This window comes from Platichthys flesus, chromosome 20 (assembly GCF_949316205.1).
Source record: "Platichthys flesus chromosome 20, fPlaFle2.1, whole genome shotgun sequence".
NCBI lineage: Eukaryota > Metazoa > Chordata > Actinopteri > Pleuronectiformes > Pleuronectidae > Platichthys > Platichthys flesus.
The window spans coordinates 11,535,060-11,793,608 of NC_084964.1; the positions used below are offsets into that span (position 1 = coordinate 11,535,060).

The 258,549-nt window shown below is 42.7% G+C and overlaps 22 protein-coding genes and 1 long non-coding RNA gene across 54 annotated transcripts; 13 read left to right on the forward strand and 10 right to left on the reverse strand.

The window, feature by feature from the left end:
* The first annotated feature begins 2,430 nt into the window (after positions 1-2,430).
* On the forward strand, positions 2,431-13,422 carry lrrc4bb (leucine rich repeat containing 4Bb). The gene is made up of 3 exons (XM_062378933.1): positions 2,431-2,862; positions 6,827-7,432; positions 7,549-13,422. The coding sequence occupies exons 2-3, from the start codon at positions 7,190-7,192 to the stop codon at positions 9,526-9,528; spliced, it is 2,223 nt and encodes a 740-aa protein (XP_062234917.1). The 5' UTR covers positions 2,431-2,862; positions 6,827-7,189; the 3' UTR covers positions 9,529-13,422.
* Positions 13,423-21,340: 7,918 nt separating this feature from the next.
* On the forward strand, positions 21,341-30,134 carry LOC133931453 (testicular acid phosphatase homolog). 2 transcript variants are annotated; one of them, XM_062378338.1, is made up of 12 exons: positions 21,341-21,796; positions 22,003-22,128; positions 23,683-23,778; positions 25,309-25,395; positions 26,635-26,790; positions 26,995-27,093; positions 28,053-28,148; positions 28,599-28,731; positions 28,962-29,044; positions 29,160-29,266; positions 29,516-29,697; positions 29,865-30,134. In XM_062378338.1, exons 2-12 carry the CDS (start codon positions 22,039-22,041, stop codon positions 29,957-29,959), a joined length of 1,224 nt encoding a protein of 407 aa, XP_062234322.1. In that variant the 5' UTR covers positions 21,341-21,796; positions 22,003-22,038; the 3' UTR covers positions 29,960-30,134. The 2 variants fall into 2 exon arrangements, with proteins under 2 accessions (XP_062234322.1, XP_062234323.1); XM_062378339.1 differs by lacking the exons at positions 21,341-21,796; positions 22,003-22,128 and adding an exon at positions 23,152-23,562.
* Positions 30,135-30,141: 7 nt separating this feature from the next.
* On the reverse strand, positions 30,142-53,212 carry mybpc2b (myosin binding protein Cb). Of its 3 annotated transcripts, XM_062378335.1 has the most exons (31): positions 53,088-53,212; positions 51,640-51,819; positions 47,494-47,511; positions 46,186-46,209; positions 46,028-46,048; positions 40,057-40,125; positions 39,816-39,964; positions 39,622-39,739; positions 39,455-39,506; positions 39,189-39,248; positions 38,935-39,101; positions 38,628-38,760; positions 37,539-37,663; positions 37,325-37,430; positions 36,245-36,411; positions 35,737-35,902; positions 35,498-35,604; positions 35,365-35,394; positions 35,090-35,232; positions 33,881-34,040; positions 33,675-33,779; positions 33,365-33,553; positions 33,122-33,256; positions 32,731-32,898; positions 32,487-32,575; positions 31,725-31,920; positions 31,479-31,618; positions 31,144-31,303; positions 30,839-30,975; positions 30,531-30,717; positions 30,142-30,301 (listed from the first exon to the last, which is right to left on the reverse strand). In XM_062378335.1, the coding sequence occupies exons 2-31, from the start codon at positions 51,659-51,661 to the stop codon at positions 30,276-30,278; spliced, it is 3,369 nt and encodes a 1,122-aa protein (XP_062234319.1). In that variant the 5' UTR covers positions 51,662-51,819; positions 53,088-53,212; the 3' UTR covers positions 30,142-30,275. The 3 variants fall into 3 exon arrangements, with proteins under 3 accessions (XP_062234319.1, XP_062234320.1, XP_062234321.1); XM_062378336.1 differs by lacking the exon at positions 46,186-46,209 and having other exon boundaries at positions 53,088-53,211; XM_062378337.1 differs by lacking the exons at positions 46,028-46,048; positions 46,186-46,209 and having other exon boundaries at positions 53,088-53,211.
* Positions 53,213-58,627: 5,415 nt separating this feature from the next.
* LOC133931644 (stonustoxin subunit beta-like) lies at positions 58,628-60,376 on the reverse strand. The gene is made up of 4 exons (XM_062378574.1): positions 60,194-60,376; positions 59,728-59,790; positions 59,499-59,641; positions 58,628-59,416 (listed from the first exon to the last, which is right to left on the reverse strand). Exons 1-4 carry the CDS (start codon positions 60,294-60,296, stop codon positions 58,988-58,990), a joined length of 738 nt encoding a protein of 245 aa, XP_062234558.1. The 5' UTR covers positions 60,297-60,376; the 3' UTR covers positions 58,628-58,987.
* Positions 60,377-62,750: 2,374 nt separating this feature from the next.
* Positions 62,751-66,358, forward strand: LOC133931580 (stonustoxin subunit beta-like). Its single transcript, XM_062378486.1, has 5 exons — positions 62,751-62,972; positions 64,730-64,762; positions 64,855-64,917; positions 65,004-65,146; positions 65,449-66,358. Exons 1-5 carry the CDS (start codon positions 62,924-62,926, stop codon positions 65,875-65,877), a joined length of 717 nt encoding a protein of 238 aa, XP_062234470.1. The 5' UTR covers positions 62,751-62,923; the 3' UTR covers positions 65,878-66,358.
* Positions 66,359-66,933: 575 nt separating this feature from the next.
* LOC133931897 (stonustoxin subunit beta-like) lies at positions 66,934-68,681 on the forward strand. The gene is made up of 5 exons (XM_062378859.1): positions 66,934-67,042; positions 67,440-67,481; positions 67,570-67,632; positions 67,725-67,864; positions 67,960-68,681. The coding sequence occupies exons 1-5, from the start codon at positions 66,988-66,990 to the stop codon at positions 68,368-68,370; spliced, it is 711 nt and encodes a 236-aa protein (XP_062234843.1). The 5' UTR covers positions 66,934-66,987; the 3' UTR covers positions 68,371-68,681.
* An 8,183-nt stretch (positions 68,682-76,864) lies between these two features.
* On the forward strand, positions 76,865-90,994 carry si:ch211-234p6.5 (pleckstrin homology domain-containing family A member 4). 4 transcript variants are annotated; one of them, XM_062413641.1, is made up of 24 exons: positions 76,865-77,135; positions 79,547-79,616; positions 79,711-79,809; positions 79,892-79,964; positions 80,085-80,185; positions 80,972-81,090; positions 81,201-81,413; positions 81,524-81,824; positions 82,754-82,813; positions 83,038-83,187; positions 83,825-83,884; positions 83,994-84,074; positions 84,169-84,321; positions 84,455-84,553; positions 84,764-84,872; positions 85,633-85,706; positions 86,419-86,523; positions 86,602-86,692; positions 86,966-87,015; positions 87,463-87,591; positions 87,691-88,089; positions 88,747-88,868; positions 89,203-89,312; positions 89,399-90,994. In XM_062413641.1, the coding sequence occupies exons 1-24, from the start codon at positions 77,095-77,097 to the stop codon at positions 90,526-90,528; spliced, it is 3,939 nt and encodes a 1,312-aa protein (XP_062269625.1). In that variant the 5' UTR covers positions 76,865-77,094; the 3' UTR covers positions 90,529-90,994. The 4 variants fall into 4 exon arrangements, with proteins under 4 accessions (XP_062269625.1, XP_062269628.1, XP_062269627.1 ...); XM_062413644.1 differs by having other exon boundaries at positions 89,208-89,312; positions 89,399-89,534; XM_062413642.1 differs by lacking the exon at positions 76,865-77,135 and adding an exon at positions 79,010-79,191.
* Positions 90,995-92,245: 1,251 nt separating this feature from the next.
* LOC133931874 (liprin-alpha-3-like) lies at positions 92,246-113,442 on the forward strand. The gene is made up of 31 exons (XM_062378824.1): positions 92,246-92,482; positions 97,794-98,607; positions 101,034-101,135; positions 101,516-101,680; positions 102,175-102,249; positions 102,365-102,424; positions 102,602-102,730; positions 104,136-104,228; positions 104,561-104,613; positions 105,059-105,152; positions 105,434-105,568; positions 105,678-105,761; positions 105,876-106,007; positions 106,087-106,149; positions 106,252-106,328; positions 106,705-106,891; positions 107,003-107,196; positions 107,296-107,536; positions 107,638-107,777; positions 107,869-108,017; positions 108,127-108,223; positions 108,481-108,562; positions 108,662-108,862; positions 108,974-109,036; positions 109,533-109,559; positions 110,432-110,607; positions 110,695-110,792; positions 110,892-111,067; positions 111,241-111,309; positions 111,679-111,841; positions 113,079-113,442. Exons 2-31 carry the CDS (start codon positions 98,272-98,274, stop codon positions 113,129-113,131), a joined length of 3,714 nt encoding a protein of 1,237 aa, XP_062234808.1. The 5' UTR covers positions 92,246-92,482; positions 97,794-98,271; the 3' UTR covers positions 113,132-113,442.
* Positions 113,443-119,308: 5,866 nt separating this feature from the next.
* fgf21 (fibroblast growth factor 21) lies at positions 119,309-120,455 on the forward strand. The gene is made up of 4 exons (XM_062378747.1): positions 119,309-119,456; positions 119,728-119,805; positions 119,950-120,053; positions 120,134-120,455. The coding sequence occupies exons 1-4, from the start codon at positions 119,309-119,311 to the stop codon at positions 120,422-120,424; spliced, it is 621 nt and encodes a 206-aa protein (XP_062234731.1). The 3' UTR covers positions 120,425-120,455.
* A 1,504-nt stretch (positions 120,456-121,959) lies between these two features.
* Positions 121,960-127,044, reverse strand: LOC133976180 (potassium voltage-gated channel subfamily A member 7-like). Of its 3 annotated transcripts, none has more exons than XM_062414319.1 (3): positions 126,736-127,044; positions 125,685-126,414; positions 121,960-123,747 (listed from the first exon to the last, which is right to left on the reverse strand). In XM_062414319.1, coding segments are annotated over exons 1-3 (1,629 nt in total). In that variant the 5' UTR covers positions 126,738-127,044; the 3' UTR covers positions 121,960-122,850. The 3 variants fall into 3 exon arrangements, with proteins under 3 accessions (XP_062270303.1, XP_062270305.1, XP_062270304.1); XM_062414321.1 differs by having other exon boundaries at positions 126,686-127,043; XM_062414320.1 differs by having other exon boundaries at positions 125,685-126,456; positions 126,686-127,043.
* Positions 127,045-129,428: 2,384 nt separating this feature from the next.
* On the reverse strand, positions 129,429-167,216 carry LOC133976178 (potassium voltage-gated channel subfamily C member 1-like). Of its 4 annotated transcripts, XM_062414315.1 has the most exons (5): positions 166,596-167,216; positions 148,686-149,667; positions 147,633-147,827; positions 146,462-146,590; positions 129,429-134,611 (listed from the first exon to the last, which is right to left on the reverse strand). In XM_062414315.1, exons 1-4 carry the CDS (start codon positions 167,214-167,216, stop codon positions 146,469-146,471), a joined length of 1,920 nt encoding a protein of 639 aa, XP_062270299.1. In that variant the 3' UTR covers positions 129,429-134,611; positions 146,462-146,468. The 4 variants fall into 4 exon arrangements, with proteins under 4 accessions (XP_062270299.1, XP_062270300.1, XP_062270301.1 ...); XM_062414316.1 differs by lacking the exon at positions 146,462-146,590; XM_062414317.1 differs by lacking the exon at positions 146,462-146,590 and having other exon boundaries at positions 129,429-139,921.
* Positions 167,217-181,888: 14,672 nt separating this feature from the next.
* On the reverse strand, positions 181,889-186,906 carry rexo4 (REX4 homolog, 3'-5' exonuclease). The gene is made up of 9 exons (XM_062378597.1): positions 186,829-186,906; positions 186,399-186,711; positions 185,968-186,296; positions 185,743-185,889; positions 184,854-185,047; positions 184,661-184,749; positions 184,493-184,567; positions 183,116-183,190; positions 181,889-182,967 (listed from the first exon to the last, which is right to left on the reverse strand). Exons 2-9 carry the CDS (start codon positions 186,606-186,608, stop codon positions 182,809-182,811), a joined length of 1,278 nt encoding a protein of 425 aa, XP_062234581.1. The 5' UTR covers positions 186,609-186,711; positions 186,829-186,906; the 3' UTR covers positions 181,889-182,808.
* Positions 186,907-187,093: 187 nt separating this feature from the next.
* Positions 187,094-188,855, forward strand: pigp (phosphatidylinositol glycan anchor biosynthesis, class P). The gene is made up of 5 exons (XM_062414002.1): positions 187,094-187,207; positions 187,496-187,580; positions 187,716-187,788; positions 187,873-187,991; positions 188,488-188,855. The coding sequence occupies exons 2-5, from the start codon at positions 187,496-187,498 to the stop codon at positions 188,601-188,603; spliced, it is 393 nt and encodes a 130-aa protein (XP_062269986.1). The 5' UTR covers positions 187,094-187,207; the 3' UTR covers positions 188,604-188,855.
* Positions 188,856-189,049: 194 nt separating this feature from the next.
* Positions 189,050-191,637, forward strand: si:dkey-197c15.6 (putative nuclease HARBI1). Its single transcript, XM_062413999.1, has 2 exons — positions 189,050-189,911; positions 190,937-191,637. The coding sequence occupies exons 1-2, from the start codon at positions 189,224-189,226 to the stop codon at positions 191,365-191,367; spliced, it is 1,119 nt and encodes a 372-aa protein (XP_062269983.1). The 5' UTR covers positions 189,050-189,223; the 3' UTR covers positions 191,368-191,637.
* Positions 191,568-201,265, reverse strand: LOC133975955 (receptor-type tyrosine-protein phosphatase H-like). Of its 4 annotated transcripts, XM_062413995.1 has the most exons (21): positions 200,864-201,265; positions 200,009-200,138; positions 199,215-199,472; positions 198,718-198,975; positions 198,324-198,581; positions 197,824-198,081; positions 197,430-197,687; positions 196,972-197,229; positions 196,127-196,384; positions 195,820-196,041; positions 195,222-195,485; positions 194,911-195,004; positions 194,775-194,822; positions 194,282-194,363; positions 194,081-194,171; positions 193,878-193,954; positions 193,439-193,573; positions 193,086-193,208; positions 192,743-192,903; positions 192,164-192,299; positions 191,568-191,978 (listed from the first exon to the last, which is right to left on the reverse strand). In XM_062413995.1, the coding sequence occupies exons 1-21, from the start codon at positions 200,930-200,932 to the stop codon at positions 191,850-191,852; spliced, it is 3,567 nt and encodes a 1,188-aa protein (XP_062269979.1). In that variant the 5' UTR covers positions 200,933-201,265; the 3' UTR covers positions 191,568-191,849. The 4 variants fall into 4 exon arrangements, with proteins under 4 accessions (XP_062269979.1, XP_062269980.1, XP_062269981.1 ...); XM_062413996.1 differs by lacking the exon at positions 196,972-197,229 and having other exon boundaries at positions 200,864-201,205; XM_062413997.1 differs by lacking the exon at positions 200,864-201,265 and having other exon boundaries at positions 199,215-199,366; positions 200,009-200,131.
* Positions 201,266-202,889: 1,624 nt separating this feature from the next.
* Positions 202,890-204,788, forward strand: zgc:56095 (Ferritin, lower subunit-like). 2 transcript variants are annotated; one of them, XM_062414000.1, is made up of 5 exons: positions 202,890-203,033; positions 203,466-203,569; positions 203,679-203,825; positions 203,915-204,040; positions 204,273-204,788. In XM_062414000.1, the coding sequence occupies exons 2-5, from the start codon at positions 203,468-203,470 to the stop codon at positions 204,420-204,422; spliced, it is 525 nt and encodes a 174-aa protein (XP_062269984.1). In that variant the 5' UTR covers positions 202,890-203,033; positions 203,466-203,467; the 3' UTR covers positions 204,423-204,788. The 2 variants fall into 2 exon arrangements, with proteins under 2 accessions (XP_062269984.1, XP_062269985.1); XM_062414001.1 differs by lacking the exon at positions 202,890-203,033 and adding an exon at positions 203,094-203,357.
* A 1,185-nt stretch (positions 204,789-205,973) lies between these two features.
* On the forward strand, positions 205,974-210,284 carry syt5b (synaptotagmin Vb). The gene is made up of 9 exons (XM_062414374.1): positions 205,974-206,147; positions 207,244-207,477; positions 208,013-208,188; positions 208,278-208,376; positions 208,471-208,638; positions 208,949-209,116; positions 209,269-209,386; positions 209,522-209,655; positions 209,764-210,284. Exons 2-9 carry the CDS (start codon positions 207,249-207,251, stop codon positions 209,971-209,973), a joined length of 1,302 nt encoding a protein of 433 aa, XP_062270358.1. The 5' UTR covers positions 205,974-206,147; positions 207,244-207,248; the 3' UTR covers positions 209,974-210,284.
* Positions 210,285-211,381: 1,097 nt separating this feature from the next.
* On the forward strand, positions 211,382-216,061 carry LOC133976195 (dynein axonemal assembly factor 3-like). Of its 2 annotated transcripts, XM_062414335.1 has the most exons (12): positions 211,382-211,450; positions 211,744-211,826; positions 212,918-213,024; positions 213,122-213,215; positions 213,293-213,447; positions 213,620-213,811; positions 213,926-214,048; positions 214,214-214,336; positions 214,432-214,576; positions 214,847-214,961; positions 215,104-215,178; positions 215,377-216,061. In XM_062414335.1, exons 2-12 carry the CDS (start codon positions 211,745-211,747, stop codon positions 215,516-215,518), a joined length of 1,353 nt encoding a protein of 450 aa, XP_062270319.1. In that variant the 5' UTR covers positions 211,382-211,450; position 211,744; the 3' UTR covers positions 215,519-216,061. The 2 variants fall into 2 exon arrangements, with proteins under 2 accessions (XP_062270319.1, XP_062270320.1); XM_062414336.1 differs by lacking the exon at positions 211,382-211,450 and having other exon boundaries at positions 211,732-211,826.
* On the reverse strand, positions 215,709-217,899 carry LOC133976197 (troponin T, slow skeletal muscle-like). Its single transcript, XM_062414337.1, has 8 exons — positions 217,707-217,899; positions 217,493-217,609; positions 217,294-217,371; positions 217,066-217,179; positions 216,588-216,697; positions 216,286-216,376; positions 216,164-216,204; positions 215,709-215,849 (listed from the first exon to the last, which is right to left on the reverse strand). The coding sequence occupies exons 1-8, from the start codon at positions 217,779-217,781 to the stop codon at positions 215,804-215,806; spliced, it is 672 nt and encodes a 223-aa protein (XP_062270321.1). The 5' UTR covers positions 217,782-217,899; the 3' UTR covers positions 215,709-215,803.
* A 4,239-nt stretch (positions 217,900-222,138) lies between these two features.
* Positions 222,139-223,973, forward strand: LOC133931800 (macrophage mannose receptor 1-like). Its single transcript, XM_062378748.1, has 5 exons — positions 222,139-222,175; positions 222,279-222,563; positions 222,830-223,162; positions 223,636-223,736; positions 223,863-223,973. Exons 1-5 carry the CDS (start codon positions 222,139-222,141, stop codon positions 223,971-223,973), a joined length of 867 nt encoding a protein of 288 aa, XP_062234732.1.
* Positions 223,974-224,432: 459 nt separating this feature from the next.
* Positions 224,433-238,632, reverse strand: LOC133976113 (carnitine O-palmitoyltransferase 1, liver isoform-like). Of its 2 annotated transcripts, none has more exons than XM_062414214.1 (19): positions 238,472-238,632; positions 235,106-235,251; positions 234,253-234,392; positions 233,692-233,863; positions 233,292-233,393; positions 232,909-233,046; positions 232,633-232,710; positions 232,356-232,463; positions 231,188-231,272; positions 229,098-229,293; positions 228,818-229,006; positions 228,621-228,726; positions 228,416-228,532; positions 227,305-227,469; positions 227,065-227,193; positions 226,742-226,897; positions 226,518-226,631; positions 226,280-226,372; positions 224,433-226,008 (listed from the first exon to the last, which is right to left on the reverse strand). In XM_062414214.1, exons 2-19 carry the CDS (start codon positions 235,244-235,246, stop codon positions 225,883-225,885), a joined length of 2,355 nt encoding a protein of 784 aa, XP_062270198.1. In that variant the 5' UTR covers positions 235,247-235,251; positions 238,472-238,632; the 3' UTR covers positions 224,433-225,882. The 2 variants fall into 2 exon arrangements, with proteins under 2 accessions (XP_062270198.1, XP_062270197.1); XM_062414213.1 differs by lacking the exon at positions 231,188-231,272 and adding an exon at positions 231,810-231,897.
* A 964-nt stretch (positions 238,633-239,596) lies between these two features.
* On the reverse strand, positions 239,597-252,953 carry brsk1a (BR serine/threonine kinase 1a). Of its 15 annotated transcripts, none has more exons than XM_062378554.1 (19): positions 251,379-252,949; positions 251,180-251,274; positions 250,545-250,630; positions 250,053-250,193; positions 249,572-249,688; positions 249,152-249,185; positions 248,657-248,725; positions 248,366-248,512; positions 247,799-247,830; positions 247,473-247,637; positions 246,745-246,935; positions 245,816-245,966; positions 245,640-245,700; positions 243,954-244,578; positions 243,659-243,722; positions 243,399-243,522; positions 242,875-243,085; positions 242,620-242,709; positions 239,597-242,131 (listed from the first exon to the last, which is right to left on the reverse strand). In XM_062378554.1, the coding sequence occupies exons 1-19, from the start codon at positions 251,461-251,463 to the stop codon at positions 241,932-241,934; spliced, it is 2,688 nt and encodes an 895-aa protein (XP_062234538.1). In that variant the 5' UTR covers positions 251,464-252,949; the 3' UTR covers positions 239,597-241,931. The 15 variants fall into 15 exon arrangements, with proteins under 15 accessions (XP_062234538.1, XP_062234551.1, XP_062234541.1 ...); XM_062378567.1 differs by having other exon boundaries at positions 243,659-243,707; positions 246,838-246,935; positions 251,379-252,948; XM_062378557.1 differs by having other exon boundaries at positions 246,838-246,935; positions 251,379-252,948.
* A 2,363-nt stretch (positions 252,954-255,316) lies between these two features.
* LOC133931647 (uncharacterized) lies at positions 255,317-257,064 on the reverse strand. Its single transcript, XR_009911916.1, has 3 exons — positions 256,905-257,064; positions 255,971-256,083; positions 255,317-255,556 (listed from the first exon to the last, which is right to left on the reverse strand). It is a non-coding gene; the product is annotated as an uncharacterized LOC133931647 (long non-coding RNA).
* Between the last annotated feature and the right edge of the window lie 1,485 nt (positions 257,065-258,549).

The following is a 258,549-nucleotide window of genomic DNA, read 5'->3' on the forward strand; positions in this document are numbered from 1 at the left end:
CACACACACAGGGATGTCACCATGAATAACTTGAAACTCTCTCTTATATCTCTCTTATTCTTTTGCACAGATGGCACCCGAGCACCATTCCAACTTTTTCAGTCTCATTCCTAAAAATAACCACCAGAAATGTCACTTTGTTCACGATCCCAATTGGCCACTCGGGGCCATTAAAGAGATCACTAATTCTCCTCGACCACGTCTAATATCAGCCCTGCTGCTACAAAAAGAATCACATTGTCAATCTTCCGCTGTGAGCCGTGCACGATTCCTCCGTGCCAGAGCGCTGAGGCCCGTAGCTACACCGTGGAAGTGATGGATGTGTATCAGCACCCCCTCCAAAGCTTCTTCTGAGCGTGAGCTGCACCTCTCCCCTGCTATCAGCATGCCACATATGTCTTGGCACTAGCATGTTGCTGCCAAATCCTCCTTGCCCTCCCTCTCTCCTGCCCTGTGGCTCCTAACACAGCATTAAGAGTTTATGGGGGCTTGGGTTGTATGGGAAATGGCATGCACTCGTCCTCTGGATAGTTGGATTAGCTCGCTCCGCTGTATTTCTACTCCAAGAGCCTTCCTGTACTGATGACACAAGCAATACAGCGATGAGTGTTTGTTCATTTACTGTGCACAACTGCATGTCCCTCTCCCTCCCTGCACTCCATCGCTCCCACACACACATGCTCAAGGGTGCTGGCGTGCACACAGACACACGCACACACACACACACACACACACACACACAGGCGTACCATACGGGCATAAGGGGAATATCAGATTCAATGTGCAATGACACAGTGAGGACATAGAGTGGAGAGAGGGGGAAGGAGGATGAGCAGAGGCGGAAGGGTGGGTTTTGGCATGGGTGGCGTGGAATCTCTTTGAAATGGCGCGGGGGTTGAAAGGCAAAAAAAAAAAGGAGACGCACGGTGAGAGGAGATGAGAGTGGCGAAAAGGCAGGGAAAGGCAGCGAGGGTCGAGCGAAGAGGCTGGATGTGGGCTAAGATTTCAGCATGAGTGAGAGGGAATGAGGAGAAGAGGGAGAAGGAGGGAAAGGAGGAATATCCTCTGCACCACTGTGTGACTGGAAATTTAATAGAGGGGGAGAGATAGAGAGAGAAAGAGAGGGAAGGAGAGAGGGGTAGAGGGTTGGGAGAGAGAGAGAGCGAGGGAGAGAGAGGCTGAGGAGGGGGAGGGGAGAGGAAGAGAGAGGCAAAAGGCACAGAGACCTCATTGCTGTGCGGCTTTCAGCAAAAGCTAGTGGTCGTGAACAATGCTCACTACGGCATTCACGGGGAGAGGGAGGGGAGGAGTGAGGGAGAGGGTGAGGAAGGAGGGAGAGGGAGAGGGAGGTGGGAGAGTATACATCTTGGGGGTCTTTCTGGAGCAGAGCTGGCCTGCTCTGTCCTTTGACCTTTACCGTGGGCTAAGACGGACTCAGATTTATTTTTACGCACAAACTAGAGGACACAGAGTCACACTGCCTCTCTCCTCCTGCACGTATCCATCAGGGGCGATGATGATGATGATGGTTTAGAGGAGCCGAGGCGCTTGACACGTGTGGACAAACACACGACGCGGATCAATATGCGCAGGCCACGCGTGCAGAGAGGAAGATCGGCATCTCTTCGCTGATTAAATCTGTTTTTATGGGCTAATAACTTGCCGACTTTCTTTTGCAGTCCCCTAATTGAATCCACTCAGTATGACTCCACATATGCACATTAGCAGAGGACTCGAATGGTTTGGGTTTTTACGATGTGCACACCTCACAGGGGTCGCAGGGCGTGGATGCTGACAGCAGGTCACATGCGGCGGCTGGTACAACTTTAACTTCTGCTCCCAGATCCGCCCCGGGGACGAGATAAATAAACACTCATGTGCAGGAACACAGGAGTCACCAGTTTGCTCGATTACCAGTGAGCAGTCATTATGGAGCATGGGCCTCATACTCTTTAAAGCTCAATGGGCCAGGAGATGTTTCCCACTGCAGATGTTTGGTGGCTTTTGTGGTTAAACAGGTGCCCCCATAACACTGTGATGAACGCCGAACACACTGCAGAGCTTAATATCTCACTTTAGCATGGGCAACACACTGACTCAGATTTAATGATCGTGGAGTGCTGCTGAGTCATATTAATTTCGTTACATGTCTGGAGCATATGCACACATGAAATAGAGAAAAACAGAAAGAATATATATTTATGTGTAGATCTGGTGACAGCCTGCATGGTTTGAGATGTGTTGTGTGTATCCAGGAGTCCTTGGTCCTCCATCTATTCTTCTATTGCCGCCTTAGTGGGATTCTGGCTGAAACATACGGAAAGTGCGTAAAAGGAGTCGCTTATGCTGGACGCAAAAGGCTCTGCCCAGCGGGCGCCGTCGCGTTGTGCTGCCTGCGTTCCTCCCCAGTGATGATGATAAGGCGCACGGATGCACTCGTCCAGGACCTCGCTCCTACATGTAATAATACCAACATCCTCTCCTCCAGCGACCCTTAATCTCATCTCTGTGTTGATTTCTTTTTTTCCGCCGGAGTGTGTGTGTGCACATGTGTGTGTGTGTCCGTGTGCGAGTGAGTGTGTGTGTGGATTCTGTTCATCTTTAACCTGCCATCACTGTAGCCCCCCGCGTTGCGTTGGCGCTGCGGATCTAGTCCACGAGAACAAGAGGCAGCTCACAGTCGCGGAGACAAGCGAATCAATTTAGGGGGGACGAGGAGAAAAGGAGAGACAGACAGCGAGGCTGGAGGAAGGAGAAGGAGAGAGAGGGAGAGAAAAAAAAGCAGGACGATCGCGGAGGAGAAGGAGGACGAGAGGAGAGGAGAGGAGAGAAGCCATCGAGCATCGCGCCGCGAACATTGAGGTACGTGTGGAAATTGGATGTACAGGTAGAAAAAGGGGGGTGAAATGGCCGGCGTATTTATTGCATGTGTTACCCGACATGCATGGATGTTGGAATCGGTCGTTGCAATGACGGAGATCGGATCGTGAAATGTTGCACGGATGATCATCAGTAAATCATTAATACCGGTATGAGGAAAACGCACACATGTAGTGTTGTCAGTGCGGTGGTCATTGCCAACATATTGTTAAAAAATAAAAACACCAAAAAAAACATGGCTCCTTATGTAAGTGTTTTCCTACACGTCCACACATTTTTTTTCATATCTCGGCCATATGGAGGATTGTCGGGGTGCAGTCGTGTTGTCATTACCCCCGAAGCCGGAGAATGGATGCAAGCCATTTTGTAATGCAGCATGTGCAGAATTAGGCCTATTCAGAATTTCAATTGCGTCCCCGAGAAGGTGCGCCGTAGTGCGCGCAGCTGCATAGATGAATAAGGCCATTCTGTTGAATTGTAGGAGATATTATGCTGGGGGGGGGGGGGCTGGTGGTGGTGGTGGGGGGGTGGGAGGTTATATGATGGGAAGAGGTCGCGGTTAAATGACAAGATGCACGTTATGTCCTCTTTTATCTTTCTTTCTTTTTTTATGTGTTGCCCCCCCCCCCCCCCCATCCATATGTTGGAGGATTGAGAGAATATACTTGTCATCATTTGCAATTGGGCTGGGGGGGGGGGTATTTGGCATCAGCCTGACCATTTCATCTGTTTTTTGTTTGAATAAAAGCGATGCCGGTCGATGGGAACTGGTGAGACGCGTCCCAGCATCGTTCCCTGATTCCCACGTCCTGAATCAATCTGGTGTTGTCATAGTTACAGTGGATGATGTCGGCCCTGCACCTGAGTCGCTTTGTGTTCGTCTCCAGGCCGTCGGTAAATACACCAGGTCTAATTGGGCCTTTGCGTAGGCATGTACAGGCGACATCTCACGGCCATCATAGACGTTTTGATGAAAACAACAGGACTCTGCCCCTTCATAAACCTTAATGGCTCTGTTGAGGGGGGGGGGGGGGGGGAGCGAGGCATTGATACAATCAGGCGCTTACGATGATGTGATTGGTTTGTAGCAATTGGTCAGCAGCTTGCAGCTAATTTGTCTTTTCACGACCGAGCGCTCTCCCAGGCCTGATCGAATAATCAATATCTACATGGTTGCAATCTGCTCTTGACATGGGAAAAACGGCCAGGATCAAGAAAGAGAAAAAATACCTCAGAGCGCAATTGGTCGGAAAACATACGCCACTCGGCCGTGTCGTAAGCCCCAAGGAGAGGGGATGAGGAGGGAGGCCGCCGGGCGATGGAGTTGGCCCTCAGATGAGTCAAGGTGTGATTTTCTCAAAGTAAAGGCCGTCTCCTGCGTAAATATGTGCTGTTGCTCTCTCGTGTGCTGGAGAGCTTGACGCCAGGTCGAGGCAACAGGCGTCCCTGCTTCTGAATTCAATGTCTTCTCATGCAATTTTAACCTGTGCAGTTCACGTAGACGGTCAAACCGTCTCGCCTCAGCGACGCTGTCTCTGTGAGAAAACGCTCAGCTCCTTCAATGTCCAGAAAAAGGCTGAACATGAAATGCTTTTGAGCATTTTGGCCTTACATTTTAGACCAACGTCAGAATGTGTACAACTGCAAATCTCTCACTTCACCATAACACCCCCCCTCCCCCCGCACACTTTTGTAGATTTCAAAAATGGGGGCAGAGGCAGGAGGAATTCTTGCATTCACATTTAACCACGATTATTTTAAAAGAGACAAAGCACCACCCTGACAGTATTTTCATTACCAGTGTATTGAAATAAAACCTTTCTGACCGGAGAGCAGTGGTGTGATCGGATCTTTGGCCGCGCTGAATATTCATGGTGTTGTGTTTTGATGACTGCATGAATCATTTTCTGACGAGCTAATCATTCAAACCACCAGGCCGCCATTCTGGATCGGATGCAGTTCTGACGTCTGCGGCAGACATTGAGACAGTTTCTCTGTCTTTTTTTTCTCTTTTTCTTCCAATCCCGTCAAATAATGGACAACAACAATTACCTGCTGGATGGGGGATGAGCGAGCAAGAGAGAGACTCCATGAGGAAGGACAGCAGTGTAAAGAACAGCATCAGGAGGAGTGTTGCAAAGGGGCTGCATACTGTAACATGGAGGTTTAGAGATTTGTATTCAGAAATCTGTACTTAGTCTCGAAGCGGAGATGGATGATGTTTTGTCAGTTCTGTGTGGCATTTGCACCCAATGTGTGTGTGTGTGTGTGTGTGTGTGTGTGTGTGTGTGTGTTTGTGTGTCGGAGTGAGAGAGTGTCTGTGGCATGTGCAGAGCATCTGAAAACGTCTATTTTTAGCACATACTCCCTTATGACCTTTCTTAATAGCTGCTTTAAGAGTTCTCGGAGCTATGTTTTTAATAAAGACGGATGCTGACCTAATCCTCAGACCTCGTAGATATTAAGATTCATGGCAGGTTTGTTCGCTCTGTTGCGATATCGAAGGCCAAGGTTCGACTGTGTGCTTCGTCAGGTTCCCCTGCGCTTATGTAAATATACATTTTCTTATATGTAGCTGGATTTGCAAGATTCAGTTTTTCTTTTTTCTGCAAGCGTCTCTGGAGCAAGTGGCCGTTTATTGCATAGGCCGTCTGCTAATGAGGAAACACACCTTAAACGTTGTGTCAAATGTACATTAACTTAGACCTAAAAGGTGCTACTGACCGGTTTTGCACGGCAAACGTTCATCAGGCTCAGCTAAGCACAGTGATGTGGAGCAGGGCACTGGACAGTAAGAACACAAGATGGTGAGTGAGCAGGTTGCCACAGCAACAGTGTTTCTGGGTGGAGATGCTAAGAGCTGCTATGGAAGCTTGGAAAGAAAAAAAAAACGAAAAACTGTTGATCAGAGAGTTAAATATTTGAGAAAGTGAATTTTTTTGTAAAATAAAATCAATAATGGCAACACAGCGGTCACATAATCTGAAAGGTAACAAAGATGCTCTTGTTCGAGGTCCACAGAAGGCACAGGGTTGTGACTGGCCGAGTCTTAGTGTCGAGCCTGAGGAAACAACGAACTCTCCTCGGTCGAATCATTATAAGGGAACGAGTAACCAAGCATTTCTAAATTTAGTGAGTCTGCTGATGCGCGCAGCCATTTCTGTTTTCGAGAAGTGTGTAGCCCTCTCTCAACAGGAGTCACACACGATACACATGCATGTATTCAAAGAGCCATGGCAGTATTTTTGCAGCATGCTCACAATCTGGTTGTTGTCGCTGCCTTTGTGTCGCCAGTTTCAAATCGGGGTTGTTGTTTGATTGTGTGTCACTTGTTGTACACAGAATGGGCATTGCAGTAAAATCTCAGGAGTCAATAATCATTCCCTCATATCTTAATTGCTAAATTACTCCATGCAGGCATCATTTGTTATCTCAATTGTAATGCTGTGCTGCTGCCTCATGATGGATTGCATGAAACTCTGCATTAACCTTAGGTCTAGATAAGTCCCACCGGCAGCAGTAATGGCATCCAGCTACTTAAAATTCCTTTAAATGCAATATTCTACTTCTATCAGTGTGTATCTGACTTCACAAAGGCCAGTATCATAAAGTGGACGATGAGATGAGACCGTCATCCTAATCGCTAGACTGCCGCACTCGTGACCCAGCTCGAGCTTTTTCAAATTTTGTGGCCATTTCAGACACGCCATGACCCAGATGTTGAGTTCAAACTATAAAGAAAATGGCAGCTGACTCACTAGTTGGGCTACAGGTCACAAATCTAGATTCACCTCTTTGGAATCGAAAAGCCAGACTCTGCTCTTATCTTGCATTCTGGTGACAGGACAGTTTCATATTTTTGAGACATAAATTCTGTGTGATGAGGCTAATATCTTGCACTTGCTTGACCTATCTCCTACTTCTGCTTTTCTCTCTTTCCCTACAGTGAGACGCACTAGCCTCCGCAGAGACAACACATTCAGGAGCAGCCCGACCCCCACCTCCAGAATTCGATTCATCTGCAAAAGATTGTCATGGGAATCGAAAAAAACAAATCAGGGTTCCCTGAAATGACATCTTGAAAGTTGTTTGTCAAAGATTTGTCAAAGAAGCATGAGCAGAGTAAAATAAGAATCTGTGAATAATAGATATTCTTTGATTTAACATCCCACCTTGTTCTGTGACAGTTTAAAGGAGGAAATAACAGAACAAGAGGATAGAATATGGACAATAAGATAAGCACTTAAAATCCCTCGTTTAGAGGTGACTGAACATTATTGCAGTAGGGGTGGGTCATGACTCAGTTGCCATGCGTGTTGTCACGGTGACCAGCCCCTGTGCCCCTTCCCCCCTCCTCTGGTTGGTCCAGCTTTTGTTGTGGTTCCACAACCATGGACCTCAACTTGCAGAGGCGGCGCCCCCCTGCCCCTCCCCGTGCACCTGCTCCAATCAGGCGAGCCGTGTCATCTGTACGAGGAAGAGTTTAGATCAAGTCCCGGAGAGTATTTCAGAGAACACAAGATACCTCAATCTACAAGAAAACACCATTCAGGTAAATATGGCCTCATCTACGATATACCAACACGTTCACACTTTAGTAAATTGAAGTTTACAGCAGTAATTCGAATGTTGCTACAACTTGCCTTCATGTTTTTGTTTCCACACCAGGTGATCAAGTCTGACACTTTTAAGCACCTGCGGCATTTGGAAATCCTCCAGCTCTCCAAGAACCACATCCGACAGATCGAGGTGGGAGCTTTCAATGGCCTCCCCAACCTCAACACGCTGGAGCTTTTTGACAACCGGCTCACAGTTGTACCGTCACAAGCCTTTGAGTACCTCAGCAAGCTAAGGGAATTATGGCTACGAAACAACCCCATCGAGACGCTGCCGGCATTTGCCTTTCATCGTGTTCCCTCTTTGCGCCGTCTCGATCTCGGGGAACTAAGGAAGCTGGATTTCATTTCAGAGGCTGCCTTTGAAGGTTTAGTAAATTTGCGCTTCTTGAATCTTGGCATGTGCGGCTTGAAGGACATCCCCAACCTAACCCCACTATTACGACTAGAGGAATTGGAGCTGTCTGGGAACCAGCTGGGTATAGTTCGGCCTGGATCCTTCCAAGGCCTAGCATCCCTTCGTAAGCTGTGGCTAATGCACTCCAGAGTGTCAGTGATCGAACGCAATGCTTTTGATGACCTCAAAAATCTGGAGGAGCTCAACCTCTCCCACAATTCCCTGCATTCCCTGCCCCATGACCTCTTCACCCCTTTGCACCAGCTGGAAAGGGTACATCTCAACCACAACCCTTGGGTGTGCAACTGCGATGTTCTTTGGCTCAGCTGGTGGCTGAAAGAAACAGTTCCCAGCAACACCACATGCTGTGCTCGCTGCCATGCGCCTCCAGGTCTAAAGGGCAAATACATTGGGGAACTAGACCAGAGCCACTTCACCTGCTATGCCCCAGTGATCGTTGAGCCACCCACTGACCTCAATGTCACAGAGGGCATGGCTGCCGAGCTGAAATGTCGTACTGGAACATCGATGACCTCTGTGAACTGGTTCACTCCGAATGGCACCCTGATGACCCATGGATCGTACCGAGTTAGGATCTCAGTGCTTCATGACGGAACACTGAACTTCACCAACGTGACCGTGCAAGACACCGGGCAGTACACATGCATGGTAACCAACTCCGCTGGAAACACCACTGCAACCGCTGTGCTCAATGTGTCTGTGTCAGATCCCAGGGACAGCTACAGTTATTTCACCACTGTCACTGTGGAAACAGTAGAGACAGTAAGAGGAGAGGAGGAAAATTCGGCGAGACAGTATATTAATGAGACCTTCATAGAATTCTCAAATCCTACAGTTCAAAGAGGGAGACCTGGCGTCACTATAACTCCCTCCCCTTCCTCTATTTCCTCACTGTCCCCACGAGCTAACAGAGGTATGGAAAACTCACCGACAATGTCGATAATGGATGTAACTAACATTCCAGGCCTGGATGATGTAATGAAAACAACTAAAATCATCATTGGTTGCTTCGTGGCCATCACTTTTATGGCAGCCGTAATGTTAGTGGTCTTCTATAAACTCCGGAAGCAACACCAGCTACATAAGCACCACGGCCCCGCTAGAGCCATCGAAATTGTCAACGTGGAAGATGAGATTGGAGCTGGGGCAGGAAGTGGAATCTCAGGTGGCTCAACGATGAATTCCGGCATGGGTGGAGAAGGAACCCTGAGGAGACATCATCCAGAAATAGTCAACCTTCCCAACATTGGCCGTTCAGATACTCTCAACCATTATTACAAGACCCATCATTTCAACAACAACGTGATGGGTCTTAGTATTGGCGGTGAAGGGATCGGACCAGGAGGGATCATGAGTAGCAAGAACATGCAGGGCCACGATATCCCCATCTCCTGTACCTCAGTCCCAATCTCTTCATCTAATATGCTCTCCTCATCAGGCAATGGCACCAATCCCAATTCTATGTCCCCACCTCTGCCGATGTCTCTCCCCATGCCTACTATGGGCTTACATGGATCAATCAAGGGTTTCATGGGCCAAAACCAGAATCCTCAAATGGAGCCTCTTCTCTTCAAAGGCAACTCGAAGGAAAATGTCCAAGAGACTCAGATCTAAAAAAAAAAACAAGAGCAAGGAGTATAGAGAGAGAGTGAGCAAGAGTCGAAGACAGTGAGGGGATGGATGTCGGGTTTATGCACGGAATGATTAGACACTAAGAGTGCATCGACGTTACACCAGGAAAGAGGATAAACTGACACGGCAATACACAAACACATAGACTTATTCGTGACAGTGTACATGCCAAGGATTTCCACAATGGGCCTCTTGTGTTTGTAGTAACGATCATGGCCATGGAGATGAAGGAATGGACATTCTACAATGTAAATCTGTGCCAAAGCAAATGTTTTTTGCAGTTTCTACAAGCTGTGTTCTCGTAGGGAAAAACTAGCCTTTCTGAGTAATCAGTCCCGTATTCGTTGTTGGCCAGCAGAGATGAAAGACATGCACAGCACTTACCACACTGGAGACCGGAGATATTACAGACAAGAAAAAAGTTTGAAGAGACATTTTTCTTCCACACAAAACGCAAGCCACACTCTCTCTCAAGTGACTCAATAGACTCCCTCAAGGTGAAAATTATGTAGGCATAAATAGATGGACAAAAAGGTACAGTGCAGTACAAACTACTGTGAAAAATCCACAAATTATATAAATATATTTTCATTTAAATATGTATCATTGCAGACTCCGATGCAGAGATATTTTGGGGTGGATGTATAAGCTGGTATAGTTTGTTTCTTTGTGAATATTCAGGGGTGGCGATAGTGACGGTTGGTTATGATACATGTTTTAAGTTTGGCTACTTCTCAGAAACATAAGGGCTCAATTGCAACACTCATTGTGAATCTTTGAATTGGCTTTGTGACATAAAGTCCATTTAGGTTGTAGAACAGTAAATGCAGATCTCTGTTGACAAACTTTTGTCTGTTGCTTCAGTAATAATCATTACAAACTTTTGTGTTCTAAGAGTGTATTATGTATTTTGTAAAAGCCAGCTATTTGGTATTTGAATTTGACGATTCTGATACTTAAACGCCAGCATCAAATAATGGTAAAATTATGTTCAACAAAACATGGAAAGGTAACTCGATGCAAAGATCTGTATGGGTAAAATAAAATGTGTTGACAATGTGTTATTTAAATCAGATCAGTAGCCAGATATTTGCTTTTAGACAGGAATTTGATATGACCTCCTTGCTCATGGTTACCATAATCATGCCATAAAATGCTGTCATAGGGATGATCAGACATCTATCTAGAGCAGCATTGAAGAAGAAGGGATTAAAACATCCATCTTTGGATGATTGGAATGAATGGAAATGTACAGTATATTAATAATAATAATGTCTGGTTGTATGACAATTGTAAGATCCACATTTTTACAGTGTAACTTTCATATGTTAAATGCCATTTACGCTTCTTGCGTTTAAACTATGTATTTCTTTATTTTTGTTAGTTTGATATACTGTGTACAGTTGTCTAGCCATGTATCATTACGTGTGAAATAAATCAATCATATATTGGGTTGTGGCGGGTCAATGTGGCGACCACATGAGTAAAGAGTGAGACGTTATGCAGCCCTCTGTACTAAACCTGGATTGAATGTATGGTTTGTGGTTTAGCCATTAGTCAGCCTGGTTAATGATAGGTGCCACCTGCTCTACTAACATGTCCAGACAGGCTTTTAGTCACTCTCCTGTAGTTGCTCTACAGACGCTACTGGTTTTGCTAAATTAGTGTTTTTTGAACGAACTAGATGATGTTATTCCTACTGAAGGTGCTTTTGTCTGAAGTTAGCCCTCGATGTGCTTCTCCATGGCGATTCTTTAACACATGCTTTTGAAATGTGAGGTAAAAAACAAAGAAATCCATTGAATAAATCACCTTTCTCTGGGATGACAGACTGTATTTATCAAGCAGAAGCCCGAAATGTTTGTTGCAATTGAGCACAAACTGGACAACACCAGTTATTTTTAGATACATGTACCTGAGACAGTATCAGCAAAATCCCATCGACACTCGTTTTGACTGTAATGCAGCTGTGTACGTGATTCTGCAGTGTTTTTGTTCCTTTGGTTCTTCTTTAATTTGCACCCCCCCTCCCTCAGAGGTGTATTGTCTCTCTCTCTCTCTCTCTCTCTCTCTCTCTCTCTATATATATATATATATATATATATATATGAGCTGTTTTGCGTGATTGATTTTTGCTTATCAAGTTTACACTTATGGGGAGAAAAGAAAACACAGAAGAATGATAATAATGATGTTAATGGTGTGAGTGATGATATCAGAGAAATCCCACACAGATTGTGTTGTCGCAGAGGTTAATCCATGAAAGGAACATCTTCTGTATCAACGCACGACACAATGATCCAGATTAATGATAATCTACTTAGACATCTTTTGAAATACGCCTGTTACAATGTAAATTGATAACTCAGGTTGTCCGGACCTCAGCTGAGTAAAATGTTAATTGCGCTGCGACCCAACCAGCAGATCTGGTGGGCAGGGTCCCACTGTAGCCCCGCTGAGACACAAATAGAATATAAATGAAGGCTAAAGACACAACATATGGCCGCTCCCTTGATGTGCTACATTTGGAGGCTCTGTCGTCAGATTTCAAAGAGCATATTCGATACCTCCTTGTGAGCGGCGTGCGAGGGGTCCTGCATCTCAGCCGCGGCACAAAAATCTCCTTTAACGCTGCTGATGCTGCTGCTGCTGCTGCAATGTATAATCGAGATGGTGACTCACCTAATCAGCACAGAAATGTTCCTTTCATACCTCTGGACATACATAACATGCACCGTGCACAGTTCTCATCATTATTATTATTGTTGTTAACATTCGGGGGAAATGCGGGGGTGCTCGGTTGCATCTTAGTATCGGGGCTCAGTATGAGGCTCAATCATATAAAACGTGTGACACCTTTTTAATGAAGATCGCAAGCTTGAGACTGGAATCAGAAAATCTGCGGACAAGGCAAATGTCTCTGACTGTTTGTAATGGAGGTGAATCGATGCAGCCTGGCCACCGATGGAGTTCTGCCATACACGTGTATCCTCTGCACCAACCTTCGCTTACAATGGACGCTTCAGCCCAGATGACATTTCTTGGTTTTGTTGGGAAGCAAAACCCCCTTAATGAAATGGATTAAAATGCAAGGCGTGAAAATGGACTGACCTTTTGGTCCTTTAAAGGTAAGCTGTTCTGTTTGATAAAAAAAAAAATATATATATATATATAAAGAAAACCTGGGTTGTTTTGAAAGATTTTTAAAAAGAAAAGAAATGTTAAGAGCTAGACAATGTAGATTATATAAAAAGGGGGGAAAATGTAATTTTGTGTTGTTATTCTTTTATTTTATTATATTTTAAAGTTGTTGGTTGTATCTCGGTTTGTGATATTATCAATTTGGGGTCTTTATGTATTGCCATTAAATATCATTTTTTTCCACGTATCCATCCACATACACATTGTGGCAGCATGTGTATTTCTTCAATTATAGCAAAAATCAACATGTGCTACTCTCGTACTTCAATGACTGTCATACAATGACTGAGAGGTCTATTATTTCACTGTTTGCTTCTTCTGTGATTCAATTGTCCACCCGCTGTAAGGAGTTACTCCGCTATTAGAAACAGACACCTCCTCCATTCTTTGTTGTGATTCCATCCTACGGAGCGGTGCAACTAACTAAATGACAAATGAGTTAACAAGTTCACGATGATGAAGTTATTGCGTGAAATTTTATAAAAGAAAATGAAAAAAAAAGTCTGATCAATAACTGTGTTGACACTGTATTTTGTTGCTTCATTCTCCTTTACACACTTGAGCCAGAAAGGAGGGTACCTGGTGTGCATCTGCAAAAATGTGCAAAATCATGTTGAAATAGCTGCTAGCTCAACTGGATTTTAAAAAGGTGGCAGCAGCTAATAAACTGTCAAACACTTGAACAAGTTGCAAGGTGTTGGAAACATATTTGTACAAGTTTGATTAAAAAAGGTTCCATTGACTTAACTTAAACAACACAAAGTTGTGTAAGTGAATTATAACTCAACATGGGCCTGTCATTTTCCCAGGAATGAATTCAAATGTTACTAATCTACTAGTCTTTGCTGGTTAAAATCATAACAACACATGAGTCAACTAATTGATTGAGAGGGTACAATCGTGAAGTACAATCGTGTTAATCTAACAAATCAACACTAGTACATCTTGTAATCGCTTCAGCACGGCAGCCACCATAATAAGCTATATGCTCTGTCATGTCGCATTAGGGTAATTGTGCATTAAACTGTACTGCCATTTTTTTTTTATTCCTAGTGTATGTTGTGAATAAACAAATGTGACAGATATGGAAAAGAGAATGGAAACCAACAAACCAGCTCCTTTAAATGCAGAACTTCATGGATTTTGATTATGTCGCTGAAATTTCTGGGAGGAAGTTGACGAACCAAACGTGCCGCACGCTTGAACTTCCTCAAAACAACACTGCTGATCATTTTGAAAAGAGTTAGAAACTGGAGCTTGATTCCTGCTCCACTGTTGTATTCTGATCTTCTGTTCATCTGCATGTTACAGCTTGGATATTTTTATTCTTAATCCGAAACCCCAGGGTGAGGTGAAGCTGCATGGGCACTCAAAGATGTCCAGCCCTCATTACGAAACAACTACCCCAAGGTATTCATGCATCTGCCATGAACAATGACCATGAATTTGAACAAGATGTTGAGATAAATGCTTGGGCCCCACAGCAGGGAGACAGTGTTAGGGGGCATTATGTAAAGAAAGGTTCTTTAATGTAAATGTACTTGGCTTGTGTCTCCAGAGACCGTGGTCCCCATGAGATTCCCTGAGCATGATGTTTAAAGGCTTGTTTGTGCCCTGAAATCAATAGAAAATGCAGCGACAGTGTAATATTGGCCTCATCGTGGTGTTTTCTGAAAACTGTCACCCAAAGCAAAGAAAAAAAACATAAATAATCAAACCTCACGCTCTGTAACACCTCGAGGTGACTCATTTTTGGGCAGGTATTAATATCAGCTTTTTTCGGTGTCGTTTCTCCGGTTTTGTTTTAATGGGGAGCAAAACATCTGGGCTTGAATTTGTCCTTTTTGTAAATGCTCGCGTGAAGTGCACATGTAGAGTGGGCATGCAGCAGAGGGGAAAACATTAATGTGCGCTGAAGATGAAAGAGAAATGCATCAACGTTTAGAGCCGCCTGTGATGTCGGCTTCAATGTAATGGGACGAAGTCTGGTAATTTTCAATTAGAGAAGAGGTGGAGTTTCAAAATTTCTGCTTTCCGCGCCTTGCAGCAAGAATCCATAATCCACAGGAGGTATATATATATATCAACATAAATTCCCGACTGTAATTCCAAACTACGCGCTGGGCTCAAAAGAAATGAAGGATAAGCCCGCTGTTTGGATAATGCACATCAGCGTCTCCCGTAGCAAGGTTGTGGAGCAGTCGTGTTATCAAAATCCACTGTTCTCCCTGCCGCCCCCCCATGCTATCTTTTCCCTTCAAATTCATAACCTCCCAGCTGTGTGTTTCTCCAGGGATTTCCCCATCTCAACCCCCCCACCCCTCGGCCCCTCTCACCCCACCCCGGCTCACAGACAGACTGCGGGAGTCTGTTGGGAACCTGACACAACATATACTCCACTGTGAAGCAGAGGTGTCAGAGTCTGTGGGCTGCATCTCCGCCAAACGAGGAGCCGTGGAAATGCCAAATCCCCTTTTATTTCTCCACACTTAACAGGATGCAACAAAAAAATAAATAAACAGGAAAAAACACACGTGTTAAACGCGAGAGTGGTAGGCGCGGACCAGCTGTGTGGGATGCATCCATAGGAAAGAAGAAAAAAAACACTATGTATAGATCCCGTGGCCTATTTAGAACGCTGTTTATGTGACTACAAGTTAGCAGGCTTAGCTCCGAGTGAGGATGCAAAGTATTATGGGAAGGGCGAGGAGGGGATGACATGACCCACTTGGAGTTCATTTGTGTAAGGTACTTTAAGGGAAACCAAAAGCCCTTTGATTTAACGTCTGCTCTTTGTTTAAAGATTTAGATTTTTTTTTTTCGGTCGCAAGATATACTGCAGCCACTCTCAAAGGGCTTCCACGCACTTCACTGAATACTCTTTGCTTTCCGCCTCAGCCTATATTTAGATTCAGCTCGCTTCTCCCAGTGTTATTGAGAGCCACATCCCATTGAGTTGGGAATATTGTTTCCCTTACTTCGTCCCGAAATAGGGATTAATAATCCAGAGCAAGGGAAGAGGATACACGCAAACATGCGAGGCCATACCGGCAGACGTGTGTGTCTGGTGTACTTTGCAAGACAAACACTCAGAGGGGCCTTGTAGCTCCAGACAGTTCCTTGCCTCCACTGGGAATAAAACACTCAACCTGACCAGCGAGGTATGTCACCCGGAAAATGAGCCATGTTTGTTTCTCCTTCCACTAAATGCCGGTGAAGTCAGAGTGGAGGAGTTGCTTCCCTGTGTGTGTTTGTGTGTGTGTGTGTGTGTGGCGGGGCTCAGATTGACGATGCATGTCTCCAAAAAAGCAGCTTTTCTGGATTTGTGTATTCTTTTAGTGTGTTCGTGTTTGGGCTATATGTTGATGAGGCCCGTGCATAATGAGCTGCTTTATAATGCTCTAGAAATAGCAAAGAAAACAGAGAGGAGCTCTCCCATGAATGTCTCACCAGCGATGCCTGTGACAGTGGAGGCCTGTGGTGGAGGCTGAGCTTTGAAGTAATTACTTTCCTGTGAATATCTCTTTTCCTGCATACATTAGAAGCACAGACACTTCCCATGTAATCACCGACAAGGACGGTATGTTGCAAATTGTTCCCAAGTGCTCACACGCCCACACGCCAACATACTTCCGAGGCACCGTGCAGATGTTGTTGGAGGATTATTGCACTTACTTGGGTATTGATTTACAATAACGGCAGATTGGGGGGAAATCTTTTTTTTACGTCGCTCGGTTAGTGTTGTGGCTTTTTAATGGTGTTTGGGAATTATGTAGCAGCTTTTAGTTCCGTGGTATTCACCTACTCACTAGAGGTGGTCGTTTTGGAGGATATATTGGCAGCTGGATGAGAAGAGAGGAGACACTTTATACAATGACAAAATCTGCTGACCCGGCTCCTCTAAAGCTGCTTCCAGACGAGCAACTGAAGTTCAGACATCTTCTTCCTGAAAAGCCTGCAGAGGGGCTGTATGTGAGAATTTTTGCAACAAAGTCGTTTGCTGCAGTCATTCCCCACAACTTTTCCTGACAAAAACATGTGACTTCTGCAGAGGAATGTTTACGTCATGTCCTCCCTCCTTCATGCTCGACTTTAACACCTCAATATTCCAGCCCCTTTCCTATTTCCACGCCTGTTTTCCCCTTGTTGTTCTTTCTGTTTGTAAGATTACAAACAGACACTCCTGTTTTCAGTGTTTATCCTAAGCTAAGCTAAGCTAATTAGCTGTTGTAGCATCATATTAACCACACACATAAGAGGGCGCTGTCGACACGCTTATCTAAACTGTTCCATCAGATGCTATATAACAGAATGTGATGAATGCTGTAATTTCCATGTCCTCAGTTTTCTACGTTACATTTTCTCACTCTTGAACAAGATGGTGGCTCAGAGATACTTTCAGAGTGAAGTCAATACAGAGAGCTAAAAAGATGAATGAAGCCCAGGTTTTTTTTATCACCTTTGCGGTTTCACGATTCAACTTTTACATCGCTATCATTTTTCAAGTTATCGAACAAAACTTATTTATTAGTTTTCTCTCCCCGTGAGAAGATGAGGCTTAATCGGAACTTAAACAGACACTTACCAAGACAAAAGGAAAAACATGGAGATCCCTCTCTTCTTTCAATATCTCCGCTTTCCCGTCCTACTCTCTTGCTTATTCTCCTTTTGTCCTAAAGAAGGACATTTTCGTCCCATGGGGGATAATAATATTGACGTGTAGAGATGAGCTATTGATTGAGAGGAGAGGACAGCGAGACAGTTGACATGCAGCAGATTACGACTACCCGAGCAGCATAAGCATGCATACATGTCTGTGGCGTGTAAGTAGGGATGCACCACTTACACTTTCAAGTCTCGGCCGATGTGCAACGCGTCAGTTTTGTTAGAGGATGTCAAACACGGGGAAAGTGGAGGAGTGGGCGCACGTCTTCTCCTGCAGGCCTCTCGAGCTTTGGCGCTCGCTACACATCTTTTTATGTGTCGGGAAATTGATGCAACACAGCTTTGTTCTAATGCCGTACGATATATATGAAGAGATAATGAGATTGGGTTCCGTCCTGATTGAAGGGGATGATGACATCGATATGAAATAGCTTCTGCTGGGCTTCTCGGTGGACTTAGATGCATCGTTCTTGTCTCGCTGGACATTTGACCTGCAATGGTTTGCACAGATTAAATAAGTTGTTCAGCCACAACACGGCCTCCTATACAGACACACACCAGGTAGGAGTCTGGTTATGTCTCCTTTTATTTTGAAAAGATGCTCGAAGACACTCCTGGACGCAGCTTCTGCAGAGCAGGTCAATGTCACAGAGAACGAGCTGAGCGAGACACTTCTCGCGTGTCATCTCGTGGACGAGCTCAATGAACACACACAGCAAATAGATTCCCACTGGCAATTATGCAAATGTGGATGTGACATGCGAGTCTGAGCCGAGCGTGATGCGACGAGAGGGGAATTCACCGACACTTGGCTGCTCCACCGCTGCTGCTGCTGCTGCTGCTTCTGCCGTTAGCATTAGCATTGTTCACACATCCTCTCATCTTAGGCCGCTTCCACACCCCTCCCCCCTTCTCCCTCCCTCTCTCTCTTTACCCCCTCCACCGCCATGTCTCCATCCTCCTCCTCCTCCTCCTCCTCCCCGCCCGCCTGCGTCCTCTCTTTCCTGTTCTCGCTGCGGTGTTGCTATAGCAACGGAGAAATGTGGGAATACCTCCGTCCTTCAGAACGCAGGAGAGAGAGAGAGAGAGAGAGAGAGAGAGAGAAAGAGAGAGAGATGGAGGCAGAGAGGAAGAGGGGAAGGATGGGAGACAGACATGGAGTCAAGGGGGAGACAGACGTAGAGACGAGGCGAGAGGAAGAGTAGAGGAGAAGAGAGGAGAGATGAGGCGAGGAGGAAGTGTGGAAAAGACTGTTAATTAAAAGACGGAGAGCAAGTGGCTGTGACTCACTGCCTGAATGGACACCATTGCCTGTCACTTAGCCCCTGACTCCGAGCAGTTGTCCCCCTCCTCGGCCCCTCCTAAAAGCCGCCTTCCCATTGATATTCAGGCTCGGCGATGGAGAAGACGCCGCCGCCGTTATCCGACGGGAGGGCGGGGTGCCAGTGTGGGTGGGGTGGGTTAGACTGGGATGGCATGGTGTCACACCGCCACCGCGTAGCTCCACGCTGGGCCCTACGCACGCCATTTGTTTGACAATCCATGTGTCCTGGATGTCTCCATTTGTAGTGAGGCTGCAGTTTCCATGACAACGCCCAGACTAAAATAGCACCCCGCTTTCTTCCGTCTCTCTCTCTCTCTCTTTCTCTCCCTCTCTTTTTCTTTCTCCCTCTCTCCTCTGCTCACAATACACTCGTAAAAACTGTTCATTCCTGATCCTGGGCCTTGTTCTATCAGGCAGAGATGTCCCATACAGGTCGTCTCCATTCATCATATGGATTGGAGGACATGTAACCACCCCCCCCCCCTCCCCCTCTCTTCCCCCACCCATCATCACCTTCACACAAACACACGCACACACGCACCTACACAAGCATCACTTCTCCACCTACCTCTTATCTTCCGTTCTCAGTCTCTCGGTCGCCCTGCAACAGATTCTGTCAACATGCATCAACCTCTGCGTTGCCATGACAACAGTCTTGAAAATCACTGCAATTATTTCAACAAAGACAAAAACACTGCAGCCACTTGGGGGAGAGGGGGGGGGGAATAGGACGGAGTGCGTGTGTGTGCGCGCATGTACGTGTGCGCGTGTTTCATGTTTTTTAGGTGAGTGTGAGAGAGGGAGACATGCAGGGCTGTGAGTGTCTGCATGCATGTTTAGTGACCCTTCACTGAACTGTTGCATATCAACTGTAGCAGCAAATGTGCATATGTTGGTGTGAGTGTGTGTGCATATATTAAGAGTACAGCCTGTGTGTGTGTGTGGGTTTGTGTGTGTGTGTGTGTGTGTGTTTGTGTGTGCAGGCCTCATATGATGAAACTCCTGTCATCCACTCAGGCCTCTGAGTATGTATATGTTGTTCTGTGGTGCAGCACAGGTGGACTCACTGATGCATTTGTGCAGGTGAATCAAAGCCAACCTGTACCAGCTACAGTGCCACGTGTATACAGCATGTGTGTGTGTGTGTGTGTGTGTGTGTTTGTGTGTGTGTCAGACTGTGACAGGATTGGATTACAGTACACCACTGTGAAAGGCTGAGTCAAGCAGATGGACACAGAGATTTGCACAAGTACAGTTAATGATTTCCAATTTGAGCTACTTTATACTTTTACTTTATTAATACAAACATTATGAAGTCACTACTTCCACCTTGGCCTCATGTTACAGTAAGGTGTTGCCCATGAATGCATATCTAATAATCAATAATGACCAGTGCATTTTAATGTTACCAAAGCAAGCAGTTTGATATAATAAATATTTATCAATACTTAAGGCCCTGAGAGCTCAATGCAATGCAAATCATAAAAACGTGTGCGAATAGACACAACACATGCAAATGGAGAAAGCGTTTGATAGCAAATAATCAACATATATAAAATCACATAAGATCAACAACAGACAAAACACCGGGATGTGAAAGAGTTAAAAGTTACTCAGTTACTTAAGTGTATTTCACCAGGTTACTTGAATTGGAGAGTCAAAGTCATGGTGGCTTAAGTGTCCCGAGCGTATTCATCACTTTTAAATTCCCCCTTGAATCACCTCTGTTGTGTGGTGGAGTATTTGCAGCATGTGCGCATGTGTCATCGTATTGACCAAGCTGTGCTTTCTCACATTGTAGTGTGTTGAGCTCTGTGGGCCACCGTACTCAGTACTATCCTGAGTGGTGCTGCAAGGACATTGGTTTCCACGCAGGATATAAATGTAACAGAATAATCCAAATTTAACAGACACTAAGTTAGGAGTTTAATTGAGCTATTTTAAAAAGGCTGAACAATACAGAAACGTAAAGATTGTGTATTTGTTGGATCCATTTTCAGAGACACGGAGTAAAAGCAACAGTTACATGATGAATATGGAATAAACTGCTGTGTCCATGTTTATCATAACATAAGAATCTGTTCCCTAGTATATGTTATTTTCAGGAATAAGCTATGTCAGACTTTGGCTGTAGATTCAAAACATGGAAATGTTGTAAGACAAATATATAGTTTCACCCGAATTATCTTCTACATAATTTTGGGATTACCTCTATCTGTAATGGAGTGTTTTAACATTCTGTTGACGTCAAGTGGATATTTCCACCACCAGCTGTCAAATGTGGGCGCTGTTTACTGCAGCTCAATTGTTCATCTAATGTTTAGATTAAACATGTTGCACAGACAAGCCGCCTCTGTGAATACAGTGCTGTGTGTTACTTTGTGCAATAGATCCTATCTTCAACTTATCAAACATGATGTCAACGCTGTATGCCTCTAAATCTTCACACTCGCTAATCCCATTGTGTCCCATAAAGCTGCTTTGATACTAACAGATACTTACACGTGTGCCGAGTCAGGAGAAACACTCCAGGCACTGTAATTTCGGGGTTAAACCCACGACAGATGACATAGCAAATTATAATGAGTGTTTGTTGCCTGTGGCCAGTGTGTAAGTGTGTGTGAGTGGGTGTTTACGCACGCAGAGGAAAGCCAGGTGGTCGCGTCTTATCTTAACCAATTTCTTTGTCGTTTTGTTCCTCTATAGCTGAAAAAAAGTCCTGCAGGATCCGTATCCCTGGCTCCAAAGTGGATTAATCCAACATGCATCCTTGAGTTGAAAAGCTGACTCAAATATGAATGCCAGGATGAGCTGTCATGTCACTGCACAGCGAGGAATTGGCAGAGACAGTGATTTGGAGTCCAGTCGACTATGAAGTAGATTGGGACCAGAAATCCCCGGGGAGAGAGAGTGAGACGAGGTCAGACAGGAGGGCTATAAAAGCTCTGCCTCCTTTACTGGAACATGCACTTAATGTCAATCCGGGTATGACTGGAGGTTTGGGATGCACAGCAGTGAACCCTTTGGCTAAAACTGCTAAATGTGAACAAGTATGCTGAGGTGAGTGCACGCGTTCATTTATTCAGTCTGTTCAATATTTTGGTCACAAGGCTTTTTTTTTGTTGTGCACGCATTAAAATGGAAATCAAGATTATGTCGATTATGGGCACATTTGGAATTAGGATCAAACATACCTGTTCTAAATGGTTTTTTTTGATTGTTTTATACATAGATTTTTTTTTTTAACATGGTTTCCTTCATATCAGCAGAGGAACGCTTGAGGTCGAGATTGAGTCAAAACAATGTGGAAGTCCCAGAAAAGTTCCGGCTGTTTATTCTTCCTCTGCTGCATCTGCCTGGCCGAGTGTCGGGTGCTGAAGTTTGTCGTCGCTGTAAGTTTTTTTTATCCCCTTTAATAACGCTAATACTTTTGTGTTATACTTTCACATGAAATTGTCCAACGCACGTTTACAAGATGCATTTTTCGAATAATATATAAACTCCTTTAGATTACACGAGTGGGATGCTACTGTACATGGCGGCTGATTCCACTGTACTCTGCTGCTGCTCGGTGAGCGGTATTACCCTCACACATTTATGTGACAAAGGATTACTTTGAGTCTAAACTCCGACAGTGTCGAGCGTATCTCACTCAGACACCACAGCTTAGTTCATAAACCTCTTTGCATCTTTTTTTTCTCTGACACTGGAGTTCAGTGGTTGAATGGGAGGGAAAAAAAGTGATTGAAGGATTTAAGTGAAAATCACAAATGTGGAAGAAGTTGTTTTTCATCCTTTTAGGCTCCTTATCTGTTACCTCACATGTTGTACTTGTGCGTTTTACACTTGCTACTCACTTGTATTAACAAAAAGGATGACAACAGTTAACAAATCAAAGAACAACATGACTATTAACATTTACACTAGTGATGACTCCCAATATTTTATCACCCTATTGAAAAGATTCCAGGAGGATGTCCCTGATGTCCATGCACCCCCTAGTTTTGGAACCACTTGGGAACCTTATGATCAAATTGTATTCATGTTAAATTTAACAAGTTGTTAGTCCTCAAATTGTGTTTGTTCTTATGGTGACTTGAAGTTAACTATCGATTATGAGACATGTATTTAAAATATGTTTCAGCTTGACTTTCTATATAACATTTTCAAGTAAGTTATAATAAGTAACTGTGTTATAATTTGTACTTTTGATTCTATGCAGAACAGATCAAAATAAATATATTAAAAAAATGACAAATAAGACACAGTGAATAAAAGCACTGTTTTATTTTAAAATCTAAAAAAATAACGAAATTCCCTTAAATTAGAAAATACAAAATAAGTATGCAAGACCCTCTTTTATTACTAAAATTCAGATTATTAAATAACTTTTTAATTAAATGAACAAATTGATTTATTCATTTGAAAGTTTGCTGTTAAAGTACATGTGCATATGGCCATTTTATTTTGTATTAGCTGTGAAGTTTGGGCTGATTTCAGTGTAAAATCTTAGTTCCACTCCCAACGATTGTTTTTGGCATCAAAACAACAAGGATCTCAAACAGTGAACCGTGACCTTGTTGACTTCACTTTGTGCTCTCCTCTTTCCTTGAGCGTCCCAAGTCGCTGTGGCGCAAAAGCACGAAGTGAATCAGATGTGTCCGTAATCCGGTTTAATCAACCTGTGTGTAATGTCACTGCCCAGAAAGTGAGTCCTCAGTTTAATCACACTACCGGAGCCGCTCTCAGCGTTTGTGTCTCGGTGACATCACCGCTGTGACTCCGCGCCGTCCTAACTCACAGACCGAGCTGCCCTGAGATCTCAGGTTTCTATTTCTGACTTCTGTCCCAGGGTGTGTTTCCTCCTTTAAGTACACAGTGTAATGGCTGACACAGCAGCGGGACATGTGTATCCAAAGTGACATCATGTGTTATGAATTTTTCAGGTGTTGCGCCACGGCGACCGATCACCCATTGAGTCATATCCCAGGGATCCGCATGGGGCAGACGTGTGGGCTCAGGGCTTCGGACAGCTGACTGAGGTACTGGGTGTTATTCTCTGTGTGTGTGTGTGTGTGTGTGTGTCACTAGTAATGCTTTGGGCACAGGCCTCAAACCTGTCGGGTAACCTCCAGATGTAGGTGTAGGTATGATGTCCCAGCATTTTTATTGTTTCTGAAGAAGGCCTAAAGCAGGGTGACACATGTCGAAGAAGTTTTCAGTATATAGTCAACACAAATAATAATCTACCAACAAATTCAGCAAACGAGTGCAGTGTTAGATTTGGTGTGCGATTTGGACAGGCAGCAACATTCATAGAATCACTTCCTGTTTATCAATTAAATTTGTTTTCTTCATTTCATTGCTGCGATCATAGATATATATATAAAGGCTAGATGTCTCGGCTAACCCCGTCGAACATCCGCACATGGCGGCCATCTTGCCACATTTAGCTTGCTCACCCATAACATTGTGTTACAGTGGTACCTACTTTTTAAATAACCATAACTTGCTCAATTTTCAACCGATTTTTAAACTGTTTGGTTTGTTATAAATTTCAGAGATGTAGTTATGACACGGCATACTTATGAATAATTATGTTTTTTTCAAAAAAATAGAATAATGCTCTTTATAGGTACAAGATTTCCCTTTTTAAAAATATACATCAAGAATTATTTTATTTTAAAAAGTACACGTTCCACTACCAACACAATGTTATAAGTGGGCGAGCCGTCTGTCGCAAGATGGCTGCCATGTGCGGACGTTCGACTCTGTTGGCTGACAACGCGGATGAGACATCTAGCCTTTATATATATCTATCTATGGCTGAGATGCTTTATATGTTGCTGCATTACAGAGCTTTTATTTTGAAGAGTTGAGAACTTGGGTCTGAGGATTGTGTCGATTCTTAACAGAAACGGCAACATGCAATATATGACAAAAAACCACAAGACCAATATCATATTTAAGAAAATGTAGATAAACCAGGTAGGATTAACACAAAGTTCACTCTGCATCAAAGTCTATTTGTAAAAAGCTCTACACAAAATGTCTAGCACACAAACAATAAGAAAGTAACACTATAATGTAGAACTGGAGTCACTAATGACGAGGAATATTCTGGAAGTAGCTACGGAGCATTAACACAAGAAAAACATCATCTAAAATGTGTCTTACAGAAAAAGGGAACTCGCAGTGTAATTATGACAAAGGCAAACGTCCAAAGGCTTTTAGTGTTGAGCTGCTGGGTGGTGTCAGGAATCACAGTAAATTTCACTTACCGCGTTGCATTCTAAAATCAGTTTCTAATGAGTCCTGAGACGGAAGAAGAGTTTTAATTAAACTCCTTCCTACTGTGACACTGCTCTGCTCTCAGGCAATCAGGCAGTTCGCTGTGAATAAGTGTATTATTCTGGTTTCTCCGATGCCCCAACAGAAGGGGCTGAAATAAGTTGTTTTGTGCAAATAACGTCGAGGCTGACTTTTAATCTGCCACATCCTCAGCGAAAAAAATGTCAGATTTTAGCCCCCTTATTATTCTTTACTCACAACAAGGGCACTTTTCCTTTCAGCTGGGCATGAAACAACAGTTTGAGCTGGGCAGGTTTCTGAGGAGGCGCTACGGAGACTTCCTCAGCGAGGACTACGACAACAGAGAGGTGAGTGCGGTTTCTGTATTTGTGTATGCGTACTGTGGGATTGTTTAATTTGTTCCTACTCTGCTTAGCTGAACTCCCCTGTGAGCCATGTGGGCAATCAGTGTCACCTAATCCTGTCGCCGTGCAGCCCCCCCCCCCCATGCCCCCAACATGTGAAATCAGGTTCATGTGTGGCCCGGCGATAATCTGTGACGCCTGCAGCCACGCTAGGTTAATGAGCATGACTCATATTGGTGGTATCGCCGGCGTGGCCCTGGTAATGGGCTGTAACATGTTGCGGGATGTGTGTGTGTGTGTGTGTGTGTGTGTGTGTGTGTGTGTGGGGGGGGGGGGGTTAATCTTGTTCCATGTGCAGTGCAGTTGGCAGCATGCATGTTGCTTCAGTGTGCCCCTGGGCTGCATGTTCAGCACACTGTCATTACCAAGATATGATTTCCGCTTTCCTTTTCCCTGCCTGGTTGTTTTTTTTTTACACTCAATGTGTTCCTTTTCTCCCTCCCCCATCCCCCCTGCGCTTTGCACCCATGCATTCATTTCTCCTCTCTCTCTCTCTCTCTCTCTCTCTCTCTCTCTCTCTCTCTCTCTCTCTCTCTCTCTCTCTCTTTTAAATAACACACAATTACCACAAAAATAACAACTCTTCTCAGGACCTGTCATTGGCGATTTGTCGTCCAAATCTCAGTCAACATTTCCCCGCGCTGCCATGTCTGTTTTAATTTGACAAAAGCAAAAGGGGGGGGGGGGGGGGGGGGGGGAGACAGAGAATAAGCCTCCTATGCATCGCAGGGACATCCAACCTTATCAGCGTGATTTACTGTGCGCAAAAACCTGACATGGGGTGACAGAGAGATATAGACGAGCGAAGCCTGATGTCAGAAGAGATCACAGCGAGGACGGATGTTGCTCCCCCTCCTTCTCTCATCCATTTGGATCCTTTCTGACTCCCCTGCTTTCCATGCTCAGGGAATACCTCAGTTAACTTGGGATAAATGCAGCTCACTCATGATACACTTCGGCCTTGCTCTGTGCATTTATTAAACCCAAATAGCAAAACAATTATGTGCATTTCTACTGTGCAAATGCAAATTCATTCCTTTTGAGTTTCCGAAATACATTTTCCTTAGTCTATAAAAAGCAAACATGTCCTATTTGGAACAACGCAGTGGAGCGAGGTATCTAGAATCGGCACAAGCTGTTTTTTTTTATTTTAACTCAATCTTTCTTCCTTGTTTCTGACAGTTTTATGTCCGGAGCACCGACTACGACCGGACTCTGATGAGCGCCCAGGCCTGCCTCGCTGGAATGTTCCCCCCATCCAGACGCCCGCCTCCCATCGTGCCCCAGTTGCTCTGGCGGCCCATTCCAGTGCACACCATCCCCAGGGCTCAGGACAAGGTGCCGCTGCAGGGCCACATAAATATGTCCTTCCAAAAACCTGCACGGGGTCATTTGAGTCTGTCCTACTCCATGCTCACCCCAGCCATGTGACCCCCTGCTGTGTTAAAGTGTGAAATGAACATATAATTGTGCCTCAGAAGAATTGCACTGACTGCAGTTAAAATGCACTGATGTTGTGCTGTGGCTTTCGAATCCCTCAAGCTGCTGAAGACTCCAGGCAAAGACTGTCCAAGGTTCAGAGCGCTGATGACGGACACCTTCGAGAGCGAGCATTACCAGAGGTTCCTGAGGACTCACCAGGTGAGACAAAGCACAGGAAGGGACGCCTACCCTCTAATCACACAGCTCTGCGGCTCGTCCCCAGCATCTGCTCGGTGACGCGAACGCTCCACTCGCAGCACAGTGTGTGATAGAAGTCACTTTTCCATGAGTCATGTGGCTGTTAACCGCCGAAAGCTACTTTGTAACTTGTTGTCTTATATCGTCAGCGTTATATAATCAAAGTTGCTGCGAATAATACTTTTTCACCTCGGCCATGTCTCCCCCCCCCCCCCCCCCCCCCTGCATATTCATACCTCGATTTGTCAAATAACAAAACACTGTGAAATGCGCATTTCTGTAAATAACGGTGAAATATAAACTTCACACACAGTAGCTGGTGCCAATGTTATCGGCACCTCCGGCGGACGTGTTAGTTATATGCCGTAGACATCGCGTCCTCTCAGGGATTTTTCTCAGGCACGGTGACTCCAGTGCCTACGAAAAAAGCTGCACGGTGCAATTTCTCTCACATTCTCAGAGACACTAATTAACGGTCGGATTGAATTAGATTAAGAATTCCGATGAAAAAGGGTTTTAATTAAACCGGGTCCCACGTGTGCTGCCCAATAGCGGGGGTGTTGGAGATCAGGACAGCAGGGCTCTCCTGGATTGAATTTTCACACCCTCTGCTGGAGGCACAGCACCTGCAGGTCACGTGCAACAACTGAACTGGGGCCATTTTTCATTGCGTCGTCCATCCAGAGGTTAAACCCGCCACGACACCAGTAAACTAAATGAATCCATCCGGTTAAGTGGCTTTTGTGCAACTTTGCATCCTCAACACAGAACGAGAGACATTTTATTTGCGGACCTCCAAAAACAACCACAAAAAATGTTTAATACCTCTCGTAAAAATGATAATTAGTGTCGTATTTCCTGGAGCTTTTTCAGTCGGCGTGAAGACTTTAATGTATTCTCTCTCCTGCTTCCCCCTGCAGCACTTTGTGGAGGGACTCTCCAACCACACCGGTTACCCTGTGTCCAAACTGGTCGGCAAAAAGATATGGAGGGTCTACGACACGCTCAACTGTCAGGTGTGTGTTGCTATTCTCACATGAACACGATGAAGCCTGTTACGCTTCCTGTGTTCTGCAGTTTACAAATGCCTCAATTATTGACACAAGCAGCGGCCGCGGAGCAGAGAGAGAGAGAGAGAGAGGGGAAAAGGAAAAAAAAGAGCTTCCTTCAGCAAATCTGCAGAGGGACGGGGCGGCAGTAGGCGGTGTGGAGACATCACTTTTATACACCTAGTGAGACATGAACAGGACAACATATTGAAAGGATAATTAAAGCATTAGGAGATGGGAGGATTCTAGGCCAGGTTGGATACACTCCTTCAACCAGGCAAAAATGGGCATCTGTTATCTTCAGGACCGACGCTAAAAATAGCCGCGATAATAGAAACCACGAAACGCTGCCTTTATATCTTTTTTTATTTTGTATGTGTTGTGCGGGTGTGTGTGTGTGTGTGTGTCTGTTTGCAGAGGGTCCATAACTTGACTCTCCCACGTTGGGCCACCCAAGACGTCCTGGACACCCTGAGGAGAATCGCGTCCTTCGAGGTCACGTACAGCATCCTCAGCCACAAGAGGAAAGAGAAGGCCAGGCTCTCGGGAGGTGGGGCTTCTCATCGGCGGCGACGAATGTGACAAAAATCTTATTAGAGCAGGGAAATAATCTGTATTGTTGTGACTGCCGGCGGAGCGGGGGTCGTGTGTCCCAGAAGCATATTAGCCCATTTGCGCTGATGAAGAGGACGATTACAGATGCTCAATAAGGTCAAAGAGGATTGTGTTAGCGTGTGAAAATACTCCATTCACACTGCTGACACTGTGTTAATGCACCAGGGGTTCTGCTGAATGCCATCCTGAGGAATTTCTCCCGTGCCGTGGAGCAAGGCAGCAGCCTGAAGTTCATTATGTACTCAGCTGTGAGTTGAGTGTTTGGACAGAGCACACACACACACACACACACATTTATAATCTATTGCACAAACTGTGTCTCCTCAGCTGCTCACTGCCGTGACGTCTTGTTTCTCATTCCAGCATGACTCCACACTCATCACCCTCCAGGCAGCGCTGGACGTGTACGACGGCCTTCTCCCGCCTTACGCTGCCTGTCAGCTCTTCGAGTTCTACCAGGAGTATGATGGGTAATGACTCTCCTTTATGACACCGCTCTTCTCTATGCATATTCAAGTGCGCTATCAAACACCACATTTTGAGTAACCGTATTCCGCCGCCGAGCCACAGTAAAAACCGTTCGAGTGCATTCGCTGTTTTTTCTATTCGATTAAAATCTGGCCAAAGCTCCAGGAAACATAATGGACATCAAGACATTTACATAATGCTCGCCATAATTGCACGTCTTCTCATTCTATTCATCCTAATAACCCCCCCAGGTCCTATTCTCTGGAGCTGTATTACCACAACGACTCCAGGCGGGAGCCCTACCCCAACGCCGTGCCGGGATGCAACGGGCTGAACCCCTGCCCTCTGTCCCTGTTCAGTGAGCTGGTGCGGGACGTGGTGGCGGAGGACTGGGAGGCCGAATGTGGGTTTCGGACAAAATGGTCCAGCACAGGTGAAGTTCACACCTCTTAGCCTTGGCACTGTTAATTGCTTCAACTGCAACACCTCTATATCGTTCTTTATCCGTGATCTACTGTGGGGACACGACAGGGGTTTTGAATAATCCCCCAAATGTGCCATATCCACCGGTACTCAACCAGGGTCGTTTATCTCTCACAGGTGTGTTAACAGCTCTTGCAGTGGCCGTGGGTCTCCTGGCAGTGGCGCTGTTGTGCAGCATAGGAGTGGCAGTCCACAGGAGGCGGAGGCACTAATCCAGGGAGGTGTAATGCAACGTGCCAAAAATACAGAGAGGTGCTCGGGAGCTGCGGAAACAGCTCTAATAATAATAATGTGCCATGCATTTTCATAATTCACATGCTGGCTGTGTGTGTTCATGAGCTCTCTTTTCATGTTCGTGGATTGTTAATGAAAATAATTTAACAGAGAAGTGAAATGTTTTGAAAATAAACGATAATTTATAGCAGGCATCACTACATTTTATTTGAATTATTATCACAGTGTGAACTCTACATAGTGACATTCACCGTTCATTCACTGTTTCACATTCACTGCTGTCGGGGGGGGTTCTCACTTCTTCTCCGGTTCTACGAAAGCTGTGGAAATAACAGGACACAGGATGAATGAAATGAGACCTTCATGTAATTGTGGTCAGAATCAAGGTGACTTATCCTGTTCATACTCATTAAATTCATATTCATTCTATAATAGGATTCAAAACTAAATATCGTTCTGCACAGAGAGACTCATTTAGCAGACTCCTCCCGTTTCTGCCCGTTTCCCGCCCCTTGCAGCCCTCTCTCCTCCCCTCGGTTCTTTTCTTACGTTTCACGTCCAGTTTGCACTCCACCTCGTCCTTGCCCAGGTCATTGACAGCCATGCAGGAGTATTTGCCGCCGTCAAAGGCGCTTGGCCTGCGAATGTTCAGGGTCAGCACTCCCTGGTGGTTCTGCATCAAGTACTTCGGATCCCCGCCGATGATCATTTTGTTCTTCATCCAGACAATCTTAGGCTGGGATACGGAGAAGTCAAAATATAAACTTCTTAGATATATGATAGAGCAGATGTTTTTGCCTTGTGTCAGGAAAACAAAAAAACAGGCGTCCTGCTGGGAATCTGAACTCTGTGTTTACCTTAGGGTAGCCTCTGACGGCGCAGCTGATGGCGACGCTGTACCCGGCCACCACAGCTCTGTCAACTAAGGGCTGCGTAAACTTGGGCACGCAGGCCATGTCCATCTCCTTGTAGGGGTTTCGTTTGATTTCCAGGCCTATGGAGAGGAGTGAGAGGCAAACGCAGTCAACCCCAATAAATCAGAGTAGAGAGGAGGCTCATTTCACTTAACCTTTATAGTGCTATAGCGGGAAAAAAGGCACCCACTACCGATGCATAGATGTATCTACACACACATACACACGCATGCACACACTGCCCGCACCTTGCTTGGCGATGATTGCCGTGTTCTTGCTGAATTTCGCCTCGTCGCTCTTGCCGCAGAGGTTTTCACTGTAGACGCGGAACATGTATTCATTGCCCATGATCAGGTCTGAGGCAGTGCAGTTTGTCCGTCTGTTGTGTTCATACACGGTGAACCAGTCCTGGAGCAAGAGGAGAAAAGTCAAATTGTTATATAAAAAAAAAAACGTAAATACCACAAATTGAGCTTGGGAAATGAGCCGAGTGTTGGTATCAAACACGGGCAGGTGTTCGATTGGATCCTTTAGCAGGAAACTGTAGGGCTGATCGAGGTTTGACACCTCCTCCCTCTCTCACCTTGGTCTTCATGTCCGCCTTCTGGATGGTATATCCGGAGATCTCACAGTTGCCATTGTCCTTCGGGGGCTCCCACTCCAGCGCCGCGTTGAAGCCCCAGACGTCCGTCACCCTCACGTTCAGTGGAGGCCCAGGCTTGTCTGTTTGAATCAAAGGTCAGTGACTTGGTAAAAGATATGAATTTGACACAGTCCAAGATGAAGGCTACTCGCGGTGATCATCAACGCGGGATCCTGGCGACATTACCAACAATCCTGATGGCGATGGAAGCCCTGTCCTCCAGGTTCTCAATCTGTAGAACCAGCTCATACGTTCCGGTGTGCTCTCTCTCTGCCGAGCGGATGAACAGGATGGTGTCCACGTTCGAGTTACGCACGCTGACCATCTTGTCCTCCACGGGTTGACCATCTTTGTACCAGGTCGCGACGGGACGTGGTTTACCCTACGAGACGGGGGGGGGGGGGGGGGGGCGATCCTTCGTCATGTGACTTTTACTAAAATGGCTGACAGCACACATAAACAACTGCATCGAACATTTGTTTTGGTTTCTTCTGAATTATGGTTATTTACGCCTCCGCCAAGGAGGATATGCTTTTATCACTGACTGTTAGTTAGCAGGAAAAGACAACTGAAAGACATTTTACTCTTTTCCCAGGAAAAACTCATAAATCTGGATTTTTTATAATCTGGCACATTAAGGGTGATGATATCTGTGAGTGTGTGAAATTTGGTGCAGCTTGGTTAAATTTAATGGGAGTATTGGGCCTTGGTGTAGGTTTACACTCTACTGAAGGCCATTCTATTTTTACTATATATTTTGGTATGATCTCCAGGGTGTACCCTGCCTTTTGCCTAATATTACCTGGTATTGGATCGAGCTAACCTGCGACCCTCAAAGCACAGCAGTACAGATAATTAATGATTGGATGGTTGGATGGATGGATGGATGGATGGATGGATGGATGGATGGATGGATATTTCAGAATGCTTTAACGCATCCTATCTCACCTGGAAGGGGATGGTCAGGTTGATCTTTTCTCCTACTTTTCTGATGTACTTTTGTCTTAGTTCACGAGGAAGGCGGATCTTTGGATGTTCTAAAGCAGGAACAGTCGTTAAAACAGGGGACAATGTCATTATACAGTACATAAAGATGATATATAAAACACAAGCCCGTAACAAATGCTGCAAAAGTCAATCAAAAAGTTATAAAATATAATAAAACGAGGTGAAATCAACTCGACTGACTCACCGACGATCTCGCGGATGGTGACAGCCTGCTGCAGTGTGGCAGGGGGACTGCGTCCAGCAATGTTTACAGCCACCACCCTGAAGTTGATCTTCTCTCCCACGGGGAGGCCACGCACCACGTATCCCTGTCTCTCACAAAGTTCCTTGTTGGCCACCACCCACTCAGTGTCTGATACCAAACAGAAAAACATGCAGCAAATCACAGTGAGTGGGATTTGAATAGTAATACTTTTTTCTTGGTTATCATATATAATCTGCCCTTTTAGACGTACAATATATGCTATGGTTATTAAATGGAGGTCTTTAAATCATAATTTGATTGGAGGATGTTTCGAAATAGTCCGTGAAGGTTCAAACTATTATATTCTAATGATGATGTGTGGTCCTATCACCTCCTTCCTTGCAGTATTCAATAACGTAACCATCCAGGCCTCCAGCACCGATCTTCTCCGGGGCGAGCCACTTCAGGGTGCATGAGTTGTTCGTGGTATCGTACACCGTCAGGCGCGTCGGCTCACTGGTCGCGGCTGAGTGAGACAGAGAGAGAGAGTGAAAGAGATTCCCTGACAGGCCGGGCGAAGGATGGGACAAGGAGCAGCTGAGAAAGAGGGCGTAAAGACGGCGGGGAAACGTACCAATGGGCATGAAGGGTTTGGAGCTGATGCTCGGTGGAGACAAGCCAATGCTGTTGACGGCGAACACCCTCATCTCGTACTGGACGCCTTCAATCATCCTCTTGGCTTCGTATGTAGTCGATTCGTAAACGTCAAAGTTGAGCTTTGTCCATCTGGAGGAGCCCTTCTTCTTCCTCTCCATGAGATAACCTGATGGTGGAAAAACACAAGCAGAATAACAATTAATATATGTGCCTTTTTGGGAAATGTAATATAGGTTCCAAAGAGTTAAGTGTAAAAAGCTGGGGGTGGGGGGGAATCCATCGTTGACCTTTGACTGGGGCACCGCCATCAAATACAGGGGGGTCCCAGACGATGGTGCCGCAGTCCTCTCCCACTGATGTACATTTGACATTCTCAGGGGCGTCGGGCACATCTGAAATAAGATCAGAATATGTTTTAATGTGCATCAGAAAAGATAAAGACACAACAGAGCAAATCACCTGCTAATAATTCACTATAAGAACATTCACTTACCCACGATCTTCACAAACAGCATAGCTTTGTCCTCTCCGGCGGGGTTAGTGACACAGATGGTGTAGTTGCCCTCATCCTCCCTCTCCGCTCCCTCAATGACGAAGCAGCTCAGGTCTTTCCTGGCCTCCACCCTCACGCGGCCTTCTGCTTCTGTGATTGCCTAACAAATGGCAGATTATGGCACAGTAACAAGACCCGTTACTTTTGACAAGTTGCGGCATTATACACAAAATGTTTCAAAAATCTCCAAGTTAAAGGGTTAAATGGTAAATGGACTGTATTCATATAGCACTTTTCAAGTCTTATCCACCTCTAAACACGCTGGACAGTAAAAGTCGCTTTCACCTTTTCACGAAAGCTCTGTACCTGTTCGTACAGTGCTTCTTATCATCCTATCACACACTGTTCACATGCTGCTGGCGCAGCTGTCAGGGAGCAATTTGGAGCTCGGTATCTTGCCCATGAACACTTTGGAATGCAGACTTGAGGAGCCAGGGATCAAACCACTGACCTTCTGGTTAGTGGCCGACCCTCTCTACCCCCTGAGCAACAGCTGTCCAAGTTCAAACTATATAGGCACTTGGGGCCCACTTGGGTTGACCTCTTCATGACGAGGGCAGCACTTCGACATCTTAAGAGACATACTTGTGTAATATTAGGGTCAAACTGTTTCTAGTTTTCCAAAAAGGGCACTTTGCTTCTTGAAACAAAGAAATATGGGGAGGCCATTATTTCTCTTGCACCCTGGTTCCCTTTACTGCTTGTCGGCCAATATTCCCTAATGATTTGAGCAAATATCACTGGACAGGTAAACGGATCGACGCCCAGTTAACGAGACAAAGAGGAAGAGTCACATTATATCTTGAACTTGCTGACCCTATGGACATTCCCATGACACCAAAGTTGGAAACCTCTTGATGAGATTTGGTTGAAGACTATAGTTTGCACTTGCAAGCATATTATGTAACTGTGATCATAGTTGGGGTTCATTTTGGTACGATGTATGGCCCCCCAGGTCCCCCTTTATCCCTTAAGGTCCCTAGACACGCTCCTTTCATAAACAAAATGGTAAAGATGCTGTTTTTCTTGACATTATGTATTTCTATTTAATACAACTAGCTGATGTGTAAACCTTTTACCTTTATGTAGCCTTGCTTTGTTAAACATAAACCTACACATCCTGTATCGTAACCCTCTTCACATCCTTACCTTATCTCCTTTGGACCAAACAACAGTGGGTGCTGGTTCTCCCGTGATCTCCACATCCAGTCGCAGCTTGTTGCCCGCCACCACAATGATAGTGTTCTGGGAGACCATGTTTCCAGTTGTGTCCAGGTGGATCTTTGGAGGATCTGGTTAACGTAAAACATATATTTAAAATGAGGGCTTTGTGAAAGTGGGTTTCTTATGATGGCCAATCGACTGCATACAAGATTACAAAGTTTTTAATTATTTGTAAATCGAGGTAATTTAAGTTGACTTACCTTGTCTAGGCACATAGTCAATCTTAATTTCTGTTTTAAGAGGAAAAAAAGAAGAGTTGAGAATGTTATCCAGGCTGCTGATGATTAATGCATCCACAGTGAGAGCCTTTGGTTATCGCTCCGTCTTTCTCACCCAAGAAGTTGAGTTTGGCAGAAAGTGACAGAGCGTATCCATCAGGAACAAACGTGTAGTCTCCGGCATCCTCCGGCTTCACTTCATCAATAATCAGCTTGTGGAACCTGAAACAAGCAACAGAGGTGACATGATGTCGGGGAAACATGTGTCCCGTGAAATAAGTAGGCTGTTTTTCAGTTTTAGCAAGTAAACGGATATTCTTTATAAACTGTGTCTCTTCGCCTTCATCTCAGTACCTTCCGATGTGAGTCATTTTGATGCGGTCGCTTGGCAAAACCTCCACGCCATCTTTAAACCACTTTCCTGTGACCTTTTCGTCGGACACTTCACACTTGAAAATGGCCTGGTCCGTCGCCCTCACTGTCAGATCAGCGATGTCCTGCAGCACCTCCAGCTCTTTCTCTGAATGACACAGAGGAAACCCGGGGGGAAGAGTTCAGGCACGACGCATGCAAATATGGGGGAAGGAGGCATAGGGTCTTTATGACATACATGACATACTGTCCATGATATACATATCATGGCGGCCATTGCCACAAGTTGTTTGTTTGATTGTAAAAAGACCCGTTAAGCCGCACAGTTACATTCATCTGCATCCTCAGCACTAAACATACATTTTAATGACCAGACTAAATAAATAGTAAATCTAGTTAAAAGAATCAGTCTGTGCTTGATTAGCATTATCTTTTTTTTAAAACTACTTAAATGAAATAAGAAAATATATCACTATCACATTTTTAGCACCTTCCACTTCCAGCTCTCCTTTGGTGTGACCCCCGTTTGTCCAGGCATGGTACATTCCGATGTCGTCCAGCATTGCCTCCTGGATGATGAGAGTGTGCTTCCTTCCGTCCTTCTTAAAGCGAAACTTGGAATCTGTGTCTTTGTGAAGCTCTACGTCCTCGAAAAACCTGGAGATGAATGGAGAATGAGTTTTTCTCAGTGTGAAAGATGTGTCTAAATATTTAACACAGAATCACGGCAGCAGCCGTACATCTGATGCGATTCTACCAGCACCATTAGTATTTCCGCCATTCACTGTGTGGAAATATGAATGGGCTTTGAATTCATCAATGGGTGATATAAAAATAAAATTGTGAAAAGGGAAGGATAATGTGTTACTATCGATGAAAAACATTTTCAAACCTTTTAAATATGTGATATATGTATATATATATATAATATAATATATAAAGAGTTTTACTGAGTGGTGCTTAAAGTTTGGCACCCCCACAATTAAAACTAGACCATAAACAAAAAAACCTCAGTGAAACAAAGGCAAAGAAAAAAAGAAATTTAGCTCTGAATTCTGTTGCTCAAAGCAGACTTCCCACACTATTCAGCATTCAAAGCCGGTCTTCAGATTCAATCTAAGTTGTTCCAGATCTCCTTCAGAGATAATAAATTTAGATTTGATCTGAAATGAAGCAGAAGTCTGTCTGGTGCAGCGATGTGTAGCATAAAAGTAACAATCAGTTATGGCTCTTGTTACAAAAGTGGTTGGTTTTGGAGAGCATATAATTATACAAAAAGATGATGTCTCATTTCAATACAAGGAGGTGGGCGATTAAATATTCGGAGACTCCAAAATGTGACTCCCGCAGCACATCAGATAACAGGGCTCCGAGCGCATATTACATTTTTATCTGATTTGATGAAGACAAGAAGCTCAGTGGCTTCAGACAATATACGACTGTGACACTGAACTAAATATGAAGTGGTTCCATTGTACTCTGCCAGGGATTAAAGACATGTCCCGAAGCCGAGTGCAAACTGGTTGGTAGTTTTGATCGTGCAACGGCCAATACCGTGACGTTTACTGACCACATGACGTGGGCACCCTCCTCCGACACCTCGATCTCAAACTCCACTCTCTCTCCCACGACCACATGATAGTCATCCATCAGCTTGGTGATGGTTACAGGGGGCTCTGCACGGAGCAGAAAAAAACATAGTAGCTTGAACATTTAGCAGAAACTCAAGGTGAATGACCCGAATTCAGTCAGTTATGGATCCGAAAAAATAAGAGATGAAGCACCTTTGACAAACACCTCAGTGAAACACTTGTCTTCTCCCACCACACATTCATAAGCAGCATCATCGGCCAGGGTCGTCCTGTTGAGAGTGAGGGTTCTGACGTTGCCATTGGCCTCCATGACGTACCTGGACAAGAAAGATTGAAAGTGAAACAGAAATGTCTGTGGATCAAACAAGGGTCAATAAGTTCATCTCAAGTTTTTACATTTAATTTAACATTTGATTATTTTGGTAATGCTCTTTAGGTTTAGGCATTTTTGTTATTTTCTTTCAATACTGGTGCTAAGGGTTAGATACTTAAGATCGGATCAGGTGCCTAAACATCACAAAAGTTGTGGCAAAGTTCTGGAGTTCGAATCTTATGGCGTGAATAAAAAAAAAGCCACACTTTTGATCGCTTCCCTTAAGGCATTTTGTTGACTTGTCGAGTTTGAGGTAGCCACTGGCTAACTGTAGGCTAACGTTACACGCTGGCAAAGCTGAGTTAAATGTAATGTTAACTTGACATGTGTGGTGGTGTTACCTGCAAGAAGAGCAACTTTCCCAGTTCGGAGCTATGGCACCGAAATAAACAACAAAATATGCGTTGGCATTTTGTTCAGTAGGAACTGGCCAAGTACGAACCAGTGTCCGATTGGCAACGGGTTTCACAAAGACAACCATTTTCTATATACATTTCACTTTTTTCTGATCCAGACATTTTCTCCCCACATTAAGACCTTTCACTAGAATCTTAGAGGTCTTTGTCCTATGGGTAGGTCTGCACAATTCTACATGTCTACACTGTCTTGGCAGGGTGACTAGCTCAACCCACTGGGAGGCTTCTTGTGACCGACTAAAAATAAAACGTGCTGATGGCAGCATCGGTTCAGGGTATGACCTTGTGGCACAGATAATTATAACTTGATATTTTAAAAGCACTGCCCATCAGGTCCTTCTAAGCTATTATGATTAATATGATACAGCTAGCATCCAATTAGGCAAATATCTTGCATGATGCTTAGGATGGGGAAAAAAGAAACTAATACAGGTCTGTGTGAACCAACAATTATCAGCTTGCGGGTGTGTTGGTGGTTTTATGCATGTGTACTTGGCTGAGGGTTTGATCTCCTGGCCATTCTTCAACCATTTGACCTGGACGTTGGGATCGACAACCTCGCACTTCAGGACGATCTTCTTGCCCTTTTCCACCGAGTAGCAAGAATCCATCCTTGACAGGAAAGCTGGGGAAGGGGAAAATGTTAGAATTAAGAACTCTTCAGTTCAGCTCTTCTTATTTTCTCTGTTCAGTTTTAGGGGGCCCTTCCTTTTCCTTGCCATCCTAATTCTCCAAATCCCTGATCTTCAAATGCTCCACTACTTCTTCCACCGCTTTTACATTTTGCCTGACATCTTACCCTCGCTGTGCTTGGGCTCGACCACCTTCATCTTTTTCAGACGTTTCAGCATGCCCCTGAGGTCAGTGATGCCATACTCAAAGGCAATTTTCTCGTACTCGCTTGGATGGGCGCTCTTGAGCAATTCCCACACATCTATCGGTGGTTCCTTTTCTGGCCTCTTATTTCTGGTAGACAAGGAAAAGAATGTTGTTTGAAGGAATGAACCATACTGTGCATTTGATAATTGGGCTGAATAACATGTAGCTTCTCACTTCTTGGTGGCTTTAAGCAGAGCACTGAAGTCCAGACTTCCGTCATCCTCTCCAGCATCCCTGTGCATATGGAAAGTGAAGTGTAACAGAGATCGGTTATATATCTGACACTTCATTAAAGTGACCACCGTCATGTACCGAATGTCCTGATAGATACCTTCACACCCACAGACACACTCACATTCACTGGGAAAGATCATAATTAGTCTACGTATGCGCGAATACACCACTGAGACGGGCTGAAACACAAATCCCCGTGTACTCACGCTCTCTTGAAGGCAGACAAAATATCCCCCTGCTGCTCCTCCTGCTGTGCAGCTGTAATGAGAGAAGTTGCAGGGGCGAAAAATGAGGCCAGGATGATCGGATCTAAACATCAGCAGATATGGAACTTGTGTCAGCCTCTGCAGGCCAGAGTCTGTTTTTCACTCACCCTCAACGGTGACTTCAAAGATGGAGCTGTCGCACTTGTCTTTGGCCGTCACTTCGCACCTGTAGCCTCCGGCATCCCCAGCGACCACTTTGACGATCTTCATCTCATACGTGTAGATCTTGGGGACGCAACATTACTTGATTACCTCTCGGATATTTGTGACAGAGATTTATCAAAAACACACAAACACACACCTTGGTGTTTCTGTCATAAGTTTCTTTAAACTGCATGTGTTTCCCGGCCTTGCTGCCGAGGTCCATCCACTTGCCCTTCAGCCACTTCATGGTTGGTTTTCTCGTCAGGGTGGTCGAGTCCACCCGAGCGATGAGAGTGACATCCCCTCCTGCCGTTCAGAAACAACGTTGAACTCCTATAACAATATGTGATCGGCTAATGTTGCCTGTTTTTGTACATCCATCCATTTGAGTCTCAAACCTGCAATGGCAACGACCTCATGTGGAGGTTTCTCAACGAAGAGCCCGGTGAGCTCAGTTGACCCATGCTCTGAAACGAGGGAGGTCAAAAATTAGTTCATTCTCATTTTAGAATAAACTCTGATGGAGTATGAGCCCTTGTTGACACGGGAAACAACACCGTGCAACATCTGACTTGGGGATGTTTTTCATGAACAACCACAAATCCCCTCTGCACACGCATATGAAACATTACAAGCACAACATGATAAGCAAGCGGCATTTGGCTAAAAGGAAAACAGAAACACAGTGACACAAAAACCATGTTTACTGACTTGCTGAGCTCTAGCTGTAAGAATTAATTATGTTTAATCAAATCACGAATGAGCTCAAAGCTATATCGGACCTATAACCAGTTGTGTAACTTCAATGTTTGCTTCCAATCCTAATGAAAGCATTTATCTTGCTTAATATGAATCTTATTATTTCTGCTGGTTTAGATTTGTTAAAAGTGTCGTCTGTCTCTTCTCAGCTAATGACATTAAAATGTGTTAAGTTTGACTCCATGAGTATTTTTAAACCTCCTCTGACATCATTCTGAGTAATTTATGGAATCTTCACTACTCATAAGTGATTCTTAAAGTGCTTCTGCTTCTTGGTTTGTCAAAGGTTGAAACATGGCAATAAAAGTAGCGCACCAATGTTTCCATATTCATCAAAGTGCTGTCATGGCTTTGAGCAACAGGACACTTACTCTGCTCTACTTTATGAATGTTTTGATTGGTTGGAACTGCGGTTTTCTCTTATTCATTGTTAAAGCAGAGATGGGGTTTGTCTTCCCCGGTCAGAACAGATAAAAGTCAAAGGGGCTAACTATTTAGATCTATATTTTTCATCAGAGTTACTCATATGAAGGAAGACAAAAATACTTTGAAGGGTTTTTTCATTATTTAGAATGTTTAGAGGCAAAAATAACACTGAATCACAATTTCAACTGAGCAGTAAAACACTGAGCTCAAAACACATATGAGATCAAAATTGCAGTGTGGATGAGTTTTTACAGTCAGTGTTCCATTGATAAATCATCTTTGCAGATGACCTCTGACTGTACTAAAAGTATAAAGGATAAAACGTTTCATCTGTCTTACAGCAGGACTTTCTCCCTAAACAGAGATTTAAAGTCAAATCCATCAGAAACGCAGGATTTGTATTAGTATCTAGATAAAGTCAGACTATACAGTGCAAACTCCTGCTTCAGTTTATTACATTGACCCTATATAAAGATGGATGACATGACTGCTTCCCAAAAGTTAAGCCAAACCTTCTCCATCGTCGCCCGGTGGTCATGAATCTCGCCTCCTCCATGTTAGAAAGGAACATGGGCCAAAATAAATAGAAATCAATAAAAAAATTCAAAGGTGCTCTCTGTCATTTTATGTTCTCATCACACTTGTGTTTGTTCAAGTGTTACTTTTTTGTTTAAATTTGGTTGTATTAGTTGTTTGATGCTTGGGTGAAATGGCTTGATTGACAGCTGACAACTGGCTAACAACTGGTAAAGCTCATGTATTGGCAGGACCTCACTGGTGCAACCCCATCCCCTGATCGCTACTGCACAGGCTCCAAATGGGCAATATCCTGGCTTTATTTCTGCAAAGCGAGAGGAAGGGGAGACACGTTGTCCATCTTTATATACAGTCTATGGTTTAACCCTAACAAATCAAATCAATGTATTAATCAACTATATACCAGCCACCCCAAAAACACTCATTGAGTATGATGTATGAACAACACATAAGATGCATACATCTGTATTGACTAACATCTTATTTGCATGCAGTGACATTCATAGTCCTATGCTGTGCCTTCAGCTCGTCCTCACCCTCCTCTGCAGGGTTTGCCCGACATTGAACATTAAACTGAATAAACATCTTGTAATACTATGAACACAAGTCGGTGCAAATTCCTTAGGTCAGACAAGACAAGTAATCATCAATGACAGAGAAACTATTCTACAGACGCTTGACATTGATACATCACACAGTGAACTGCAACTGAAACTGAATTTAGCACATGAAGGTAACATCACAACTGTTATTATCAAAACAGGAAGTAATCACTTATGTTGATTACTGCACTTTTAATCACCAAACCGGGGATACATTATTATTTGAAATTACCATGATTACTCCTTATGGACTGATCTTGTGAGGCTGCTTCTCACAAAAGGAGGCAATTACTTTACCTCATAGGGACTGGTTTTCACCCCAGGCCCCCTAAACAAACCACTGAAGTGTGACTTACAAAGACATTTGTTAATTATTGTTGGTTTGGAGCATTGACGCGTCGTGAATATTATATTTCGTATCAAAGTTTGCCGCATTTGACTCTTATGACAGCCCGAGACTAATTCAAATGCAGGCATTGGGCACATCCTGCTTTCCATGGCAGCAAATTCCTCCAAACATTCACATGCGGTGCTGGTGCAAGTGCCCAAACGATCTGCAGTTGGCGAAATGATGATAATCCCCCCCACACACTATACCCCATGGGCATGGCTTTAAACAGCCTTGGTATGATAAACACTTCCCACACAGAAATTCCATCCCTATAGACACACTGACATCAAACTCAGTGTGGTGAAATTACAACTCTAGAGTTAGGTCTGGGAGTCGAACAAATGGTAGATATGAAATATCAAACCAAAACCAATGGCTGCTGTGTATACATGTCAAACATGTCCTCCTAATTAGTTTGCATGTGATTCTTTTAAACACAAATTGTGTCTCATGAGCACCTTCTGCACACCAGCTCTTATTCACCAACTCCCCCCCGGAGACAAAGGCAGGATCAAGTAAGAGGTCTTTTTCATTTTGGGCATGTGCAGGTGTCAGGTACATATTAAGGTTTGCAAAAATAGTTTTGTTTTGTACTCTCTCTTCTTGATGCCTCAAAACTCTTCCCTCCAAGGTAAATGGCAGCTTAGTCTTTTTATGTTCCATTGACTAAAATTGGATATGGATGCTCAGACATCTAAACTGGGCTGAGGTCTGATCAAAGAAAGCCCATATCCTCAGGTTTCCATCTGAACTTCCCCCAGCTGCTGTCTTTGGATTAAGTTTAGCTTGGTAGCCAATCAGCTCACTACACTATGTAACACTAGCATTATGCTAAACATAGCTTTTTTGTGGACAGCATAGGGTTAATGCTCTAGAGAACCAGTGCTCCCACTGTGCTAGATACATGGCTGATAGTAACAACCTCAGTGTTTCTCTTGTGCAGCATTTTGCACTTGCTGATCCCTTTTCATCTTTGTTCCATGCTTCAGTTTCCCCCCTAGTCGTGCTGTGACGCCGCGATTGTCTTTGCTTCTCTTCTGTATGAATCACGGCTCACGCTGAGCTCCTTCTGGAACATCTGCAGCAGCGTATACCTCCCCTTCCTCTGGGCAACCGGTGCCACAGCAGGAGGAGCCTGTGGAGTCCTGCATTCAGTGACAGGAATTCAAGACAGGAAGGGAAGGATGATGAGCCTTGAACTCATAAATGCAGCAATACGGTACGACCTGCAGAACAGGACCCATCCCGGTGTAATTTATGGATGTGACCTCGGGAAGCAAACAAATTTTGACATTTAATGTCCTCACGCTGCTTTTTGACCCCTCTCTTGGCTCAGCAGGCCACAATTCAGGGAATCAGCCCAGCAGCAGCCAAGGCAACGTCAGAGGAGCCTGAATATCCTCCTCTCATCTGCATACCCCCAGGTCCATCATCCATGTCTCACCTCACTGGCCAAAAAGCCCTAAAAGGATGCTGGGCACATTGGCCTACCAGCCTTCTCAACATGTGATAATGTGAACTGCACAGAAGATTAAGGACTGCTCTGTTCGCACAAAGCCCTTTGGTTAAGCTCACCCAGGTGTCCTTCCTCATCCCAGGAGTGGGATGAATGGAGGATGTCAGTGTTGCCCCTCAGGCACACTGCGTATAGCATATTCCCATATAGTATATTTGAAGGACACCACAAGAAAATGTCTGCATTCAGCTCTCTAAAGCTTTGGCACCTCCATAACCCTTATCCTTCCAATCTACTCCCACCATGTCCAAATACAGCAGATTGTTCTGGGAGCTGTGCCCATGAAAGACGATGGCAGACAGGGGACAGCTTTGAAACCTGAAGGACAGCTCTTTGATTTCACTTGTAAAACTTGACTTGTGGAGCGTCCCCAACATTTTCAGGGCGTTGATTTATAAGTCCTATTGATGGCTGTGATATGTACCCAAGGTGTAATTAATAGGCGATCCACATGCCTTTAGACGTCCGATTAAGATGAGATGCGACACTCGTTGGACGTAGTGTGATGGTCTGACTAGAATTTCAAAGATAACTTGAGCTGTCCTTGCGGCCTCCTTGTGCAGCCTACTGGTAAATGAAGAAGTGGACCATAAAAGCGTCATCACATCAGATGACAGCGGTATGTTTCAACAGCTGCCATTGTTACACATGAACCACAGCTGTGTTGCCACTCTCATTGTTCTAACCGCCAGCGGGACAGAAGCAAAGGAGAGATGATATCATGGGTCGCAGATGGAAAGGGCAGCTATTCCTCACGCGGAGAAGCAAAGTCTGACAAAAATTGCTGAAGGAGCACAAACAGAATAATTTGTAAGCAGGTCATCTGCCAGCATAGACTCATGCCAGTAATAGAGAAGAGGACAGGTGAGCGACACAAGCACAGCATCACGAATCACTAAATCAGGAACAATCCAGTCAGGTCTCCTGTCTTCTCTCTGATACAGCTCAGTGAGTCGTAGGCCTGAGGTGTGGCTTATTCTCATTGTAACTGCTACCAAGTAACAAGAAGCTCCGAGCTCTGAGGGGGATTTTTATGGGATCAGTAACGTACGACTTTGGAGCAAACCCTGGCAAGACCATTTGCTTTTTGCAGCAGACAAAAGGTTTCCTTTGTGACGTTGTGATCAAGCCCCCAAATATTGTCCGTTGCCCCAAGAGGAGAATTCATCATCAGATAAAAGACGTTAGGCTCCGAGATTGTCATAAAAGTATCTAACACCGCTTACATTTAACTCTGGTGTTTGGTAAAGATCCTTTAAATGTCAAAATCAGTCCATATTGGTTTGATGAAAATAATTTCAAATAATATCCCTAGCCCTTGACACTTCATATATTATGTGACATCTTAACATGCACATAATACCAAAACTTATACACCGCATAATGTTATAGACACTCAAAGTCATACTTTTGGAGGGGGCAAAAGTAAATCGTCAATAGACACGCTAGGTTTAAATGTCGCTCTTTTCTTACCATCCCCATCAGCTTCTGAATCTGCTGCAGACAAGGAATTAAACAAAACTGAAAAACACAGCTGAGAGGCGAAACGCTCTCTGTTCCACGAAGTGACACACATTTGCAACAGAGACCAATGAACAAACATAAAACAGGTACTGTCACGCATGCATGCATTTAGAAATAGAAACCCAAATCAACGGAAGATATAACAATTTATTTAAGTTTACAGGAAAAGCACACGGACACCCAGACATACGCGCATATTGTTTTGTATACTCTACTATACTGTGGGAACTAAATCTAAACTCACGCATATCATATACTTGTACAGTATATGTGTGTATCAGTCATATTATGGAGAAAAAAACACTACAATTCATATTTCTACTACCCAGCTCAAGGCAAAATTAGTATTCTCCGTATCCACTAACATTCATCCATTCACCTTGAATATAAATTCATGTATTTTGGGCTTTGTGAAAATACATTAGACATATTATGCAGGTCACCTGAGACCAACCTGAAAGATCCCTGAAAGTAAACCGTCAGGAGTCATGCAGGTATTGTCATTACCACACAGCGTCGTACATGTATGCACCCCTGCAGTGTGCATACATTACTCAGATTACACAGACAGATTCATTAAACCAGCGCATTCCGGGTTCAGGATTATGCCTTACCTCCATCTGCAGGGGGTAGCTCTGAGGAAGATGAATTAAAAATTAGCTCGTGTCCCAATATGAACTGTAATTTTTCTCTATATTCAGTCATAAAGCAGAAGCTGAGAGGAAAAGTCAGAAGAAGGTGAGTGTTATTCTGACACGTGAGAGGTGCCTACCATCTTCATCTGGCTGCGGTGCGGCTGTGCGAATAAAAATCATGGTTAAATGATCCAGAGGAGAACGAGGACATTGATGGGATTGCATTTGGGAACATGGCAAAAGACAAGAACAGCAACGCCCGCATAGACAACCAAATCAATTAAACAGAGACCACTGGATATTTCCGCACACTTCACATGCCTGTAGGTGACCAAAGGCCACAGAGTGAAACAAGAGTTAACAGGAAGGAAATTGCACCCAGTTGCAGTCAGTAAACATGAAGTTCAATCTAGACAGGTGGTTTGTCTTCGTACACATGGATCTTCTCTCTGCAGTCCATGACTGAGCATGCGAGGAAATTCAAAGTCAAGTTTTTTTTTCAACCCAAAAAATAGGCATCAAGACCATTAATTATCATTAGATTGGTCGTAAAAAACACGTCAACAAAACAGGAAGAACAGATTCAAAGGATGCTGTGATCTAAAGTACGGACATTAGATCACACACAAGGACACGAGGACTTCCTGAGGACATCTTCTGCTATAACGCATGCTGTCGCCTAGCTAGGAAATGCAAACACATTGATTTAAAGTGGCATAATAATTGCATTATGCCCTTCAGCAGCTTCATGCTGTCTCATAAAATGACACAGACTCAGAGGCCTGTCCTCTTGACTCGCTAATTGCTCGACGTATTATCTATAGCAAGACCACGTGTTGTGTATTATTCAGATAATTACCCTGCCTCATAAGTGCAAATGCTTTTGTTTATTTTCAACACTCAAATCAACACAAAACGATCACTCAAAGCCACAGCATAAAAAAAAGCAAAGCATTGACCCTCACCCTCTTCAGCTGGTGCCTCTGGGGCTAAAATTAGTGGATTTGTGTTAGCAAATGAAAAGTAACACCGTGGTCGCCCATTCGGAGAACCACTAATAAAGCGACCGCAACAGCTGATGAAATAGATTGTGTCTGTGTGTAACGCATAAAATCCAGAGCAGCGTTCAAATTTGACTTAGGAAAACCGAAGCATGTTTCCCACTGTGCTGAGTTATGACCCGAGACAGTTGAGTAAACAACGTCAGTGACAAACAATGTGCTGCGGGGCAGACTTTCTGTCAAGTACAAATAGAGCAGCAAGCTGATTTATATAGATCAGACCAAAAGTTCCTGAATGGAGACGGTGTTAGCTTGGCCAACAGGCACTTGACAGGGTATATGAGTTAAAAAGTGAAAATGGGAGAACTATTATCAAGTCCCTGCGTGATAATGTATGGCAACACACAAGGTCAGAGGTCAAGTGTTGTGGAGCAGCCGACCTACCTTCCCCCTCCGGTTTAGCTGAGGAACAGAAAGAGAACAAGTCAATTAGAAACAGGCATCACAAACTGCATTTATATCCAAATAGTCATTTTGCAAAGTATATTAACATATATGGTTCATTTTTTACGATGTATTTCAGAATGTCCTATAGAACACATGAGTTTCTAACATATTTAGTCTTTTAACTAAACTGTTTTGTTTGATTCGCTCGTGTGAATCATAACTGCTTCATATAAAATGCTTCATATGAAGTGATTAGAGTATGTCTGTTTTCCTGGTGAAGCTCTTGTCCCTGTAACCTCTCTGGAAAAATCTTTGAAATCGATATATCTCACCCTCAAAGTGTGACTCCACTGTCTCAGGAAAGAGAGTCGTCTGCGACTTGAGGTTTATTTTCAAACCCACTTATTAAATTCATAAACGCTCGACACCGTTGTCAGACATGTTTCTGTGGCCAAATATGAGCTTCGTGAGGCAAACGGACACTCCGGTTTTGTTTTGGGCGTGCAGGGGCTGCTGGGTGTGATTGTTGAGGCCTAAATCTGGTTAAAGGAAATTCTCAAACGGAAATAGTGGCGTATAATGTACCCCAAGTGTCCCAGGGGGGGTCACATCAGTCATTGGTAAAGGCCATGGACGGTGTCTTGTGACCTCCCTGAAGTCATGCCACGTTCTCTTAAGTTGAACGCAGTTTCCTTGAATAGCCAGCCTCACCAACTTGACCTTGTTTGCGTTACTGTTTGCTCAGGGCTTGTCGTAAATGTTTTCCTAATGTAAGATGTCACTGAATCGCACTGTGCTCACCTGGCCTTGAGAAAAACATTGAATCGTGGTATTAAATGTGCTTTTATATGTGATGCACTGATTTCTCTCCTTTTCGGGGGTACAAAACGAGAAGCTGGAACGCTGCTCACTACGTAAAGTCTCTGGTATATAAATACTCTCTATCCGCCCAGTTAGAAGAGTTAACACCTGCACAGAGCGCAAATCTCCATCAGCGTCTGCTAAGTCAATCCACTCGGGGTGCGGATCTTCATTATCTTCAACAAGTTTGTGCTGAAGCTGGATTATGAGGTTCTGAACAGCTGCTCGTCAAAGTTCAAATCCCCCTCCCCCCCTCCCCAAGACTGTGTGTGGTGTTGTATATTGGCAGAGCTGCCGTGGACCTGTAAATCCCTTCAATTTTTAAGGCATGCTTGTTGGGTGTGATTGTATAATTAAAAAACATTTGTGTCTCAGTTACCTCTCCGTTATCCCCCGGAGGAGTCACGGATATGTTTTGGGGTTTGTACTTTCACTAATCATTTTCAAAGGTCAGTTTAGGTACTGCAGGTCTCCCTCCTCCAGATCCACCACTGACAGCTTGATTTACTGAGAGTGTGATGACCCAGAGGTAAAGGAAGGTATGTGGCGGCCTGACCTGATCAAACCTCTGAGGATCTCCGGCCGTCCTCAGACAGCGTCCAACACATTTTATGAGGAGATCTCAGCAACTGATAATTTACTGCTCGAGCTTTTGGATCCGCTAAAAGCAAATGTGCATATAAGAGTCATTTAATTATTTATATTTAGTTCCAGGTATTTGCTGTGTGCAATTATAGATCATTGTGGAGTTTGGCCTACACAGGGCACTGGTGACTGTGCCAGAGGGATTGGAAAATCAAATGTTTTGGGAAATTATTCCGGGACAGCGACAAAACCAAGAGGTAAAAACTTCAATGCCTAATATAACGTATGAATATGTTCAGAAATTAGTAAAAGACAAATTGAAATAGTATAAATCGAAAACAGTTTGATACATTAATCAATTAGCATCCAAAATGTATGTATCTGATGGCTATATTTCATTAACAAGCGAAGCTAATGTACTATAGCTTACATATCAGGCAATTTCACAATAAAACATATATTTGGGGGTAAGTTATTAATCTTAACAGTTATGTATAAATGTCACAGCCTAGCCTCATGTTATCTGCAACGTGTCAGATAAAGCATCCAATTTCACAAAACGAATCTCTTTGTTTTGTGCAATGTCCTTGTTGATCTATTTTTACACTCAATACTATTTGTTATCGATTTTCATCAATAAGAATTCCATGGAAATGGATTTGGTGTCCTGCAGGAGATGGAGCTGTGTTGGGGACTGGAGAGACTCCCCCCAGCAGTTTTTGTTTCCACTCGCCCTCACTGTGTCTGATCGGGTCAAGACGATGAAAAGAATTACGAGCATGAATCATGCGACCCCTCCCGACCACTGAGAAGAAAACTGTCATGTGCTTGATTGACTACATTGGAGCTAAGAAGGCATTCGGGCAGGGAGCGTCAAGCCTGCTGACCACAGGGGAACATTGTGCCCGAAAGTGACAGAATATATCTTGATTTATTTCAAGTGGGCCCATGAGAGGCTTGTAGGAAAACCTGATACACGCAGGTGTGTGAAACTCTATGAACTTGTGAGGAATCAAAAGAAAGAGGAAAAGGTCAGGGGTTATTCTGGATTATTTTTAGCCAGTAGCTGAGGGCGGCTTCTGGCTGCCAAGTGAAGCAGTAGAGAAAATGTGTCACCTCAACTTATGTAAGAAATAAACATTATTACGGGAAAATTAGTGTCGCAATTTAAACCGAGGGTGAAAAGGCTGGGTCGCGTTTCGAAATATGATTCACAGGATTTTCGAGCTACACATTTGGAGCGGGCTGTTATCCGAGCCTCATACTCGAGGCTCTGCAGTCAAGTCTGGTATGACGGAGCGGTGGGAGGTGAGACACATACAGTAAGCAAAGTGGAATCATATCCATATTACATGGATAAACTCTGTGGCTGTATATGGTGAATAAAACAAGTGCCTGGTTATGTTTCTCGGATAAAAATAAAAGCAACTTGGATTAGATCTTTAAAGAGAATTGCCCCGGGTGAGAGACGCAGAGGAAAAAAAAGAACAAAAATGCAAAGTGCGAAAAGGAGCGAATGCGAAAACAACCCGAGCAAAGTCAATTACATCCACAATCACAACACGGTCGGCGTAGAAATTAGTCAAAGGGGTTTGAAGGGGCTTAGCTCGCCTCACATCGTTTTGGCCTGTGAAACTTCTTACAGACTAATCCGCTACGACAGAGTCTTATCTCAGGTTTCTGTCAGTTCAGTGATTTAGAGACGCGCTCGGCCGACGCGGCAGACAGATGGTGCCACGGGGGTGAAGGACAAACCAGTCATGAGAAAGTGGCATTCGCCTGAAAGTGCGAAGTGGGGGCTTTTAATGCGAGGAAAAAGGTCGGGTTTGTTTTTAAGAATGGAAAAATAAACTTTAAACTGCTTTGCTGCAAAGAATACAAAATGTCCATGTGTTGTTTACCAGCCACGGTGTTTACATTTAACGCTGCTATTAATAATCCCTGGAAGTTTTCCAGTTTGGTCAGTTAAGTGGCAGTGACACCGGCCTGATGATGTCACCGAAGTTGCTCATATGATCATGTATGGCCTTTTCAAATATTCTCCTTGAACGAATCAGGAGACAGCATTTGTTATATTTTAAATAACTTGGTTTCTTTCACTGGTAGTTGAACCCTGGGTATTTTAGTTTGATATCATTCTACATTTAAGCATTTATTTGCTTTTAGAAAATAACATTAATACGAAAAAAGTAAAAAACTTTGTGAGAGACTTTAGTTAAAATGTGCATTTACAGTTACAGGGATTGAGGAGAAAACAGTAATCCCTGACTGTCATTCACACAGGATTAAACTTCTGTGTCTGAGGCTCCTGAATCTCATCACTGCTTCTGCAGAATGTCACACTGAGCATTTCGGCAAACCACATTTTTATCTAACACTGGCTTGATTCTTATACCTGCTATAGTACTTTTATATTGTCCATAACAATATGAATACAAATTTCATCAAATCACTAATTTTGTCACACCCCAAAATGATCTTAAATACCAAAAATGAAATAAAAAGTAGAACATCGCATTTTACTGCAAAGAATGATTTACTTTCTAAGCAAACCTTGGACTTCACTAAAACCTTGAACCAAACTTTAAATTCAAGCATCAACATTGAGGCTGAAAGAAGACTAATTAGTCGCCTAATTGCAATGAGATGAGACTTTCCCCCCCAAAAAAAACAAAGAAAAAGAAAGTGTGTCCATACCTGCAGGGACTGGCTCAGGCATGGTTATTCCTGTGTCTTGTCTTTGCCGCTGAAAGGCTGAGGGCTCGTGCTGCTTATTCCTTTTATTTCTCCCCTCTCGCTCTGTTATTCAAAGCTCTCCTGGCACTCGAGTCACCCACACCCTCCAGTGAGCGAGGAGCGCAGAGGAGGCTGACGACACTTGAAGAGTTCAAGAAGAGAGGAAGTCAGGACTGGGAGCGTGATAAGGTGAAGAAATAAGTGGGTGAGTTGGTGCTGAAAGGGCCACGGCCACTTTCATACCTTCACTTTTATAACTGAAGATTAATGAACTGTCTAAACCCGTTGAGCTCCTGTTTGTTTGGACGGAAGCACAAAATACACTGAGGACCAACAACCGACCCAATTTTAGACACTTTACATAGCGACCAGTGGTGTCACACTAATCTCCCAGTTATCACCCCTTCACTGCCTCATTAGGAGCGGGATCAACAAGTATTTGCACATAATTTTTGTGGTCTGTTTTAGTATGGATCACTTGGTGCAAGACTAGATGTGCCAGTTTGGCTGGGAAAACCAATGTGAACACATACGTCTCAACCAGTTTGGTGTTTCACTTGTTGCTTTCCAATCCCATCAGACATTCAACACGATTTACAAAATGATATTTGCATCCATTCCTTTATTTAGAAATAAGGAAAACTGGTGGCCCAACAAAAATATAGTTATATCACGTCAAGCCCTAAATTCCTTTCTGGTAGTAAGTGAGGAGACAGATACCACTTGCATTATATATCTATCTATATATATATATATATATATAATATAACTTAAGGTTTGAGTAAGGAAGTAGCGTCTACTTGAAAAAGCAGGGAAATGCTAGCCTAGTGAAAAACCCATGCACTAAATCCACAGGAATTAAACTGATAATTCACCCAAACATGAACCTCATTATCATCTCACCATATGCCGATGGAGGGGGTGTGTGAAGTGTTTGAGTCCACAAAACACCTATGGAGTTCTCCTGCGTGGATCACAAGGGACATTTAATCTAAAAACAAGGTGTGGATGTCACTGTTTCGAGTCGAATTTGAAAGCCGGGACACTTGGGTGACATCACACGAGCACCCACGCCTCCATCGGCAGAATGGTGATAATAAGATAATTTTCATTCAAAGGGCTTTACAGTAAAAGTCGCATTCACCCATTCACATACACATATATATATATATACGCTTTTTCTATGCAGCTGATTTTCCATCACACACTGTCAACACGGCCGTCAAAGACTATTTGTTTTGTTAAAAACCAAAGCAAAAGTTATAATTCAACCGATAAAAGTAACATTTTTGAGTCTCAGCCGGTTACCTACCTAGCAACCTGCTTCAAGTCTTTATAATAGATTAGACTCACTGTGTACTTCATATCAATCATAGAAGCATGAAAGTGAAAAAGTACTAAGCACTTACCACCACTGTTGCTTGGTTTCCCAAACGGAGCCCTGATACTATTAAGGTCCTGTTTGCCGTTTAAAAGCCAGAGTTGCTGTACATGGTCAGCTGGCCTCAGTAGCAGAGCACATTTATAACATTACCCCCGTGCAGCAGGGTCTGCCTCCCAGTTCCCGGCATCCCACTGGAAAGTTTAGAGGATGTCTTCATTACCTGTCGTCGTCTCCTCCTTCATTTATCAGAAATGTGCTTACGCCAGCAGTCGGAGCTCCTGTGGATACATTCCCCCCCGCTGCGAGGTCAAGGTGTCAATCTGTGAAAGGGCTCAGGAATGTCAGGCGACAGGTTCCAGCGTTTCTGAAGCTGAAGGGGTTGAAATGGCTCGAGGAAAAAAGAATGGTGATCGAAGATTGAGAGGGCAGGAGAGATCAGAATATAACTTCCTGTGAAAGCCCCATAGACACAGAGGTATGCAGTGGTGAAATACCACCGAGTGGATTTACTCTCAAGTTCTGTCCTGAAGCACAAATAAAGAGATATTTGTAATTTACTTCAGTATCTCCTTGTTTCACTTTAAATTACTCTATCCCAAGTATCATTCTTGTGATATTTTAAATATACATTGCTGATATTCTACAGATATATTGTAGATAACTCTGTCATGTTAATACTTTAGTCATGTTGTATATATTGCTGATATCTTAGATGTATTGTAGATAATACTTAAGCCATGTAGGATAGATCGAGAAGGGAGAGTTGTTTAAGTCAATAATCATATATAAGTCAATGAGGCTGGTAGAGAATAGGAACATTTTAAAGAAAGTTAACAGCACGGTTTTGTTGAGTGTGTGTGTGTGTGTTTGTGTGTGTGCGTGTGTGTGTGTGTGTGTGTTTGCACGCAAAAAGCATGTCATGTGCCTGAAAGAGGCAGAAGGGGAAAGGGCGTTGTGTATATTAAGTTTCACAAAGAATATCCTGACAGGTTTGGCTCCTGAAAAGAATATCTGACATGGTGATGAGACAAACACTTGGACAACTGGAGAATACGTCTGGCAAAGTGAGTTTCCTGTGAATCTGAGGTGCTCTCTCATTGATTAATGCAGAGGAAGTACGTGGAAGGGATTCCAGCTGATGCGTTATTATCAGAAGAAATGATAAACTATAATTTCACACTTATATAATTTAACAGATGCACTAAACTCATTGGCAGGTGGAAGAGGTAGAGTTTGAAAGCAGCTTACTGAATTGACTTCTCATTTCACTAGGTTGATGTAAACACTTTATGGGACATATACTCCACATTTTAAGAGACACACTTTGGTTTTCAGAATCCCTCTCTTTTCTTCTTCTCTCTCCCTTGGGTTACATTTATTCGTCTGCCCCTTAAAACAGACCTTTTCATCAAGATAACATATGGATCTGATATTTTTCTCCAGATGATTTGACCGCGTTATCGGTGGCTTTGTGTCCCCGGTGCAGTGAATTTCCAAAGTTTAAGGCCTGTTTCCAACCCCCGCTGCGCGCCCCCCCCCCCCCCCCCCCCCCCCCCCTTCCCATCTGATTAAGGAATTGAATTATAGGGCCACTTTGAATGCAGCCTTTTCAATGATAGCAAACTTCACAAACAATCACGGAGATGATTTGCAGGGCAGTTACATTTCCCGCAAGGAAAATGAAATCCCTGACGGTCTGCTTAAACCGTGGCCTCGTTTCACCAGGTTTTATTGTGTTAGCTGCTCGTTGCCGCTGTTGAGTGACCCCAGGGCGCCTGCTGCCCCGAGCTACACCCCAATGACTGACGACCTGCTAGAGACGAGTGCTGATAGACGAACATCTTTTTGGACGTACAAGGGGAAGTGATACCCTCTGGCTGCTTCTCTTTGGCGGATGACACTTCAGTGCAGAGGGGCCAGGGACGTTATTTTTTCCATCTGCAATCAGGCGGCCAAATTTAAACTTGAAATTTAAAAGCAGCCCAGTTTCTGTGAACTGAAACGACTCTGTGATGTCCACTAATGATTGAGCAATTACTGCACTGTCTGGTGGGAAATACAGGTATATCATGTTGTGCATTAAAGTGTGTTTGTATTGAGTTTCTTTTATTTTAATCTGTGCTCTAACTCATCTTATAGCGTTATTTGTTCAGGGCCTTTTTGCTTCACTTACATTGTGGATAGAATTTCTGACCTATACCGTTGTTGATTTCTAAAATACAATTGTTGATATATAATGAATACGAAAATGACTAAAAATGTCAGCTCCACAATATTTACATAATGTGTTTCTTGAATAGGTTTTTATAATTCATAACAAAACCAGACCAGTCAGTCATGTGGAGATCATTTTCAACTACTTAAATGGAAGACAACACTTCCCTCTTGTGGATACAGTAAATAATGTTGTTGTTTTTTTCCACTTGACTTTCCCCTGTTTTTTTCGAACACAGCAAGATTTTGATGTGGAGAATAAATTGTGAATCAGCATCACTCAGAGAAATCGATTAATAACAAACAAATGCATATAATGAATAAAATTGTCATATTTGTTGCACATGAAATTAAAGTCAATGTAGAAAAACATCTTGCTGTAACCCAGTGCATAAATCCGAAATTATAGATAAGACAAGGGCTCCATCTGGTGGACATATCTTGAGGTTCCATTAAATTAACTGATGCAGAACTTTACTCTGCATAAATTGAAATACTCGATGAGTTTTTTAAGCAATACAATTTACAACTAATGAGTGAGATAATATACATGTTGTAAAAATGAAGTGAAATGCTTTATTCCTTTCATATTGTAAACTTTACAGACTAATCTTTATATACAGACTGATCTTTAAATACAGACTGATCATATTATGCATAGTGATCTTTATGTACAAATATAATATTCTATATGACCCACAGAGACAAGGGACCGGGAGAACCGGGGACAGTACAGGGGAGTAGAAGGAAGGTGAAGTAAAGTTAAGTAAGTAAGAGTCACACAAGTTAAGTAACTTCAAAATAAAACAGGAAATGACATTTCAAAAAAATTCAACAAATCGTTATGAGTCCAACTCAAAAATCATATTCAAACCTATAAATAACAAGCTCATACAAAGAGTTTCACCAAGTTAAGATCAGAATAAAGGAAGCAATCAAGCAATTGCCGGGAGGAAAGAAATAATCTGCTGAAAAATGTAAGGTTTTTACACAAAATATTAATTACCATAATTTAGTTTGACTCACATGTATCTGACCAAATAGTTTTAAAATGCTTTGGGAATTATGTGTTAAATGACTGCGAAAATATCACACTGTTCTTTTTAATTTTAATGAAAAAAAGCAGAGACTTCTGATTTAAATGTAATACCGATTTTTTTATTTAAATTGGATATGCTGGAGATCAGAACATCGACTAGCTGGGATGTATAACAATGTCCTATCATAGAAGGTTCTAATAAAACTGTTTACTGATGCAGAACTGGTGATTTTATTCCAGTGACTGGAAACCACAGACGCAACAACACAGTTATGTCAATCAAAGGTAGAGTAAGTCATGGTAGGCTACATAATACAACCTCCATAAGTTACTCATTTTCATTTAAATATGGCACATGGTTAATTGTTAATTGTGAAGTACAATTTTGAAGTACTTGTTTCGATCCCATGCTACTATCAGCTTCAAAAAGAAAGATGACATTTTAAATAAATCTAATTCAAATAAAGTAAAGAGGAGAGGACCCGCTCCCTATGTAATTCAAATATAATGGGACCACTCCAGGGTAATGAAAACCACAATTTTTGTACAATTTAGCGGAAAAGCACCAGTGGAAACATCACTAGGATTATTTTATATTAGAGTTCTGCTAATATATCCCTTTCACCTAAATCTTACACAGTGAAACTTTAAAGCAGGACTTTGGCTTCTGAAGGAGTATATTTATATTGCTAACACTGGTTCTTTAACTTAGTTCAGTGATCTAGCTACTTGTACCACCACTAGAGGTCAGAGTGCACCAAGCGTCACTTGAGAACTTTTCCAGAGAGAGAGTTGAACAGTGAGCTCAGACGTTGGGGACAACACAATACTGTCCTTGACTACACAATTTAACTATCATTCAGCTGGAGGTACGACTCAGAGAGAGGCCGTTCCACTGATTTAACTGATGAAGACATGTCAGCAACATTAGAATTCAAAATATCTCCTAGGTGACAAAGAAAATGATCAAATATTTGCATTAAAATTACAGTGACATGCATTTTGGGTGATGAGTCCCGGCTTTCATTGGTTGCTGAGGGAGAGCACCACTGCATTTCAGAAGGGTCCACATCTCAACCAGCAACCAGCAGCAAACTGTGGGTGATGGGACTATAGAACCAGGAAATAAGCATTGGGTGGGAGTTAGATTTTAAGCATTTCTATAATAAAAAAATGTTTTAGAATGATGGTTCTACATGCTTCTCTGGCTTTGCCGTTTCATGTACCATATCGATGAGCCATAAGAAATGCCTGAATTCAACTTTTTATAACACTGTACTATGTAGAGGAATAACGGTGGACAGTTATGACAAATAATCTAAATCATTTGTGTGAGAAGTTAGTAGTTAATCATGTCTCTGCCTCTGAAACTCTCTGCATTAGTTTCTTGTCCCTTATCTCTCCCATACTGTTCATATGTGTGTGTGCCCCCCCCCCCCCCCCGACTAATCGTCACAGACTTATGTCATGCACTGATGTTGTTGTTGTAAATTAAATGAACATGAGTGAAGTCCTGCATCTTCTTCTGTTATATTTGACCAGGTCCTCTCCTCCATGCTGCACGCTCCCTCATTGGCTCTATTTGTGTGCTCACAGTCCATCTTGTTTATTGCCCCGAGGATTTGCTTTCATGTCACCAACCTAATCCTGCGGTTCCCCCTCCTCTCTGCACAGTGTTAACATTGGAAGTTGGAGAATGAAAGATCCAGAGCAGCTGCAGGTGAGGTCCACTTTGAATGCTCCTCATGACATTGATGGATTAATGTTCCTGCGGTGTAAACTTTGTATTTATAAATCATGACCCCTGAGCTGAGGATAACACAAAGCGCCGCAGGAAAATGTGTCTCCTTTGAACCCTCTTAGATATGTCTAGCATGAACAGAAGCCCTTTAGCTTCTGATCCAAAGACAGCTTATTCTTTCTTTGAGAGCTGCCCTCTGAAATCAGTTACTTTCTATATCGCGGTCATTCTACTCTTTGTGATTGATGCTGATATATTTGGGATGTTCCTCCACATTGTGGAAATCCTGAGGAGTTTACAGATGTGGAGTTACCAACGAAGTGAGCCTGCTTTAATTTTCTATGCTTATTCATTAAATGAAGTAAGCATTAATATTGGTTTTAATGTGGTTCCATGGACCTGAAATATATTAATGTATAAATTGTGCAAAATAAAATTTATTTTATATAGTAGCCAATCTCAGTTTCCATGTGTATTCTCTATGAACGTAAACAGCTAAATTATAATTTAAATAGTCTTTATTACTCATGAAAACTTCAAAAAAGTTTTTTCATTTAGATGAAGCCACACAAGGTAACGCATTTTATTTAAAGTGCAGATTATACAGATGATATACATATTGCTAAAATACAAATTTCACAATGCTACTATATATATATATATATATAGACATAAACAGTGTATGACACCAATAATCAATATTTAACATTCAGTTTCCACAAAATCAACATTCATATGAATTGTTAAACAAATAGCAGCTTCTTGAGAAATATATTATTATCCATGCAAAGATTTTCTATGCATAGTCAATGAATCTTTTTAAATTTCACTCGCCACAAAGTGTCTGACTTATGGATATGTTTATGTGTTATCAATGGAGTTTATATGGAAATGTGAGAAATGGAAATAAATAACTGCACTCTTCATTACTTTACTCCTCCTTCGGTACAAACGTACATGATGATTTTTGTCCGACCCACAAACCCGGCACCATCCTCCCCTTGAAGGAGCCTTTGATCTCCTGCAGCAGTCGGATCTTCCTCCTGCCTTCTGCCTCCTCTCCCTCCTTCACCTCCTCCACTGCGTAAAACTTGATGACACCAGCCGGATGGTCGAGGTACACCCCGATGGTGGTGCACTGGGGAATGTCACATATATCTGAGTTGTTGCCATTGGACCACATCTGGTAGTGGGATCCCGCCCATCCGAGTCCCCAGGAGTTCTCGTTCTCCCCCAGCCCGCAGGGTCCGTCGCTTCCCCTCCTCCCGGCCCCTTCGTAGGTCACTCCGACCACCACCCATCCTGAATACTTGACTTCCCAGTAAGCTCTGAGGCCTAGGATGCCTTCTTTGCAAAGAACCTTGAATAGAAAGAGAATTAAAAGCCAGCTGAACATTTCAGAAGAGTCGCAAAAATCGGTGAGTGTTGCTTAAAAGCCGTACCTGGGGGGCGTGCTCGTATCTCTCCGGTCTGTCCAGGACGGGACAAGTGACATCATCGGTCATGCGTGACACCTTGGATCCCCCCTCCGTGACCCACAGCATCTTATTGGCCGTCTTGTCATCCAGGGAACATTTCACCCAGTCTGTGGGATGCCGGAAAATGTGCTTTCAGTACGAATAGTAGCAAATATCAGAGAAAAGAAAATGGAAGAAAAACAAATTTTCCTACATTTTAGGAGATCAGCTCTGCAGGTGGGCTCTGGGATGTTGGGCTCGTAGACTGGGATGTTATCTGAATGATGACAAACATAATGTAATGGAGAGAAGCTGGCTGTGAATACAATGACTGTAGAGTGGTTAAACTTTCAGTGAGTTGCTCGCTCTTTGAAACACTGAGAGAAGTTGACTTTAAAACAATCACATCCTTAGATTTTGTCCCTGGAAATATGAATGAATTATGATTGTCTGTCCAGTTCAATGGCGTCAACATAAGAAAGGTTATACGAACAGTACATACACAATATGCCAACAGAGAACTGTCAATACTTGAATCGGAGAGCTGTGAAATTGAACACGTTAGCAAACAAATCTTAAAGACTCAGATCAACTTTACTAAATAGCTTCTGATAATCCATATTTCCCTTACAGCTGGTTGATGAAGCTTAGTTTTCTAAACGATTATGCACTTCCCTCACCAGGGCTGACGGCTGCAGGCGTGATCCTCGTACTGGGAGCGCTGGTCGGCATCTTTGTCGCTTCTTTCTCTGTTGCGGTTTCCTGAATGTTCCAATCCATCATCAGCACACTCCAGCAACGACGCAAATTACTTCTTTATATACCCCCAGCAAAGGGGGCATTAAAGGTTTTGGGGCCCCAGAGGCTCCCATTTGAGACATTTTTGGTAAGGTATGTGGACATAATGAGCTCACTAATGGGCGTGCCACCGGAGGCTGCTAAAACCAGGATCCGAGTGTCAGCGCCAAGGCCTGACCCACTGACCCGTATTTATCAGGGCGGTTCTCAACGTGCCATCGTCAATTATCAAATATTATTATCCTGTCATCTCTTTGTACTGATACACACACACTGTCTTAACTAGGGCCTGTTGCAGGAACGTGGATGAGGAGGACAGAACGTTGATGCATTTTGAAACCTGTAGAAATGGCGATGGAGACGAGATAAACCCTGTCTGGAATTCATCAGCGTGCAAGAACAGAAACTGGCAGGTACTCACTCGTTGTGGTAGCTTTTGAATTTGTCATGCCTGTGACACTAAAGAGAGAGGTTTAAACACTAACACCACCATGTGTTCCCTTTAAATGTCAGTCTGTTACGGTTAACAGAGGCGTTGGACTAGTGGCAGAAACTTGGACTAATGGCAGAGAAGGTCTCTGGTTCGTCTCTGGTTCGACTCCACGGAGAAACAACAAAAAGACGAACCTGGATTGATCTGTCCAAAACTCCAAGAGGATTCTCCTTAACCTGTCTAGTGCCCCTGAGCAAGGCACCTTACTCCCCCAACATCTGCTCTCCGTGCGCCGTACATGGTTGCTCACTGCTCTGTGTGTCCTGCACCAGATGGGTTAAAAGCAGAGGTTAAAATTCCCTACAATTGCATGAGTGTGCCTGTGCAAGTCTGTGCATGTGTTTGGGATGAATAAATGAATCTTAATCTTAAACTTAATGTGACTGTGAGTATATCCTTTGCTTCTAATGGTTAATTTAGTCATATATAAACTACCCGTGAGTGGTTACTTATTCCCTGAGTTGAAGTAGTTTCAAAATGTCCAGTTATCAGTCAAATATATCCCACATAGCTCAGGCAGCACATTTTAGTTTTGTTTTCCCATTAGACATATCTGGGATATATACAATATATAGTTTACTGTGTTTTGGCAGAGATCCCTTGTCTGTCAGCATTCTACTTTCTCTGGTTCATTGTGGCCCATGAGAGCAGATTCAGAGGAGCTCACATAGGAACACATTTCAAACCCTCTACCCGCGGCCCCCTCTGTTCGCCTCAGACCCCATGGGGCTTTCTCGGACACTAAGGACCCCGGCAGTTCCTGGTATGTGCTGTTGAGTATGTCAGCTGCACTACAATCAGCGCCTCGGTCAGTCATCGGCTGGGGCAGCTGGGGACGCTAGAAGGGCGAGACAGCCTTGACTGGAGGTTTGTCAGGGTGATGAAAAGGCTGCAGCTGAGAGCGTATCACAAGGAAGGGTTTACCACCGGGGGGGACACGCATTTTTCTTTTAACCCAGGCCATCTGCACCAAGGCATTTGAGATGGTGGAGGTGATAATGAGGATCAAGAGCGCCGTAAAGCCAGAGTTTAACCTCCCAGGCAAGGGATGTAGTCGTCAGTGTGGTTTGGTTAAGCTGGGCTGTATTGGTTAAATACGTGTTTTCACTTTTGTCCTCCAGTATTTGATGTGATACATTTTTTTGAATAGTAGATGCATCAACAACTATAGTATCACTCTATCAGTGCCCTTGCTTTTCCATCAATAAACTCACATTCATTGAATTTTTGTTTATATATGAATATTTACAACTCTATAGATCCACAGCATTTATTATTTTGACATTATTTCAAAACTGCAAATTAATGTCAAATTTATTTGAAAGTTTATTTGTTTTGGTTAAAAGTATAAATATACTTTTCTACGTACTAAATATTCGGGGTTAGGGACAGCTTGAATTAATTCAAATCAATGCATGTCAATACATTGCTCAAATATTGTTATAGATTTAAGAAATTGTAGGAAAAGGAGAAATAATACTAATAATAATAGTTATAATTGACTTTATACATGTTTTATAAAATGTTTCATATAACATCAACAATTTCACTTATATAAAGACTACGTCACTTGTCACACTTTCAAAGTGTGAATAACATGGTTATACTTATATCTCACATTTGCACCTGTTGGATACCACACTGCCAGCCATCTCACAGCAGGAAGCCTGCTGATGAGGTTTTAGATGTTTGCAGTTGCATAATCTATGCATGTGTGACACAAACGCATCAACGCTGACGACGTGCAATGTGACGAGATCAGGACTGATGTAGATGGAGCTGGAGGGCGGGTTCTACCGGTTGATGGGGGATGTCCCAGAGACATCCAAGCATCCATCGAACCTTTTTAAGGAAAAATTATACAGACACAGCTCCAGTTACAAAACTCACTGCTCCCCCCTTTTCTCATTGGCACGTTTTTGTCTCACACTCTTGTCCACGCCAACCAGCTCTGATTAGATCCCCTCTGTCCTGTATTAAAGGTATATAAGTGTGGCATTAGGCTGTCAAACACCGAAGCCAACAGAGACTCATCATTCCCCCGGTGACCAGGGACATCAGGCTGAGACTGGCTCTCCAGCAGCTTAAACGGTTGGACCAGCTTGAAGCCGGAATCAAGATGCCGACCACCACAAGACTTATTTCGAACACTCGGAAGTCGGACAAAGGTGAACTTTGATTTTATTGCATTTCACACAATTTAGAGTCAATATTTTTGACTTTTCCCCTGCAAAATTTTGAATTACTTGGTGTTACTATTATTATTAATTTTAATTTATTTGCAGGAAGCATTGGTTTGTGCATATAATACAGAAAGCATTATTTAAAAAATGCTTTTGTTGATTCAATAACCAAACTTAAGCTCTCTTTGTGGCAAATCCTGACAACAAGTCTGTGACAAGATTTCATTTGTCATTTTGAGCAGCATGTAATGGTTTCCTCTGCAAGGGTCCACAAGATCAGCCTTACAAACAATATCACACAATGTGTTATATGTGTTTATCGTCCAGTTGTACAGTCTTGGAAATTGAAACTTGAAAATCCTCTATTGCACAAATTTAATTTAAGTCTTTTTACTATTCTGCAATTGATATTACTGGAATTGCTGTTAATAAAAACTGATTTTTCACTTCAATTATTTGCTTTTTCAAAACAATTTGAATCAATAGAAAATGTTCTTGTCAGTATTGAAAGTCAATTTTTATACCATGCTTTTCATTGCCAGATTGCTCAGTCAATACCAACTTGGCTAACAAGCCCCGTACAGCCCGCCACGGTGGTTTGCCAACAATGTTTTGTATGTTGTGAGGTTGTAATGACACCAGACAAAGCTGTTGCATATTTTTTTTTCTCCTCCCTTTGTGCTAAATCCAGGCAGGTGGCTTAACATTGCCGCGGGGTCTCATTCGGCCTCCAGTCAAGGGAGAGATAAATACCAGCTCATTTGGACATGACACGCATTCTACATGGCGTAAAAATAACCGTTAAGATCGAGACCTGCAGACAAAATGTCTATTTGAAAGTATTTTGCGATAATGCATCCTCACCTGGGATTCAGCATCCGCATGATAATGCAAAATGTTCTTTTGTAACTTTCGATTTTCCTAAAATTCAAGTATTTTGCAGCTTTTTTTCTTCCTTACAACATCGAGCTCATTAGCATCCAGAGGTGATTATCAATGTGCGAATGAAGCGGCCTGTTTATGTTGGCGGTGATGTTGCTTGTCGGTAAAAATAAAACACTTTATTTATACTTAATTTTATGCGAGAGGGGAGGGGCGGGGGGGATTATGTGACTCCTCATCATGATCTTCATCTTAAACAAAAATCTGGAGGCCACTTTGAGTCCACCTGATACCAGCGTATTAGTTACTAGACTTTGGCATTAGGGCTAAGCCTGTTACGCAACAATAATTTATTACTTCAAGGAAAGTCGTGACACAATGCTGCCGACTGTAATCAATCGTTATCTGAAATCAAAATGCTTGGCAGGGCTCAGTATTTTCCAGCAATATTTCCATAAGCTCTTAGTCCTTCCTTTATTAACTCGAAAAGTTTCACGTCTTACATTGTCTTCGCATCCCTGCGCTATCTCCTGTCATCGGGTGAAAAGCTCAGAGTCTCACGCTGTGCTCTGCCCCCCCGCCCCCCCACACTCACCATGTAAGGTGTCTTGTGAGGTGTCTTGTGAGGTGTCTTGGTAATTCCAACCGCCTGGCATGAATCAACCACAGGGTTCAGGAAGCATGCAGTTGCTGATATGTTGATCCGACAGCCGCAGATAGTTTTCTAAGAATAACACCGTTTTACAGAGACACCTGACATATACTGTAGCATATGGCATTTATCACAGCCCACTGTTTTCATCTCCATACTGGTTGCCCTGGTGAAAACACATGTTTTTTGATTTTGTTTTTCCTTGCAGCAAAGAATGTCAGAGGTGGAAACTCGCCCTCAGGTAACACAGTTATCTTCAGATCACCACATGTTTGCTCACAGTAGATGAATTTGAGAATTTCCACTGATCTCGCTCTGCCCCTCTCTCCCCAGAAAAGATTCCAGACTACGAGCCCAATATCCCAGAGCCCAAATGCAGAGCTGATCTCATCAAGCGTGAGATTTCAACTCTACTTCCTGTTTCACAGTTTGGTCCAAATTGAACTTTTCATTAAATGTTTTCCTTTTTTTTATTCTCACAGACTGGTTCAAGCTTTCCCTGGATGACAAGACAGCCAATAAGACGCTATGGATCACAGAGGGCGGCACCAAAGTGGCCCGCATGACTGACGATCTTACCTGTCCCGTCTTGGATAGACCAGAGCGATATGAGTATTCTCCACAGGTATAGTGAAAACTTTTAGTTGTATTCATTTGGCCTAAAAAATAATAGTAATTAAAACGTTCATGAAAGGTATCAAATGATATCTGACGAGTGCCAGACCCTTGTCTTTACCAGGCTTTAACTGGTTTGATTGGATAGTAAAATACACTTGTGGACCTGAGGGATGTTGGGTGTGTATTTTTAAACCTTGAGTCATTCGCTTTTGGCACGGAGCAGAGACACCAGTGGCAACCCTCATGACTCACAGGTTACGCGAGGATAACTCCTAACTGTTGCTGTTGCTCTCATTCATGCTCATCAAGGTCCTTTGCAAGGAAGGAATCCTGGGTTTCAGAGGCTACTGGGAGGTGGGGTTCTCCGGGTGGGTCGTCGTCGGCACCGCGTTCGAACGAGCGGGAAGAAGGAACACCGATGGGTCCTGCGGCCTGGGAGAGAACGAGGGGTCATGGGGCCTCGGCTGGTCCGGCTCCAGCTACCACTTCTGGCACAAAGGCCAGAACGTGGAGATCAAGGGGATCCCTCAGTGCTCTGTCATCGGAGTGTACCTCGACCAGCCCGCTGGTATCTTGAATTTCTATGCTGTGGAGGAGGTGAAAGAGGGAGAGGAGGGCGCAGGGGGTAAGGAGGTGAGGCCTCTGCATCAAGTCAGGAGCACGTTCGAGGAGAAGATGATCCCTGGTTTCTGGATGGGGACACAATCAAAGTGTTCAATCATACAGAAGGAGGATTAAAGAACTGAATCCACATTGTAGGATACAATATTGTGATAATCAGCTCAGAAAGGTGTAAGAACATCCCTTTCTATTGGAGTCAAACTATTGATGAGGCCCCTTTAATTATAAAATGACACCAATGAGATCGTCACCAATACTTGTCTTCCATGTGTGAAGATGTAAACATCATAGGCTTACATGAATTTTATGCATATGACCATTATCACCATTGAAAATATAGTAGTAAGTAATAGATGTAGTTTTCACATATAGTATCAGATAGACATGCTATCCATAGTTTAGTGCATTTAAGTAAAAGGGAACAAAATGCAAATATTTATACAGATGTGTTTATACTACATTATATATATTTTTACCACTTTGTTGTTGTTGTTTGCAGAGAATGTATAGAGTTCCCTAGTTTTGAATAAATGTATGTAGGATGTGATATATGCAAAAGTTTGAACAAAAATAATAAAACACTGACTAAGATGCAATTTGTCCTGGATTGTTCTGCAAATATCAACAGAGTGACAGCGTATAGTGCTGCATGTGTACTCAAGTAATTTCCTCCAGTTGATTCGACTTGACAAATACACCCAGAACACTTATACACTCCTCCTCTATATCAATCACTTTTATTCTTGTACCAGCAAAACAAACGTCATATGATTATATATCAAATACTGAAATCCTATATATTAATAAATAATGATGACCTTCCTGCATTACTTGGTGAATCACCTTTCACCTACACAAAGTCTTGGTTGGTGAAGGAATTAGTGTCCCGCTGACATCACTTACTGATTCCTGAATTTTACAGTGGAACATACTAAATGGCCACCGCACCTTATTTTGGAAGGACCTCCTAAGGCTGCAGAGGAATCAGGTGTCTGTTTGTAGCCTCACTCGTGTCCTTATGACAAAGTCAAGCGTGCGCACCCCCTCTGACCCCCCCCCCCCCCCCCCACCAAGGCGCCTCTTACTATGCCCGACCCCACCCTCCCCTTTCTTTGCTTCACCTTCCCTGAGGGTATAAAAGTGAAGTGGAAGACGACGACTTCACACTTTCACTTTGGATACATTTTATCTTGAAGTGTTGCTTTGGAAGCGAATAACAACCCAAAGATGCCGGTCAGACCCAATACTGCCGTTGTCAACCGCACTGAGACCATGAATCCAGGTACGGTAAACTTGTTTCTGTATAATGCAAAAATATTACATTTATTATGAAAACTGTTATACTTGCATATAATATATTGGCGTCTTTTTTAAAGAGTACATTTTTATCTGCAAAGGCAGTTTTTGCCACCCGTGACAGGTACTTATTGATACCTGGGACTGAAACACTTTATAAGCTTTTTGTGTATACAAAACAAAACAGAATTCCAATTGTATATATATATATCGACATTATTGTACACATATAATTTGTATATATATATATAATGACTTCTTAAATGCTATTGTTTCTTGTGAATTTGTTTCATGTGAGGGTTGTCACGTGTCACGTGTCTGTGTGAAACAGGAAACAGCCAAAAATCTCCTTAAAGTTTAACCTTTGGCCTCTACATTTTTAGGAAAGAAGATGAAATCTAAGAAGAAGGAAAAGACAAGTACAGGTAATGGATTGGATGCATGTGTGAGTTTTTGAGAGTATGTGTGTTTGTGTGTGTGTTGTGTACTCAAGCCTGTTTCCTATCCTTGCAGAGAAGGTCGTGGTTTATGTGCCGGGGATCCCAGAGCCAACAAACAGAGCTGAGCTCATGAAATGTACGAGCAGCTTTCAGATTTCGTTTCTTCACTATTTTCCATGTTATATTGATAGTTAATTCAATGTACTTTTGCTTCATTCTTTCCCATAGATTGGATTAATTTGACTTTGGATGACAAGACCGCCAACAAGATGTTGTGGATTTCCGATAGCGGCCTGATGGTGCGTCGCAGAACTGAGGAGATTTGTCCTGTCCTGGATCGACCAGAGAGATACGAGTACTCTCCCCAGGTACGTCAGAGAATAACACAAACGCAGATGTCTGCTGTCTGAAAAACAAAGATGTCGATTGTATTCTCCTTTTTTAAATATGATCTTCTACGAAGGTGCTGTGCAAAGAGGGCTTGTTAAACGTGAGGGGTTACTGGGAGGTGGAGTACTCCGGGTGGGTGGTTATCGGAGCCACCCATGAAGGAGCTGGAAGGAGAGCGAATGCTGGGCCGAGCGGGCTGGGAGAGAACGAGGAGTCCTGGGGCCTGTGTTGGTTGGGAACATGTTACCAGATCTGGTTCAACAGCGTATGCAAAGACATAAAGAATGTCCCGTTTAGCCCCACGATCGGCGTTTACATCGACCAGCCTGCGGGGATAATCAACTTTTACACCATAACTGGAGAGGGGGCGGAGAGGGAGGCGATGCTGTTGTACAAAGTGAAGACGACCATCGACAAGAAGATTCTGCCGGGTTTCTGGATGGGAGTTCAGTCCACGTGCACGATGCTGAGGAAAACAGATTGAACTAAAAATGAATGCATATGTGTCAATGATGTGGTGGCCAGGCGAGCGCCACTTGAGACACATCTTATTTAATCTCTTTAAATAATATGTAACAGGATTTAATAGTATTTAACCTCCAAATCCAAAAAGCATCAATTCTGTTCTGGTTTGGTGGGGTGTATATTTATTGTATATTGACTGGTCATGATTGACTGAAAACATATTTTTCTATTTTTATTTACTTGTTGTGCTTTTATTGTGTAAATTATGTCCCGTTATAAATATCAGCATCGTGAATATTAGTGTACTGATAATGTTATTTTTGGTAAGTTGAGTGGCATGTGACTTTATGAAAACTGAAATAAAACATGTATTCAAACCCAATAATTCTCTCCTGATGTTTTTATAATTTAAGTTGACTTAATTTTCCACCACACTGTTATGATATTGCCAAACTTTATCAACATATTATAAGATCGAACCCCAGAGAACATAACACACATTTCTCACAGATGACCATTTCAAATGCGACGCCTCTCGTTTCTCCGTCCGTGATCATTCCCCATTGGCGCTGCTAAGATAAGGTTGCCCACAGAGTATAACTCTGCAGCAGTGATCCCCCCTGGATTTAGCTGGGCAAAGAAGAAGGAATAAGAAACGTTCCCCTATGTGCGCCAGGGGCTCACTTTGAAATTTGAGGAGCTGCGTCCCCAAGATCACTTTCCCTACTTTGACAGGTGGCCATTAAACTCCTGCGGCCTTCACACCTAACGCTTGAGCTTAACAGGAACTAAAAGTGGGGCACACGGACAAACACAAAACATTCACACCAGTGGATGCCCAGTGTCTCACGCAACCTCATTCAACAAGCTCCAAGAAGAGCCCTGCTGACGATCCACTGAACACCAGTCAAACCAGTACGGTGATTTCTCTGACGTGGACTCCTGCACAAACCCCAGGTCACTGACGTTATGTGAACCAACAATTCTCATATTGGGTTTAAAAAAGTGGCCACAATTAATATGTTTAGCCACCAAACATCGTCTGTCTGTACGTGACCTGCATATCTCGTGATCCGTTCAGCTTATTGGCTTCTCGCTTCACATGTCTACTGTTAATTGCCAGAGGAAGGGCACATGATACCATCAATATTAATCATCACGCCTTCAGTCTGGGGACCAAGTTGAACTTGTCTTCTTCTACGTCCTCGCATGAACTTACAGCATCGGTTGGTCACCGCGAACTGCGACTAATAATATATGACCCAGTAGATCAACGTTTGTTTTTTGTTACAGCGCTCTATGTTGAGATGAATTACAGAGCGTCTATTTTGAAAAGTGACATCAGTTACGTACATCGTTCAAACTTAACGTGAATAGAAATAAAGCAAGTTAGGTTCAGTTTTATGAAAAAAATTAACTTTAAAATTTTTACTGAAGATAAACCAGGTAGGATGAACACGCACTGTACAGCATATCGTGGAACTGTTTGAGTAGGACTCACTGATGACAAGGGATAACTCTAAAGTAGATCCATTAACACAGGACAAGAGAACTGCCCAATCCAAACAGGCAGGTTTAGAGCGGACACTGCACTGGTGATAACTTTTTACGTGACCATGTGAATGAGGTCGCTCGTTGTGATGAACTTTAAGAGGACTCTGCTGACCTCCCCTCAGTAGCGTGGTATTTCACTGCGAGTAGCAGTTCAACGTTCAGGTGTTAACTGTTGCCGGTAAACGCTCAGTGCTCTCATAATCAAGATACTCTGGAGAGGACGCAGCTGCTTTCAGTGTAAATCATGAACCCCACTCCACAATGCTGAGGTTGGAAATATAAATAACACTTCACTGTAGTTGCATTCTGGACATTTCTGACTCACTCTGAAAAATGTAGGGTAATGAGAAAGCAAGAAAATACAGATTATAGGCAATAACAAAATTACCCTTTTCATAATAAGTATTTGTGTTGTCCAAATGATTTGATTTTCTAACCCCCCTACTCATCCAAGTTCCAAAGCAAGCATACAGCATGCCCAATAACCCTTCTAATACAATGGCTATAAATGCCCCTATTTTGCGATGTCAGATGGTAGTGATTATGATGATGATGATGATGAGGGCCAGTTGGAAGTCAGACACCTAAGCTCAGGGCTGTTTATTTCCTGTTCTAACAAAATCTGGTCAACAGGACTTTTACTATAGGTTTGCATCACAGAAAGTATACAATTTCCAAATTGGTCATATTTAGCTAGGCATGCATAAAGCAAGGTGATGAAGGCTGTTTTTAGAGACTAATACAAGTGTTCGAGATTACCAAGAAAACATAGAAATACAGAAAGATTACAGAAAGTAGTACAATGTTGATCTTATGTGTACAATATAAGTAGCAGATACCAAAATTGCAAGAAATGTCCCAGATAGGAAACAAATTTCGTCAGTGTTTTGCCAATAACTTGTGACGTATTCACTCTGAATTGGTTCTTGGAGATAAACTGTCACTAAGGAGTTAATTCATTTCAGTTCGAGCAGCTCTACGGAGGCGACAGTGCTCTTTCTCAAAATCTCCTTCTGAACAATGTCTTAACTTCTAAGCTATTAACACACTTGCCACATAACTTTCCTTCATAAAAATGTCACTGTAACAATGTGTTTTAGTAAAACAAACATTTGTGCGACAAATTTAGCCAAAAAACGACTTGAAAAACAACCAAAAAACTACCAGCTCATCCAATTTAGCTTCATGTTTCAGCTGTAACAATGTTTGAGATTAGCCTTTAAGCAAACTAGACACACTGGCTTATCTTTGTCCATTTCTCTGGGAAAACATGACAGTCTGCATCTACTCTTTCTTTCTTCACAGTCACCATGATACTTCCCTGCGATGACACATAACTTTTATGTCTTTCCCTGACTATGTGTCACGGTTTGAGGGAGGAGATGGACCCAGGATGCAGAGATTTTAACAAAAAGGTATTTAATATAATAAAAGGCTTTAAACAAGACAAAAACAAAACACAAACACAAGCAGGTAAGTTCTGGCGAAAAAGCGCACGGAGAACAAGGAAGCAGGAGAAGCTGGTCGAGACAGCTGAAACAAACAAACCGTATCTGCCACGTGTGGAAACCACTAGAACAACAACGAGTACGAACCGACACCAGACAAAGGGAAACAGAGGCTTAAATACACAGCAGGACGGCCGGGGCAATTACACCAGGTGAAACACATGAGGATTGGAGAGCACAATCAAAGACAGGAAGTGAGACACCGAGAAGCTGAAACAAGACAGTGAGAGCAAGGCTACAAAATAAAACAGGAAATAGAAAACACACAGACTGAAATTAACAAACTAAAATGACAGGACACCACACTATGACCTGATCAGGGAAAGACCATGACCTGACAGGGTGAAGCTTATTGGTCCACAATTTATGTTGCATTTGTTTTATTGCAGAAAAAAAAAAAATACTTTTAATCTCCGCCCCTGCTGGACATTTCCCCAAAACTATTAAACATGTCCAAAAGATTGCACCTGTCATAAACCTAAAAACATTACATGAACAAACATTTCTCCAACGAACCATAAAACAACAAACAGGGATAAAGCTACTCAACCATGTGTATATATAACTGCAGAGGTACATCTGTGTTTAGCCACAGCTAAACATGATTTATAATGTGCTTCCCCCGATGAGCATAAGTGAGAATTTACAGTCAGTAAGCTCAACAGTTCAAACCTTTTTGACAGGAAGAAATATCCATCGTGGACCACGGCAAACTAAACTGGAGACCACAATCCAAGAATAATCTCACCCGGAGTGACAGCGCCCTAAACGTCTGGATGTGTGAGCTTATGCGAGGCATGTGAATGAGTGGTAACTCTAAGCCTGTCATGAGCAAAGTGGCATAAGCTATATAGAGTAAGTGACACATATAGAGTTACATTTAGACTTAGGGGACCCTGGCCCACATTTCACCGCTTGGCAAAGAAACCAGGCTGTAAACAACAGAAGAAAACAATCTAACTTCAAGCTCTTTCACAGCGAATGCAGCCAAACTAAGCAGGAACTTGTTTTATCACCGAGCCGAGGCTGTGAAATAACTTAAGTATAAGATTTCAATATGAGAGTATTTTTTTTCCCTCTGTCGCCCAAATATCCATGTCCTCTCATCAGATGGTGATTAATGAGCTTCGTGCTAACACTCGCGCCGCAGCTCGATGATTTGCGTTTAGCAACTGGTTCTAAATTACCTCTACTCAGTGAGCGCATATCATAATATTCCCATCTGGTCCGGTGTTGCACTATCGATGAAATGCAGGCGTCATTTATTCGGACACTATTGGTCCCGCAGGATTTACTGTCATGTAGCTACTTGTCCACGTTCAAACTGTCTCCAGGCTAACACGGCCTGGTGGGAGCATCAGTTACACGTTGCCCTCCCTCTCTCTCTCTGTCACTGCCTGTGTGTTTATGTATACAACACACAAACACACACATCCACGTATATCTATATACGTTGGTAGATATGTATATATCAGACACATGTCACTCTCATTCATCTTTAAGGTCTCTACAAATGTAGGGCATGTGCAGCTTCTACATACATGACACAGTGAACTGGAGCAGGTTTTATGATTTACTGCTGGAGTGTTTAAAATGAGTGACGGACACAAACATAAATATTGAGAGACACCATATCCTTTCTGTGGGTGACGTCTGAATTTTGACCAGCTTATTCTCAGCAAACTATCAAATCTAAAAAGCCAAATAGACTTAAACATCATTTAGAGATTATTTTTGTTTTATTATTATTCACATTTATTTGTAGATACATTATAGACATTGGGGTTAGGGATATTTATTTACAGTCTGTCTGTTGATATGATTTGTATGTTTTTTATCCACTTTTATAACTTATTCTATGTATTTCTATTAAATTTATTTTTGGTCGTAAGAGAGAAATTAGAATTGTATGGTTTACATTCTTTATTTAGGTTTAGCTCCAAAAAAATTATATACACTATATACATATCAAGTTTTTAAGTCAGAAAACATTTGATGAATGCTGTATTGATTATTTCTTTAATCTCAATTTCTGTTAAGTACTTTGTACATTTGTTAGAAGAGGTGCTATGATGAAGTGTTTTATATATTATTGTATAGTTTTTCAATATTTTCTTATACCTCAACAAATCACCGGTAGTGAAGACATTGAGTGTTGTGTAGTCATAGTACTTTTTACTTGGATCACAGATTGTGCTTTTAATCCATACACTACATTGAAAAACACAATTATATGTAAAATATTCTACTCGATCATCATTTCTGTATCTGTATGTACACATTAGCAGGAATTGAAAAACACTTGGGCTACATAAGTTCTATCAGTTTGTTATTTTGTGTTCTACTGAATAAAAAAAATATATTTATTATATCATTGTCTCCTTTTCATTTAATATTTTTATTTTAACTGATGGCAAATGTTGGCTTATATGAAACAAATTATTAAACAGTTCCCTCTGCTGGAATCTTTATGTCTGTACAACACATAGGCCAAAGCGTGGTTGATTTAGATTTTACCAACCCTGCATGTAATATGCTCCACCTTGTTTATTTTACACTTGGCACACGGGAAATAAAAACAATGAAACAAGTTTTATTACAGGCGGTATAGAAATCACAAATTCTCTTAATATTTTAAGGAAATAAAAAAATGAATATAATATATATCATTGAATCCCACTTTTAACAATATGTTCATGTTTATATCTAAATGAAGGCTCTGAATAACTGTATCACTCTTAATTCATAAAACCAGATTGCTGTTGTCAAATGAAGATTAGAATTGATGATGCCTTAAAAAAGATTGCGTGAGCTATACATTTTCTTCATAGTACATAGCATAATTTTGTCATTTTGGTCGTGATATCAACGTCACCTTCGATGTAATTAGTTCAAGATTCAGTGTGTAAGATTTAGGTGAAAGGGATGTATTGGCAGAAATTGGCAGTTTTCTGACTGAGACTAGACTGGACAAACTAAACACCTTCTGAGTTTTTAAAACAACTGAAGGCTGCCACAGGTTCTCTGTCATGTCTGAAAGGGGAGGGTGTGGTATAGGGTGCAACATACAACTTCTCCACTAGAGGTCACTATATTATAACACAATGAACCTTTAATGCAACAGACTGAAATATAAATCTTACACTAAAAATGCTCAAAAAATGCAACTGCCTTCAAATCAACTGAGTTACTAATTCAGATATTCAGTAAAAAAGTTAAAAAGGAGACACAAATATATTAAAATATTTTGTTTTTCTTCAGTAGAACACATAAAAACCACCTGATACAACTTATGTAGCCCAAGTGTGTTTCTAACCCTAACCCTATGTGTACTTGAAGATTTTACATTACAACTTATATTTGACTCACCAAATTAATACATTATATGATTACAGAATTTTATAATTAGTTCATGCTGAGCACTCTGGCTCTATATATTACTATAGGGTCTGTCTTATGATATGCCCTGGCATCAGCTAAGTATCCGTGGGAACCACATTTCCCATGAGCCTTGAAAACACCATCACTGATTTAGTGGCCCACAGGTTGTTTGGAGCGTAACAGGAGATGATAAGTAACCCTACAGCTGTCAGTCAACAGGGCCGAGAGTGAAGTATGCTAAATGGGAGGGGTCGTAAATAGCTGCAGGCAGACCTGATGCGTCCCCTGTGAGAAGTGGGCATCCTGGGCAGCTGAGGTGACGACCTTCCTGGTTGAGACCGAATGACGTGGACTTGTGAGATACTAATTATAAGACGGCATGATTACTATTCCGGTGCTGAGTGATGGCGTCAGCGTTTTGTGCCATACCTGCAGGGCTCTGTGTTTCAGGAGTACAGGGACGTGTCAGGAGAGTCATACAGTTGAACAGTGCTCAATCAGCCATGCCGGCCTTTAGGCTGCTTTCCCAAAGGAATAAATTTAGACTTGACTTTTGTCTAATCTTCCCAAGCACTTAACATACCTCTGGTATCTTCTCATTGTACAACAATAACACCGGCTCCCCTTGACACATACTGCTGAGCTTCAGCTTTCCATTTTTCTTCTGAGTGTTTACCTTTCTGTAAAGATTCATCACATCATTACCGCCACCATGAATTCACTCCCTGGCTGTTTGGTTTGTTTGTTCATTGGTTTCTTCTCGTTTGTTGGTCAGCAGGTGTACGCAAAGAACTACTGACTGGAGTTTCGCAATAAAATTATATTGTATGTTGGTTTGGGTCCTATCAAAGGGGTGGAAGAGACATACATTTTCATCCATTTCCTAGACGCCAGTTCGTGGATGTTGATGGAGAAAACAATCAGGCGTAGTTAGGGACAAAAATCCATGAACGCACACGTTCTGGTGCAGATTGATTGGATCTTAGGGGGCTGCTGGTGGAGGTATTGGAGCCTTTCTCCCTAAAAACTCTGTATGTCCTCTCACCTCAAAGTGCACACCTGCTCTTTTCTCACGGATTAGTTGAGCACCATTTTTCTCAAGTCAAGTCAAGTGCATAAGTGCAAACCTCAGTTTCTATTTTGAGATTACTTGAAGAAGAACTCCACAAGATGCTGACTCAGAGCGGCAGAACCTAAATAAGAGCATATCACCAGCTTTTGCCTGTAGGCAGAGACCCTTACAGTCTACACTTTGGAATTGTGAAACAACAGTATTATGTCTTATATTTTATTGTTATATTAGAAGCTGATCAAAATGCCCTCATGGAGCAAAGTATAAAAATTTAGAAAAGTACAGAGAGGGAAATAAATCCTTCAAGTATAAAATAGTGAAATAAGAATAGATAGCATTGAAGGTCTGATTGTGATATTAATTGATTGTAGAAAGATTATTAAATAAGTCAATATAAATACATTCATTTCTAATGGAATGCAGAATCATATATGAAATATAAAATGAAAGGCAAGATGTGATGGGAAACGCTAACAACAAAAAATTATAACAAAAATGGCAACCCAACATAGTAAGACAATAAATAACAATACAAGGAATTGTAGCTATTAATTAATTATTAAACAGTTAGTGGTATTACATAGTTATAGAAAAATTATATAAAAATACTGACAAATATTTATTTTGAGCACCTAGATTTCATTATTTTCCTTATATGCATTTCAAACTCTTCTTATCAGGCGTACAGCCTTTGCACTCAGCTGCTCATACTCTGAATGTTTGGGCCTTTACCAAGAGATGAATCAAGCGATGCATCCAAATGTTTAATCGTCATGAAGCTCGATCAAATTCAATTAATGTAAAGGATGGAACGGGAGAGTGAGAAAACAGCTGTCATCTTTTCTTTTTATAAAAATTCCTAAGTCACAAACACAAAATCAGCGAAAGACAGAGGCTGTCGAGGGCCCGGTGAGAGGGAGGGACGCTGAGGAGAAGAAGGAGAAGAGGAAGATGGGAGGGAGGGGGGGAGAGACAGAGGGTGCACTGTCAGGGCACAGAGAGGCAGGCTGAGCGTTCACGGCCCGGGCGTAGGTAGATCACCGGACAAATCCAGATCGAGAGGAACTGTGAGGAAACAGAGAGGGAGATTTCACACAGAGGAGAGAAGCGTGTGTTTGCAGCGGAGCATTGTGGGACTGTTTGGGGGCAACAGGAGCCGGCGGTGGACAGGTGGAGGACGGCCGCCGAGCCTGAGGGGAGGCTGTGAAAAGGGGAAAGGTGCCAAGTGATGGAGCTTGAGGCAACAAGCAGGAGGACCCAACTAGTCAGGTAAAGCAGTGTGGCATCTTTATTATCATTACAATCTTTATTTGAAGTTGTTTCAGAAATAAATTTGAGTCTACTTCAGGATAATTGGATTTAATAACCTGTAGCTCCATTCATTTAAGTGTTTGCATGCTTTGAAGAAAAATGCTATTGTTGTCATTGTTTGTTTCTTATCCCGGCTGATGTGATGCACAAGAGGAAACATAACGGGCCTGTTGTGGGACTGGGATGTCCCAGTTGTATTTACCCTGCAGCAATGTCTCTTACAGCCAAACTCTACTCCACACAGTATGAAATATGCAGCACACACGTCTTCATCAGACAGACTTCGTCAGGCTGTGAAATGAGACAGTCGCTTACATCACGACATATTAAAGGCGACTGCATTGTCCTGACATTAAAAGGCACGAGAGCGTAGGAGACATGCTAATGTTTTTGTTTGAGTGTGAGGGAGGACATTTCGCCGGTGGACGCGTTCAACATGCTCTGTGTCCAACTTCACATGATGCTGCAGGGACCTGGGCAGCTACAAAGCCAGCTCTGTGTGCCACACAAACCCACTGTTTGTCCTGCCCTCCGTCCCTCTTTAGCATTTCAAGTGACCCCCCCAACTGATTAAGAAGGAGATTTTCCAAATATTTCACAACACCCACGTAACCCCCAGCGGCTACGAGGTTGCATCTCGCACAAAGGCTTGATTGTTTTCACTTATTTACTCTGAGTCTGCCTCGGATGGGGTTGTGGTTGATTCGGAGATGGGTTGTGGACGCTCTGCAGCGTTTGGGGTCTCCCACGAGGGCTTGCGGAGGCCCCATGTGAGACGATTCCCATGAGTCTCTTATCTCCAAGCTCATCAGGGCTGCTGTCTCATCGGGGTCAACAAGGACAAGTACAGTTTACAGGAGGAAGCAACAATGAATATTTTTTTTAGTGGTCAAGTTCAATGATTATGCTGGGAAACACACATACACACATATCTATCTATCTATCTATCTATCTATCTATCTATCTATCTATCTATCTATCTATCTATCTATCTATCTATCTATCTATCTATCTATCTATCTATCTATCTATCTATCTATCGCTCTATCTATCTATCCATCCATCTATCTATATATCTATCAATCTATCTATCTATCTATCTATCTATCTATCTATCTATCTATCTATCTATCTATCTATCTATCTATCTATCTATCTATCTATCTATCTATCTATCTATATCTATCTATCTATCTATCTATCTATCTATCTATCTATCGCTCTATCTATCTATCCATCCATCTATTTATCTATCTATCTATCTATCTATCTATCTATCTATCTATCTATCTATCTATCTATCTATCTACCTATCTATCTATCTATCTATCTATCTATCTATCTATCTATCTATCTATCTATCTATCTATCTATCTATCTATCTATCATCCATCCATCATCCTATCTAAACTGATGTATATAATATTATTATAACTATGCAGAACTAAGTTTATTATATCAAGCTTGAATCCTTTGGTCATAGGTGCGGGTGAAGGAGACGTGTCACCATATCAACTTAGAAACAGAACCAAATATATATATATCATACATACTTATACATGCAGTCTTTGTGAGAGTGTACGACTGTACAGACCCCAGACACCTCAACACTTTACTTCTCCAGCACCGCACAGTCCAAGCTACAGTCCTGCAGCTCGGGACACATTCCAAATCTCGTCTGACATACCAGCCAGTCCCTGCTGCCTGATTGGTTTTCACACCGTCCCTGGGCCCCTCCCTGCTACCACGGCGACGCAGCTGTCACCTGTCAGTTTTTTCGTGGTGGGGATGCGCACCGGCCTGTTGTGGCTCAGAATAGAACGGTGCTAGTTTTGCCGTGGAAGTGGGAGAGAGCGCAACCGCGAAGAGTCCGAGAAGAATGACCAGTTGACAAGGGGAAAAATCTCAGCTATACGGGAATGTAGGAAATGTGTGGTCGCAGGATTGTGGGTGCTGCTCATGGGAGTGACTGGATGTTTCTACACACAGAGAGGATCTGGTTCAGTTTGCATTGGTAAGGCCTCATGTATTAACCTCACCAACCAGTCTCAGTGAGTTCATTGAAATGCATGGGCGTCTTGTTGTTTAGTGCATCAGCATATGTTGTAGAATTTCCACTGCCTTGAAGAAGATATTTGTAGTATTTGGATTTTTCAATTAACAGGTACGGTAAAATCCAGGTTCCCAGTTTAATTTGAGTACAACTTTGCAAAAACTTAGATTAGTATATATCTAAATGTGACATTTTTTAAGTGACATTTATTTAGAACTTTTTTTAAGTCTTTCCTTCTTGCACCATCTTCTACCTCATCTCTTCGCCATTTCTACCAGTTTTTCATCTGTACATAAATTCCCTTCTTTCCCTGCAGAATGGAGGACCAGGACAGAGTGAGCCAGAGTTCCAGCGTCGCCACCATCTCCTATTTTCCAGTCAGACAGGTTTGTTCTCTCAGGTTTGCATGGCAATCGTTTTGTTACGTGAACGCGTGGGAAGATTTCCTGTAACAGGAATGTCATTATTTATTGTGTTCAGGAAAGCGATGGAAAGGTGCAAGCCTTTGGGAAAAGATGCCAGGCCGCCAAGAGAGACCCAAACTGTCCTGTAGTTATTCGAGGATGGCTCAACAAAAAAGTAATTTTCCGATTTAACATTTTACACCTCCATCACTCAGTGTGCGACTGAGTTAAGCCCCTATCTAATCTTCCCTCCGCAGGATAGCTCTGGTTTGAAGCTCTGGAAGAGACGATGGTTTGTCCTCTCCAACTACTGTCTGTTCTACTATAAAGGTAAGAAGGAGCGCAGCTTGTTTCTCAGCACTTTGTCCGGGAGACACTCTTTTGTTTGCGCTCTGGATGTTCTCACCAGGCGTCTCTGCTTTTGTTCACTTCTCTCCCGTCCTCCGTCAGACAGCAGAGAAGAATTGGTGCTCGGCAGCATCCCACTCCCCAGCTACAAAATCCTGTTCTGCACGCCGCGAGAATGCAAGAACAGAAAGTTCACCTTCAAGGTAACTTCATTCAAGTGCTACACAATTGAGCATGCAATGTGTGCCAGTTTAAGATTATAATATAATATAATATAATTTCTTAGTTTTAAAGGTGGACTGAGTGATTCTGGACTATTGATAATTGAAAACAAATACACCCTACCCGTCACTGCTCCTTCAGAAGCATCACCCCACATATTCATGGTGATTCAAGGTGAAGCAATGATCCCAAAATCTGAATTAGCCACAACAGACATCAGCATTATATGTTGACAAAAAATACCTTCTGAATCTACACAAACCAACGAGTGTCAGCTTCTTCAAGGGCAGACGGCCAGACACTGACGCACCGTTATAGTGTTTGTGACTGTGTAGCCTGCTCTGAGGATATTACTTCCTGGTTTGGGGTCGACTTTGTCCAGAGGCAACTCCTGATGGTTCCTCAACTATCGAAACAGCTCACCGAAGCCCTTCCGTTATTTTGTCATCTTCCTAGGGGCAGCCAGCGCACCGTGAGGAGATATTAGGAGAATAAGTGACCCTGTGAAACTTCTGGATTGAGAAAATTAACTATTTAACAGGAACATTTCAACTATATCCCTCTTTACAAAGAAATACTGAAACCTAGTATTATAAAATTAAATACAATTTTATATGAATTGGAATTGGGTTCAGTTTTGTGTTTGCTCAGTTTAATCAACTCAGATTCTTCTGGCAAACTATAGAGCATTTGAAATCCACTGCCACGGATCCTGTATGAGGGGAATAGCTACACTGAATCGTTGTGATTGATCTCTGTCAAATTAGGTGGTGCACCAGGGAATGCGTTCTTATTTCTTCAGCGCCGACACTCAGGAGGACATGTTGGGTTGGGTCCGAGCCCTCAGCCAGTCAGCGTCGATGGATGGAGACAGCTACATGAACAGGTACCACAATAACACACCATGTGTTGTGCGGCGACTGTCACATGTTGCAATGATATCACTGATTGTGCCTTTATTTTTGTTTTCATTCGCTGCCTTCTCCCTCCCCTCAGGCGCTGCTCAAGTTATCAGGATTTCACACAGATAGGTGGCAGCAGTGAATCGGTGGACTTCCCCAAATCCCCCTCAGATGGAGAGGGTCCCTCCCAAAAGCACAGGCACGTCAGCAGGACTGTGAGCGAACCGAGTCAGCTCAGCGGCGGGAGAATGGGGACGTCGCACTCACAGCAGAGGGGGAGGCGGCGTGTGCGTCACAGAAACAGCAGGTCTCAGAGTGTGAATGGCACATATTTAAATCCCAGTGGTCTGTTTGAAGTGGGGAAAAAAACATAAATGACAAAATTAATCTAAATTTAGCGTTTTGTTTCTCTCACAGCCCGTCGAACACATCACCCAGTCCCCCTGAATTCAGCAGGAGAAGAGCCTGTGCTGCACATCAAGAGGAGGATTCTTTCCTGGGGCTAAACACACCACCCACGGAGACGATGGGAACAGGCTCCCTGACCTCCAGAGGTCAGCTGGGGTCACGACCCCACACGCCGGTGGGAAGGGTCGACATTCGACCATACGATGAGCTGGTCATGCCGCCACAGACCCTGTACTACGCACCTTCCTCTCCTAATCTGGAGTTCAAGTCCACTCCTACTACTCCAGTGACAGAGAGGTGGCAGAGCAAGGTCAGGAAATTACAATACAGTGGTTTCACTGAATGGTGCAAAAACTAAAGAATCAGTCAATAATACAATGTGTAGGTGAAAAAAAAGAACTGTTCAAACTCAGATTTAATGGCATTTTAACGCGCACTAAAAACTTCAGTCAAAAAGTATTGCTTGTTTGAATAAATAAAAAATGGAAAAACGGAAAATACATAACTCTAAATGTAGGTTAATACTACATATTAATGTTAGTAAACTTAAGTATAGTACACCTATGCAAGGTTTTTATATTTATGTCCAAAAACATGATAACATATACATAATGATATGTACTTTACTTTCCTTTCACTTGAGGGTGAAATCTAGTGGTGTCAGCTAAATTCCAAGTAGTCTGCTTTGAAGTGGTTCTCAACAAAAAGCACAAAGAGCACAAAAACACATGATTCTCTGTTTACTCATTAGCCTGTGAGGCCAGTTTGATGATTTATCACGTTGCTGTAGGATCTGTGGTTTTGGGGGCTTTGGAAACCTTGCGGCTATTGATTTTATCCACTTTCTTTCATCAGTGAAGTCTCACAACTTTATAAAGATGCAACACTAAATTGCTGGAGCGCCCCCTTCGATATATAACATGTACCAATTCTTCTTTAAAATGTCTAAACCTATATAATTTGTTGACAATGTTCAAACCCAGAGAAATCCCCAATTTGTTTTGAAGGTAGCAGGATTTTTCAGACCTTTTTGTTCCCATATCCGTTTTGCCCTTGGCTTTTTCCGACTATAAACAAGCAACGTAGCCAGTTAGCTTTTTGTATCGGTCACTCGTAATGTATCACGATTTGACCTCGTCCATGAACTTAGTGGCACAAATCAGGTATTGCTTATTTAAACTATTTATTTTTCACCCAAAAACTCATGTTGCTCACATCTCTCTTTTTCACTGTTAACAGCCCACACCTACCTATGGTTCAGTTCATCACATGCCGGGTGGAAGGAGGCCGTTAGGAAAGGTGACTATAACAGGGCACTACTTATTCGTTCACAAGGAACAATAAATTCACATTAAACCATCCAAGTGTTCAGCACATCACAGACACTGATGAGATCCACAACTTCCCACTCTCCTAAAACTTTCCCGATGTACCATTGACATGAGTCGGATTTTACCCATGAGCCTTTTGGGTCACTGCTTCTCTCTCTTGACGTGAAGTCTACCTGTTTTTTTTTCTCTCAGAGCTACTCCACGGGGGCTAACGCAGACTTACTGCCCCCTTTGCCCCCGTCGTCCAGGGCCGCACACGCCCCCCACCCACCACACCAGCACCACCACCATCACCACCACCACCGCAACCATTTGTCTGTCTGTGTGCTGCCGCCGGCTACGGTACAGGCCGCTCAGTTGTGTTCTTGTGTTGTGTTATGTGTTGAGCAGCTACTGACCCGTCAGCGGAGTTGTGTTGTGTTCGCTTTTTGTGTGATGTCGCCTTTGAACACTGTGTTTGTTTCGTAACTGTGCAGGTTTTTAACACGAGGGCTCTAACAGTAATATCTGTCTTGTTTTGTATTGTCATTAATATTTGCAGTGTCAATTTTTATTTGTGCCTAAATCATATTGTGTTTGTTATTGTCACTGTTATCATTGTTATTGTGCTTTTACATTAAATCTATATAGCTGTGTTTTATGTGAATTACACATATGATTATACTACATGCAATTACTATTGCATGAAGCTGCTGTTTGCTAAATGACAAATGCGTCTTATGTAAGTTCATGTTGAATAACTTTGGCTCAGATTCACGCCCAAACACATAATACATGACTGTGGTGTCTTTGTTTGTGTCGGTCACTGCGCTGAAGCTTTCACTGTGCCCTAATCAAACTTTAACCTACACACAGTACATTAAACATCCATTAACTTTGACGAGCACAATGGATTTAATTTACAGAGATTAAACAAATAGTACTTGAAAACATTTTTTAAAGTACTACAGATTTACTGTGTTGATGATTTGATTTTCAGGCCCAGAAGCCTGACCCGAGGGAAGCTGCACCAATCAGACCTCTGGAAAGTGATGCAGATGTGAGCTTTCACCCACTTTCTTTTAACAATTGTCAAGAGTGTGCTGCACTCATTTATCATCTTATGGACATTTCCCTCCATCAGCTAGATTTGTGTTTTCTCTCTCTAGGCTCTGTTGACAAGGTTGTGCGGGTGTGATAAGCTGCTTCAATCGCTGTCTATAGAACTGTCCCAGCTACAAATGGATAAGGTCAGTAACATATAGCCGACAGATATTAATACACTGCGTTGCCTTGTATTAGCCTTGTATTATGCCTCTCAAATTTAAAATACTTCTTGTACAGGACAGTGTCCACTGTGCATTGGAGGTGTCCAGGCTGCAGCTGGATGAGTGGCAGAGTCAGGGGCCAAGTGCCCAGGAGGAGGCGCTCATCCAGAAGGCTTTGCTCCAGGAAGACCTGGTTACCATCCGGGCCAGAATGTGTGACGCATCATTGGTGGGTAAATTGTTACATGAGTAGAACAGTTGCAAATGCAAATCTTTTTTTGATTTTATCAAATAAATCCGAGACCTTATTTTACATTGGTAATGAACTATTTGTTGTTTGTAAATGTCTCTGTTTTTTTCAGGAAATCGAGAGGGTGTGGAGTCAATATGAGCGAATGGAAAGCGAACTGTCTGTGCTACGCTCGCACCTTCAGCACATCTGTACCTTTGGAATGCCACAGGTATTTTCTAAACTACAAAATCTTATGCTTTTTGCACAAAAGGTCAAATAATATGCATGTTTTAAGTCTTAAAAACTTTTCTTCGAGGTCCAGCTAAGGCTATCTCCATCTGTGTGTGTTTGCGTTTACCGTGATTGATCCTTCACCCAAAATCAAAAGTGTCCATCGATATTTCAAGAATAAAATACATTTTTGTTTCATTCTTATCAGGAGCAGTCTCAGGCTCAGAGAGAGCTGTGGATGATGGAGGACATCCTCGCCGGACTGAAGGTCAACAGGGATCATTTCCGCTTCATGTTGGGGCTCCAGAGGCACCACGGTAAGGATCAGTCTCTCCGACCCTAATGTTTCATCAAAGTGGTTATGATCATAGGTTATGAAAAGTTTGAATCAATGTATTGTGGTAGTTGTGGTTTTGTATTTTAATACCTAAACCAGTGGAAAACTTAACACGTGTTTTACTATTCTATCTATTTCTGTTTTGGTTGAGTTTTGTCTCTTTAATTGGTTGACCATACAAAACAAAAGCAGAACTTTGCTATAGAAAGAACCTCAACAACCCAAATGCTGCATTGATCTATACATTTCATGCATCATATCCTTTGTTTTGATTTGAGAACTATATATCAGACTACAGTATTGAATAGTTACAGCTCACTTCTACGATTATCTATGAAAATTGCATATACATGGATGAATGGATGGATTGCACAAGGATGCCTAGATGGGTGAAAAAATGCAGTAAAGTGAACTGAAGAAAACTAAAGAACAATATATGCAACAACAAAAAAATATACAGCCATCCTATCAGCCTAATGCACAAAGCCTCATTAGTGAAGAGCCACTTAGCTAAGCAAACTTCAAACTAAGATTTAGGTCTGAGAAGTAACTGAATTGATGCTATATTTCATTCTGTGCAGTATCTTGGTTTTGTCTTCTTTTTTTTTATGCAATTGCTCCTTGCTGCCATTTGGTGCCACCAATGTGCAAAGCTGCCCGGTTCTTCTTGATCGAGCACATGAAAATTGACAATGGACGAACAGTGTCAACGCTGTGACCTTTTCTGTCTCGCCCCTCAGTGTTCCAGCCAGCTGCCCCACATCCTGGATCCCCTGGCTCACCCACAAAGAGGCAGCAGAGTGGACTGCCAATGGTACGACTCAGGTCCATTGTTGCTCTCTCAGTGACCCCAGACGTGTGTTTCATTGTGTGTTTTCTTGCAGTATGTCAACAGGACTTTAGACAAACTGTATGAGGATTATTCATAATATTAGACGATGATATGCCCTGTCCCAGTTCGCCCCTTAGCCCTACTACTTGGCCCTACCCGATCACACTCCCAGCGCAGGGAACTTCAGATCTAAGGGTTGAGCTGGGGTAGAGGAAAAAGTCTGTAGAAATGTATCCTACTGTTTAAGCAGAAAAGCTTTTTTGACTAGAATTAAAGTCGGCTTAACATCAAACACTAGTTCTGCATCACTCCAATCCAGACTTAGCACAGGGGGATCCTACAGATACAAGTGGTCAACCAATCACGAGTCAGTCTCAGCTGTCAGTCACGATGTTTCCCTGTAGCCTCAAATAAAATATTTTTACAAACAATAGTCTCATATAAAATATCATAAATGGTATATGTGAGAACATATTATTTAAGTGTACTGACGTTTTAATTTGGACTATGTCTTATCCACTGACATGAAGGAGGCAGGATCTGTGAAGTACACTGCAGCCGACCACCAGGTGGCGATAGTGACGCATTGGCTTCACTTCCATCTTTATGTACAGTAACATACGTGGAGTATCAGTTTGGTAATTCAATTTTCCATCCTGGCTTCATGTTTTCCTTGTGATTATGATCCCAACAGGATGAGGAACAGGAGCCACCTGCCCGTCCAGCATTACCCCAGGAGCTACAGGAGAGCCAACAGAGCAGGGACCAGGGCCATGACTACACAGAGTCACTATATGAGGTAGGAAATATTCACATTAAATCTATGTCAGATAAAGGTTTGAGCGTCTTTTCATGTTCCTCTCTGCTTATGTTTCAGGGAATCTACAGCCACACTGTTGAGCCTGCCCATAGAAGAGGGAACCGCCGGCCTGACCTCCTTATTGTGAAAGCACAGAGAGACAAATCTGGTCGGCACAGATATACTCAATATACAAATACAGATTACATGAAAGGATGGGCAATACCTTCATATTTTCAGACTCATCTAATATTCAACAGCTTTAATAGGTGTTTTATGCGAAAGGCTAAATCATGAGTCCCCAGCGGCTTTGTCTTCATTTTGCCCCTCTCTCTCGCTCTCTCTCTCTCTCTCTCTTCCTGTCACCATCTCCTCCCACCCATCCTCTCTCCTTGCTAATATCCTTGTCCTCCTGTTTCCCACATTTTCATTTCATCTTTAGAATCCCAGTCTGGTTCAAAGTGGAACCCAGCAGACAGCCAATCAAGCAAGGTTTGACTCTTTTCAAATTTTGGACGTGTGTGCGGTGTGAACCAAATATAGATGCAGTCAAAGCAGATTTTTCCTCATTGCAATCACAGCCAAATTCCAATTCTTTGATTAGCTCATCTTGCTTGCAATTAGGGCATGTTGCAGTGCCTGTTATGAGCGAGGGGGGGCGGTAGAGTCTCGTGTCTTCTCACTTCTGCCACCCAACCCCCCTTTTCTCACATGCACACACACATATACAAACAGATGCAAGCAGCCACACATATGCTCATGCACACATACATCTCTGCAAAAACACATGCAAACGTGTAGCCCTGATAATAATCGACATGTTTATAGACACGTTTTTGATATGTAAATCGTAGATTCTGCTTTACCACTACACACGTACGTAAAGGTGCTGAGGTGCAGAGTTCATAGATGACTCATAACAGGCTATGTCGTTTCTAGAAGGCGAAGATGAGTGAAGAGGAGCAGATAGAGAGGATGAAGAGAAATCAGCAGAGGATGACTAATAGGAAGAAACCTCCCATGTCCCCTATGGGCACCCAGAGTCAAGGTTCAGACCCACGAGAGGAGGTTTGCCATATCATTAATCAGTATAACTAAATTATATAATACATACTGATCTACTTTTAGCGATTGTGTTAATTATACTCTATCTTGGTATTTCTTAAGGCTCCCTTTCCTTTGAGGGTGACACGAGTTGTAACAGCCGTACTGCCGTCCTCTCTTGTGGCCCGGCGGGTTTCAGTCGAGGATCCCCCCGCTGAGCTCGACAATCCACTGCCCGAGCAGATCCCACCAGAGCTGCAGCAGAGGCCGGCTGAGCACAGACAAAAATTGTTGAATAAGCCACCTCGGCGTCTGCTGCCAGAGAGCCCAGATCAAAACCGGTACTCGGTGGAAATGCACCGGGATCAGCCTGTTACAAAGACAAGCAGACAGCAGCATCCGGGAGCGCTGAGGTCTAACAAGACAGAGTCCCGGCCAGAAGCCAGCAGAGCAGAGTGTTCAAGGAATCCAGCTCGAGACCATGCAGGGTTAGGAAATGAGAGTGTTGGCCTGGAAGTTATGGTAAGGAAAAAATAAAGTACGCACTAATCTTGTCCAATTCTTGCTAGGGTTAGGGCTAGGGCTAGGGTTAGGGTTAGGGTTAGGGTTAGGGTTAGGGTTAGGGTTAGGGTTAGGGTTAAGGCTAGGGACATTACCTTGAATTTAGTTACAATATATGTTGGGTAATTTTCTGTTGTTGCTTACTATAATTTGTCTGACAGTAAGCAGCATTGTGCAAAAACTTCTCGGTGGATTACCAAGAAATGTGTGGTGTGCGTCAGGGAAGAATCCAATAACCTTTTGTTGCCAATTTGGATCAGGGGGCAGTTCCAGAATTTGTCTTCCCTTTCTGTAACTTTGCGAGATGGGATTGTCCACAAACCAATTGTTTTCCTTGATTCTTTGTAGCACAGACTTGTCTACACTTCATCTTCATAGAAATTCCCATATAAAGATAATAAAAGCTTTTTGAATCAAGTAAATAAACCAATGTTAAGTCTATCTCCACAACCCCCTAACAGAACTTTAAATCAAATTCTGAAGGCTTCCGTAATAGTGTTAATTCCTTAACCTAATTTTCTATTCATCATGACTGTATTTAAATGATTAATTACATAGATTTTTCCCATACGTTCATTGTGGTGGAATGTGCATTCTAATGTGAAACTGCTTGAACAGGAGGAAGAACGACCCTCTGCCCTCTTGACCCCTGACATGGACTCTGACCTCTGTCTGACCCCTGAGCAGAGAGAGGCCAAACTCCGACGTGTGGAACGGATACGGGAGAGAGTCGTACGGAGGTGGGACCTTTTGTGACATTTCTTATTTAAATGTTACGTAGGCCACTTTCCCCTTCACTTGAACTGTGTGTACATAATGTATGCTTCAGGTGCATCTCACTATAGTTGTTCAATCAATCTATCAATGCACATATGTCATTATTTGAATTATCTATCTATCTATCTATCTATCTATCTATCTATCTATCTATCTATCTATCTGTCTGTCTATCTATCTATCTATCTATCTATCTATCTATCTATCTATCTATCTATCTATCTATCTATCTATCTAACTATCTATCTATCGCTCTATCTATCTATACATCCATCTATCTATCTATCTATCTATCAGCGCAGTCAGAGAGAGTGCTACAACACACAGCCAACTACCAATCAGGGTCAAGGGGCAGGAAGTCCACCAGGTGCCTCCTGACACGGATAGGAAACAAAGAATAAAATCAGGTACGTCCCTATTTCCCAACAATCAATCAATAAGTTGAGTATCCTAAATGAGCTCAAGAAATGTTCTGCTCTACTTCTGTTTTCAGATCATGAAATCCAACCATCCTACGATGGCTATGGAAACTGTGTGGACGACACGAGAAGTCCTGCAGAGCTTCAGCTTTCTAGTGGAACATCTCAGGATGAAGACGAAAGAGATGTGAAAAAATGTAAGAGTCAAATCAAGATTGGGGACAAAACACAACGCAAACATCAAAGTGGAAGAACAGGGTTTGCCAAAACTAAAATCAAACGTCCAGCCTCGCCGTATCATATCACGTCTATGACCGTATACCAAAAAGATCGAGGCCTGGGATTTATGAGCTGCAAGGTCGACGAGGAGGAAAAGCTCGAAGAAACTGCCGACGAGGATAATGAAAGCAACTTTTCATCTTCTGATCTGAGAGCCAAGTGGTTTCTGTCCACCAGCCAGTGGCAGGGGTTCACACCTCTGCACAACCATGGCATAGACTCGCTGTGCACTGAGGAAGCAACAGACATCGAGCAACAAGCAGCGAGCACTGACTACATCACTGATTCCACTGAGATGTCGCCTGCAGTTTCTGAGAGCTTAGAGAAAATGAAAGAGAACCATTCGCTCTTCTATAAGATTGCATGCGACATCAGTATCTCAGACACTGACATAACAAAGAATGACGGGAACACCAACGCCCTGATTTCATGTCAGCCAGAGGAGGAAGAAGAACTGTTGATCACTGAATCTGAGGAACTGACCAGTGATGCTGAGAGATTTCATAACCAAGGCAGCATCCTCTTAACTGATCAACTCCAGGATCCGACAGTGGAAACCAACGACGAAGCAACGCTTGACACCTCGGAAAAGGTCCAAGAAAAAAAGCATGAAGACAGTTCAGGAGAAGACACAGAGTTGAAAGTGAAAGTCAATACCCATGAAGCTTCTGCTCCGGATTCTGATTCTCACAGGCTCCTGGACGAATGTGCAAAGGAAAGACATGACAGCTGGACCAAAGAGTCGTGCGATAGGAAGGTGGACCAAGAGGGATCTGAGGAGTTGAGGAAACCAAGAAGTTTAAGCGAGGAGAGCAAAGAGACGGTTCGAGAACTAGGCGACAACTCCATGTATAAGGGCAGAGGCCTCATTCGGAGCGCCTCTTTTGGGAAGGCGAGGGTAACGGTATTAAGGACAAGTTTGTAGGAGCGAGAATGGCGACGGCTTAGGGAGCTTAAACGAGCAAATTTGGGAAGGACAAGAACACAGCTAAGTGTTTTATGGTTGAGGGAAATATCCGAGGGGGGAAGGACTGGACCTTACTTTGAGTTGAAAGTGGTAAAATGGGAACATATAATATCCGAAATGGACATGACCTTTGGTAAACTTGAACATTTCAGTTAATCTTAACATGTGAGTGATTGGAAACAGATATAGGAAAAACAGACTTTTTTTTTAAAATGTATACGAGCGTAGCGACGTTCTTGCAGTTGGTAAACACCAAATATCGCACGGTTGCAGTCAAAGACGTTGCCCGGAACTTGAGTCTAATACTTTCATTCCTCTTTGAATATGGTGGCTTCTTATGGACGGCAACATAACCCTGTTAACGACACCCACTAAATGTGTTTTGTATCTCAAATAAATTATTAATAAAGATTCTGTGTGCTACACCGAGGCGTCGACTCTTCTTTTTTATGTGCAAGAGACGTACTTATGTTTTGCTCCTATTTCATACACCTAGTTTTTTCCTCAGTGAACCCCCCCCCCCAAAAAAAAAAAAACACATGCACGCATACACACACATGCACGGTGCTGGGGCGCTGCTCTCCGAGGAGACCTGATGCAGAATCGCGCGGAGCCACTGAAAATGCCTTTGTCACTTTAAATCCTTGCCGTGTCTCAGTCGATGACATCATTGTCTGAGAACACATTACATCACCCCTTTCCAGGCTCCCTCTCGCTCTCTCTCTTAAAGACAGCACCACCTTATGTTTACTGAGCTGCACACACACACACACACACACACACACACACACACACACACACACACACATGCCCTCATACACATGGACCTGTTCATCTGTTTACAAATGTGCTATCAACAGCAACATGCATATTAATGATGAGATTCTGTTATATGTGTGTGCTGCTGGATTCATATTGTGTGGATGGTGATTACATTAAGGACAGCATGCAGAGATATATGTCATTTCCTTACGTTGATTAAAAGATCATTGTTATAATTTTCCTTTTAACCACATCTCCTGCCATTGTAATCACGTGATGTCTTGGCTGCACCTTAAGGATTTCTTGCACAGACTTAGAATGACAGCATGTGTCTTTTTCTCAGTTGTCATACACCAGACATACTGGATGTATGCAGCAGAAAGAAGGTGGCGATCTTTATGCGTGATTAGCTGTGATTGGTGGAGACTGCAGCCTTCAAATTGATGCCTATGAAAGTATGATAATGACATATTTGATATCAGAATCGCAACATCTGGAGGGATGATGTGATGTTTGGCCTGCAGACCATCATCCCACACATCTGCATGCTTCTTTTGCAAGAATGCACTGCAGCTTTAATGTAATACATGGCTTATTATTCACTGTAATGTATGCACATGACATTTACCATATATTTTGATAAGGGAATTTGGACTGGGGCAATGTGGGATCCTTGCAGGTAAAATGTCTTGCAGTTGCTTTACACTTGTCTCTTGTTATACATACACACTGTATAATTAATCAGGTGTTTGATTGGCCTGCGAGTGAGGGGGTGCGCGCGCGCGAGTGCATGTGTGCGTGCTTGCGAGGCGCGCGCATAAATCACAGGGATGCGGAGAATGCCGAGAGAGTGTTTCTTTAAGACCCATTACCTTCCAATCCGACAGAGGGGGAGTCGGTGGTAAGGTGGCGTATCGTCTCTCCCCTCCTCCCTCCTCATCCTCCCTCCATCCTCTTCCTCCTCTTCGCCGTTTACATGTGCAAAAAAAAGAAGAAGAAGAATAGAGGAAGAAAAGAAATAACACGAGCTGTGGGTTTCGCCGACGCTTTCGGACGAGGGCGCACGGACGCCGACGCGCAACCACGATGGACCTAAGGAATATTTAACACCGTGGACATGAACACTACATGGCTCCCCGCGATCACCGTGGTAAGGATGCAACTTCACACCGCCCCATCGCGAGCACCCAGGGAGAGATGGAGGAATAGCTCGCATCTTTGCAGGGTCGCATATAGGGAGGAATATGCATGCGCTGATGTAAATACATACATGCAGGCGTGCGTGTGATAACGAGGATCGGGGGGGGGGGGGGGTGTTGGTGTGTGTGTGTGTGTGTTTGTGTGTGTGTGTGTGTGTGTGTGTGTTCGTCGATGTATGTGTGGAGAAGGAAAGGGAGGGAGGATAATAGAAGCGAACAGATTCATATTGGAAAGACTATATGCAGCCGTCGTCCGGCATTGACAGGTGTGTTGGCAGCGCACGGCACGATTTATCTAGGGCGCGCTAGTGCTCGCTCCCGGTTTTTGCAAAAGGTGGAGGAGGTGAGGTGCCACTTCAGAGAGAGAGAGCGATAGCGAGAGAGCCTGAGATACTACAGTATATTGGCCTCCCTATGTGTTGCTTGTAATTAATCATGGCTGTAACTAAGCCCCTTTACCGCTGGGAGCTGTGTAGCCCAAACCTCCCAGTTCCTTTGCTTCTGCAACGCACGGTTCTGCACGAAGCACATTATTCTGTCATGTCTGGAGGAAGAAGAATTGAAACAGGAAGGGCCCATCACTGAAAATGTGCGATGTGCATTTTTTTTCTCTCTTCTCCATCCTGACGTGATGCTTTCCACAGTCTCAGTCAGTGTAGTACATGGGGGGGGGGGGTCTCTATACAGCACAGGCTTCACCTCTCTCCCTCCTGTTTGCTTTGAGATCACACCAATGCATAAAGCTTTTTTTATAAATGTATTTACCATAAGTCCTGTGCGCGCCTGTGCGTCTTGGCACGCGTGGAACGAAATGAAATGGAGGTGTAGCCATGTATCCACAGACTAGGGTCGACCTGTCATCTGGAGAGGGAGAGAGCCTCGTCATTTTTCCCGTCAGCCCCGGTATGCAGTGTGTGTGTGTGAGCGTGTGGAGATGTCAGCGCAAATAAAAGCGCGTTATAGAGGCTATATGGTCCGAGTGATCCCGGTGGTGCGTTCACTGCCTCCCTATACACCCAGCTGCCGACAATCACTTATCGATTCCAATGATGCGTTTCCATGCCCAGAGGGGGGTGGGTGGGTGAGGGGATGGGGAGGGGGGGGGGGGGGGGTATAGCCTAGCGTTTTCATGGCATTATAGGAGGAGGAAGAAGGGGGGGGGGGATGGGTGGATGAGGGGGGATGCGTTCATTATTAGCCGCTATTCATACAAGCTTTATTTGTCAATGCCAAGAATGCTCATCCAGCGGTTCACGGTGCCCGCAGAGTCCCTCTCGACGAGACCTTGATCTAAAGCTTAAGTGGATGTAAGAATTTTTTGGGGAAAAAAATCAGATGCATGCAGAGGCAGAGAGCCCCTCAGCTTTTCTTTAGTCCTTCCTCATCGTCAGGAAAGAAGGCTGGGGAAGCCTGCAGACCCCTCACATCTCTCCTCACCCCCCTGTGTCTGCTGGACTAACACACACACACACACACACACACTCACACAAACATGATATTTTTGTGTCATGTGAATATTGAGTAACAACCAGCTAAGTGCAGATCCATTTTAATCTGACGACACCAGGCAGGATTCAGTGATGATGATGATGCTGATGATGATGATGGGGGGGGGGGGGGGGGGTGCAACTGTGATATGAAAAACAGCCACATGTGCACATGCATAGACACTGTGTATGTATGCACTAATGGTGACACTGGGCCATGAGCTCACCCATTACACCCATGAATCTAATGCAGCTACTTCTACCATATAGCTCTGCAAGCAGGTTATCACAAGCTCCAGCTCTCCGTCGACCTCGATGATCTCACTGGCAAAAAAACAAATAGGTCCAAATGATGCTCGAAAAGCCAAAGACAAATTCCCATGCGAGCACGATTTCTAAGGTTCTGGTGTGGTACATCCACAGTCCTCTAGCATTCTGCCACCCGGCTACTTCCCCTCACAATCAACACCGAAGTCCAGTGACCTCACAGCTGATGCTTCAGTCCAAACTGTAGCCTGCACAGTTACAGATTGCACTGAATCAGGACTCCAGCAATGAGTCCTTTGTTTTCCTTTGCCCCAGTGCAGGCTCATCATAACGCCACAGTATATAGTCTGCAGTATTTACATCATACACCATGTTCTGTTGTCCCTGTGTGCTAATGAAGAGCCGCAGCCGATGGCGACGTGTAATTCCGAAACTATCCTGAGCTGAGTGGTAGAAAGTTTTGCTTACAGGCCAACCTGTGGTTAAGTATTCCAACGTGTCCTGGAACAGCTCCCATTACGTTCCTCGGGATATTTTGGGGGAAATTTGGGTCACAAAGTAAAAATCAGAAGCTGTTGTAGTCTAGATCTACAAGAACCGCAAGAACAGTCTGAGTAAACATTAGAGATACTCGGCACAGTTTGATCCAGTGAGTTTTATGAAGAGACACATAGTGACACCTTCAAGTCAACTTCTTAGAGCAGTGGACACGAGGGCAAATGTTTCCCTCTACGATTACATTTAGAAAAACTATAGTTTACGACAAGTGGTTCACTTTACACAGAAGCAAGAGATATTCCGATACAAACTACTTTCTTCCTACATGGTCTTTGCATATCAGCTGTTACAGAGAACAGATCCGATACCATTGCATTTAAAAAAATAACAACTTACATTAAGTATTTTAGCAGCTGTATTATACTAACCCTTCATGGAAGTAAGTTAAAAGACCGTAAATTGATATGGACGATCCAACACAACACACACAACACTATTGTGTTGTGTGTCAAAACTCTGAAAAGTATAGTGTAATTTTGCATCGTTGTCTCCTTACAAATCCCCTATTGCAACCAATGATACAATGCCAAAAAGCATAATTAATCAAAATTAGCATCATCAACATCATTGCCTGGGCACTAAGCAGACCTTTAGCTTGGCCTTATTCAGGACTGACACTCACAGATCTTTTGCATTTATGAAGCAGGTTATAACCTAATCTTAAATTAAACCAGGGCTTTATAAGTCTACCCCTTTCTTAATGTCCGTGCAGCTCCTGTCGGCTGCATACGCATTAATCACCGTGTTAGAGAAGTTCAAAACAGTCCTTAAATCTGAGGTCCCTTAAAACAGTGGAACTATATTTTGAGGAAATGTCATGGACGCTGGCTCAGTCCTGCATCAGTGATTATCCCTCGGTGGAGCGGGAAAGGAAGTAAGTTGTTTTTTAGTGGGACACAGTGGGGATGCCAAGTGCTCTGGCCGGCTCACCAGCATGAGGAGCTAATGCAGAGCTGCATCAGGTCTCCAATTACCAGCTCGCAGTCCCCATCTTCGGTCACGGACGTCCACATAATAACAACAGGACCACTGGCAGAGACCTGTTTTCACTGCTGCTTATCCATGCTTGTGCTAATAAATACATCTGATCACAAAATGGATGATTTTGTTCGGACGAAGAAATTCTTTATTTTGCAGCCCAGTCTCACCGACGTAAATAAGCCTGCATCGGGTACTAAATCAGTCCAAACCACTTAAAAGTATAAAGGCCAGTGCAAGCCCTTGAGTATTGTCGACTAGACAGTGAAGAATATAGGAGGGAAGAGGAGCGGGACACCAGGCGCTATTATAATGTTGATTGCCTGAATCCATACCATTTGGCTCAGTGTTTGCAGGGAGAGGGAGAGAGAGAGAGAGAGAGGCCTTATTCAGGGGGAAAATAAACACAGGAAATGGAAGATGAGTGGATCACACAGTTTCTTACTGAGGATTGTTTTTATCATTAAGATGAGCATTTCAACAACATGGTGAAAGGGAACAACACATTGATCTCTTTGAGAGCATTGATTGTGTAAAGCAATGGCTCAATATTTGGGAATTATTAGCTTAGCTCCCTTTATCTTAGCTTAGTTTAGCTAAAAAAAATCCATACCTGCACTTTCAAGATATTTTAGACTATAAACGACAGCTTGAGGTGAGTTGTGTTTTCTTTGAACAAAACCATGCACACTGTTTCACCCACAGACTGAATTTAAAGATGGACTATGTGTGTCCACTTCCTCCCACTATCCAGAAATGAAGCAGTAGGGAATACCTCGAACAATAGTGAGTCAGTCTCAGCTGTCCATCATGCAGTTAACCCTATGTTTTATAGCATCAATTAACTAAATAGATCAAACTTAGCAGAAAAACACTTGGACATAAATAAGTGTGATTGAGATATGGAGCGATTCTTGCGAGCTTGTGCAAACTCGATATGCGCTGCTCCAATCAGGTGTGACATACATCATGTGACATACATCACTCTCCACAATCATCTATAATGCACACCCACCCAATTTGGCGGCCTATTTAAGCAGAGACAATTTCCCATCACTCCCTTTGCTCACTTCTGCGTCAGTATTGCTGCCAGTTGCTTCAGCCCCTCCACCACCACAGCATCCACCTGTAGGCTCACACGGGGGGGGGCTATAAATATTTCCTCATCACTCGCATCATATCTAAGTAATCATATCTGGCTTACTGATAAAGTCAGAGTCTAGACACCAACAAAAATATATGTTCTACTGCTGTTATAAGCATTTGAACGTGAGATATCTGGCTAACTACCTTAAATGACAGAATCCACCACTGTGGAAAATTGATTCTATGTGCACTTTGACTATTTAATTTGGTCAATGTCCTAGCCCCTATCATGGAGGAGTTTGGGATTCTTACCTATCTTGCAGCCATCCACCAGGGGGCAATCAAGGCGATGTGGCTTCACGTTTGGGGAGCAGTCATGCCATCCATCTTTATATACAGTCTATGGATTTACCCTGCTTCCAGTCTTTATGTTCAGTTTAGCTAACTAATGGTTAACAACATGACAGGTTTCTACTTTAACACACAAGCAGCGTTCTGATCATTTAGCTCGACAGTAATATTGTCATTCCTGTCTCTGAAAGATGTCAGATGCATGGGTTATTGTGTCGTATATAAAGATATCTCCAATTTCATTCACTGTAAGTTAAGATCAGAAGGGCTCAGTGAACGTATTAAGCAGATATCCAGATCCTATTTGATTTTTATTGGGGTTGTCATTACATTATTACATTCACTAAGTCAACATATTCTTTATTTTGTAAAAATGCTAATTGCAATCCATCAGTTGGTATTACTGTCACGTTTCCATAGAGCTACATTAGCCTGTGCTGTCTCATACATCTCTTGCTTGCAGCGTCCTTCCTCATTTAATGCACAGTGAAGTTTATTGAGGGGGATCTAATGCAATGCCTGCTTTGTTTTTCAGCTCTTACCCGTGGTGCATTGAGGAGCTCTGCCTCGTGGACACAATTTCGGAGCATCAGGCCTCCTTTATTCCTTTCCTTACCCCCCATCAACCCCCTTCCCTCCCTCACCCTCCGCCGATCCTAGCCACCCACCGAATGGCTTCCCCATAGATACCTCTTGCATAACGCAAGAACACGCAAGCCTTCTGATCGTCTGCCGTGCAGGTTGGGACGTTGTGAGGGAAGACAAGTGAGCAAACACGTTCAAAGCCGAGGTGCTGGACAAATACACAAAGGCAATACACACCGGAAGACGTGTAGACATGACCAAAGGAACGACATTTTTGGAGGATTGAAGATTTATATTTTCTACATCACAGTTTTAGTACAAGCTCAAAAAAACAAGAAAATCAAAGGCACGGAAAGACACAATTTGCACGCACAATCCCCTCATTTAGATTTTCTTCATTGATAACTTGATACACACGCCACGGTCTCATGATGATGTGCGAGGTGATGCCCACCATTTCTGAGGATGGGCGAAGTGGAAACGGCGGGGGCCCCTCCTCGCCTGCTGGGGCAGGGGTTGGGGGCGCTGGAGGTGCGTCGGCGGGCGGAGGCTTCAGCGGGAGGGAGCCCAGAAGCGGAGGAGACGAAGGGGGCAGCACGGGGAACCTGGAGTCCCTGATGGTCAACATGCTGACGGAGAGGGAGAGGCTGCTGGAGAACCTGAGGGAGACACAGGACTGCCTGGGCACGGCTCAGCTCCGCCTCCGCGAGCTCGGCCACGAGAAGGAGTCCCTCCAGAGGCAGCTGTCCATTGCTCTACCACAGGTACAACTGTGTTCATACATGTGTGTATTTACAACTTGTGCGTGTGCGTGTGGAGTTTGGAGGCGAAAACCCTGTGATTTGGCGATGCAAGCGTCTCCTTGGGAGGCAACGTTGTGTATCCTCTGTGCTTAGGGAGTCTTGTGATGTGTGAGCGTGTGTCATTGTGCAGTGAGCTCATGAGACAGTAAGCCTTTGCTGTGACACTTGCAGAGAGAGAGGGGATGTTAAATACTTCCCCCTCTGCATCTTCAAAAGTTCTCTCGCTAATGCAGTGGGTTTATGCTCCTGTCGTCCTCTGGCTGTTCAGTACAAGTTGCATATGCAATTTTCTCCTTATTGTGTAATCAGGCTTCATTGTGTTTGTTGACCATGTTGTTAGCGGATGATGAATGATACTGGAAGATGATATTTGTTCGTGGCTTCAGCTTAACTTAAAAGAACACTAGGTTTTTCTATGGATTCTCTTTAGTTTGCAGTTTGAAGTGGCTTATTAATAATGACTGGAATTGGACGATTTTATCCTAAGGCTATAATACAAGCAGCTCTCTCCAGCACTGAACACGTGTTTTGTGTTTACTCTGTCTGTAGAGCTTGCTGTCACACCTCATTCAACTTTTCAGCACTGTATGAGAAGGTCTGCTTATATTTTCTCCAGCTTGCGTGTAGTGTATCAACTGTGTGTGCACGTGTCTCAAGTGAATTCAGGCTCCTTGTGCACACTTTGTCGTTTAGAAGCCGACACTGAATCGTCTGGTTCTAAAATCAGGTCTTTGTATTTCAAGTTTCTCTGAAAGGAGAGTCAGACGGGTATTTTTACTGCATTTTTAGATCTAATTTTAATGTTTAACTGTGGGAGAGGACTGAAAAAATTATGTCATCATTTGAACAGTCACAAATGCTGCTCTACTGAAGAACATTAGATATTTTCATGTATGCTAAAGTAAGAGTAGCGGTCAGGGAGTGGATACAATGTCGTACAAATATATAAAAGCCCATGGATGACATTTCTTTTTAGATATTATCAATATTATAGTGCTGTGGCCTTTCTAAGCCTGCCTGTTGGAATGGTCTGTTTGCTCGGCCTGTGGTGGTGCTGGTCGCAGTCTTCTCTCTGAAAGGGTAAAAAGTGACCTGCAGTAATTGAGCCGCGGCAAGACCGGCTGCAGGAACCCCGATGCCGCACGCAACTTCACTCAGTCTACACAACTCTGAACTGGAGAATCAATTGTTGTTACCGTTGTCGTGAATGCGCTATTGTCGCCATCAAGGTCACGAATGCTAAATAGTCCCTGGCAATTTTGCTCATTGATTCATTATTTCTTCATTTGTTCAAGAAAAAATGCAACATATTTTCCAGCTCTGGCTTCTCTATATGATTATCTAGCAATTGGATTGTTGGTTCCAGAACAAAACATCACACACAAGAAGGCAAAATCATTTTCTAGCTTGTATTTCCTATTTGAATAACTCAGTCTGTACTGTAAATGGATTTAACTGAATGGAGGCTGTAGAGATAGAGCGAGGTGAAATAGAAAATAAATGACAAGGGGACAAGGGAAGCCAACTGAGAATCTGACCCTCATCCAAACCAGAAACAATCCCATAGGGCCAGGAGCCAATGGACCCACTGTGTCACCATCTGCATCTCCATCTCTCTCTCTCTCTCTCTCTCTCTCTCTCTCTCTCTCTCTCTCTCCCTGTCTCTGGCTCGCTCTCTGCTCCCTCCCCCATGCAAACACACAGAACCGCTTCACGTGTCTATTTTTGACTGTTTACATATCATAAGGCGATCCTGAACTGTAAAACATCTGCACGTCATTGTCACTCTCGTAAACAGCGAGTGCCACGCTGAGACCCGAAGGAACCAATGGCCGTGGAATTCAATTGGTTTCTGTTCCTTTTTTTAACCAAATCATGACACGTTCTCCTGTTTGAACAAACCTATGCCCTGCACTGTTGTGGATGGCATATTGATGCAGATTTTGGGAGATGAGGGGGTCTCTCCCAGTGCACTCCAGTACAGAGCCATTGTGTAACAGTGTGACGTAACCCATCCATGAATGCGAGTTCACAGAGGGGGATGAGCGAGAGAGAGATGGAAACTGTGTCAGTGATTTGCTTGATTATTATGTCGGTTTACATCATGACGTCCCTCCAGGTCTCAGGTGTTTCTCAAAGTCTGTTCCTAGCGTCTGTGTGTATTTCTAGCTTCTCGTGACCATTTATGTTTATGTTTTATTACTTTCCAGAGTCGCTATATATGGCGATGTCGAGTCCGAGTTATTATTTGTTGCTTTAAACTCTCATCGCAGCTGGAGTGGCTGCGCGGAGAGCATTTAAACTAGTAAACCCATACATTTAAACAGTTTGTTTTCCCCGCCCCTGAACGCAGCTTGTGTGTGTCTGTGTGCGTGTGTGTTCCACAGGAGTTTGCTGTGTTGACTAAAGAGCTGAACGTTTGCCGGGAGCACCTTCTGGAGAGGGAGGAGGAGATCTCGGAGCTCAAGGCGGAGAGAAACAACACACGTGTAAGATGTTTAGCGGCCATTTTGCTTATTAGCGCTGTAACAGCCTCTGTGTTATCTTCCTCACCCATTGTGCTCGTGTGGGTGGGACACTGTCTCATTTGCTATTTTTTTGGCCCATCCCCTTTTTTCCTCTTCCACATTCTCTTAACTCGTTTTCCTTATCTGCTTTTGTTATCTCACCCACTCCCTCCTCGTCCCTTTCTGCTACCCTGCACTCTCCTCATCGCCCTATTTCACCCCTTAAAACCCTTCACACCTCTGGATATTCCCTTTATCTTCCCCCCCGTACCCTGCTCTCTGTTTCCTTTGTGTCCCCGTCCTTCAAACTCCCTTTCTTACCTCTACCTGTTCAATCACCTCCCCATCTCCATCTCTTGTAGCTGCTGCTGGAGCACCTGGAGTGTCTGGTGTCTCGCCACGAGCGCAGTCTGAGGATGACGGTGGTGAAGAGGCAAGCCCAGTCGCCCGCGGGAGTCTCCAGCGAGGTGGAGGTCCTCAAGGCCCTCAAGTCTCTGTTTGAGCACCACAAGGCCCTAGATGAGAAGGTGGGTCAAAGCGTAGATCAGGCTCACGGACGTGCACTTGACCAATCGTGAGACGGCCTCAGTCCCAGTTGTGTGATACAATTCTGCAGTTCTTGTCCACGAAGCATTTTAGCAGCTAATTGTTTTTGTTGCTTTCAAGGACAAAGCACTCGACAGATAGTCTGGCTAAGTTTTTAAATAATTAACAATGGAAGTAGAAGTTTTAAACATGTCTCAGACTTTTTGCTCTCACTGAAGAATCTTTTTTTTTACTGAAGTTTGCCCTTTAGAGCATTCATAGTTTGAAGGAGGAAAATAAATCCCATCAGCTTAAAGAAAACACAATGCGACTCTGTCCCCTCAGACTTTTTCTTGCTCCTTCTAAGAACCCCATTGAGAGGGTCAGAAGAAGGAGATACTGTAGGCAAATCCATTTGAGTGATACTGAAGCAGCTTGAATGGTGGTTCGCGATGGCATTTCTACCTGCTTCACCTCTTGTCGCCTCACCCCACAGGTGCGAGAGAGGCTCCGCGTGGCCCTTGAGAGGGTTTCCTTGTTAGAGGATCAACTCGCAACGTCTTCTCAAGAGGTAAAATCCAGCGCAGATGATCGCATGTGTCTCCAGGATTCTTAAGTTTGGTATGAAGAACGCCGGGAAGCGGAGAAATAATGTCTGTTTTCCTGTCTTGTCTCCCTCTTTCCAGGTAATCTCTTTAAAAGACCAAATTAAAAGACGTCAACAAGGGGCGGACGGCGGGAAAGATGTAAGGGAGGGCTCTGTGCGTGTTGGTTCCAGCTGTTTTTGTCAGTAGAAATTAGCTGTTTGGGTTTCATGTTGTGTCAGTGTGACTTCATTTCAGCTCATTTACATGTAGCTGCAAGCGTAACTGACTCTAACTGATGGTTTTTCCTCATTGTTTCTGTTTCGCCATCGACTCCAGCGACTTCCCAACGGCCCCTCCTCTGGCCTGGAGGAAAGCGACCTGGAGAGACAGAGAGAGGGAGAGATAGAGCGACAGAGGTCGGAACTCTCCCAGCTGAGGGAGAGGCTGGCCCTCATGTGCCGGCAGGTGAGCGCATGCCTTTTTTTTTTTTATAGTGAAGATTGGAATATGAGTTTGTATCTTCAGAGTGACAATGTTTTTTTAAAGTCTTTTAGGCGAAAAGAAGTATAGTGCACTTTCTTGAATTAGTTGAGATGTGAAATCTGCAAAGGAAAATGTACAATAAAGGGAAAAGGAGCTGTGTTAGTGGCAGTATGCATGTGAGGCTGGTAAACATATATGCATCTCCTGGCATGAAAAGGTCTCAGTGCTGATATAGCTCTCAATATCTTATGCTAATTTATTAAGGCCTATTATAAAAAACTAAGAGGCTCCAGCTTACAAGTCAGCATGCAGTCAATGCTCAAGTCCGAGTTAAGTCATAAATATCAGTCTTAACTACAAATATGATAATTATAATTCATTATAATTTATTAAGATTCCTAACTCAAAGGCTTAGCTAATCTCTTACATGAGAACTGTGAGGCAGTGGTTTGTTCCGACTTGATTGACAGCAGCTCACGTGGAATATCCGACACCGACTCTAACCTATGCAGAAAAATGCGTGTGCATGATTCACGTGGGACGTCTGCTCCATCATAAGCTGACTGTTACATTTTATTTAGGTTGAATTAAATCCTTAGAGAGGATGCTGTTATGGTGAGAGAAGCTGCAGCACGACACAGCCCTGGCAAGAGCAAGTGTCAGATTATGTCAGCCTCACTGCACACCTGTAGGAATATTATTGACTGTTACTGGTCAGCCGGTAAACAAGCTCCATTCCAGATCTCTGAGTAAACGAATGGTCCATTTTTTACGTGAATACTATATAAAATAAGGATTAGTTGTAAAGTTAGGGTTGAGATTATTGCTAATTAGTAAGGTTGAAGGGGTGGTTACTACCCTTTAGATGAAGTCCTCCTAAGTACAGAAAAACAAGCATTTTTGTGAATTTGTGTTTTGCTTTCTAATTTCGTTAATGTAACAAATACTGGCTGCTGTAATAAATTCCTTCAGTAGACTGCATTAAGCAGTGCCAATCTATTTCCACCAGTAGATTCCAAGAAGGAGGCGATTGATAGTCTATTGGTCTCCCTCCACCCTCTTGTGGCCAGTTTGACTATTGCAGCTGCTTTAAAAAAAGCCATGGTTATAATGTGTTGCAGCGAGACACTCACACATTGAATTTGATCCTTAGCATATTCTATATGTGTCTGTGCAATTTAATCTCATCTGGTCAGGGTGTTAAAATACTGAGAAGAAAATAGATTCCTAAAAAGATGCACAATCTAAGCATCAGCATGTTGTTTCGGTCAGTCGTGTTTTCAATAGATTTACATCGACCAGACAGACATTTGTAATCTATCATGGGTGTTGTGGCCTGTTGGGCTCAATCTGTGTCTTCTTGTGTCCCTTCGTGGTGCCGCGTCAGGTTGGGGAAATAGAGGAACAGCTTGCGGCCGCCAGGAGGGAGGTGACGAAGTCGGAGGAGGCCAATCTGAAGCTCCAAAGGGAAGTGAAAGAGGTCCGTGTGTGCCAATCTGTCTCTTCCTGCACGGCCAAAAGATCCTGTGCTCCCCTCGACTCCCGGGGCTGCGAGTGTATATTTGAACACAATAGGCATATGTTGCAGAAATGATAATATGCATTATTTTTTAATGAGAGGTCAGTCAGGGAAATTAAAGAGTTTTGAGGTGGATTTTTTTGTATTTATTGCAGTTGTTGGAAGTCTAGTATTAATTCAGATACATACACAGCTAGATGTTTCCTCTCTGGCCATTATGTATATCACAAGCTGTTATATCATGTATTTTGCTGTATCTTGTCTTATTAATGATATACCTCTGTCTCCTTCAGGCTCTTTGCCAAAGGGAGGACATGGAGGAAAGGATCACAACATTAGAACGCAGGTAAATTTCACCGTGTTGAAGGAGTCTGTTCATTATAATGAGCACAAGAAACTTTTTGTTTCACACACTGGCCGTAATGAACACATCGAATGCACCATATGTTTCACTTGTTGGCTGAGAATGTAGCTCAGGGGTGTTCTGACACCTCCTTGTGCAGACTCAGGTTGTTTTACATAATGAGATTTGCATTATGGTGTCATTAAGAAAAAAAATGGTGAGTTCCTGCTGAACAAAAGAGAGGCAAATTAAATGGATGCAAAAAGTTTCTGTGCCCCAATTGTCTCAAATTACTGCCCTTGCTGATTTTTCTATTTCTATATCAGGTATTTGCTCCTCCTGTACCACACAACCTTAAATCAACCTGTCATCTCGTACACATTTGTTATTTCGGTCAAGAACTGCGGCACAGATCTCACATTCACTGGCCTCTTTGTGCTGCGTGCAGGTACCTCAGTGCCCAGAGGGAGGCGACTTCTCTCCATGATATCAAAGACAAGCTGGAGAATGAACTGGCCAGCAAGGAGTCCCTGCACAGACAGGTGAGTCCCAAGTGATTCATACTCAGCTCTGTTGCTGTACTGATACTGTAATATTTAGAAAAATACATTTCAGATCGTAGCTCCTCACACTGGAAAGAAAAATATGAGAGTTGTATTATTGTCTCAAGCTTCTTAAATGTAGCTCCTGAGAAATAGCCTTCTTCTTTCAGCCTGATATCTTAATCTCTAAATTCTCAAATAACAAGATTATAAAATTAAGATCTCCAAAAAAAGACAATTGTGAGCAGCTTGATTTTGTGTGTTTCTATCTGTGTGTCCAGAGTGAGGAGAAGAACAGACAGCTACAGGAGCGGCTGGATGAGGCCAAGCAGAAGCTCCAGCAGACCCTGCAGAGGGCAGAGACGTTGCCTGAGATCGAGGCCCAGCTCGCCCAAAGAGTAGCCGCTCTCAACAAGGTACTTTGATTCAGAGTAACAGGCGTCCTCTAAGCTTCAATTTGCATCCGTAATTCTTAGACTACACCTTTGTAGCATTTTTAAATATTCTTATTTCCCTTTCACCTAGGCAGAGGAGCGCCACGGAAACTTCGAGGAACGGCTACGGCAAATGGAAGCTCAACTCGAAGAGAAGAATCAAGAACTACAGAGGGTAACGTCATTTATCTCGCTCCACTTTACTCCATCTTCTTTATTCATGAAATTAAAACTCTCTTGAGACTTTGAGACCTTTAAGCACCTGTCTCTTGGCCTTGCTTCATTTCAGGCGAGGCAGAGGGAGAAGATGAACGACGAACACAACAAACGTCTCTCGGACACGGTGGACAAGCTTCTGTCCGAGTCCAACGAGAGACTGCAACTCCACCTCAAAGAGAGGATGGCAGCACTAGAGGAGAAGGTAAGGAGCAGAGGAACCACTCGTCTAGTATATTGAGCACCAAAGTGGAGAATAACCCTATATTCCTCTGCTCTGCTAGAACGCTCTTTCAGAGGAGCTGTCCAATATGAAGAAAATCCAGGATGATCTTATCGCTAATAAGGTATTCATTCCCCTTTTTAAATTGATTTATTCTCACAGGGGTTACAACACCTCCAGTTTTGTTGCAGTTTTCCTTCACAGCCTTTTCTCTTCTGTATTTCAGGAGACGCTGCTCGCGGAGCTGGAGCGAATCCAAGTGGAGCTGGATCAGCTGAGAGGCCGGCCTGGCTCTTATTCCAGGTTAGCCCCAGTGAACCTTTAAGGGGGTTTATTTTTAAACGCTACAGTACGTCCTACAGTTTGTGAATGAGCAAATAAAAACAAAATCTTCGCAGAAATACAATACTTTATGCACACTGCGCAGCCGGAGCCCATTTATGTATAGCTGCAATGTACTTAAATTAAAATCTATTTTGGAAACTCATTGTTTATACTGCACCTAGAGGGTATTTTTCTGGCTGGTAAAAATGCAAATAATGTGTACACATCTTATTCATATGGATGCAGCTGATTTATTATGCTTTGTTTGTTGTCTTTTGTTCTCCCTGGAATTTGGGACATTGTCTTTTTCACGTGTGGGGATGTGACAGTTGAATTGTGGATCTTCTTACTGTAGGGCGGGCAGCGTGAGCTCACTTCCCTCCACCCTATTTCGAAGATCTCTCCCCGGGAGCGCCTCGGAGCTGCGGTACCCCCAGGGCGGAGGCTCGCTCCCGGCCGGCTACAGCAACTCCAACAGTGGGGTGGTGGTCAGGCGGTCGCACCGAGGACGCTGGGGGCAGTCTAGAGACGACAATAACAAGGTGCTGAGCTCAACCTGAGATAATGTTGATGACTGTGATGATAATGTTGAACCTTCTACTGGGATGACTTCATGTCCTGCATCTTTCCAAAAATGTTCCCTGTCTTTCCAGTACGGGGACTGGGACAGCGGGAGTATGCTGGGTCCTGGGTATGACGGCGGTGTGGACGGAGGCTGCTCCGATGACGAGGACGACAGGGAGACTCTGTTTGGGTCGGAGCTTCTCTCTCCCAGCGGACAGACGGATGTGCAGACCTTGGCCATCATGCTGCAGGAACAACTGGAGGCCATTAACAAGGAGATCAAGTTCGTTTTTCGTTGTCTGTCTCAATCACAGAACATACAGAAATGTGTGGTAGTGCAGAATCACCCTTAGTGGTTTTTCTTTCTCCTCTTCTCTCTCAGGCTGATTCAGGAGGAGAAGGAGAGCACGGAGCTGAGGGCCGAGGAGATCGAGAACCGGGTCAGCAGCGTGACCCTCGACGGCCCTCTTCCGCCCTCCTCACTGGGAGGACGGGACAGCATTGGGCGGGGCTACATGACACCCTCCATCACCTCCTCCACGTTGGCGTCTCCCTCACCGCCCAGTTCTGGACATTCCACCCCCCGCCTGCCGCACTCCCCCCACAGGGAGACGGACAGACAGGTACTCTGTCGAAAGTTGAGATACAAGCTGCAGATTCTCTTTATATGAGGTCAATCATAGGAGCGCTGTGTAAATCTACTGAACTTTATTCCACCCTGCAGAATAGCAAAGAAGGTGATGAATGCAGAGCACTTGCCCTGATTGACTCCAACACTCCCTCTGTTCCTCGTGCCCTACGATTGGACCGAATGACACACACTCACCCGGGGGCAGGCCTCGACGACCACCGTGAATACCGCAGGTATAACCAATATTAATAATAAATTAGCTTAGCATCTTTGTGCGGTTCATTCGTTCATTCGTTTTTCTTCTCCCTCTCTGTCCGCATATAGTCTCTCTGCCGATGGCGCCATCACAGCTAGCCAGGATTCCCTCCACAAAGCCAGCAAAAAGAAAAGCATTAAGTCGTCCATCGGCCGCCTCTTTGGCAAAAAGGAAAAGGGAAGGATCGGGGCACCTGGGCGAGAGTCGTCCTCACAGGGTTAGATTACCGATTTGACACATTCAAAGAAGCCAGTTTTGTCGTCTAATGCACAAGTTGTCATCATGGCAAAGCAAAATATCCAATTGGACTTCTGAATTTCTTTCAGCCTCTACTCCCTCTGATGACCTGGGCTCTGCGGACCCTCTAGGCCTGGCCAAACTTGGGACTGGAACAGTGGAAAAAGACCGCCGTAGCAAAAAGAAGTGAGCCCAAACACTTCTTGTGTTAAATAGAGATCTGTGAACCCCAACAATAGGCTCTCTCTATTTTCACAGCAGTACATTAACCAGGCCTGAGGTGGAGATATTTTTTAATCGTGCCCTCGTGGTGCTGTAAGGCACACATGTCATGGTTACACAAGCTCAGTGGGATTTGATCTATTTATAAAAGGACACAGTGGTAAGAAGAGATATGAAGAAATTAATCTCTGTCAAACCTGTGTCTCCACTCGTCTTGCCAGGCACGACCTGTTGGAGGAGGCCTGTCGTCAGGGTCTGCCTTTCGCCTCGTGGGACGGCCCCACTGTTGTCACATGGCTCGAGGTACGTCACGGCAAAATTGTCCCTCAATCAATTCAGCTCAGATCGATGAGTCCAGTCGGGTGAGGGCGACATTCTTACGTCTTCCCTCTGTTTACCCAGCTGTGGGTGGGGATGCCCGCGTGGTACGTGGCAGCGTGCCGCGCCAACGTGAAGAGCGGCGCCATCATGGCCAACCTCTCGGACACGGAGATCCAGAGGGAGATTGGCATCAGCAACCCGCTGCACAGGCTGAAGCTCCGCCTGGCCATCCAGGAGATGGTCTCCCTCACCAGTCCGTCCGCCCCTGCAAGCACCCGCTCGGTAAGCCTCAGTGAAAAAGCACTGAAAGGTTGAAGTCAATCTGAACACCAGCCATGCAAAGTACATGTACACAGGATTTGAGAGAGATGTGTGTGTGTCCTGTCTTTACAGTCGACCAGTAATATATGGATGACACATGCTGAGATGGAGTCTCTCGCGGCTGCCACCAAACCAGTAAGACTGAGTTTTTTATCACTTATTTAATTATTTTATGTTATCATGACTTTTGCATTTATTCTGTAGATTCCGTACTATGAAATTCCATTATTTTCTGTGTTGACATGTAGTTGGTTTATGTTTTGGCCTCTTAACACTTGAATGTGACCAGAGTTCACAAACTGATGAGCTCTTCTCTCTTTCTTTGTCTCTGATTAGGCCTGTTTGGCTTCACCTTTCCCTCACTATTCCCTCGAAATCTGTTTTGTACGTAGTGTTTTTTTCTCCGACTAATTCTAACTCACTAACAAAAAACTTTTCCTCCCTTTGCCTTCCCTCTCTCTGTCCTGACACTGATTCACCGTAAAAAACGCACACACACACAAACACACACACACACACACACACACACACACACACATACACACAAACACACTGCCCCTCCTGATGTTTCCCTCTCTTTGCAACTCCCTGTTCCTTTTCTCTTTCATTCCATCTCTTCCCGAAACACAAGGAGCAGAAAGAGTTCAGCTGGGACCAGGTGAGTGAAATATAAAAACCACAGAAGCCTGCAATGCAATGTGATGAAATGCATTCTTCCCTGGGTCTTTCTTTATTTCTGGTGCTGTCAATAACTATCAAAACATAATAAACAGAATGAAGTAAAGCACACAAATGCGCCTATAAGGTATATAAGCTGTTAATAAGTTTTATGGCTTCAAATCCACAAACATGATACACTGAGCTGCTCTAACCATTTACTCCAAACAAACTGACATGAGGTTGTATATTCTCCCTGACCCTAACGAAAACTGACCGTAAACTGTTATTTATTATTTGGTGGAGAACTGTGGGAACACTTAAACTCATCAGATGGGTGTAATGAAAACAAAAATTGCTCTGGAATCACAAGAGGAGAGTTAAAATGAAAACTTGAGAGTAATCGTGTTGTGATTATTTCAACACTGAGTTATAGGCCAGGTCTTTTTGAAGCATCATACTCATATGCATGGGCAACTTCCCCAGACGTTACAACGGCTTATTAAAAAATAAAACGAGTTACTAACAGCTAATAAACCATTTGTACTATAAATAGTTATCTTTGGAATTTCAGCCTAAACTCCGAGTTACTAACAGCTAATAAACCATTTGTACTATAAATAGTTATCTTTGGAATTTCAGCCTAAACTCCCATGTGTCCTTTCACCTGTAACGTCACAGCAGGGTTGTGACATTACAGTTTTATGTTTTTCATAACCCCTGTCGACCCAACTGTGGCATACAAATGAAATAAAGAGCGACACTCTTAATGCTGTGTTGTTACACAGACTATTTTCCATTATATTCCACAGTGTGAATTACCCTCTATCTGGTTCATTTCACTTATTCTCCATCCTCCCCTCCATCCTCCAGATCCTGGCCTACGGAGACATGAACCACGAGTGGGTGGGGAACGAGTGGCTGCCAAGCCTGGGTCTCCCCCAGTACCGCTCCTACTTCATGGAGTCCCTGGTGGATGCGCGCATGCTGGACCATCTCACCAAGAAGGAGCTGAGGGGCCAGCTGAAAATGGTGGACAGTTTCCACAGGTCTGAAAGAGAGATTAATTACCTATATTTCGTCAGTATACACCACCTGTGACCAGAAACTAAAGCATGTGTCACACTCCCTTACAGGGTGAGTCTTCACTATGGTATCATGTGCTTGAAGCGCTTGAACTATGACAGGAAGGAGCTGGAGCGGAGGAGGGACGACAGCCAACATCAGAATCAAGGTCAGACTTGCGGACGAGGGGTCGGGTCTCCTTCTCCAGACGTGACACACACAGAGAATCTATTTCTGTAACGGGACTTTGTGTGGTCCCTCTCCACAGATGTGATGGTGTGGTCCAATGAGCGCGTGATGTGCTGGGTGCAGTCCATCGGGTTGAAGGAGTTTGCGGACAACCTGTTGGAAAGCGGCGTGCACGGGGCCCTCCTGGCGCTAGACGACACCTTCGACTACACCGACTTGGCCCTGCTCCTGCAGATACCCAATCAGAACACACAGGTACACCGCGGCACCTCCACTGACAACTTCTAGAAGCTCAATAAAGGAAAAATGTCCGTAGAGCGCTTGTCTCACTACGGCTTCTGTTTGGCTATCTCTCAAATAATCCTGATCTTCAACTCCTAAAGTATCTTAATTATGATCTTAAAATCTGCTTCATCAATCTATTTCAGGCAAGGCAGCTCCTCGAGAAGGAGTACAACACCCTGATCTCCATCGGAACAGAGAGGAGGCCAGATGAGGTAGGAGGCGTCTGCTGACTAAAACTATTTTACTCGAAAAAAAATATCAAAGTCTGCATTTGAATTTCCACCGAAATAGGAGACCGAAATAGCTCTCCTCCTCTTAAAGAGACGCCCTTATGGCATCAGTTCATGCACTGCTGGGAAATTGTTGGTAAGCCAAAGTGGTTCAGCTGTGTTTACCCCAGTGCTAACTGCTAAGATGCAGCGTGTACGCCCTAAAAACTGTGCAACTTTGGTATTTATATACCACAACAAATACTACTTGGCAAATACTCCTTTGTTTGACCTCCCTGATGCATAATGTGCAAGACCCTTATCCGAACACTGCTCCTGTTAGTCTCTGATTTTATTTAATTGTATCAACAGGACGGCACAAAAACCTTTACACGGTCGCCATCGTGGAGAAAGATGTTCCGGGAGAAGGACCTCCGCGGCGTGACCTCGGACTCCTCAGAAACGTTACCTGCCAACTTCCGTGCCTCCGCCATCTCCACTCCCTCTGTCACCCTGAGAAAAGTGCAGAGTGAAGGTGAGGAGCACAGAAAACGATCTGTGGCACAGTAAACCGCAGGAGATGGTGCCTCATGCACATTTGTTTGACTTTAACCTGATTTACTCTCCACACAAGTTGAAAAAAAGTCAGTGGAAAAAAGTCAGTGGAGGAAAAGTAACCGAAAGTATTGATACAGCTAAATTGTTTTGATTTGGCCTCCATTCCACATCCAACACATCTGGCCCGCATATACTGTAGGGAATGATGGTCCACTCCTGTTGGCCAGATCTGGGCCACAGGTAAGCCATAGGCAAACCTCTTACATGGTCAAAGGGGTTTGATGATTGAACTTTAAAGAGCTGATATCAGGGTGTAGCATGGAAATCAAGCCTCAAAATTCAAACAGGAATGGGGAACAATGTCCTGATGACCATTTAAATAAAAAAAATGTTTGTCATGTCCCACCCTCCACGCTGTAAATCCAGTTTAAACGTTTGCGTTGGTGACGTGTGATTCTCTTATTCCTTCTGGGATGGGATTGAGCAATGTTATCTTGTTTATCTGCACCCTTTGCCTTGTTTGACACCTCGAACCTCACTCGGAAGACGATCTGTTTCAGATGAAGAAATACAGGAAATCTCTCTGCTGTGAAATCTCAAAAAATGTTATTGTGTCAGATTACGTTACTGTCAACTCTGCAACCGACTCTGTTAACGTCATCTCTGCAACAGATTTCGTTAAGTGGTGCTTTGAGTAACCCGGCTTAGGTAACAGCCAATTAAATGAGTCAGATATAAACAGTCGGTTAAATGAACCAGGGTGACAGCAAGGATGGACAGCACATGTATCTCTTCCACTACGTTTACCCAATCCTTTACAATCAAGGTTTGTTTTCGTAATATACAGTGTAATTTAAAGGAAGAATTATACACTTTGGTTTATAACATGCTTCTTGTTGTCTGTAATACCACCAGCAGTCAGTAAGTTTTACTGAGCACTAAAAATGATAACAAAATCAGTCATGACACTTAGGACAGTACCAGTCTAACCACCTCTTTCCACCATTTAGGCTAAGCAAAGCTGTAAAATCAAAACATGTTATTCTTAACATTTTGGTTTGTATGTTTATAGTTAATGTTGTTATCATCTGAGAACTTGGCCAGCAAAATATCTCCGGCTAAACTCAATCCCTGCTCTTTTTTGTTTGCTTAATTCCTTCCAGTGTTTTTCAGCGACTGACTACATTTACTAATCGCCCGTTTCTCTCCTTCAGTAAACTCTGGTCCAAGGGGAGAGTCGGCGTCCGTGAGAACGTATTCCTGCTAAAAGATAAGCACACCAGGTGAGAGAAGCACCCTCGCAGACTGACGGCATCTGCAGATAAAAATAAACTTGTGTGAACACCGAATCAAACGTCACATCTCAGCGGGGGCTTCTAGGGTTCGACAAGTGTGTTCTCCATCTTGCAGACCCCCCTCCTCCATTTTAAACCCAAGGAAAAGAAAAAGAAAACAACACACACACACACACATACACACACACACACACACAGACTGCGGATGGACACACCAGAAGATGACAAACAACGTTCGAGCCTCGAAGAATCAAAGACACTGAGTGAATGAGTTGTGAAAAGATGATAAAATAATGAGTGAGTGTTTGTTTATTCATCCGTTTCTCTCTCTCTCTCTATCTCTCTCTCCCTCTCTTTGTCTCTCTCTCTCTCTCTCTCTCTCTATCCGTCTGGCTTCACCTTCATCCATAGTTGTGGCATGATGCTGTTTGATCCTGTAGAAAGTGACCATCGCCTCTTGTGAATTCCTCTTCTGTTTTTTTGAGTGTGAGACGGCAATATTGACACAATGAATTTAAAGTTTGTGGGTTTTTTAAAAACTGGAAAATGCATTCCTGTTCAGATCAAGACAATTATAGCCCGACACGTCCCTTCAGGTGTTCTTACTACAACGTAGACTGACGCTAGAACATAGTCTGCCTAGTAACGTAACACAGGGGAGAGTCCGGGGGAGAGGGAGGTCCAAGGGGGAGAATGTGTGTAAGTGTATAAAGGATAAATGAGATGTATGTTCTTAAGCCATAACAGACATGAGATGCACAAATGTGAATAGGTCAGACAATGAGACAATTAGCGAAGTGCTTTATGACAAACTCCTGTTCAAACTATGGGGAAAAAAATTAAAAGATTGAAGCATTTGTGTTAATATGCATGCCAAAATCAACCATTTTAGAGTGAACGCCATGATATCAATCATCTAATGATGTGGAAGCTTGGGTCAGGACTTTGTAAAACGTGTGTATTTTATTTTTATCATTTTGTATGATAACTACTATTGTATGTATGTATTTACAGTATGTATGTGTGTGTGTGTGTGTGTGTGTATTGAGCTGTACATTCATTTCATACTTAGTTTGAAGACTGACTGTAATTTCATTTTTAGGTTGACAAAAGGAAATACGTTTTAAATTATGGACATTTAAGATATGCTACTTGTATGTGTACATTTTGAGAAAAAACAAAAACAAATTGTGCTATGATGATTTAAATTCATATTATTGGATAGTAGTGATGATGATTGAATATAATATGATGAACAATAATGATAATGATTGTAAAAGCTGTAATTAAAAAAAAACATACCTGTACAATGCTACTGAAGGAGTTTTTTTCCGCGGCTCTCCCTTTCACACTGAGCGCTCACAGGTGGGTAACTGGGCTCTCAATCGTCTGCGAGGATATGAGCCATTAAAATGTAGATGCCGGGTTTATCCTCAAACTGTCAGCTTTGGCAGCTTGAATGCAGAGAGCTAAAGAGCATACTGTTACTAAGATACCGGAAGACACGGCATGAAAGGAGTGAGATGTGGAGGGGGGGGGGGGGGGGGGGTGAGATGCCATGTGGTCCTGTAGTGCAAATGCTTTAGTTATGTGTAATGCATTCTTTTAATATTTTTGTTCTATTATGCTACAGCGTAGGGATATATTTATTTCACCACTGACGAAATTGCATAATCACGTGAAACGTGGTCTGGAGAGGAGCCAAGACAGGAAGAGGAAACCTCAAGCTACATATTTAGGCATGACCAAGGCTATTTATAGAACCAGTGTTATTTTGTAAATTCTAAACAGATGGAATATAAGGGGAATTTTACAAATAAATTTAATTTATAACTGATAAATTATATAAACTGATATATAGGCTGTTTTCACACATATCCTTAATCTATGGAGTCATAATGAAAACAAGAAATAGAACAATATGAATTAAAACATTTCAATTGGTCTTTTTTTAACATTTGTTTTTTTTAACACTGTGGCTTTGGCAGTGATGTAATTACTGACACTATGCAACTATACCAACAGAGTAAAAGAATAAACAGGGGAGCACCCTCTCCTGGCTGAGTTTCATCTTTACAAACTGTATCCCATTTCTATTAATCGCATGGAATTGATTCAGCCTTATATAATATTATTAATAGTATACTTTTTGCTCAGGTTTACTTCAGTAACAGTGGAGGGTTGACATGTAGCAGACAGTGAGAATCATATAATAAACATTATTTATATATACTATATATCTATATATACTAAATATCTATATATATAAATATATATAGATATATACATATATCAGTAACAGTGGAGGGTTGACATGTAGCAGACAGTGAGAATCATATAATAAACACTATATAACATATATATATCTATATATATATATAGATATATAAAGAGATAATATATATAGATATTTTACAGTGTTTCTGACTACATTTCTATGTATATATTTATATATATGTAATTTCCAACATCATGAAATATATCTCTGATCTATACATTGTAAGGAGATTGGACGATTAATGAATCTTTTCATCACTTTATTCTCCCGACAGCGTTGTGAATAATTGTCTAGACCTAAGTATGTATTTACTCTGCTTTGATTGGCAGGTGAGCAATGAGGAGGGGATTTAATTTTGGGACCATTACGCTGCTGGTGTGAACCAGAGGGGTAAGCACTTTGAAGGCAAAGTGAAGTTTCTCGGGGGGGACACGCAACGTTTCGTCACCGGAAAGCACAAGCTGAAGTCAGGGCCTGTCTGGCGACTACACAGCTGCAGTCCAGTAAACACGCCTTTTCTTTAGGATTCACTATTCCCATCATCCCCCCTCAGACACACACACACTGACTATAAATCAAATTAAGGTAAACATAACTATAAAGAACTTGTCGCTTCCTCTCGTAATTGTTTTAAGAATGTGTTCAATGGATGACACAGAGAGAGGTGTTTGTGTTACGTTGAGAAATGTATGTGTTTTTGAAGTGCAAGCACCCATGCAGGGGAATCCTTGGTTTCTGCAACCTGCTTTGTCCGGAAACAACAAAGGAGGATTTCTGGTATTTGATTTGTTGCCTTCGGGAACCAAGCACAAAATGGTGAAATAAAAATAGAATAGTCAAAAAATAGAACTCTGTAATAGGAGGAATATTCTTGACATTCTTTTGCCAAAAATGGGAACCAAACAAGCCGTGACCCTTGAGTTTGTATATGCTGTAAGGGGGACACCCAGATCCTTATTACAGTATATACCATGATGTTTTTCATGGTATTATGTGCCTGTACGATTTTGACAGTGGAGTGAACTATTGTGCAGGTGATGATGTAAACAATGAAATTATGCCAACATGTTTTGCAGAGAACGACCACTTGACTGAGAAGCGACAGTCAGTTTTGACCAGCAATATATATTCAATTGGTAATTGGGCTTACTGAAGGCAATTGTACCTAACCGTTTGCAAAGTGTGTGCTAAATCATTTGAAATTTGTGCAAGCTGTTGGAAATTGTACTTGTCATTGCAAGGATGTGCTAATACAATTGCAATTTGATTAAAGGAATGAGATATTCCAATCTGTTGTGAACAAGTGCCCAGTGGTTTGGAGGTTTGCACGTGTTGTTTTGAGAATGTCATTTCTGTTTCGTGAAATGAGCCAAAGCAATGGAAAAAAACTGTAATCGCATGGAATTGATTCAGCCTTATATAATATTATTAATAGTATAGTTTTTGCTCAGGTTCCCTTCAGTAACAGTGGAGAGTTGGTAGCAGACAGTGAGAATCATATGATAAACACTATATATATATATATTAGTGCTGTCAGTTTAACGCGTTATTAACGGCGTTAACGCAAACCCATTTTAACGCCGTTAATTTTTTTATCGCGAGATTAACGCAGAGCTGCCAACTCTCACGCTTTCGCCGTGTGACACACGCTTTTGCATGTTGGTGATTGACTAAGTCACAATAATTTTTTAAAACATCATCGTATCAGGCAGTCGTGAAGTACAAGGAGCGGGCGAGTGTGTGTGTGCGTCTGTGTGTGTGTGCGTCTGTGTGTGTGTGCGTGTGGTTCCAGATACAGCACCGTAGCCCCGCCCCCTGCACCCGCGCACTCGCTCAGAGAGACACAGTGAGATCAGAGCTCAGTGACTCTTCTTAACTATGGAAACAGTGAAAACACAGAGTTTCTCTGGTCTCAGCTGATCAGAGATCAGCGCGGCAGCTTCTCGATCAGTGCAGAAGCTGCAGTTGGTTTCTACCGAGCTGCAGTATCTGTGTTCGCCTCCAGTCTGACCTGCTCTCGCTTTTTGTTTTAATATTTCGCCAACTACAATATATATTTTTAAGCTACTAGGCTGCAGCTATATGTTTTTATTTATTTAACAAACAGGGTACTTCTTATTTCATACATTTCCCACAAATATCGGGAGGACTCAAATAGCCCTACACAGTTCTGTGTTTAATTTATTTCAAAGTAGGCCGACACTTGCCTGTGTATTTTGTTTCTTTGTTATTTTGTTGCTTGTCTGTTTGAGAGGCCTGACTGCTATGTTCAAAGCAAACTTGAAAAAAAGAAAATATGAAGCCATGGTTTAACTGCACTATAAGCTGAGTCCTTGTTTACCTGAAATGTGCAGTTTATAATTTGATTTTGTAGCGCTCTGTTTGGCAATGTTGTTTTTCAATGAAATAAAACATTTGCATAAAGCAAGCCAATCCACTTGTCCATGTTGATAGAGCATTAAAAAAAAAAAAAAAATGATGGGGAAAAAATAAATGAAGGGACATTTAGAATAGATACAAATTTGCGATTAATCGCGATTAATTTTGAGTTAACTATGACATAAATGCGATTAATCGCGATTAAATATTTTAATCTATTGACAGCACTGATATATATATATATATACTATATATTTTACAGTGTTTCTGACTACATTTCTATGTATATATTTATATATATGTAATTTTCCAAAATCATGAAATATATCAATGATCTATACATTGTAAGGAGATTGGACGATTAATGAATCTTTTCATCACTTTATTCTCCCGACAGCATTGTGAATAATTGTCTAGACCTAAGTATGTATTTACTCTGCTTTGATTGGCAGGTGAGCAATGAGGAGGGGATTTAATTTTGGGACCATTACGCTGCTGGTGTGAATCAGAGGGGGGAAGCACTTTGAAGGCAAAGTGAAGTTTCTCGGGGGGGACACGCAACGTTTCGTCACCGGAAAGCACAAGCTGAAGTCAGGGCCTGTCTGGCGACTACACAGCTGCAGTCCAGTAAACACGCCTTTTCTTTAGGATTCACTATTCCCATCATCACCCCTCAGACACACACACACTGACTATAAATCAAATTAAGGTAAACATAACTAAAAATAACTTGTCGCTTCCTCTCGCAATTGTTTTAAGAATGTGTTCAATGGATGACACAGAGAGAGGTGTTTGTGTTACGTTGAGAAATGTATGTGTTTTTGAAGTGCAAGCACCCATGCAGGGGAATCCTTGGTTTCTGCAACCTGCTTTGTCTGGAAACAACAAAGGAGGATTTCTGGTATTTGATTTGTTGCCTTCGGGGAACCAAGCACAAATGGTGAAATAAAAATAGAATAGTCAAAAAATAGAACTCTGTAATAGGAGGAATATTCTTGACATTCTTTTGCCAAAAATGGGAACCAAACAAGCCGTGACCCTTGAGTTTGTATATGCTATAAGGGGGACACCCATTTTTCATAAACAAAAACTGTTGCTCAGAGTTCAATGTCAAAATAGTTTGCCAAAAGAGTGTAAATGATGGAGTCGCAGGTTTCGGAGGAATTTCAAATCTGCCTGCATCCGTGGGTGTCGAGAAACCCCGACATCATGATCAACAGTGACTGTACGCGACACGGAAGAAGCCCATACATAGAGTGGAAGCACAGGTCCTCCTTCAGCAGTAAATCCCAGTTCTATCATGTCTGACTCACATGTTGCTCTCATGAAGAGGGACCTCCTTCTCCCAACTCCTTTATAAGAACACCAAACTTTGCATGGTTCAGAGTTTGAAGCGAAAATAACTTATCTTTTTAATTTAATATTTTATCCAGCCTTTTTTAAGTAATTTTTTTGTATTTACTCCTTATTTATCTTCTTTCGAGAGTTCCAAATGGTGTCCTTTTCACAAACACCTTTCTCTTACCTATGCTCTTTCCTCTCTATCATTCTGCTTCCGTCCTCTCGGGCGTTTTATCTCCCTGACTCCAACCCCCTTTTGTCCTTTAACAATCAAGTGAGAGAAGTGCATCTCTACACAGGTATTTATACAACTTTTTATTTTATTCTATTATCATGTACCAAGTAGTATGATATAATGCGTATCGCTGATTTCTGATTTTACCTTTTTACTTTAGAATTTTGCTCAACCAGGTTTAATGTGCTTGACTCAAATAAACTTGACATTGACAATTACAAATTTAGTCACAGATTTAATGCAAATACTAGAGATTGATTATACAATGTTGCTCTGAAATGTCTTAACTTCCTCATTATGCTGATTTCTGTCTCCCCTTTTTCTTCGTCTCTCAGATAACCACAGGAGCGGCATGTATCTGCAGATGACCCAGGACGGCAGGGTGTCAGGAAGTGAAGTTCAGACACCTTACAGTGAGTATTAAAGGCAACAGGCAGAAAATAATTAATTTTTCGGAAACATAAACGCAATACACCGGATCCTTTGAGGCCCAGAAAATTGAGAGCAGCAGGAGATTCTTGGAGACGACCCATCATTTCATGTTTCTGTGTTTCCAGGTGTGCTGCAGCTGAAATCTGTCCAACGAGGCCATATAGTCATCAAGGGACTGTCATCATCCCTGTTCCTCTGCATGGACAGCGACGGCCATCTGAGGGGACAGGTACAGTCAGCAAAGAACAGCTTTGACATCCTGAAGTCATTCTAGCCATTCGCTGACTGACGTCTATTGTCTCTTTTCAGATGCACCACACAGAGGGTGACTGCATCTTCCAGGAGCTGTTGCTGAAGGACGGCTACACCCGCTTCCTGTCCTCGCACCATGGCTTTCCCGTGTCTCTGGCATCGAAACGGTCCCGAGATCAACACGCGGTTCCCTTCACCCGGTTCCTGCCACTTCCGAACACCCTGACCAGAGAGCACGTGACTGAACGACCACCAAACAGACAGAGTCCATTCAACGTGGACACAGATGACCTGCTGGGAATGGGCCAAAACACTGTGGTCAGTCCTCAGTTCTTAGGGGACAATTAAAGGAATTCACCTGCATGGGCCTTTTACAACGTTTCCCCAGACCAGGTTGAACCTGCAGACTTGATTTTGATATATAATGAGCAACATGTGTCTATTTCGACAATATTATATTAAGTTATTTATTTATTGTGCAGATGTTTGGCTTCAGATTCTGAGGTTTTCTTTGGTCTGAGGAAAAACGTTCCGTGTAGAAACATCAACAATGTGACACTTCTGTTCCTCATAATTTCTCTAGAATGAAAATCTCAAAATTCCCAGAAAGCTCATGTTTGTTGAGCTGTACACTCAAATGTGTTTATCGTACTGGAAATAAGTTAGGAATGAAAAATAATTATGATATAAATATCTTTTTGTCTGTTTGCAAGTGTCAAGCAATGACACAGCAGCTGTAAACAAACCAGGAAGGATGTTTTTGTGATCTGAATGAGAAAAAACTCATTTTGAACAAAGTTGAAAACTTTCATAGTGGAGTAGGGAGGAGATGGGCTAATTATTGTGAGAGCAGGGGCGCTCTCTAGTGGACAAATAGTCATGATGTCACTATTTTTCCACTAGTTGAGGTGTTTTTTCGGATTAAACATCCAATCCTTTTTTTTTTTCAGCTTTTATGGAGTGTATGTAATTTAATACAGTTTAGTTTTTATGTATTTCCCTATATGTATGATGCTCCCATATACTGTCTTAATTTATTCAATTGTCTTTATTAGATGTTAAAGATATGCACTTTTAAAAGAAATATTTATCTTCTTTACTAAATAAAAGCGTTTATAGTAGAGGATTTGTTTACAGTTTAATCAGGTCTTAAAGAAGTGGAGGTAAGCAGGTCAATTTATGATTTCTGACATTAAATTAAATTAAATCAAATTGACCTGACACCTTGGTCTTTGAACTGGAGTTGACATTGACCTGAAACTTTCTTCCCTCCCCCTTTAAAGCTGACTTCAAAATATACATTTTGGGGTTTGTACATGTATACGCATTCGTGTAAGTTAACATTTGTTGTGTCATGCCTGTTGATTTATTGTTGTTTGTTTCCACCTGGTGTGGACGGATCGATTTTCACAAATAAAAGTTCTGACAATAATATCTGCATCTTTTTTAAAACTACATCCATTTGTTTTGCCTCGCTAATCCCATTTTTATCCCCCAATGAGTTCCCCTCGCTGCCTCCTCCCCCGTCACCGTTACTCTGACATCATTGACGGCAGCTGAAACCCATTAATGAAGCAGTTAACACTTGGGATGTTACTTTAGGACACGTACCGCTCAAGCTTTGTCCCTGTGATGCTGTGGAAAGTCCTATGTGTTCCAGGGAAACGGAGAGAGCAATGTTAGTGCATGCTACAGCTTACAGCAGCTTAGTATAAAGGTTGCTCGTGGCCGAACAGGAGTGAAACACAAACCCTGTGTTGTTCTCAGAGATGCAGCCAACGAAGCAATGAAGGATTTTGTGTGATTGTTTTACTCGAGCTTGTTTTAATTCATATCCGGAAACAAGAAAGCTTTAACAAAAAGGCAAATGTGTATTTTTTAAAGGTGTAATTCGTCGCTCTAAATAATTACCACAGGCAATCATAGATAACACAGCTTCTTTTAAGAAAATTTATAAAATATAATCTTTATTAAAAACAATGAGTGCATACTTAAGCAAATAAATAGAGAAGTTCTGCCATTGCAATCAAACCTTTCCCCTTTGGCACAAATACAGACGGTATCACTGTCATTAAGTAATGCTACAGTGTTGTATTACAGCAGGATAAAGGTCATGTGAGTCGCTTCAGGTCACACAAGCCAAAACTACACATGTGTGAACTTTGTACATATCTTACAGCAGAATGTTGAGAGTGAGAGTTTGGTGTACAGGAGATTTCAGTGCGTCTGCGGTGACAGCTCCTCTGGTGTTTGGTTGAATCTTGATGAGAGGTGACGTCTACATTGTCAATAATTGATCTGCTCACGCTCCAAACAACAAGGCAACAAAATGTGAAAGTACTAAGACATCGTAGTTTCAAGGCGGAGATATTCAGAGATTTACTTTCATCACAGACACAAACCCATAGCATTAATAAATAAAACAGCTCATATTACATTAACTGTGCATTATGACCCTGAGAATGTTAAACTCATGTATTGCCATGTAACTGCATTTGAAACTATATTATACCAAAGCTGTTTTTCAGCGTCATTTTATAGGCTGCTGCTGCAATAAATACATATAAATGACCACAAAATGGTAATAAAAGTTTATTTGCAGATAAATTAGTGTTGAAATGATTGTTTTACACAATTTGTCAGCTTCTGTTTGTCATTTTCTTTTTGAAGTTTCTCTCACCTGGACCGGCGCTTCTGGTCCTTGAACTCCTATATGTTCAGCATTTCTTTCTCAGTCTTTTCTTAGCATCTCTCACTTGACAAGTGTACAACTCTTAAACCTGAGTGACCAATGATTCGCTCAGATACGTATTTCCCCCTCTGAACTCCGTGCTCTGCGCTGTGCACAGTCCACCCAGCAGAGTGCCATTCAGGGGGTTACAGATGCCTTCAATTGCATAATATTCTCCATCTGGATCACCATCCCCCTCATCTGATTCCTCTCCTTCTGGCTCATCGTCCAGTGGCTGGATATGGGCGAACTCAGTTTGATCCACACATTCAGTCTCCCGATGGTAGAAGTAACTAAAATTGGATACTATGACAGGCACTGGTAGTGATATGGTAAGCACGCCAGCTATGGCGCACATTGAGCCAACAAGCTTACCCCATACTGTTTCTGGGTACATGTCACCATAGCCCACTGTGGTCATGGTGACGACTGCCCACCAAAAGGCGTGTGGTATACTGATAAAGGCCGTGTCGGTGTGATCAGCCTCAGCAAAGTAGATGGCGCTGGAGAAAAGGATGACGCCAATAAAGAGGAAGAAGATAAGCAGTCCCAGCTCTCGCATGCTGGCCTTCAGGGTCTGTCCGAGGATCTGGAGGCCCTTGGAGTGACGAGACAACTTGAAGATCCTGAACACTCTCACTAACCTGATGACTCTGATGATGGCCAAAGATGTTGCTGGACTGGCATCATTGTCCTTGGCCAGCTCTGTTCCCAGGGTCACAAAATATGGCAGGATGGCACTGAAGTCGATGATGTTCATGACGTCCTTGAAGAACAGCGTCTTACTTGGACAGCAGGTGAGGCGCATGAAGAGCTCAAAGGAAAACCAGCATATACACATGGTCTCCACCAAGAAGAAGGGGTCGTGAAAAACGCTCTGCGGAAGAGGCATGGTCTCGGATACATTCTTATCGAGGGAGTGGTACTTGTAAAAATATTCCTGAAGAGAAGAAGGCAAGAAAAACATAAAACACACGTTAAATACAGCAACACTAAACAATAATGAAAGTATGCAACTACAAAACTGCAACTTTACAAATTGTTCTTTAAATTACACAGAACAAGATCCCTCTATAGGTCCACATGTATATGCTCACTTGCTTTTTCCAAGATTTATACTGTACCACTTTCAAGGTTCTATAGTTATTGAGCTATTACTGGCATCCTGTTAGCGTGGTTTAGCACAAATGTAGATTTTATTCGGCTGGGACAGAACCAAAGTGAGCAATTGTCTCAGTTTGTTCAGGTTAGCTCACAGGCCAGTGGCTAAATCACATTTGTAATTAGCTTAGCAGTTTAGTAGCTCTAACCTCAACTTATCGTAGTAACTTGGCAAGTTCACAGGACGGTGGCTGCAGCTGTGTACTGTATTTTCAGTGAAGACGAGCAGTTACCACTTGGCAAGAAAGAAAGAACGTAAAGTGGTTAACTACCGGATACTGTTTTTGTGGTGTCCTAATAAACTACCCTGACTTTCAGGAGCCTATAATGTCCACCATCTCATTGGTCCTCACTCTTGGCAACAGCATAAAAGCGGATGACATCCGCGGCTTTATATTTCCACATAGCTCAACTAATCTCTTTTTCAGTCCACCTGTCATTTCATCTTCCGTGTCAGTGAGCATTGCAGCTAAGCATTATGCGATAACCATTTCAAACATCTTACACTCAACATCAAGTAAGAAGTATGAAAACGGATGATATGGATATAAGAGGATCAGTTCAACATGCTGTAATGGGCTGTGTGCAATATATAACACTTCAGGGCAGTTTAAATAAACCTAGAAGCATTACTTATGGCGTTCAGTAGCGGGTCAGTGACAGTGTTTATTTCTAAAGGTGGACATTTGTATGTGTTGATCTGCTGCGAGGGCTCTCCTAACACTAAATATAACCCTGTGAGATCTCCAAAGGGAAACATGAGAGTGTCTTGCTGCACCATTCCTCATCCATCTGCACCTTTGTCGCTATCCAATCTCTCTCGCGACTGCAGCCGTGTGACATAGCCAAAGCAGTTCAGCGGGTCTGCCGCTGACCCGAGCGGGAGTAAGTTACAGTACTTTCCTGGCAGCTTTGCTTGAGCCATGAAAGTACTGGCTCAAGCAAAGGCAGCCCGGTTTAGCACAGCAGTCTTGGAGGTATGTGTTAACATGACCCAACTTATGCTACTCATGCTGTGAGACCTTTGAATCTCTAGTTCTAAGCCACCCGGAAGACTTTGGCTCACCCTTGTCTATGTGTTCAGTCACTTGTGTGACCTTCTGCTAACACACCTAGCCGTGTCTTCACTGTCTCTTTCCTTTCTCTCTTTTAGTTGTATTCAAGGCAGCACCCGGTACTCTCTGTACCCTCCAACCACTTCCTGAATCCAAGCGTATCATATTTAACTGCTGTCTAAAATAACCACACCATAAGCTTATCTGACGGTCTCTGGTTTGCTTCCAGACATATTGGCCAATAGTGGTCAGTATTTTTCCCAATAACAAACTGTAGTAGTCGTCAAGTGTGTGTTTACTTTCAACACCTGCTTCCAGGGTTGTCGTGTTACCTTTTGACACAAGCAGTCACAAATCCCATTCAAGGCCTGTTACACTGGTGGTTTGATTTGTGCCGTTATAAATTGTTTCCAGTTAAGTGTTACAGTCTGTTTTAGCAAGTGCCTTTGAATTGATTGTTGTGATATTGAACGTTATTGCATAATGTGACAGTTATTGAGTAATAAGGTATTTATTTCGAGCAACAAACCTAGAGAGAGACACAAGGCTGTCTTCTCTCTAGTCCAGATCTCTGAAAATTCACCTGACATTCCTGAAATTGAAAAACCCTATATTGATCTGCCTCTGAAACCTACAGCAACATTTCAATAATATATCCTACCTCTCTTATCTCCTTCTCATGCCTGAAGTCGGGTAGTGTCTCCAGGCAGAAGATGAGGATGGACACCACAATGACCATGACGCTGATGATGGCTATGATACGTGCACTCGATGAGGACTCAGGGTGCTCAAACAGCATCCACAGTCTTTTCTGAATTTCGTTGGATGGAAGCAGCCTCTCCTCCTCTTTTGGAAAACCTTCGTCCTCCTTGAAACGGCTTACGATGTCCTCTCCTAGCTCGTAGAACATCAGCTCGTCCATGAAGATGTCCAGTGGTATGTTGGCTGGCCTCCGAATCCTCCCGCCCGACTGGTAGAAGTACAGAATGGCATCAAAGCAGGCCCGATTGCGGTCCAGGAAGAGCTCATTTCGAAGAGGGTCAAAGTACCTTGCCCTCCGCCTGGCGTCACCTAGCAGGGTGTCAGGGAACTGGGCTAAGGTGCGAAGCTGAGTTTCATAGCGCATCCCCGACACATTGATGGCAAGTCTTTCACTCAACGCCCATCCACTCCTCCATAGAGACCCAGAACGCCGGCGGTCTTTCTTCTTCTCTTTCTCATTCCCTTGGATCTCCTTTTCTCCCTTTTCCTCATTGTTGAGCTGGTTCTTCAGCTGTTTGTCTTTCTCTCCATCGCTCCCATTCCTTCGGCTTCCTCTTTCGTCTTCCTGTGGGTCGCTGCTGTCCATCCCTTTGAGTATTCCACACCAGGCAATGCGGCGAACCACTCTCCTGACAATTTGGAGAACAACTGGACTTAAAAGAAAACCGTGTCTGAAACCAGAGTGATAGTTCCATCAGTGGAATTCAGTTTTCAGCTAATACTAGGAAGATACCGCAGCAGTGTGTCGTTGTTTACAATTTTTGTGACCGATCTCATCACAGTTAAACTTCTAATCACTCAAACTTTGCCAAAAGCTATTTCAAAGGTCAACTGTAGATAAAAAGGACGAACAGCAAGCCATGTTAGTAGCCAGTGAATGAGATAAAAGTATTTACTCACTAAATGCAAAACAGCTGCTGGCTAACACTAATGGAAAGATGAAAAATCACATGTTCGTTTCCTGTGGGTCATCAGGTTGTCCGTCTGCCTCTCTATCATCATGTCCGTCCAGTATATACACAGAGTCCTTGTTTGGCTGTCAACTCCAGTTAGAACTCACACAGCTCCACTCCCAGTGCTGCTGAACGCTCTGACCAGGTTGTACGGCGACCTGTGCCTCCAGTTTTTTTCTTGGGGGAACATGCCTCACGTTGTCTGTCTTGAAATTTTTTGGTAATGCTGTCCCGTTGAAATACAATCTTGGTTAGGACCCCTCCAGCCCCTCCCTGTCCTTTCCCTCCAGTTAAGCTATGGGGCAAGACAACCTTCAACCTCCCTATCAAATGTCGCCTCTCCCTGGCACTGCACGGAGTGACCCTCTCTAACAAGCATGGGACTCGGACTGACAGAGCTTTCACTGTACTTCATTAACCCCAAAATATTTGATTTGAACATAACAGGGAGCCTGCTGTTGCCAAAATAAACAGCCAACGTTGAATATTGTTTTACTTAAGTGTTTTAGAATATAGGTCAACTGCAACAGATTTGCTGTTTAAAGAGAGCTATTTTGGTATGTTTGACTTGAGTTGGTTAAGAAATGTTATTCTCTGTATATTTTTAACTGTGAGCTTCCAGTAAACACATTTCTATAATTGTTTTATTATAATTTTGGGGGGAATAGCTAAATGGCTTTAGCCTAGTATCATGTTAGCATCGGCATGGCTATATTAATCCAGATGTAATAATAAATTAATTATGGTCAAATAAGAGCTGAGGTATTATAGTAACAGTATGAAATGAGTCAGGTTTTATTTAGGTTATTTTCTCTCATTTATTTCCCTCACATTTCTCTTTTGCACATCAGTATCCTCTGCACATTACCTGTGTAGCATATCATGTCATATTTTATTATTCATGTTTTTTTTCCTCCTATCTCAGTATCGCCTTGTACTTTTACATTCTTGTGCGATCAATCCTGTACCACTGCACTTTACGGAAATACATTCTGCCTATATTTACTATCAATATTTTTCTGTAGGGACAGGTGTATATTATGTACATACTCAGTATTTTTCTTTTTTTAATTTTCCGGTTGACTCCTTTGTATTCTCTGGTCTACTTTATTCTGACTTGGCTGCTGCTGTAACAAGGGAATTTCCCAGGTGCTGGATCAATAAAATGTTATCTAATCTCATTATGCTTTGATTCCAAACAATTCTTTGGATCCTTGTTTGGCATCTTCACCATCATCCACAACCTGAACCTTTGAGGACTGAATATGTAGATAGCATACACATCCCTTTTCTATAGCTTTGACGAAAACATTTGATAGTAACCTAGTAAAAAATTATTTTCTATTGCAGCAAAACTAAATAATTAAAGCTGATATATTTAATGATAAAACCGTCTGCTTTGTAACCTACTAGCCATGAGTTTGTAATGTGTCTATCCGAACGTATACTGGCAGAATAAAGGAAAATGAGTATATGTTAATAATATACAGTACAAGAATTATACCAACATTGATAATAATATATGTATGTAGAAATAATTAAATAATAAATAAAAATGACAAACCAAAGTACAAACTAATTATATGTACTAAATAAACCAATAAAAGAGATTTACTGTTATTAGTCATTGCTCTTCTGAATCTACTGAAGCAGAGGCTACTGTGTATAACCACCAGAGGGAAGTGATGTATCGGCACAAAGGAGAAAACATTGAAAGAGGCCTTTGCCGACATTTTCCACAGCAGAAAAACACTGCCAGCTGGAGTGCTATGATACACACACAATACAACTATATGAAATCAGGAATTCCTCCAGGTTTTTGTGCTAAGGAAGTAAAAACCAAAGACGAAATTACAATTTTGTCCATAAATGTCGAGGATCAGATAAAACTGGCACAGAGAAGCAGGTGCTTCTGCTTGTATAAAATGGTTTTGAATAATTTTGCCTTCATGCAGCGATGTATCACAGCAGAAACCTTTAAACCACATAGTGGGTATATAGTGTAGAAGATAGATGGCTCTATTACTATTTCTTGCCATGTGGTCCTTACACTATATGATTTAGTGCCTTCATAAAGAGCCTAATCATTTCCCATGAAACCACGCTGAGATTATTTAGTAAATTAAGTAGGTTATTCTTAAAAAGTCCTGATTTTCAAACTACTTTTTTGTATGTACTACTTAAAAGTTGATTTGTCTGTAAGACACAGACCTATTAAACCTAATGTAAAAAAAACTTGTAAGTAATTCATATTATGTATTGTAGTAAATAGCAAGATCGTTTCTTGAGGTTATAGTTACAGTTATTTGATATTGAGCAAGTAAAATGTCTCTTACATAGCCTCATCATGCTCAAATATCAGGACAATGTTACAGTTGACCTCAAAATTATAGATTACCACTATGTGACGAGTCTATGGAAGTTCAAAATAATATTGGCTAAAGATTACACTTGACAATTTCTTGGAAATGCTTTCATCCAAACACAATTGTCTAGTGTTTCATATCAAATTTCTTTGTCTCCTCACTTCAAATCAGATCAAATCAATCACTGTATTGTGGTATTGTGTTCCTGACAGGCTGATGTTAACTATGACCGTCAGCACAGGAGGTAATAGTATCAGTCACTGTGTACACCAGCGCACATGTCATCAGTTATAAATCTTTAAAATAAAAATGACACACCACTGATGTCACTTTTTCATTTATTATTTTAAGTTTAAGCAATTTAAGTTCAGTTTCTGAAAAAGCATCTCATGAATGTTAATCAGTTATTCATTCAAGCTGCTATGGAGATTAGTTCACATTAGATCGCATTGACATTCATACATTATAAGTCTCAATAGTAGAAATAAGTTCAATTATGACACTTTATTGATATGTTTCTATTTTTTTTCTCTTCAAAATATAAAAAGATAGATCATGAACATTCCATTGAAATATACTTTATACAGTTCTTAATGGGTTGCTCTTTGTGTTCCAACATTTCAAAAATAAAATCCGGCATAAGTCACGACCAGATGCTCCAGTGACCACCTCTTCTCCCCATTCACTCTCCTACTAAGACCGCAGTACAATGGACTAGTACCTAAGTCTGTTTTACACAATTGGATGGCATGTAAAATGAACACATCTTTTATCTTTGGAATGCTTACGTGGATGCATGATGTTCGTCTGTAATATTGGATGCATGTATATCGGTATGACTTGTATGGCATGTGTCGCATTATTTCTAATTAAAATAAGATATTAAAAATATTAGTAAAATCTATTCAGTATGATAACATTTACTCTGTTATTAATCATTTAGTTAAAATCAGAAAAGAAATTTAAAGAGGGGTGTGATTGCTAAGTTGCCCCATGGAGAGCCATTAAGCCACTGTACACACGTGGTTGCAATCATCTGGACTGATGACAGAACGTCTGTGTCTCAGGGAGCGTACAGTAAGTGTCGATCAGTGGCATTCGTGGTGCAGATTGCATACAGTGTCCACAATTAAAACACACACATAAACAACATGTTGAACAGAGACAGGCACATAAAGAAAATACATTTGATGTCATCAATGATGTGTCGTACAAGAACCACACACCAGCTTCTACCTGGAGGACGTGTCATAATATTGTTATTACACAATAGGAACTGTTTACAGTGGCAGCTACTACCGTGTTAAGCATTTTTTGTTATTTTGGTTATGTGAGTGTTACAGAGGAAAATGTATAACTTGGTATCACAGGTTTGCAAACTTTGAGAAAATGAAACAGACTTAGCACTCTCGACATTGTAACTCATTCTGTTCAACATGACTAAATCAAATGGCAGTATTATGCAATAGAAAAAGGAAAGACATCTTTTTTTTTCAGCCTGGCATTGGCAGAGCAGTCACAATGTTGAGAATGAAGAGATGGCAAACTTAACAGCAACAAAGAAAGAAAAGGACAGTGGTACTTGGCCGTAAAAACACACGAAAATACTGCAGGGTGAAGCACAAACCTTTTGCAAGTGTGCGCACCGCCACTAGAAGTTTTCCTCTGAAATATTCATAATCGTCTTTGTGACCATCCAAGCTGTGGTTGCTTAATGCCTTCCAAAACGGGAACAGAAATCGGGAGGTTTAAAAAAAACTAAATCCCACGGACCATTTTTTGCCAAACAGACAAAAGTAAGTTCTAGACCCTGTAAAACCAATGTAGACCTAACACAATACTTGAAGACTCTGTAGTCTACATTACACTATTGAGTCTCATATACTGGTGAGTCTTCCAACTGCAATGTATCAGGAATGGACGGAGGACCATTCAGCTGCCTGAGCTGAGCCCTGAACCAGCAGGGCCTGAAACTCACTTGGAATGCCAAACCAAGGATGAGGTGCTCCGAGAGCACTCAACAACGAGATGCTTTGTATTTCAACAAGACTTTTTGTTTTTTACATCAATCTCCCCTCAGTGGACACTGGTGTCGCTCCTCTTTTCATCTTTTCAACAGTTAAAGTACTTCACTGACATCATTTTGGAAGCTCTGGGTCTTTTTTGATTGGTGCTCACGTAACAGTGTTGTGTGCTGTGATGAGCTGCCAACTAGCCAGCTGGACGACAGTAACTCTGTGGGTAACGACGGATGCAACGACCTGACCATCTAAACAAAACAAAGACGAGCTACCTTGCACACTCATGCTGACACCGCGAGTGCGAGTAGTTTTCAGTTGCCTCTGGGAGGAAGACGTTTTCTGCTCTATGACACGGCACAGTGTTCATAGTTATCAGGACTGGGTTCATGACAAACAATGACAGGAGGCTAAGGGGATATGTCAAGACTACGGGGATAGGCCCCCTTCGAGAGATCATCAAGTCATAACGCATGCGTTTTTTTACACATCACTGTGAGGTGTTCACATTATCGTCGTCTATATACTAGAATTTATTCATGTTATAAAGAAAGTAGCAAAACATCTAAACCCACACACACCATCAACACACCTGAGTCCCTGAACCAGACGCTAACTTTGGAACGGCAGTCGGTTCCATGCAAACCGGAAATCTCTCTTGACGGTTGGCCAATACAGTACGACGTCTCCAATAGTCTCTTATTGATCCTTATTAGATATCAGAACCTGCACTCGTACCCTTATGTTTCAACGTAGGACTGGAGGAACAGAACTGCCTATCCTGGCAAAATCCCGCCATTGGACATCCAAGGCCTTTTTTACAAATCTTTTTATCACTGATGCGTTGAAGATACTCGTGACGCACTCCATCTGCCCTGCTACAATCAGGTGACAACTCTTGTATTATTGCCAAAGAAAAAAAGCTAACCATGAGTACTAATCAAGCAGTCAAAGTTGTGGTACGGAGAGCTGTTGTTTATAGAACTGCTGCTGCTGCTGCTGCTGCTACGGTAGTTGTGCAAATGATTTCAGGAAGGAAAGTGAAAACAAACGGTGAATTGTGACATCCTTTGCGCAAAATGCAATAGTCGGGAAAAGTCTGGATCGATGATCGCTGTTGATTGGATGGTTATAAAATAAACTGCTCAATGCGTCTCAAAGTAAAACAATTGAAACGACTGGAATGAGGAATGTAGGGCAGTAGTAGCAGAGAGATTTCATCAAACAAAACATAGTTCAGGGTGTACTTTGCAAACATACATGTTTCAATATTCACATTTTTTTTTACTTTTCGAAAACAAAATATAGCTCTTCTCTTTCATTATAATCTTTTTTAAAACATGAATTGCATATAACATTTTTTTGAATTCATTTTATATATACTTTTTGTATCTCTAGCACCCTTGTCTTCAACTAAGGGCTTGCAGAAAAGACAGTCATGCAAAGTAGTCATGCTGGTAAACAAAGTTACAAAAATGCATTATCTTTTTTTCCAATTTTTTTTCATTTGTTTATCTCAGCGTCCGTTGTTCGTTATCCCTGTGTCTTCATAGCCAAGAGTCTGTAATCGCTCATTGTCTCTCTTTGTCCACCCCTCAAGACAAAATAATCGCTCCCCTTCCTTTTCTCCCAGGACTTCGACTCCATTTCATGATGCCCAATTTTTCTATTCACATTTGCATCTGATTTTTTTCAATTTTTTTTTATTCATTCCATCCTGGATCTTTTCTGCTCAGAAACTTTTCTCCAAAGCCATGGATAGTTGATTTGTTTATCAAAATATAGATTTGTTCTCTTTGTACACTTCCATCACGCTCGCTCTACTCTTGGTCCATTTCGTCTCATCTTCCCCATTGCCTAAGGGCTCCCCGGGCAGGGGGCCATCCTTAGCTTGACATCGACTTGCTGGCGAAGAAGTCGTTGGCAGCAAGAGGGACAAGAGAGAGATGGGGCAGTATATATCACTGGATTATTGTGCCTAATTGGCAGTGTCGGCTTTTGTGTTAAGGGGGTACGGGTATCTGATTGGTCCCTTTAGAAATGATAGCACAAACTCTCCAGCTAATTGGCAGTTTTATGCGACGTGAAAAAAGTGCCTTTATGGTAGGGTCGTCCTCGTAATTTAGGCAAAACAATATCCTGGGATATTCAGTAGCGACTAACAATTGTCTCTAGTATTTTGTTCTCCTCGAGTCAGTCTTTATACTACTCAAGACTAAGCACTGTGTCAGTCCGACCATGGGAAATATACCAATATTTAAATGTGCATATAGTGGTGGAATGTTAATGGAATTTAAAGGACTATGTTCTTTTAGAGGAATGACTTTGTTCGGAATCTCATCCTAAGTGGAATATCCTAATCTACAGCAAGTTAAAGAAGGTCATCCAGCAAGTGCATGCTACAGGACCTTTGGTATCCCGAGTGGAGTTTTTGTGGGCAAGCCGGCATCAGTACATGAGTGATAAAGAGAAGCCTCCGTCCACCACTTCTCTCACGGGTGCGTGTTTCGGGTGAGTCTAGATGTACAGTTAATGCCATACGTGATTTGTTTGAGCTGATGCTACATGTGCTTCATGTGTGGTGATTATCGCGGTACTCGTGAAGAGGGCAGTGTTTCAGTCTGATAGAAGTGAATGGAAGACATAGGTTCATGCAAGTGCTAAACTTGAATGAGGAATTGTATGAGTGTCATTCGATACTGTGCGTTTGTGATTGATTTCATGAACACTGGAATTACTTATTTTTTTGGAATGTCAAGTGTGAGACCAAACCCATGTCCCTCACATACTTTATCTCTCTCTCAACATATATATATGTTGTTTATTTTCTTCACTGGAAAGGAACCCAGGAGGAAAATGACATCTAAAAGATCCCTTGTATGCATAAATTCCTCTCTCTTTGAAAACGGGTGATGATGGAAATGTAAGTTATTTCCCAGCCAACAAATGCTACAATAAGTTAGCAGAGATGCTACATAGTTCATTCAGTCCATTGTGAAGTGTTTTTGTTTTTTTAGTTTCTTTTCAGGAATTTTTGAAGTTGCGCAGTGGTTCAGCACTGTAGATGGTACAGAGTTGGTCATCATACAAGATGGCGAGTATAGTGTTGTCATCTGGAATGTGTAATCAGGAGTCCTTTCCTCTCCCAAAGTGTGTCAGTGCAATGCTCAGTCAGTTTGCCAGAGAAAGACCAAAAAATACCCCAAAAAAAGACGGCAGAAAAAGAAAAAAGGGTCGGACAGTCGGACAGTTGTCAAAAGTGTGGTCGGAGTTCCAAGAGGCTGCTTTGGTAACAATGTGAGGAGAAGACCATGTGATTTATAAATTCATGATTAACCTCTGGTCTCTCTCGCTTGTCACCCCCAAAAGGATCTCCTTTAAACTGTCCATCCGCGTCACACCCGCCGCTTACGTGGCTCCCGTCGCAAATTTGTATTTACCAGTTACTGACTCCTCATTAGATAGAAGGTGAATGCTAGAAACTTAACACTGTGAAGACAAGAACAGAGAGTCATTAATATTGAGTTCAGAGAGAACACACAGGGAAACTGAAAATTGTGACATTACATGTATCTAGATTGATTTATAGAAGTGCTCGACTAATATAAAGCAATCTAAAGTGATATTTGGGTAATTTGCCAATTACATGTTTTTACCATAACACAGATAGTGTGACTAACATTGTGCACAATATAGGGAAGTAATCAGGGATCACCATTACCTGTAAACTGCAGGTTAACTGTGCATGTCAGAATGAAGTGCACACATTTAAAGTGTAAGCACAACTCTAGCACAGTCTGTCTCCAACACACACACACACACACACAACATCAGCACATATGTTACTGCAGGAGACGAAGAAAGTCAGGAAATGGCGACATTAAAACTTGAAGCAGACAACATTAGAAGAACAAACAACAGACTGGATGAAAGGAGCTGCCAGCCAACTGACCAGAACCGTGCTCCCCCCCTCTGCCAACCCTCAACAAACAGAACCGCCATCTTTACAGGAGGGAATCGTGTACAGAGCTTTTATAAGTGAAGATCAGGTGATTATGATTATTATTCACTATATGGTGTGTGTGTAAGTCAGTATGTTCAAACACTTTCATTTGACAGATATGTACACATCATGGAAAAACACATTTTGGACAGATGGACACAAACAATCACTCTACTCACATTTGTTCCACTTTGTAAAACAAAAACAAAAACTTGGCTGACATCATTTCAAGAAGCTTAACCCCCCAATAAAGCTGTGCACCGAGCAAACACAGGTGTCGATTCGACAAAGTGTTTGCGAACAACGGTAGAATGAGCATTTTTTTTTTATTCTTCGCCAACAGATCTCGAATCACATGTGCTGGCATTACGCATTATTTACTGGGAGCTTAAACACTTAAGTTTTGGTCTCACCCGCTCACAACAACCCCACGATATAAACATTGTATTTCAAAGCAGCTACATTTGCTCTTCCCGTCGGTTCTTGGCTTCCCCCTCTTCTTCTGTATAATTCCACTGTAGTCGTAGCTTGCTCCAGAGTTAAGCAAGACACTGTGCTGCAGTACAGTAAATGTTAGGGATGTAGTAAAGTGAGAGTTAAGGCCCCGTACAATCCTCCGAACAACTATGGCTTACATTGTGAGGAAGAATCAGCTTAGCTAGACCACCAAAACAGTTTTGGCGCTAGACTTTCCTAATACGTTTGTTAAAGTTTAACCACATAATCCATCATTGGAGAGTAACGCAGCAATTATTGTTTGGATATAAAGTAGACTTTTCTGTCTTTGCTCTGGCACCGGTGACGTCCTGACTCCATGCCACAGCAGCCTTTGTGTTGGCACAGGCTGGCATTGTAAAGCACAAGAGCTTACGGGCTGATGTAGGTCAAAGTCACAATATTTCTGCTGCACTATATTGTGTACTGTATTTGTATTCCCAAACTACCATATATATAACATACATATAACAAATGTTATATGAGGTATTGTTTATCCTATTGAAGCTCGTCTTGAGGTCCTGGTTTTCTAACAGTAAAAATACATTTACAAGTAAACTTTGTGGAAGGTGGTGCAAGTTATTATTTACTGTGCACAATATTAACACTTCTGGTCCCTGATGCCAAATTGAATGACAAGTCCAGCTTCTTGATGAAGTCGGATCAATACATTACATTGGTTATATAGTATCAATTGGATGGGTAAAATAAGCTGATTTAACCATCTTCTCCACTTCTTCCTGCATATTTAAAGACCATACTTCAAGTACAGGGTCACATACCTATGCTTTCTAAATGTAAATATGGTAAAAGTCAAAGTTAGTTTATATTTGTATATAACCATACACTCCATTTCAGGATACATTTGCATCAACTGTTACAATATTTACATCTACTGTTCATTTGTATACAGTTAAGTGCATTTACTCCCACATTCCCATGGCAAACAACACAAGTCCAAAGGAAATGTTCCTGTAAGTTGTCATAACTTCTTAATTAATAATAGATTGCTTTAAAAATAACAACAGTGAGTGGAAATATATAATAAAATATAATATAACATAATAGTCTTGTTAGGCTGGTTTGGCACAATAAAAAGTTTAAAACGTTTCTGATGACAAATCATTAACTCTGTCAGAACCAGTTGTTATAAAACCTGCTGCCCGCACTCATAAAATATACATCGATGTATTAGTTTCGTATGACTTTAATGTATTCACATGTTTTGTTACAGATATGTACATATTCAATAATAACCGAGGACCTATTTAGCATTAACGCTGTGAAGGTTTAGCTAGTTAAATCTAGCTCTTACATGAACTCTTAAACTGACATTAGAACCTAAACGGGCCTCACAGAGGCACTTACGACATCTGCCTGTTTTGTTAACGTAAGCAACGTTTAATTCTGAATCTCATAGGTGATTTGCATTGGCCTAAACTATGGGATGCGGATCTTTAAAACTCAACAGAACCACAGTTATGACATTCTTCTCAGTAAATCCTCACAAACAGATTTCCTTCTGCAAATTAAATCACCTTAAAGATTTTCTATCCCAGAGTTCTCCCTACTTATCTCATCATGTTCAGGTTGTACTTATACGTGAAGGAGCTGCTGTCACTGGACGAACAAAGTACTGCATGCTGTTTCAGATATTTTCAGACAACACGGATACGATGTCATTTTTTTGGGGGGGGACATCATGATGGTGAAATATAACAATATTGCGTATACACACAACTACTAGTAACTTCAGTCTGAAAATATGTGCCGTGGCCTTGAAAGACCTGTATCAGATGAAGCCAGTGACTGTGACATAGGATCTATCCTAAACGAGACAGTTACAACCTTTAAAAACCTCTTAGACTCTAGTAATCAAGAAAGCATTCGAGAGACGTGATCGCTGTCATCCTCAATCATAATACTGCATATCTAAGTTCTGAGGGGGTTGATGGGTCTGGAAGCACACTGATTCTTTCATATTTTTTTTTTATAAAATGGCAATCAGGGCCGTGTATTATAATAAGAACAATCTAAACAAATACTCTCCCTTTATACCTGCAAAACAAATGTTCCATCCTAAAGCACATACAGTTGTTCCTCATGATTTCAGGCCTACATTTCTGTGATCAAGAACGAAAAGGACAGTTAAATTAAACTGTATGTTCTCTTTTGGAAAATGTTATTCGAGACAATCAGGTGGTACAGAACGTCAATGCATACAATGAAATACACGTTACCAACACAATTACAAAACAATAAAAAATTGCAGGAACGACATTGAAAAGTACCAGTTACTAGAAATATAAAACAAGACAAATGGCTCATGTCATCGTAACACTTTCAGATCTAGAAAAATCAAATGGGAGGAAGTAGACCGACGACCAAGTCTGTGCATTCGTAGAATAAAAAATAGATCTGCTTATTTACATATGTATGTGCACAGCATGTTTTCCATCATAAAGTAATATTGCATGTTTATTGCATATGTGAATGTATCTTTTTTTGCTCAACTTTAAACACAAGATCTAATGTCATGTGAGGATGGAATATGAGGAAGGTTCTCAACTACAACAATAACCAATAAATTGACAAAGATATTTTTTGAATGATACATTATTGAGGGCAAAGTCATATTTTTTTCATATTTTAACTGAAAGCCAGCATTTAGTTACTTGTATGTGTTTAAGATGAGCAGTTGTACAAAAAAATTATAATAATGGAAGAAAAAAACAATGAAGAAAAAGTCTAACTGATATTTAAAGAAAAACTAAAAAGAAAATCTATTGGATGTGTTTAATGACGTCACATGTTTTGTAATGTTTCTGATATATTTTGCCTACATGCAAGATTTCAAGATTAAGTGATTTAAATTAAAGTGCTTTTATTTGTTTAAACTATACATTTTATTATTGACCCATCCATATTTTCCTTTTAAGTTGTATTTAGATTGCTCTAATGTTTAAGTCAATTTCTAAATACATTGCACTTGGATTCCTGTAAGAATTGTAGGCCTAGGTTACATATTGCATTTGTCCTTGTGAGTTGTCCTTCGAAGGTACCCTCAGGTCATTCATCATCATTAAATATAATATAAATATAATATGATATAACGTGTTCTGTGATCTGATAGCTTTGTTGTGGAAATAAACAAGGCACAAGCTAGTCAGGGAGTCGCACTGAACTGCCGCAAGTTGCCAAATCAAGGGAATAATTTCCAAAAATAAATCTGGTATTTTACTGCTCCATCTGTCGCCATTAACACAGAATTACATGGAATGGTGTGTTAATGTAAAATTTTATACTAGCAGAAAAACTGCTTTTAATAATTTTGCTTTTCTTGATTTAATAAAATGAATAGACCTTTTACTATACATTGTAATGGAATATCTGCATATGGGATTTTATTTAGCAATATATTCAAACAATAAATTCTATTTTCAAAAGTCATGTTTGGGCTGTTCACTTGATAATGGCTCTTATGGTACAATAAATTTATTCTTTTCCACTTAATCTTAGTTTTTCATTTTTTACATTTTACATTGTGATGTCGCAATGAGTTTCTTAATTAATTGTCAGTCTGTTTTTTTAAAGATTTACAAAAAATTATTGACTGTAGATACATAAATATTCACAAAAGACAGAAAGTAGAAATCTTTTCAACATCAATCTATCCATAAATGTTTTTTTGTCTTTGGCTAAATTAACTGAAGTAGCTTGATTCGTGCTCATTTCTCGACGGTGCCGTGAGCTCAGTTTTGTTTGGTCACACGGAAAAAAATGGTCAATGATCAACATACTTAGTTTTAAAATGTAAGTTTGCACGTTTTCATAATTTTTTTTAACTTCTGACCCTATCTTATTTACAAACATTTTAATATATTTTACATTGGTTCTACTAATTTAAAATTAGTGAACCCTTAAAACTAAACATTTGTGTTTGACCCCCATCAGCTAACCTGACGCATGCATCATAAACCATTGGATTCACAAGACAAAGGGTCATTCGTTCTACATTCAAGTTAATTTTATGTTATTGCTATTGTTTTTTGCACGTGTACAATCCAAACAAAGGCTTCGGCGCGATCGGTCCGTAGCTAATCCACTGCGTCTGTTATCCTCCAATCACAACCCTCCTTTCTGCTACAAGATAGACGGGATGGGGGACCGACAGCGGCGCAGTGGTCCCGGGGCCTCGTAGGTTTCAAAGGGGGGGCTAGTAATAGGAGCGAGCCGCAGGGAAGACCCAGCCATTCCTGATATGTTACTGAGACTGCGAGAATTCTCGTAACTTCCCGTTGCTTTTGGCATATCATTTGAACCATCGATTGATACATTAGATTATATCATGTATTGTTGTTTGATTTTGTATGCAAATAAAATAAATTATAGGTGAAATATTGGACATTTATGACAAATGTTCCATATTTGTTTTGTTTTTTTAATTGTAATATTATAAGAAGGAACCAAAAATGAAAAGATTCAACAAGAAGTAAAGAGTATAAATGGAGGATAAGGAATAGAAAAGGTTATCAAATCATAAAACACATAAAGAGGACAAACGAGTAGAGACACAGACAGGACAGACAGGACAGGACAAAACAAGAAAATGCGAGTTATGATATGTCTTTCTTTTTTCACAAAACAGATAAGCAAAAGATTCTTAGATACTACGAAATGTAAAAGCTGCAGGAGGCTCATTGAATAAATCACCCGAAATCGTATCAAGTGAATAATAAAGAGACGATGTTCAGTTGTTTTAGACAATTATTCATCCCAAACAATTACACAGTTTACCATAAACTCACAATAGCAAATACTCAGATGTGTGAGTTGACCACATGAAGTTTCAGGTGAAAAAGCTCAAGCGATAAACCATTAATGAATTAATTTCACTGCATTCGCTTTATAAACGTCCCATTTGCTTTTTGCTTTTTGTTCCTTTAAACTTGTGGTCGACTCGTTTAAAAAAGACCTCCTAACCTAATCCTGTGGTGGAGGCCAGCTCACATGTTGTTTGCAGTGGGAAATGACACACGGGTTAAAAAGGGATACGTGTGCAGGAACAGATTTGCCCGTGTGTCCTTTCCCACTCGTTCTCAGTGTGTAACTCAGCATGCACACAATGAATTTCCCCCCTGCACTGTTGAAAGTGGCCACAGAGAGGGCGGCGCTGTGCTGACGGAGTGTTGTTGCATCAGGTGAAGTGAATAAGAAAAAACACCATTGGTAGGTAGAAGTCCTCTCCCCCAACAATGGCCATCTGACCTATAACGGGTGGAGTTTTACAGTTTTTTGGGGGGGTATGTGTTGTACTAGCTGAAATTTGGTAGTTCTAGTGTGTATTTGTGTCAAACTCCAACCATCACAAGGCCAAAGTCACACAACAAAGAACATCCATTGGTAAAGATTGACACCCTTTGTGCCTTCCTGCTCAAATATACCACAATAATGTGGTGCATATTCGACCCAATCTATATTACCTTATTTGACCAACCACAAATAAAAGTAGCCTTTTTTTTTTGTTTTGGCCATGACCAGCTCGGAGACACTAGCATGTAAAATATAAGTGTTTGATTGTCACCAGGATTCTTTAGGTTGCGTGTCGGGCAAAGATTGCCGAGGAGCTGTCTGGGTTCCAATCTGTGGTGCTGCTTCATTCTCAAGTTCAATTTATTTAAGTTTTTCGATCATATAGTAAAAAATTCCTAACAAATACTCTTAATATAGTTTTTGAGTAAAAAATCTTTTATTAACAAACGTAAACACCTTTAATGTATTTTTTCTGCATTAAAATAACTGTTTTATATATTTAAGATGGTGAAAAACTATTCTGTATAAAAAATAGCCCATCTACAATATTGTGGTATTTACATGTATAACACAGCTCTCATCTGATTTTTTTCAGGACTTTTCATGTGTTCTATGTTTGATTAACAGTGAAAGACAATGTACAGATGTACGTACGTGTTAAGCGAGCTCCAAAACAATAAGGTTGAGAAATCTGTATATGAAGTTACAACTAAAGGTTTGGTTTTTACTGAGAGATTCCTTTGGATCTATTCTCGGTGCTTTGTAAAGCTCAGCATGCAGCATGCTGAGAGGTAAGAGAGGGATAAAGAGAGAAAAGAAAAATACAGAATAACACAGTGCTCACATGATTTTATAAAGAAAAATTCAGTGAAGGGGGGCCTTGTTTGGATTATTCAGTCCTGGCTTTAATATTGGATCTTTTGCTTTTTGATTAAACGTCCTTTATTTGTCCCCTTTACATCTGGAATTAAAGGGTCAAGTGCCACATGAGTAAAATATGAGAGAGAGAAGATGAGTTCCCTTCTTTTGATAAGATGAAGGTGGAACTGATGAAGAGCGGTGACGTGGATCTGATGGTGTTCAAGACAAAAATAGTTTAAAGGACTGGTTTGGCTGCTTTAAAAAAGAAAGGGTGATTTCTTCATTAGCTTGTTTTTCCAGATTTTTTTTTTTTTTTTAAATAGCTGTAAAATTCATGACAGAGAAAGTTTCCGGGCTTATCCTGTGAAGGTAATCATGTCTCAGCCGCTGCCGTCGGTCATGGGCCGCTACCTTACCTCCTTCTCTCTGCTAACTACTACATTTACAACAACATCAACAAGGGCTTTGTGCTCTGGGACGTCTATCTGTCAGGGGAAGTAGCGGCGAGTCTCCCTGTCACTGTATTCAGTGATGACATAATTCCCGTCCAAAGTCCCACTTCATTTACACTACGGAGAGTCTGCGAACCTACTTACAGTCTGACTTTAGTTACACTTGCACTGCAGTGGCGGCCTGCAGGGGATGGGATGGAGAATGAGTGTTAATCACAGGAGGAGAAGATTGTGAAGAAGGGAAGACACAGACAGAGAGAGGGAGACTGCAAATATTCTGACCAGCGTTTACCAAGGAAACTAGCATATTTCATTGAGACAAGTAATAGACTCAATCATTCCGTCTGTTATTCTGCAGGGTTACACAAAAGCTGCAGAACAGGTTCCAATAAAATGTTGTGGAAAAACATGTATTGTTCAAGGAAAAACCTTTAAAATTTCGGTCAGATCCAGGATTATGACGTTTTCCTGAAATATTTGTTGCTTTCTCAGGGAATAATTCAGGGATCTTGATGAAAAATCAATCAGACATGTTTAGGAAACTGCTATTTTGGTGCAGATCCAAACAAAAATCTCTATCTAGTGGATTTAAGTGTTGTTTCATAAGTGCACATGCTCTCAAGTGGCTTCTTGGCTCGTATGTACAAAGGCAGACAACCATTTGATCACCTCTGTTCCTTCCTTCACATACGTCCGGCTCTTTCATGAGCACTTACTGGATGCACGTGGGGATTTGCTGACTCTCCAGATGCTATTCGTGGCAGAGCTACATACTGTATCATTCTTGCATGGTATCAATGGCCTGTTAAAGATGGGTTGATCTCCCGTTGCCTATAATTAGATGTATTGATCTCTGCGCGACCATCACTGGAGCCACAATGAGTCTGTACATTCGAACAGCACCTGGGCTTCTCTTTTGGGGGAAACTAAATCCCATGCAACTTTATCCTGCGTCTTCTAGTCAGCCGCATGTAGGTCATACAGACCTGATTACACTTTTATATTTATAGTTCTCATACATTTACATTAACATTTACCGTATGTACATGTACACATATAAATATAATGTATTATTCTCCTTGTAAGGTAAAAATCTCGCTCAGACAAGAATACTTGCAGAGTGTTGCGATTAGGCAACACAGTAAGATACGCAGAGATAACGCTACACACTTCACAACATGCAGGACAATGTTGAACAAGTTTTACAAAGGACTAAAAGAGCGCTGGGGCAAAAAGAGGGACATTGACAAGTGTTAACGCATAAAAACACGTTTTCCAAATAAACTACTTATGCAACAGAGATTTGCAAGAAATTTAGAAAAACTGGACGAGGAGAATAACTCCTTCAACAATCTATAAATAAAGAAATATAATCCTTAAAAAATGTTAGCTTGAAAATGTACTGAGTTGCAATACTGACATTTTGGGTGAGTGGTGGGAGCTGTTACAAAATGGAATAATCCTTGTTTTTTGCATCAAATATCATAAAATGTTTTCATAATAATGCTTTGGTTGAATTTGGTAATGTAAAAACCTTTTGAGTCCGTTATAAAGTTTTCTGTTATTCATTTCACTACTTTTTTGATGATTTCCTTCACCTTTTCCAATTCCCAGAAAACGAGTAGGTGATGGTAAAACTCAAACACAGGAAGAGCACAGGGGGAGTCGCAAACACCAAACAACAAAACAAAGTTGTACAAAATACTCAAAAATATTAAGAAAAAAAACTGCACACAACAACAACAAAATATAATAATTCAAAATAAATACAACACAATCATATCCACAAAATACTTCACAAAAATACTTGAAAGAAGTACACACCAAGTTAGAAACATAAATAAACACAAGAAAGACCCAAGAAATAAAAGAAAAGAAAAAAAAAGCCATTGTACACGTAGATTGAGGAAGTGAGAGAGGTGAGAGGGGAGAGACAGAGGAAGAAAGAAAGAACCCGACACGACTGAGATCCTTGAAGAAGAGGAGTGATTGGAAGTAGGCAATCAAAGGGGTGATTGACCGTTTGACCTCAGAGAGCCATGCATATTGCATTGGGTGCGTATGAAGTCAAATGGCCAACAATCAAAGAGGAGGAACGGAGAAGCTGATAAAAAGAAAGAAGTTGGCAAAAGACATCTTAATTCGTATATTTATATATCTATATATCTATGAAATGAACCACAACTGAAGCACACAAGAAGGAGTTTTGAACAGCGAGAGAATCCCTCTTTAAAACAAGAAGGAGGATTGTTTACCTGCTTAAAAGGGACAGTATCTGTGTTTTTCCTTTTGTTCCTGAGATTTAGTTCCGTTTTTGAATCATAAATGAATCAGCTGAACTTCCACAGACATGTACACATATCTAGAACCTTTTTTACTGGTATTTACTGTGACCAAAAAGTATGTATCTGTCCCCAGTGCACAAAGTTTGATATATTGACAGTAAATTAAAGAAACAAAGGCATTTCAGATTTTATAAGGTTTTAAATATTCAGTATAAAAAAGCCTGAGCCTGGTGCATGTTCCTTGTTACTCCTGATTGGCTTTAAAGAGGGATTTTTGCAGCACTCAAATTGCAGTTAATACATAAGAACCACTGAAACTGAAGCAATGTCAGGGACCTCTGAGTGAAGGGCTTGGACAGCTCCAGGCTCGCTTACCTTAGACAGCATGTAGTCTCTTTTCAATCAAATCTGCCACAGCGTTAAGTCTGTCTGTCTGACTGGTCAGTAAGTGAGTGTTTCAGTCACAGACTGCAGCTTTAGGTTTCTATCCAGGTCTCCACAGTGCTAATACAAAAATAAAAAGGTCCTGGACGACACTAGGCACTGAAAGCACAGTTACATGGTCCAGGGAATAGTATTTCAGATCCATCACACGCTCACAGCACGATCTTTTGCAAATCAGCATTGCGGCTTTGTTTACAAAGCTGAGGCGGAACACTGAGTCGTAAAAGTTTTGAAATCGTTTGCTTGTCTCCAGCGTGGCATGTCTCAGGAGGTACTATTCCTTGACCTCGACGGCTCCCGTTACCCCAGTGACCTTGAAAACGTGATTGTCATACAACACTGCAATCAGTGCCTCCGCAGTGTGAAGCCAGCGAGGCCGGCCAATTGATTTGGCATAAAATAAGGCATATGTACATCCAAGCACATCTTTGAGCTTGAGATGAATTCCAGCATTGAAGGTGCCGCTCAGTTAAAACCTGAGGTTTGTCAGTTTAACCTGTGTATGAGTTCATGAGCATATCATGGGCACAAATGTGGAAAGAGTATTTTTCAAGGCACGAAATGTCTGGATTGCAGTGTGTTCTTTTGTTTGCCATGGTGGAGGTCCACGGGGGAGGGAGCGGCACGAATACACACAGTAGAAGGGAAAGAAAAGAACAAAATTAAGCCACGCACAAGACTGCACAAACACAACACTCAGACGGCATTGAGAGGACAGGGACACAGTGTATAACACGTAAGAATGAAAAAGCCCACATACACACGCGTGATATGACACAACCTGAAGAGAGAGACAACAACACAGAGGCACATCAGACAACAACGTGACCCACTGTTCCCGTTCAATCTTCTTCTGTGCATGTTTTGATTAGCTCTTTTTATTAGTTATTGACACAATAACTTTTTCACCTGAGCTGCTGCGTGTATTTGCATATGTGCACGCTGTCACGTTTTGAGCTCTCACACAGACACAAACACACAAGTTTGCACATATTAGTGCACACTATTCCTTACGGGTGTATGTCACAGGATAATCCCAGTTACTCTCTTTTTTTTAACATCTTGTACATTGCTCAAAGAGATTGTTCACAAGCTGATAAATGTGCAAATCAGACGAGGAATCCTAAAATTGGCATTTTCCACCCCAAACCTTAGTGCCTAGCCTTAGCTTAACTCAATCTTTTAATGTAATCTTAAAAAAAAAACTGACAGCACACGTTCAGGCCCAGTGAGGATGTGACACAGGCGACACCTCAAACTCCATCAAACATGTAGACACAACACTATGGTAATGGCGGTGTGTATCTCTCATTTGAACTCAAGCAGAGTGTGTGTGCAGCTGTGGCTCTGTTTGAGTGGGTGGCTGTGCTGGTGTAGTGTCACTAGTGCAAAACATGCTACATCACGGAGAGCCGGATCAGAATTTCTGGGTGATTCCTAGGCTACGGGCTCCCTTAGTGTAATTCTTAACTTCTGTCAGTGTTACCTCTCGGCTATGGTTTGATCCAGGAGGAGGTGGAGTTTGCATTGAGGTCCTGCTGTAGCAGAGACCCCTCCATCTTATACCAATCCTCAGTCAGAGGGGAGTCTGGGCTGGGTGCCAGGGCTGCTGCCTCTAGTTTGTTGCCAGCAGGGGGGGTGTTCAAAGTTTGGAGGGAGTGCGAGGGAGTGTTTTGGTGCAGGTTGGCAGCAGTGGTGGTGATGGTGGTGGTTGGATTGCAACAGAAAATGAATCAAGGTGTCAGGTAAAGAAGAAAATGCACATGGGGTTTTAAACAAGGTGGGGAGAAGTGTGTGTGTGTGTGTGTTGGGGGGGGGGGTTGTTATGATGGAGCACATAAGGAGAATAACGAGGGGAAATAAGGTCATGGGTGTAAAGGTGGGGAATTTGAGAAAGGGAGTCAGGGAGTCAGAAGGGGAGATTTGGGGCAGGTTAGGTTGGGAGGGAGGGGGGGATGGGGTCATCATAGAGGGTCAGGGTGTGGTGGGGTTGGGGGGGCAGCATGGCAAAATTAAAAGGGGCGGCGTGAGAGAGAAAGAAGGAGAAATGACGAGAAGTAAATTAATGCATGGTTAACTGTCTGAGTCCAGAAGACAGAGAAGGACAGAGATCGTTAATGAGCATGAACGAATGTGACATCGTGGGACACAGGACAAATTTCACGGACACCATGGAAAAATATGGAAGACATGATCGAGAAAGAGAAAGGAAAATAAAAAAAGGAGAGAAGTAGAGTAGAGGGACAGGAAATCTCGTCCGACAGAGGAAATACAAATATGGTACCAAGCGGTGATGGATACACACACAACAACGGAGGTGAAGAGGTGGAAACGAATAGAGCAGAGCAGAAGAGCTGAGTGTATGTGCATGAGTTGTGTGATTGTAAATATTTGTGTGTGTGTGTTTTGTTGCTAGCTGTGACTGGAGCCTCCTATCTGTGGTTTCCAAAGTCATATTCATGTGTGCTCTCTCTCATCCAACCCATCTTTCCTAAATGTTCGAGCCTAATCTCATGTACATGCAGTAACCCCTGTGTCCCTATCCACATATAGATCAGACATATGTTTACAGTATGTTGTCCCTGGCGTCTTGCTGTGTGCGTCTGTTAGCATAAGATGTGCGTGTTTATGTTTCTGTCTCCTGGTGTGAAACGTACCTTTCCGCACATTCCCATCTGTGGCGCGGAATTCCCTGGTGTTGAGCAGGAAGCAGGCGCGGTCCTGCTGGTAGCGTTCCCGGGTCGGCCCACGCCCTATAGGGCTCCTCTCGTCCGGGCTCAGGACCTGGTCGATGGTGGGGCAGTCCTCGTTTGCCAGAGCGGCCGAGGCTGCATCACCATTCTGCTTGGAATCTGAAGGTAAGGTGTTGAATGAGGGTATAGAAAAGACTGCATTAACGGATCACCATAAAAAAAAAGAGAGTTTCATATCTTTTGACTATTGCTTAGAGTATGTTGAATATAGAGTGTCAACAAGCAAGTATGTAATGTCTTGTGTTGGAGCTTGAGGTGATGGATTTCCTGCTAAAGAAAATCTCCTGACACAACCTACAAAAAACCTTTTAGACTAGAAGACAGCCAAGCAGACAGGATGTAGTAAAAGCTCTGATAAACGCAGCATTTTCTGGATCGCTGATGACTATGGCAGTAAAGTGATGCATTAAAGGTGCATTATGGTTGCATGTGACAGACAGCTGACGCTGCAGTATGCAAAGAGCTAGCCTCTCCTTCACAAACCTCTGAAGTCAGCCCATTTTGAGATGCATTAAACTGCTTTAATAGATAATTGAGTTTATTTTTCTTCTGTAGTGTTTGTTCTCCGGTGACAGATGGATGCCTTAAGGCGACTGGGGTCCTACCAGTTGATCATAAATTACACATGAGTTCTGAGGGGCCAGTGATTTCTCCAGAGTGGATCCAGAATCAACTATGCATCACTTCTTGATAGCACTCACACTGCTCTGTCAACACTTTCCCAAACTAATCCTTCACATTCCTAAAAGTGCCATCACTGAACGTCCATGTTTCCCTCAAGCCTGAGGGCCCGTTTAACCCAATTTCTTTGTTGAAATGGGACTTACAAAATACTTCTTGAGCTTTAACATTCACACACAAAAATAAATTAATTTCATAAAGGAATTTGATACTTGAATACAAACATGAGTATCTGGTACATTCATTTGTTCTCAAAATGGAAGGAAAAGCTCTCACCTCTGTTCATCTCTGTAATTTCTTCCTGGGCGAGAGGACAGTCACCCCCTAGGCCTCCAGAGCCTATCACTCCACCTAGGACATTTCCCAAGATCCTTTGCGGTGACGCAGTAGCCATTGCCAGGGCATCTGGCTTGCAGTAGTTGGGGGACCCTGGTTGTGGTGCTCGTGGAATGTGTTTGTTCTTCTTTTTGGGCAACTTTTGTTTGGCCATGGCCAGAGAGTAGTACATGCCAAAGTTGTTGACAATGACAGGTACAGGCATGGCAATGGTCAGCACACCGGCCAAGGCACAGAGCGCACCCACCAGCATCCCTGACCACGTCTCCGGATACATATCTCCATAGCCAAGAGTGGTCATGGTCACAACGGCCCACCAAAATCCAATGGGGATGTTCTTGAAGGCGGTGTGGGCGCTGGCTGTCGGGTCATCTGGGTCTGCGCCAATTCGCTCAGCATAGTAGATCATAGTGGCGAAGATGAGGACACCCAGGGCTAAGAAGATGATGAGCAGGAGGAATTCATTGGTGCTGGCACGAAGAGTGTGGCCGAGGACACGGAGACCCACAAAGTGGCGAGTGAGCTTGAAGATTCGGAGGATACGGACAAATCGGACGACACGGAGGAACCCCAGGACATCCTTGGCAGCTTTGGAGGACAGGCCACTCAGGCCCACCTCCAGGTAGAAGGGCAGGATGGCGACAAAGTCGATGATGTTGAGGCTGCTTTTGAAGAACTCCAACTTATCTGGGCAGAAGGTGACTCGCAGCAGGACCTCGATGGTGAACCAGATGACACACACACCCTCCACGTATGTCAACCAGCTGTCAGTCACCACCTCATATACAATCTCCTCACGGGTCGTGTTGCCCACCGTGACGTTCTCTGTCTTGTTGAGGATGGTGTTGAAGGCCTCGTGCGTCTCCATGCAGAAAGTGGAGATGGAGATGAGGATGAAGAATAGGGAGCCAAATGCCACATACTAGAAGAAGGGAAGAGACCAGCGAACAGAAAAACAGAAAAAACAAAGTGAGAAAGGGAAGGAAGGTCAGATGCAAATCAAGAGAATTCAGTAAGGAAACCAACTCAAAGAAGCATAAAGGAAAACTAGAGCTTCAGTGCCGTCTGAAACCTCATCCAGCTGCAGAGGAACCCACTGAGTTATGTGTGACCCTTGTTCTGTCAGCTACACGTACATAACTGATACTTCAGCCAAAAATACTGGATCATAGTGACCCATGTGTTATCGTAGACAAAGCTACTTCTCACTGCAATGGTTATCTTCGCTGACCCATACAGAAACAGACACAGGACATTTAAAAAAAAGCCAGGCAAAAGACTTGTTTGGGCCGAATCCTTTAGTATAAGTTGACCTTCCATGAAACGGACAATGTCACAGTTTGACCCGTTGTGACCGAAGCCGGAAGACAAACAGTCTCATTTGGCCCAAACCAAATTCTATCTGACAGCGTTAAATGATTGTGATGTGCGCTGAAGCTGTAAAAATAGATGAGCTGTCAGTATCGTGTCATATCATGATGAGCCATGAGGAACACAATGCCTCACTGTGGTTATAAGTTAATCAAATGATTAAATTATACAATCAGTATGTTCAGTAATAATAATATGCATGTGTAGCCTATACTATATTTCAAAACAACTGTTTTCTTGCACAAACCAGATTTATGGATTTGTTGTTGTTGTTGTGCTATCTGATCCCTGTTGTTTGGGTTGGGCAAAAGTTGTCAAGCATTTTCAAAAAGCTTACTGTTTTTTCTATGTGATGATTATAATATTAAACTACAGTTCGATGGAGTTTAACTGTCACAAATACAAAATGTTCAGATGCTTCATCGTTTTTTCAAGATGTAAGAGTTACTTGGTCCAAAACACAGATGAGGAAACTACGAAGCTGTAACTTTGACCAAATAAGGAAATAAATGCTATTCAAGACCTAGTTTCAAATCTAGTTTCAAACCTCCCAGGACACGTCTGCTCGCTCACCTTGAAAATCTTTGACAGGAAGATAAAAAATAAGCGATGTTACAACCGCGTCCCACCACTGAGATCTCTGTTGCTTATTTTACCGGTTTTCTTATTTCCTCATCCCTCGCAGGCAATTTTCTCCAGCCATCTGTGTGCTCTGCAGGCCCAGTGTCTATACGCTGTAGAAAGTTAATATTCCAGTGTAGCTCATTCAATTGTCACCGAACCCGTTGAGGTAGCGTGATAACAGCGGCGTGTGAATGGCTACTGCACAATCCGGCCCTGTTGTGGTACGTTCCTACCGGCCATGCAGTGTATTTATAGATCCGGTATACTTTGGGCTTTATCAAATAAATAATGAAACACAGACATGGCCTGAAGAGCCAAAGAGAAAGGTAATTCATACTTGAGTGGAGTCCATATATATAAGAAGCCTAAGTGCCCTCAGTGTGTTGTGCGTGTCACCGTGTATTTTCGACATTATGCACTTGTGCAATATCCAGAGCAACATACTTAAAACGAAGCAAAACGGAGGGAACGAGTTTCAGTTTATTAGATTTTTTCTTAAAACCAAGGTCTCGCCCAGGTTTTTCTTTGGATTGAGAATTGGATGAGAGCCGACACATATTTGCCTTCATGACAGAAACAGACTTAGCGGAGGACTTAAGACTCTGACCTGCCGTATTTATCGAGGAGATTAGCCGACAAGCTTTTAGCCAAAGAAGTGACCTTCCGTGAAAGTCAGCCGTGATGCATAATTCAGTGTCCAGTCTGTACTTTGAAATGCCTGTACTGGTATCAAAATTAGCTACACTGGTTATATATGTAGGTTATGCAGTGTTGCTTTATAGACTTGAGAGTTTCGGGGGAACAGTGGTAAAGTTCATGTTGCATAATTTCAAGTAAATAACAAGATATTGTAACGACATTATTAGTGTGTATCTTAGTATCCAGAGCAGTTTGTAATGTATACATCAAGTTTGTTTCTCCTTGTTTTGTATTTATCCTTCCCTGACTCTCTCTAGCCTTTCCCCCACCCCTTTTCTCCTTCTCTTTTCCCTCCATCTCTACCTTCCCTCTCCATCTCTTCTCCCTACCTCTTTTCTCCTCTTCTATGTTTCTCGCTCGTCAGTGTCTGACCTAGTTTCTCAGATTGCTGCAGTGCTCTCCCCCTCTGTATCCCACCACACACACACTCTCTGACACCCTCACACACACATGCTGAGGTTCTCAATCACCCTCCTACCTCTACCCCCACACCAGCACACCCTGTCCCAAGGAAGCAGGATAGCACCAGTGGCACCTACTCAGGATGCTCCCTCATTGGCTGAACACCAGGATCCCTTCACATGTACAAATCAGGGTGATGAGGTGTTATGCTCTTATTCTGAAGTTACTGCTGCCGTTTATTTCTTGTGAAGACATAAGTGATGTAAGTAATATAATAACAGACCTGGAGCACTGGGGCTCACAGGGAGTAATGAGACTGAGATGTTGAGTGGAGTTAGAAGTGTGGGATCTGTCCTCAGAGTTAGTTTTTCCCGCCGCAGTGCTTTCAGGGTTGTTATTACACACAAACTAGCAATACACAAGAGAGCGCAAACAGAAAATAGTCACAAAGCTGCAGTAACGTCAGATCTGCTATGTAGGCTACACAGGTGGACACACAGGAGGGGGAAAAGAAGTGGGAGGGAGACCAGACGAAGTGGAATCCATGCATGGAGAAGCACAAAGAAAAAAGTTGAGGCAGTTCAGAGGAAAGGACAGAGCGTGATGGGAGCGAGAGACGCTGAGGAGCGTGATTCACTGACGTATCCGACACCGGAGCATCGGGTAGCTCGTCTCTCCGATGATCAGGACGTGATGTGACTGTGTCATGAAAAGAGAAGTTCTAAAAAGAAGTGATAGTGAGAGGAAGCGTGAGGGGGTAAAGACAGAGGAGGAGGGATATCAGCAGCCGGAAGGCTAATAGTAAATGACAGGCCTCAGCCATAAAAGCAAATCTGTCAAACCAAGGGACAGAGGACGTGTTTTGTGTATTTTTACTACACGCAAGTTCATAAAATATCCAGAACTGGTGGAATCCTTTTCTCCACAGTCCAATGAAATGAAAAGATCGAGTTAAGATCTGCATTAGTCAACATGTATTATAATGTTAAACTAATGATACTAAAAGCTACAAGGATGTTATAGGTAATGGAACGGACAAGTTAACAGCACAGTGGATGTCCTCGTCTTAGGATGTCCAACATGATCAGATCTGAACTAACACAACATTGTACAGGCCAGGTGTCACTTTGAGTTCATCATATATTAAATTAAAATAACGTTCATTTCAAATGTCACGCAGAAAACTCTTTATATGGATCCTTGTACCTATGAGGTCAACGCCCCAGCTTCAAATTACAGGGTAAAGAGAAAACACAAATCAGCTGTTGGTCTAAGCAGCTCAAAATGAATTAATATATAATATTGTACAGTATTTATTCAGAGGACCATGTAATCTATATGAGCCAAATCTATGTAAAATGAACACTATTCAATTTCCATTTGCCAACGAGCCCTGATTGCTTTTGCTTTTCTTTCCATTTCTGGATTAATATGTACCCACTGCAAAACAATATGTTCAAAGCGCCTTGTCTTCCTTGTCTTGGCGGTGGCAGTATAAATACAGCGCGGGCCCCAGAGACCTGCGATGCAACCAGGAAACCCCCTCCTGATTTGCAGATTCGCCCTCTTCCTCTAAATTAAACTGTGGCGTCGAGTGCTTCTACTGGTGGGACATCACACGCACACACACACAGGAAAAAACACCTCAGTCTCAAAACCTGGGAATGAAACACAAAACAGCTTTCACCAACAGGATGTGCTACAATTCATTTGACCGTGCCGCAATTAAAAGCCACAACGTAGCATCGGTGCTGGTAAATTCATGGTTTGGGTATTTATATCCACTAGTATTTCATGATGGCAGAGCACAGTGGATTACACTGTAGATCTGAACATCAAATCAATATTGATCAATCCATCACAGCAGCCCGTCCTATTTAAATATGCAGCAGCATGTCGAGCAGAGATCTGTGTGAGGAAAGAGGGGGAGGCGCTCCCACTGCTTGAACACTAATAAAAATGTACTTAAAGCTATTCATCACCTGCCTGTGTATGATGTATGTGCCCGTGTACATGTGTGTCTTTGGCGCGAGTGCCTGGCACGACCGTGTGTGTGTGTGTCGGCTTGTGTGTGTGTGGACGTGACTCACATTGCAAGGGAGACAAACAGCCTCTGGGCACAGGAGGTGTGCGCTCACACTTGCTGATCGCAGATAGTAAGTGGTAGCTGCACGAGCGGTGCATTGAGGGGATGGAGAGGGGCGAGCGGAGCGACGGAGGGGAAGAAAGAGGTGGAGGAAGATGATAAAAGGAGAAGTAGCAATCTGCCACTTCACACTTACTTATCTCCTCCGGCACTTTGTCTCTGCACACCCCACCGCAAAATCCCTCCCCTCACTGCAACGTCGGCGCAGCCATGTTAATGCTCCGAATGTACGATGAAGAGGCACATGGAAATAATGGTGGGAAGCGTAATGCGTTCAATTCCCTACAGTAGAGCCTCAGTGTGTGTGACACCTGCAGCCCAATGACCTTCACGGTCCAATAGATTCACCCTTGTTCACTAGACTCTGGAATTAGATTTGGAAAGATCATCAACATGAATTTAAAAGAGACAGACTCAGGGACTAGGGTGGGGGGGAGAGAAAGAGAGAGACTTAAATGAGAACGGGCCTTGAGATAGAGAAAGAGAGAGAGATAGAGATAGAGATAGAGAGAGAGGGAGAGAGAGAGAGAGAGAGAGAGAAAGAGAGAGGAACTTGATTGAAAGCGTTGATTGTGATTCGATGGATGAATGAAGAGCGGAGAGAGTGATGGAATGGAGGAAGAGGAGATGAAAAGATGAGCGGAGGAGAGAAGACAATGGTGCGAATCTCACCAATCAAGGGGAGGCATCAGGGCAGCGGAGTTTGAGTGCAATAAAGAGACGGAGAGGAAGAAAAGGTGGGGGGGGCACGAACGTAAGCGATATAACCAAGGAGAAATTGTCGGCTGCTGATATTAGCTCTACGGGCGTTTTGCATGCAGGGCGGTGCGCCGCGCTCTTCCTTAACGGGACCCTAGTGGCGCTGTGTTTACTGCGGCACCATCCAGGAGAGCTATATCATTACAGTATTACCACAGCCCTGCCTGGCTCCCTGTCACCATGACAACCACTGCGTTAGCCTCTGCTTTCAGGCACCAAGGACAGGACTGAGCCAAACACTGCTCCTGCAGCTGGAGGGAAAGGGGCTAAACGTGCAGGAGCGAGAGTCAATCTGTGAGCGTTCGGTGCGGCTGCCGCTTGTTCAGAGAAAGGTGAACATTGGTCAGCTCGACGGAAAGTGACCTTGACAGGGATGGGAGGACAAATTAAAGATTGTGCGTCTTATTGACAATCCCTTTGTCCTGTGTACACTGACGCCGATGTCTCACCAGCATTAGTATGACAAACAGCGCCCGGTTAGAGGGGGAGTCTTCCCCAGAGGGCGAAGCTGATAGGTGACCAATGCTGCAGGGTCAGCAATGATAAGAAGACATAGACGGACAATCTGAAATCTGCACATGAATGAGGCTGACAAAAATGAACATTTCAAATGATGGGAAACACAGAAGATTCTCCTGAAGGGCAACAGGCACTACGGGTTAGACTGGGATCGGGTGATTAATCTATTATCTTAGGGTGAATGGCTGCGCCCGTCACTCAGAGACCTCCGAAGTAGCCACTTAGCAAGCGGTACAAGTATAACCTTGGGTGGGTGACAGGAAAAGCCCTTGATGACCATCATCATCACCATCATCATCATCACCGTTATATTCTGAGAAACATTGCAGAGCCGTGTCGAACTTGAAGGTTTTGCTTCTTTAAACACCGTCAAACATCTAAAATGTCCGGAGAGAGAGTTTCGTTTGGGGACATGTTGTGCAAAATGGACAAGCAATAAGGTGGAGTGGACAGACTGAGAGGGAGAGAGAGAGAGAGAGAGAGAGAGAGAGAATAGTACAAAAAAGACGTCATTCGTACTTGTCTAAACTTCAGTGGCTTTTAGCTGCTCCCTCAAATATTCCTCAGATTTATTGTTGGCATGGTCCAGGCAATGTGTCCCAGAGTAGAAATACCCGGTGGAGTATTTAGTAAGTCCACTACATACAATTAATATGACATACAGAGCAATCATCTGTGTTGATGCAATTAACTATGACCTCCAATAATCAGATTAATCCTTGGGTCACATTGGGGGTTCTGGACGGATATCTTGGGTTAAAAATCAAGATCCTTTTCTGTCCCTTCGTTTTCTTATCTGTACTGTTGCTGTGAAATATTGTAATGTATCCAACATTTTAGGAAATGTGTTTTCTTGCTTTAAAATAAAATGAGAACAATGACACTGCTGTTGTGCCTGCAAGGTAAATACAAAACCACTGACAGAAGTATTAAACATAAATACGATTACTAATCACTTAAGGTTGGGCCATTTCTTAGCCGACCAACATTGAACCGGTTGACAAATAATTGTGTTAACTGACAGTTGTTCAAATTAGGAGTTACATTCTTGTCACCTACGTAGTCAACCTCTTTGTGCTTCAACAAGACAAAGGCTCTATCACTGAAGAATAGTCTTGATTTCAGGGCGCACTGATCCAGAGGGACTCAAGTCCTAATCGAGATCCATGACAGCTGATATGCACTTGAAGATAGGTAGACAATATCTAGTACTTTTGACCCGTTTTTCCCCCTCTAGCTCTCTGGGTAGGTGGAGGAGGCTGGTGTCCGAGCCAGGACGGGCAGTGACATCAGAGGATGGTGAGCTCAGACTGATGGAGGTAGATGTGGGGATGGGCGGAGAGGAGGAGGAGCGTAACGGCACGCCCTCATGTATAGAATGACTGCAAATGTGCAAAAAACACGTGGCCACATGGTGTGCGAGTTTCATACGTATGCATGAGGCTTATCAAACACCTGAATGCAGGGGGAGATGGAGGAGGAGGAGGAGCGGTGACGGAGGCTGGAGCCAGGTTCGCACGAAACTTAGAGATATAATTAGCGTCTGCTCTGGGTAATCCTCGCATATACTTAATTTTTCCGAGTGCCGGAGACCCTGACTCGCTGAGGTCAGCGCTCTTGGAAGGGATCCTGGTAAAAAAAAAAAAATTCAATAACAACACAGACAGAGATGTTGCAGAGATTCCCTCAATGACTCAACTCCTTGACATGATGCAGATGAATCGGGAAGCTCTCTCCCACACACACACACACAAACACACACACACACCCGTACAGACACACACTGCCGCTCTCCAGTCGACACGTCACTGTGTCGTATCGGCTCTGCAGCGTTCAGGTCCATTTCATTCCCGCCGCAGTCCTGACAAACATTTCTGAAGACAAACAATCGTTGCGTGGAGGTGAGTGAACTGCACACGTGTCTGTTCTCCTCTCCTCTGCTTTGTATTCGCTACAGATTACTGCAGCACACTAGTTGTCCTTTCGACGCAGCCCCCCCCCCCCCCCCCACGCCCCACCCCCAGTCCCTTTCTCAGCCGATCTCAACCCTTTATCCACCCGTCCTCTCCTGTCCTGCTTGTAATGTCCAAGGCAAATAAAGCAAGTCCTGGTAGCTGTGATGACCGATTGCCTTCATGCCTTCTCCGCCTCCTCCCCTTTTAACGACCCCCCCCCCCCATCTGTCCTCCCTCGCTCCCTTCCTTGTCCCCCTGTCCTCCAATGACTGTCTATAATCTCTCATCATAAAAACAGAGAATGAAACATAATGGGACGCCCACAAAGGACTTTTTCGGTAAACAAGAGCACAACACGTAACAAACTGTCCATCCCTCAGTGTCAAGTCAAATTCTGAGACGATGTCTTGATCTCGACAAACATCCTGAGGCCATTTCTAACAAATACATTTCCGTCCACATCCAGAATCGGACACACTGCTCTCGATCACGTTTTCAATTTAAAAGCGGCCATTCGATGGTACACACACACCCTGCTCGCCGCTCCCCAGCCACTTGGACGGGAGGGACAATCACGAGGAAGCAGATGGTCACACAGGGATTGTCCCCTCCAAAATCATTTTCCAAGGGAATGAGCATGGATCCACTTTGACTGTTTAAGTGCCACCGGGTAATGACGCACGGCCAACCATGAAGAGACGCTCGCAAAGCGAACCACCTGCACATCAGACCGGACTTATATGTTGCTGTTTTTGTTCACCGCACCACAAATCAGCAACATATTTAATAACCATTCCTATTTTAGCTCATGGTCTCTAAGTGTGACTGTGGTCATGTTCTCAAATGTGAATATGAGCTGAGTGATGTCTCTTCTTTGATGTTGAGTTGAATCTCTTTGGATTTGGACCTGATGGTCTGAAAAATACAAACATTGACTTTGGGTCTTTCGGAAATTGCGATGAACAGTTATTATTATTTTATAACGGATAATCTAGAATATCCGTGGAGTTAAAGTGATAAATCAATAAAACGATTAGTTGACATAGGGGGAAAAACATATATTTGTTACAGTGGATTCATTTTGAATGTAGTTTAAAATTGTCTTTGTGCTTTATGATTGTAAACGTTTGTTCTTTTGTTTATTTCTTTGTTGCACATAGTGAACAATTTGATGACTTCAACTTGGGGTTTGAGAATGACTAATTGGTTTATATTGTAAATAATCAGCATATTTATCAAATATATAAAATATAAAATACTCAATCAATCGAAGTTTTTGAACAGGGACAGATATAGAATAGCTGTCGAATATCCTATTTACAAAACAATAAACGATTCACAGAAAATTAAATAATGACAATATTTCTTTCATTTTCAGCCCTGGAAATTGCTCCTAATTAAAAAGCATAAGTGCATTGTAAGCTGCCTGCTAATTAACATTCAGGTTGTTGATGTACGTCTTTGTATGTGGGACATTCCCACGTGTGAAAGTGATCCGCGGGGTTACACGTGGAGGCGTGTCGAACGAGGTGATTTATCTGCCCGCAGTGAGTGTGAACGCTCGGCCGAATGGTTTATGGCCAGCTACACTTACAGACTATGGGCCAATGTGTAAAGGTGAGTGTACGGGGACAGATTTATGTCCAGGCGAGTGTTCGAGGGGGTCAGATGTATAGACGCGTGTCGCAGCGACCGCGGGTAATGGGTTTGTGTACCACGCCGAGTCTTCCTTCGGTTACAGTGTGTGCCCGGAGATTGCTCATGAATAATTGACCGCCTTGATGCAGTGAAAGGATTTTAGATTCAGCGCACATTCAAAAAAATTCCTCCATCAGTATGTGCCCAGCTGTTTGTTTACATATACATGGGCCTGTGCGTGTGGCGGTTTGTGTGATTATAGTACACAATACACTGTTCCCTCATATGTTTTGACAAGATTTTCCCCAGTTAGAGATTTCAGACTCCCACCACTGTAATCGGCTCTGGCACCATGTGAGCTCTCCACCATGCCAGTTTCCTGGTTCATTTCTATTCCGGACCATAAGAGCAAAATTGACCGGGGTTTACCACAAGGTCAGACTAATTGACCGTCTGTACAGTAGCGAGGAGCGCTGACTCAGCACTTAACCAGCCCAGCTAAATGGACCTCAGAGGAGGAAATGGAGGAAGAGGGCTGTGAAGAACATAAAGAGGAGAGGGAGAAAGGTAGCTGGGGGATTTATTGCAGCATTATCAGACTAAATGTTAAAGACTTCTGTTCAGAAGGTGGCGCCACACATACTAATAGTTCAACATTTTGGCAAATACACTTGTTTTGTTGTTGAACGACTGTAAACAGAAGAAAACTCCACACAATAGCACCTTTAAAGCTCAATAATCAACATGTAATATATAACTCCTTTGACAGAAAACAAAAAAGTGTTGAATACTGGTCTATTTTATATATGCGTATTTTTTACAATAAGACAATAACCTAAATCATATAAAATGACAATTACTAAGGTTTCTAGGTGAGGATAACTTATTTTTTCTCTTTGAACAGAGCTGGACACACTGTTTACCTCCATTTATCAGTTTCGATGTAAGTGAAGAATGTATCATATCATGTCATCTAAGTTTTGGCAAGAAAGTAAACAATTATATTTACCAAAATTGCAATACTCTTGTTAACAAATGGGGGTTTAATCTGGACACAGGATAAACCAATGGAGTTCAACTCTCACAGAAAAACAAATTAAAAGGTGGAAAACGCGACGGCTGCACAAGAAGTGTCGTAATTGCCCCCTTGTGGCTGGCTGCAGTATAGTTCATAAATCCTGCCTCCTCCATGTGAGTGGTAAAAATGTGAATGTTACCCAAACCCTGCAGGCCCAAAAAAACGAGAAAAAAAAAGTTTGATTTAAGACAGGGGCATAGGGGTAACTTGGGCATTTCTGAGCTACAAATGGTGTGGAAAAGAAGAAAACAATGAACAACAAGATATGACCTTCAGGGAGAGAGGAAGAGGGGGGGGGGGGCTTCTGGACAAAGCAATGTTCCCCATTAAACAATTTAAAAAAAGGCCCCAAAAATTGAAAACAAAAGTCTGATTTAGGACGGGGGGCATGGGGGCAACTTGTACATTTCTGAGATACAAATGGTGCTTTGAGGAGGAGATTGACAACAAAGGCATCTGATCGGAAAACTGGTTCCTCCTGAAAGATTTGACGCAATGTCCCAGACAAAAATGGGAATGTCACCCAAACCCTTCCCCGGACGATCTCCTTCTCACCCAACACCATATCTATATTAACTCTCGCACTTATTCATACATCTATCTTCTCATTTCTGTCCGGCCCAGTGATCTTCTACCCAGAGACGACCTGTGCTGAGGCCGTCCGGAGCAGCGGCAGGTCACATTTGTGTTTATGACAGCATTGTGTGTTCCACAGCAACAAATGCTGTGGAAAAGAAGAAAACAATGAACAACAAGACATGACCTTCAGGGAGAGAGGAAGACAGGGGGGGGGGGGTTCTGGACAAAGCAATGTTCCCCATTAAAAAATTTAAAAACAGGCCCCAAAAATTGAAAACAAAAGTCTGATTTAGGACGGGGGGCATGGGGGCAACTTGTACATTTCTGAGATACAAATGGTGCTTTGAGAGGAGATTGACCACAAAGGCATCTGATCGGAAAACTTGGTCCTCCTGAAAGATTTCCGGAGGCCCCCATACAATGGGGGCCATACAATGCCCCCATACAAGGGGGCATGGGGGCAACTTGTACATTTCTGAGATACAAATGGTGCTTTGAGAGGAGATGCCGACAAAGGCAACTGGTTCCTTCTGATCAGAAACTGGAAACATCCAAAACACAGCAAAACCAACTGGCTACAGTGTAGTTCATCCATCCTGCCTCCTCTATGTTAGTGGATGGGATATGAGCCAATTTAAAAGTAACGGTTTTAAAATTATATTTTCTGTCATACACTTTACTTCTTACTTCTCACTGTAATATTGGTTTAAATCAGTTATTTGAGAAAAACAGGGCGAAGTCATGCTTGACAGCTGAGACTGAGTCGCGATTGGTCGAGCACGTAAATTGGCAGGAAATCACTACATCGAAGAATCTGGCTCCAATTGCACAAGAGGGCCGCACTCATATCCCGTATATGTTTCAGCGTTGGAGAGGCGTCGTCCACCTTCTATATAAAGTCTCTGGATCCACAACAGAAGGCCAGAATAATCCAGAAGACAAATTTACGTGTTTGTAAAACCACAAAGTAGTTCAAATCAAACACTGCTTTCTGTTTTCATCCCCTTCAAAAGGGTGTCTTGCTTATTCAACATTAGGATCTTCCCTCTGTCCTTGTTATGAGACATCGAGCATCTATCCATTTAAGTGTCACCAACAGACGGCGCTCAGGTTACAAGGCAACAAGCGGACGGACTGTGACTTCTGAGGATGTTGTACACAACGTGAGAAGGCCTGAGGTACAGAACGCTGTCAGGAAAAAAACTGAAACAGAACACAGTACATTAAGAAAATTGCGGGCCAAAATCCGAAAAAAAAAAGTTTGATTTAAGACGGGGGCATAGGGGCAACTTGTGCATTTCTGAGCTACAAATGGTGTGGAAAAGAAGAAAACAATGAACAACAAGACATGACCTTCAGGGAGAGAGGAAGAGGGGGGGGGGGGGTTCTGGACAAAGCAATGTTCCCCATTAAAAAATTTAAAAACAGGCCCCAAAAATTGAAAACAAAAGTCTGATTTAGGACGGGGGGCATGGGGGCAACTTGTACATTTCTGAGATACAAATGGTGCTTTGAGAGGAGATTGACCACAAAGGCATCTGATCGGAAAACTGGGTCCTCTTGAAAGATTTGACGCAATGTCCCAGACAAAAATCTTATCTTGCTTATTCAACATTAGGATCTTCCCTCTGTCCTTGTTATGAGACATCGAGCATCTATCCATTTAAGTGTCACCAACAGACGGCGCTCAAGTTACAAGGCAACAAGCGTACGGACTGTGACTTCTGAGGATGTTGTACACAACGTGAGAAGGCCTGAGGTACAGAACGCAGTACATTTACCAATTGCGGGCACAGGAACGACGGGGGGACTAATTATCACGCCCCTGCCAACAGCTACTGCCAGAGGAACACTGTTTACCTCTTTAAACTTAGTGGGCACCAACGAATATCTCCCTTGAATCCTTCTGTTAAGACGGGTTTGGTGCTTTAGCTATTTTCAGTTTCTATAAATGTTGCTTATGTGCTGAACGGTCATAACAAGTGACAGCCTCATCCTCTCAGCAGCAATGGAGGAACAGATTCAGCCACCAGAGAATGGAATTATGGCCTCCATTCCCTCTCTTTGCTATTTTCAGATGCAGCCCATCGGGGAGAGGAACAAGAAAGTAAGTGGGAAACAGGCCTTTAAGCGGGGCGGGGGGGGGGGGGGGGGGTTCATGCTTTGAATGAAATATTGCAATTCGTGCACGTAGGTGACTTTTCTGTGAAAACGCTCAAATCAATATAATTTGGGATAATTGGGGTCACAGGTCTCTGGCAGGGTTATCTTGTAGGTCGTGGGCTGAGACGATTTGCGAACCTTTGACCTAGTCTGTTAGAAATCAAGAATACCTTCCCTTATATTTTTTCCAAACTCGCACAGAACTCAACTTCTTGGCCACAAGGTCTTCCTCCTGAACGATTTGACGCAATGTCCCAGACAAAAATGGGAATGTCATCCAAACCCTGCCCCGGGCGATCTCCTTTTCCACCCAACACCATATCTATATTTACTCTTGCACTTATTAATACATCTATCTTCTCATCTCTGTCCGGCCCATTGATTTTCTACCCAGAGACGACCTGTTCCGGGGCCGTCCGGAGCAGCGACAGCTCACATTTGTGTTTATGAAAGCATTGTGACAGCATTCTGATCAGAAACTGGCAACATCCAAAACACAGCTGAACCAGCAGGACAATGGGAACGCATGAGGACGACAACGTGACAGTGGGATCTATACTGAGTCGACCATTTATACAACATACTATAGAAAATACTTTATTGATGCAAGATTTACTCTATATTATTGTGCTTATATACTTCATGTAAACACCTCGAATACTGCACAGGAGTTTTTTTCTATTCTTATTTCAATTATCAAAGTTTTTCAGTTTCCATAACAATAACAAATGCTACTTTTAGGGGGACACTATCTAGCGATCCATCTAAATTTGACAACATATATTCAATCTGCTGTGTGACAAGCGATTGCATTAAATTAGATTTACATTGGGTGAAGAAAAAAAAAACACAGACAAACAATAAACACAGTTTATTGACTCTGGAGGATCCTTTCCTCATTCGATTAGGATAATTGTCTTGCAGGCAGATTAGAGTTTAAAACAGTAAGTTACATGATACATGTGTGCGTCAAGATCTATTTGTTATCCAGACGTGGATCGATAAAGAATCAGATGCAAATTGTATTGTGTAACACCTCATCAAAGAAATAAATACGTCCATAAATTTTCTCGGTGGGTTGGCCATCGTGTCACCATGAATAAGCCCGGAGTCCTTGTCAGGTTTCTCCTTTTTTTAAGAGGTGATGGAGAAACAGAGAGTGGCTTTAAAAAAACGGACAAAAGAGAAGATAATCAATAAAAAATCAATCAATAGGCAGACAGGAGGGCCCGGGCGGGAAGAGTCGATGGCTCAAGCAGTCACAGATAATCGAAGATACGAAGACAAGTGTCCCCACCCCCATCACAGAACCTCTTTCTCCCTGTGGCTGTCACCTCCTCCCTGTTTCTCTCCGAACCCCTCTCCTTCTCTCCTCGTCGTCTCCCTCGTTCCTCCCTCCGTGTCCTTCTCAGGCTCACCCCCTTTTTCCCTCCATTTCTCCCCACTATCTCACCCCTTCTCCATTTCCCTCACCCTGCCAATATCCCTCTCGCTCCCAGCCCCTCCACCTCTTTTTTCTTCCTCCAGTGCTCCCCTTCCTCCTCCTCCTCCTCTTCCTCCTGCTCTCTCCTGTGTCTACTGCAGCAGAAAAGCCAGCACAGGCACCAGCATGTGTGCATTTGTACATGTGTGTGCTACCGTGATAGATCCAAAAGCGAGCCTCGCACGACCGTATGCGAAGAAGGGGGGGGGGGGGTTTGAAGGAAAATAAGAACCTGCGTTGCCCATCGAACGCTCTCATCAAAACATTGATTGCTGATCCGTTACATCACAGCCGTGGAAGCAAAATCCCCTTAAAATCATTAGAGTAACATCTCTCCTCCTGTCTCCCTCTATTTCCTCTCGTCTCCCTCCTCTTCCCTCTGTCTCTCTCTCATCTGTCTCATTGTTTTTCCACATCACCGCTCTCGTTTTTTTTCCTCCGTCCTAGCGTCTATTCATCTCTCTCTCTCTCTCTCTCTCTCTCTCCCTCTCTCTCTTCTCCTCGCATATAATTTGCATCGCTCAGGACCGAGAGACCAAAAGGTTCTGCCACATCAGACAGGATACTTTTAGAAGGAGCGGGGAGGGAGGAAATAGAGAGTGATCTGGGTCACATCGCTGTTTGAGGTATAGCACTGGCATATTAGACCTATGGAGGGAAATGGGGCTGCGTTCCCCCACAAATAGAGGCAGCGTTGTGCAGCCACTGAAATGAATCCCACCCACTACCTGCTCTGTACTCTGCATATCCCCTTTGTGGTGTCACAAACGCCACTATACCTGCATTCAATGAATCTCTGCTTTTGTATCATTTATGAAATCTAAGCAGCCAGTGTGATGTTGAACTGTACATTACATAATATACAGCATTCCGGCGGACAGGCAGCAGGTACAGTAGCCTGCATCCAAGGTATGGCAGTGCTGCAAATGCTGCCCCCTCTTGCTCTGAGATGATTCAGAATTCAGCAGCGAAACCACTTCTGTTTACATGCAAAGCACCTTTTCTGCCTCGTGCTTGTCACCCTGCCTTGTTTGGAAATCTCCCTCCCCTGCAACATTTGGGAATCAAGCAGCCAGCCTCTCGGCTATGAGCTGTTTTTGGGAGGCTGGGATGGTGAGAAATCAACCATAACCCTAACCCTAACCGTAAGCCCGAGTCCAGGGAGACAGATCAGGTGGCCTCAAGCAGACCATCTGTCCGTCAAAGCCAGACACTTCACTGCTCCATCACAGGGAACTGAATCTAGGTGTGTAGACCAAACCATGGTGCCAGATGAGGTGTGTATGTGATAGCGAATACAGTATATGCATTGCTGGGTGCACACTGACATTTTCAGTGTGATGGCACGAACTGGCCACTGCAGGTGGATTTGCATCTGCACCTACAGTGCATGCATCCACAGCATGCACCTAAGAGCCCTCACACACCTTCCTGACTGAAAGAGCAAAATTGCACTGGCACAAAAAAGCGCAGGCAAGGATGATCAAACTAGATCACCGGCTATACAAAACAACAGAAATCAAAGCAGATGTGATCAAGCTGCTGGATTTGTCTGTAAAAGAACCAAAAGGCCACTGGATCTGTTTTATCTGCCCGGGATCAAAAACGCAGTGAGGGTTACTTGTTACTCCAACACCTGTGTGATCAAACGCCATCAATGTTTGCTTTCAAGAGGAAGACTATTACCCTATTGACACAAGAACAATAGCAGGCATCCCAATGTAGGAGAAAGTTATGCGTGATGGTAACAAATCCTGTGCGTAAAAGGAGACTGGGACGGGGGGGGAATGGCCCCCCAAAAAAACAAAAAACAGCAGAGCACTGGGGAGGGCAAATGTGGGAGAAAACATGCAGGAATCGTCGTCGTGTGAGCACCCCCACCCACCTTCAGTGCGCTGCTCCAATAAATAATAGTAACGGTGAAATACGGCGCATTGATGTGCATCGTAAACGGACATGTATGACTTAATGGAGGCGTTTGGATGCAGGGGTGCAGCGGATACTGCGTTTGGAGGCAGATAATGTATTAAACCCGCTCAAGTAGTGTAGGAATTACGAGGGCGATAAAACAAAACGGCATTCAATATGTGTAATGTATCAAGGCAAAGACGTGGAGGTGAACGAGCCTGGATAGTATAGCCATGTACCAGCAGATATTGCTGCCATTTCATTTTCCATTTTCCCCCTATGCTATCGGCATTAATTATTCAATATCAGTAGGTTTATATCCTAACAGTTAATACAAGCTGCAGCTGACCGGGGATCACACGCATACCAACAGTGGGGTCATTAGCAGGGGCGGGTTTCACTGCAGGTGCGATGAGAACAGAAGTTTTAAAACTTATCAAGCAGAGGTAACACCCCTGTGCAGCGGTGCAGGAACAACTTGCAGGAGACATGGGTGGGTGGGTGGATGTATGAGGGGGGGACTCACCCGGGCATATTTGGAGGAATAGGGGTCCTCGAAGAGCGCCCATATTTTCGGCTGCCAGGTTTTCCACCACCCTGCCTTGCGCGCGTCCTCCTGCATGCACAGTCTTTTCAAGTCCCCGTCCGCGCCGCCCAGCGCCGGGTCGTCGTCCGGCGCGTCCGGCTCCGGATTCTCGAAGCTGTCCAGCGCCTCCTCCGCGTCCCGGTGCTGCCGGTAGTTCATCCAGCAGCACGCCTCCACGTCCGTCTCGTCGATGCCCCAGAAGGCGAGCTCCTCCTCGAACAGGGGGCCGCACACATCGTTGGGACAGTGCAACTTCCCGGTGCGGTAGTAGTTGAGGATGAAGGAGAACACCGACGGGTGGCGGTCGAAGAAGAACTCGTCGAGTTTGTGGTCGTAGTCGAAGTTGCTGAACGCGTCCGCCTCGGTGAGCCACGAGAGGCGGGTGCCGGGCAGCGTCTTTAGGGTGCTCCGGTAGGTCTCATGCCGCACCCCGCCGCAGTTTATCACGATCTTCTCGCTTTCCGACGGACAAGTCATGTCTGCGCTGTAACATGCTTTGTTGGACGACTTGTTCCCACCCTTGCGCCCTTTAAAAGAGGATACACACACCGAACTGAGCATAGAGGACCGGGGGGGGGGGGGGGGGGAGGGAAAGGATGAGAGAGACCGAGGGGAGGAGGAGGAGGGAGGAGTCGGAGGAGTCTGCGGGAAGAGAGAGAGGGAGAGAGAGGGGGAAAAAGGGCAGAATTGTTTAGCAGAGGGTAGAAATAGACGGTGGATTGTCAACATTACAATACAGAGTGGGGATGCTTACAGCGGCTGCCTGTGCACAAGGTTTCACTTGGTAATCATGGTGATGGTGGATTTGGTGCAAAATGACCTTGTGCAGGTGCAGTGAAGAGGGAGAGGAGGGGGATGCAGGGATGAAGATGAGGGAGTTTTCGGCACAGCATCCTGCGTGGAGCAAAAACATGCCTCCAACTTATTAGTGCAAACACGAAAGACAACAACAACACACAGGTGAGGTGGCTCCGCTGCAGCACATGAGTCAGCGTCCTCACAGGGGGATTGTGAACACCATGCACGGTAATGGGCAGATTTAAGCTATGTGAATAGGCTAGGGGGGGGGGGGGGGGGTTCCCAGCGGGGGCGGGGGGCATCCCTCAGCCACTCTGATGTCGCCCTGTAGCCCCTTGTCCTGTCTCCATAGTGGATGATGCTCGAGCCCCCGCTCATTCGAATCGTCTCCCTAATTAGGCCACTGTGAGACTTCAGCACACAAACAACACCACCATCACCAGAGACACCCCCCCCCCCAACATACACACACACACACACACATACACAACTCACACACCTCAGCAGCCATGCTCTTTTCCTCAAGAGCCTGTGACAGAAGGTGAAGGCTCAGAAATACGGAGGAAATAGAGGGACATTTTTAAATCCGGCTTCCCCCCCCCCACCCCCAGAATGCCTCTCTGACATGCGGTGGTGCAGCACTGTATGTGTTTGTGTGTGTTTGTGTGTGTGAGAATATAAGTGTGTGTGTGTGACGTGTGTTAATTGCCTCCCGAGAGTGCAGTGTCCGTATTAGTGTTAGATCTCCTCAATCAGCCCGTGTGCGTCCTAAACAAACTGCTGCCCCCCCCGCACAGAGATTCACACAAAATCAAGTCAATCCCCCGCCTGGCACTTCTCCCATGCACTGCTTTGTATATGCGTCTGTCTGTCTGTGTGTGTATGTGTGTGCGTGTTGTGTGTGTGTGTGTGTGTGTGTGTGTGTGTGTGTGCGTGTGTGTGTGGAAGCAGAAAGAACGAGTAGAGGGTAAGAAGGGGAGAGAGGGAGGATGGAGGAGGAGGAGGCCATAAATCTGAATTGTAATGGAAGGATAGAAAAGGACAGAACAATCAGGCAAAGCAAGGCAGGCATACACCTGGAGACAGGGAGCGAGGGAGAAATGGAAGTGTGGAGGGGGGGAGAAAGTGAACGCAGCATCCCTTCTGTGTGAGCAGCCAGTGCGATATAGTCTCCCCCCCCCCCCTGTAATGGAAGAAGGGGGTTGCAGGAAAGGAGTGCACAGAGGGGGGAGGAGGGAGAGCATCGAGAAAAGGAGAGTGCGCTATAAAAGTGAATGAATTCTGCTGCAGTAAAAAAGCCAGAGTTATTTGCTCTCGCTCTCTTTCCCTCTCTCTCTCTCTCTCTGTCTGTCTCTCTCTCTCTCCTTCTCCCAGCGAGGTCAGATTGTTCGCCCGTGAGCTGCATCGCCATCCGTGGGGGTGGGGGGGGGGGCTTCAGAGGAGACACGCGTTCGCAGCAAAAAAAGAAGCCTCTACGTGTGGCGTATCAGTGTTGTTAACCTTTTTCCTCTGTTCAAAGAAATCCAGCGTGCTCCCTCCCCCCTTCCTCTCCCATGTGAGGTCCCACTGCCCCCCCCTTCCTCTCCCTCCCACTACACTCGCTCACTTTTCCTTCATCGCTCGCTCTCCACTATTCCGCATAAGGGAATCACATTTCATTGAAGGGGAATCAAGGCTTCACTTCTTCTTCCTCTTCCTCCTATCCCAACATTCCGATCCAGTATCCCCACCACCTCTCTCTCCCTTTCTTATTCTTTCTCTCCGCTCCTTCCCCCTTTTCCTCCACTCAGCTCTAATGCAGTCTTTTCTTTCATTCCTCCCCTCTTTTTATCCTCCTGACCCATTCTTTCCCTCCCTCTGCTCAAAGTAGCATTCCTTCACTTTGGCTCAACTCTCTCCTCCTCTCTCTCCCCTTCTCAGACTTTTGCTGCCTATTTTGTGGGACACTGCAGTCATCCTCTCTTACGTGTATTTACTGTTGTTTGGCTCATTTCACTGCACTTTTTTCGATCTTATTGGATTTATGGAGAAGTTTGTTGCCTTTCCCTTCTTTTCAGTTAATTTACTGACATTAAGTTAATTTTTTCTGATTTTAATTTGACCTTTCTTGACATGAAAACCCAACTTTTTCCAATTTTGGAGGATCCTGGAAAAAGACTTAACGACACTCAGGTAAGCTCAAGTAAGATCAAGGCTATTGCATGGGTAAACAAAGTACGCATATTCAAAACTGCATAGAGCTGAAAACAAAAACTAAATTATGTATCGTATGTGCACAGATCAGAAAAATAAAGTACCTTAAGCGTTAAATGCCTTAAATTTCTACTTCTTTGCAGTGTTTTCTGCAGAACCATGAGATCTGCTTGCTTGACAAAAAATGTCTGCACCGAGTTTTGCAGTTGAGCAGAGTTGCGCTGCGTCGCAGAGCCAATGTAATTTAGTCTGCATCTTTAACAACTAAAAAACGTTTAATAGGAATAATTCATTATTGAGTGAAAACATCACCAACAAAGAGGTGATTTGAAAGTGGGACGGTGGAGGGGACAGCGTAAGAAGACAGCTTTGTCCTGTGGGGTTTTCCAGCAGGGACCAGCTTGTGTTGGGAGGTTTGTGTTTCAGCACCACGGACAGCGGCACACTCTGCCTCCCTGTGCCGGGATGCAAGGCTTCTCTGAAACTTTCATCCCTCTGACGACTTCACTTTGCACCTCTGCACCCTTGGCGTTTCCTTCCTTGTTGCAGCTTATTGGTGGACTGCTGAATATTTTATACGCAGACAGCCACAAGTCTGTAAGTGTGGTTAAATGGCCTTTTGTTCCCCGGGAGTCATGTGTGGCGCGCGTATTGATTTTATTAATTTGCTTGAGTATTCTTTAATTTATCTGAGTTAAATCGGAGTTAATCAGTGGGTAAGGGGTTGCTGGGTTCTTGCCAACTTTTCCATTAACTAATAACATGAGTAAAAGTCTAGTTGTCAACAAGAGCCAGATTATTGATCCTGACGAGCATGTGATCCGAATGCTTTCTAGTTGCACTTCAGGACGCCTGCAGTTCTCAGTTTAATAGAGGGGAATAGTGAGCACATCCCTGAGAGTCTGCCTCAACACCTTGATCACTGACAGTGAGTGTAATTGCTTTGAAAAAAATAAACCAACACCAATGAGTAGAGGGGGGGGGGGGGGGGGGGGTAAACCCTGAGGAGGAGGTGTGGAGGCTACAGAAAGTGAGCGTCGCATGGAAAATGGAGGAATGAAGTCGAGCACAGAGGTGAAGAAGGAAGGCAGAGAGAGCGACAGAGCATACGCATGAGAAGAAAGGTACAAATCTGAGTGAGAGGCAAGGGAGGGGGGAGCCACAGGAGCAGAGTGGAGGAACAATACCTCCCCCACCGCAAAAAACACCACCTCTCTTTCTCTCTCTCTCTCTCTCGCTACTGCAGCATTTCCTGCCTTGGCCACCATGTCCTGCGCCACCCTGCTACTACCAGCTCACCACTGCACACACACACTCACGTGGAGAGACTCCAGAGAGAGAGGGAGGGGGGAGGAAGATAAAGGGAGGGAGACGCACACACACACCTGAGTGCAGCAAACGGGGCGAAGAAGACCAAAACAAGGCTTAATCGTTATAACTCAGGGGAAGATCATTTCTGCAGAGGACTGATAGATAGAGAGAAAGAGAACGGGGCTGAGAGAGAGCGAGATCGTGCACATGCACTAAGGCTGCACTGACGCTAATATATATTAGCAGAAACACTGCAGCAAGAGGGGGAGGGAGCATAGGATTATGGGATGCATTGAATGTGAGGTACCAGCAGCAGTAACCGGGGAGGGTGGCGGAGAGAGAGAAAGAGAGAGAGAGAAGGCAAGGGAGGAATTTGGGAAGTGCTGACTGTGCGGAACAGACCCAGCAGTTGGCAGAAAAAGCCAAAACCTTTACCAATTGCAGAGGGGGAGAGAGAGGAGGGAGTGAGATAAGATGGAGAAAGAGGGGTACAGGGCAGACGAGGAGAGAGAAAAGGATAGAAAGACAGAGAGAGAGAGAGAGAGAGAGAGAGAGTGTATGTGTGTGTATGTGTGTGTATGTGTGTGTGTGAGAAGGAGGGGATAGGGTGAGGTAGAGGAGAGAGAGGGTGCTTGGGAAAAACCAAAGAGGGGAGGAAGACAGAAGAAAAAGACCTTGCGGTGGCTCGGGGTATGGTACCTCAACGATTGTGAAGGTGAAAGAGGGGGAGTGTGCTGGGGGAGGTTAGGAATGGTCTGCAATACTAATAAGAGGAAAAGAGAGTGATTAAAAGAGAGCGAGGAGGAGGTAGAGAGGGAGGAAAACAAGTGTAGGGATGTAAAACAGATATACAGCTGAGCAGAATGGCAAATGTACCCCTGGGGGAAAGAAGGGTATTGCAGGCGAGTGTATAAGATATATATGTGAGTGTTTATGTGTGTGTGTGAGAGAGAGATAGAGAGAGAGAGAAGAGTGTGAGCGTGTATATGAGAGAGAAAGAGAGAGACAGTGCACGGATTACGTATGTGTTTCTGGTGCACAGCCATTTTTTTTCCACCCGCTGCCACATCAAAGGATGTAACCACAAGGCTTCACGCTGTTCCATCCATATCGCCTCCCTCCCTTCCTCACCCCTCCTCCTCGTCTCTACCTTATCTCCCTCTTCCTCCCTTGCACGCACACTCCCCGGTGTTGAGGAGACCCCAGCCGGAGAAAGCGAGGCACTGCAGCGCGGTGGAAGCACTGCGGTCACCTCCCCTTTTAGTGCGGTGTCACACCACACAGTGTCCTCTCTCTCTCTCTCTCTCTCTCTCTCTCTCTCTCTCTCTCTCTCTCTCTCTCTCTCTCTCTCTCTCTCTCTCTCTCTCTCTCTCTCTCTCTCTTTCCCCTTCAATCGCTATCCTCCCTCAGATTGTCAATGCGCCTCACGCTGGAACCTGATGCTGCCAGGAGAGAGGAAGCCAAATAAGGTGTCGGTGCATGTGCAAGAATAGTGAGCGGAGCGAGAGGGTGAATCAAATAAAATCAGAATGAACGCGAGAGGAGACGCATGAATGGGCAAGAGAGTGAGGGGAGACAAGAACAGAAACAGGGGTGTGTATACAGATGAAACACAAGAGGAGGCCCCTCAACAGGAGCTTATTCCCAAAACATGAATTAACTAGCCAATCAATTAAGCAAGCAGGGAGGATATCTACCAGGGGGCATCTCCACTACTCAGCCACAACAGATCTCCAGGGGCTGACCAATCCTCACATACTGCAGCAGCAACACCCCCCAGGGGCTCCAGGTTTGTGCATATTGGTCCCCCCCCACCACTTCCAACTCCAGGAGATGCTCCTGCTCTCTTGCTATGATCCAGCCACCTTTTCTTTTAACAGAGACGGGGGGGGGCAATCATGAACTCCTGGTTTTCTCCTTTTAGCTATAGCTGGGGGATGATTAATACATAAGGCCATATTCAGGAATAGATGAGCAGCGATGGAGCCTGTAATGGAGCTCTGAAAGCTCAGTCGGTGTCCATGACTAAAATCCTGCCTGCCCCACAGGAGGATAAACGTTGAGGTTTTGTTGGGGGGGGGGGGGGTAGACTGAAGGGAGTGATTAGGAGAGGAGTTACAAAAACTCCCTGAGGAGCAATGGCTGGTGGAGGAGAGGTGAGTAAAAACCTGAAAAAAAAACGCTGAGTGCAAGAGGAGGGAGAAATCCATGGGATGGGATCGAGTGTCATGTCGGGAAGGAGCTCTATTTTAGAACGTGGAAAAATCTGAGCTAATATCCTTTGACTTTGAAATCTGGTTCTCGGTGGAATTTGCATCAAGAGCAAATAGACCTAACCCCCAACACCTTCCGACTCTCTCTCAAGTATTAAAACCGTCTACTTCTAATTAATGACACTGCCCCAACGGCGTAATTAGGCCCATTACGATCCAGCGGCGCAAAGACGTGATACACGGGGCCAGGCGGGTGAAACGGCACGAGGAAAGAGATATGACTGCTCAGACGCCCGGCCTCTGAACCATCCAGCGATTAGACACAGAGGAGGGAGAAGGGAAGTCACAGGTTAGACTCTCAGCAGCCAGGGAGGATGGAGAGAAGTTGGCCTCTACTAGGAGGAACGATGGAGACCAAAGAGGAGATGTAAAGAGAGCTGGAGGTGAGCGTCAAGGTCAAGGCGCCGACGGTGTGGGGGGGGGGGGGGGGGGGGGGGGGCAAGCTCGATCGGGTAATAAATTAGTTGAAGGGACACAAGAAGTTCCCACAACTGCTGCGACGTGAGGACAGAAAAGCGTCAGGGACGAGGCGAGAGCAAGGGTCAGGGGCAAGGGACACACACAAACCCAGGACACGACCGATGCGTAATGCAATCACGGCCTCAAAATAGATTTACCCCCCCCCCCCCCCCCCATCACCATCACCATCTCCATCCCCTGCTTACACAGCAGGGCCCTCCTTGTCAAGCCCCATGACAACTCTACCAATCACATCCACTGACAACATGCCACTGTCTCTGGTGGGTACGGCTTTTTATTCCCCCTCCTTTCATTTTTTTTTTTTTTGCTTGAATCGAAAGGGGTGTTTTCTGGGTTACCCTCACATCTAAAAATAGCTCAGGCTGTGGATTTATAATGCAGGGCTGAGGTGGGGAAAAGCAGGGAGCGAGCAAATGGAGGAAGAGGAGCTTGAGTTCCCATTAGAGGGGAAGAGCATGCTGGAGCCACTTGGCAGAGGGAAGGCAACAAAAAAAAAAAGGAAAAAGAAAACGTGTGATGCACGAGAAAGTGAAGGGAAAAATAGAGGCGCGATGAAACTGTGTGTAGATGCAGACGGAGCTGAGGTTGACAGAGTCTAGACGTTCAACTGCCCCCACAGACCTGCAGGACCAGATCCCTCGCAGTGACGCTATGTTCTTCCCCATGGTTCCACTCCAGTAGCCCCCCCCCCTCCACATTTCTTCTTCACACCTTCCTCTCCCTCGCTGTCGTGCATGTGTGTGTTTGTGTGTCTCGCCCTCCTCCCCTGTGGTACCTTTATCAAACCTCCATTTCAGGCCTTGACACTTACCCAAGTGTGCACAACCACACAAACGCACGTTTTTACGCACAGTGAGACAAACACACACACAAAGGCAAGTAAAACGAAAATGCGTGCGTGGAAAAGGCACAAAAGCAACACACACATTGACAGTTACTCATGCAGGCATGACTGAAAATGATGCTGAGAGGAATGCACACACACAAACAGAGACACACACACATACATTCCTCTCAGTGGCATGAAACTGGTCTGATGTGGTGGTGTAGATGGGGAAACACCCACCAAGTGTGCAGTGAGGAGTGTTTGTTATATTTCAAATTTTTCCAGGCGTCAAATTCATTAAACCATTTGTGTGTGTGACAGTGTGTGTGTAAAAGTACACTTCTCTTTGTATAACACATGCAGTGAAGAGCTCCGTGATTCCTATGTGATCATCTCTCCTCTCACATCCTGATTCCTCCAGATTACTCATCAACACGCGGGCACACACACGAGCCACAGGAGGATCAAAATGTGGATATGAGAAAAAAAAAAAACGCAGCTATCGTGGATAATACGGTACTTGTTGAATGTGGCTGTCGGTCGCCGTGTTCTGTGGAGGTGGCCACGGAGCCGCTCGGACATCACACGGAATATATAAAGCCACCGACTGCACAGACACATGTATAAATACACACCGAGGCACACAGACACGGTTCATACTCACTTGGCTCAGGTTGGTTTCGCGTGCGTGCGGCACATGAAGCGTAACAGATCGATCACAAGGTAGTTCTCTTTCTTATGATTTCACAGAGTATCCAGTCTCTCGCAGGCATTCAGCCGGATTTTTTTTGTTTGTTTGTTTATTCTCTCTCCCACCGCTTTATAATAAACCCCCCCCAAAAAAAACAACCAGGACTGCGCGCGACTGTTGGACGCAAATCTCTCTCTATCTCTCTCTCTCTCTTTTGTTTCTGGCACGGTGATCACCAGAGCTTTATGGTCATGCTGATGGTGGCACGGGGATGAAATGAAGCTAGAGGTTCCCCCTGATATCTGTTTCTCTGCTTCTTGTCCTGTGTTCTCCCTCGATCTCCCCGCTCCCACCTCTTTTGTTATTGCCAGGAAAATGGGAAAAAAAATGAAATTGCCAGCCTCTGTGACAGTGTCTCTACGCTTCCAGGCGCAGGGCGCAGCGACCATTCAGCTCCTTCTCCCTGTTTTCCCCCCAAGATGTTTCAGTGGATGCAGCCTGTAGAAACCTCTCTCTCTCTCTCTTTGCCTTGTCCCTCTCTCTTGTTCCGCTGGATGAGCGTCACCTTCTTCACAATTACCCCCCCCCCCCCCCCCCCGTCTCTCTCTTCCTCAGACGATACAAGTGGGCGGATCAGAGAACAAGACAGCAGGGGTGGGAGCACCCCGGTGGATACAGAGGCTAATTTCTCATAACTGAACTTCATAAATACACAAAACGCAATAAGGATACAACACACACGCGTGGCTATAAACGGAAGGAGCGTGTTGATTTATCACCATCTGTTTAATTGGCCCTTTTATTTATCTCTCTCTCTCTCTCTCCTCTTCCTCCCTCCTCCTCCTCTTTTAGACGTGCACAGCCCACACACGCTCACGCTGCTGGACGGACGCACAAACACCATTTTGTCTACAGGTTCCCAGCCTTGACTCTGGCTGGGGGCTGACATCAGCAGTCATGTGGCAGCAAAGGAAGCAGGTGGGTTGATGTGTCGCTGGAGCCTGGCTCACTGGGTTCTCTGGTGATTTCAGCAGCGAGAGGAAGAGCAGACACACACCGCTTTGAAGAAGGCGTCTTTTGCATCCGAGGGCACACCTCCATTCACGAAGAGAGAAAAGCATCCATTTCTGTTTGGATCTCTTTTTAAGGTCGCTATATAGCTGTGGATTTCTTGAGACAAGCCTGGATCAATTTTATTGGATTATTTCAGATTCCTCGAGAGACTTGAAGTATAGGGTTTGCAAAAATAATCTCTTATCAGATCCAGTTTGATGATGTAAAATCATGTATAAGACACACACATAAAAAACACAAAAGTACACAGCGACTGCTGCAAAAGATCTATATGTAAATATCAATAAATCAATAAATCTATATTGTATTTGTGTGGCCCACATACACAAATCACAGTTTATCTCAGGGCTTAACAAGGTGCGACATTTTCTTTCCTTAACCCTCAACAAGAGGGAGGAAAAAATACCAAGAAAACCTTATCAACAGGTGGAGATAAACTAAGAAACAGCTTGTAATGTAATGAAAATGTGCATCAATGTTTAACATATTAGCACTTAGGAAAATGTCAGAGGAGGGAGCAGCAATGGTCAAATGAAATGGAGGAGTTATTGCCAGTAATACTTTGTCAGTCGGGCGTATTATATTTCAAGCAATCTTGAGTGGTGGAGTGGTTCATCCACTGACCAGAAGGTCAATGGTTTCGATTCCAGTCTCCCCATTTGCAGAACACATGCAGAAGTGCCCTCGGGCAAGATACCAAACCCCAAATCGCCTGTGGTGACTGTGTCAAGAGTTCTAAAGAAAGTGCACTGCAACATTGATGCAACACTGTGACTGTGTGTGGATGTCAAACCTGTACTGTAAAGTGCTTTAGATGGTCTTCGAGACTAGAAAAATGCAATCTAAATAGATACTTTTTACCATTCACTCAAAAGATATGCATGTTTCAGTTTCCAGAAATCCCACCGCTGTACATTCTTCCTGCAGGAGGTGGGTTCCGTGTGCTGCTGATGCACTTATCGACAGGAAACTCAAAGTGAGTGCAACATCGCCTCATAAACATTACAGGAGTAGTAAAAGGGCAAAGGCTATAGGTGCCGGGAGCATTTTCCCCCTGATCACAAATGTTCTTGTAAGAGCCGAGTGCAGACAGAAAAAGGATGAGTAAGGGAAACACGGTGGAGTGCAGGACGTTTGTTCTTTTCTTTTAAGTGCATTTAGAATTAGTACTGACATTATGTTGATGTTAAATGAAGCATTTAAAGCTGCAGAGGGGATGCTGATGAACACAGAGCCGGTTTTATTAATTCATCGTCTCTTCCTTTCTTCCTTTTCTCAATGAGACAACAGCTGACGTCGACAGTTCTGCACTGTCTCCAGACAGTTTCACTTACGTGTGTTCAGACTGTGTGATCCGTCAAACTCACTGCCAACGAGAGGCCGCACCTTCCTCTAAAAGGCTGTTTTCTACACACACGCACAAAATAGTTAACTCTAATGTTCAAGGGTTGAGCAGCATAGATAAAGGGGTTTAGGTCAGAGAGGTGTATGGGCTGGAAGCTGTCGAAACGCAAAGACGGGCCTGTAACACAGTGGTGGATTCAGGATAAAACATTTTATCAGCGGCCATAAAGGAGCCACTATTTACACAGAGTGGCCAGTTATATGTCCGACATCCATGCACAATAACCCGACCTCCGTAGGCCAGAAATTAATTGTTGACTGTTTGACCTATAGTCACACAGGCACAATTGTTGTTCAAGCACATTGTGGACTTCAAAAATATGTTCTCTGTCCTGCCACAAGTTCACAGGACTGACCAAGCAGCCACAGGCTCATATGAAAAGGTTTAAGGTTTTTATTAAAATATTTAGTCCAGCCTGTGCACCACATCGCTTCTTATTCATTTACCGCATCCCTAACTCCTGCCGTGCCATCCGAAATCAGTCAAATGCAAAATGTACCCGAGTGTTGAACCTGAGAATTCATAGATAATTCAGGCTGTTCAAGCAGCAGCCAGAAGCTTCTCAGCAAAGACTAACTCAGCTTTTATACATCTACTAAAGGAGCTACAGCATTTAGCTCCGCACAGCAGATGTTGTTAAGGGAAACAACACAACAAGACACAGTTATTTTCATGGCAAAGCATTATAAACATAAAATTAGGATAAATCCAAAAAGACGGACCCAGTCCAATAACAACCAGACTGAAGATCACTGCTCATACAGGCCAATTCTCCAAAAACTGAACCCGCTCCCTGCGTCGACCGACCAGACCCAGACTGGCGGTGGGTTGTCCACAGAATGTAGATGCCACTTTCTTCGTAAACCTGCATGAATACTGGATGTTCCAACTTTGTGCGCACACAGAGCGAGCAATAGTCAAAACGGACACATCCACCGTCGGTCTCTTGGCGGCAGCACAGTGCAGCTCATGCATAAGGAAGTAGCAAGCGGCGGACCTTAGGAGACATTGTGTGGTCAACAGCAGAAGGGGGGGGGGGGGGGGAGCAGCTGTGTGACGACAGCCGCTGTCTCATTGGTTTGCCGTTATTTCCTGTAAATGTCAAGGGCGTCTGCTGCACATAGAAATGAGCATGCACTGTGTCTCTGGCTGAATGGTGCACATCAGGACTGTATTTCAGGGTTAACCCAGAGGATGGTCGGCCTTGAGGACCGACAGTGAGGAACTGGTGCTCCAATATCTTTATCGATGTCGCCCATCACTTATTGAAAAACAGTGTCCACTGAGAAAGATGTCACTTTAGAGTTGAAACTGAGTGATGCACAGAACATCTTTTATGTTCAGCGGTTGGGATATAATATAGGATTTTGTACGCAACACTAACACAAGACACACAAATCAAAGTTTGCAAAGGTGCCGTTTCATAGCTGCGTGTTTGAAAACCCACAGACCCCGAAGACAAATGTCAATATTGACTCTAATCGCCTGCGAGACACAAACCCAGTGCAGGACGACTGCTAGCCACATTTGTATTTGTTTTGTATTATTAAGCAAGTGCCATGTTAGGGGCAGCAGCAGCAGCAGCAATTCCTCCAGTGGCATCCTGATATCTGTTAAATGAGAGGATGCAGCCTGATGGTCACGTGATTACCATAAAGGAGAGGAAACTTCCAGAAAGCTTGTCTGTAAAGAGACGGTGTCACAACTCCATTATGTTTCTCAATGACAACCGACCAACATTTGATGGACTCATTTATTAAAAGTCATAAAAACTGTATTGATGTGAAGATGTGACAAACAATGTTGGTATATAGACACACGACATCCACCTGTATTTACAACTGATAGATTGATTAAAACAGGATTTTGGGGGTGGTCTGCTTCTTATTTCATGATTCCATGCGTCCAATCACAATAACACAGGCCTGCAAATCAATACGGCACTAAAATAAATCTGAATATTAGATAAGATGGAAAGATGTTTTTCATTTAAATCGAAACATTTAATGAACTGCTCTGTTTGTCAACACAATGTAGAGTCATGAATGAATAATGTGGCTTTGTACATTTATAGACAATTTCTCAGAAATAAAATGTTTGTCAATAAAGTTGGATTCTGTTTTCTTTTTTTTTCAGTTTACTGTGAATGGATTTCCTGAAAACAGTTGCTTAGCTTTGAAAATGGTTTTCTATAGACTGTACCAAATAAAAAATAAAAAACTGTTAGTATCAAAACGTTTAAATACTCAGTTTGGCCTCAACAGGTTTGAGTATATTCTCATAATTTGCTTTCATAAATGTCCCTTATATAAATCCTTTTACAATATACCCAGCTGCCACTTTATCATATACACACAGCTAGAACTAACCAATTGTAATTTACACACCAATAGTAATTCTGCCAACATTTAGTCGTATCCTCGTTATCTTTTTCAAGACACATGATCTTTCAAAAGAATACAAGAAACCAGGTTATTCACAAGTATGTATGTACGAATATATATATATTTCTTTTCGTACATAAATGTTTGTGAATATATCAGCCACTATGTTCTGAACCAACAGTGTGTCCAAATAACTGCATGAGGAGTTTCCTGAAGCCGTATTTCTGAAGACAGAATAAAATGTTTATATCTCCAAAAAATAACCACGACAATCTATGATTCATATAAAGAGTGAAAACTCATGAATGTTCCCAGTGCAAACAAACAACAATATATATATATGCAGATATCCTGTTAGAATAATTGTTTTTGGTTGCATTACCTGTAATCATTTTAATTATTATAACAAATTATGTCCAACTGTGTTCTATGAATCACAGCTTTCTATTTAACAAGTAATCCTCTTCAAACCCACATTGATGCATAGATTAGTTTTTTCTTTCCTGAGAAGTTAGTCAGAGCTGTTTGCTGTGCGGCGTAATTCAATTTTTTATGAAGGCTCTAGTTAATTCAAGAGACCACACAGCTTCAAAAATAGTCATGCCAACTGTTTACAGGCTCCATTTTTAGATGATACAGTGGTAATATGAAGGGAAAATTCTAGTGTACTTTGCAGCAGGGGTGGTAACATTTTGATATGAAAAGAAACTGATGAAGGTCATTGTGCCGCAACACATTGGTGCATTTATCTTTATTCTTTGCCATGAATGAGCCAGACCAATAGGATGTATTTCCATAAGAGAGATGCCTTGGTTTATTTCTTATTGTATCAAAATATGGGTTTTGTCTGTCGGGAAAATACATTTAATACATGTAAATTATTCTGACAACTTTCTCATGTGACGTTCTCTCACATTCATGTTAAAATATATGCTATGTGGAAATTATTCCAAGAATTGTACATGAATGGGTCCCCCAGATATTTTGTCTTTTATGTAGGGGGTCTTTGAAAAAAATTAAATGATGTAGTCTCTCTGTTTTAAATGATCAGGAAGCAACAGCTTCTCTCAGTGTGCTCTTGATTGTAGTTTCACAAAAGCCTGACAGGGGGAGACATAAGCTCCACTGGGAGCTCATGGGATACCAAGGAATTCTCTGTAGCAGAACACCCCGTGTCATCAGATGAGTCAGTACCTGCGTTCACATTTACTCTGAGGTCTGCTGTGCATCAGCCACAGGCCCTCGTGGTGTCTGACCCAGCTCTGTGCACGGAGCCTGATTTAGAGCCTGGAGGCTGCAGACCGAGGGCATCTGCTTCAGTTCAGCAATTGAGGGCAGAGTCTGCATCAGCTTCTGGGCAGCAAATCACACTGACACACTGCTGGCCAACAAGGAGCCAATTCCCTCACATCATTATACACAAACAAACTGGAAACAAATAGAAATGGTCAGACTTAACTGCATTAAAATAGCCACAATTGTCCATCACTCTTTTTTGTTTAAGATTTTGTATGAATATTGATATTAAAGAATGTTCAAACAATCTGTGCAGGGCTTTGCATCAAGAACAAAGCCAACCATGAGACATACTTTTGACTTGTACGTTTGTTTTAGAATTATAAAGAAATACAATTTTCATCAGCCTGAGGTTTCCATAAACTTAGGACTAGCCTGGACTCTTCTGACCTAGTTTAATTTCTACTGTGAGCGAGGCACAGTATGAATCAAACATGGGCGGCAAATTACACTCACTCACGTTTAAACACATACAAAGAAAAGCACAAGTGTGAAACCCGACTGTGATGATGCATATATTCAACATATGATGCAGTTTATAAAAAATGCGAAATCCTTACGCAAAAAACAATAATGAGAAAGACTTGAGATTTTAAATGAAAGGATGATGATGAGATGGACATCGGGTCGTGTGAGAAAAGCTAATTGTAATATCATAAACATGAAATGTTGACCTTCTGCTTCTGGGGTCAGTTCGAGACAAATCTAAATTGTTTCGATATTTTCACGTTTGTCATTGTTAAAAATAAAATCACTGGTAATTTTATATAAAAACACAAAATGCAATAAAGCGACAGAGAAAGACGTCTTGTGTTTTAGTCACACTTTTCCAAACATACAACTCTTGAGGCAACAAGGAATCAAATCACAAACCGAACGTCTCTACAATTCATACCAGACGTTGACCCATCCATCCATCATCTATAACACTTATCCTCTGAGGGCCACAGGGGAACAGGAGCAACTTCCATCTCATAGTGATACTGATACACTCGCCAGGACTGAGTCTCAGACCCCAGCGTAATATCAACCATTAATTCTCTGACACCAGAGACATGATTTTACAACTACTCAGTCAAGGAGAAGCCTGGACAGAGATCTCTGGAACACCAGTGTCTAGCTTCTGGGAGTAAAACTGGGAGAGGGTGGCTGGCAGAAAGGTTCAGTGTAAATAAAAGCTCTGATCTCTCACAGATGTTAGACACACAACAATCCTGGGTTTGCTGAAGTCCTGGTGAAACCACCAAGTCCTTTTCATCCTGGAACTAAAGATACCAGGCTGAGTCACACATTTATTCTGTATTCAGAATGGCTTGTTTTTCGTCACTCTCTTGTGATAGATCTTGAGAATCACCCTTTTAAATCGTGGTAACGGTTCTGATGATTGGAGATGATATGTCCTCATGCAGATTGGCTGTCAGTTCATAAGCCCTTGGGCTTCTTGACTTTGCTCTTAGGGGCCCTGGGTTTTCGCTCACTTTTCTTGTCTGAGTCTTTGTTCTGGTGACTGGCTTTAATCTCTGCTTCCCAATGTTTTCTGACCATCGTGTACAGCCTCATGGTGGCCTGTGCGTCTTGGACCTGGAGAGCAGAGAATGCAAGAAGAGAAAGATGAACTCCAAGATGTCACATTTTGTGTGTTTTATTTATAATGTTACTACTATAGCTGTGAGTTCAATTGTGTTGAAAATAGCAGACGAGAGTTTTGTTTGACATGCTGATGACTTACAGATGAATGTTCACCCTGCTGGACCTTCACGTTGAGGATTTCTCTACAGAGAACTTTCAGTGAGGGTCGACCCGTCTGTAACAAGAACATTATCATCATCACTATCACTTCAATGTCACGACTGACTCAAAGATCCTCTGCAGTGCTGCTGGTGGTGAACCATAGACTGTGTGTAAAGATGGACGACATGACAGCTGCCAAAAAGTGGAGCCAAAGTATCTCAATCGCCACCTAGTGGCTGGCTGTGGTAGAAGTCATAAACCCTTTGCCTTTTCATTACATTACATTACATTTCATTTAGCTGACGCTTTTATCCAAAGCGACTTACAATAAGTGCATTCAAACCCGAGGGTACATACCAAGGACGACAAGAATCAAGAAAATACAATTTCTTCAAATAAAGCAAAACTACAAAGTGCTATAAGTAAGTGCCATTTAAGTGCTAGTAAAGTGTTAGTTTCAAAAAGTTGTTAGTGTTTTTTTTTTTTTTTTTTTTTTTTTTCATTCAAGGTAAAGTCGGAAGAGGTATGTTTTTAGTTTTCGGCGGAAGATGTGTAGACTTTCTGATGTCCGGATGTCAATGGGGAGCTCATTCCACCATTTAGGAGCCAGGACGGAAAACAGTCGTGTTTTTGATGATTGTTTAGCTCGCAGTGAGGGAGCAACGAGCTGATTGGCCGAAGCAGAGCGGAGTGAACGGGGTGGGGTGTAACGTTTGACCATGTCCTGGATGTAGACTGGACCGGATCCGTTCACAGCATGGTACGCAAGTACTAGTGTTTTGAACCGGATGCGAGCAGCCACTGGTAACCAGTGAAGGGAGCGGAGGAGAGGAGTAGTGTGAGTGAATTTAGGTTGGTTAAAAACCAGTCGAGCTGCTGCATTCTGGATGAGCTGCAAAGGTCGGATGGCAGTAGCAGGTAGACCTGCTAGGAGCGAGTTACAGTAATCTAGACGTGAGATGATCAAAGCCTGGACCAGAACCTGCTAATTTTCATATTAGCAGATGGTATTTGGACCAAACTAAATAGTCGAAATACAAGTCGAATAATTTTTTTATATGGGATCAGAGCCATATAACACTGATCTACGTTTAATTTCCAGGTAAATTTGGGTTTAATGGTTCAGTTCATGATTGACAGCTGAGGCTGACTAGCAATTAGTCAAGCACGTGTGTCAGCGGAACCTTGATAACGTAGCTCCATCCCCCTCTGGCTTTAAAATGTAATATCCGCAAGATGGCGGGGTGTGATATTTTGTCTTGATAGTTAGAGGACGTGGCGAGACATCACCCATCTTTATCCACGGCCTATGAGAATAGCCACAGATCTGAAGGAGTCACATTCCTGAAGTTTGTACACATGCTCACATAATTACCTTAACTCTCTTCTTGAAAGGTTTGTACTTCTGGGTGTCCCGAATTTTCTTTTTTGGGTGATCCAAGAGTAAAATCTGAAACGTTGGTTTAAGCCAAGTTAATACATATTTACATTTATTTGGAAAACGATCAAATTAATTTCCTTTCAGATAAAACCCCCTGGCTACCTTTAAGTCATTGTGAATGGCATGTCCCACCACGATTCGGCCTTGCAGGATCTCAGCCACCTCCTTCTGCACGGTGCGCACATCCTCTCCTGCAGTTTGGAAAACATACATCATACAATTGGCATGTGAAGACTATTTGAAAGCAATGATTTATAACTCCTTAGTGTTGATTGCAACTCATCGCACAACTCACCATTTTTGATGTCTTGTGGTCGGATGCCGCTGACGGCCGTCCTGTAGTCCGTCACCTTCTCGGTGGGTTTGACATATTTGTCGTAGATGCATTTCCCAAAGTGGTTGACGAGGGACACGCGCGCCAGGATGCTGTCCTCCCCGTCCAGACCCACTCCCACCATCTCACAATCGATAGCCACAGCTCTGGTGAGGCTGATGATGGCGAACCAGGGGATAAAAGAGGAAAGTCATCACTATGACGTCAAACTGCCTGAGGAGTTAAAGCTTGGCAGAAACCCTCGCTCTAATGTTGGTAAATGTACTGAAAAGATGATCTATCTATGAATTTGTTTTACAAATCAAGGCAGCTACAGGGTCAGAGTTGAATTCACAAACCAACCAAATCAGGAAAATCCACACCAAACAAGTTGACAAGTTAAAACTGCAAGGTGGTTTATTACCACATTAGAAACTAAATAGGAATCAGTGGCTGCGATGAAGTTGTAAAAACACATTCAGCGCTCTAAACCACTTTGAAAATAGTTAATAATAGTAATATTAACTATATATGCAATGTTAAGAAATGTAAAAAACTGCAAACATGGCAGTAGGGTCGTTTAAAAGCACAAACACATGTCTCTCGCTCATGGTACAAATCTAATGTCACTGCAGCTAAAGTGGTGCAAATGCTTTATTCAGGTCATACTGGATTTATCCGTTTATGACTCAAACTTTCGCATCAGAAAGTTGTTTATGGCGGAATTATGAATTCAAACATTCTTATTCCTATAAGGAATGACTAAGGTCGTATTAAGGTGTCATCCTGGGCTTTATCTTTTCAAGAATGATGAAAGAGGATAATTGTATGAAAAGTTCTTGAAGCACATCTCTGAGACACCAACACTCACCCCTCAAAGGCTTTCTCCTTCACCAGGGCGCTCTCTGGGTCGCTCGACGGCCGGATGCCCTGCTTCTTCCTCATGATCTCCGCTGCCTCGACTCCCACCGTCGCCTCGATGTCGTCGGGGTCCACGTCATCAAACCACAGGTCGGCTCTACGGGATCAGAGAACAGGGTTATATTTATTCGTCACCTAAAATATCAGCAGGAGTTAAAGCGGTGTGTAAACTTACTCTGTAAGTTTCGTCTCTTCGACGACAGGCTTCTTTCTCTTGGCTGCACGCTCGCTGTTCGACTTCCCAGCGTCTCCTTTCCTTTTGGGGGCAGTGGACGGTTTTGTCTGCGAGACATCGGGAACCTTCAAGTTGTCCTTGGAGACAACACTGTTAGACGTGCTCTTGTGTTTCCCTGTTTTCCCAGCGGATGTCTGCCCTGCACCTGTGTTATCGATCTTGGCGGCATCTTTAGAAGAGTTCTCTTTAACCTTCTTTTTTGGCAGCGCTCCATTCTGAGGTTTCGGTGTCACCGGCGGTTTCTGCTCCGGCGGAGTGGATTTTAACTTCTGTGAAAAGGATTTACAAAAGGTTATGAACAATCTTCAGGTAGGGAAAGAACAGGACAGGAGAGTAGGGAGACAATATGCAGACACGGATCAGACTCTTACCTCCTGCAATATTTTCCAGTTGGCAGAGAAGTGCTGGGCGTCTGTAGGAGGAAGCACTTGCTTGTTGGGAGGAGGCCTCCTCGTTTTCACCTTCTCCTCGTACCAGAATTTATTTTTCTTCTTCGCGCTGATGATGTTTTTGGTTTTGGACACGGGCTGCTTTGTTTTGGCTGCAGAGTCGCTTGTCTTCGGCTTCACCTTCGACATCATGGAGAATTCTTGTGGATTATTTTCTAAGTGTGTGTGTGTGTGTGTGTGTGAAGTCCTCGCTGGTCCCAGTCCTCAGCCACGCTGGACCATCGCAGATCCGTCACTTCATCAACAGGCAACGTTAAAAATAGAAACGATTAAAACTATGTCACTGCACAATACTTGTATTTACCGTGTTAACACTGAAGTAGAGAGAGTTGTCTCATAACGTCATTATTACCTGATTAAACTGCTCTCTAATAAACTCCAGGTGCCCACGAGCCATGCTGCAGAGTTTGTTTCCGATATGTACAACGCGCTAACGTGTCCGACATACGCTAGCGTAACATGCGCACGACTTCTTATTCGCAAAGCTACAAAACACAATTGTTTAGGTTAATTTGCAATGTCGCTTTTGGTTTTCAAGCGTAGAATATCACTACATTGAAACAAATGGCGCTTTAAAGTGTTTCTTTATATTTTAAATGATAAAGCCGGACCAATATATTTGACGACAGTTTCTAATCGAGCTACATATGATGTGGGACGATTTGTAGGAAAGATAGCCGGTCGCCGATACTGTTTACGGAAGTTCTGTGGTCAGGAAGAGAAGGAGACTGGTAGGAATTGTGATTTTAACCTGTTTTATAGTTTACTTTAGTTCCTTTATTTATATTTTAGTTAAACAAATACACGTAGAGAACGTAAATATCCAGAATTCAGTGAAAGGGTGGCAACAGGAAATGATTACCTTGAGATATTTGTATGAGAGCTGTTGGCAATAGCGAGCAGAACCACATTCTTTTATTTACAGTTGAGTATCCCCTGTTCACTTCCTGTTTGAATTGTATATCGTGTTGTTTGGGTCGCTCCTCTTCCTCATGTGTGTTGTTGGTTCTCGTTTTCAGATGATGGTGGAGAACTCCCCCTCCCCACTGCCTCAGAGAGCCATCTATGGTTTTGTGCTTTTCCTCAGCTCACAGTTTGGCTTCTGTAAGTCTGATCATTCAGTATGTATATTAACTAACTGAAGGAGGGCTCATTTATCATTATTTCTCTAATTCTTCAGGGTAAGAGGACTGTTAATGAATGGAGTGTCTTGTCTGTAATGGGACTGTCTCTCCACAGATCTGTATTGCCTGTGGGCTTTCATCCCTGATGAGTGGCTTCATTCGATAGGACTGACGTACTGGCCTCAGAAGTAAGTGGAAAACACCGGGATCTGATATTGTCCGTTAATGAGTTCTGTTCCTGAAGGTTTGCTGACACATTTAGTCTTGTGCAGGTATTGGGCTCTCGCGGTGCCGATCTATCTGCTGGTTGCTCTGATGATCTCTGTGCTGTTGCTGTTCGGAGTCAACATGAACAACACGGCTCCACTTGACTCCGTGGACAACATCACAGGTGAGGACATGTCATGCATTGACATGGACAATGACTTGCATTACAGGGGCTACTGATATTAGTACTACTATACAGTTTAATTTCCTCAGCTACGAGTAATAATGAGAAATATAACAATTATCCAATAGAGCTCTAAACCTTAATAGTATTTTAAAAGCTGAAAGTATGATGTAATGTATGTGCTTGATTGTTTGTTTAGCTGTGTCTCACACTCTCAGCTCCATTTTAGTATAACAATTTAATTAATAAATGACAAAATACAGTTGAGCAAATTTTTGGAATCAGGTAATAAACATATATTCACAAATAATATTCCTTAACACAGCATGAAAGGTGGGGGCATTGCACACCATAAACACAGACTTGCACTATGTTGTACACAATGATCAAACGCAAATATACGTGTCAAGGTTCATCTCCAAAGAACATATTGATAAAATGCTTTTACGAGAAGAAGAGTATGTCTCAACACCTCTTATGTCTCCTCCCATCACAGATGTGTTTTCCCGAGGCCAGATGACAGAAAGCAGCAACCACAAGGGGCAAATACCCAGACTGAGAGATGTTCCCATCAGCGAAGTCAACCAAAGGTTCTACTTGTCCCCCAAATGACGCCAAGCAGAGAGGAAGAAGAAGTGAAGCTGCTGGGGATTTATGGGCAGACTTTTCTCCATGTATATAAAGGAAGAATAATGCTTTCATTATTTATCCAGGAACAATGCAATATGGCTCAAAGTTAGACTGAGTGAGTCAAGTTTTACTGATGCTAAAAAATGATATTTATTTTTGTGATGTAACACATATCATCATTGTCTGAGCAAATTGTCCATTGGATGAACAAAGATAGCTTCTGGTTATTTTCTATTCATGTGACGTTTTATATATTGAACCATTTTGTGCGATGATGATAAACTATGATATCTTATAAACTACAAGTATCTTCCATTTGCGCAGTGGCGTGGGGCTGGCTCATCCCTCTGTCATGAGAGGTGTGAACTTGCACAACACAGTCGCCTGCACCAGGAGCCGCCCTTGGATTCTAGTTTTACTTTAATGATTAATTTGGATGTATCTGCAGTTGTTTGTAGTTCGTATTCCCTCCACTGGGGGGCGATTACGCACAGCTTTGCGCACAGCCAAAACATTACAGAAGAAGACTGTGCCTCCATGCCACTCGCCATCCATTTCCCGTTCCCTCTCATCCAGTGACTGTATCTTGTGTTTCGGGACACATGGCCTTCGCTCTGCCGGTGTGGCTCGCCATCCAGGAGGAGCTGCTCAGACACACGGACTCGGGCAGCGACACCCGGAGCTGCTTCGACGACCTGGACGATGACGCTCTGTTCCAGATGTTCCACCTCAGCAGACCCTGCATCACCTTCATCACAGAAACCGTCCAGAGCCGCATGGAGACGCAGCCCCAGGAGAAACCGGAGCTGCCCCTGGACGCCATGGTCATGGTGGCGCTCAACTATTACGCGCACGGCATCTCCTCCGCCGCCGTGCTGCAGAGGGTCGGCCTGAGCCAGATGGACCAAGCCGCCGCCGCCATCGCCACGGTCTCCGTGCACATCGCGGGCTTGTGCGACCAGTTCGTCTCGTTCCCGCTGGCCCGGGACGCCAAAGCCAACGTTGCCGTGAAGATCAAGGAGCTGTGCGGGATCCCCGACGTGCTGGGCATCCTGGCCCCGGCGCACTTCAAGATCCGAGCGTCCCCGTACGAGAGGAGCTCCTTCAGGTCCTTCGTCAACACCCTGGGCTACACGTCCGTGGTGAGCCAGATCATCTGCGACTCCGAGGGCAACGTCCTCAGCGTGGAGAGCTGCTGCGTGGGCAGCACCGGCGAGCAGGACATGTGGGAGGCGTCGGACAAAGGGAGGGAGATAGAGAAGGAGCTGCTGGGGCAGTTCTGGGTGATCGGTAAGATGACAACCAAAACAAGCATGGAAGGGACACACTACTCACCCCTGTGCCGGTGGAGGGTCAGAGGCCACAGAACACTTCTGGAGTTTCAAATCCAATACAGTTGAAGAAAATGGTGACCAATTATTCAAATGTAAAAATATTGAAAATGCCTCCATACTGTTCCTGCGGTGTCATCAAATTCGACCATAAACAAACACATTTACTACATATTTTTATTCTAAATGTCCGCTGTTATCCTCCTAGTTACTCCAGTAGTTCTCGCAATACCTATGAGGTCTCACTGATCTAAAACAACGTGTAAATGATGGTGTTTCGAGTCCAGTGAATGTCGAGCTTACAGACACTTGGATGACACCACAGGAGAAGTATGGAAGCATTTTACGCGGAAAGGTGATCACGCTCAAAGAAGTGGTCACCATTTACTTCAACTTTATTGGATTTGGCTACAAAGCTGTTTAACTCTGAGACTTCACAGATATGTTTTGTGGACTCAACACTCCACCTTCCCCTCAGTCGGCAGAGTGGTGAGGACATGGAGTGAATTTATCATTTACGGGTGAATTATCCCTTTAACCTGTTTCAGTATGTTTTCACGGGCTTTTGTGTAAGATTATCCCATTAACACACACTCACAACCTTCTCCGTTGACCCACTAGACAATAAACACAGATGAAAAGTCCATCACACATTCAACACAATTATTTATACCTTGTGAATGCTCCAGAGAGGTCTTCACTTGTGGCAAACTTTACTGTGTTTTTAAGTTCTAAAATCCATCAGGTAAAGTTGCTATTAGCAGTTTGTAATCCTGGCCGCTGTCAATACCTTAAACTGCGTCACAATGCTGCTTTAATGTAATTTCAATAGTTTTGTGTAGCTGCACAGACGAGTGGAATGATTTCTGTGAGACGTGTAAAGGTGTAATTCACATTATTAGAGGACATTACATTGCGATACTACGTGAAGCAGTAATGTTTTAATTCTCCTAATAACTGCACTGCCTTGTGTCTCTCTTGAAGGTGGAAGAGGATACCAGTTAAGCAGAAATGTCCTGCCTCCTCTGGCAGCCCCTGCGACTGACAGCGAGAAGCGCTTCAACGAGGCCCACGCAAAGATCCTGGACGTCATGCGGACAACACTCGGCTCCATGAAGAGGCGCTTCAGGTGTCTGATGCAGCTCGGCTTCGCGAAAGAAGCCACTTTGGAGAAAAAGTCCAACATTATCAAGACGTGCTGCGTCCTGCACAACATCGCGATGAAGTTCTCCGTCCCTCCCCCGCCTGCAACTGGTAAAATTGAGCCCTTACACCAAGGCAGGCTGGTGACATCTACAGCTGAGGTCAACGCAGAGGTCCTACAAGCTAGACAGAAAGTCATCGAGAGTAGCTTTTCTTTAGCCTCCAGTGACCCGGACCCACCGGGGGACAACACCACAGAGGAGAACGAGTGAACAGAGCAGGTGAGACGTCGGCTCTAGGAAGCAGGACAAGAGCATCGTGGACATTCTGACACATGAAGGACAAACACTGGAACCAAAACACGGCTCATGTCGCTGGAGGTTCTCAGTCGGAGGCTCGTTGCTTACTGTTATTCTATAGTTCTAACACCAATGTGTAAATATGACAACATATCGTTTTTTAAACACTCAGGTATTTGTTCTTACAAAATATTTTATTTCTTGTACAAACAGATATACACTATTTTCTACCGACTTTTGTTATTGTTAATAAATGTAATTTAAAAAAAATGTGAGTTTCTGGAGAGTTGCTTCGTCACACAACAACAATAACAGTATTTGGGAAATTCTTAAACTTAATTAAGTTTTGCGATGCATATAGAGGTACATATATATAACTTCATATTTACAGTTTATAACAATATATAGTTAATTTACTTTAGGAGTATATTTTTTGTGCAAAAAAGTATCTTGCGTTAACGAAACTCTTTGAGTGCAGTGGCGTTGACATATATCATTTCTGAATTCTCATATATGGGTTCTTCTGTCATCTCAGGCTGCTGCAGACTGTCCATGATACATTGGTGCAGGAACACGTACTGGGACTGAAAAGAAATGAGCAGATAAGAAAAGCGGAAATAATACTGTTTACTTAGAGCATAGAGTATTACTGTAAGTACACACTGGTATTATGACCCGAGCTGTGTCTAAAAATAAATCAAACAAGACCCGACTGATCCTCAGTGAAATATGAGTACTGAAGGAAGCAACTTAATAGGTTCAGCTTTACCTCTGTCTGCACCATGTGTGGCCGACTCAGTCTCATCTTGTGCACAAAGCCGTTGATGTTCACTGCCTTGTTTTGGTCGAACTGCTGAAGCAGCACATCCAGGGCGATGATGGTGCCTGTCCTCCCCACTCCAGCACTAGGAGAGAGACAACATGGTGCAAGGTGAACATTTGATCATCATGTAAATGTCCAGATGGTTTCGATGTGGATGTTAAATTTCAGATTGAAATCTCCCACTGCTGACCCTGAACATTTCCCCCTGTGGACCTTCTCAGTCACTGCTAAGACAGAAAACAAAGCCTGAAATGTATAAAAGCTGCTATTTTATGTACAGTATTTTAACATGCATAAACTGTATCAGTACATCTTATGGTTCCGGAAGCCGGGGATCATGGGTAATATCTTGTGTTCAGTTGTGTTGCAGTAAGGTGAGAGGGACTACACAGTCAGCGATCCGTTCTGGCTTCCTTTTTCTCTCCATGTCAACCAATCAATCTCTCGATCCCCATTGTGTGGCTGCAGAGGGCGCTGTTGCTCAGTGAAAGTTACATAGTGCTGCGTTATGAGAATCACTCGTACCTGCAGTGAACTACAGTTGGGGTTCTGGTCCCTTCACTCTCTATGTGCCGTCTCACCAGTCCTCTGAACTGGATCAGGTCCCTGGTGCCTTGTGGGACTCCGTGGTCGGGCCAGGCTGTGAAGTGGAAATGTCTCACGGTGCGCTCCTCCGACGTGTTTCTCTGTGAAGACGATTCACAAAGAGGGATTTAAAAAAAACACTGTAGCTCGACTTCTTGAACCAAACATAGTGGTAGGTAAATGATGTTCAGAAGCTTTTGTCGTACATGAACAGCAAAATACATAATTCAATGAGGTTACCCAACTTTTTCAGTTATACAAAATGTTTAGAGGTGTTTCATACATTTTTCACACTAAATTCCCTCAATGTCCAGTTGGAATCCCGGGCCTCAGATCTGACGGTGATCAAGAGTTCTCCGTGGAGATGAGGCTTCCTGTCTGCAGGCCAATATTGTTCACACTTGTTCTAGGAACAGGAAATAGAAGAGAGAAAAAAAGGTTTGTAACAAACAGAAGTCTCAGACCTATGTCAGCGCTTTGTGGTGATTTAAAAACCAGCACAGAAAAGTTCCCACAGTCAGGTCAGACGTATTGTCGCTACTCAAAACCACATTACTTCTATGATCAAAGCATTTACATAAGCTCCAAAAATGTGAAGGTAGTAGCCCTTTTACACAGAGCTTCCTGGAGACTCACCCGTCCTAATTCCACGCAGTTGGTTACCATGACGATGCCCTTCACTTTTTGCTCCCAAATCATCCTCCAGAAATCAGTGACCGTGGAGGCCAGAGGCCCCTGAGTGGCGATGTACTCAGTTTTCCTGTTGAAACCCTGAAAAGCAAATGTCAAAGTTCACGGCTCCAGAATTTACTTGCCCTAATGTTCGGTATGAAATAAAATACCGGTTCACGCTCATGAACTCAGAAGAAAAATTGCCAGACTTCATATAAATATGCACGTGCAGATGTTTTAGCAGCTAATATATGTTATGATAATATTAAACTTTATTTATGCAGCACTTTTAAAAACAAATTTACAAAGTAATTTACAGGAATAAACAGGGATTAGGACATTTCAGGACTGTAGTGCGGTGCTGGTATAGTGGTGTAAGATATTTTCAACAAATAATACCTACTGGTATGTAATTGGCATTAATGTAGTCAGAGGTCCCATTGGATTTTGACGCTGTTAGTTTCACTCGACTCCAGTTGTCTAGGATGAAACAAGTGAGGATGGTTTCACTGCAAAGCTCCAGAGTGAAGAAGACTGTTTAAAACAATAAGGTGTGGAACATTTCATGTATTTCTATCGTGGTCCAGCAGGTCAGGTAGATCTTACATGACAGCACGTTGTTGAAACGATTCTTTTTTCGATTCTCAGGTCCAACCGCCGCTTTTTGTGACTGCTCTGTGCCGACAGGTTGGAGTTGCTGCATGGTGATCAATGGAAAACAGATGAAACAGAAACAATTTCTCAGTCCTGCACAAAAACAGGAAGAAAACTAAGAGGACGTACAAAATATATATATATTCAATTCACCTCATATTCTTCGCTGAAACCTTTGTTGTCGTCCACACTTAAATGGTAGAAGTGGCCGGGAAACTCTGCTAGTGATATCGTTCTAAAAATGAAAAAGAGGGTACATGTCACACTTACTGAACATACATTTCACTAAATAAAGATAAATGGTAAACAACAAATTATTTGTCAAATGTATGTTTTTGTCCATATATTTGTTTATTTGTTAGCAGTACTATTTAAAATCTACACAACTGATTTCAATGAAATTTTCTTCAATATTGCAAGGTCGGGTGTTTTTTCTATAATTCTGTTGATTTATCAAAAAATAATCACTTGTTATTTGGTGCAGATCCATTTTAAATTTAAATGTGGTTTCATTGAGGACTGTTGGGCCTTGGTGGAGATGTGCACTCGGCTGAGTCCCACTCTGATTAATGAACTGCTTTAACTACACAGACGGACACTGACAGTGGTGTTACCGTCATGCAGAGGTGATTTAACCTTTACTAACCTGTAGTTTTTACGGGATAGTTTGGATCCACTGCGGAATTGGCGTTTTCTGTTTTGGGAAAGAAGCGGGTTCACTGACAGAGAACAAGCCAGGGACTTTTAAGACATTACAGTTTTGTCACTGTGGATGCACCAACCTGATCAGATCTGGCCGTTTGAACAAAATTAAGAGAACCATGCAGACCAGGGCAATAAGAAGCAGCAGGCCAAGCAAGGACCCTGTAATGACTCCTGCAAGGATAAACATCTGGATAAATTTTTAGACACACAGCAGAAAAGTCCATTATCTTACCACTGGGGGGGATGTTTTCATTTAAGAAATGGGTTAATTCCTCAAAAGACAAACATGTATAAAAACATTACCAAAAAGCACAATAATGAGGAAATTGTGATCAGAAAACAATAGATACTGTGCACACCATAAAGTAACGTAATCATTGTGACTCACCCCTTGGATCAGTATAACACAGAAAGACGAAGGGTTCATAACTTCTCTGATTCCCAGAGAGCGAATCTAAAGACACCACATACTCTCTGGCAGGACTGAATCCAGGTATCTTAGTCTGCTGTTCCCCATTTTGAGGCACCTTTTTATTTTGTCCGCTCACGTTCACCTCCACCTCAGTCCACACACCGGCTGGTTTGTCCCAGACTATAAGGATGGAATAGCCACCGTCCGAGTACTCACAGCGACCGCTTAAACTTGGAGGAACTGAGGGTAAAGACGAAAGACGCACAATCACAAACAACATAACGCTCATGACAGCAGTGAAATAATATGACATCAATTCATGTATTTCATTACATACAGATCTGATGAAAACTTCCTGTCACTTCTGCCCTCTGAGGCAAAACATGTATTAGCTTTCTATCCCCATCATACAGAAATAGTCCAGCATAAAACAATAATATAAAATGTGCTATTTGAATAATAGACTGTATTTAAAGATATAAGCAACTCCAGCAATGGCTTTGAAATCTTTAATCTTCAGAAAAGATTAAGGAATATCATCCTGGTGATTAATTTTACTTGCGGGTGTACTTACGGACGGTCAGATTGTGGCGACATTGTTCAAAGAGTGTGTCCTTTCTTTCGTACACAAGTGACACCTCGTAGGTTGCGCCAGGGTAAAGGCCAGTGAACGACACATTGCCACCTGCAGGACTGACGTGAGTTTCGTTCACAGTTGCATTCGAGAACAAGCCTTGAACCATCCCCTGGATCGATGAGTTGGTAACATGCCAGGCCACACTGGCACAGTCTATGGCTGAAATGAATGAGAATATAACTGCAGACACAATATTTCACTTGTTGAAGTTAGTGTGTAAATGAGAGGGACGGTCTGTGCTTACCTGTTACAGTGAAGCCCTCATAAGCAGTGCTGTTGAGGCCGGAGAACAGTGTGATCACGCTGAATAAATACTCTGTCCCAGGCTGCAGAGATGTGACTGAATAGGAAACAACATTTGAGGATAAATCTAGGTCGGCTTTCACATCAACTCCATTAATCTGAAGTGAGTAGGTCCAGTCTTTATCCACATTCTGCCATTTTAGTGCGACACTGGTCACAGAGCGCTCAGTCACGTTGACAAGAGACACCGCAGGAGGAACTGTTGAAAAAGGAAGGAAGATTTGACTCGCCATAAAAACCAAACATTTGCACGGTAACTAAGACCCTGACACAGTAAAACACTGTCACATTGTTAATATTTTCAGAAGCTGAAAACGGCCAGTCACACAGTCGTACGTGAGGTGAAGAGAGAAGTAAGAAACGAGGACAACATGTTAAAATCATTCTGATGTTACCTGAAAAATCCACCATTGAATAACGAGAAAACATTTTAAATTCATTTCTTACACAAAGTGGTGCAAAAGAGACGAGATCAATACAAAATGCATAAGAAGGAAAAATAAAACACGTTTATAAAACTGTGTGGCTTCTCCTGATTTCATTTCCCTGCAACTGTTTACCTGTGACTCCCATATATAGACTACATGTTGCTGTGGTAAGTCTGAACGACGGAACAGCGACATTAACATAACTCACCACCAACGTCAATACAACATAAAGCTCACTTCAAAATTGGCAACACCATTCATATTTAGTGACGAATCCATTACTAGATATTAATTTGGAATATCACAACACACCCTCTATATTTCCTCCTCTATTTCAAAGTAAGTCAAAACATCTTACCAGTGACTGCAGTGAGGTTCACTCCACTGCTCTTGACGGTTTCAAACACAGTGAAGAGACTGAAATAATGTTTTGCTCCACTTCTGAGACCTGTGATCGTGTGTGTCACTGGTTGAACTCCCTCTGATGCCGGAATGTTTATCTCTCCTTTGCTGGTCACAAGTGTATAGTTGGGGGAGCCGTTGACTTTGTTCCACTGCAGCGTGACACTGGTCTCATTTTGTCCCACTGATTGAAACTGTCGAGCATTTAGAGGAACTATAGGATATAGAGACATGAAGAAGGAACTATATCAAAATATGATTTATAAAATGACAGGATATCCCTGACAAAATGTTGTGTTTGCTTATTACAGTCAAAATACAGAGTGAGCAAGTTCCACAATTAATAAGTAACTTTAAATAAGATATTGTTACAGAGCAGAGTTTTATGGCTTTATAGGAAGATGGTTATCTTACCAGTGACTGCAGTGAGGTTCACTCCACTGCTCCTGACGGTTTCAAACACAGTGAAGAGTCTGAAATCATATTTAGTTCCATTGCTGAGATCTGAGATCGTCTGTGTCACTGGTTGATTTCCCTCTGATGCAGGGATGTTTATCTCTCCATTGCTGTACACAAGTGTATAGTTGAGGTAGTGGTTGACTTTGTTCCACTGCAGCGTGACACTGGTCTCAGTTTGTCCAACAGATTTAAACTCTTCTGCATTACCAGGAGCTGGGAGAAAGAGACATGAAGGAGGACATGAAAATGTTGTGTTTGCAGAGGTGTTATCACAGATAGAAAGTTAAATTCACTCAGTTCATTTCAGCACAGAGATCTGTCCTGGTTCATGTTGTTAATAAGATCTTACCAGTGACTGCAGTGAGGTTCACTCCACTGCTCCTGACGGTTTCAAACACAGTGAAGAGTCTGAAATCATATTTAGTTCCATTGCTGAGATCTGAGATTGTTCGTGTCACTGGTTGATCTCTGTCTGATGCAGTGATGTTTATCTCTCCTTTGCTGGTCACAAGTGTATAGTTGGGGGAGCCGTTGACTTTGTTCCACTGCAGAGTGACACTGGTCTCATTTTGTCCCACTGATTGAAACTGTCGAGCATTTAGAGGAACTATAGGATATAGAGACATGAAGAAGGAACTATATCAAAATATGATTTATAAAAGGACAGGGTATCCCTGACAAAATGTTGTTTGCATAGTATTTTTCATAGATACAAAATTGCATTTAATTTAGTTATTTTATCACAGTCAAAATAAAGACTGAGAAAGCTCCACAGTTAATACGTCCCTTTCAATTAGATATGGTTACAGAGCAGAGTTTTATGGCTTTATAGAAAGATGGTTATCTTACCAGTAACTGCAGTGAGGCTCACTCCACTGCTCCTGACGGTTTCAAACACAGTGAAGAGACGGAAATCATATTTAGTTCCATTGCTGAGACCTGAGATCGTCTGTGTCACTGGTTGATTTCCCTCTGATGCATTGATGTTTATCTCTCCATTGCTGTACACAAGTGTATAGTTGAGGTAGCGGTTGACTTTGTTCCACTGCAGCGTGACACTGGTCTCATTTTGTCCAACAGATTTAAACTCTGCTGCATTACAAGGAGCTGGGTGAAAGAGACATGAAGAAGAAAATGGAAATGTTGTGTTTTCAGAGTTGTTATCACAGATAGAAAGTTAAATTCACTCAGTTCATTTCAGCACAGAGATCTGTCCTGGTTCATGTTGTTAATAACATCTTACCAGTGACTGCAGTGAGGTTCACTCCACTGCTCCTGACGGTTTCAAACACAGTGAAGAGTCTGAAATCATATTTAGTTCCATTGCTGAGACCTGAGATCGTGTGTGTCACTGGTTGAACTCCCTCTGATGCCAGAATGTCTATCTCTCCATTGATGAACACAAGTGTATAGTTGAGGAAGCGGTTGACTTTGTTCCACTGCAGCGTGACACTGGTCTCATTTTGTCCAACGGATTTAAACTCTGGTGCATTAGGAGGAGCTTAGAGAAAGCAAAGAGAAATTAGTCCTTGTAAATTTCTAAAGTGCATGTATCTCTATTGGATATAGGTTATATTTTAGTCATCTGATTAATAGGAACCATTGTGCATCTAAAAACATACAATTTTTTATCTCCTAGGAAAAATGCCTGATCAAAAGTTCCAACTAAAAAATTAGATTTTGTACAGAGTTGTGTCTTGACTTTTGTTTCCTGGCTTTATAACCGAAAATGTCTCTTACCAGTGACTGCAAGGATGCTCACTCCACTGCTTCTGTCGTTTTCAGACACGGTGAAGAGAGTGAAGTTGTATTTTGTCCCATTTGTGAGTCCTGAGGTTACGTGTGTAACTGGTTTGTCTTCCATTGCTGCAGTGATGTTTATGTCTCCGTCACTGGACACAAGTACATATGTGAGGATGTTTCCAACTTTTTCCCACTGCAGGGTGATACTGGTCTCATTTTGTCCCACTGATTCAAAGCCCTCTGCATTAGCAAGATCTGGGATTTAAGAGTTAGAAAGATTTTATATATTTTATATAAAGTATGTTAAATTAATGATTACAAGATGCTAGCATGTGAGGAAACACTGAGCAGCTTTAATGCTGTTCAGAGGTGAGGAACTATTTTCCTACCATGGGCCATTACATTATACACACACACACACACATACACACACACACACACACACACACACACACACACACACACACACACACACACACACACACACACACACACACACACACACACACACACACACACACACACACACACACACACACACACACACACACACACACACACACACACACAAACACGTATACATGGCTGTGATTAAATGAATACATATTTTCACAGTTATATATTTTTCTAACCAAACTGTCTTTCTGGCCGTAGGAGGTTCCCCATCCCTGGTTTAATGTGTGACTCTTAGTGTAATCGTTAGTTATTTATGGTATTTAAATAAGTCTGCTCCATGATACACAAAAATACAAACATGAAACTAAAGATAAAAGACATCGGCTCATACTTACAAGGTTTCGTTGTCGGAGGGCTTGTCATCGGAGAGGTTTCGAGTGTTCTGGACGTTTCTCTTTCTGTAGGATTTGTCTCTGTCGATGGTGACACTGGGCTTGATGTTGATGAAACGGAGCCGCTTGGACCCTGAAAAACATACGATTTGATGAGGCACGAGAGAGAAATTACCTAAACCCCGAAACCACAAATTTAGTTTTATAAAAGGTCTGATGAATTCATCTGACTGTGGAATTCACACAGTGTCTAGCTGAATATCATTTCTGCTTTTTATTGTATCTGTATCGCAATGTTAAAATATACGGCATTACTGTGTTCTGCTGTCAACAATTTCTAAACTTTGGAAACTTCCAGAATTTTTGAGACAAGCAGGAAATGACAGAGTACAAATCATGATACAGTATTCATTTTTGAACTTAGTATTTCTTCTTCCAAATTAACAATTATAACAAAGCTTAACATTCATACACAGCAACCATTGCCTTTTTATAATAAAATAAAATAATACACATTAAATACAGATATTGTGAATATACTTTATAATACAGAACTAAAATGCCATATCTATAAGACTGTATCCAGCTATAAAACCTTGTCTAGAATATCATATAACAATAAAGGTTTTAGATACAGCTCCCTTCGTAGTTTAACATTGGGACATGTCCTCGTTGTTGCTTTTGTTTTGACACTTTACGTCCGCATCTCACCTTCATTATAATTCAGATCAGGCATTGAGGCTTGACTGTGGTTTTGGTTAAAAAGATTCCTATTGTTGAGTCTAATCTGCAGCTGAAAGGAGATATACTATCTGATGACTACGAAAGCGGAAAGTGAAAGAAAAAAAGAAAACTTACCACAAGAAGACTGCAGACGACGCCGAGCAGCAGCAGCCAGCGGTCTGAGGTGAAAGATAAAGGCTTCATCTTCTTTACAGCTTTTTAAGTTACTCAGATATTATGAACCTGTTACATTCCGTTGTTGCCCCGAGATAAACTTCACGTTTCTGTTTTCTGTAGCAGTGTGTTGACAGACACAACACTTAAGGCTGGCGAAGAATTTCTTTCAGCCTGTGCTGACACAGACCAATATTCACTTTTCTCCAGCGGTGTTGACTTTTAATTCTCAACCTTGTCCTCCTCTCATAACCTCTCCTCCCCACTCATTATGGCAAGTGACTAAACAAATGGCTGCTTCTCGTTTCTTTTGGCCTTGAACAACCGCAGAGACCTTTGCCCCGCCTGTTACTTCCTTATTAACGGTCAATGTGTGCAGCTTGTCAAAGGTGCGTCAATCAAATCATTTTTTTTGCGTCACATATTTATTAGTGCTGGTTGCGTTATATCTGCTGCATATTTGTCAATTCCAGACTCGTACTTTGTACCTGCCATTGTTACTTGATTAAATGCAAAAACTTCCAAATGCTTCTCAATTTAAAACAGTTAAAGTGTATATGTAAATAAAGATATACACATGACTATATAAATGAATGTATTTATATTCATATTTATTGACTATTATCATTTCTTTCTTGTATTTTCTTTTATAATCATTGTCTAATCTCTTCAGAAAGGCTGGTTTCGCAGAACTGTCTATTTGCATTTTGCTTCTTCACACTGTATAGGAAGTGATAAATATAGCTTCCTTGTGGTTGACATGTATGCGGAACTGTGAAGGGGAAACATAATCGGTTCATAATTTCAAAAGAACAGCCAGTCAAAACCGTGTTTGTGGTCTCATATAGATGCAGAACTCAATAAAAAAGTTCTAGTGTGTCAAAGTAAACACTTTGCAGCCGTGTCCACTGCGGAACGAGGGAGGTGGAAGTTCACATTTATAAATGCTAAAAGGTTTCCCTATATTTCACAAACTCACTCATGAACAGAACAAGTCTCTAATTAGTTTCTGCATCAGACATTGTAAAAGTTAAACGTTCACATTTCCACTTTAATATGTACACATACACACACACACACACACACACATTAACCTGTGGGTCGGACCACACATACCTGAACGTGAAGCCTATATGTTGATGTGCTTATTATAAAGTAGGTGTGCTTAACATCTGCACTCTTCATATATCTTCTTGATTGTCTTGTTCAGTGAGGGAAACATTGTGGGAAATGTGTCTCACAGCTCAACTATTTGTTGATATAAAATCCACTGAGTTAAGCATCTTGTTTCAGTTGGGTTGAACTAGAGCTAGCCGATAAAACATTATATCAATTGAATTATCAACGATAGCAGTATCTACCTCAGATGTGTTAAGGAAAGTCAGACTCTTTAATTCCCCATTAACGGCATTTTGTTCAGCCGTACACTCTGTATGCGGATGAATGACAATAAATTTGAATTGACAGGTGTTCGTCATTCTCTGACGATAAACCTTAAGAGTTTAAAACCACAAACCTTTACTCCCGAGCTAAAATCTACAGCGGCAGATAGATGCAAATAGGAAGAACACATGCAAATTAAGAAAACAATTTGACCACATATCAGGTGGAAAAAGTCATAACACATGCAAATACAGAAACATGATGCAAATAGCGAAAACAACACCGACAATGTTTCCAGAGGACCGAAAAACGTTCCATCACCACTGATGAGTAGCAGCTTCCAGCAACGTCACAAAGCATTGAACTACAGTCAGGTTCATCACTCTGTCCCCTGGATACATTTCTGTTGTCGTTTTCACACCTATCGCGAGTTTTTTATATTTGGGTTATCTATATCTTATTTTGCGTAGAAACACCCCCGTAAGCTTAAAAATGTATATTGTGACCTTTATCGTCGACATCGACTAAGATGCAAAAATTATTTCCTTGATATCATTTTGGGCCATACTGTTGGTGGGTAAGAAATACGTAACAAATCCTCCACCACGAAAGGTGGCAGTAGAGACACACAGAAAGTGTGGCCATACACACGAGGTAAATGTCGTCACTGTTTTGAAGGAGTGTAAACAACGAGATAAAGACGAGCAAGGTGGTGGAGACGTGGAGCAGCGACACTTTCACAGAGCCGGTGAGAAACAACAGAACTAACACTGACCTGTGTTACACCAACTAGACTGCAGCCACTAAGCTTACCTGGCTGGTGAGCTAGGCTAACTAGCTTTAGTTGGTGCTAACTCGGCTAATTACACAACAGCAGATAGCTCGTCAGCCAAGTGCCTGTTACCTCATCCCGTCAGACCACTGAACCCACCGCACAGCACATGACTACACCCTGGCTTATCTTTCACTGGGGCGGTTAAACATCGGTTGCATAAAAGCCGGAGGTGTCCTCAGCCTCTTCAGAAGCGATAGTGAACTCAGTTTGTCTGCAGAGAAGAGACAGGCGAGAGAGGTTCGGGCTTCCTCTGCTCTGTTTTCAAGTTGGAGTTTTGGCTTCACCTTGTGCTTTGTTTTAAGCTAACTTCAGTCACACGGATTGCAATGTTTTTCTTTGTTTCAGAAATGCAGTCCGTGGTTAATCAAAACTTCCACGCGGAGACTGAGGGAGACCTCAACAAGCTCATCAACCTGAAGCTCAGTGCATCCTACACCTACCTCTCTCTGGTAGGATTTCTTCTCACCGTGCCATCAATCTTATTTGTGTATTGCTGGACGTTGCCATTTTTTGCTTCGCTGTTCTTTCTTCTCATGTTATCGTTTGTCTCTTTTTTAGGGGATGTATTTCGACAGGGATGATGTAGCCCTGCCAAAATTCTCCAGCTTCTTCCTGGAGCGCTCGGTGAAGGAGAGGGAGCAAGCTGAGAAGCTGCTGGAATACCAGAACCTGAGAGGAGGCCGTATTCTGCTTCAGACTATCGCTGTAAGTCCAAAACGTTTGACTATAACCATTGAGTTTTGCTTAGAGAAAATTTGCTGATCATGTAAAAAAATCAACTTTTTGTGTTCTAGAAACCAAGTAGAGAGGATTGGAGAGGTGGCCTGGATGCTATGACCTTTTCCCTCGACTATCAGAAGACCCTCAACACGTGCATCCTGGACGTGCACCGCAGAGCCACGACTAACACCGACCCTCACGTACGTCTGGCTCTGTTAGATAAAACTGCCACTTCTTCTAAGGCTGTTGTTGAGTGGCTAGATTGGGAATAGGATAAAAGCATTGCTGCGCATGAAAATTACATGTGTGAGTTAAGCAATATCAGTCTGGAAGATTGCGGGATGTTTAATAGTCTATTATTGTGTATAGCTGATTAAACCTTACCTTGATTTCACGTCTCACTCACATTGTCCTGATTTGCCTTTTTTGTAGCTGTGTGACTTCCTCGAGCAGCCCTTCCTCACCGACAGCCACGAGACCATCAAGAAGCTGGGCGACTACATCGGGAGTCTGACCCGCATCACTGCGTCCGAGACACATGGCGCTATGGGAGAATACCTCTTTGATAAACACACTCTGTAAAGGTCAAAGCAGTGCGGTGACAAAAGCTCCACAGTGTAACAGTCTCCCGCTGTGTTTACTTTCCGTTACAACAGCTCCACAATATTTCTACACTTGAACCAAACTTCATTCTTGTATCAAAGGCATGAGGGAAGTTCAAAAAGCAAAAAACGTAAAATACCTCAACTTTTCTTAAACCTCTGTGTAAAAAAATAAGGTGCTAAAAACTACTATTTATCACTTGTTCATTTAGACTCCATATCATGTGTCATGCATTCCACTGTCAGAGGTTTCAAGCTTCAGAGTTTAATAAAATTCTTAAAATGTTGTGCCAATCAAAAATTGGATGACTGTGGAGACATTTAATAAAGTCCGATTTTAATCACACCTTTTTTTGTTGATCTTTACTTTTTTTTAACAGTTTATGTTCAGACATAGTCACCTGATGTGTTCTGCAGTCTATACATAATGTCTGTGCTTTCCGTAATAGTACGTCTGACTATAGAACACTATAAAGATAACAGTGGAACTTTGCTTACTCACCATTGGGTGGTGGGGGTTTAATGTTTAACATTAGAGAACCAAACAGCTTGTGGTTAAAAATGCTCATGCTGCTTCTTAGTAAATGACATGTTTCTGTAAAGATAAGACGCAGTTGCAGAGGTGTAAACAGACGACATCAGAGTCAAGTGTATCTCCTATTCTAATCTAGCCATGTTTGCTGATACAGCATCACTACATCCACGATCAATTACATGGACTTTAGGAGAATACATTGCAACCTCGAAGAGCACACACTCTGCCAAAGACCTTAAATTCAGTCAAGCTGCACACTTTTATCAGCCCCATAAGTATGAGTTGGATTTTTTTCAAGATCTATGAAAACGGTGAGAACTTCAACGCCCTACCTCACAATGTCCTAACCTAGATAAGGTTACAAGAATAACAACATGCAATAAATAATTTAAAGCTCACAATATTTCCAATATTTGTTTTGCTTTGGCAGAGTTTTGGTTTCCCTCTGCTGTTTTTAATGAGTTAACTACTGGATGAAGCTGTTGTGTGTTGGGTTGGAACCACTGACATATCCAGATGTAGCGGTGCAAACACGTAGCAGCGTGCCTGGGGATTACTCTTCACAGTGCTCTAAATACGGGTACGTGTTCAGTACTGTAAAACAGTAAGCCAAGGGATGGGGAGGCTGAAATATCCACTCACGATGCAAGTAGTTGGTAGATTGCCGATTTACTGCGAGGGCCGCTCTGGTGAGGGGATTAGTACAGAGCAGGATGCACTACAATCTCTTCAGTCTAATGGATAAACACAAGCACCGCTGCCTTGCCTCATCAGTCTAATGAAGAGTTATTTTTGCTACTTGGAGAAAAGCCTTTAATTGTTCAACATGTGTGACATTACTCACAGTGGAGAAATAAAATAAGAGCAAGGCGATGCTTTTCATGCATTTTCCTTCAGAGACGTAAAGCAACAGATGTGTTGTCGGGATTCTAATATCGGGAGGAGGGGTCGGGGGGGGGATTAAATCACAACACTGCTCTAGTGATTTGCCAGAGCTTTGGCTTTGAAGGAAAGGGTTGCAAAGAGCCAGTCGGAGTCAAACGACGTAGTGCAGGGACGATGGATGCATGACGGCTCCAACGGGCCAAAAGCGAAGCAACGAGAAACACAATTAAAAGTTCCTCCCACAGCTCATTGGATATAGAGGATCTCACAGGAACACATCGACAGGTAAGATCAATATTAAGATTGTAAACATGTCTGTTATGATCATGTGCCAGAGCATCGCATCGCAACAAATTTAACCGAGTAGAAAAGCTAGACAAATCATTTCGTTTTTTTAACACAACTACTTAAAAAGTGGTTGAATAGACTGTTTCCGTAGTTGCGAATAGTTTTCCTATTTTTCCCACTATTTTGAACACAATCACCCCCGCCCAATGTAAGCTCATAACTACCCCCCCATCATATCAGCTGCGACGAGACAAATGTAATTTCATTTCAGAAATGTCTGAATCCAAAGATTTGTATAATATACACTTAGATGTTACTTCATGTACAGTTTATTCTAAAAAGTATGATGTTCTTATTTAAATAAAAATGTTGGGCCAAATATTCATGAAAACTGCAAATAACAAATCCAGGAATTTGGGCATCAAACTGTAATTATGGGTGTGGGAAGTTCAGGGGAGGAGACCAGTCCCTATTTATTTAAGCTTTGGGGATCTGGGATTTTGGATTAATATTGTTGTCCTGGCCACCAGATTTTAATCCAGTTTCATGCGGAGGCCGTGACGAGAGAGCAGTGGGATGGAAGGAAGGGGGAGTGGAAGCGTGGTTTGTGGGATGGGGCTATGGCAGAGAGAATGAGTGTAACAGAGGGATTAGGGTCAGCCATGTTGAGCATCTGGCTTAGAGATGTCCTGTGCTCTTGTACTGTACTGCAACGCATGCACATAGGGATTACACAGCACACATACAGAGTTGTGCTAACTCTCGCTGTACGCCAAGTGTAACAAACCAACGCAATGTGAAATAGAATCCATCAAGGCCCTTTAATTCAGTCAAACTGCACCAAATTATACACACTATATCAGTCCCTTTAATATGCTTGATTTTTTTCATCAAGATCCATGAGTTATTATCTGGTAAAATACCTGCAGAAATTTTCAAATATCCTGGATCCGCTCCAAATTTCTATGTGTTCTTCCCTGACGTTCCATATCCTTCCAACAAGTTTCCTTGTAATCTAACCAGTCTTTGTGGAAAACTGCCAACTAAAAAACAAGCGAATATGAAAACATAATAACTTCTCCCATTTTCACAGCTACCATGAGGTTAGTCAGCACAGGGGTCCGGGCCCAGCGGGCCGCGGAGCCGTCTGAACCAGAGGCAGAGGAAACGACGGAGCCGGTTCACCACGAGCACTCTCATTCAGAGCACCCTCATTCGGAGCACCCTCATTCAGAGCACCATGAGCACTCCCACCCAGAACATCACCCTGGACACGACTACAACCACATGAAAGAGAAGTTCATGAATGAAATCACTCATCTGCCAAGTAAGCCACTTCTAGGAAACAAACCTAACTTGAAATTAATGGTGTATCTTTGGGTATTTTTTTGGAAGAGCGGATATACCCCTATACAGATTTTTTTTTATTTTTAAATATATTGCCTTATTTGTTTTGACTAGTTTAAACAGCTTTTTTTGATCGACATTGAGTTGTTATTGAAGGTGAAAGATATTGTAGATTTGAGGGAACTATTGTTTTCCTTCCCCTAACAACTGCTCTTGCTTGTATAAAGCACTTAATGATAACAATGATTAACTGCGTCACTGGTGTTTGTGGCTGTGGTTGAACAGTGCCACTTCTAGCTGGGAGTGTGTTATTATCTGATTATTGCAAAGGGTGTTGTTACTGACCTAAGTGCAGGCTCAGCAAAGTATCCCTAGATAAAGACGTATTAGTTTTCCTGCAGATTTTATTTCACACTAAGACCATGCTTATTTTACCAAGTTTGAGAAAAGCAGTTTAAGTTCAATGATAATATTGGAACTGGTTTAGAGTTAATGTGTCAATTTTTGTTTTGTAGTTCCCATGTGGGCAGTTGCAGCCATCGTTGTGCTGGTACTGGTTTTGGTGGCGTGCTGCATCTTCTGTTTATTCAAAAAATGCTTTGCGAAAAAGAAAAAGCCGAAGAAGGTGAGGGAGAGGAAGGCCGGTCGCGTCAGAAAGAACAAGGATGGTGAAGGAGAAGCCGGAGAAAAGGTGTGGGATTTCTATTAATTTATTACTGGAGATAATCTTACCCGATCTAAACGATGATTATCCAATGCACTGATGTGTTTGTCTCGCAGGAGGGGGAGGTGAAGAAGGAAGGCGAGGAGCAGGAGAAGGAACAGGAAAAGTTGGGTAAACTGGAATTCTCCTTGGACTACAACTTCACAGATACCCAGGTGGGTCCTCTGTAAAAAATTAAAGAATACATATTAATGACTGGAAGACGTTCATGAATTAATTCTGTGAACACACATTTATTTCCCTCTGCAGCTTATAGTGGGCATTCTCCAAGCTCAGGACCTCGCTGCTATGGACATGGGGGGGACCTCAGACCCCTACGTCAAAGTTTTTTTGTTACCTGACAAAAAGAAGAAGTATGAGACCAAGGTTCAACGCAAGAATTTATGCCCTGTTTTCAACGAGACCTTCATCTTCAAGGTGCCCGATTGCATGTTTGTCTACTTGTTGTCTTTTTTGGTGTTTTGTTCTTTTCCTTCTCTTTATGTCTTTGTGTTCAAGCTTGTTGATGACATGTCACTTCTAATCCTCACAAGGCATAAGTTGAGCCTATGTCTCCACCTCCCCTCGTCTTAAGTATTTCATTCCCTGTGTGGAGTCTGTCAAGTTATCCCTCCCCCAAGAATGTTTTTAAATGTATCCCGTCACTACATGTTCTTTGTTTAACGGCTGGATTTGCACATTTGGTCTCATGTTAATGAAACAGTCTCCCTCCTACCTCTCTTTCTAGATCCCGTATGCAGAGTTGGGTGGAAAGACTTTGGTGATGCAAGTTTATGACTTTGACCGTTTCTCCAAGCACGACATTATTGGAGAGATAAAGATTCCCATGAACAGCGTTGATTTGGGTCAGCCGTTGCAACAGTGGAGAGACGTGGAGAGTGGTGAGAAGGAGGAGGTATGATATATCACGGTTTGGTTTCTCTTTGTTTCAATTGTGCAACTTTAGAAGGTAAATGTTTAGATCTTCTAGAAATCGCATCTTGTAAGTCCTTGTCTTGGATTTAATTGCAATGGGACATGACAGTACTCCATCATATTCCCTTTCAGCAAGAAATGCTTGGTGACGTTTGCATTTCTTTACGGTACGTACCTACTGCTGGGAAACTGACAGTGAACATCATGGAGGCAAAGAATTTGAAGAAAATGGATGTGGGAGGATTGTCAGGTAAACTAACCTTTTTGTTATTTATTCATATTATCTTAGAAGTTCCTTCATGTCTCGCTAACATTGAGTACTTAAACCAAACATCAGTGACGTGAGGAAGTTTTACTGTATTTCATTCTTTTCCATTTCCAAAAGATCCATTTGTGAAGATCGTTCTACAGCAAAATGGGAAACGCATCAAGAAGAAAAAGACGACGGTGAAGAAAAACACGCTCAATCCCTACTTTAATGAAAGTTTCAGCTTTGAAGTCCCCTTTGAGCAGATACAGGTGGGCTGTGTAAACACATCCATTACCAGTTTCAGACAGTCAGTGTTGATGTCGGGGATTAATAATTACATAAGTATTCGATAACACATTTTTCTTTTTGCGTTTCAGAAAGTGCAGGTCGTCATCACAGTGTATGACTACGACAAACTCGGGAGCAATGACCCCATAGGAAAGACGTTCATGGGCTACGGAGCAACAGGAGTGGGCCTGCGTCACTGGTCGGAGATGCTGGCCAATCCCAGACGTCCGGTCGCCCAGTGGCACACTCTCCTGCACGAGGAAGAAGTCGATGCATTAGTCAAAGCAAAACCCCGCTAGAGTCGAACTTATTGCATAGGCCTACTGTTGACATGTTCCGTTGTGTTGACCCTGATGTTGTCTCAATTTGTGTGTTAAGTTCTCCGACACATATTGTTTCTTTTTTTGAGGTACATGACACGTGTGTACGAGTGCTGGTGTGTTGTTTTAGGAAATTTGGTTGTCATTAAAAATCCTGCCTCCCCTATTAACATGCGTTACTCCTGTAAACTGATAGGAATAAGTACTTGTATAATGACCAACACAAAAATGTAAATGTGCATATACTGTTTATGCACTTGCATGGGCCTAATAAAGATTTGTGGCATAAAGGAAGGAATTTAAGATTGCCCTGTGTCCGCCTGAAAATGAAAACATGTTTGCTCATCTAGGGCTGTGGTGCACCAGTGCCCTGGATAATGATTGTTGCACTATCCAGGTAGTAAAGGATAAACTTTATTCTTCTTTTTCCCTCAGTTCTTAAGGTACATCTCTCTGAATATGTTAAGCTGAAAGAGTAACGCTTGTTTGTGACTTACTACGGAACTCCACCCAGGCTTCGTTTAGAAAAACACTTCATAGGATTCATTAACCAAATAATTGTGGTCATAGATCCCTTTGATGTCTTAGACTGTTGCAAAGGTTAAGAATCATTCGATCTGAAGAGAAACAAGAGTGTTTTTGACCTGAACCGATCTATAAATCCATATAGTGCCAAAAGGAGGTAAGCCTCATTTTACAACTTTAATCGGATTTTCATAAAATGTTCACCATGAACCGTAATGCGTGATTAGTGGGCATGCACCAGCTCAGTGTGACGGACGCAGGAAGTGACGGGGTTAACCGTCCAGCGACGCACAACACGCATGCAACACAGACCCGCTTCGCCCGGTCCAAAAAACATATCTCCATCCTTAAGTATAAATAAAGAAAGTTGAAAGGATATATACATGTAAGAAGAGAGCTTTGCCCGTGGTTTCAATGAATAAAATGTAGATATTCACCAGCTTTATATTATTGTTGTTACGTGGCTAAAATGGTGAAAGTTTAGGAGGCGATTTGAATAAGTAATTTGTGAATAATGAATGTGCATATAGAATAATAAAGTTGGTTAGATAGTCAATGAACCCTTTCTTATGGACGAGCAAAATAACTAACATCTTTTGTTTTTGTACTTGTAACTAGTCTCTATAAGAAAGTGCAGTCTCCAAATCTGTCCGGAGGTTTTTGGGGATATTTCACATTTACAAAATTCATCTGTACTATGTTTATGAAATACAAGACTTTGATGCTGGTTGTGAACGTGGTAGGAGAGGTGGTTAAACACAAAAAAGTGTTATGATAAAAAAGTCTTATTTACATTTAAGATCAAACCATCACATCAACAGGAGACAGGTGCTCAGCACGTCTCAGTCGTTGCCTAGCAACAGGAAACCTAAACTTCCTCCAGAGACAGTTCACTGGAAACTTTCCCTCGGTCACTAAAACCGTCTGTGAGGTAAGTTTCCACCTTCGTTTGGCCGCTGATAGTATCCGCTCACAGCTCATGACAGGGCCCATCACTGGTCCATCACCAATTTGACTCTAGAGACGCGTAGCTCCGCCAGGAAAACAGCTACAAGCTAGCTAGCAGCTGCGTTAGCCTTAGCTAGCCCTTATCTAGCGGTGGTTAGGCGTTGGTGCTGAGCTAAGCTACGTCGCAGGCAAAACACAGAGAAAGTTGTAGTTCAGCCATTTGCTGTGCGGTGTGAGGCACTTACAGTTCAATATTGTGTCTTTGCTGTAACACAGGATGAGCGCTGGAAGAGCAGCGGAGGGGGCAGGGTGCGTCACCTGGTGGGGACTCAGTCCGGCACGTGACCTGCTCGCTGCAGGTGAGAGACACAGGCAGCGCACACCTGGATGAGGACAGAGGACATGATGGTGGAATGATAATCAGTGGAATTCACACGAGACAACATACAGTTAAACAATTCGCAGTAATATTAATTGTGACATTATTTACTCAGCAGCTTTCAAAACATAAGAGACAAGAAGTAAATCAGTATAATTCCATTCAAATTAAAAACAACAAATTATATGATAATAATGATAATACATTTCATTTATACAACACCTTTGTATCAGAAAATGCAGGCCAAAGTGCTTTGCAATCAAATTGAACTGACAGGAAATAAGATCACGTTAGCACTCAAACAAAGCGTTATATAAACTAAAGTGAATGGTGTTGAAAACAAGATAAAATCTATTAAAAGCAAGATCATAGAAAAAAAGTCTTGAGTTGGTTCTTAAAACTATCAACAGAAGTAGTTTGTCTGATGTGTGGTGGGAGTTTGTTCCAATCCTTTAGTGCATAGCAGGAGAAAGATGCTTTCCCATACGTTGTGTTATTAATTTTATGTATTTATTTAGATGTTTTGCAAACCCACGGATTGTAGAAGGAATATACTCCAATAAACAATCAGAAATGTATGAGGGTACTGTACCATTAAGAGACTTAAAAACAAATATATATACAACATCGATTAAATGTAAATGAAAATGAAGAATCATTACTTATAAAATAGGATAAGATATTCCCTTATTAGTCCCACAATTGCAGTTTTACAGCACCAAGAGTCAAAATAGCCATTAGTAAGTAATAAGAATCATGCAATACCTAAATATAAGGAATATACTAAAATATGAGTTGATTTGAATATACACTTTAAGAACAGGTAAGAAAATGTACAGTGAATGGATTGCATATAAACCATTGGTATTGCACAGACAGGTAAATATAGTACATTGAAAATTGCATAGGCTTTGAAAGTTATTGCAAAAATAGCACAAGTTAAATTTAAAACACAGAAAAGAATCCAAACTCCTCCACTGATGAGTAAATAATGTATAGCAACAGCTGTAGAATTGAGGAAGTATGACATGTGGAATCTCCTGTATGGTCTCTCTCTCTCTCTCTGTCAAGGCCCTGCAAGTCGAGAAGAGGAGGCCAATGTTCTCCTGGTTGGCAGCGCAGATCCACGGCATATTCTGAAGACCATTAGTGGTTTGAGGATTGAAGAAAGCCTCCATGTGAGCCTCCTTGTCTTAATCCATTTTTGTTAAACCCGAGAACAGATTGTTTAACTCCTTTGTGAGCCAAAGACTTCTCCTCTCTGCTCCGCTGCAGGTGTGGGTGATAGAAAGCAGCATGGAGGTGGTTGCTCGCCAGCTGCTGCTCCTCTACCTGGCACTGGTGCCCCAGGAAAGCATGGGACTGAACGGTGGGATTCCAATCCCTTTTTAAAATCTAAATCTGCGTAAAACTCTCAGGTTGTCTGATGCTGGATTTTATTCACAGAGAAGACAGAGGTCTACCTGGAGGTGTTTGGGAACGGTGAGATCCGCGCTCAAACAGAGGAAATACTGAGACACGCAGCATCACAGCTTTCTCTGTGTGTTACTGAAACAATGGAGACGGCCGCACACCCCTGTCTGAACACAACTCTCCTCAAGGTACAAGCAGATTACAGGCCTACTCAGTCAAACCCATTTGAAACTATTGTATTTCAATATATTTGGTATTCAGGCCCTTTTGGACTAAATGTGGGTGTTTAACCACTCAAATTTAGTGTAATTCTACTCATTTCATACTATGAAATATATAATAACATGAGTATTTCTACAGTTCAAGGAGAGAGATGAGCTGGTCAGGATATTCAAATCGTGGATCCCGCCTCAGTCTTCATCCGAGCGTTCTGTTCCCATCGCCATGTCCAAAGCCTGGGATTATCGGGTCAGGCAACACCTTGGAACGAGATACGACTCCAAGAGAGGCTGCTTCGACTGGGACCTTACAATGAAGCTGCAAGACAAAGGGGTATTTGAAACCTTTGAAACTTTTTCTTTTTAAATATTTCAAAATAGAAAGGAGGCTTATTTATTGTGTGTTACTGTGATGGAAACTCATTCTGTTCTAATTCTTTATCGCCAGTGTGGTGTCATCAATAAACAACAATATGTGAAATGGAGGGAGCGGGGTTTGGCGTTCGAAATGAGGGAAGGTGTCTACCAAATAACCAATCCAACTTTACTCTCGTCAAGAGTGTTCCGTCAGGTGAGTGTACACTGTTCATCAAGATACTGCACAATGCAGCATGAAGCAGCATTGTACATACATCTGCAAGAAAGGCAAGCAGGCCCAGTTGCCCATGCACAGCCATGAACAACTCCTGGAGATAACGCAATGTGGATGAACTTCACGTTGTGCTTGTGTTGACAGAGGGGGAACAAAGTGGCTGTGAGGGGTTACTGGGGAGACATAGTATCCAGTCCCTACCTCGCCTTTGGCATCGAAACCGATGACAAGAGCCTCCTGAAGAGACAAAATGAGAAACATATCAAGGTAAACTATCCGGTTGTAATAGCACCGGTTTTGTTTTTATAATTATATCATATTAATATCTCTTTGTTTTATTTTCTTTCCTCTCTCTTTATCAGACAGCCCAGGATATCTCCTTTGCAAATGTGCAGGCATTGTTCCAGTCGCTGTCCAGTAGAAGGGGCTGCCCCTCTCCTTCTCAGTCAGACACAGAGGGACAGGAGCCATCCACACAGATAGACCAAAAATCTGTCCCCATTAAAGGTAAAATACTATCAGCAGCAACCAGGCCTGTGGTTTTGAGACAATACGCAATATATAGGACCAAAAGAACAGGATGAGAAAAGCAGTTGAACTCACATAGACAAGGCTCAGACTGAGGTGAAAGGTTGATTTTGTTTATGTTGCATTTAGCATGTTTTTATGGAAGTGGGATCTTTGTGGCAGACCACTTCCCAGCTTTGGAATGCAGGTTTTGATGTTCAGCACACAGAAACCTGTTTACGAAACCTGAATTTCTCAATTCCTTTTCAGACCTGATGCGTCTGAGCGGCCTCTCTGTGACCTTCCTGCCTCTGGACTCACTTCCCAAACTGCCAGAGAAAGAGAAATATTCCCAGTTTTTCAAAACCATTTACCTCTCCACTACGTGAGACCATAATTACTACATCCATCCTTTGACTGCATGAATATTTATATACATTTATATTTTCTTCACCCTCCAGTCACATTGACCACAGATAACTGAAATGGCTGCTGACCATGTGTCTCTTTGTGTGTCTGCTCGAAAGCTGCGTGCACCAGTTGGGCCCGACAATGACACAGATCACAGTACCAGACGCTGTGGTTGTCATGGAGCTGGCCAAGTAAGGGTTTTACAGTGACTTTAATAGTAACTTGTTTCCATGGTGACAGTTAAGCCACCAGGAGTACAGTGACTCTGCTGTGTAAATGTTGTGTATCAGATCATTTGTGTTAAATGTTCGGGACAAGTCTTGGCAGTTCATAACGGCCGTGATTCGATTGACACCTAAGTTGCGTTTGTGTGTCGCTGTAAATCGCAGGTACGTTTTGGATCTGAACAAAGACCAGGAAGCAGGATTTGCTGAGAAAGTGGCAAGCATTGCTCTGGAGGCCGGATTTGAACCGTGGTGTGACGGCAAGAGTGATGACGTCCATGCTGTGTTCACACCAAAGACAAAATAAAAGTGGTGAACATCAGCACATCTGTTTACTCTGGTTCCCACTTTCTTTACAGTAACAAGATGCAACAAACCAACAAGAATAGTAATCATTATTTCATTTCCTATGCGATCGACATGTCCATTTTATTGATCTATGCATTTAAATATTACAGACACAATTGCAAGCCTATGTATTTGGATAAATGTTACACAAAAACTGATAGAATCTGTTTTGAGCTTTACTGACGAACACTGCAACCTCATCTTCAAGCTAGTGAAGCGTCTTCTTGTCTCTACGTGTGTAAATTCACTTCCAGCGTCCTCCAACCTTCCCCTTACCGTGGACCTTTTTGCTGCATGGGTACAGGAAAAAAATGTAAGTTCAATTATCAACGGAAATGACAAGTGTGACTGAAAAGGCAAAGAAAGAGAAGTAACTCGTGGTTTCGTTTCCGCTTTATCACCCTCATGTAAATGTCTGACACATGAGCAATCTGCAAATAAAGTAGCCAATGTATAAAAGTTTGTTTCCTGTGAATGTGTGACTGTCGCCGTTCATCTGTGTCAGATTTGCATGGTCAATGCAAAGTTATTCCCGCCGATGCTTCTACTTTCCTGTGGTGTGGGTGTTGTGTCAACAGAGACTGCGATAAGCAGATTAACTCACAATTTCTGAGCGTGTTGGATTCTGTTGAGGAGAACGTTTATCTGAAAATAAATAACACACAGGTTGGGATGGCAAACACTTTCAAAATCCCTGTTTTGTATAATTTCCACAGGATGCCTCACCTCGTACTTCTGCCTCCTCATTTTGTCGGTCAGGTCAAATTTCTCAGACTCCAGCTGGTAGATGCACTCCCACATCTCCTTAGCTCTCTCTCTAAGACACAATTGCATCCACAATCAACAATCAACAACATACACTTTCAGAATTCTCCACAAAAGGTGACTGGTTATTGTTTGTTTGGAGTGTGTCTGGCTTATCCAGCTGGCCTTCCCTGCAGCATAGGACTGGTTTTGAAGTTAAACCAAATCTGCTGATACCAAAAGAAAACTCACAATGCATCAACTTTGATGAGACTTTGACTGACCTCAGACCGTCCTCTCTTAGAGTTTCTATAGCCAGTGGCTTACGGCGCTCAGCCAGAGTCTTCTTCTTGATTTCCCTCGCAGTTTGCTTTTTTCCTCGCCTCTGCTCTACCTGCAGGGGGAAAGAAAAAACACACATCACTCTTCAGAACGATCTCTCACACACAGGTTTGTGCAGATGTCATTACTAGGGCCCTTGCATTGGCTTCCATTAACCTTAGTCAAGAATCACATCTTACCCTTAACCTTAACCAGAACCTTAACCAGCTTTTGGTTCCCATGAGGTCTACTGGTCCTTACAAGGTCTGTTTTTATGTTGGAAAAGGTCCTTAAGAGGTAAGAAAAACAAATGCACACACACACACACACACACACTGTCTAACTGCCACGTGGAGTGCTTTTTTCAGAAGGCACTTAAGATGATATGCACTCCACAAACATGCAGGCACACACCTGCCTATACAAATGTATTATTCTGACCTTGGCCAGGAACCCTCCAAAGTGAGCGCCCATGTTAGAGAGCACTTTCTTCTTCTTGGCTTCATCGTCCGCCCTCTTTTTTGCCTCTTCGTCCTCCTTCCTCTGCCTCTCCTCCTACGGAAGTCACTTTGCATTCATTAATGCAGTTTCCTTCACTTGAATGTGCTCAGTGTGTATGGACAAAATGTTGTGATCTGAGTCGATCACACAAAGAGAAACTTTGATTACCGCAATCCGTGTGTGTCTCTCTCGCTCTTTTTCAGCCCTCACTCGCTGCTGCTCAGCTCTTTCTGCCCGTCGGTTCTCCTACAACAGAAAAAAATAATAGACATCCACACATGGCTCTTTAATCACCGTTATTTTGGACAGGTTCTCTACCCACTGAAAAAGGGGTTTTACAGAATAAACAGTTTGGGAAAAGCCTTACAATCCTTTCTTTGAGTCCAATCAGCTCCTGTTCCTCTTTCTTCCTCTGCTCAAAGTGGACATCAATCAGAGTCTGCAGCTCCAGAAGATCTTTCTCCATCCTTTTCCTGTGGATATCCTAACAAGAGCCAATGGAAACGCAGATTCATCTATGTAGTGTGTTTGGTGAAGTAATCACAATATGTTGCATTCAAAACAATCTTGAAGAAACGTACATCAAAGTCGACCCGGTCTCCTTCAGGGATTTTTGGAGCAGCAAGCTGTGTGACCAGTGACCTGTAAAATAACATGAAGGCTGATCTTCTTTTCAGATTAATGAGACTTTGACATTTTGTGTTAAAAATCTGACAATATTTTTTTATTGTTCAGTGTTTTCATTCCTTCTTACTTGTATTTGGGGCGTTCTTCTTCAACATGACAGCCAGAACAGCAATGGAAAAGCGAACAGTTCATGTTTTAAAAAACCACAGTTCGGATTGAAAACACAAAGATAAAGTTCGAATCAAGCTAAGTTGAATTTAATGTTAATATTTTAAATTGAATAGCCTCATGCCCACTTGTTACAGTGACGTACAATAGGTTCTGCCAAGATGAAGGAAACAATAAGTGCTTGTATTTTACTATGTTACTGATGATGGACTCACAAACCCAACCACTACAGGGAGGATTAGACTGGAGTTTGCCTATGGGGACATTCTCAGTGACAGGATGCTGTTATAGTTTGTCTGAGTGTGTTGATACAATTTTCACCATCACAGTCTCACCTCCTTCTCCCTGCTCCTCATATTCATCTGGAGAAAGAAAGAACGTGAGAGAGACCAAGACGAGGGAAACAATGAAACTCCAACAGTTATTTAAAAAAAGGAATGAATGAAAAATAATGTTTTTACCTTCCTGATGTCCTCTAAATAAAAAAAAAGACATGAAATAATATATCAGACGTGCAATGATACAAAAGCTCATTTATTATGAATGAATGGACTGCATTGACTCACCCATGATCTTCTAAATGAGACATGGTAACACTGGGGAGAAATCATACGGTTATAACTTTGAAACATTAGCTCCCAACAAGAAAGGATTTTTTAAATGCAATTCTGGTAAGAAGGGTAACAGTAATCTAAAACCGCTTACAAGTGGGAGACAACAATGAAGTTTCACTACAGAAGGAGAGCTTGTGGTAAAGAGCTAAATCTGTTCTATAAGACCAAGTGTAGGAGACCAGGTAAAGGAATGCACCCAAAATGTTAGGGTATTAGAAAGTAGGTGTTCTCTCAAGAGGTCACTGAAGATTTAGAGGAAGGCGCCTGCTCGGATAGCATTTAGTAGGTGCAGAATGTGGCTGCTCTGCAGGAATGGCAATGCCAGATGATGTTCTTTGTAAGAAGGCAGTGGAGTGAAGGGTCCGACCCCAGAGGTCAAGTTGATGGGTGCTGATTCATAAGGTTGATGAGCAGAGTTTAGGACATGTGTCCCCTAAACCTGAGTGAAGACGGGCTGATGGGACCCTGTATCCGAATCCATATGTTACGGCTGTACAGCATTAGATATACTGTATTCATAATATATTATGATTATGGGGGTTGGACCCGAGGAAGGGGTTTATATTACAAAGAGAAGGGGCCCCAGCATCAAGCTTTGGGGCACCACAGTAGGGAAAGGGATTGTCATGACAAATTGAAGGACTATGGATGACACAGGTTTAAAAAACATAGAAAGTGCTTTTCCCAGTATGTCCAGTTCGAACAGATAGCTCGATAGGATGGGTCACTGTATAGTGGCTGCTGATAGGTCCAGCAAGATCAGCACTAAAGATTTAGCTGCAGCTCTACCTCCCCTTAAGGTTTTCTGTCACATATAGTAGAGTCTCTTCAGTGATGTTGCCGCTATTAAAGCCCAACTGATTTAGATCAAGGCGGGTGTTCCACCAGAGGAATTCTGAGATGGTTTGAATCCATCTGCATGATTGCATTTTACAAAAACATTCTTAAATTGAGCTCACAATTTGCAATCAATAATCTGACATTAACAGGAATTGATCATTTGCACACGTCTCCAGTTAAGACTTTTAAAAGCCATTAAAAAAATCATGTTTATCTCCTTAAGTTCAAATATAAAATTAACTTAAATATCCGTGACGTAGGGGAGATGAAGTGTGGTTCAAAGCATGCCAGTGCTTTGGTTCAAAGAAGAAGATGAAGGGAAAGCCACTTGTGGCTAACGATCTAGGAATAGAAGAGGACAGAGGCTGCGACAGTGTCCTGTTACCCAGGGTGAGAACAAAGTATCAGCTGGCCAATCCTTCTTGATTAATTTGATTTGCCAGAGAGAATGTGGGATGGAGAGATTAGAGCTGGTCGGCGGGACGCCATTAACACCAGCCAAGTCCTCTATTATCATTCCATCTAGTCTCCATGAGCTGAATAGGTATTTCCTTGCATGAGGTGCCCCACAAATATTTTAGCATCCCCAACAATTACTTCTTCACTTTTTTTTATATCTTCTTTTTTACAGTTACTGAAGTTTAAGTTCTAGACAGAGCAAATTCTGAAACCCAATTTGTATCCCCACAGCTGGAAGCGCCCTCAGAGCATGAGCATGCAAATCTGAATAAACATGGGCACATGGACAAAAGGCAAATGAGGGATTGATAGAGGAATTCATTATCGCCGCTCCACTGTTGAATGTTTCTGGCCAAACTGACCGACGGGATCATACTCGTTATGACAAACGGACAGAGAGGTTAAGGGAACCAAGAATAACTTGTCATGAGGGAACATTCCTAATGGACAGTGTTATCCTGGTGGATCCAGTGTTTCCAAAGATGCTGAATTTCAGTTTGTTCCCATGAAAACAGAGAAGATCTTTTAATTGTGACCATGAAAAAAACTAAAAATAATCCCAGAGTACTCACTTTTGTATGTTTTACAGCATCTTTCATTTAAGCAGTTATATATTCACATACATTATTTCATTGTCGTGAAAAGCTGACAAGCTGAGAACAGCACAATGACAGGTGCTATTAGCGTTTTTAAGCGCATTTCACTGGAAATTGTCGAAAAACATTTTGAATACAGTTCTAGATTCTGATTTGATATAAAATATTTAAGAAATTACAGAAACTAGTTTTTCTGGACGGTTTCACACTTTCACAGCAGCATAGAGGACATTTCAGAGCACATACCTGGACAGGAAAAAGAGGGAGACTTTCACAGATGATGATGATGAGTAACAACTGCAGAGGCTGAACCAGACCTTTATATACCCGGCCGTGTGGGGGGGACGAAGAGGCGACACTGAGGTGCACATGTGTGTGTGTGTGTGTGTGTGTGTCGGGGGTATGATTCAGAAAAGAGCGACGGGGAATGTATGTGGATTATTGGGGGCTTTTGGGAGCATAAGCTGATAATGAAGCAAGGGTTTGCTGGTGACCTCACAGCTGAAAAAAGAGGCATGAGGACAGATGGCAGACGATGGAGAGAGACGGAAGAGACAGAACAACGATCCCAGAACAGAAGAATTGCTAACGAGAGCTAGAGAGATTCAGTTTGCGGTTCAGGATGTGGAGGCTCTGAACATCACTGGTACCCGGGGTCTTTACTCCCATCTGTGAAAATGACTATAAAGCTTAACCTCAAGCACTGCGAGGGGATTCAAGAAAGGACACTAATTTGTGTAAAGAACCCCACCACTTCGATAAACAAAGGCACATAAGAAGTGTGGCTGTAGCTCAAGAGACATAGTTTGTCGTCCACTAAGAAGATACTGAACCCCAAATTGAGTTAATGGTATGTTATAGAAAAGGCCCAGTGGTGCTGTATGAATGTAGCTTAAAGATTAGAAATGCACAATTTGAAAAACAGCCCATACATATGTGACGTTTCAGTTGAACATATACAATCTCTTCTCATAACTATCAACACAATGACAATAACAGGTCACATAGCAAGGTTGAGCTTTTTGACAAATGCGTTTTGAAAGGTAAGTATGCCCTTGAACTGGTCAAATGCAAACAACATTTCCATAAAGACAAATGTTTGGCTCCTTGGGGCCGACTGAAGCACTTCATGTGTGAAGGGAGAGGGGGAGGGGGGGGGGGATAAAGAGAGAGAGAGAGAGAGAGAGTCAGGTCCTCAGGTCACAGGAGAAGACATCGGTGCATCAGGTAAGACGGAACATTTTTACCGAAGATATTTAGAATTATAAACAGCGGCAAAGATAAAATCGTACTATGAATGTTAGGGCTATATGGACAAGAGATCATAACCATCTAATATACACCTAAATTTAGATTAGATCTTTTTTTTTTAAGTTGCTGACTTTTTAAAGTGTGATTATGATACATTTGACAAAAGTTCAAGCATTATAGATATATCTTTTTCATTTTATATTCTATTTCTTATGTGTATATATAAATATATAAAAATAATTCACCTTTCTTTTAAATATTTATTTATTGGAATTAATTATTATTTTTAAGCATATCTTTTGCGTTTCTCTACATCAAAAGAGCATGACCCTGAGTGAGGTATACACTGGGGTAAAACAATATTGGCTAATAAACACTGCAAAGAGGCATTTCTAGTGTAGGAAAGTATTCATTTGATTTGATTTTAACATTTACCCTTTTTATATCTTAGACAAATCATGTCTAATTATCTGGTGATTTTGCTGCTGACGTCTGGTAAGTGTACTCACATAAAACAACCAATGAAATAGTTAAGGGAAATTCAAAAATACAGTTAAATTAATACTGAGTTAATGATTAATTGATGGGCCTCGTACAGGTGGTGTCACCTTGTGTTCACAGATTTATCATGAGCATCACCTGGTAAACGAGGCTAAGACCTGGGACGAGGCCCGGAGTTACTGCAGGGACAACTACACCGACCTCGCCACCATTTATAACTATGACGACATGGAGTGGCTGGTGAACATGACTCCCAGTGTTTTAGGAACTATCTGGATCGGTTTGGGAGAGACAGGGCCGGAGTCCTGGGGCTGGTCTGTGGGAGAAACAGGGATGAGCTACGAATCGCCTACCTACTCTAACTGGGCCATTCTCAATGAAAGTGAGCACAACTGTGGAGGTGTGAGGGCTGATGGGAAATGGCTAAGCGGACCTTGTGGAACAGCTCTTCCTTTCGTCTGTCAGGGAGGTCAGTGAAGCAGCTTTGATGCAGTGGTGCCTCGGTCCATTGTCTCAGTAACTGTGTTTACTTTTCATATATATATATATATATGTTGTTTTATCACTTTAGGCTTGTTTGCTGCAGTTTGAAAATGTTCTCATCCTCTCCAAAAATCCTAATCTTCACATTTTTTGAAATATTCCCAGTTGAGGGGTCCGGTGAGGTGACTTTGGTCCTTCAAAATATGACGTGGCAGATGGCCCAACAGTACTGCCGCCAGCACTACATGGACTTGGCCAGTGCGAGAAACCCGAGTGAAAACCAATTATTACAGCAAGTGTTCAGTAGAGATGGGTCGCCAGCCTTGGTCTGGATCGGTTTGTTCAAAGATAAATGGAAGTGGACGGACCAGAGCAACAGTTCCTTTAGATACTGGGCCAGCGGTCAACCAAACAATGATGGAGACTGTACATTGTTCAGCATCAACGGGTGGTTCGACAGAGGTTGTCAGACAAAGTTTCCCTTCTTCTGCTATAATGGTAAGCATATCTGTCCCAGTCTGAGTCCACCATGTGACGTGTTAGTTAGTCATTTATTCAGAGTTTCTTCAGGTTTCAAGTTGAAGATCTAGTAAACGTAGTGAAGTCTATTTACAAGTATTTGAAGATAAGGTGAAGCAGCCTTAAGAAGATCACCTATTAAATGCTACAGTTTCTTTCTTTCAATATTCTTTCGCACAGACAAAGAGGTACACTGAGATCAATTATGGCAGCGTGATAATGTCTGATAATGTCTAATGAGAAAGAACTACAACACACAGACTCAAAAGAATACATGCCTCCAAAAAAAGGGATACTTTTTAAATGGAGAAGACCTTGCCCAATGTCCTTAAAGACACTAGTAAATAGTATTTTAAGGCCTGAAATTCCGAAAAGATCAAATCTTTTAAGAGCCTGCAGAAACCAGAGCATGTACTCGTTGCAATGTTTTGTTTCTATGTGTTTGACCACAGAAATAGAACCCTCGGTGAAGCGGATTGTGAGGTTGAAAATAAAGTCAGACTCACCCCTTCAATTCCAGGATTTTGCTGTGAGCGACGCCATTTTGATCGAAGTAAGTGTTGCATTTTAAAATGTGGGTGTTTGTCGGTAAAGTAACGATAACGTTGCCGATAATAATGATGCAAAGACTTGTGAATGAAGGTGTGTTTTGACCAGTAATCTCTTCACGTCTCCGTAGATCCAAAAACAGATCGAGGGGGCGAAACTTCGGTGGATCACCAAGCCAGACGGGAGGATTTTTCACAATAAACAAGAAGAGAAAGATAACGACGGCTCCTCTGACAATTGAATATGAAGGGAAGCTGCCACTAGGGAATCTTCTGTGTCAAATACGACCTTCGTGAAATGATGCACTTGAATAAGTCACTTACTCTTTCAGGTTTGACATCCCCCAGTCAGAATAGATGTGATATTAATCTGAAATGCACATTGTTTTTATCTTCAAGGGGTAGTTTTTGAACTTTTCATATTATATTTTACTCATGATAAGATGATGTGTGTGGTTTCTGTTGCAATCTGATGAGTTTGAAGTACTAACCCAGTAAAAAACAACACTTGAGGCCTTTTTTTCTTTACGAATGACTTTATATTCTCTTGTGACATTGCATTTAAAAAAGGCCGACAATAGCGACATAATGAGACAAGCTCAACTGATCTGAACCAGGAAACAAACAGCGTCAGTAAATCAACAGAGAACGAGGATCTGCTTCCCTGCGAACGCACAGTCCCCTTTAATTGAATGGCTTGACCCGCAGCACGGCCATGAGACTGACTAACTTCACATCATGTTGTTCATAAATATAACTTGCTTTGAAATGGTGCTTGAGTAGTAAAACAGTGATGAAAACCAAAGCAGGTTCACAGACGGCAGTGAAATAACTGGAGTTCATTAGAGTGCGAGATTGAAATGCCTACTGACCGCTGAAACAAAAACGGACCAACATTAACTGTTTGAATGTGCCTGACAAAAACAATAAATGTTATTTCCTGCCATGTCATGTCTCTACAGCCTGGCACTACGACCACTAGACGGAGTATTAGAGACACTTAAAGGAAACAAGAATCAGATATCTCGAGAATAAAGTCCTAATATTATAGGATAAAGTTGTAATTTTAGCAGCTTTAGCGGGATTATGCAAAAAATAAATGGACAAATTTCCATGAGACTTTGTGGAGGGGTGGGGCTTGACGGGTGAAAGAACCAAGGACATTTTGATTTGAATATACGGATCAGGAGGCGGATCTAGGATGTTTTTCTCCCACTTTCTTTCACATTGTGTAATTGTGTGTTTCTTTAATTTCTTAGAAAATAATTCATGGATCTTGTTTAGCGGACTTTATGTGTTTATTAATGTGTGGACATTTAGGTTAAACATGGTATAAATGACGCTGTTTCCCATTAAATTATGACTATCATCTCGTGATATTACAGTAACCCTCAAGATATTACAACATTATAATCCATATCCAATTCTGCCCTAATACTCCGTCGTAGAGCACAGCAGTACAATCATATATGTAAAAAGCAGAAAACACTGAGAAGTCACAGACTTCCGAGATTTATAAATACCTCTTCTCACTGTTTGGACGACATTGCATTCAGATCATAGAGACTGAGGTCACCTGGACGGTCCTGCACGGTTTCTCTCCGTGCGGATGCTCCCAAGACCAAAGGTTCATCACACACACGTGCAGCCGCATTTTCACAACAGATCTTTAGTGGCACAGAAAATGTGGAAATATATACTCGATTGATTTTAAATTGAATTGAAATTCATCCCTGCGATTACGTAACATTGGCAACTCCTCTAATACCTTTGGGTGGTGCAATTAGCCGTGGCCCTTTTTAAAATAATCACACAATATCTAAATAAGTACTTTTTACATTTAGGGCTTTTTCTAAACAAAATGACCCACTGGTTTGACCGTTTAAATTTAAGCCGAACCATTTAGACAAACAGTTTTAGAATCTGCTTGTCTTGTTATTCTATGCACCCTCTTTCCCTTCACATACCAATCACACGGCTAATATAAACCCACTAATTACGGATGCAAATCAGTAAAAACAACACCTCCCTTATGTCAGTTTCCTCGTTTAGATTTATCTTATCTCACTGGCTATAAAATTCTTCCAACGCGTGAGAAAAGAATCTTCCCTTCCACCGTTTTCCCTTTTCCCTCCTGAGCAGCTACAGTATCTACAGGTCCTTCTTGTCCTCGGACCGCCTGTCTCCCGCACAGTAAGGATCTCTCTGGGCCGGGCCGAGCAGCTGTATCATGTCATGCAGGGCTTTTCTGATCTCGGCGCCAAACTTGTGGGCGTCCTGGAAGGGAGACACAGAATAAAGAATGAGGTTTTATGTCATCATGTCACTGTAATGCTCTTTTTGGACTTAATTGTCAAAAGATCCTCCGACACACCTCTAAAAACTACAAGAATAATACATATCATGTACTAGAATACACATACTGAGCTTGATCAGTAGAAAAACATATATTTTCTTAACTTGAAAAACCGTTTCTGCCCCAATATGAGGAGTTTACTTTAGTCACTTTCGTTTTGCAGTGTAAAACTACTGATTCCAGTTTACTCACAGTTTCAGGACATGAGATCTTGCACGAGATGTGGAAGTTAATCAAGTTGTTTCCCACAACGTAGTAGGACACCCCATAACCATCATCAGCCACCTGAAAGCAGTCAGACAACATTTAGACTCATGGCTGTGTAAGAACATCAGATCACAAAGCTATATATATATAAACAAAAACAACGAATAGAACAGTTACATTACACAGACAAAACTATCCAACTACATCATAATGTGACACTGACCGGACCAAAGCCCCCTCCACAGGAGACATACTCTGGGTGGTTGACTAAGTCAAAGAGCTCCACCTGCTGGACAGGAGTCTGACTGGTGGACAGCCGCCAAGGCTCAGACAAAACCTGAGACAAACATAAGAGGCAATTGCATCAGTTTGTTTAAGTCACGGCAAAGAAGAGGGACGTGACTGAACTGGACTGATGGGATCGGTGTGATTAAAGAAGAAATTAACCTCTTTCAAGAAAGGAGACTCCACTCCGAGGTATTTGGAAACCACGTACAGGCAGAAGATGTGTCTGTCGATACCAGATCCAGTCATCGCCAGGCGGTAAAGATTCTGGTGCTTCTCGGACGCAGAGCGGAACAAACGCCTGCACACGTCTGCTGCCTGGTGGAGAAAAGTATAAATGGCACGACTGCTTGGCATAGCAAACATTAAAAATAGACACCGTCTGATTTATATGAGGGAAATAGCTACTGGAAATAATCATTTGAATATCAAGAGAAACCCATTATCAACCACTTTAGAAAAAACACATCCAGGATCTGTCTCACCTCTCCGCCCTCCAGCGCTCGGACGAAGGCGGCGCTCTCGTTGCTGCAGGAGCGAACCGTCTCGGTCCTGCCCTCCCTGAACAGACGGGTCATGGAGGCCTCGTACGTCAGACAGAACGTCCCCCGGCTCTGCAAAGCAACAAAAAAAAAAAAGAGTTACATGCAACTGGTAATAAAGACGTTCCCGAACAGATTGCTCTTGTGTCAACCATGTGGGTCATACTTCAGAGAGAGACTCACCCTGTAGTAGGCCAGCTGAAGTGCCATTTGAATGAAGGCGTCGGGACTGACGCGACACTTCTTCACCCTTCCTTTGCCAAAGTCTCGGAAGGACAGAATGTGGAAGTCCAAGTCGTCGGCCAGAGCCTGGGCCACTGACAGGGACTGAGCGATCTGCTCCTCACACTGAGACAGACCCCGACAGTGAACATCAGCAGGACTGAGACATCGACAGTATGACCGGTACACTGTCATTAACACATAAGCCCTACCTCTATATTGTTTGACATATGGACACAGCTTCTACCAGTTTTTATAAATTTCTAAATGAACAATGTGTTATTGACAAACTCTATTCCAAGCACAATGCATGGCAGCGTGAATACAACTGAAACCATAAATAAATTAAGTTGCTCTCCTGCTAAGTGCTGGATAAGAATAGATGGACACAACCCATGTTTAGATGTTTTATATACGTTTGTTTATACCTTTATATACAGACATGAGGGTGGTATCGATCTTCTCATTCAACTTGTTGGAAATTAAACCAATATGTCTATGTTATTTCTTACAGAGTAACACTGTAATTCATCCTGAAAACAGTGTCCAAATTCATCCCTAGTTTATAATGATCAAGGAGAGTGCAATTATTATTCAGGTCATTCAGGTGGGTGGTACAAAGGCTCTGTTTTGGGCTCTTTTGACACTCTAAAGAGCCCAAAACATTCTTGACATTACACAGTACAATTGGTTGGGTTTGGAACGTATTGTTATGCTGTTAAATATTTCTAAAAGGAAGAAAATGGTGACCCCCCCATTAAATTATATAATCATCTACTATACTTCTATACTATACTATACCACCTCATACTTGAGGTGAAACCAGCATCACCCTCTGATGCTGTGAAAGCTACAGTATCTGTTTTTTAAATTGGAGTCATTTAATTATGGTTAAAAGCTTCACCATGACCATATAATATAAATGATGGTGTTTACAGCACATGCATCATTTCCACTTCTTGATGCATGTATTGAAAGCCAGTATGGGTTGTTGATGACAGGGGAGTCAGAACCTGTACTTTAGCTAAAAGAGGAAAAGGCTTTTAGGATCATGTGTGAGCGGAGGACTCACCTCTGGAGGAATTTCCCAGTTCAGCTTCTGTGGCTGTGGTAGTGATGAATCCACATCTCCTTTGCAGTGACCTTCTTCATTGTAACCCAGATGGAAACAGTCGGTGGCAAGGGTGTACTGGAGACACACAACAATCTCAGGTGTTATGGTCTTCTCGGGGAGATGGATGATGGTGTCCATTCCTAATTTATATTGCTTTCCTTACCTCCCATAGGTGTGCGATCACTGGTGCATCCGCCCACGAGTGCTCTGCGTTTATGCCTTTCTTTCCATTCTTGAAGTAAACCACTGAGAAGGACTTGTCGAACCACCTGCATGGCCACAAAAAAAGACAGACCACCATTATTCTAACTGGTTGCTGAATGAGTTCACAAGGCCGAGGTCAGTTTAGTGAAGAATTACCTGTCGTAACATTTCCCATGCAACAAGCACTTGGCATAGCGATCTAAACTAGCCACGGGGTCATCTCCCAGCATGCCCTGCTCATCATCATCCAGGGTAACAAAGAAGGCGGCTCTCTCGATGCAGTCCAAAGAGCGTTTGTTGACCCCACTACTGAAATACTTCTTCCTGGCTTGAGCCCATGGAATTCTGGGAAACACGTTAGAAGAAACTGGTGACGTCACATCAGGGATGTAGTATGATTTAGTGATTTAGTCACAAGAGGCTTAATGAGGCGGACCTGTCTCCTGCAGTTAGTGCTCCCAGTTTTGCTTCTCCTTGGCAAGGAGCTGAAGTGTCATCAAGGATCCTTTGAATTTGGAATTCAATCTCTCTGGGGGACAGGAGTCTGCCGGCCTGGTACACCCGCAGACGAAAGTAGCGCCCCCTGTGGTAAGCCACTATGTAGTCACTGTCCTGCCAATGTTGCAGAGAGTCTTTGGATATAGAAGAAAGAAGGAAAAATGTTATCATTGATTCATAGGCAAACATTTGGAGTGAATTTCTGCAGTTTAGAATAGATGGTAATGAGTGGCCTGAGCAACTGATTGACATAATGATGTGATGCAGATGTGTCTTAAGGTGTATTTAGAACCTCAGCATTTCTTCTTGCCTGCTGGTACAGAGTTTTCTAACATTAACATTGTTTATTTGTAAATATATTGAATTAAATTTAGTTTGAATTGGGATGAGAACAGCTACTGACTGCAGCATGCCCTGTTACATTAATTCGATAACCTTTTTATATTAAAACATCTCTCTAATAATTTCAGAAGTCTCAAAATTTCATTGGCTTCACATTAGGAATGTGTATTCATAACAACGGATGCCTTCATAACAACGCCAGCAACCCTGATTCTTCAGTGTGGCATTCTACATACCATGTCAGAATCTGTGAGCAACCAAAAGTTTAACTTAACCCTAGTCTTGCACTAGTGAAGTTACTCATTTGCCACATCCACGGAGCGATATTTACACAGGGCAACTCCAGATATAATATGTTTGAGGAAACAAAGTCTTGGGAAAATCACTTGAACATTTTCTACTTGATAAACATTAGAAAGAGAACAGATGTCCCAGTTTAAAAACAAGATTACAGCACTGCGGTTGTACTGCATGCCTGCTCCAAACCAAGCAGTTTCTATGTACATATTTCAACATGCTTTTTTCCCAGATTCATATCAGGTCTGTGACTTTTACCATTGAAAATTGATCACTTAATCTTTGATTCAAAGGAAATTCCCTCTTGAGATGTAACATTCCAGGGGCCAAAAACCAGAGGTCACTGTGACCTTGACCTTTGACCACCGAAATGGAATCAATTAATCAATGAGTCCAAGTGAATTGATGTAATGAAAGCCGATACAGAATCCTAATATGTCACATTCACAGTAACATGAGGTCACCGTGATCTTGACCTTTAAACCTCATCAAAATCGATCAGTTAATCTTTGAATCCAAGTGAATGTTATAACAAAATTTGCAGACATTCTCTCAAGCTGATCTTAAGATATCATGTTCAAGACAAACTTAAAAATAATTCTAGGCCATAAGGACGTTGACCTTTAACCTTTGGGTACCAAAATTAAGTGATTGACTTTTTGAGTCAAGTGAATATTTGAGCCAAATGTGAGAGGACTCCTTGACAACGTTCCAGGAAAATCAACTTCACATGACCTTGACTGTTCTACTTTAACCACCAAAATCAAATCAGATCAATGTTGAGTCCAAGTGAATCTGTGGATATTCCCTCAAGGCAGTCTTGAGATATTGTGTTCACGAGAATGGGACAGATGGACAGACAACCCGAGAAAATAATGCCGCTGGCCACTGGCTAACGCTGGAGCGGAGGCATACAAGCAGCACCTGTTGCCATAGAATAAGAAGTGGACTTATGCTAGGAGGAGTGAAATGGGGCAGATGTTGGCTGTCAGATTGGTCTCCACTCAATTATTGTCTTCAAAAGACAAAGATTAAGCCATTAAGCCCTGAACCACACTTATAACTAACCAGGGTGTTGTACTAGAAGGCTGAAGATGAATCCAAAAGTTGTTCTTGAGGGTGATTTAAATAAAAGTAAAACGTACTGCAGGAGATTGCAAGTTTCTTTTCATTGTCTCTTCAGATTTGAAATGACTGACAGAAGATGTAGAAACATAATGAACAGGAATATTTAGTTTGTGTGAAACAGGGAGGCTTTTCATCTTAAATAATTAACGATACACAATACAAATGTTAAGTATAATTCAAACTGTTTTTGACATTTAGAGATGTAAAACTGGGATTGTACCATCTGTAACAAATATATATATATATATATTTAAATACTACCTGTAAGCGTTCCAGGGATTCGACAAGAGTCAAACATCCGCTCAAACTGATAGGAACAGCAAGGAACTGCAGACCTCAACAACCACTGAACAGGATAAAAGAAGGGTGGGCCAGTACAAAAACAGGTGTATGGGCAAGATAGAGCAGAAACAAAGGGGATGATAGAAGAAAAACAGTAAAGTGTGTTGGGATAAGGAAACCAGGGTTGAGAGGGACAAAAAAAAGAAAACAAAAATGTGGGGGCAGAAGAAAATAGACATTAGTTGATGACAGAACCTTCCCAGAAACTCAGACAGCCCTGAGATGAGACCAATAAGAGATGACAGGATGAGCTGGACAGAAAGAAATACTGTTTCAGGAGCCTACACAGACTCACACATACACGCATGTTGGCTCTCACACAATTTTCCTATCCCCACAACAGACATCGTCAGCTTGCCTCATCATCTCTGAAGCAGCAGTGTGTTTGTGTCGCTCACTCTGAAGCCACTGCAGGCTTCCTCCTGGATGTTAATTGCTCATATTCAGGCGATATCGTGTATCAGACAGTCTATCAGAGCTGGGGGGAACATATCGCTGCCACAGTGTGTGTCTACGTGTGTGTACAGGTAAGCCTCTTTACCGGACTCCTCTCCAGGAGTGCGTGTGGTGTTGAACATCCTCTCACACTGAGCTGCACACAGAGGAATGACAGTGCCGGGTATGCGACTCTGGGAAACACAAGAGGAGGAGGCGAGGCGAAAGCGTAAGGAGGAGAACAGAGGAGAGCAGTGGAGGGGACCGTAGAGTCAAGTGAAAAAGGATACATATCATAAATAGAGAAATGAAGCAAGAGAAGGAGAGGTTGAAAGGAGGACAACAGGAGGGAGGGGGCGAGAAATGAGCATGGCATGAGAACATGAGGGAAATGTCTTCACATACACATGACTAGATAGATGAGTGATATTTACTGGACATTCCAGACACACAAACACTAATGGATGGATGTCGCTCACACAATCAAAAAAACATCCATATTATCAGCTGTTAGCACAATATTCTGTTGTTCTACGAAGAAACATCCCAATGTCTCTGAAGTATGACATGTTTTCCATTGCAAGGACACATGAATGGTGAACGTCTCTGTATGTGGAGCGCCTGGTGGGGGATGAGTGGCGGCAAAACTCACAGGTTTAATCTCCTCTTTGTTGAGTTTGCGACGGTACAGAAAGAATGCATGGATGCTGTTGCCTGCCCTGGCCGCCTGGATGGGCGTGGGTGTCACGTACAGGAAGTCCTGCAGGAGAGGAGGAGCAGACACAGGAAGTCACGAGGATTGAGATCACCCAAACAAAATGATACACAACTTCAGCTGGCATTACAAGGTCACGTTTTCCTGTCCGCAGCATTGCGCACAGTTTACAGTTGAAGCAGAGTGTGTACAGGAAACAGGAACATTTTCATACCATGCCATAGTAGTTACTGTTGACCATGATCGGGCTTCGTCCCCGCAGGTAGACGTATTCCTCCCACCAATCACTCACCTAAAACACAAGACCTAGTGAGAAAGCGAATACCGCGGCCAACTGGCAGTCCCATCACTTGCATATTCAGACAGGATGAATAATTCAAAACCACAGAACCGCACAAAGACATGCATTGTTAATGGAATTTTAAATTTCCTGTGGACATTCGAAGAAGCCACGCTTACTGTAACTACAGTGTTGTGGTCAGGCACTTACATAGTTGGATGACCAGAGAGCTTTGAGTTTGAGGTACCACTGCAGGCGTTTGCCGAGGCTGCTCTCAAACTCTGCGGCGAGATTGGTCATTCGTTCATACTTCGCATCATCCATCAGCGGACGCACAGATTCCAAGTACTAAAACAGTAGGCATGTATGTTAAATATGCATCAATTCCAGTATATAACATAGATTTGTTAAATATCTCTATTTAGACAGGTGGATATTTTGCATTTCAGCTTTCAGCCACAATAGAGGACAGAAAAGACAATTTGCTTCAGCACAGTCAGAAGACAAAGAATGTGAGAAAGCGATGCATTTGTTTTGGGATCAGTAAGGAGCGTATTTTTGTCCTTTCCCCTCTGCTTCGTGTGGTGTCTCACCCTCTGGACTGTGTCCTTGACAGCGGGCACAGGCAGGTTTGGCAGTGAACCCTGGTAGCTGTAGAGCAGAGGCTTTCTGCCAGAAAAGATCCGCACCAACGCCTGGCACAGACGCACAAATATTTATGTAAGAACATTTATAAGATCTCTTATTAGCTTTTTAGTTTGTCATATATCATAAAAAGCTGCAGAGAAAACACTTGTAGAAGTATAAAAAAAAATCACTTTTTAACCTTATTTTCCCGGAATTATTTTGTAAATAAGTGGAGAAGAAGTATAATAATATAGATTACATTACACTGAACTAGCAGAACAAAAGCATGTAAATATCCTGACATCAAAGATGACAGGAGTGAGGAACAGTGAAAGGCGAGGTTGCAGTTTTTAAAATGGCACTGACCACCCAGACTTTGGTTGTGTTGGACATTTTGCCATGTTGCTCGAACATCCAGCGGTGGTAAGAGAGGAGCTGCTTGAGGCACAGGCGCATGGTGAAGATGAGCAAGAGCCACAGCATGGTGCTGAAGAGCACTGCTGACACCACCGTCTGGCACTGGCTACTCATCGACTGGCTGGGAACGATGGGAGTAGGTGGACAGATGGATAGGGGGGGGGGGGGGGGGAGAAGAGGTGGCAGTGAGTGAAATAGATGAAGAGAAGGAAGATGGCCGGTAGTAAAGACACCAAACATGAAGGATGGGGGGAGGAGAGACAACACATTTTTTGATAAATTATAGAGCAAGTTTATATTTTATTTTAATCATTTGTCAAAAATCATAATAATGGACTGTGAAGAAGGTAATCGAAAGGGGTGGGGATTATGCAAACCACACTGGCGATGCGCTATTTATACTGCAGACGGTCCTCACTGTGACACAGCAAACAACCAGGGAATGTGGAGGAGTCTGGTGAATCATAAGATTTATCATTAACCGTTTCGCTGAGTCATATGATGAGTTACCTGACCGGCAGGTGCTCCTGTATCTTGGCTATGAGGCCCATGGAGGGGTCGGAGCGAGTGTACATGGTGGCCAGGATTGCAATGACCACAAAGAGCCAGGAGGAGGGGCTAGCAGGATACACCCCTGTTACCACACCGTTCTGTTTAAGTCAGAAAAGATAGATCGACTTTAAATCCCATTCTTCATGTTTACACACACACTGTCTTTGACATAACAAGATACCCCCTCTCAGCACCCTTCCAGTTCTGTTATGATTCGATTGAGTTAAAACTGTCAGGTTAATATACTATTACCCTGCATGTGGGTATAAGAGAGCATCTGTTTTCTGTGCATTTTGAGACATTAAACATGAGTCAATTGCCTCTTTTTAGCAGACCTTGGTGCAAAAGAGGCATAACTTAAAAACACATGGACAGGGGGAAAAAAATAGGCAAGAAGAAAATGATTCCCATCTTAAGACATCATATATATTTACAGCTGAATTGGTTTAAGTGACATCACAATAAAACTAATTATGAAAGGGCATTTTTACAATATAAAAAAGTAAGAGTTGCTTGATTGGGGTTTATACAGAGCAAATAGAACCAGCAAATCAACAAAGCTGTCAAATGAGTAGAATGAGCAGATAATAAACATTAAAACCATAATATGGACAAACCAACAGAACAGATTCCTCCACACGGAACTCTGAAACAGCTGCGAGTGCTGACAGCTGACATACCAAGAGGAGGAGAAGCCATAATAATAAAAAGGAAGAGGAACACTGTCAGCAGGCCTGCAGGTAGTGCAGATGGTTTTAGGACTGAAACATATGGTACGCATGAACAAACAAAACAGGAAGAGCGGCGATACCTTAAGTCTGATGAGGCGCTTCTTCCAGGAGCGCACACCAGAGAGGTAGATCTCAGTGAGGGCCTGGTGGGACAGCTGCAGATCAATGCCCTCTGGGGTGACGGTGAACTGGAAGGCCACCGCCTGGTGGGCTTCTGCCATGGTTACTGTGCACGATGAGAGGGGGAAAAAAGGGAGAGAGAGGAAAAGGAGAAGCTTTTTTTAACTGATCGATAAAGCTGCTTTCAGGCATGCACTGACTGGTCTCCTGGAATTAAACAGAAAGGCTGTATTTAAGAACACAAATATCTGAGTCAGAAGCCCCAGTCAATCTCCTGAGTTTTTCCTTCCAGTTCCTTACTAAAAACTGTGCATAATGTCAGAATGAGCCCATCTTAGAATACAGGAAATTATCTGGAGGAATAACCCAGGGCGAGTGGGCGGAATTATTTGCGTTATCTTTACCATGCTTCAGTTAATAAACACTGTTGCCTGATGGTGTTTGTCTAACGTGACAAAAATCCCTCTATTCTCCCTCGCACTTTATTTTCTGTCGTCAGGCACCAAGAGTCACAGAAGACAGAACTGGAAGTGGGTGGCAAGCTAATCACAGGCAGACCAGAGCTGCTTTCAGGCACTGAGGTCAGGACGTTTTTCCTCAAGTTTTCCAGAGCGGCTATAGGGGAGAACAAATATCTGGAGCAACTCACTCTGACATATGCCACGTAAAAAGTCCTGAAAATGTCTGAGTGAGCAAGTGGGTAAGTTGTTTATGTCTATAACATGTGATGGACGCAATATTTCAAAAAGGGACCATCAACCTCAATGTAACTGCTATTGACACCAAACACAGAGAGGTCATCAAACACAGAGAGGAAAGAACAAAACCACACTTTTTTTTTCTCCTTTCATAACCAGAGGGAGAGTCAGTTCCGCTTCGGTCTCTCAGTGTGACACCTTTGACACAAGGCAAAGTTTGATCCCTGATACACAAAGCTCCGCCATCTCTTCAAGTTTGTGGTTAAGATAATACTGACAATTATATGGCAACAAGAAAAAACGACAAAAAAGAACAATGTAAACAACCAACAGCGACTACAGCACACAAGCAGAAACGCATGGAAAGACTGAAGGTGCCATCCAGTTCCGTGATGGAACTTAACTGACGATTCATCAAACTGATTATGAATTTGACAAAAAATTGCATGTCATGTCAGCACATCAAAACAAATCCATCTTACACATGGGCATTTTTAAGACAAGCCAATGTATTATTTATGACTCCTCTCAAATGCAAAGTCAGCTTGAATTTGATGAAGTTCAATGGGAAAACATTCACTGGATGCTGATATGGGTATTTTGTTTTGTTATGCTATTACTGCTTCTATTCACAAAGGGAATTGATTTTCCTCCACAAATAGGCTATGGATAATGCCCTGAGGTTTAGTCACTGTGACACTGGACTGCACCCCCATCGAGGCTCCGTCTGCTCTCATTGTGCGTGTCTAAAAACATACACACTATTATCCCCTGGTCCCATGGAGGTTCTGCTCTTTAGGTCACGTCCGGCACATACAGTTGTACCTGTGCCTTATGCTCTATGAAGCACGTATTGTTTTCTTCATAGTTTCTATAAACTTTGCATTGAGATCTTTGGATCGATGGTGAGTTCAGAGTCGGAGAAGAGTGAGCTAAGAAAGGCCGGCCCAGGAAAGAGCTACTAGACCTTCACAGACAAACAGCAGCAGGTTTATTGCCCGTGTGTTTGACTAAGCTCTGCCTTATCATAACTTATCATAACCAGGCTTTTCCTGTCAGTCTGCCCCACGAGAAAAATATTAAAAATAAAGCAGCATGTTGTAGCACCAGGATCCCTTTTACGGTATCATCTGGTTATTATTATCACACTCAAGGTGTTGTGGCAATTAAAACTGCTTTCCAGAATTTCTCGTCTGAAGTACTGAATCTTTTATGTTGTTTTAATTCACCCAAAATAATCTGTACAACCAATATAGCCTACAACGGTAGTATTAGCCACGGTGACATGCTGAACACTGTGGAGAACCTCACATAGAGTCGCTGACTGGGAGCCATAGATGATGAATGGGGAAAAATATATAATAAACCATTGATATGATTCATGTCTGAAAGATAAACAAAAAAAGTCACTTCAACTAAATTTAGAGCGTAGAGCAATGTGGGTGCTAAATCAGTAGAGTTTAAGCTTATCATTTTTTAAGAACGAGGAGCAAGATGGTCAGTATTGTTTGAGGGTTTTAAGTTTAAAACTACCAGCGGATGATAGCAGATGTTAGTGACTTGTCTTCAGTTGTGTACGTCAGCATCATCAGGTGTTTTCAGCCTTTTAAAAGCAAGACACCCTTCCAGGGGAACCAAAATAGTGATAAACCTGGCTGTGGTTCAATGCTTTGTGAAGTTAGTAAGGACTGCTACTAGACAGTGGTGATTGCAAATTGCAGCTTGTATCTGAATTTGCATGCCTTACGCCTTTTAACAGCGCATGTGCAGTCAAATTGATTGAAGATGTTTTCTTAATTTGCAGTGCGTCAAGCTCTCTCGGCCCCGTACAGGCCCACCACAGGTCAATCCCATGTCCCATGCATCTTGGGGCCCAGTTGGGATCTTTCCTCCTGATCAAGAACCATTGGCTGCAGCGTTCTGCAATGTGAGATGTCTCTTTTATGGTCTGGCGCAGGGCTAAGTCTCGTCTAGACCTCAAAAGCGATGCAAAGAGATTTTAAAGACCTGTAACATTCCAGTTACACAGAAGTCATACGTTGCTCTGAGCCACAGAAAGGTCAGTGTCTTATTTACTGTCAGTGTTTCTGAGGGTGGGTTGGGCAGAGCTGTGAGTGTTTATGTGTGTGTGTGTGTGTGTCTGTGTGTGAGTGTGTGTGTATGTCACTAGCACTAAACTTCAGGAGGGAAGTTGATGTGTAAACTCTACATGGACACACCAGCATAAGAACATTCAGGACAGATAACAGTAAACATGACACAGCAGCTCTTTCAGCCACATAAACACAAACATGAGGAGGAAACATTTTCTCATTTTAACAAAGCAAATTTCACTAAGTAGAATGTAACACCTGTCCAGTTTCATGGTGAACACAAAACAGCACTATTTTTAAGATTTACTAATTTTGCAACAAAGCTCCATGATTGAAAGCTCCTGTGTTGGTTTAGCTTGATTGTTATGCTAGCTTCGCTGGGTCGGGGGGGATTGACTGATGCTAGCGCGGTTAGCCGAGCTGAGCATCCCGCAGTTAGCTGCTCGCCAACGGTAGCTAACGGGAGACGGGTCCGTTTCTCCGGTGCTCATGCGTCGCACCGTCGTCACCGACACGCTAGCATCGGGTAGCCTACCTGTTGTCGCCGGCGGACAGCTCCAGAGATGCGGGGAACCACTGTTGAACTTCTGACGTCGATCAGGTGTCCGGCCCTTCTTCTTCTCCTCCTCTTCCTCCTTCTCCTCCTCTTCTTCTTCCTCCTCCTCTGTGAACCGCTGGACTACACTGCACGGAGCTAATGCTGCATTCAATGACTGTGGGAAATCATGCTATCATGCAGAAGAAGCCTGTGAGCTCATGTCCACAATTAGAGGGAAGACTGATAAATAACCCAACTAGGATGGTTCACACAATGTAGAGCAAGGCCCAGAGCCCCCCACGCACTAAGAGGTATATAATATGATCATTTCAACCTTTCCACCCTTTCACAGCAGTAAAACCATTACCTTATTGCTGTTGGTATTTGTTTGTTGATGTTGTGGAAACAGGGTGAAAAATCTTCCAGCTCTGGCCTCTGATCGCTGCTGCACAGACTGTTTTTGGCCCAAGATGATAGTCAGTTAAAATTCAGGATATTTTGGCTTCATTTCTGGATAAAGGGGGAAGAGGAGACGTATCAGCCTTCTTTATGCAGGGTCTATGGCTTAGATCTACTTACTTTGGTGGCTACATGTAAAATAACTCCTTACAGAGAATATATCGGATCCACTTCCAAGTATTTTGTTACGTAAATATGATTTTTCGACCTTACCCCAAATTGTATATTTTGTGTAAAAGGATGTTGCTAGAGCATGATTAACGCTGCAGCTTAAATTTTTCATGAAAATATAAATAAATCAGTGGTAAGCTTTTCGTTTCTTCTCAATTGTAAAATAAATGTGCTTTCCAGGAGAACTTGATTTGGCAGGAAACACTAGATGTGATTTTTTGTGCTCACTTCAATCTGTTGTGCTGCTTTGATATTCCTTGATAATTGTGATTAAAGTTCATGTTATTATTTCCATATTATTTTATTTAATGTAAATAAAAGGAAATAATATCTGCATCCAAATGGTGAAACTTCAACAGTGTAATTTTCAAAAGAGACACATTAATGAACATATGCCAATTAAACCCAGAAACTAAACACACACACATGAATTTAGGTTTTATTATTGTAACCATAACAATAAGGTGGATCTCTCTTTATTTTGACCGTCAATTCAATCATAATTGTTCTTTTTATCACAGGCAATAGTTATAATAGTGCACCCTTATATTTAAATTATGATACAGACATTTCATTTTTTTTAAACACCTTATTCTACTGACCCTTTATGGATGGAGAATAGTTTACAATCTTAGCCAGAGTTGGGCCAATGAAAGTGAAGGTGACGTGGTGAGGAAATAGATGAAACCGATGACCGTGAATCAATCATAAAGTGTGTGTGCAGACAGTGAGGCAAACGACTTGGTACAGTTTCTCTTGTGATGATGGCTACACAACGGGGTAAAGAGGCGGACAAAGGGAACAAGGCATAAAAGCAGGAGATGAGGCAATTTAGCAAGAGAAATTATGTACCTGTTAGGGTTTGGCAATGTTAATGAATTTAATATTCTTGGGTCAGTTAAAATCTCCTCGCCTCCTCAGCGGCCACAAAGTTTCGCTCTCAGTCAGCCATCATCCACCCGTCTCACGCACACATTCCGGTTACCAGGGATAAGCGTGATGAAATGTGAGCTATAAACAAACAGACGATCCGTCGGCACTGCTATCGAAGTCGTGGAGGGAAAATCTCCAAAAAAGAATAACGGTGAGAAAATGAAACAGAGCAGGTTTCTTGAGTTGGCTCTTGATATAGTTTTGTTGGCATAAAATCTACTTTGTAAACAAACACATGACACAAACATCCACCTGATCACATAAATAAAAATCAATAAATAGATGGATAGATAAGTAGGCAAATATAAAAACAAAAACAAAAAGTTAGCATTAAAATGTAGCAGTGTGTATCTCTCTGAAATCGTTTTGCACTTTTGTTGCATATTGTGCTGTATGGAAGACTGGTGATGGACGTCGACTGGTCTGACAGAGTACTGGAGGAACACGTGATCGTCCGAGTTGCTACGTCTGTTTACCGGATGGTGCGACTCTCTGTGGTGAGCGTGGGTGTGGGCGATGGACTACTTGGCTCGTTGGTGAACACTGACGTGAGGAGCGTGGGGTTAGGAGGCTCTCTGCTTGCTTCCTATTCTGAAGTCCCGCTCAACGAGAAATTGACGCTGAAAGCTTTTTATGATGTAAATGTCCGAGGATGAATTTCCTTTGCGAGTCCTTTTTTTCCTCTTTTCATTTCATATTGTTCAGTCAGTACGTGAATACTATGGCGATAGGAGACAAGCTCCAAGAGAACAGTGGCCTTTGTTTGATCCACAGGACAGGAATGCTCTTCTTCTCATTCAATCTGGGCACAAACAGCTGTGATGAGGTTCATGGAAATATTCACGCATAGTGTTTTTTTTTTTCTTCTTCATATAGTAATGTTCATATTTCTGTTCAAATCAAAAAATACTTTTCTTCAGAGCAACAGGAGTCCAATGCCAAAAATCTTAGAAGCATTGTTTCATATTGTCTCCGAGCAAAAAATCATAATAATACAAAAGAATCGAAAATGTTAAACTTGAAACTAATTCCTGTCCAACAAACAAAAATGTCAGCTTCCCCCTTTTAACACTGCAGTGTTTTTAGTTACTGTCTGTACTGATATCACTGTGCTAGTGACATCTTCCATGAAACATGTAAACATAAATAAATAAAACTAAATAAAAAAATATCTTTTTTACACATTCACTTACTTAGCTTACTTTGTTGGTTTTCTTTACCTCGGGAGAGGACACAGCAGGGATCCCAGCGTGTCACTTCTTCTGAGAAAATCAGGACCTTTAAACTCAGCTCATTGCTGAAGTGGTAGCAGGCTGCTAACGTTTAGGGTTCCTCTGCTGAGGTTACATCTATATATCTTTCAGTATGGACTGATAATTGCGTGTTGCTTGATAGTGATATGAGCGCACTGGTTAATTTGAATCTTGAGAACAAGACCGTTATTTCTTTTTGGTGTCAGAAACTGGATAACAATGATATGGTAGACTAGCCTATCTGATCAGGTCAGCATCCTTTAACTGGCTGATTTGCTAACTGGCATGCACATTAGCAAAATTTCCTAGTTTGATCTGTGAAGCTGTATCTATGATGGATACCAAAATGCTCATTCACAAAGTTTAGTTTTTTTTCATTAAAGGGTCACTCCCTAACATTTCTTTATCGTTTAAGGGAAGGAATCCTGATGATCCAAAAGATCAAGAGAATGATGAGTTGGAAAAAAAAAACACGACGGAGGGAAAAGGCTCAATCCTTGCTATGGTCAAGCACCTTCATTAACTTAGTCAAGGAAGAAGAGGAGAAGCTCATGGCTTGCAGGGATACGTTGAGATGGAGTTACACTGTCTTCTCTCGGGTGTAGGTTCAAGCATCCTGCTGCATGGTCTCACTTTCTATCCTACGGCTGGGACTGGGTTCCGTTAGAGGACAGCAGTCGGGTTCTCTCTTTCGCTGAGCCTCTGCGCTGCAGAACTCCCCCACTGCCTCCGATGCCTCCTCCGTCTGTTCGGTCTCCCCACTCACATCTGTCGCCCCCACCCTCGGAGCGTCTCGAGTTTTGGCGGGTGGGGGTCCCGTGGGGCCGGCCGTTCTTCTCATCTGGGAAGGGATCAGGAGAGAAGGACAGGAAAGTCACTCTTGACGTAAAGGTGGTACTGAGCCTGAAAAATTGTGTCTGGCCTTTTTACCCCGGCTCATTGTTGTTTGCCTATCTGTCTGTTAGTTAGCAGTATAAAAAAAATCTCCTAAAAGTATTGTTTGAACAGAAAACATGTCGCCTGTATGTAGCCTGCCAGCACTAGATGATATTAAGCACATGGTAATTGCAATGAAACTGTAAAATTACCAGCTGATTGAAACTAAACTTTAGCTTATACTCGTGGTTTTGGAAAGAGAATGCTGAAAACAACACCACCCTCCTTTTAAAATATTAAAGCAACTTCCAAGCACAAGAAAGGTGCCACAAGAGGAAAAAGTAAAATTCATTTGCAAGTATGCAAAAGAAACACACAAAACAAAACTGCCCCTGTGAAGGTGAACATTTAATTCACCGTGGCGTGTACACAAGCCTGTGTAAGCAGCCTTACCAGATAGGCCTTGAGCCATGGGTTGATCATGGGAGCTGAGAAGCTGGGCTTGAATCGTTTCCACCACTCGTCTGAACCTGCGACTTGGACCTGGAGATGAAACAAGGCAAACACATCTAACATTGGCTGTCTTTTCTTCTTTTTCCTCTGGTTTCTTTACTTTGTTTAATGATATTTTTCTCATTAGTAACTATTACTAGCTAAATCTACAAACATTTATTAAATTGAAATTAGTTAAATGTTGACTGCACTTGCCTGATATGAGGGTGAATGTCACGCTGTAGATTCCTGTCTCCCTCCTGCCCTCCCTCTCGGTCCTCTCCCTGTCCCGCTCTCTCTCGCCCTCGGAGAAGGCAATGTCCACCTGGAACTTGACGGGCTTCTGGAAGACGGAGGGGCCGCCGGAGGACTTGTACTCGGCCCTGAAGCTGGTCTGGGAAAGGACGCTGTGACTGAGCGATGGGATCTGCGCGGCGGGGAGACAGAGAAGAAGCAGAGAGACCGACAGACTTACGAGGCGGGAGAGGTACGGGGGCAGACGTGAGTATAGGGAGACAAAGGGCGAGGGTGAGGAGAAGAGAGAAAGAGTGAGCCATCGGTGAAAGCAAAGTGATAATGTGCCACCAGTGAGCAAGACTGAAATAAAGAAGAAAACTGAAATCATGAGAGAAATGAAAGAGCGAGTGTGAGCATGTTACAGTTAGAGTGAGAGCCATGCTATCTTACAAACAAGCTTGGACAGTGCGAGGTGTGAAAGACAAGCCACATCAGAAACTCACAGACAGGAAGGCGTGCACAATGTCGGCTTTGACAGAACTAAGAGGTTTGTCTCTGATGACCACGAAGATCTGCTCCTCTTTCTCTAAGCCGATGAAGTTTCCAAACCATGACTTCTTAGCCAGCCTGGTAGGAAAAATAGAGAGTGTGAGCAAATACTATGACTCAAGGAAAATGTCCATGAGCAGAAGGGCTCGGCTTTATTTTGAGAAAATAAGAACAACATCTTAGCAAGTAATGGATCTGAAGGACTGTGACTTACTCAGGGCTAGATTCTGGTGTTAGACTGGACATGTCTTCTGATGTAGGAACTGATGGAGACAAATCTGTATCAAAATTAAAGTTGCTCTAAATTTAAGGCCTTACGCTCGGTGCTCAAGGACAACAACCATCAAGACATAATCCATTACTGTTATACAAGCATATGCTGAAACAGAAAATTTGAGAAAAGTTAGCAGAGATTAAACATTTTGAAACTGACGTCATATTAAAGTCTACTGTTCCCATAGCTGTGCAGCGAAACCACATTAGTCCACTTACTGTTGTGGTAAACTCACCTTGCAGCTTGCGGCGATGGAAACGCGGCGAGCCCAGCAGGTTGTTCTTGAATGAATTGAGACGAGTCCTCCAGTGAGCGGAGCTGCTCGCCGCCATGCCGCTTCCCCCTCCTGGACTGGAGGGCGGGGTCAGCGAGAGCGAGCCCACACCTCCCCCACCCTCCGCCCGCGAAGAGGACGAGGAAGAGGAGGAGGAGGGCGGGGTGGAGGAGGGGTGGTGAGGGTGGTGGACAGGGGTGCCCAGGGGTGTGGGCAGTGGAGAGCCTTGGGGGGTTACCTGCGGCACAGAGTGGGCAGAGTTTGGGTAGAAGCTCTTAGTCACTGACTTAAGGACAGAGGACGATGGGAAGAAGAAACGGGGGATGGGTGACAGAAGCGGAGAGGGGGAGCGGGAGGATGGGTTGTGCAGAGGCAGGGATTTGATGGGCTGCAGGTGGGGTCGGTCGGCGGGTCCCTTGCTGGGCAGGGTCTGGGTCTTTGGGTTGGGGGGAGCTTTGGGCTTGTCGTGAGCCCGCGCTGAGCGAGGCGCGGCGGTGGTTCCCTGTTTGGTCTCCTTTGTGAGGAGGGTAGCGGTGGCAGAGGTGACGTCTGATTGGCTGAAAGTGAAGACGGGGCTCTGATAGGACTGGGGAGTGGGTTTGTGGGGTGGGGGGGGATTGGTGGGGAGGTGGGAGAGATGGAAAAGAAGAAAGAGAGGGGATGGAACATGGAGAAAGGATGGAAATGAATACCATGCTTCATGACAAAAAGAGTGCAACTTATGAGAAGTGAACGTGTCAGATGCAATTCTATCAGCCTTGAATATTAAAGCTTTTCTTTAGTCCTTAACAAGTGACTTCTATAGCTTATGCGAATGAGGGTTTAGTGACAGGGTTCAGAATGTGGTGACTGAGAACAGTGGAAGTGAAAGTGTTACTGTACATGCTGATGTTTCAATACCAGGGACCTTTTTAATCTAATACCATAAACCAAAAATCCCTAATCTCCAAGTTCTTTTCTGAAGGTGCCCGTTCATGCATGGTGAGAAACAGAAGTGACATGAAGACAGAAGAAAAATGCCACGCAAACCTCCTGCTGGTTCAGAGATTTAATCTGACGCGCTGGTGTCGTGATAAGGTGTAAAAATGACGGGGGGGAGGGGGCTTGGAAAATGGACATCTCATGGGGGTTTGGAGTGTGGCCAGAATTATTTTTTTTAAAGCAGAAGAGGCTGATGACGGCTGCATTAATCATCACAGCACACTGGTATTGATCGTTTACAATATAGTTCGTGAAGCATTCAAAAATACATGTCATAAGTCACACAATGGCTTATATTTAAATATCAATCAACAATGTTTTTAAAATTATTTTCGTATTATCTCCATTAAGGCTTTGGTCAAATTTAATTTAACTTCAACTGATACAACTGAATTATTAGCCCTTCTTGTCAGTTTTCAGGGCTTATGTCACCCAACGATCTTCATAGTCCAAATGTGAACACACAATCAAAATGTCTACCATGTTGGCTCTGCAGCACACATGTTGAGGATTTCATATTTAACTGTGGAGCTACTCTGTCACAGGGGAAGGTTAAACAACACAAATAATCTCGGAAATTCAACATTTTAGCATGCATGCTTGTATCGTGTTGATTAAAGCGAAGCAGTGTGAGCTTTCAGTAAAAGTCGGCCAGCAGGCCCTTACCCGGGGACTGCTGAGGGGGCTGGAGGAGAGACCAGTGGAGGCTCCGCTTACCGAGCGAGACCTGACAGAGAGACCAGAGGTCAAACAATCTTCACACCAGTTATTATCTCAAATGAGACTGAATGGAATCCAGTGGCTTGTGTGTACTGTGGATGTGTGAGCTTAATATACTGCACCTCTGACTGTGTGCAGCTGTATCCAGGGCCCTACGAGGCGGGGTGGGAGACCCCTGTTCTGTAACACTCAGCACTTCAAGACTTTTCCTCTCGGGGCGACAGCGGCCGTGGCGCGTCAGCATGGGAGAGTCAACCCGCTTACGAGGAGGGTCTGCTGAAGAGCATCACCATAAAATCGTAACAAAATTCATCAAAAATAAATCAATGTTAGCAATTAGTTAGAGCGTTCGTCCTCTAACCAGAAGGTTGGCGGCCCCTAATCTGCATATCTAATGTCCTTGGGCAAGATACTAATGCCCGAATTGCACATAAATGCACTGGATGAACGTGTGTGTGAATTTAAAACTGTACTGTAAAGTGCTTTGAGCCGTCATCAGAACAATAGAAGCGCTTTATTAACGCAGACCATTTACCAGTCTCCATTTACCACTGTAGCAGTATTACAAATTAAGAAACCCATTTCTAATGAGCCCTATTCCTCCCTGGTAGTAAGAGCTGTTGCTACATCTTCACCGTCCTGCTCGCTGTTGACACTTTCGGTCACTGTGCATTTATTTTCTCTCTTGCAGTTGTGAAAAGTCTGATCATGTTGAAAGTGATTTTTCCACGGGCTTTTCACTCGCTGTGCCATCTGTGACTGTGATGAAGTTATCTTCTTCTGCGCTGGTGGAAAGTTTCGATTAACCCTGTTCTATCCCATGGTTTGAACGATGCAAAAGACAACAGACTTATTGTTACTAATTTTAAACATAGTTCCATTTAACTTGACTTCCACAGTCAAGACTAAAGAGGCCTTTAGCATATAAAGCCAACAAGAGACTGGTTACTGAATCTCTAGCTAATGGCTACCAGTGCAAAAATATTTATAAAAATACATAACATTTGAATTGTCAAATGATTGAAAATGTACTGGTAGAGGTATTGAGTACCCGAGTATAGCACCAGCCTCCCAGTGTGGTGCACTTGCTTCTCTGAGCAGCTCCCTGCCTCCAGTGGATCCCTCCTGCCCCCTAAAGACTGACCTACGTCATTGCGCGGAGGCAAGTCCTCGTCCTCATAGCTGGGGTAACGCTCTTTCCTGTCCAGCAGTAGGTAATAGATCATCTTCTCCTGATTCTCTCTGAGGGAAGAGACAAAACAAAGAAAGACGTGTAACAAATCAGTGTATATCCTAAAGCCCTCAATATCACTTGCCTGGAATAAACCTGACTTTCTTTTAATGTTAAAGCTGAGAAGTAACATATGACAATACAATTAGCTTGATATATGTGAAGCTAGATTTCTGGGCAGAATATTGCCAGAGGCCTTATTCTCTGGAGGATCTAGTAGGGATCTAAATTTGGACACAACTTCAGCCTATCCACCAAATCAGATGCTGGAACTCACTAAGAACATTTTAGGGAGTTAGTTTTATCCTACTCAATGTTAGTAGAGTAAAAATAACTCCTTGAATTAAATTGTGTTATTATTAATAGGTGATTGTATTGTTATGAATACATTTCATACAATGCTAGTTTTATATTAAACAATATCCTAATCTCATCCAAATCTAGGGGGTGTTGTGGGTTTATTGCACTATGTTGCATAAGTGTTTAGATTATTCTAGTCCCTCAGTAGCCCAGTCATGGTTGGAGCTGAAAAAAAAAAAATCTCTTACTCTTCACATTGCAAGTCACGTGTGAGCTTGACTCTGTCTCGGAAACAGCCCAGCGAGTGCATGCTGTCCAACACATCTGGGTCCAGCTCAGTCAGGGACAAGATTCGGCTCACACACACTCGCCTGGGAGGAGGCTGCTCAGGACACGGCTCGTTTCGACCACCCCTGGGAGCCACACACAAACACGCATGAACACACACAAGTTTCACGTGATGAAACACAACGAATGACACAGATATAATGTGTATGCTTAGATATGATGCAACATCCCTTTACGTGAGTGTTTCTTTAAACGGCAACATGAGTAAAGATGAACGTATACTCACTGATACCAGGCGTGTTTCTGGATGGCCTCGAGCTGTAGGGGGTGACATGGCAGATGGGGCCGTTAGTTTCTACCAAGCCAGATGATCACAGAAAGCCTGATGTTGTGTAAACAGTTTTCTCCAGACTTTTACGGACATAAAAGTTGGTTCATCCGTTCCAGATATTGTATATTTAAAAATCACATCAAATGTGTTGATACATGATTTTACATGTAAAATCATGTATCAACACATCTGATGGAGTAAAAACGACAACTCTTTACTCAAAAAGATAAACAATCTAACAAAAAATGCAACAAAAAAACACACTGATGATTAAATGACCTGATGTAAATGCAACTTTGTCAAATAAGATTATTATTAGTGAATAAAATAATTAATAAAAATGACGGCCAACCAATGAAATTGCTCTCTTCAGTTGCAGCTTAGAAGAAGAGAAGTACAAATTATCCCATTCAGGACAATATAATATAGGTGCCAATCTGATTCAAGACTTTACATTACAATCTTTATATGAGACTCGTATTAAGGTTAAGGTGCTTTCTGTATAGGAGCTCAGTCGCGTACCGTGAGCCTCTTTTCAGGGTTGACCTCGATCATACCCTTGAGCAGGGACTGGCAGTCCGGGGGGATGAAGTGGGGCATGTGGAACACCCCACTCTTCACCTTCTCTAGGAGCTGACGTAAGTTGTCATGGTCGAAAGGCAGAGCGCCCTTCAGGAGAAAGGGAGAGAGGGAGAGAGGGAAGCTTTGAAAAGAAGCTGATGGAGGTAAGTAGGTTGAAAAGCGCAAACACAAAAGGGCGTATTTTACAAATGGGACCAAACTGTGTTGTGAAAACAGGAGTAGAAGACGTACCACCAGTAGAGCGAACAGGATGACCCCACAGCTCCACACATCTGCTCTCCGCCCATCATATTTCTCCCCCTGCCGAACACAAAAAACCCTTAAACTCATGAACCACTGACAATGTGCAAACACAGATGAACATTTATCATTTCAATTCAAGCTAATTCAGGGCTTATAAGAGACTATCAAAAGAAAACACGGTAATCCATTTTAATCCAGCACTTAGTCCAAAACACTGTAACCATCTATTCATTGATAAAACTGGTTAATAACTTTGTATGCTTATACCCCCTAATTAAAAATAAGCCTTCTTAGTGACACACATGCCAGATTCTATGTTTCTATTAAGACTTTTTTAATTAATCTTCCTGATTTCCAAACAATATGCGATACTTGTGCAGCTTTGTTACTTTGTATTACCCTCTAAATGAATAATTTATGATAACATTTGATAATTTTTTTATTGCGAGACAATATTTGAGTAAGACACTGTGCAAATCTTACCCGTATCACTTCAGGGCACGCATAATGTGGTGATCTGAATTGACAAAAGAAAAATGTTAGAAGCTGATGCGATATTACTACACCTACAACTCTGAAGCAGTAAAAATATAAAAAGCAATATGTGTGTGTGTGTGTTTCTAAATTCCCATGCTATGAAATCTAATGATAAATATATTGTTAAACAATTCAAGTTATCTACAGAGCATAGTTGAAAAGGGACTCACAGGAGATGTGTCTCTATTGTATGGGTAAAATCATGGACTATAAATTGCCAATATACATTTTTTGAAATGTGTAATTCAATTATGGATTTCAATAGAATGATTATAGTGAAGGATTTTCTGGAGTAGTTTAATTTGATAAGAATATAAGCAGGCATTTTAAGTGTGTACTGTACACACACAAAGAGTTGGTACTCACCCACAGCTAGTCTCCAACAGACTGTCTCCCACCTGGAGGGAGGCCATGCCAAAGTCAGCAATTCGGATGTTGTTCTTCTCGTCCAGGAGCAAGTTTTCAGGCTTCAGGTCTCTGTGACTGTACACACACACACACGCACACAAACACAGTAAATATTTGTCACGGCTGAAGTATGACTATGCTGGTTTGAAAAAGGCTTTAATTTTGGTTCATGCTACAGAATCCCATTTTTCCATTCTTTGATTTCTTAATACACTATCACAAAAAGTCAAATTATCAAAAAAAGGACATTAAGAGTACTATCTGAAAACATCAATTCTATATTAAAAGGGAATGGTCTATTTAAGACGCTAGAAAACTTTTGACTTATTTTGACAGGATTCCTTGAAGCTGGGTAAATTGGCAGAGGAATCAAAACTATCACCCTCCTCATGAACCCAGATTCCAATTTTAGAACAGCTGCTTTGTGACAAAAACCAACCAGATGGAATGACTGTGGCAGAAATCCAAGGCAGAGATGATCTGCCTGAAGAACTTCCTGGCCTCTTTCGGAGTCAGCCGGCCTTTCTTCACCAGGTAGTCGAACAGCTCTCCTCCAGACACATGCTCCAGCACCAGGTACCTGATGACCAAGTAAATACATTCAGAAAAACAAAAACTCAAACATCTGTCAATTCATGAATCTTCAATCTTGATATTGAGTTTAAAATTGATCTTTTTTTTTTATTTACTCATTATCAGCCAGTTTCTACTCCGGCAGCTGTTTCATAACAGTGACAAATGTTTTTTTTCCCCTTCTAGATAGATCAAAAAACCTCTAGAGAAAAATTATGGTGATGCAGATTTATATAGTTGTTTAAGTGATATTCAAACCAATCCCACACCAAAGTTCAGTATTCAGCAAGAAAGGAAAGGCATGCAGACTGCAGTGACCCCGATTCAGAGGCTCGGTCGAAAAGCAGACAGAACTCACAGGTATTTGTTATTCTCGTAAACATCATGCAGCTTCAACACATGCGGATGCTCAATCAGTTTCAGAATGGCAATCTCCCTTTCAACCTGGTTAGAGGGAAGAGACAGATTGGAGGAAAAAGGAGAGAGGGGAGAGAGAGACAGACAGAGATGAAAATACGGAAGCAGAGCACACAGGACGCTCAGTGTTGGTGTTGAAGCGACAGAAGTGAGGGCAAATTTACACACAGGTTAAATATAGGAAATAGGGAAAAGAAGCAGCAGTTTACGAACAGCACGACACATCTTAGCTGTACACTAAAAATCAGCAGGTTATTTACCGCCGCCAAGGTTTCCCACCCTGTCCGTAAATAAGAAAACGACTTGACAGATTGCGACGGCGCGCGGATCAGGGCGTGCTGGATTGGATCCAGGGGTATTGTATCACTTTCTTTAGCATTGAGACTTCTTGTGACCTTCTATCCTATTTCCCAGGGAACATTAAGGCGACTGATATCTGTAAGTGTGTGCAATTTGGCGGGGCTTGATTGAAATGAAGGCGACTGCTGGGCCTCAGCGGAGGTATGGGCTTCTACCAAGTGGCATCCTAGTTTTCAGTCTGGGGTGCACAACATGGACCGGGGTTTCATACTGTACCTTCATCAAGACCGACTCCGACAGCTTCTCTCTGTTGACTATTTTGATCGCGACCTTTTGACCCGTAATACAGTGGACCCCGAGCTTGACCAGTCCTGAAACGCACAACAAGAAAGGGTTGATGATGAAATGTGGAGACGGGCAGAGGGATCACAAATCCAAAAATGGTGTCTTTGAATCCAGAGACAGTCGTGCTCACCTGTCTGTCCCTTCCCCAGCGTTTTCTCCAGTCTGTAGGGCCCAACATATTGAGCTGACTGACCGAGAGACAGTTCCTTACTCATACTGCTCTCACTGGAGGCGAATGACAGCGATTATTTGCGGGTTCACCCTCGATACGCAGCGCACTGCTTACACAGAAGTTGTCGCGGGATACAAGATGGTGCTCAACTTAGAAACGAGCCCCCTGGTCGCGGTGAGAACCCCCGGGAGGGACCGGTGCTGAATTACAACGTGTGGATGAGAAATGAGCATCCTTCAGCTAATAAACAAGCTACTTATCTTTAGCCTCTAGCTCGCTAAAGCAGAGGTGAGGCTGAGTGGCGAGGCTGTTTTGACGCGTTAAACACCAACCGCTAGCCTAAAGATAAACATGACAGCCAATGAGTTGGGACTCCTGTACATTAGCTTACCTGTATAGCTCGCTAACTATATATAAAGACGATATAACATCGGAACAAGCGGGTTTTTCCCCCCCGAGTGTGATTAATGTCATTTGGTGGTTGAGTCTAGCAACGAAACGTCAAAAAACACTCAGAGTGGATGATAAACACGGGGAATGGCGTGGATTTGATATCCTCCCTCTCTATCGTGTCAGGCCTATTTTACAGGTGCAACAACAACATGCTATGTGTTCGAGCCCTGGCCGCCGCTCTCCCACACAGCGGCGGAGCTAGCTCGGAGTTAGCCGCCGACGGACGGACGGCCGCCGGTCAGAAGAGCCGACGCCTCCCGAAGTTTCCGGGCGTCGCCAAACGGTTGGATTCGTCGGCCGGCCGCCGCGCTCCCGCAATAATCCGTGGTGAACCGCGCAGCCCCCGCACATTAACCATCTTCTTAGCTTGGTGTCCTCTCTCTATATTTCTCTCTCTCTCTCTCTCTCTGGCTCTCCTCCCTCCTCGTCGCTACATCCCTGCGAGATCACAGCATCTTCTCCTCTGGCGTGTCCTCCTCCCTCCTCCTCCCTCCTCCTCCTCCTCCTCACCGGCGGATACACAGGTGAAAAAAAAACGAACACGGATCCGCAGATCGGGGCCGTAATGGAGGCCCGTGTCCCCCCTCCTCACTTCTGATTACGGTTCACGCAGGGTAAGATAGGCCCCCCTCCCGTGTCAGACCCGCTTTGCCGTTCCTTGCCGTAAATCGTTATTTTCTCTCTCCTCTTCCTTCCTTCCTCCCTTCGTCTCGCTCGCATCAGCATCCGGGTCCCACCTCCTCTCCATCCTCTCTCCTCCTCCTCCTCCCGATCATCTTCCTCTTAAATACGCGTATCTCCGCATACAGCACCTCGGCTGTGGGCCCCCGGGGGCCTCTGCGGACACCTCCCTCACCATTCTTATGAAACATGGCCCAAGGGGCAAGCGGATGGGCCGCCGCCTCGTTGGGGTGTGGTGATGCTGGGGGTGCTCGGGCCTCTCCTCGGCCTCTCACGATCACCAGAGTCCTTGAGGTTTTATTTTGTTTTTCAATTGACATTAGGAATACAAGTTGAACTTTGGCAAAAATTAAAATGAGCACCACAGAGAATTTAAATTCAAAATTCCCCTCAGGATCAATAAAGCATCTATCTATCTATCTATCTATCTATCTATCTATCTATCTATCTATCTATCTATCTATCTATCTATCTATCTATCTAATAATATGTTTACACAATATAGAACAAAGTCACAGAATAAGCTACTCAGTCATGTAATTTATACCTCAACCTGGTGTAGGCTAATGTTAAAACGTCACTCTTTGTATTTATAATAATGAAAGAAAACTATGTTCATTAAAAAACAAAAACTAATTATTTGTATTTAATAGTTTCTTTTTGTCGTCAAATTGCCAATTTTAGGGGTTCAGTATCTTACCAAGGACATTACAGCATCCAGATGTTGAAGACTGGGGATTGAATCAGAAACCATTTGGTTGGGGAATAGCCACTCTATCCCCTAGCCAAACATTCTAATACTCTGGTGGTGGAGGTTGTGCGTAAATGTTATAAATATTGTCTTTGAATGTTAAAATTGATGGATGTGTGTTGACGTTTTTAAAAGGCACTGATGATAATTATTATAAAACCTCTTCTCAGGTAAATCAAATGCTGATAATACTTGAGCCTTGAGCCTGATAGTGAAATGCTCCTTCCTAATACCCACATGACGGTGAGATTCAGAGCTGGTTTTATTTATTTTTTTAATTTTATTAAACTTTTTTTATATATATATATTTAAATAAATATATATATTACAATTTGTTCTCTTTGCCCACAAAAACTATGTAATCATACGGTTTAACGATACAGTTTAAAGATTTCTGTAAACATGTGGGAGTAGAATAACAAAAGGAAACATGGGAGCAGTGAGATGAAATAATTAACTTGTTTTTACACAATGCAACAGCCCATTAGCTCAAGTTATTATTATGACTGTGCAGAAATCATTTTTTGAGTCATCGGTCTCATTTTTGAGCAGATTCATCTTTGAAAATGCATAATGTATGATGAGATTTCCATATCTTTTGTATTTTATAGAAAGTAACCTTAAACCCATCAAAAAATACATGTATAGGCCTCTTGGAAATAGAGTGGAGAAGTATACACAAAATGAAAATGATCAAGCCAAGTACAGGTATCTCCAAAATGGTATTTTAGGGCAGTACTTGAGTAAATGCTCAGTTACTTTCAAATTCTAATGGATCTATATTCAGACTGTATTTATATTGAGCTTTAAGTCACATCCTCCGATTCATTCATCTGTTCCATCATATGTCAGCAAAAGAGAAACTGCAGATTGAATGGGTTGCAAGTGGACGTCCAGCTCTACCTCCTGGGCTACAGGCGCCCAGAGACCCATTTTTGTGTGATCATTTCATATTTGCCAATAACCACAGAGGTCATGTCACAATAAGAGAAGCAAAGTTGTAAATAATGGAATCAATTGGGGCTGAATTCCATTTAGCTGCCTATGGTACAGCCCATACAAATCCTTCTCATCCTTATAGGCCATGCAGACATTTAAACCCACAATAGAGTAGAGTTCATTAAAGACACAGCACACCTCCTGATCTGCAAGGAGAGACTGCAAAGGGTTGGGTGCTATTTCAAATGAATAACACCGGGATGACAGTTATATATTAAAAAAAGAGTAAGTAGGACATTTTAATGAATCATCTGTAAAGTGCCTGGAAAAATCTCTAAAATCTCAATTTGAAATGTTGTGTGGGTGGATAATTCCCCAAAGCCCATCGTCATCTGCGCCTGGCTGCTTGATTTGCACGCAGCCAGAAGGATTTGTCTCCAGCCGTGGAGCAGAAATAGAACAGAAATTCTCTGCTTTGATTCTGATGGTCTCTCTGAGAACTACATTTCTCAGTGCAAATGGCCTTCATCAGTGGCGTGAACGTGTCTGACTGGCAGGAGAAAATGAAAAAGAAGCATTTGCAGGTACATTCTTACCAAAAGTAGCATTTTAAACCTTCCCAAAAAACGAAAATAGGTTTTGAGGACAGACAAAGGATTCCTAAAGTCTGTCTTCACATCCTGGTCCTGAATCTCTCCCTCCCTCAGTCTGCACTCCAGAAATACACAAGATGTATTAACACCTGCCCCACCCATCTATACTGATATACACTGACTATACTAACAGGAGTTTCCAGAAAATAAAACTTATTTTCCTGGTCTTTGCTGCAGTCTAATCTCTGTGCATTCCCACATTCGTTGCCAGAGCTCAGACTGGGATATTGACATTAGACTGCTCAGGGCAGGTACTAATGTGAGGATTAAGCAGAGATTAACAAGATCTTCTTAATTCCATTAAGAGCAACTACTGCAGAAGAAGCCTGTGTTCAGGGGATAGAGGGTTTCCAACAAGTAGTACTTCTAACAAATAAAAAAAACTGCTGAACAATTAAAAACAATGCAAAGACATATACTGTGTGTTATAACATTTATTATATTGTGTGTGTTTGTGTATTAAGAATTACAGTGCATCAATAATCAATGTCAAAACCATTGTCCATAACGGGATTATAACATTTATGAAAAGAACATTCACATTCACAGGAGCATATATTTGAATTCCAATATCATCATCGACCTCCTCCTCAGTTTTTCACATGATTGGGTCGAATACAATAAACAGGAAAGTGTTGAGAAAGTGAAGGACTCTGAAGCTGTGATTGGAAAAAAATATAAAATGGAAAAATGTAGGAGATGGCACTGATTATGTGATTCAATTCATGCAAATACAATATGATACATAGAACACACAGTGGTGTTAATGGTATATTTAGGTTATACAAATATAAGGAACAGTCACACAGCTATGACTTCCAAAACAAGGCATGTACTAACAGTATGATTTTTCACCAAATTAAATGAGTTTGGCAATGTGTCTTTGTGTTTGTTTATTTGTGTATCAGTGGTTGTCAGATTAGTGCCACAGCTTACTGTTTGGTGGCTTTGAGGGATTGTTGATATTCTGCTTTGCAAAATTATTTGTGTAAGAACACAGGACTTATGCTTCATAGTTGCTTTTTACAGAGGAAAAATAAAATAATAGTGAGTTGTCATTTTTGTGAACTTACCTTTTATTAATACGCATTTCCCCATTTATTATGACCCCTCGGACAGGGTCTTTATACAGGCCTGGAAGGCATCAATCAGATCTTTACAGTCTTCCACTCCCCTCTCTCTGACACTGAAACAAATCAACAAGATTTGTAAAAAAGAAAAACACTCTTATCCTCTTTGGTAAAATACATGCAGATATTAGATGTTACATCACCTTTTCTACATAAATTACAACTCTAAATTTAGTCTGCATGTGCACCGGAGGGATTATTATAGTGTAGTCTGATCGCAGTGTATTCCGACTCAAATCTCCATAGCAGCTTTTATCTGCATTCTGTGACGAACACGAGTTAGTAATCTGTGCAGCGGCTTCACCAGCTCTAATCGCCGCCGCACGTGGACACACACACCAAATATCTGTCACTTCCTGTGTGCACGTAACACGAACCAGCAGCCGGGAATGTGCCATTCCTCTCCAATAGGTCACATATGTACAATACTATTTTTAAACCTCAGGTCTATTTATGCTCCTCAACACAGAGGGGCCCTGTCTTAACACTTCATCTCAGAGTGGATTTACTTAAAGTTGTGGGGAGACGTATTCTACATTAATTAAGAAGTAATGATCTCCTCTACAGGCACTCTAACAATATGAGCCCAGATAAGGAGTTAATATGAAAACATAGAGCTCAGTAAGTGATGAGTGAGAGCGGCCAAAGGGATGTAATGGAAAGTGACGATTACTCAACTGGAACCCAAACACAGTTAATGAATAGTCCTCGAGGGCGCAAACTTCTACACAGACACTCTGTACACGCACTTACACTCACTTAAGACTTTCACAATGGCTAGTAATGAGATTTATCATTTATTTTATAATTATGAGTGTAATTTTACAAATAGCCCTTTCAGCGTCAGCAGTTGCACATAAGTCCCGTCAGAACTCACCATTTGTCGACGTCCTCCTTGATAACCTGACATGATGCTGGCGCGCCCTCGCTGCAGTCCGGCATGTCTGACAGAGGAGAGCTGGGGCTCTGTGGAGGTGTGTTGCTGCGAGAGCTGCAGTCAAGAATGGTCACTGACCGGCTACAGAGATGGGGAGATAAAGACAGGCCAGGGAGGGAGGGAGGAAGCACGACAGGGACGGTGTCATATATGAGAGGCTCCAGTGGGGAAGAGGTCAAGGAAACTGAGAAAGGAAAAAATATTAAATGCAATACGGTTTGAGGGAGTTCTTCCATCTTTTCCTCTTTATTCTAATTTCCTGTCCTATTTATGTTCATCAAACTGAATATTCTTAAATTCCTTCCTTTTGTTTTATTGTCCTTTTAATGAATATGCAGATGGAGGACCCTTTTGAGTCAATCATTATGCATCACAAAGGCCTCATGGTGCATCTAAAATGCTCACTACAGGGGAGCTGGCAGAGGTGCTTTTTCCTGAAAAGAGACTGGGGAGCCTGACTTTTTTTGCTTTATTCTGCTTTGTCGGCTTAAGAGGTTGAGCTCAGAGTTGTGGCATTTGTTTAAAAAATAACCCCCTTGAATTAGCATCGAGCACGCCGCTGGAAATGATGCAACTAATATTCTGGAAATGATCCAGAATTCTGAGGCTTTTAAAGATTAAAGCAGACAGGGGTTAGCTTTAGTGTTGGTAATCCATAGACGAACACACGTTTCTTTCATATGGTCAACATATCCTGGTGAGACTGTTAAGTTGTAACTACACAATCACTGGTTTGTCATTATAAATCAAAGAATGTATTGTGAATATCTTTTAGAATACAGCCATTTTCAAAATATTTAACATAAGGAATGTATTGTGATCTGAACAGTTTATGAAGAACATTAAAGGCATAAGAGCAAGTTTTGTTCCCTCTAAAATTGGCAGAATAAAATGTTTTCCTGTATCAGAATTAGCAGCAACTCGGCAAAAATGGCAAATCAGAACAATAACAACACGTTCTGCGTCCTGTTTCATAATAATATAATATATTCAAGGGAAACTAGGGAAAATCCCCCATTGATGTCATGAGATATTAAAACATTAATCAAATTGAACAGTTATATACATTTATAAATAGATCTTATGGATTTGTATGGGTCCTCAAATTCTAATGATAATAAAAAAATTATAAATATTATCACAAGATTCAAATTTATATAAAATTGTAGCCACTGGGATTTAGAAGTGTTACAGTTGCAGATTTGAAAAGCACCACTGGAGGGCAACATACGCTATGGTGTGTAACACAATGATGGATTTCTGGCCTTTGAATTGTGTCCAGTATTATTACCTGTAAACAAAAGGAGTCACATTGACGGTGAGAAACGCCAAAATGTTTGATTTACGCTTGAAAACCTCACAATAATTTCATATAATTACAAGTTAATGTAATGGTTATTATTCTAGTAAAGAAAAATAATCAGATGTATGCATATCAAAATGTGAAAAAGACACAAGAGCAAAGCATCTCACGATGATCCCTCATTTTTTATTAGAACCATAAACTCCAGACCGCCACCTGCAGGTGGACACACTCACTACATGTGTGGTCCAAATAATAAAATCAAAGGGGAAAATGGACCAA

What these genes read in the sequence shown, in the direction of transcription:
- LOC133975955 (XM_062413995.1), bottom strand. Translation starts at nt 200,932, where the DNA reads ATGAAGCCTTTATCTTTCACCTCAGACCGCTGGCTGCTGCTGCTCGGC. An exon ending in GAGCATCCTTGCAGTCACTG is followed by an intron (nt 198,976 to 199,214) that starts GTAAGAGACATT and finishes GCTTTCTCTAAG; the next exon opens with CTCCTCCTAATGCACCAGAG. An exon ending in GTTTCAGCGAAGAATATGAG is followed by an intron (nt 194,172 to 194,281) that starts GTGAATTGAATA and finishes ATCACCATGCAG; the next exon opens with CAACTCCAACCTGTCGGCAC.
- LOC133976113 (XM_062414213.1), bottom strand. Translation starts at nt 235,246, where the DNA reads ATGGCAGAAGCCCACCAGGCGGTGGCCTTCCAGTTCACCGTCACCCCA. An exon ending in ACACAACCAAAGTCTGGGTG is followed by an intron (nt 233,394 to 233,691) that starts GTCAGTGCCATT and finishes CGTCTGTGCCAG; the next exon opens with GCGTTGGTGCGGATCTTTTC. An exon ending in AGATCTCATGTCCTGAAACT is followed by an intron (nt 226,009 to 226,279) that starts GTGAGTAAACTG and finishes TCTCCCTTCCAG; the next exon opens with GACGCCCACAAGTTTGGCGC.
- LOC133931580 (XM_062378486.1), top strand. Translation starts at nt 62,924, where the DNA reads ATGCCGACCACCACAAGACTTATTTCGAACACTCGGAAGTCGGACAAA. An exon ending in CACTCGGAAGTCGGACAAAG is followed by an intron (nt 62,973 to 64,729) that starts GTGAACTTTGAT and finishes TTTTCCTTGCAG; the next exon opens with CAAAGAATGTCAGAGGTGGA. An exon ending in CAGAGCTGATCTCATCAAGC is followed by an intron (nt 64,918 to 65,003) that starts GTGAGATTTCAA and finishes TTATTCTCACAG; the next exon opens with ACTGGTTCAAGCTTTCCCTG.
- LOC133976197 (XM_062414337.1), bottom strand. Translation starts at nt 217,781, where the DNA reads ATGTTATTTTACAGGTCACTGGTCACACAGCTTGCTGCTCCAAAAATC. An exon ending in TTGGACTCAAAGAAAGGATT is followed by an intron (nt 217,372 to 217,492) that starts GTAAGGCTTTTC and finishes TTTCTGTTGTAG; the next exon opens with GAGAACCGACGGGCAGAAAG. An exon ending in TTGGAGGGTTCCTGGCCAAG is followed by an intron (nt 216,698 to 217,065) that starts GTCAGAATAATA and finishes TTCCCCCTGCAG; the next exon opens with GTAGAGCAGAGGCGAGGAAA.
- brsk1a (XM_062378553.1), bottom strand. Translation starts at nt 251,463, where the DNA reads ATGAGTAAGGAACTGTCTCTCGGTCAGTCAGCTCAATATGTTGGGCCC. An exon ending in ACAGCTGCACACAGTCAGAG is followed by an intron (nt 245,701 to 245,815) that starts GTGCAGTATATT and finishes TCTCTCTGTCAG; the next exon opens with GTCTCGCTCGGTAAGCGGAG. An exon ending in CATGGCTCAAGGCCTATCTG is followed by an intron (nt 242,132 to 242,619) that starts GTAAGGCTGCTT and finishes ATCCCTTCCCAG; the next exon opens with ATGAGAAGAACGGCCGGCCC.
- pigp (XM_062414002.1), top strand. Translation starts at nt 187,496, where the DNA reads ATGATGGTGGAGAACTCCCCCTCCCCACTGCCTCAGAGAGCCATCTAT. An exon ending in CTGACGTACTGGCCTCAGAA is followed by an intron (nt 187,789 to 187,872) that starts GTAAGTGGAAAA and finishes AGTCTTGTGCAG; the next exon opens with GTATTGGGCTCTCGCGGTGC. An exon ending in CTCCGTGGACAACATCACAG is followed by an intron (nt 187,992 to 188,487) that starts GTGAGGACATGT and finishes CTCCCATCACAG; the next exon opens with ATGTGTTTTCCCGAGGCCAG.
- LOC133931800 (XM_062378748.1), top strand. Translation starts at nt 222,139, where the DNA reads ATGTCTAATTATCTGGTGATTTTGCTGCTGACGTCTG. An exon ending in GATTTTGCTGCTGACGTCTG is followed by an intron (nt 222,176 to 222,278) that starts GTAAGTGTACTC and finishes GGCCTCGTACAG; the next exon opens with GTGGTGTCACCTTGTGTTCA. An exon ending in TCCCTTCTTCTGCTATAATG is followed by an intron (nt 223,163 to 223,635) that starts GTAAGCATATCT and finishes GTTTGACCACAG; the next exon opens with AAATAGAACCCTCGGTGAAG.
- LOC133931897 (XM_062378859.1), top strand. Translation starts at nt 66,988, where the DNA reads ATGCCGGTCAGACCCAATACTGCCGTTGTCAACCGCACTGAGACCATG. An exon ending in CACTGAGACCATGAATCCAG is followed by an intron (nt 67,043 to 67,439) that starts GTACGGTAAACT and finishes CTACATTTTTAG; the next exon opens with GAAAGAAGATGAAATCTAAG. An exon ending in CAGAGCTGAGCTCATGAAAT is followed by an intron (nt 67,633 to 67,724) that starts GTACGAGCAGCT and finishes TCTTTCCCATAG; the next exon opens with ATTGGATTAATTTGACTTTG.
- LOC133931453 (XM_062378338.1), top strand. Translation starts at nt 22,039, where the DNA reads ATGTGGAAGTCCCAGAAAAGTTCCGGCTGTTTATTCTTCCTCTGCTGC. An exon ending in AGTTCATTATGTACTCAGCT is followed by an intron (nt 29,045 to 29,159) that starts GTGAGTTGAGTG and finishes TTCTCATTCCAG; the next exon opens with CATGACTCCACACTCATCAC. An exon ending in TTCTACCAGGAGTATGATGG is followed by an intron (nt 29,267 to 29,515) that starts GTAATGACTCTC and finishes TAACCCCCCCAG; the next exon opens with GTCCTATTCTCTGGAGCTGT.
- LOC133976178 (XM_062414317.1), bottom strand. Translation starts at nt 167,216, where the DNA reads ATGCTCAGTTCGGTGTGTGTATCCTCTTTTAAAGGGCGCAAGGGTGGG. An exon ending in ATTCCTCCAAATATGCCCGG is followed by an intron (nt 149,668 to 166,595) that starts GTGAGTCCCCCC and finishes CCCTTCTTCTAG; the next exon opens with TATGTGGCATTTGGCTCCCT. An exon ending in AGATGGGAATGTGCGGAAAG is followed by an intron (nt 139,922 to 147,632) that starts GTACGTTTCACA and finishes ATATGCCAAAAG; the next exon opens with CAACGGGAAGTTACGAGAAT.
- lrrc4bb (XM_062378933.1), top strand. Translation starts at nt 7,190, where the DNA reads ATGCGTGTTGTCACGGTGACCAGCCCCTGTGCCCCTTCCCCCCTCCTC. An exon ending in TACAAGAAAACACCATTCAG is followed by an intron (nt 7,433 to 7,548) that starts GTAAATATGGCC and finishes TTTCCACACCAG; the next exon opens with GTGATCAAGTCTGACACTTT.
- LOC133976180 (XM_062414319.1), bottom strand. An exon ending in ATGAGAAGGAGATAAGAGAG is followed by an intron (nt 123,748 to 125,684) that starts GTAGGATATATT and finishes TCTTCTCTTCAG; the next exon opens with GAATATTTTTACAAGTACCA.
- syt5b (XM_062414374.1), top strand. Translation starts at nt 207,249, where the DNA reads ATGAGGTTAGTCAGCACAGGGGTCCGGGCCCAGCGGGCCGCGGAGCCG. An exon ending in AAGGAGAAGCCGGAGAAAAG is followed by an intron (nt 208,189 to 208,277) that starts GTGTGGGATTTC and finishes TTTGTCTCGCAG; the next exon opens with GAGGGGGAGGTGAAGAAGGA. An exon ending in TCCCCTTTGAGCAGATACAG is followed by an intron (nt 209,656 to 209,763) that starts GTGGGCTGTGTA and finishes TTTGCGTTTCAG; the next exon opens with AAAGTGCAGGTCGTCATCAC.
- LOC133931644 (XM_062378574.1), bottom strand. Translation starts at nt 60,296, where the DNA reads ATGATGGATTGGAACATTCAGGAAACCGCAACAGAGAAAGAAGCGACA. An exon ending in GCCTGCAGCCGTCAGCCCTG is followed by an intron (nt 59,791 to 60,193) that starts GTGAGGGAAGTG and finishes GTCATCATTCAG; the next exon opens with ATAACATCCCAGTCTACGAG. An exon ending in GATACGAGCACGCCCCCCAG is followed by an intron (nt 59,417 to 59,498) that starts GTACGGCTTTTA and finishes TTTCTATTCAAG; the next exon opens with GTTCTTTGCAAAGAAGGCAT.
- LOC133976195 (XM_062414335.1), top strand. Translation starts at nt 211,745, where the DNA reads ATGAGCGCTGGAAGAGCAGCGGAGGGGGCAGGGTGCGTCACCTGGTGG. An exon ending in ACGTGACCTGCTCGCTGCAG is followed by an intron (nt 211,827 to 212,917) that starts GTGAGAGACACA and finishes CTCTCTGTCAAG; the next exon opens with GCCCTGCAAGTCGAGAAGAG. An exon ending in CGTCAAGAGTGTTCCGTCAG is followed by an intron (nt 214,049 to 214,213) that starts GTGAGTGTACAC and finishes TTGTGTTGACAG; the next exon opens with AGGGGGAACAAAGTGGCTGT.
- LOC133931874 (XM_062378824.1), top strand. Translation starts at nt 98,272, where the DNA reads ATGATGATGTGCGAGGTGATGCCCACCATTTCTGAGGATGGGCGAAGT. An exon ending in TACCCAATCAGAACACACAG is followed by an intron (nt 111,068 to 111,240) that starts GTACACCGCGGC and finishes AATCTATTTCAG; the next exon opens with GCAAGGCAGCTCCTCGAGAA. An exon ending in CAGAGAGGAGGCCAGATGAG is followed by an intron (nt 111,310 to 111,678) that starts GTAGGAGGCGTC and finishes TTGTATCAACAG; the next exon opens with GACGGCACAAAAACCTTTAC.
- mybpc2b (XM_062378335.1), bottom strand. Translation starts at nt 51,661, where the DNA reads ATGCCTGAGCCAGTCCCTGCAG. An exon ending in GAGATCAAACCCTCAGCCAA is followed by an intron (nt 37,664 to 38,627) that starts GTACACATGCAT and finishes TTTCTTGTCCAG; the next exon opens with GTACGTCATGGAGGCCAATG. An exon ending in ACCTGACCATCCCCTTCCAG is followed by an intron (nt 31,921 to 32,486) that starts GTGAGATAGGAT and finishes CCCGTCTCGTAG; the next exon opens with GGTAAACCACGTCCCGTCGC.
- zgc:56095 (XM_062414000.1), top strand. Translation starts at nt 203,468, where the DNA reads ATGCAGTCCGTGGTTAATCAAAACTTCCACGCGGAGACTGAGGGAGAC. An exon ending in CCTACACCTACCTCTCTCTG is followed by an intron (nt 203,570 to 203,678) that starts GTAGGATTTCTT and finishes TCTCTTTTTTAG; the next exon opens with GGGATGTATTTCGACAGGGA. An exon ending in CGACTAACACCGACCCTCAC is followed by an intron (nt 204,041 to 204,272) that starts GTACGTCTGGCT and finishes CCTTTTTTGTAG; the next exon opens with CTGTGTGACTTCCTCGAGCA.
- si:ch211-234p6.5 (XM_062413641.1), top strand. Translation starts at nt 77,095, where the DNA reads ATGGAGCTTGAGGCAACAAGCAGGAGGACCCAACTAGTCAG. An exon ending in AGGAGGACCCAACTAGTCAG is followed by an intron (nt 77,136 to 79,546) that starts GTAAAGCAGTGT and finishes CTTTCCCTGCAG; the next exon opens with AATGGAGGACCAGGACAGAG. An exon ending in CAGACAGCCAATCAAGCAAG is followed by an intron (nt 87,016 to 87,462) that starts GTTTGACTCTTT and finishes TGTCGTTTCTAG; the next exon opens with AAGGCGAAGATGAGTGAAGA.
- fgf21 (XM_062378747.1), top strand. Translation starts at nt 119,309, where the DNA reads ATGGTGTCCTTTTCACAAACACCTTTCTCTTACCTATGCTCTTTCCTC. An exon ending in TGAAGTTCAGACACCTTACA is followed by an intron (nt 119,806 to 119,949) that starts GTGAGTATTAAA and finishes CTGTGTTTCCAG; the next exon opens with GTGTGCTGCAGCTGAAATCT. An exon ending in ACGGCCATCTGAGGGGACAG is followed by an intron (nt 120,054 to 120,133) that starts GTACAGTCAGCA and finishes GTCTCTTTTCAG; the next exon opens with ATGCACCACACAGAGGGTGA.
- rexo4 (XM_062378597.1), bottom strand. Translation starts at nt 186,608, where the DNA reads ATGATGTCGAAGGTGAAGCCGAAGACAAGCGACTCTGCAGCCAAAACA. An exon ending in ACTGGAAAATATTGCAGGAG is followed by an intron (nt 186,297 to 186,398) that starts GTAAGAGTCTGA and finishes TCCTTTTCACAG; the next exon opens with AAGTTAAAATCCACTCCGCC. An exon ending in GAAGAGACGAAACTTACAGA is followed by an intron (nt 185,890 to 185,967) that starts GTAAGTTTACAC and finishes CTGATCCCGTAG; the next exon opens with AGCCGACCTGTGGTTTGATG.
- si:dkey-197c15.6 (XM_062413999.1), top strand. Translation starts at nt 189,224, where the DNA reads ATGGCCTTCGCTCTGCCGGTGTGGCTCGCCATCCAGGAGGAGCTGCTC. An exon ending in GGGGCAGTTCTGGGTGATCG is followed by an intron (nt 189,912 to 190,936) that starts GTAAGATGACAA and finishes TCTCTCTTGAAG; the next exon opens with GTGGAAGAGGATACCAGTTA.